General features: G+C 35.8%; 1 protein-coding gene, 1 long non-coding RNA gene and 1 other non-coding gene across 6 annotated transcripts; all 3 read left to right on the top strand.

Moving 5' to 3' along the window:
* Positions 1 to 53,525: 53,525 nt before the first annotated feature.
* On the top strand, positions 53,526 to 53,665 carry LOC113600703 (U4 spliceosomal RNA). Its single transcript, XR_003421822.1, has one exon. It is a non-coding gene; the product is annotated as a U4 spliceosomal RNA (small nuclear RNA).
* A 25,856-nt stretch (positions 53,666 to 79,521) lies between these two features.
* On the top strand, positions 79,522 to 206,613 carry HNF4G (hepatocyte nuclear factor 4 gamma). 4 transcript variants are annotated; one of them, XM_053208008.1, is made up of 13 exons: positions 79,522 to 79,812; positions 127,993 to 128,035; positions 128,644 to 128,863; positions 178,183 to 178,367; positions 181,266 to 181,437; positions 187,141 to 187,235; positions 190,063 to 190,169; positions 191,724 to 191,879; positions 194,877 to 194,964; positions 199,330 to 199,482; positions 199,611 to 199,847; positions 200,900 to 201,022; positions 205,154 to 206,613. In XM_053208008.1, the coding sequence occupies exons 4-13, from the start codon at positions 178,232 to 178,234 to the stop codon at positions 205,273 to 205,275; spliced, it is 1,389 nt and encodes a 462-aa protein (XP_053063983.1). In that variant the 5' UTR covers positions 79,522 to 79,812; positions 127,993 to 128,035; positions 128,644 to 128,863; positions 178,183 to 178,231; the 3' UTR covers positions 205,276 to 206,613. The 4 variants fall into 4 exon arrangements, with proteins under 4 accessions (XP_053063983.1, XP_053063982.1, XP_026920153.1 ...); XM_053208007.1 differs by lacking the exon at positions 127,993 to 128,035; XM_053208009.1 differs by lacking the exons at positions 79,522 to 79,812; positions 127,993 to 128,035 and adding an exon at positions 113,310 to 113,325.
* Positions 206,614 to 236,165: 29,552 nt separating this feature from the next.
* Positions 236,166 to 260,086, top strand: LOC128312851 (uncharacterized). The gene is made up of 3 exons (XR_008292683.1): positions 236,166 to 237,091; positions 256,075 to 256,143; positions 257,435 to 260,086. It is a non-coding gene; the product is annotated as an uncharacterized LOC128312851 (long non-coding RNA).
* Positions 260,087 to 288,358: the final 28,272 nt, after the last annotated feature.

The raw sequence follows: 288,358 nt of genomic DNA, 5'->3' as shown, positions 1-288,358 counted from the left end.
AAACTCATAGTAATGAAGATTGGCTTATAAGGAAATGCTCATACTTTCTTACTGAAACTTCAATCCAGACAATAATTTCATAAAACATAGTCTAACAGTGAACAGATGTAACATCCTCACCTCGCAAAATAGGGAAAGGGAGTAATTACTTACCACACATTGTATTAGTCAAACAACACCCTACATTCTTTATTTCTATACATCATGCTGTATAATTCTTCATGCTTTTTAAAATATTTTACAAATACATTGCCTACATTAGCTTATACTATGCTCTTACCAGAAGTGCTTTACTTGCTTCAAGAGCATCCAATACTGGCCACTTACAAATGCATGTATATTATAAACAAGTGCCAAATGCCAATGATTTATTCTCTGCTTTGAATATAAATAATAAGTAGGCATGCAAATTATGAATATATCATATTATTCAAGTATTTTTTACTATCAAAACATAGCACCATCATGCTTGATTTTAATCATTGATAATTTTTCCTTCAAAGACATGTTGTTTGGAAGGCCAGAGGAATTAGGTGATGCTCCAGAAACATTCAGAGAACAACATTGCCCCACATGATACACAGAAGTGTCATAAATTAAATGTACCATCTTCTGCTGTTTAAATGAACTAGCAATTTAAAGGCCCTACGAAACATACACAAAGTTCAGGAAACATTATATGTTTTTTCTACAAAGGTAAGAACTGTAAAATTTGATTCCAGAGGTGGGGGGGGGGAGGAGGAAACCACAAAATCCTTGAATTCCCTCTGAGATTAAGTTAGAATCCAGATCTTCCTGAATTCAATTCCTTTTAACATTTTGCATCAGATCTTTAGTTGATCTGGTTTCCCAAAAGATATAAGTTTCACTTTCATAATTCATTCCCAGCTTGGCCTGGAATAAGATAGCTTACCTCCACATTCTTGGCAAGCGACATTTCTTTGCTGGAAGAAAAGTTCACCTCTTAACTGAATGTTTGGCTAGAGATCAGGAAAAAAGTAAGATCCGATTTCTTTTACACTTGACTTCCTTTTTCATGTGACCCTTGCGCAGAATTGTCTTTATTCTTTGCTCTGTCAGCTGAAATATAATAAATTATGCCAGTTCCTGTTGATCTAGCACTCTTAGGAATTCTTAAATATATTCCACAAATAATGTATCTTTCAGTTCATTGAAATTTAGCAGCTTGAGATTTCATTCATCTCAAACAAAGGATATGAAATGTGTCTTCTCTACTTCTTAAGAGGCCCAATGTACCAACTGCCTTTAAACTACTATTTGATTTTCCAGGCTTCTAACTAGAGCCAATGTTCCTTTACAATGTTGCTGACTCCTCCATTTGAACCTTCTCTCTTTTCACCTTCTGGGCCGGCATATTTTTCTCATCCAATTTTTAAACTGCTGCTACTTTCTATACACAAATTAACAATCCCCTACCAACTCTCCTTCTCTTACCTCCTCCCCCTGCCCCCTGCACAGCCTAGTCAAGAAGTGAAGGCATTCAGGGAAGAGGTAGAGAGAACTGTGCATTCTAAAACCACATTTGCATGAGTAGAGTGGTTATAATTGAACCATTTTAATATTAAATTCTTGCTATTCCAGTGTATATGTGAGGGAACCTAACTATCCATGTAAAATAAGTAAAAAATTAGATTATTTCAGTCTCAAATTAAAATAAAACAAACATGCCAAGAATAATGACATTCATTAAAATTTACCAAGTATTGAGACAATATAAGTGTGTTGTTGTTGTTGTTGTTGTTGTTATTTGGTTGATAAAGTATAATACAATATTGGAGGTCTTCTGTTATTGTTTATCTAGATATCTATCTATGTACACATTGTTATACATCTATGTATATATTGTTGTATATATTGTTATCTATGTATATATTGTTGTATCTTTCAGTCATTCTCTCTGTCTCTCTGTCATCTATCAAGAGAACACCACTGCTCCACCATTGGTATTATGCACCCCTAATGGTGTCTTGTATAAGGTCTTGAACATTGGAGGCTCTCAGATTCTTGTTTAGTCATTTTGAAGTGAGTTTTTTTTTAATGTTTATTTATTTTTGAGAAAGAGAGAGAGACAGAGCATGAGCAGGAGAGGAACAGAAAGAGAGAGACACAGAATCAGAAGCAGGCTCCCGGCTCTGAGATGTTAGCACAGAGCCCGATGCGGGGCTCTAACTCACAAGCTATGAGATCATGATCTGAACTGAAGTTGGACGCTTAACCGACTGAGCCACCTAGGCACCCCTGAAGTGAGTTTTTAAGTAAAATAAATAAATAAATAAATAAATAAATAAATAAATAAATAATAAAAAAATAAAAAAATAAATACACACACACACACACACACACACACACACACACACACATAAAACAGAAGAATCTCTTGAAGTTTCAATAGGAACAAAGGCCCCTAAAGTGTTTTCAGCTGAATGTTTGAAGTAAGAAGGAAAATAAAGAAACCTATCAGAATCTAATCAAGAAAACAGCTTTTTGTGCCACCTATTTTAATGGAGAAAATTTAATAGAGGAGAATTACAAAGGCAACAAATGAACAAACAAAACTGAGTTAGCAGATAGTAACTTCAAGGGGCAGCCTTCGGCTGTAGGGCTAATGGAACAAAAAGGAACAACTGGTCTTAGACTCTAGAAGCTCGGAGTGGGCTCCGGAAGGGGTGGAGACCCACAGCTTCTAAAGAGAAGTGCTGTCCTGTTGATGCTGGCACCTCAGATATTCTGAAAAGGAACCCCAAGGAGCTGAATTCACACCTTTGAGAAGCCCAGCACCAGGAGGGTGCTAGTACCTCCTATATGGCTATTTAGGTTACAAAATAATTATATAAACAATGACTGAACCAACTGCTGCTGCCAGAGGGGGGAGGAAGAGCCATTCCTCAGGTGACACAAATGGGAATAGCAAACAAAACGGAGGGAGTATTTCCCTTCTTCCTCTAGCCTTCCAAACTCCCTTCATTTGCAGAACCTAATAGGAAACAGCTGGTGAAGCAAAACTGTGGTTTGCTGAGTCCCAACCCCAGAATCACAAAACTGAACATGGAAGACTATGAGAGATGATAGCTTCATAACCAATGCAAAAAAGTTAGAGGGAACCCACTGAACAAGAAAGATATGCAACATGACTGGAGCAAATTGTCTGAGTGTGTGTGATGATTGGAGGATATGGTAAGAAGCCTGGAGAAGGGTGCTAAGGTAATCTAAGCGGTCAGGAAATTTTTTGCCCATAGTAGAGCCTTGGCATCTGGTTCACATTTCTTTCTCCATGTCATGGATACTACTCTCCTTACCTCAGGCCTTTGATGACTCCTTGTTGGCTGTAGACTGAAATTCAACTGTCTTACCCTGTGCTCATATCCCTTTATGGTCTGGCTCCTTCCTTCCTTTCCCATCTCATCTTCTCATCCTCACAAGGGCCCCTGCTCCAGTTACCTAAAATTATTTGCAATCTCCCAAATAGGACATGTTGACACATTGCACATGCTCTTCTCTCTTTCCAGTATGCTCTGTTTATCATTCAGAACAAAACTGAATTGTCTCCTCACACAGGCGAGCCCTGTCTGTGTAGCCAGGACCTCTAATAATTTATCTGTATCACTCTTTTTATTTTTCTGACCTCATGTCATGCTTCCCTCTCCCCAGCTCACTCTGTATCAGCCACACTTGCCTTTATGTTCTCAGGATTTTACACTAGCTTGTGCCCTCCTTGGAGGGCCCTTTCCCCACATTTCCATATGGTTCACCCCCTCACTTCTTTTAAATATTTGCTTAAATAGCTCCTTCTTGATGTTTACTTAACCTTAAGAAAATTGTGACTGCAAACCTATTTGCCCCACACTCTCTATTCCTTTCCTTGCTTTACTTTTCTACATAGTCTTTATCACTTTCCAATATACTATATAACTTATGTCATGACATCTCCTCAGTAAAGACAAAATTTGGTCTGTTTTGTTTACTGTTTGTCCACAGCACCTGGACAGGGTCAGCCACATGCTAGGTCTCAGAAAACATTATCAAGTTAATGAGTTGGGACTGAATAAGACATTACAGAGCACTAGGATGCTGGAAAATTTTAGCTGCTGTAGAAAGGTAATGAAACATGGGAGCAAAAGAGAGGTAGTGGATTTGGTGACTGTAGAAAAAGGAGAGTTGCAGAAAGCCTCTGAATGAACTAGAAAGTTATACCATCTGCCCACAATGAGAAGGGACACGTGCTCTGCAGCACCAGCAGAAAGAGGACTTCCAAAGAGAGAGACAGAGAGAATGACAAGTGCCCAGAATACCTGTCTAGCTCTGTGAGGCCGTACTGGAGTACATTCACATGGTTCCTCCACTAGCTGTAGCTGCATTTCACAGAGCAAGCACACGATTAGTGGAAGGAGATTGGCATTTGTAAGCATTGTTTCTTAACTGAAGAAATGGCAGTGGTCTGAGAATAACTGATAGAAGAAGGCCGGTGTTGATTTGACCTTTTCTCTAGGACTTGGCAAGCAAGAAGTAGAAAAAAAAAAGAATAAGTGCCACTTGGTTAGATTTTCAAGGAACGTAGGATGTGTGGGTGAGAAAGGTCCACCTTTCATTTAACATAATGAGTCGAAAGAACGTTTGCAGCAACATTAATAAGAGATTGCCCTCCAGCTTGAGCCAACTCATACCACCCAAGCACACAGTGGAAAAAGATAGATAGCTGGCCTGCAAGGGGTGTTGGAAACAGGACTGGCCAAAGAGAATGAAAAGTGGACAGAGTAGAGTTGAAGTCAGTCATCTGGGGTGGTGATCGAGGTCATGATAATGAAGAAAAAAGTCTGTTGTGAGTAGTTTTGAGGGAATTTAGGAAAAAGATGATCTCAGAGTAATGCATTCAGATGATGTACTTGTGCAGTGTGGTGTTTCTTAGGTTTATTCATATTTATTCTGAATGTCTTATTATTCCCCACACTCACTGCTCAATTTACCTTGCAAGGCAGATTACTGATTCCGTAAAACTCAAGGGACAATGCCAAGACACCAGCCTGTTAAAATTTCTTGTTTTTGAGAGTAAGAGTTCCATTATTTAAAGTACATGATTTCTGTGATCATATGCTGATTGGTTGTTTTCAAACTAAGGTTTTAAATTATTTATGGGGGCACCTGGGTGGCTAAGTTGGTTGAGCATCCAACTTCAGCTCAGGTCATGATCTCAAGGTTCATGACTTCAAGCCCCGCATTGGGCTCTGTGCTGACAGCTCAGAGCCTAAAGCTTGCTTCAGATTCTGTATCTCTCTCTCTCTGGCCCTCCACTGTTCACACTCTGTTTCTCTCTCTCAAAAATAAATAAGCACTTAAAAAAATAAAATAAATTATTTACAAACAGTATTAAAGTGCTTAAACTCCTGAGGTCTGGGATATATACTTAATATGCAAGTAGCTTAATGTAATGTTGGGTATGGCAAGAAATAAGTAGAACTTTAGTTTGCATCTGTATTAACCCTTGAGTTATTTATCAGGCTTTTTATTTTTCTTTTAATATTAAATTCTGAGTATTTGAGACCACGAAATTCTGAGATTTGGTATTTTAAATGTGCTACTAATATATCTAATTTTCTCATTTATATCATTTCAACTTATTCAAAATGAAGTTTATCAAAAAAAATGGAATTTGTCCTTTTACAGATTGAGAGTATACAATTTTTTAAGAGGGATACAATTAAGAACTGTTGATAGGAAGCAGTATTAAATACACCTACAGATTTTTAAAAATATTATAAAACCTCTAAATTTTTGAAATCACTGTATTCTCACATATTAGGTTATTATGGGCTCAACTATTTCCAAAATTATACATTTGACCTGTTAATCCATTGGCCACATTTTTCCATGAACAGAATTTTATACAGTGAAAAAAAAACCATGCTATTCAAAAATGTACTCAACTTTAATCCAGCCTTACAGTGCTTTTAAAAGTACTTTCTTTGACAATGGAAGAATCTACATAGCATGCCAAAGTACACATAGCCAGCACAGATATGCAAGATTTCGCTTGTTTGGTTATAATTTTTAAACTAGTCTAATTATCTACTTATCTGGTGTATGACCTGTATTGTCACCTAATATTTTCTCACCATATTCTGAATTGTAGAAAAACATTCTACCAGGATATAATATCGTCTATGGGGTAAACAATGACGTGCTCATTAAACTCCCCTACAGTACAACTACAAAGCATTCTTTGAAATCTTAGTACTTAATGTAATTAGATTATAAAGAAGCTCAATGTCACAAGGAAAGTTTTTGTAAATGTTGAAAGTACATATGGCTACAAAAAGAATGAAATGTATATAAAAGTATTGAATTCATAATGCATTTTTAGGTAAAACCTATCATATACTGGGAATGACCATAATTACTTGGATTTAAATCAAGAAGGACACCAATCCCTTCCGAAAATTTGATTCTCTCCTTAGGCATATAAATGTTATATCCATCTGTATATTTAACCAAAGACTCTCCCTCCCCAGAGAACATGCTCTGTAAGGGTAGATACTGTCTTTTTTTTTCTTTTGTGGCAATCTCATCCATTGTATCCCCAAGACTTAGTACAGTGGTTGGCCCATACTAGGGGCTCAATATGTATTTGAGTGAATTAATAGAATAAATCTTATGAATCACCAAACATTTTAATGCCCACATGGCAAAGTTTATTATATTCTAGAATACATGGTTAGAATCAAAATTAGTTAAATATCTGAAGCCCGTTGAAAGAAAAATCTGGGGAAATTTATTTTATTGTTATCATTTTTTCAGTTTTTAAATCTTCTATTAACCCTAAATATCCATCCTCAGGGAAATGTTTTCCTAGGCTCTGGGTACATGACCACAGATGTATTGGATCAGTGTTGAAAAAGTAATTGAACAACTCAGCAAATCTGTTTTGCTAACGGCTGTTTAACATATCATGAGTTTCAGGGCCGGTACTTCTAGTTTCCTACTGATGAATGCAGGTTTATAGATGAGTCGTGATTCACTGTGCCAAGACAGTTTTCAGATTTTTCTGATTGTTAGTTTTAGCACTCAAACCATGATACATGATATTCATGATCATCTCACATTATTCACCAAAAATCTGAAAGTAACAGAAGTTACACTTAGACCTTTGAACAATTACAGGACGAAAGAAAGTAGAAGAGCATTAGAGGCCAACAGAAGTGGCTTTCCTGGTATATTTTCTGACTTCAGACTTAGTTGCTCATGTTCAGTAGCTTTATGTATGTCCTAACACCTTTAAACAAATTTGTTGTTTTCTAGGGAAATTATTTATATCTAAATTTATTGGATACTTAGCCTGACCATAAAGCAAAAGAATCATAAAGAGGATTTGATTGTCATGTCCTAGTATGATCTACATAAAGCCAAACTGGTTTGTTTATGCCTAGAAGTCAGCCTGAAGACAGAGTGTTATTAAAATAACCAAGAGTCTGGCAATAGTAACAGATTAATGTAAAATAAACTATCTAATTGTCTTAGGTAGGATTCTGGAATAGAAAAAGCACATTGAGAAGAAACTAATGAATTTTGAATTAATTCTGTAGTTTAGTTAATAATAATGTATCAATATTGATTAATTAGGTGTAACAAATGTACTATAGTAATATAAGATGTCAATAAGAGAGGCAACTGGGTATGGGCCATTTAGCATCTCTCTGGACTATTATTATAAGTATTTTGTAAATCTAAACTTGGATTAAAGATTTTAATGTAAGACCTGAAACCATAAATCTTCTAGAAGGAAACCTAGGCAGTAAGTTCCTTGACATAGATGTTACCAATGATTTTTTAAATCTGACACCAAAAGTTAAGAGTAATAAAGCAAAAATAAACAAGTGAGACAACATCAAACTAAGAGCATCTTCACGGCAAAGGAAACCATCTGCAAAATAAAAAGGCAACTTACTGAATGGGAGAAAATATTTGGGCTTCATATACCTGATGAAGAGTTAATAATATCCAAAATATATAGAGAACTCACACAACTCAGTAGCCAGACATACAAAAAAACACAAAAAAAACAAAAAACAACAAAAAACAATCCTATTAAAAATGGGCAGTATATCTGAATAACATTTTTTCAAAGAAGACATGCAAATAGCTAACAGACACATGAAAAGATGCTCAACATTATTAATCATCAGAGAAATCCAAATCAAAACCACAATGAGATACAACTTTCTACCTTTAGAATGGCTACTATCAAAAAGACAAGAAATAGCAAATGTTAGCAAGGATGTGGAGAAGGGAATTCTTGCATACTGTTGGTGGGAATGTAAATTGATAGTCACTCTGAAAAACAGTATGGAGGTTCCTCAAAACACTAACAATAGAAGTACCATAGAGGTGCCTGGGTGGCTCAGTCACTTAAGCATTTGGCTCTTGATTTTAGCTCAGGTCATAGTCATGGGGATCTAGCCCTGTGTCAGGCTTTGTGCTGACAGTGCAGAACCTGTTTGGGATTCTCTCTCTTCCTCTCTCTCTTCCCCTTCTCCCCTCTCTCTCTCTCTCAAAATAAATAAACATTAAAAAAAATAGAAGTACCATACAATCCAATAATTCCTCTCTGTATATTTACCTGAAGAAAACAGAAACACTGATTTAAAAAGATTTATGTACTTCTGTGCTTGTTGTATTTACAACAAATAGCTATTTACAATAGCCAAGATAGGGGAATAACCTGAGTGTCCACTGATGAATAAATGGTAAATAAATTGTGTGTGTGTGTGTGTGTGTGTGTATGCATGTATGTATATATGTGTGAGAGTGTGTGTGTGTGTGTGTGTGTGTGTGTATACTCACACACACACTCTCACACATATATATATGCAGCTTTAGAATTTAAACTTTTTTTTAATGTTTATTTTTGAGAGAAAGACCATGAGCAGGGGAGGGACAGAGAGAGAGGGAGACAGAGGATCTTAAGCGGGCTCTGTGCTGACAGCAGTGAGCCCAATGTGGGGCTCAAACCCACGAATCACAAGATCATGACCTGAGTGGAAGTCAGACGCTCAACTAACTGAGCCAGCCAGGCATCCCTAGAAAAATTTAATGGAAAGAGGTACAATTTGAGATTGAGATTAGGCAAAACTGCAGTAAATACATACCATAACAACTGTAATTTAGTCCAAAAAGAGCGTGTCATCAAGTTTAATAGTAAGTGGGGGTGGAATGGGAAAGCTGGTAATCTGTGTTTTATCTTGTTTTTAATATAGGATGGATAATACATTCTTCAGGTTATACATATTTTTTAATTAAAACATTTTTTTAATGTTTATTTATTTTTGGAGGGAAAGAGAGTGAGAGCGGGGGAGGAGCAGAGAGAGAGGGAGACACTGAATCTGAAGCAGGCTCCAGGCTCTGAGCTGTCAGCACAGAGCCCAACTCGGGGCTGGAACCCACAGAACAGTGAGATCATGACCTGAGCCAAAGTTGGACGCCCAACCACCTGAGCCACCCAGGCGCCCCTAGGTTATCCATATTAATTAAATATGCTTTGGAAACAAAATTCCACTTCATATTTTGGCAAACCCACCCTACATTCCTTAGGTTAATATTTTTACACTATTAATCGTACTGCTATAGCTAAATCAACTAAATACCAGTTTATGTAGTGTTGCTCGAAAGACCTACAGACAGCAAGGTCTATACTTACCTCAAAGGGAACTTTTTAAAATAAAGGAGGAAGCAGTAATGTTCCATATGAGTGGTACTGGGCAAAATACATAATGAAATATTACTCGGCCATAAGAAAGAATGACATTTTGCCATTTGCAACAACGTGAATGGGCCTCAAGGGCATTATGCTAAGTGATATAAGTCAGACAAAGAAAGGCAAATACCATATGATTTCTCCTATATGTGGAATCTAAAACAAAACAAAACAAAACAAAACCAAGCTCATAGATACAGAGAAAAGATTGGTGGTTGTCAGGGGCAGGGAGTGGGAAGATGGGGAAGAAATGGGTGAAGGAAATCAGAAGATTAAAAAAAAAAAGAAATTCAATCTTAAAAACCAACTTGAAACCACAGTTCTGTGATCCATCTTGACTGTTATTTTATAACATTAAAGTGGAAAAATGGAACGTAATATGATATTTTTAAAACCAAGTAATAAATTGGTTAATTATAATTATACAGAATGCTTAAATGTACCTTAGTAAAGATAGATTATTTTGAATTATAAAAATGGTTTAATATTTATTATTTTTGGTCAATTTGTTTAAGTTTGGTAGGAAATTAAAATGGAAGAAAGAGATGTACAGAAAGATGATTCAATGCAATTTAAGTAGAATCAGTTCTAAACAAGTAACTCTGTGATACTTTAAAATAAAATTTTATTTTATTTTTTTAACGTTTATTTATTTTTGAGACAGAGAGAGACAGAGCATGAATGGGGGGAGGGTCAGAGAGAAAGGGAGACACAGAATCAGAAGCAGGCTCCAGGCTCTGAGCTGTCAGCACAGAGCCCGACGCGGGGCTCGAACTCACGGACCACGAGATCACGACCTGAGCCGAAGTTGGACGCTTAACCGACTGAGCCACCCAGGCGCCCCTAAAATTTTATTTTTTAAAGCAAATTGCATTGAAATCACTCTAAAAAAACCACTAAAGATTCCATTAAACACACCAAAATGATTGAAATGCAGCATTTTTTATTCTTCTTTTCCTTAGTATCTTATGCATCATACCTGCCTCAAAAACTCTTTACACTGCCACATGAAGATTCCTAAATTCTTATCCCACAACAGACTGCTAGAGCTATTTAATTCATCCTCCTGTTTCTCATTTCTTCCCATCTATACCACAGTTTCTCTGTTATCTGCTTCATTTTTTTTCTTTTCTTTTTTCTCTTTTCTCTTTCTTTCTTTCTTTCTTTCTTTCTTTCTTTCTTTCTTTCTTTCTTTCTTTCTTTCTTTTTCTTTCTTTCTTTCTTTTTCTTTTTTCTTTCCTTCTATTAAAGTTTTGCCTCCCTCTCTGTTTTTATCTTTTTTTTTGCTTCCCTTCCCCTACGTCTATTTGTTTTGTTTCTTAAATTCCACATATGAGTGAAATCATGATATTTGTCTTTCTCTGACCAACTTCTTTCACTTAGCATAATACACTTTAGTTCCATCCACATTGTTGCAAATGACAAGATTTCATTCTTTTTGATCACTGACTAGTATTCCATTGCATATATACCACACCTTCTTTATCCATTCATCAGTCAATGGACATCTGATAGTGCTTCCATAAATATTGGGGTGTACATGCCCCTTTGAATCAGCATTTTTGTATCCTTTGGATAAATACCTAGTCGTGAAATTGCTGGGTTATAGGCTGTTCTATTTTGAATTTTTTGAGGGATTTCCGTACTGTTTTCCAGAGTAACTGAACCAGTTTGCATTCCCACCAACAGTGCAAAAGGGGGAAACCTGTTTCATTATTTCACCATATGCTCAGTCATACTTTTCTGCAATCATTGTGCAAGGCAAATTTTTGTATGTGTGTGAGAAAATGACTGTACATGTATTCATATTTTAGAAAGCTATAGATTATAGCACAAGAGGCTTTCAACAAAACAATATTTTATAAAATAGTTCAAATGAGGTTTGAAAAAATGTTTCTTTTATTATTTTTTTAATGTTTGTTTATTGATTTTGAGAGAGAGAAAGAGAGAGGCACAGAGAGAATCCCACACAGGCTCCACGCTGTCAGTACAGAGCCAAATATAGTGTTTGATCTCATGAATCGTGAGATTATGACCTGAGCTGAAATCAAGAGTCAGACGCCCAATCAACTGAGCCACCCAGGCACCCCAACAATGCTTCCTTTACATAATCTAGCTGTCTTCCTTGACATGGAAATGAAAGCTTGATAGCATCATATTGCCAGTTCTCTACAAATTAATGTGTGTAGTCATAGAAACTCTATAAAGATATTCCTTCAAAATATTATGGAGCTTAAAAACTAATTCTAAAATCTGTATAGAATGGGATGGGTTCAGAAGTAGCCTAGGTAGTTCAGGAATGAGAATAAGGATAAAGAGCTGTCGTTGTAAGGTAAAGTTATCACCATCTGCTATACCTATATTTTATGGTTTTTTTCCTCTTTTTTCTACAAATAAAATATGTTTCTTGATGGAATATTGTCTCTCCATCCCATTGTTGTATCCCTTGTTTCTTCAGCAATGCCTAGCACATGATAGCACTTTATTAATATTTATGGAAAAAACTAATTATACACATATTATCTTTAGGTCAGTGTAGTGATTGTGGAAAGTAGCCAAATAGCAAAAGACCAAGAAACAAACACAAATATACTTGGGATCTTAGTATAAATCAAAGAAAGCATTAAAAGTCAATTAGACTCAAAGGAATCAGGACTTTTTGGTCAATTTCATAACTGGGACAAGAAAAGAAAAAAAATGACATGAGCCTGAAACATCTTTTCTGCAAAAATAAGAGTAAGTAAAGATGTTAGGTAACTACATTAAAGACGGAACCAAAGAATGATGGGGACACCTGTAAAAGTCATAGAAGTCATCTTGAAGGGGCTGCCACTGGCCAAATTTGGGATAATTTACACATCAAAATAAATATGATATTAGGAGATAATATATTGAAGAAATTAAGAATCCATGAGTCAACATTGATATAAATGAATGAATGATGCTGAATGAATAAAGGAATGAATGAATAGTGAATGTTCTTTGTTGCAGGAGAATGCCATCTCATAAATGTAGAAGGAATGATAGAAATATAAAATTACCATTTGCCAACCATCATAAGGAATTAGATGCAAGAAGGGGTTGATGTAAATATGTGTGTGAATCTAAATAAACATTGGCTATATAAAATAATATAAATAAAATAATATAATCTAAAATAATAATATTATAGTCTAAATTGTTGGATTAAAATTTAATAAGACAGAACTAAAATGCTGGACAAGACCATAATATAACTTTGGACAGGTTGATTAGAGTTAAAGCATACTACACTCTTTGTATTAATCAGAAGGAGTAAGAATAAGGATTGGTTTTAGACCTTTAAAGTTAAATATGTTTTGTTGCAAAAATCTGCAAGAAATTTCGTTTGTCACTAACAGTTATAAACAAAATGTTGGTTGGGGTTATGGTAATCCAGACTAGGAAAGCTGAAGAACTACTTGCAAAGCTCACTCATATGCCTGGCAAGTTAATGCTGACCATTGACAGGAGACCTCACTGCCTTGCCTCATGAACCTCTCTATAGGACTCCTTGGGTGTCCTTTCAAAGCAGCAGCTGGCTTCCTCCAGAACAAATTATCTAACAGAGAGAGAGATTGAGAGAGAGAGAGAAAGAGAGAGAAGCCCCAATGTTATTATGACCTAGCCTTGAAAATCATACTCTGTTTTTTTCCATAATATTTTATTGGTTACATATGATAGCTTTATTACATATGGAAGGAACTGCACAAGGGCAGTGAATATCAAAAGGTAAGGATAATTGGGGGACATTTTCTAAGTTGACTTTTAAAAAATGTGTATTCTACAGTTGCTGGATATGATATTATAAATACACATTAGCCCAAGATTTTTATCTATATTAATTAAATCTTCTATATTCTTATTTTTTAATTAAAATAATGTATAGTATACTAATAATAAAGCATACAAATCTTGAAATTTGACAGATGTGTACATCTGTGTAACTAACATACATATCAAGAAGTAGGACATTACTGGGGCACCTGGGTGGCTCAGTCGGTTGAGCGACTGACTTCGGCTCAGGTCATGATTTCACAGTTTGTGAGTTCGAGCCCCATGTCGGCTCTGTGCTGACAGCTCAGAGCCTGGAGCCTGCTTCTGATTCTGTGTCTTCCTCTCTCTCTGCCCCTCCCCCACTCATGCTCTGTTTCTCTCTGTCTCAGAAATAAACATTAAAAAAAATTTAAAAAAAAAAGGTAGGACATTACTAACACCCAGAAATCCCCTCCAGCCCTCCTCTGAGTAACTACTTCTCCAAAGGAGACTGGCTTTTGACACTGTAGTTTAGTTTTTCATGCCTTTTTTAAAAAGGTACATAAATATAATCATACAGTATACACTCTTTTGTGTCTACCTTCTCTTGCTCAGTTTTATGAATTTCAACCATGTAGTTTCATATAGCAATGGTTCATTCACCTTCAGTGCTATGTGGAATTAGACTATTTGATTACATGAAAACATTTCTATTGTAGCTATTAATGTTCATATAGGTTATTTCCAGTTTTCAGCTATTACAAAGAATGAACCTCTAAAAAGTTGTGTACTTGCATTTGGTGTACAGATGCTTATAGTTCTATAAATGTATATAACTACAGTGAAACTGTGGAGTCAGAGTCCCAAGTGGTTTACCGAGTTATATTCCTTCCATAGGCATATGAAAGTTCAGTTGCTTCACATTCTCACCAATCCTTAATGTAAACTTTTTATATTTTAAAATTTTAGCCCTTCTAATGTATGCATAGTATAACTTGTTATAATTTTAATTTACATCTCCCTCCCTGACAAAAAAATGTTTGTGTATAATAAATATACATATCTATTAAATATAAACTTTTTTAATATAGAAGATATGTTCTGCACAATTTAAAAATAAAAATTAAATATTTATTGTAAATTCTATATAAGCATTTGATTTTTATATGATGTTTTGGTGATTTGTATGGAACTCTTGTTTCTGTAGCTAATCTTTGGTTGTATTTCTTTCTTTTTTTAAGTTTACTAATTTATTTTTGAGAGAGACAGAGAGAGAGAGAGAGAGAGAGGGGAGGGACAAAGAGAGGAAGAGAATCCCAAGCAGGCTCTGAGTTGTCAGCACAGAACCCATTGTGGGGCTTGATCTCATGAACTGTGAGATCATGACCCGAACCAAAATCAAGAATCAGGCCTGGGGTGCCTGGGTAGCTCAGTTGGTTAAGCATCTGACTTTGATTCATGATCAAAGGTCATGATCTTATGGTTTGTGAGTTCAAGCCCTACATTGGGCTCTGTGCTGACAGCTCACAGCCCAGAGCCTGCTTCAGACTCTGTGCCTCCCTCTTTCTCTGCCCCTCCCCTACTTGTGCTCTGTCTCCCAAAAATAAATAAATGTTAAAAAGTTTTTTAAAAAAAGATAGGACACATGATATTTTTGTTTATTATAACATTATAAATGAATTGAAACTAATTGGAGATTAATCCTCCCCTCTTCATTTTTCTTTGTTTTTAAATGGTTAAGTTCATGGGGTGCCTGGGTGGCCCAGTTGAGGCATCCCTTTAGCTCAGGTCATTATCTCACAGTCTGTAAGGTCAAGCCCCATGTCAGGCTCTGCGCTGACAGCTCAGAGCCTGGAGCCTACTTCAGATTCTGTCTCCCTCTCTCTCGACCCCTCCCCCACTCACACGCTGTCTCTCTCTCAAAAATAAAATAAAAACATAAAAAAAACTTTTAAAAAAGGTTAAATTCATCTTGTTATCAAGTTAAAAGAATTTAAAAGTATATACAATAAAATATGAAAGATTCTTTTTATTTCACTTTCCTCACAACTGAACTCTAATTTAAGACAAAAGTAGTGAATTGTTTGGTTTGCATTATTCCAGAATGTTTTCCTGTAAATCCATTTCTAATTTATTTGGTGTATACATGGAATTATACACAGTACTCCACAACTATATATATTTTTTAATTGAAATAGTTTCATCAACATATATTCACGTCTGTACATTTGGGTCTCCTATATGCTTTTTATTTTTTTTTAAGTTTATTTATTTATTTATTATCCGACTGAGCCACCCAGGCACCCTCATGTGTTCTATCTTACTCTTTAAATTTCAACCATATCTCCCACAAATTAGATATTTTATTTTACCTATTTATCTTTGTAAATAATTTTTTTACTTGTCCCAAAATAATCTTCTCTAATTCTCTTTTGTATTATATTTTTATTTTTTTTTTAGTTTTTATTTAAATTCCAGTTAGTTAACATACAGTGTAATATTCATTTCAGGCGTACTATATAATGATTCAGCACTTCCATACAACACCTGGTGCTCATCACAAGTGCATTTCTTAATCTCTATCACCTATTTCACCCATCTCCCCAAAGTAAAAATTCTGCACAGTGAAGGAAACAATCAGCACAACTAAAAGGCAACCTGTAGAATGGGAGAAGATATTTGCAAATGCCATATCTTATAAAGGATGAGTATCCAAAATATATAAAGAACTTATAAAACTCAATACCCAAAAAATGAATAATCCAATTAAAAATGGGCAGAAATGAATAGACATTTCTCCAAAGAAGACATCCAGATGGCCAACAGACACATGAAAAGATGCTCAACATCACTTATCATCAGGAAAATACAAATCAGAACTACAATGAACTATCACCTCACACCTGTCAGAATGGCTGAAATCAACAACACAAGAAACAAGTGTTGGGGAGGATGTGGAGAAAGTGAAACCCTCTTTCTTGTACTGTGGTGAGAATACAAACTGGAGCAGCCACTGTGGAAAACAGTATGGAGGTTCCTCAAAAAGTTAAAAATAGAACTGCCCTAGGTTCCAGTAGTTGCACTACTAAATATTTACCCAAAGAATACAAAAATACTAATTCAAAGGGATACAAGCATCTTGATATTTATGGCAGCATTATCAACAATAGCCAAATTATGAAAATAGCCCAAATGTCCATCAGTTGATGGATGTATACATATATATACATACACACACCACATATTCTTTATCCTTTATATACATATATATACATATACATATATATACACACACACACACACCACATCTTCTTTATACACATACACACACACACACACACACACACACACACACTAGAATTTTTACTCAGCCATGAAAAGGAATGAAATCTTGCCGTTTGCAATGATGTGGATGGAGCTAGAGAGTATTATGCTAAGCAAGATAAATCAGTAAGGGAAAGACAAATACCATTATGACTTCACTCACATGTGGAATTTAAGAAACAATATAAACATGCATAGGGAAAAAGAGAGATGCAAACCAAGAAGCAGACTGTTAACTATAGAGTATATTATATTTTTAAATTAAAAATAGAAAGACTTCACCACAAGGAAGATGCTAGGAAGACTAGGTATTCTGAATCATTGGAGGCTGTGATAATTTTTTTCAGTTATTTCTCTAAAGCCTTTTAATATGTCTAATTTCTTTATTACTGAATGGCAGCTAATGAGGAAGCCATTCTTTTTAATTGCATTCATTCTTACAGTCTGTTGTTCTCAACCCAATAATTGTTCTTCCAGATAATTCAACACAGACATATGTCAAATTTCTATTCTGGAAGAGCAAGGAAGGTATTTTTGAATATAGTACAGGAAAACTCCAGATGCATACTTATTTCTTGTGTATAGAAGAATTTATGTTAATTTATTAGGGTGGGAGAATTAGGGAGATTTTGTTAAAGGGTACACATTTGTGACTAATAGATAAATTAGTTCTGACAGTCTAATCACAGCATAGTGATTATAGTCAACAATATATATTATAAACTTCAGAGTTGCTAAGAGACTAGATCTGAATTGTTTTCACTGCAAAAAAAAAAAAAAGATAATAATGTGACAAGATAGAAGCGGCAGCTAATGGTATGGTGGTAACCATATTGCAATATATACATATATCAAATCAACAAGTTGTAAAATTCAATCTTACCCAATGTTATGTCAATTATGTCCCAATAAAAATAAACTTTTAAAAATTTAAATAAACTGTTAGCTGTTAGATCAATTAAGAATAAGAAAAACAAAAATCTTTATTTTACCTTCACTTACTCCTTCCTTTTCTAATTCTCTTCCTTTTTTTTTTTTACATACATCTGAGTTTCTGACCTATATTATTCTCTCTCTTTCTGATGAATGTCTTTTAATATGTCTTGCAAGGTAGGTAGGTCTACTGGTAACAAATTCCTTTCATTTTGTTTGCCTGAGAAAGTCTTTATTTCTCTGCTTTTGAAGGATAATTTTATAAGGTACAGATTCTAGGTCTTTTTTTCCTTCTCTCAGCACTTTAAATATTTCACTCCACTATCTTCTTTCTTGCATGGTTTCTGAGAAGCTGGATATAATTCTTATCCTTGTTCCTCAATGGGTAAGGTGTTTTTTTTCCCTCTGGCTTCTTTCAGGATATTTTCCTTATTTTGCATTTACTGTAGTTTGAAAATAATATGCCTGGGTATAATTTTCTTGGCATTTATTCTGTTTGGTATTCTCTAAGATTCCTGGATCTGCGGTTTGATGTCTGACATTAATTTGGGGGCGTTCTGTCTTTATTGCTTCAAATATTTTGTTTTTCATTTCTGTCTTCTCTTTCTGCTATTTCATTTTTCATATATTACACCTTTTATAGTTGTCCAGCAGTTCTTGTGTATTTTCTTCTTGTTTTTCAATCTTTGTTCTCTTTGCTTTTCAGTTTTGAGGTTTCTATTGAGACACCCTCATACTCAGAAATTCTTTCTTTAGCTGTGTCCAGCTTTGATGAGCCTATCAAAGGATCTTCATTTTGTTACAGTGACAATGTTTTTGATCTCTAGTATTTGGTTTTTTTATTTGTTCTTAGAATTTCCATCTCTCTAGTTACATTGCCCATCTATTCTTACATGCTATCTACTTTATCCATTAGAGTTCTTATCATATTAAACATTGTTGGTTTATATTTCTGGTCTCATAATTCCAGATCCTTGCCATATGTAAATCTGATTCTGGTGCTTGTTTTGTTTCTTCACACTGTATTTTTTGCCTTTTAATATGCTTTGGAATTTTTTCTTGATAACCATACATAATTTTTAGAGTAAAAGGAACTGTGATAAATAGGCCTTTAGTAAGGTGATGGTATGGTATGGTGGTGTGGGGAAGCATTTTACAGCCCTATAATTAGATCTCAGTCTTTTTATTTATTTAATTATTTTGAGAGAGAGAGAGAGAGAGAGAGTGGGGAAGGAGCAGAGAGAGAGGGAGAGAAAGAGAATCCCAAGAAGGCTCTGCACTCTCAGTGTGGAGCCCAACATGGAACTCAAATTCATGAACCATGAGATCATGACCTGAGCCAAAATCAAGAGTCAGATGCTTATCTGACTGAACCACCCAGGCACGCACCCCACATCTCAGTCTTTTAATGAACTTGTGCCCCTTGACTGTGAACTTTCTTCCTCATCCTACCCCATTATATATGGGACATAATAGCTATGATGTGCTAGAGTTGTGTATTTCATTTCCCAGAATAGATTAGGCTGTGATGAAATCCCAGTAGTTTAGACCATGATGAAATAATTTCTCCTGAGTATAAGCCTTGTTAAGAACCTGGAAGATATGCCAAGTGAATAAGCCAGACACAGAAAGGCAAATTTCACGATCTCACTTATATATGGAAACTTAGAAAGTTGAACTCAGCTATAGAATGGTGATTACTAAGGGTTGAAGATAAAGGAAATAGGGATATATTTGTCAAAGGGTACAAACTTTCGGTTTTAAGATGAATAAGTTCTGGAAACCTATGTACAGCATCATGATTATATACAATATACAATATATTCTATGTTATACTACATACAGTGTACTATATTAAATAATAATAATGTGCATTTGAAATTTGCTAAATGTCAAGTGTTCTCAGCACATACAAAAAATACAATATATTATATACTATATTATAAACAGCATACTTTAAACAACAGTAATAATAATATATTGTACACTTGAAAATTGCTAAGAGAGTAGATCTCAGTTTTTCTCACCCCAAAACAAAATGTGACTATATGAGGTGATGGATATGTTAATTAACTCGTTGTAGTAATCATTTCACAAAGTATACATATATCAAAATATCATGTTGTCTACCTTAAATATATACAATTTTATTTGTCTGTTATACCTCGATAAATCAGTGGAAAAAACAGAATGAACATGCATGGTCCTTACTCAGTTAGATGCAGATGTGATGGTGGGAGCTGAACTAGCCACTTTGGTAGTAGACACAGAAGCCAAGGGTGATAGTGACAGAGCTGCTCTGTCAGCCCTGGTCCACTGACATCTGGGCTCTTGTAAGTAAGAAATAAACTTCTATCTTATTTTTTTTTTTAAAGAACAAAATGCTACAGCATACATCCAAATGGTTCCTTTTCCTCTCCTTCTGCTAGAAGCAGGCGGAGGTTCTTCTCTGATACTCACTGTGAGAATCTGGTTAAATTCTTGAAGGTCAAACCCACATAAGTATGGGAGCACCTTATGACTGCTCACCACTTGAGTTTTTAACTCTCAAACTAGTCCACTCTGAGCCTCCAGCAATTTGTAAAATTACAATGCACAGTTTCCTACCCCAGCATTGGTTCTTGTGGAGGTTCTTGCCCAGAAAGTTTCTGTTCTGGTAAGTTGCGCTTCTCTGTATTAACTAGTCTCTCTAATTATGAGGGCAGCAGTTTGTCCTGTGACCTCACTTCTCTGACAGACCTAAGAAGAGTTGTTCGTTTTTCAGTTTTTTCAGTTTTTACTTGGTGTTACAACGTAGTGATGACTTTTAAGCCACTTCCATGCTCTACCAGAATCTGGAAATCCCTCTGATTATGCTTTTCACTTCACTTTATCGGTCTGTGCTTCTACTCCAGACACACTAACCAAGATTTAGTTCTACTAATGTTCTTTGCTCTCGAATATGATTACATCAAAAGTGAGAAAACTCTTTCAAGAAAATTAGGTTTCCGTGGAAAAGAGAGTTATGATTAGTGGAGCGTTGATGGCGAGACTAGGGTCATGGTTCGATGAATTGGTTAAAGGGGATAAGGCAAATAGCAATTTTGAAGTCATTAGGCAAAGAGAACGTAAGTGATGGAGCAGGGCCCAGAAATGAAAATGAATTTGACACAACTTTCTTCCAAGGATGGCAGAAATTTAAATATCTCACTCTTGGGCAGCAATTACTGATTATGATTAGTGAGAAAGGAACTATAGTCTTAGAAAGTTTAAGTGACTCACTCAAAGTTACAGTGGCCAATTAGTGTAAGAAGATCCTGACATCCCAAACACACCAATGACTATCATAATTTGATTTTAAATACTTTACCACCTCACAGAAATACGAAGCCAAAAATTTTATCTACCATGAGTTTTGTACCTTCGGACCATTGCTCTTTTTTTTTTTTTTTTTTTCAAAAGTGAAGTTAATTTTGCAGGGTTGTTTTTAACAAAATTGACTCTGTCAGAAATATTTTTAAGAAAGCCATTAAGCCATCACATGTGTAGTACTATGGTTTCAGCTTGGGCCTTCATTCTACAAAACCATTTCTTCTGATTGTGAAAGGACTTCTATACTAAGCGCCATTTCATCTTGATTACTTTGGACATGATATAAACACACATTTATATGCAGGAAAATAAGAGATGGCATTTTATTTCAAAATTATCATGATATAAAATGAAGTAGATACGAATAATGAGAAAACTGCATTTTAATACTAAAGGAGTAGCTGAAACCATAGCACTTATTCAGTAGATTGTCTTTTTCAGTATAATGATGAAATTGTGCAGGCACACAATGCAATACATTAAATAATATATCAACTAACTACTGTTAAATCACAATTTAAGTAGACTATCCTTGATTGCTGAAGTTCAGAGTATACACTAGGGAAATCAAGTTGTTTTGAACTAGTTATATGGTCCTTAAATAAGTTATGCTTTGCTAATGCATTTGCTTTTGTACAGAATTTTGTTCTAGACAAAAGAAGATTCTTATATAAATACCTAATATAAAATAAGATTACCAAAATATGCTCTTATCACAATGAGAAATGCAATCCTTCTCCAAGTCAGAAATTTGATCTTGGTAGTAGTCATAATGAAAGTGGCATTGTTTTAGAATCAAAAGGACATTAGATTTTGTTAAGAGAAGTGCATTATACAACAGTCTTTGTCATTAAGTAATCATACAGTTTGGGGATGGTCATCTAGCTTTGCCAGATTTCAGTTTCCTAACTGGAAAATGAGAGTTACATAAAATAACTCAAAGATTTCTGGTCCTAATATTAAGTATCATTTGGAAAGAGCTTACCATGTGCTAAACAATTTATAAACCTTTTAATTTTGTGCATAACAATCTGTAAGGGAGATATTACTCTCATTTACAGATGAAAAGCCAGAAGTTCAGAAAGATTAAGTGTATTCACAATTAAATAGTTAATTAGTTGTAGAACCAGATTTTGAATCTCTCTTTCAGTCCCCAAAACCCACCTTATTCCCTTTCTGTCACGATAACTATTATTTTTGACTAATAATACTATTTGCTACCCATTTTTGAAATGACATTCTTTAAGGTTTGTAAAAAATAAAAGAAGCAAACACATTAATTCCTCTTGTCTTTTCTGAAGAAAAACAAACAAACAAAAAATTCTACAACACACAGTAGGAGGAAATCATCACTGAAGGGCTTGCAGTTGACAGACAAAGGCATGTCTCCCTCAGTCTCAGGAAGTATGTAACAATGTCGCTGTGAATATGCAAAACCTACAAACCAGTAAGTGACGACCTGTGCTGTTGGCACACTCAGCCAAGTCTACTCACAGTCGGACCTGCCCACAGTTATTTTCACATGCTAAAGTACGTCTGCAGGTGATTGATTTCTCCTTTTAATAATGGAGGAAAAGGAAAATTGACTTTGCAGTAACTGAGCACTCTATGTAGGGATTGTGGAGGTGATGTGGAACTATCCCATGAAGAAGGCAATAGTGAAAGGGAATGAAGGTATATACCTTCCTTGCCCTTCAGGTGGAAGCTGTTATGACAAGTTAAACAGATGACCTTGAATCTCTCTTGAGTTTTGCATCCAGTTTAAAATCAGAGAAAATGGGGCCCCAGGTTGGCTCAGTCGGTTAAGTGTCCAACTCTTGATTTCGGCTCAGGTCATGATCTCACAGTTTATGAGTTCGAGCCTCACATCGGGCTCTGTGCTGACAGTGTGGAGGGATTCTCTCCCTCCCCACACCCCCTCACTCTGCCCCTACCCCACTCACACACACATTCTCTCTCTCTCTCTCTCAAAACAAACTTAAAAAATTTTTTTAAAAATTAAAATTTTATGAATAGAATACTCACAGGGTAAATTTTAATTGAGTGATTCTTATGATTCATATGAATATTTTTAAGAGATAGTCTTGGGCCTACCTGGCATGAATACATTTTTGCTACTGGGGGGCTGGACCCTCTGCTCTTCAGAGTCACCTGTTACCCAGTCAACCAGCCTCTGTTAACACTTCTGAACTAGAAGGAGACATTACACTACAGGTCATTTGATCTGGATTTCATGAAGCCTCCAAATGGCTCATCCCAGAGTGAGGTAAGAGCATGAACTACTCATAAGTTGAACTTTGACCAGTGGGAAAGCAAGAGTTAATGGAGCCATGCAGATAAAGTCCCCCCTTTAACCCACCTACCATGAATTACTCTGAGAGAGTATTGTCTGTATAGCCCATCCAGGAAAGTCCTGCATGCTGAGTGACATTGTGACTCTTCCCAGCCCATCATGAGATAGTAGTGAGCACAGTAATGTGCTTCACATGGCTTCACATCTTTCCTTGCCTCACTCCCCTTGTACTCACTCTTGCTTTTCTGGTTTTGTACTCTCCTCCAATAAAGCATCACCACTGGCATCCTTGCCTCTGATTCTGTTCACTGGGAAATGGTCTGTGACAATGGATCTGCTGAACTATAGAGATGATAGAATAATTTGTGAGAACCACAAAGAGTAACCTGGGTTTTGTCAGTTAGAAGGAGAAGTCAAAGTAAAACTAGTCTTTATAGATATTCAAGGTATGCTGGGCACAATGCCTCATTTTATCATATAATTCTCATTATAAAGATAAGGAAACAAAAACTTGGAGAGATCTGTTAACTTGCCCAAGCCACAGCTTTTATTGAAAAGTGCCAGGATTCAGAATTAGGGTTTTTTTAATCCCTAAACTGTAAACTGTCTATAACTAATAAATGGAGGAGGTGAAAAAAGACACATTTTTGTATGCAGACATCCTAATTAAAATTTCAGTATGATAATTCACACATAAACAACTAAATTAGGAGTTCTTCCTTAGAAACAACAGGAGCTAAAGTAAAAATATTATAACCATCCTGCCATTGTGTTCCTTCTTCCAAGTTGTGTCAAATAAAGTAATTTCATTTAGGAAACATTTTGAAAAGAGTGCAAACTCTTAAAATATAACTAGTGTATAAAAAAATAACTCCAATAAAAAAGAATGAAAAATCCAAAGATTCATTGTACTGCCGGCATATTGTTGGCAGGTATTTTAAAATCCAAACTCCAGAACTGAATGTTCAAGCTACGTAAGGGAAATGCCCAGGGGCAGTTGGTCTGGGCCTGGACCACCACTCAGACCCGTACACTGGCAGCAGGTAGTCAGTGGTGAACTTTTCAGCACAGTTGAAGGCATTTACAGGAAAGCCAAGATTGAAGGTGAAAGGAAATGAAATGGAGGAAATGAAACAGCTGTATTATTCAAATATGCTGCAGACAAATCCTCAGCTCTGGAAAAATGCATTCTGTATTCCAGGTAAATGTATTAGGTTAACTGGTTCCAGGTGTTTTAAAGGATAATTGATTCATTCAAAAAACATTTTTTAAGTACCTACTGTGTGAAAAGCAGTGCCATTAAAAAGAATGTGTGAACAGCCTTCAGTCATTTCTGGAATTCTTCCCAAATCCAAATCATCAGTCTTTATTTTATTTTCATACACTCACAAAATCGGAATTTTCTCCAGTATAATTATTGCTTAAGGATCTGGGAGGTTAATATGCAGTCATTCTATTTACAATCTATACTTTACCTCAAAGGTTTTCTCTCCCTCTCCCCCAATAACCTGAACGACATTTACTCTGGTATTTTTTGTGAAAAATTCCATATGTTTAAAATGCTTTGACTTTATTGTTTTCTACAGAGAATTTTCCAGATTTTACCTAGAGAATTCTAAGGTAAAGCACATTATGAATACTAAGAGAAAATTTCATTGTTTCCTGAAGTAGAAGATCTGGATAAAATAAAACCACAGAACATAGTATTATTCTTTGTCCTAGGTTTGTGGTGACTACAGGAAAATAATTAATACAACTGAAATAGAGTTGAAATTAAAACAACTGAGGATATTTATTATTATTACTTGCTTGTTACTTAAGCATATTTTACTATGAGAAAATTCTTTTGACAGAGGTATTGATCCTTTAGAACTTCAGTTTCATTTCAATGTGCTGGAAGTGGAACATAATGTAGTGAGTTCATAATTGTAATATATATGAATATAGATGTCAGCCAAGATTCTTTGACCAAATTTTAGTCAGGCTTGTGAACCCTCTCCTAGGCTCCTCTGTGCATTTTCTTGTAAAATCCAGTTTTAGTAAGAATTCTACTAACTTAAGTTAGCAGGAATCCCCCCACCATCAATATCTGATTGGGTTCCTCATCTTTCATGATCCCCAAGTGATGTCTGATTATACTGGTCTGTCTTCTGGGTAAGCCAGAATTCCTCTTAACACTGATGTTTTCTCTTAGTTCTTTTCCTTTTTTAAAGTGTTTGTTAATTTTTGCAAGAGAGAAAGAGAGAGAGAGAGAGAGAGAAGGGGAGGGGCAGAGAGAGAGGGAGACAGACGATATGAAATGGGCTTTGCACTGACAGCAGTGAGCCTAATGCGGGGCTCCAACTCAATAACTGTAAGATTGTGACCTGGGCGGAAGTCAGACACTCAACTGACTGAGCCACCCAGGCACCCCTCTCTTAGCAATTTTCTGCCCACTGAATACCACCCTGCTTCTTGGCTATAAGTTCCAATTTGCCTATGCAGTATTTAGAGTTGAACCCAGACTGTCTCCTCCATTGCAAAATTGCATTGTAGTAGTCCCTATACCTATCACAGTGGTACCCCATCCCTTTAAATAAAGCCTTCGTTAATGTACTTAAGATGTATCATTAAACATTTATTCTTTGACATTCCTTAATTAATATTTAAAAAAATAATAATACTGTGATAAATATCCTGGAGGGCAAAACCTTAGGCACATCATTTATTCTTTTTATTCTTTTTTGCTACTCTGACAGGTTGAATTCCATTGTTCTGTCTTCGAGCTGACTGATTCTTTCTTTTGTTTCATCTAGTCTTACGTTGGACCCCTCTAGTGTTCAACTTTCATTTCCAGTTCAATTATCATTTTCTTCAGCTCTGTGACCTCTATTTGGTACTGTCTTATATTAAGAAGTTCTCACCGTGTTCATCCATTCTTCTCTCCAGTTCTTTATGACCATGACTTTGAACTCTTTATTAGGTACATTACTTATCTTCATTTTATTAAAGTTTTTTTTTCTGAGGTTTTATCTTGTTCTTTCATTTAGAATGTATTCCTCTGTTTCTTCATTTTGCTTGACTCTCTATGTTGGCTCCTTTACAGTAGATGAAATAACCAATCTGTCTCTTACTATTGAAGGAGTGGCCTCATGTAGGAGATGAAACTTGTCTTTCAACCCTGCCTCAGTTCCTGGTTGTCTCACAAACTTCTGTGCTTATGCAAGCAACATATTACATTTTTAATAACTCCTAGTAGTTGAGGATGTGCCAAGACTGATCAGTGTCCCACAGGGGAGGATGTAGCACCTAAATTCTGGCTGACTGGAAGCAGCATCAGCGTTTAAAAGTGTACACATACATACAGTCCTATGGGACTATAAGCATAAGCCCTACTGACCCCCAGAGCCTGGTGGTCTAGAGGCATCCCCTGAGCAGCAGTTACAGAAATTGTGGCTCCAAACTAGCGTATAGACTTTTTTTTAGTGATACTGGTGAACTGGAACAAGGCAGAGGGAGAGCACCAAGATGGCATCCATAGTCTATATTCCTTGAGAGCAGCTCCGTAGGCCACTAAATGTGTGCCAAACCTAAGGCCCGCCTGTCAGGCCAAAGTTCCAGGACAAAGTGGCTTCCTTCACAGAAAGACTGGGGAGGGTGCCTCAGCCCACTGTCTGTGCAGTGCCTGGGGGTGGTAACATGCCAAAAACTCTCTCTCCAATTTCCATAGTCCCATGGGACCCAAGAATGCAAGCCCCCATGAGCAGGCAATCAAGGGGTGTCCCCTCGGCAACAGCTGTGAAAACCACAGGAGCCAGACACAAACACCAGGGCACCAGACGTGTAAAAACCCCCTTCTAGAGACACTGGAGCACTGGAGCACAGCAGAGGGTGAATGCTAAGATTAAGCATATAAATATATTGAGCAAAAGGTTTAACTCACATAAATATTCAAATATGTAGGAAATTAATGTAATAGCTTCTATTTAGTCTTTAAGTAATTGGCCTTTTTTTTCCTATGATTCTACTCACTTGCTAGCAGGAAGAAAATAAAAGGCCAATCTAAGTCATACGCTGTTCTGATCATTAAAATAATCCTAGGAAGAGTTCACTCTCCCCCAAGAAATAAACACATGTGGGGCAACTCTTAGGAGCTGCTTCCTTCTGTCTTCCCTAAATAATGCTATGTGGGGGTGGAACATTACAGGAACTATGAGAAATTATCTTTCTAGGATGTAGTCTAGCTAGAAAATTCTATTTTGCATATCAAAAAATGAACATAACTTCATGCCTTCTGTAGCGAAGTATAACTCTCTTCCATTTCCTCCTACCTCCACCAGATAGATGGACAAAAACACCTCTTGTTTACCAAGATGAAAGTCACCTCGAAGGAAAAAGAGAACTAGACTGAATGATTTTCATAATGTTCCCACATGACAATGAAATTCCTAGGAATGCAATGCATTCCCTTAGCATGTGAGAGTGCCTTCATACTACTTTACTCTTTACATATTTCCACCTTTAAGACCAAATCATTTTTCTATTTTTTAAATTAATTAATTAATTGTATTTATTTATCTTGAGAGAGTGAGCAAAGGAAGGGAGAGAGAAAGGGAGAAAGAGAATCCCAAGCAGGCTCTGCGCTGTCAGTGTAGAACCCAATGTAAGGCTCGATCTACTGGACCTTGACATAGTGTCCTGAGCGAAGATCAAGAGTCAGATGCTTAACTGACTGAGCCACTCAGGGGCCCCATTTTTCTATTTTTGATATTTTATTTATTATTTTTCTTTCTTTAACCCACCATTCCTTCTTCTGTGTAATGTCATAACATTTTTGCAAAATTTCCCACGAGATGCTGCTTTGGAAATATTAATTTTTCCTTGCCATTTAATTTTAACTATGTTTGTATGTAAGTACTGTTTCTCCTTGTTACCATTGTTTGACTTGTACAAGGTAAAAATAAAGGGGGTTGAAGATAGGAAGGTATGTGATAGAAACATAGATCCTCTTTGACTTATCCAATCAAACTTAACTTACCATGGTATCAAAAGATGAGGACCTCTCATATAATCTGCTGGCTGCCCCCTGGCTTCCATTAACAGAGTCTTCTGCTTTTTAATGTATTTAAGTGATTCATGCTACATAATTTTTCTACTTTTGAAAGTACATTCACAGTTTTTGAAAACACCAATCCAAAATTATCTCAAAACCTAGTCTAAATTTAATATACCCATAAAATCAGGTTTACAAAAATCGAGGCTTACCTTTCCTTCTGGTCTACCTAAAATATTTTACAATAACCACAACAAAAGGAAACATGAATACAGTACTTTTTTGAGCCAACTGTTAAACTTAATATATATTAATTTACTTAATCCTTAAAACAATCCCAAAAGATAAGTACTAACTTTTCCAGAACATACAGATGAAGAAACTGAGGCATGGTGAGTTTAGTTAACTTATCCATAGTTTTACAGTTAGTGCAACATCATTTTTTGTAGGATTTTGTAACCAGGATATATCTTAAATTTTGAAAGATCTCTGAATCCCATGAAATTCTATGAAAAATTTGGTTAGGTATTCAAATGTGGATTTTTCTAGGTAGAACATCTCTATCTTTGCAGTAGATTTTGAAAGTAGTCTGGGTTTCAAAAAATGGTTACAAACTAGCTAAAGAATTTCAAGTGTTATTCTCTAAGTTATCTAAAAGTATACTTTTTTGTAATTCTTCTCAATCTACATTGGAATCCAATAAATATTTTTTTTATTTGACAGAGCATCTGTCTTAACTTAGAAGTATTTAAATTGATAATAAGAGAACAAGTAAATTAACTGAGCAGAAATAAATGAAATCACAGTTCATTCATTAATCATCCTTACTAAATTATAATAATAAATGTAATCTAGAAATGGGTAGGCATATAGCAGTATTTATCTCAATATATGATTAAAATTATATTTCTCAAAGAACATAGCACAACAAAAATATATGTTATTAGATCAAGGTCAATATGTTTAGACAGTATATCATAAAAGTAGGTTTACTGAAATCCAAGATGATACTCTACCTTAAAATTGAAGATTTTTCTATAATTCTTGTAGAATACAGGTGATAATGAATATGTATTTGTTTTTGTTTTGAATTACAAAATTTTTTGAGTCTGTGATGTGGGGTTATTTGATATCCTTTTCTTAATACTTATTTGACCTTATATTTGCTTGTCAACAAATATAATTTCGGCACTTGAGGTCATACGAGCTGTAATTATGACACAGGCACACACACACACACACACACACACACACACACACACACGAACATCTCTAATGTGTAATTGGTTTTTTAAGAAGCATATTTAGTAACATCTTCTCTAGAATTTACTTATTTATATTCACATCAAAATGTGAACTCAAAAAGTATACTTTTAACAAAATCACTTTAATTCTTATCCAGTTGCTTTGATGGTTCATTCATAAATATCCAAACCTAGCATTCTGTGTTAGCATAATTTTATTCAATAGAGTAGATAAGAATAATATACATTTATTTTAGAAATGGCAGGATCTGATAACTAGACTGGTCAAGAATATCTAGAAATATGAAATGAGTCATTTAAAACAACTGAGGCTCAGGTGTGACATCTTTGGAGGACAAGATTACAGTCTTGAAATGGCAATGAGAATGGTTTATGTTTACAATTCTTCATGATTGCAGGCTTGTCATGAAAATAAATTGCCTGTAGTTCCTGCCATTTTCTATTCTTGTCTCATCATGATAATAAGGAATCAAGTTTTTTTTTATATTCAATATATTCTGAAATGCAATTTCATATAAAGGTGTGTAGGGTACTAAAACGCTTGCTACCTATGTTTACTTGTAGATTTCACTTACATTCATATTTCTGAAGGTGTTTCTGCTTTGCCTACTAATACATAAAAATTAAACCAAGATTCTGAAATATGGATGCAAATGATAGTATCCCCCAATCTCACATTAATTTCTTAGACGTGAATTTTTTTTTCTAAATTCAAAAATGCCCAAAATTTTATCCTGTAACCACTGGTAATTCATGAAGTAGAATGGGAAAAGGCAATATTATTGTCGTACTGTTTTTTGTTTGTTTTTTTTTTCAAAGAAACATGAATGTTTTGTGTGGTTAGGTCACTTGCTATCTTATTATTGTTTCCTAAACTACTCCCATACATCAGTCTATGGTTGCAAGGTTCTGATTTTGATATGTAAGATAATTTTCCAGTCAATCTGAGCAAGACTGTAGTGCATAAATGCTGGAATTATCACCCTATTAAGAGAATACAATTGGAATAGAGCATGCTAGTATTTTTTAAACAAGAACGGGAAGCTGTTAGGTTCAAAATCTTAAGAACTATCATAAAGATCAATACTATGTGTTTACTCTCAACATGATCATGTGATTATATATTTGGGGACTAGAAGAATGTCAAAAAATGAGTAAAAAAAACAGGAAAATTGTGGAGATTTAAAAAAACTCTTCGGAATCATAAATAAACAAAGGAATAAATAAATGTCAGGATAAAACTATCTTACAAAGTTTGAGTAAGAGCAAAATACCTGGTACTTTCTCTGTTATAAACCTTCTCGGAATTTAATCATTTAGTTAATTCTGTTGTATGTTACATCATTAGCTTCATGAGCACAGATATAGCATGGCTATATGTCTAGTCTCTGGGCACCTGTGTTCAACACATGGTGGACACTCAATAAATGTTCGCTAAACTTGTGAGTATTTATCTTGAATATCCAATAAAAAAAACTGAGTGGAGGCTATAGAAATATTAATAGGTTTTAAAAGTAATAAGAATGCCAGCAATATTGTATCAAATATTGAGGTAATTAGAGAAAAAATAAGAATGTATTGACAATACAAAAATATAAATACACGTATAGCTTATAGAATTGTGCCTCACTTTATTGTGCTTCAACAGGTAATTACATAATTGACAAAATTGAAGGTTTGTGGAAACTTCACATAGAATAGGTCTATCAGTGCCATTTCTCCAACAGCATTTGCTCACATTTTGGTAATTCACACAATATTTCAAACTTTTGCATTATTATTATATTTGGTACAGTGATCTGTGATCAGTGATTATGACTTATGGAAGCTTAGATCATGGTTAGCATATTTTAGCAATAAAGTATTTTTAATTAAGGCATGTACATTCTTTTTGTTACACATACTGCTATTGCACACCTTAGTATAATGTATACATAATTTTTAGTGTAAACATAACTTTTATATATGCATGGAGAAACCAAAAAATTCATTTGACTTGCTTTGGGATATTCACTTTATTGTGGTGGTCTACGATGGAAGCCATAATCTCTCTGAGGTATGCCTGTATAATATAAAAAATGGAAAATCTTATTGCCATTTGGGACGCCTATGTATCCTCCCACCCCTTAATATTATTATAAAAACTTTGTTTTAACTAAGCTGCTCTATTTTTGTTACCAATTTCCCTTATTACAAATTATATTTCCTTATTTAACTTTTGCACATATTTTCCTATCAGTGAAAATTGGCTTCACCCCTTATACCAATCATGATTGATTCGTATTGGCTATGTTGAGGATTGCAGAGACTACTCTGTGTTTAGAGAGGAAGAATGCTTGACCCTATTAGCAATGTCTGCAGAGAGTAAAGGTATTAGTTGAGGCAGCCTGAACTCATATGTTTGCTGATGTTTAAAATCTTTGTGTACAATTGTTTCTCCCCTTCTTTATACTTACCCAAATGCCACCAAATCTTCAACGCCTAGAATACATGCTATCTCTTCTATAATAGCTTTCATAAGCATTAATGCTAAATGATCTCATCTTTATAGGTATAAATATTTGCCTAATTTTATTGTTGATGTTGTTAATTATGTACCCTAATGATCTTTTGAACTATGAGATTGTAATCTCTTAAGACCAAAGGCTATATTCCATGTAAAATCTCACTGTATCCCAATTGAAAGATAGTTTTATATGTAAAATTAATCAAGGCTGGTTTCTATATCGGTATACTGGTGTGTTCCCTTTTAAGGTTAATTATCAGCAATATATGCTTAAAATTAGTATGTAAGTTCCTACAGTTTTACATATTACTATAGTATTCTACTGTAAATGTGTTTTATTTTGTAAAACTGGTTTCAAGTTAAAACTTTTCCAATTAAACTTTGTCATAAAGTCTCATCTGCATCTTAATTCTTTTATTATTTTTATTGGCATCATGCTTGAGAATTTTCCCCAATCCCTATTTTTTAAAATATAACATATTTAAATATATTATAAAACAAAATTTCATTATTTTGAAACTCTGATATGTTTAGAATAATCCTTTGCATTGTGAAAAGTTTTCTCTATTCCAAAATTTGCTGTTGGTAGAACCAGTCTCTTTTAATAAACACAAAATTGTTCTTAGAGGAATGTTAGCATTAATATACTAAATGCAAAATGATCTTTCAAGTTCAGAGAGAGAGGGAGACACAAAATCTGAAGCAGGCTCCTGACTCCAAGCTGTTAGCACAGAGCCCAGCGTGGGGCTCAAACTCACAAACCATGAGATCATGACCTGAGCCAAAGTTGAACGGTTAACCAACTGAACCTCCCAGGTGCCCCCAAATTAATCCCAATTTCTAAGTTTGAGGTTGAAATGTCCTTCTGTGTATGCATCATCTTTGACAACAGGCATCACCTGACAATCTCATCCTCAACCTTAAGCTTAGCTGAAGCTTCAACTTCTTCTGGAATGTTTGATATAATCACCTAGATCCTCGTCCTGAGAAAAAGGTTCAAGCCTTTCCTCTCCATATTCCCACAGCATATTCTAAGATCCTCCAGTTACTTCCGTTAGTCTTTATCACCTACATTAAATTTGTTTGTTTACATGTATATCTACATCACAACTTGTATCTTTTTTGGAAAGCTATGCTTTTTGGCTTTTTTTTTTTTTTTGCATTTTATATCCTCAGGGCTTGCTACTGATTAAATAATGAATAGAATAAATAAATACACAGAAAATTGATTCACTTGGTGCTAGTAGAACTTTCAATGCATCCTACAGTTAATGAATCCAGATCCAAAGCTGTCACTGACACTTGAGAGCTTGGGAAAATTACTTAAGTTTTCTATACCTCAGACACTTCTTTGGGGAATGGAGATATATGAGATATATGGTTGTGAAGGTGAAATTGGGAAATGCACAAAACTTAATTGTAAGCACACAGTGTGTCAAACAAATAGTATGCTGTAAATAGGTAATTTGGGTTATTTTTCTTTGTTTTGATTTTGCTGTTATTGCTATTTAAATATAATAATTATACCACTAAGTGACTACTATAAACTAAGTATTATAAAGTATGTTTAAGGGGTATCCTGGTTAACACCCAAACTCTACATTCCCTAATCTCTCTTCTTGATCATGTATGAGGCAGAGAGATGAGGAAGCTCGTGGTGGGTTCCATGAGGTTTCGGAGTTAACTGCTTCTTATCCAGTATAGGGGAGAAAGGCCCTGTATGGAAATGAGGCAGAAAGTCAGTCTAAAACAAGTTGGAAATCAAAGCAGATAAATCACAGAAGCAAAATATGATCTGACAAATGTGGCCAACTGGAAAGAAGACTAAAGCACACAAATGAGAATTGACCCTACAGTAATACCAAGGATACATGGGTGTGCTATGGGTGGTGATTGTTTGCTTCTTTACTGGTATATTTTTAAATGTAGATTTTGGTTCAAATCATTTGGGGCATGACTACACGTTACACATGCATTTAAAAAGGTTGAAGCAGAATAGTATATTTGGGTTATTCTCTTGATCCAGCTAACATTTTAAAAATATTTTCAACCTACCTTTGAATGCTCAGGGCCCCTAATCAATCGAGCAATCAATAAAAAGTATATATTGATTACAAATATGTCCAGCCCGTGCTGGTCTTTTAGAAGTCTAACAGACACCATCAGGGACTATTTAGGTGATTGAGTGGGTAAGACCCTTACACACATAAAACAGATCTGAAAAATCTGACAGTAGAATTTCAGCATTTATTATTAATTAAACAACATTAATTGTATATCTTTCTTAAATGTATTGAACAATTTCCTAATTTCATAAAAAGAAGAAATTTAATATAAGTAAATGGCTCTTAATAATTAGCATCCCCAGTATAAACATTATTGACTATTCTCTAAGTATAGTACTCAGCAATTTTTTTTATATCAGAAGCAAAGCACTTATTTCTAAAGCACTCATTTGTAAAGCAAAGCACTCAATTCAGAATTGTTGAATTAAAGAATAAAGAATAAGGGCACCTGGGTGGCTCAGTCGGTTAAGCGTCTGACTTCAGCTCAGGTCATGATCTCACAGCTTGTGAGTTCGAGCCCTGCTTTGGACTCTGTGCTGACAGCTCAGAGCCTGGAGCCTGTTTTGGATTCTGTGTCCCCCTCTCTCTCTGCTCCTCCCCTGCTCATGCTCTGGCTGTCTCTCTCAAAAATAAATAAACATTAGCAAAAAAATTTTTAAAAGAATAAAGACTAAATTCTCAGGGTGCCTGGGTAGCTTAGTCGGTTGAGCATAGACTCTTGATTTTTGACTCAGGTCATGATCTCAAGGGTTTGTGGATTCAAGCCTTGCGTCTGACTCTGTGTAGACAGTCAGTGCAGAGCCTGCTTAGGATTCTTTCTCTCTCTTTGTTTCTCTCTCCTTTTCTCTCTGCCCCACCCTCACTCATGCATGCACGTACTCTTAAAACTAAACTTTATTTAAAAAAAGAATAAATTACCTTATATTAAATATTCCTTATATAAAATATTTCATGTCTGAAGTGACATGTATACATTAAAGTGTATAATTAAACGCAACACTGTTGGATACAAGTTCCACAACTCAATCTCAAAAATAAAAATATCTATGAAGTCTGCATAGTGAGGAAAACAATTAACATTCAGTAGTTATGTTTCTGTTGTGTCTCCTTTGGCATGTGCTGCGTACTAAGGAAAGCCTGAAATACATACTTAACTGAAAGAAATCTGTGCAGCACTAAAGGCATTTCAGGCAGACTGAACTGTATGTACAAAGAAACAGATTCAAGGGGGAGAGAAAACTTGGTGAACTCAAGAGATGGCAAGGAATTTTGGGTTGACTTACATGAAGGGAAATAGAGGATAGGGCAGAGAAGAGAAGATGGATGGATCCAAATGGCCAAGAACATGGAATATTCTGCTTGGATTATGAATATGGTTCTTAAATATCAGTGTGTTTCATGACAGAAAGAGAAATTAAGGAATTGATCCCATTTATAGTTGCACAAAAAACCATAAAATACCTAGGGATAAATCTAACCAAGGAGATTAAAAATCTATGCACTGAAAACTATAGAAAGCTTATGAAAGAAATTAAAGAAGACACAAAGAAATGGAAAAAGATTCCATGCTGGAATCTTCCTGGATGGGAAGAACAAATATTGTTAAAATGTCGATATTAACCAAAGCAATCTACATATTCAATGCAATCCCTATCAAAGTAACACCAGCATTCTTCACAGAACTAGAACGAATAATCCTAAAATTTGTATGGAAGCATAAGAGACCCCGAATAGCCAAAGCAGTCTTAAAAAGAAAAGCAAAGCAGGAGACATCATAATCCCAGACTTCAAGCTATACTACAAAGCTGTAATCATCAAGACAGTATGGTACTGGCACAAAAACAGACACTCAGATCAATGGAACAGAATAGAGAACCCAGAAATGGACCCACAGATGTATGGCCAATTAATCTTTGACAAAGCAGGAAAGTATATCCAATGGAATAAAGACAGTCTCTTCAGCAAGTGGTGCTGGGAAAACTGGACAGCAACATGCAGAAGAATGAACCTGGACCACTTTCTTACACCATACACAAAAATAAACTCAAAATAGATGAAAGACCTCAATGTAAGACAGGAAGCCATCAAAATCCTCGAGGAGAAAGCAGGCAAAAACCTCTTTGGTCTTGGCCGCAACAACTTCTTACTCAGCATGTCTCCTGAGGCAAGGGAAACAAAAGCAAAAATGAACTCCTGGGACCTCATCAAAATAGAAAGCTTCTGCACAGAGAAGGAAACAATCAGCAAAACCAAAAGGCAACCGACAGAATGGGAGAAGATATTTGCAAATGACATATCAGATAAAGAGTTAGTATCCAAAATCTACAAAGAACTTATCAAACTCAACACCCAAAAAACAAATAATCCAGTGAAGAAATGGGTAGAAGACATGAATAGACACTTCTCCAAAGAAGACATCCAGATGGCCAACCGACACATGAAAAAATGCTCAACATCACTCATCATCAGGGAAATACAAATCAAAACCACAATGAGATACCACCTTACACCTGTCAGAATGGCTAACATGAACAACTCAAGCAACCACAGATATTGGCGAGGATGTGGAGAAAGAGGATCTCTTTTGCATTGTTGGTGGGAAAGCAAGCTGGTGCAGCCACTCTGGAAAACAGTATGGAGGTTTCTGAAAAACTAAAAATAGAACTACCCTACGACCCAGCAATTGCACTACTAGGCATTTATCCACAGGATACAGGTGTGCTGGTTTGAAGGGACACATGCACCCCCATGTTTATAGCAGCACTATTAACAATAGCCAAAGTATGGAAAGAGTCCAAATGTCCATTGATGGATGAATGGATAAATAAAATGAGGTACACATATACAATGGAGTATTACTCGGCAATCAAAAAGAATGAAATCTTGCCATTTGCAACTACGTGGATGGAACTGAAGGGTATTATGCTAAGTAAAATTAGTGGGTCAGAGAAAGACAAAAATCATATGACTTCACTCGAATGAGGACTTCAAGAGACAAAACAGATAAACATAAGGGAAGGGAAACAAAAATAATATAAAAACAGGGAGGGTGACAAAACAGAAGAGACTCATAAATATGGAGAACAAACTGAGGGTTGCTGGAGGGGTTGTGGGAGGGGGGATGGGCTAAATGGGTAAGGGGCACTAAGGAATCTACTCCTGAAATCATTGCTTCAAAATATACTAATTTGGATGTAAATGTTAAAAAATAAAAAATGAAGTTTAATTACAAAGTTAAAAAAAAATATCAGTGTGTTTCAAAATCACCTGGTGACATTGTTTAAAAATGCAACTGTAACCAAGGAGGTGAAAGACCTGTACTTTGAAAACTACAAAACACTGATGAAAGAAACTGAAGATGACACAAAAAGAAAATATCCCATGCTCGTGGATTGGAAAAATTAACATTGTTAAAGTGTCCATAGGGGCGCCTGGGTGGCGCAGTCGGTTAAGCGTCCGACTTCAGCCAGGTCACGATCTCGCGCTCCGTGAGTTCGAGCCCCGCGTCAGGCTCTGGGCTGATGGCTCGGAGCCTGGAGCCTGTTTCCGATTCTGTGTCTCCCTCTCTCTCTGCCCCTCCCCCGTTCATGCTCTGTCTCTCTCTGTCCCAAAAATAAATAAAAAAACGTTGAAAAAAAAAAGTGTCCATACTACCCAAAACAATTTATAGATTCAGTGCAATCCCTATAAAAATACCAAAAGCATTTGTCACATAACTAGAACAAATACTAGTGAAATTTGTATAGAACCACAAAGACCCCAAAGAGCCAAAGCACCTCTCTCCTCCCACTTCTTTCTCTTTCTTTCCTTCTCTTTCTTCTTTTCTTTCTTTTCTCTTTTTCCCTTTCTTTCTTTCTTTCTTTCTTTCTTTCTTTCTTTCTTTCTCTTTCTTTCCTTTTTTTCTTTCTTTTTCTTCAGCTGCAATTTATTGAGGAGCTACTACCTACCAGTCATTTCATTAGTGAAAAGATTCAATGTGAGCAAAACTGGGTACATTTCCTTGGAATGTCTTTGGTTTTGGCATTAGCACAATGCTGGATGGCCTCATAGAATAAGTAAGCAAGTATTCCTTCTGCTATCTTCTGAAGGAGATTGTAGATAATTGGTATGATTTCTTCCTTAAATGTTTGATAGATTTCACCAGTGAGTATATTTGGGCTTTGTACTCTCTGTTTTGGAAGGTTATTAATTACTGATTCAATTTCTTTAATGGGTATAGGCATTTTCGGATTATCTGTGTCTTATATAAGTTTTGGCAAATTGTCTTCCAAAAACTTAGCTCTTTTTATCTATAGGTTATCACATTTGTGGGCATAGAGTTATTCACAATATTCCTTTATTATCCTTTTAATGTCTATGTGATCTGTTGTGATGTTACCTCTGTAATTTTTTCTTTTTTTTAAATGTTTATATATTTTTGATAGAGAGAGAGTGAGCGGGAGAGGGGCAGAGAGAGAGGGAGATAAAGGATCTGAACCAGGCTCTGTGCTGACAGCAGCAAGCCCAATGCAGGGCTCAACCTCAGGAACCACAAGATCATGACCTGAGCCAAAGCCAAACACTCAACGGACACTCGGCTGATTGAGCCACCCAGGAGCCCATACCTCTTTAATTTCTGATATTAGTAATTGATGTTTTCTCTCTCTTTTAGCTATCAAAAAGCCTTTTCAAGGCTTCTCAATTTTATTATTTTCAAAGAACCAGCTTTTGTTTTCTTTGATTTTCTCTTTTATGTCTTCAATTTCGTTGATTTATGCTCTAATTTTTATTCTTTCTTTTCTTCTGCTTACTTTAGATTTAATTTGTTCTTCTTTTCCTAGTTTGCAAATTGGAGAGTTAGATTATTGATTTTAGATTTTCAAAAATTTTCTAATGTATATGTCTTTTTATACTACAAAATTCCCTCTAAGTACCATTTACACTACAACTCACAAATTTTGGTAAGTTGTATTTTCATTTTCATACAGTTCAAGTTTTTAAAGAATTCCTCTCGAGATTTGTTCTCTGACACATGTGTTATTTAAGAGTGAACTGATTCAACTCCATCTGTTTGGGGATTTTCCAGTTATCTTTCTGTTATTAGTTTCTAGTTTAATTCCATTATGGTCTGACAACAGACATGGTATGATTTCTGTTCTTTCAAATTTGGTAAAATGTGTTTTATGACCCAGAATCTGTTGTAAGTAAGTAGTCCTTGTGAGCTTGAGAACAATTCGTATTGTCCTGCTGTTGATTCAAGTAATCTGCTGATGTCAGTTATACCCACCTCACTGATGGTAGGTTATTGAGTTCAACTATGTCCTTACTGATTTTCTGCCTGCCAGCTCTATCCATTTTTTTTAACTTAAAAAAAATGTTTATTCTTTTTTTGGGGGGGGGGGCGCCTGAGTGGAGGAGGGGCAGAGAGAGGGAGACCCAGAATCCAAAGCAGGCTCCTGGCTCTGAGCTGTCAGCACAGAGCCCGATGTGGGGCTCAAACTCACAAACCATGAGATCAGACCTGAGCCGAAGTCGGACGTCCAACCGACTGAGCCACCCAGGCACCCCTCTCTGTTTTTGATAGAGGAGTGTTGAAGTCTCCAGCTGTGATAGTGGATTCAAGTATTTCTTTCTGCTGTTTTATCAGTTTTTCCCGCGCATATTCTGATGTTCTGTTGCTTTGAGCATTTAAATTAAGGATTGTTTTGTCTTCTTGGAATATTGACCTTTTTATCATTATTTAATGCCCTTCTTGATCCCTGGTAACTTACCTTGCTTTGAAGCTTGCTCTGTCTAAAATTAATATACCTACTGTTGCTTTCTTTTGATTAGTGTTAGCATGGTATATTTTTCTCCATCCATTTACTTTTATTCTGTAGGTATCTTTATATTTAAAGAGGGTTTCTTATAAGAAAAATGTAATTGAGTTTTGTTTTTTTTATCCATTCTGACCATTTCTGTCTTTTAACTGGTCCATTTAGTATATTAACATTCAAACTATTAATATAGTTGGATTAATATCTATCATATTTGTTACTGTTTTTATTTGTTGTCTGTTCCTTATTCCTATTTTTGACTTCCACTCTTTTTTACCTTTTGTGGTTTTAATGGAGCATTTTATGATTCCATTTTTTCTCTTAACATATGTTATGCTATTTTTAACGCTTTTTATTGAATTCCTTTGACTTTGAAATATATATTTACAACTAATCCAAGCTCACTTTCGATTTTTTTAGTGTTTGTTTTTTTTTTAATGTTTTTAATGTTTATTTATTTTGAGAGACAGATACAGAGTGTGAGTGGGGGAGGGACAGAGAGAGAGGGAGACACAGAATCTGAAGCAGGCTCCAGGCTCTGAGCTGTGAGCACAGAGCCTGATATGGGGCTTGAACCCACAAACCATGAGATCATGACCTGAGCCAAAATCAGACACTTAACTGACTGAGCTACCCAGGCACCCCAAGTCTACTTCCAAATAATATAATGTCACTTCACTGGAAGTGTGAATACCTTATAATGATAAAATAATTCCAATTCCCTGTACCTCTCTTTTGCTATCATTGCTGTCATTCATTTCACTTATATATAAGCTAAACATAAATATATATTTATACATAAGATATGCACATAAGCATATGTAATCTGTTAGATCAATTAGGAATAAGAAAAATAAAAGTTTTTATTTTATCTTCACTATTCTTTCTCTGATGCTCTTCCTTTATTTAGATCTGAGTTTATGACCTCTTCTTTTCGTGTCTGAAGACTTTTTTTTTTTTTTTTTTTTTTTTTTTTACTATTTCTTGCAAAATAGGTCTATCTGGAACAAATTCAAATTTTGCTCTGAGAAAATCTTTAATTTCCTTTATCTTTTAAGGGTACTTTTACAGGGTACACATTCTAGGTTGGTAGTGTTTTGTTTTGTTTTTTGTTTTCTCTTAATGCTTTAAATACTACACTCTGCTCTTTTTGCCTGCATGGTTTCTGAGGAGAAGTTGGGTATAATTCTTACCTTTGTTCCTTCACAGGTAAGAAGATTTCTTCTTCTGGCTTCTTTCAGGAGTTTCCCTTATCTTTGATTTTCTATAATTTGAAATTTATATGCCTATATGTATTTTTCTTGGCATTTATTCTGCTTGATTTTTTTTGAGCTTTCTGAATCTGTAGTTGGGTGTCTGACATTGATTTGGGGACGTTCTCAGCCATTTTTGTTTCAAATATGTCTTCTGTTCCTTTCTTTCTTCTTCTGGTATCCCATTATGCATATGTCACACCTTTTGTGGTTGTCCCACATTTCTTGGATATTCTGTTCTGTTTTTTGTTTTTATTTGTTTTATTTTTATTTTTTTTTTCAGTATTCTCTTCTCTTTGCTTTTCAGTTTTGGAGGTGTCTATCAAGATACCTCAAGCTCAGAATTCTGTCCTTAGCCATGTTCAGTCTATTAATGAGCTCATCAAAGGCATCCTTTATTTTTGCTACAATGTTTTTGATCTCTAATATTTCTTTTTGGTACTTAGGATTTCCATCTCTCTGCTTATTTTGCTCATCTGTTTTTGCATGCTGACTACTTTATCCATTCAAGCACTTAGGATATATACCACAATTATCTTATATTCCTGGTCTGATAATTCCAGCATCCCTGTCATGTCTGGCTCTGATGCTTGCTCTGTTTCTTCAAATTGTGGTTTTTGCCTTTTAGTCGGACTTTTAACTTTTTCTTGGTAGAGACACATGGTATACTGGGTAAAAGGAAGTGCTGCAAATAGGCCTTTAGTACTGTGGTGGTGATATGTGGGGGGGAAGAGTTCTATAGTCCTATAATTAAGTCCCAGTCTTTTAGAGTCTGTGCCTCTGGGCTGTGAATTTCACAAGAGTTTCTCAGGCTTTCTCTCCTTCCCTTATGTAGAATAGAATGGCTAGAATAGGCTGGAATTGGACATTTTCCTTCCCTTGGGTCAGTTAGACTGATAATATCTCACAGGTTAGACTCTGGCTAACTAGTTTCCCCTGAGGGCAGGCTCTGATAAAAACAAAGAACTGTGGCATATATCAAAATGATTCTTTTTCTTCTCTTCTTGCCGGAAGCATGAGATGATTTTTCTCAGATTACTGTGATAGCCTGGTCAGGCTCCTGAAGTAAAAACTGACAAAAGTATGGGAGCCCTTTATAACTGCATCCCTCTAGACTTTTTTTTTAACTATGAGGGCTGTCCACATTGAGCCTCCAAAAACTTTTAGTGGCAGTTTGGGGTTTTTTTGTTTGTTTGTTTTACTCTGGTATTGGTCCAAAAAGCAGTTTCTGCTCATGAGTCTTTACTCTGGTTAAGTTTTTACTCCCTGTGTTTACATGTCTGCCTCCCCAATATTGGAAGCAGTGGTTTGCCCTGTGTCCTCCACTCTATCATGGATCAAGAAGAGTTGTTGATTTTTCATTTTGTTCATCTTTTTACTTATTGTTAGGGTGGAGTGGTGTCTTCTGGCTCTTTACATGTGGAACAGAAACTGGAAGTCTTCTAGATAGATGTCCTATCTTGTAGTTTGCTCTTCCTACCTAGATGTCTTACAGGGGAGAAAACTAATGGGAAATTAATGGAAGTGGTTAAGGGCTAGGAAGAGGTGCATTAGAAACTAACCTCATCAAACCAATGTGATGTCTTGGTGGTATAAATGTTGAGTGGGAAGATAGATAGATAGATAAGAATGATATGTTTCTGCCAATGCAAAGAATTTTGAATCAGAAATCTTACATTTGAGTATAACCCCGTTCTTCCACCATTAACTTACATAAACTTTTTTAAGGTACTCAGTGCTCAAGACTTACTTATCTGTAAAGTGACAGCGTAAAAATGTTAAAAGGCCAGCCAGCCCACAGCATTAAAAGACCAAATAAGATGAAAGTGTTTTATAAATTATAACAGGCATGTTGATATTATGTGACACTATTAAACAAAGTACCATATGAAGAAATGCTTATGCTCTCTTGAGCTTAATCTATAAATACTCATTGGCGTTGATTTGTTTGCAAGTGTTTATTGTGACAAGAAGTGTAACTATAAATTGCCCATCTCTTTGGCATTTAATTATCACAATAAAATGAACAATGGTCGTAGAGTCTGCACCTTTAGAACTGATTTTTTTGGTGATTGTTGAAATTCCTTCTTTTAGCTTCTCACTGGAGGATTTTGAAGAACCAGCCAGTCTGAAATTCCTATACAAACAAATCTACCTTTAATGTAGTCACAGTTCCATATGTTAAGTTATGGAGTTAAACTCAGGTTTCCAAAAAAAAAAATCTTCCTTAACAAAAAACATAAATACTCTGGCTTTCCAACTTTTATAAACTGGGTCAAAATTAAATTTCAAGAGTGAGATGTTTCCTTAATGTTTCCTTAAATGAACTGTTGACAACTCTTTGGACCATTTCAGTATTAAATTTGGCTTCCCTCACAATAAGGCTTCTTCTGTACAGATTGTTGAAATCTAGTCACCACACAACCGTAGATCCAGAATTCTCATTTTTGCTCCAAAATGTCACTGGAAGGGATTTTGTCCTTACAAACTGCATAAAATTTACAGTAGTATGTTTGTAAAAGCAGAATGCTGAAATAGATCTGCTTTGATTCCTTGGTAAAGAGAAAAGGGCAAGAAGCTTCGGCTTCTATTTACCCTGGCATTAGCTCAAGATAAGCCTTAAAATTGCTTTTTGGTGTACAAACAGTGTGGTTTCTCCATCAAAAGGTTATTTGTTATAAAAGGGCTTTATTCTGTAAGACATTGGGTACATTCACTTCTTAATTAGAGCTGCCAAACTCTAGGCCAGGGTGAGGTCAAAATCATCTTTTTATGACGCTCTTTTTCCTGATTATAAAAGTAATAAGTGCAACAGAGCCAATTTCTTTCCCAGAGGATTCTCTCAAGTTAACTGCACCATGAAAAAAAAATTGACCACAAACTGATGCCCCGGTGTTGCCCTTTCATGTCTTGAAGACTTTTTTAAAGGCTGCATTGTGGTACAGAGAAACTATGTTTGGGCTAAAAGTGGGGTTGTGTTGTTATTGTTATTTTTTCTGTACCTCTTTCTCGTAGTCCTCTGGCACTCAATGAATGAATAAATGAATATATGAATGAATAAGTGAATGAGCTTTTACATGAGACATTCTTTGTTTTCTCATGGCCTGCCAGATGGGCAAGCCACAAAATACAGTGGCAAATACAAATTTTATGCCACTTCAGTGTTTATTGCTGAGAATTATGGCGCAATATCAGGAACACAGTGACTAAACATGAGAATTTTTATCACTTAAGTCAGTAATGAAACAGTGACAGTATATTTGAGACATTAATTGGATTATTTGTGGAGTTTTGTTTTGTTTTGTTTTTTTTGTGATGAGTTTTTTTTAGTTCTTTTTATATAGTTTTTTACATTAACCCCTTATTGGATATATTGTTTGCAAATATCTTCTCCAGTTCAGTAAGTTGCCTCTTAGTTTTGTTGATGGTTTCTTATGCTATGCAAAATCTTTTTTATTTTGGTGTAGTCCCAATATCTTATTTTTGCTTTTGTTTCTCTTGCCTGAGGAGACATATCTAGAAGAATGTCGCTAAGGCCAATGTCTAAGAGATTACTGCCTATGTTTTCTTTAAGGAGATTTATAGCTTTAGCCCTTGCATTTAGCTCTTTCTTTAGTTCATTTTGAGTTTATTTTTATGTATGGAGTAAGAAAGTGGTCCAGTTTCATTCTTTTGCACGTAGCTGTTCAGTTTCTCAACACCATTTGTTGAAGAGACTGTCTTTCCCCCATTGTATATTCATCCTCCTCTGTTGGAGATTAATTGACCATATAGCATGGGCTTGTTTCTGGGGTCTCTTTCCTGTTTTAGTGATCTTTGTGTCTCTTTCTGTGCCGGTACCACACTAGTTTAATTGCTATAGCTTTGTAGTATATTTTGAAATCTCTGATTGTAATCCCTCTGCTTTGTTCTTCTTTCTCAAGATTGTTCTTGCTGTTTGGATTTTTTTTTGTACAAATTTAGAATTATTTGTTATTATATATTTGAGATATGAAATCAATGTGGTTTTTTTTCACTACAGATTCCTGTTTTTCACGTCCCCTTATCAATTTAATTCTTTAATTTCTCATTTTACAGAAGTAAGGTGAACAGAGCTTAAAACAAAGACCATTCTTCAACTTTGAGTATCAAGCTTTTTAAGTATGCTTTCACAGATAAATGAAACTTTTGAAAAATAAAATCTTGTTTCAAAAATAAAAAAGAAAGAATATATTATATTTCCAGTTCACAAAACACCCCTTTGCAAAGCCAGAGCAAAGCTTGAAAGTTTGAGCTTAGGGGTTTTCTATGAAAGACACAGAAGAGAGGCTGGAGCCATGTAAAAAATAAGTCCCTGCTATTCAAAGGGAAAGGACAGTCCTTTGGTGTTGGGATGGGATTGGAAAGATTTGGAAGAGAAGACATCATGTGCAGAATCAACTTTCCCTTCACTCAACCACTCAGCTAAACCCTGAAAGACAAGGTAGGATGTTCTGATAAATAATAAAGCCCAAAGAAGGTGATGGGGATTGAAAGTAAAGGCCCTTTTTGTGCCTGGCTTCCTATTTAAAAAGCTGAGTGGAAACAATGTTATAGGGCATATCATAGCATCATGGTTCTTCCAAAGCAGGATGAAAGTAGAAATTTCAAGCTTGGGCCAGTTCCCCATAGTCTGTGTGGCACACATATTGGTTCTTAAGGGATTAGAGAGGAAATATGGACATGATGAGAATCCTGGTGGACCATGACTTCCAGAGTGGCCCTATTGCAGGATACCAGTGATATGAAGTCACCAGGACATCAGCATGAGACAGCATGGACTGAACTAGAAGACTTTTCTTTCCCAACTCACAGGACAGGTACTGTTTGCCCTCCACTGTATCCTACAATATTCGTACGGAAAAGAGGAAGAAAAGACCCTTCCAGATCGGAAGAAATTTGAAATGTCCATCCAAAAGACACTGACAACAGGAATAAATATTGGCATACTCAGACTAAGGTTTGATTTTGCTTTTCTCTGTTTTTCTCTCCTTAATCAGTGAGAAAGAGTACTTCAGAGCAAGGTGAAATCAGATACAGAAAATAAATCATACCACATTTTAACATGTCTGAGTTGTATATAAATTCTGACCCCACTAAAATGGCATTACCCAGACTTTCCTAGGAACTCCTTAATCTCTGCTTCCATTTTTGGCTATGGGACTGTAGCAAGGTAATATTAACATTCCCAGGTTAATAGTTGCATATTTGGAGGAATAGGGCAACTTGTTCATTCTGAGGAAAATCCCATAATTGTGAATATGCACAGCTATGCTGTCCCACACAAAATGATAGTAAAGGCTGATTATGCTAAATCATTTCAGTATTATTGGTTACAATTTTAAATATAAAAATGTAAGTTATACTTAAAACCATAACCAAAACAAACTAACATAAATGACTTGGAAATATTTCAGAAAAAAATATATCGAAATGAATGTTATTTTTGGAAAATAAAGGTGTGCTAAATTAATGTACCTTACACAAAGTTTTCTAAGAATCGATTATGTTAAAAACTAGTACTTGACACAGTTGTGGTACTCTTGGTTTAGTTATTTTCATTTAAAAAAATTTTTAATGCTCATTTATTTTTGACAGGGAGACAGAGTGAGAGTGAGGAAGGGACAGAAAGAGAGAGAGACACAGAATCCGAAGCAGGCACCAGGCTCTGAGCTGTCAGCACAGAGCCTGATGTGGGGCTCGAACTCACAAACCATGAGATTATGACCTGATCCGAAGTCTGTTTTGCCTAATTTTCCTTATGAATGCATTGACACAATGAAAGCAAAGTGAAATTTGATCGTTTGGATAAATATAATTTCTTTTTTTTTTTTTATTTTTTTTTCAACATTTATTTATTTTTGGGACAGAGAGAGACAGAGCATGAACGGGGGAGGGGCAGAGAGAGAGGGAGACACAGAATCGGAAACAGGCTCCAGGCTCTGAGCCATCAGCCCAGAGCCTGACGCGGGGCTCGAACTCACGGAGCGCGAGATCGTGACCTGGCTGAAGTCGGACGCTTAACCGACTGCGCCACCCAGGCGCCCCTGGATAAATATAATTTCTTGAGTAACTTAAAGAAATAAGCCTCTTATTTTTTATTTTTAGAGTAGTGTTAGGGGTAGTCCTGATAACCTTTCCCCAATCCTGCATTTTAATTATCTGAATATTGTTCTTAGATTTTGCCAGTGAAAAGAAAGCCCAAAGATGGAGAAATGTATATCACTTAGATCTCAAGTTCTTAACCTATAAAATCAAAAGTTTGGACCAGAAGAGAGTTAATATTTAAATGTTCAAAGTTTTGTGATTTGGACATTCTTTAAAATTCATCACATTAGTCTGATACTTATAATAAAATCAGAAGAAACAAACACACACATATAATTGCATTCATATCCATTATAACATCACACTTAAGTTATTTCAAAACTCCATAAAAACTATGTAAGGAATTGCTTAAATCTTTGGTTTTGTAGAAGGAAAAAAAAAACCAAAACACTGAACTTTAAAATCAAGAAAGGCCCCACATAGCCATCTGGTGGCTTCTTAGGGAAATACATCTGAATCTTCCCATCAATATTTGAAAATTGTTATATTAAAGATAATAAATTATTCTAAGTATTTGTATGATTCTAATATAATCTAAAACATTTTAATTACTTCTAAATTTATATTTGCTTTTATATTTTTCTTCAAAGCGTGAAGATTTTCCCATCCTAATATCATTGTTCTTTGCTATTTATTCTAAATTAGTTCATTGTTACATTGTTAAGATACAGCTTCTCTAAAACATCATCCCCACATAGACTAAGCACTTAAAGTTAGATAACTTTCTTCATTGTCTTTTTATAAATACCTATATGTATTACTTATATATATAGGATCTTTCAATCAATACAATATACTATTTTATATATATATATATATACACACACACACACACACACACACACAAACTATACTTTTATTATTACTTATATTGCTTATACTTATACTTTACATATATATATATATATATATATATATATATATATATATATATATGTACTATTAAGTATCAGGCCTCATAATCATATGGAAGGCATAGCCCAAGTTTTATAAATAACACAAGAAAGTATCTGTGTAGTAATAGATAAACCTATGCTAACATTGTTAAGCTTCATGGAAGTATAAAAAAATCAGAGAAAGACCTCATGTAGCTCTAAATAAAGGTAATTACAGAAAAAAAAAGCCTATCTGTGTATTGCTTTCATATACTATATATCATTTACATAATTTTCAAAGATTCTGAATATGTGTTTTAAAAAAAAGGCTTTGTTTTTAAGATAGTTGTTTCTAAGCAGTGACATAAAAACAAGTTTATAATATAATATGAACATGATTAAATGAAGAAAAATTATAAATATTCTAACTGAGGTTTTGTAGGCAGAGACAAAAATATGTAAATTTATTAAAAGAATGTTTTGCTATATGCCTGTATAAAAAAGGAAAGAAAGAAAAATAAATTTAAAATTATGAAAAATAATCCATGTAGTGTATTTTCCCAAAAGGCAACAATATTCTCAATATATTAAAATATAAGGACTGTTCAATAAAGCAAGTAGATGAGTTATCAGCTCATTTGCATAACACAATAATTCTATTGGTAACAGTGTTTTGCTAGGCTTTTATGGCATCATTCCTTATGAAGGTTAGTGTAATGTTCACTTAAATATGGAGGCTCATCTACACATATAACTGAGGTGAAAACTGCTTAGAATTGATTTTCAAATGTGTAATATCTTTATCCTGTATGATTTTATTGCCAATTTTATGAATAGTGAGTTTTTCAGTCAATAAAGCTTATAGAAGCAATATAGTGAGGTGAGGATACCAATTTAGAATACAATCACTCTGATAACTAAGGAAAACATTAAAACAGTCATCAGCACTTATTTTTCAATTCTAACATTTCAATCCAGAAATGTTAGTGTGAACAAGTTCTCATTAAAATTTGAGACTTTTAGGGTGCATCTGGGTGGCTCCATTGGTTAACTGTCTGACGCTTGGTTTCAGCTCAGGTCATGAGCTCAGGGTTTCATGAGTTTAAGCCCCACATGGGGCTCTATGCTGACAGTGTGGAGCCCGCTTGGGATTCTCTGTCTCCCTGCCTCTCTGCCCCTCCCCCATTCATGCTGTCTCTGTCTCTCTCAAAACAAATACAAGAAAAAAAAGCTTCCAAGGGTGAGTTAAAAAAAAAAACAAACACAAAACTAAAAAACTGTGACTTTTAAAATCATTGTAGTAGAAGTAGAACTTAGCTAAGATGATCAAGACTAGTTTCCTCAACGTCTGACTTCTCAGTGTAATTTGTCCTCCTCTCATCCTCAAGCCAAGAAAAATATGGAAACATTAATTTGTTTAGATTTTATTTTTTAGAGGTGTGTTAGGTCACAGAAAAGTTAAGAGGAAGGTACAGAGATTTCCCATATACCCTCTGCCTTCCCCCATTGTCAACATCCTCCACCAGAGTGGTACATTCATTAGGACTGAGGAACTTATATTGACACACACACCAAATCATTCAGTCTATAGTTTACCTAAGGGTTCACTTTCGGTATTGTACATTTAATGGTACATTTTATGGTTCTTACAAAGGTATAATGACATGTATCCATCATTATAATATCATACCAAATATTTTCCTTGCCATAAAGTCCTCTGTGCTCCACCTCTTTATCCTCCCAACCCCCACCCTCAACCACTGGCAATTGCTGATCTTTTTACCATCTCCACAAGGCTTGACTTTTCCAGAATGCCATATAGCTTGCGGCCTTTTCAGATTAGCTTCTTCCACTTAGTATTAAGTATTTAAACTTCCTCCATGTCTTTCATGGCTTGATAGTTCATTGCTTTTTACGGCTGAAATATATCCCATTGTCTGGATATACCACAATTTAATCCATTCACTGTTTTTGATTTTGACCATTCGAATAGGTGTGCAGCGGTATCTTGTTTTAATTTGCATTTCCCCAATGACATATGACATGAAGCATCTTTCTTCTTGATGCATCTGTGCATCTTCCTTGGTGATGTGTCTTCGGCTCATTTTTTAACTAGGTTGTTTGTTTCTTATTGTTGAGTTTTAAAAATTCATTGTATATTTTGGATAATAGTCTTATATCAAATATGTCTTTTGTGTATATTTTCTCCTATTTGTGGCTTATCTTCTCATTCTCTTGACAATATCTTTCCCACAGAGCAAACATTTTTAATTTCAGTGAAGTCCAACTTATCAATTCTTTCTTTCATGAATTGTGCCTTTGTTATTGTATCTAAAGTCATTGTCATACCCAAAGGCAGCCCTATAGATTTTCTCTTATGTTCTCTTCTAGGAGTTTTATAGTTTTGCATTTTATATTTAGGTCTATGATCCACTTTGCATTAACTTTTGTGATGGATGTAAGGTCTGTGTCTAGATTTTTGGTTTTTTTGCATTATGTTCATTTTGCATATGAGTCTCTGGTTATCCAGCGCTGTTGAAAAGACTATCACTGCTTCTTTGTGTCTTTGTCAAAGAACAGTTGACTATATATGTGTGTACCTATTTCTAAGTGCTCTATTGTGTTTCACTGATCTGTTTGTCTATTTTGCCAATACCACAGTGTCTTGATTCTTTAGTTTTAAAGTCTTGAAGTTGCTACCGTGTGTCCTCCAAATTTGGTCTTGTCTTTCAGTATTGTTGGCTATTCTGGGTCTGTTTCCTCTCCATCTACACTTTAGAATAAGTTTGCTGATATCTACAAAATAACACTCTAAGATTCTAATTGGGATTGCATTGAATCTATAGTTCAAGTTAGGAAAAACCAACATATTGTAATATTGAATCTTCCTATCCATGAATGTGGAATGTGTATCCATTTATTCAGTTTTTTGTAGTCTCTTTATCAGAATTTTGTAGTTTTCCTCATATTGATCTTGTCCATGTTCTGTTAGCTTAATACCTAAGCATTTCTTTTTCTTTTCTTTTTTTTTTTTAGGCTCTAATGTGAATAGCACCATATGTTGATTTAAAATTAAAAAATTTTTTTTAATGTTTTACTTATTTTTGAGAGAGAGACAGAAATAGAGACAGAGACAGAGACAGAGAATGGGAGGAACAGAGAGAGAGAGGGAGACACAGAATCCAAAGACAGGGTCCAGGCTCTGAGCTAGCTGTCAGCACAGAGCCTGACACAGGGCTCGAACCCACAAACCGCAAGATCATGACTTGAGCCAAAGTTGGATGCTTAACTGACTGAGCCACCCAGGCGCCACAACCATATTTTGATTTTAAATCTCACTTCTTTATTGCTGGAATATATGAAAATGATTGACTTTTGTATATTAACCTTGTTACCTGTAACTTTGCTATACTTATTAGTTCTTGGAGTTTGTTATTATTGTTGTTATTGTTAATTCCTTAGGATTTTCTACATAAATGATGATGTTACCTGTAAACAAAAATAGATTTATGTCTTTCTTCCCAATATACATACCTTTTATTTCCCTTTTTGTCTTATTGCATTATCTAACACTTACATTGCAGTGTTAGAAAGGAGTGGTATAAAGGGACTTCCTTGTCTTGTTCTTGATCATACCAGGAAACTTTTATTTTCTTAACATTAAGTATGATGTTAGCTGTAGGGTTTTTGTATATATTCTTTATTAAGTTGAGGAAGCCTCCTGCTATTCTACTTTGCTGACAGTATTTAATATGAATGGCTATTGGATTTTGTCAGATGCATTTTCTGCCTCTGTTGATATGATCATGGGATTTATTTATTTTTATCCTGTTGATGTGATGGATTACATTTACTGATCTTTTTAAAAATTTTTTTTTCAATGTTTATTTATTTTTGAGAGACAAAGAGAGACAGAGCATTAACAGGGGAGAGGGGAGAGAGAGGAAGACACAGAATCCAAAGCAGGCTGCAGGCTCTGAACTGTCAGCACATGTCCCAACACAGGGCTCAAACCCATGAACCATGAGATCATGACCTGAGCCAAAGTCAGATGCTTAACCTACTGAGCCACCCAGGTGCCCCCACATTTATTGATTTTTTCATGTTGAAAACCAATCTTGCATACCTTGGATAAATCCTACTTGGTCATGGTGTATAATTATTTTTTGCATTAATGCGTTGAATTTACTAATATTTTGTTGAGGATTTTGCATCTATGTTCATGAGAGACATTGGGTCTGTAGTTTTCTCTTCTTGTAATGTCTTTGTCCAGTTTTGGTTTTAGGGTAATACTTGCCTCAGAGAATGAGTTAGGACGTATTTCTTCTGCTTCTATCTTATGAAATAGAATATAGAAAAATTGTATAATTTCTTCCTTAAATATGTGGTAGAATTCACCAGTGAACACATCTGGACCTGATGCTTTCTGTTTTAATTATTGATTCAATTCCTTTAATAGGTATAGACCTATTCAAATTGTCTATTTCCTTTGTCAGTTTTGGCAGATTGTGTTTTTCGAGGAAATGTTCCATTCATCTAGGTTAACAAATTTGTGGGCATAGAGTTATTCATAATACTCCTTTATTATTTTTTTCATATCCATAGGATCTATGGTGATGTCTTCTGTTTAATTAATATTGATATCGATATCTATGTGCTCTTTCTTCTTAATCTGGTTAGGGGGTTATCAATTTAATTGATCTTTTCAATGAATAAGCTTTTGTTTTTACTCATTTTCTCTATTGATTTCCTGTTTTTAATTTCATTGATTTCTACTCTAATTCTTATAAATTATTTTCTTCTACTTACTGTGAATTTAACATTCCCCTCTTATTCTAGCTTCAAAGATGGAGAGTTAGATTATGACTTTAAATCTATTTTTCTAACATATTCATTAAATGCTATAAAGTTCTCTCTAAGCACTGCTTTTACTGCGTCCCACAAATGTTGGTAATCTGTGTTTTCACTTTTAAATAGTTCAAAATATTTTTAATTTCTCTTGAGATTTCTTCCTTAGAAGTATCAAATTCTGAAGATACAAAAAAAAATAAGCAAATACGTGTGGGAAGAACTGAAATCATATATATGATTCATATATATGAATCATATTGTTTTGTATTTGGGGGTTTTTCAGATTTGTTTCCTACACCTACCTAAGATTTTTGTCCAAGCTTTGCGGAGTGGCAGTATCGTAGCCAATGAGGTTTACTGAGGCGTGATTATTGCTAATTGAAAGCTTTTCCCAATACCCCACCATGATGACTTGAAATATAGTACACACTGGCAATTTTTGATAGTCTCTAGGGAGACTGGGAAAAAAGAAAGATTTTTGTCCAAAATGTTGATATAAATGATCTATATCAAAAGGTTTATGCCTTTATTACTATCCTGAGAAACACGGGTTGCATTTGTTTTTGTGTGTGGTGTGTACTTTAAAAAAAAAAAAATGGGTGAGAGTGAATATTCTGGAGTAGATATTCCTAATCTAAATGCCCATTCTACTGCTTAGTAAATATCTCTTATTGAAAAAGGTCTAGGGGCGCCTGGGTGGCGCAGTCGGTTAAGCGTCCGACTTCAGCCAGGTCATGATCTCGCGCTCCGTGAGTTCGAGCCCCGCGTCAGGCTCTGGGCTGATGGCTCGGATCCTGGAGCCTGTTTCCGATTCTGTGTCTCCCTTTCTCTCTGCCCCTCCCCCGTTCATGCTCTGTCTCTCTCTGTCCCAAAAATAAATAAACGTTGAAAAAAAAAATGTCTAAGTAGGGTAATATTGGTAATATTTTTTTCATTGTGAAATAGGGATTGTTTTCATGTTTATAAGTCACATTTTTGTGCTTCTTTACTCTTTTGTTACTTTTGTTACTAGGCATTGTGTATAGAACAGTGGAGATTAAGATACAATTTTCTTTTATTTAGTTTTATGTATTTCTCAGAAAATTCAAGCATTTTTCTCTGCCTGACATTTAGGGTGAAGGGCTAATTATTTAGATACGTCCTAAAATTAAGTTGAATGGGGGTTGGGTTATACCTTTAAATTCAATTGACTTTGCCCATGATAAGAGTAATATCCAACCTTTCATGTTGCTACCATTTTGATCATATTATTATTATTATTATTATCATTATTTTAAAGCTTATTTATTTTGAGAGAGCGAGACAGAGAGAGAGAGAGAGAGAGAGAGAAAGCAAGTGGGGGAGGAGCAGAGAGAGAGGGAGGGAGGAAATCCCAAGCAGGCTCCACACTCAGGAGGGGCCCTATGTGGGGCTCTATCTCAATGCCAAGATCATAGCCTGAGCCAAAATCAAGTCGGTCACTTAACCAAGTAAGCCACCCAGGGACCCCAATCATATTATTATTTGAGGCTGGATTGCAGTTTCAGATATTTTTGAACCAAGTGGCTTTGGAAAAAAGCAGAATAAAATAAGCCTTGGCTTGGGTACACATGTAACAACCCATGACTGAATGTGGTTCTGTTATTTCATTCTGGTTTTTTCCAAAGCCACTTTTTTTCTTTTTATTCTTTTTCCTTCCTTCCTTCCTTCCTTCCTTCCTTCCTTCCTTCCTTCCTTCCTTCCTTCCTTCCTTTCTCTTTTCTGTTTGTTTTTTGTGAGGGGTGAAATTTACATTTACATTGGAGGAGGCAGGGGACAATTGTTAGTGCTATTTGTTTTGTATTTGGGGGTTTTTCAGATTCTGTTTTGTTTTTCCAGCCCATCCTTTTTTCTAAGACCTAGATGATTCCTTCTCATCCTGCTCTCTTTTAATGACAGGGCCTTCCTCTGTCCATTCCTATCTAGACTAGATGCCCACTTCCAGTAATGGAAGCTGACACCATGGCTCTCTGCTTTCATATGGAGAGCTTATTTTGTCTGGAATTCAATTCATTGAATTCACTTTCCTTATATTCAATGTTCTTTACTAGTTGCATGGGACGCTGTTGTTGTTGTTGTTGTCGTTGTCGTTGTTGTTAATTTTGTCTGTGTTTTATTGTTCTTGCTATAGAAGCAAGGGTTTCTCACAGCTCTACATGCTAAGAGGAATGCCATTTATCTGCATTCCATATTAGACACAACATCATGTAGATCCAAGTTTAAATGAGGTAAAATAAAAATTTAGAGAATTCTATTTATTAAAAATTTAAAAAGAATACATATGCTTAAATCAATGCATTATTCCAAGTTGTCTGCTTATCTTTCTATGGCTGCACAAATATTTTCAGTGTCTCAATGTCTCAGTGTAGCTTTAGGATAAGTATTGATAATTATTAGGGCAAGTTCTCCTTCCTTTTTCTTCCTCAAGACTGTCACGGTTTCTCTTGGCTTCTTGACACTTCATCAAAACACCCATTCCTTCAATTGTATTTTAAGAGGAATTGAAATAACCACATTAATATATGCCATAGTACAGTGACCAATAACCTTCTAAAAGCCTTAATGTCCTTTCAAAGACTTATTATCCCACATTAGACTCATATTAATGAATTTTCAGGTAATTTGATAAAATGAACTAACTTCTCAGCCAAAGGTTATGTATATAGTTGAAATGTGTATGTGTATTTTAAATAGTCTTTCTACCTCCATTTCTTTGCTTGTGTACTTACATAAGTACAGAATTCTCTTTCATTAAAAAGAGTTCTGTTTCATTTTACCATTAAAATCTTCTATTCAAAATTCTTAACAGGATTTAGTACTGCATGATTCCTTCTTTTATGGTTCTGTCCCACACATATCCCTTATTCATATGAACTTTTATTGAATTTTAATTGTAGAATTTTGTTGTGTATTATTCTCATATTCTATAATCCTTTCACACATCTTGAATTCGGTATTATGAAACTTCTGGTTGCAAGTGACAGAAACCCAACTCAAAAAGCTTAAATATAGAAGTAAATGTATTGGCTCTACATAACTAAACCATAGAAAGACAGAGATAGAGCGTATTTCAGTAACACAGGCTGGAGCTTGGAATTCAAATAGCATTAGCACTCTCTCTTATTTTTCCTCCAGCTTTCTCCACCTGCAACCACCATCACTGGTCTAGACTCTATATATTTTTGACTCAGGTATTTCAGAGTAGTAGGTAACTTGTCTGGGTTTATATCTTAACCAGTTTATGATTCTAAAGGAAAGAGCTATTTTCCATCTACTGTAGAAATTTAAGGAAAGACTCGGATTGTCCCAGTTTGGATCACTTCCCCATCTCTTGCACACTATGACCAAGCGGATACAAAACTCTCATTAGCCCCAGCCTGAGTTATGTTCCTCTCTTCGAGTGGAGAATGGGATAGGCTAGGGTAGAGTACTCTGACTGGCAACCCATCGTCACCTATCAGAACACGTAGGGTTCTGTGAAGTAGGCCCCAATGTCTGTATGTGTGTGTGGGAGTTAGGTGTGGGGATGTTCTGATATTACCCAGAAAAGAGGAGGATTTCTTGGCAGATGGAAATAACAACAAACTCTTGGAAAGCAGGAACTATAGCTTATCCTTTAGTGGCTTATTTTTCCTATTTCTCTTCTGAACAGAGAGATCATAGGAAATATGTATGGCCTAAGTTTATTGATTAATGCTATAGTTTTAAAAGATACTTATAAGAAATTTTGTTTTGTTTTGCAATTGTATTTGGACTGAATTGAAATGATCTTGTTTTTTATACCGTTTTTTTTTTACCATTGGTGAGGTATAATATTTATTTTTGAGAGAGAAACAAAGCATGAGTGGGGGAGGGGCAGAGACACAGACAGAGACAGAGACAGAGACAGAATCTGAAGCAGGCTCCAGGCGCCAAGCTGTCAGCACAGAGCCCAATGCGGGGTTTGAACCACGAACCACAAGATCATGACCTGAGCCAAAAACAGACACTTTGCTGACTGAACCACCCAGGTGCCCCAAGAAAGAAAACCATAGAATGATAGAATGTTTACAGGATGATGTAAAAATGTTGAATTCAAACAGTTTAAGATTCATATCAATCAGTGGTAGAGCATAGGAAAATATATTTATGTTAGTTGTAGAGCTGGAATAATTTTCGCTTTCTCCCCAAGTCTTATGCGTAATTCTAGGCATAACTTATAACCCTTCCTTCATAATCTTAGTGATCTGTGGAATACTAGCCTTTACTAGCCTCTCCTTTGACTGATCCTACTCTGCTTATTTGTTTTTGTACTGCTCCAAAGTAGAAATTTGATTAATTTGAAATCACAGAATAATGGGATGTTTATCTCCCTTAGTCACTTCTCACAAATATGTCTTAGCTGTTGGGGTGGCTCAGTCAGTTGAACGACTGACTTCGGCTCAGGTCATGATCTCAAGGTTTGTGAGTTCGAGCCCCGTGTTGGGCTGTATGCTGACAGCTCTGAGCCTGGAGCCTGCTTCAGATTCTGTGTCTCCCTCTCTCTCTGCCCCTCCTCCACTCATGCTCTGTCTCTCTCTGTCTCAGAAATAAATAAACATTTAAAAAAATTTTTACAAATATGTCTTAGCTGTCTCAATTAGGTTCTATATTTTTCTAAGAAAAGAGCATGCCTTCTGCTTCTCTTTAAGTCTGTATAGTACTGATCATAGTTCTGAACATACAGTCTTTCAGCTAATATTTGTGAACAGTAAGGAGTCAGAATAAATGTCAAGAACTTTCAATAGGATGTGTCTTGTTACTACTTTGAAAGTAGTTTGGGAAAAAAGCATAATGCCTGCAAAACATGCATTCTTATATTTACTGTTACAGATGCCAGATCTTTACCATCCTCCTAGAGATCTGGAAAAGAAGAGGATTAATGTCATAACCCTGGCTCCTTAATAGACAGGTGAATTTATGCCACTAGAAGTGTATAATCAGGAGAGGAAAGGATGGGAAACTCTGCTGGCTTCTGTAAATATATCTTCAATATAGGGGGACCAGATATTTCTCTTCTTATACCATTCAGGCTGGAACAACAATTTAGATCCTTCTGGAGTTCATCTTCAATTCTTTGGAGAAAATGACAGCGTATAAATAATTGAAAATAAAAGAATTCTTTCAAAAAATGACCAAAGTCTACCTTGCCTGTATTACCTGAAATAGAACAAAGAATATATCTATTTCCCTGAGAAAGCATCTGTGTTAGGGTCCTTTTCTCAATTAAACTTATTACCAGAGCCCATGAAAGTTATAAGGCAGGAGAGCCATTATTAGAGAGCCAATATTAGAGCAGCAGTACATAGCGGAGACTAGAACCCAGGTACTAGCCCTATGTAATGTGGTTTTAACTGGTCTGCCCTTACTAAGAGGAAGATGGAGACATAGGTTTTCTGTATTCATGAGAGCTATACCCTACGTCTGTGGCCTTGCTAATACACTGGATACACTTCCAACATGGCATAACTAAATCAAGCAAATCCATTTCTCACTAACTACCATGCATCGCTCTCTTCTACACCTCATGATTTCAAATTTGGGTCACATGGGGCACCTGGCTGGCTCGGTTGGAAGAACATGCAACTCTTGATTTTAGGATCATAAGTTTGAGCCCCATGTTGAGTGTAGAAATTATCAAAAACAAAGAAACCTTAAAAACAAACAGGGGCTCCTGGGTAGCTCAGTTGGTTAAGCACCCGACTTCGGCTCAGGTCATGATCTCATGGTTCCCGAGGTCGAACCCCATGTCAGCCTCTGTGTTAACAGCTCAGAGCCCAGAGCCTGATTCAGATTCTGTCTCTCTCTTTCTCCCCTTCCCCTGCTTATATTCTCTCTCTCTCTCTCTCTTTTATCTCTCTCTGTCTCTCTCTCTCAGAAATAAGTAAACATTTACAAATTAAAAAATTGAGGCACCTGGGTGGCTCAGTCAGTTGAGCTTCCGACTTCAGCTCAGGTCATGATCTCACAGTTCATGGGTTTAAGCCCTGCGTCGGGCTCTGTGCTGACAGCTCAGAGCCTGGACCTGCTTCAGATTCTCTGTCTCCCTCTCTCTCTGCCCTTCCCCTGCTCGTGCTTTGTCTGTCTGTCTCTCTCTCAAAATAAATAAACATTTAAAAAATTATTTAATTAAAAAATAAAAACAAATTCAGGTCACATAATTCTTCAGTCTGTAAATCACTTCTGTAAAAACTCAAATCAGTTAAGAAAAAGATAACATTTTTGTTTCCAAATATAGAGGAACAAGATCACAAAACAATATGACAGTGATAAAAGAACACAGTTGGCCTTATTCTTGAATTCCAGCACAGAAAACATTTAATTTCCTAAAACATAAAGACACACAGATAGTTAGCAGCTGTTTTTATTGTAATGCAGACTAGTAAAGTTTAGCCCGATTTCTAACTTAGAAGTATGGTTCTTCTTGAGGCCCAAGCATGGCCCCTGGTAGTGGCTTATTTCTCTTTGCACCATTTAGACCACAAGTTTTTTGGGTGGGGTGTATTGACTGGCCATATCTGATTCCCTTCAGGAAGATTTGAAACCCAGAATTTCCCTTGGTCAGTAGGGAGTAGAGGCAGAAGAAAAGGTCGTGTATCTATGCATATATGAGTCTGAGGCAGCCTTAGAGTGGCATGGCCCAGAGTGAGATCCAAATGGACCTTGTGCCCCTGAGAGAAGTGTGGAAGTAGCCAAGAGAAGTGATTCTAGAGAAAGCCTGCAGTCAGGACCCAGGAACAGTGACACAACAGCTGGTAGGTCAAGGACCAAGAATTTTCGGGGACCACAGGCAGCTTAGGAGAAGCCAGCAGGGACAGATGGATACTAGGTACTCTTTACTGTTCAGCGTTTGGTGTTAAGAAAGCTACTGAGAATTTTGATGAGGTGAAGGTGAAGGATTGAGGAAGGATCCTGAATTAACTAAGATCACCTGGAGTTGACTAAGGCTAATTTTCTCTCACAGAGACTGGAAACTTAAAAACACATTGTTTGCTGTCAAAATATAAATTTCCATTTCCAGTACAACTGGTTTTGTGGACTGAGAGTCACATCTAATACATTTGCAAAGCAAATTTGTTCCAAGAAAACAGATAATCAGTGGCAGTTACTTTAGGTTTTAAACTTTGTCTTTTGTGAGTTTCCATTATTGTGGGAAATGATTTAGGAACACAGCTGAAGAAAAGCAGACAGCAGCAGTTCCAGAGCAAGGCCCTAAGCTCTTCAAATGTGAAAGCAGACATGCCCAGGCCCATAAGGACTGTAGGCAAGAGGAGCGTTGAGAGGCCTGTCTGCGTCGGGGGTGGAAACGCTTTGTGGGAGGAAATGGATATTAATGAAGTGGCGTTTTGTGACAAAATTTCTCAGTTTTGAAGAAGACAAAGGACAAAGTCTCCTCAGACATTCAACCTAAATAGAGTCACAGGAATCTGGTTAAAGGATAGTTGAGGGACAGAGGCCCAGGGAGATTTGAGTATAACTTCTGCATGACACACAGATGGACACAAGTGGCTAAGAACGATTAATTCTTTTGGTCTTAGTGATGGTGGATCCATCAGTTCACTTTTTCGTCCCCTCCTCTCCCTGGTGCCACTTGATGTTCCAGCCAGTTGTTCCATAGGACACGAATCACTGTGGCCAGTGTGAAACAAGGGGGCTTATAGGTTAGGCCTACATGAAATGTGAAATAGAAGGTGAACAATAATGTTATAAAATATGTCATAAAATAAACTGTTTCCTTTTACAATAAACCCTTTTGGCAACAAGAAAGCAAAAAAATCATAATCGTCAAAAAATTTAGTACTGAAATTTGTTTCTCAGGACAATTGATGATAAATATATAACTGGTCTAAAATATTTGCTGACCCTATCATCTACGGTGGGAGTATAATGATATTACTAACCACATAAAAAACAGAAGAAACAAACCTGATCAAAAAGCATTAACAACTATTTCAAAAAGCAGCAGTTAAGTTAAAAAGATTATGCTTGAAGACAAAGACTGAATGAGTGTGGCTGCAGAAGGTACATTTACCTGTCACACTGTGATACATGACTTTTCTTATGGATCAAAAATCTGGGAGCGCCTGGGTGGCTCAGTCCCTGGGTGCCTCAGTCGGTTAAGCATCTGACTTCAGCTCAGCTCATGATCTCATGGTGAGTGAGTTCAAGCCCCAGGTCTGGCTCTGTGCTAATGGCTCAGAGCCTGGAGCCTGCTTCAGATTCTGTGTCTCCCTCTCTTTGTCCCTCCCCAGCTTGCACTCTGTGTGTGTCTCTCTCTCTCAAAAAATAAACATTTAAAAAAAAATGTTATTCTGAATCAATTTCAACTCTTTTATATTGGAACTATGGGTAATCATTGTATAAGCCAATTTTAATAATAACCATAATTCCTTCATACAATTTATAGAATCGGAGAGCTTTGAAAGTTTATTTTTTCTGAAGTGAAATATTTGATGTTGTTATGAATGCCACTGTGAATTCAACTAAGAAGATAAGGTTAAAGATAATTTTTTTGTATTGATAATGTAAACTAATATGTTTTCATGATATTTGGAGTCATGATCAAACAATGTAATTTTTCAGTTAGAAAAATACCAGAACTATACTTGGAATTAGTTGTACTGCAAATGTAATTCACAATTGCATCTGTATTAGTTTTCTATTCCTACCGTAACAAATTACCACAAACTTCCTGGCTTAAGCAACACACATTTACCCTCTTATACTTCAGTAGATTACAAGTCCAACACAGGTCTCACTGGGTCCAAATTGAGGTGCACCAGGGCTACATTCTTCTAAGGAAGCTCCAGAGGGGAATCTATTTTGTTGTCTTTTCCAGACTCTAGAGGCTGCCTACATTCCTGGTTTGTGTCCCTTTTTCTCCATCAGCAAAGTAGCATCCTTTGGACCTGCTTCTGTCACCACACCTCTTTCTCTGAGCAGAAAAGGTAATCCATTTTTAGGACTCATGGGATTAGATAGGGTCCATTCAATCCAAGATAATCTCCCCATCTCAAGGCCCTTAACTGACTTAATTTACACAGTCCATTTTGCTATATAAAATAACATGTTCGCAGCTTCCAGGTTAGGGCATAGAAGTCTTTGGGGGACCAATATTTTGCCTACTACAGCATCCAAATAAACTGTGATATCCTACCAACCCAAATATAAGCTTCTGTAAAGACTCTGAAGTTTAACAGTCTCACGGTTACAAATCTACAAACAATAATAAGCACTATAAAACAAAATCAGAAGGGCCAGGAGAACATAGAGCAGAAAATATTTCCTTGAAGAAGTTTGAGCTGATACCTGAAGGATGGGTAGAAGATAAATAAGCCAAGATTGTTCAGCCATGTCGGCTATAGATCACAATGCTTCCAAGAAACTAAAAGAAACCCAATATAAAGGATGTCTAATGAGTAAGGGGAAGAGTGCCATAATTTAATACCCACACAAGAAGCAGAGAACAGATCAGACAGGCTTTTTAGGTTGTTAACTTTTTTTTTTTTAAATCTTAAGTGCAGTGAGAAGTAATTTAAGAGTTTTAAGCAGGAGGAAAAGTGTGGTAATCAAATTTGGGATTTTATAAGATGGTTCTGGCTTCACTGTGGAAAATATGGGAAGACACAAAAGTAGATGCAAGTTACTCAGAGGGTAGACACAGGTGCTATGGACTCATAATCTACTCTTAGACATCTGAAGGTCACCTTGATCAATCTCAGGTCTTCTCACACAAACCTGGTTTTCTTTGGCATCCTCCATGTGAATAAAAAACTATCTAGTCCTGCAAGCCAAAACCTTGGAGACCTCTATGCTATTCCCTCTCCCCACTTCCCAATATCCAAGTCCCATTAGCTTTGTCTCCTAAATAGGTCTTGAATCTGTATCCATCTTTCTATCCCCACTGCCAGACCCTAGTAAAAACTGCTTTCATTTCTTGCCTGAAATCTTGCAATAGCCTTTTAACTGATATCCACATAGATTCTCGCCCTATCTGGTATTTGTACTGCAATTGGTGTGATTTTTCAAAAGCGCATATTTTATTAAAATCCTTCAATTATACTTTGCATTCCTCACTTCCCCCTCTTCACATTCACACAACACACACACACACACACACACACACACACACACACACACACACCATACACACATTTAGAACTCATAGGTACACTAGGCTCTCTCTGTCTCATGATAGGGCCTTTTCATGTGCAAGTTTCTCAGTCTTTCTTTCTAGAATGTTTTTCCCTATGCCTAGATCACTCTAATCTCTTTCATATCCAAATAACTCAGGGAAGCATTTCCTAATATTTTGTTGTTTTTTTTTTTTTATGCTCTCATTAAACAGTAATGTGGACATCTGGACCCAAATCCAGCTGAATTTGATTCCTAAGCCCTTGTTTTTAATCGCTAAGATATACAACCCCCCTCTAGTATAAGTTCCCTTCTCCATTGTCCCATAGTTCAAGAAAGGCTACACTATTGAATATGTAATCGGTTTTCAATTTGATTTTCAATAAGGACATGAACCTAAAAAGCAAAAACCCGACCAACGTTGAATGAACTTTTTGTAAAAGTAATTTTTTAACTAATCTTTGTGCCCAACATGGGGCTCAAGTTCACAACCCTAAGATTAACAGTCACACGCTCTACCTACTGAGCCAGCCAGACACCCCTTTTTTTCTTTTTCTTTTTTAATGTAAAGGTAATTTAATGTTTAGTAGTTTTTGTTAACACCTCAAGTAGACACTTAATAAATGAGAATTAATGATAAGGATTTCCAAAGTCATGCTTTAAGAACAGACATAGCAAGCATATTCGTTAGTGCTTCCGTCTGGAAGCAGGACAAATGAACCAGTGCCACTGGGAGGGCTCTCACAGCCATTAACCTTCATGAAAAAAAAATTGTGAACTCAATAGGTAACTCTGCAAGTCGTCTTAGCAGGTAAAAGAATAAGTAAGAAATCCTCTGTTCTTAGAGAAAAGAGGTGAGATGTACTAATGAGGCTGCTTAGAGAGGTTTGCATTTTCACTATTTGTGCTGAGATAGATAAAAAGGGCTCCAGTCTCCAAGGCTGTCACTCCATCACCCTTCACAACACTAAATTCTCTTAATTCTCTTTTTTTACTTTAACAGCTAAGGATGTTATCACTTACTCTGAGGTCACTGAGAGGGTAATACCACTCTTGGTGACGCTAATGAAAAGGTACAGTGGTGTCATGAGTTAATTGCATAGTTACCACACAATTACCAATTTATGCTCTACGGATGTTAACAGAGAATGGAAGGAGCTAACATTATGTGTACTGAATACTGCCTTATATATAAGAACAGTGCTTGGTAGCATGTGACATTTGCATGAACAGGTTTAACTCACATAAATAGAGAGGATTGAGAAAATGTATGCTTTCCCATATTATTGTTCTAAAGCCACTTAAAAAAAGACCTTATAACAATGATCTTTCTTTTAACTATCTCCTTCCAAATCATTCAGAATTCAACTACCTGGTTGCTACATTTAAAAAAATTAATATTCAGCGACAAAAGTAGTTGTTTCACTCCTGAATATAAGCTTCAATTCAACTTTGCTTTTCTGTAAGAAAAACATATAAGTCATATGATGAGTAAGATGTACAGAAGGTAGAAATAGATTAGGCTACACGGACTCAGTTTCCACAACAGAAAACAATTCATTAAAATACCATTTTTGTTAGATGTAAGTAAATCTCTTTTTCCGGTATTTGGTTCGTTCTTTACTTCCACCTAATTTTAAGGATGTTGGTATGTGTTTTCCCTTTTGAATCAAGTTTATTGAGGTATAATAGGCATATGGTGGAATTAATTTATTTGAAACATACAATTCAGCAAAACCCACCAAATTTAAAACAAGGCTTGTTTGGTGACCCTCTGAAAGGTGGCTTCACTAAAAGCTAGGAATTGATTGCTTCTATAAAATGATCCATGGCATCTCTAGAGTGACCTCTTCAGAAATTTTACCTGAACACTAAGCAGAGTCCATATCTTACCTATAACCATACAGATGAAGAGTAGATATATGTAAAATTTCTATCAAAGAATGTCATGTTAAACAGTTTTCAGTTATACCCAACTTTAATCTACACGTTTGCTAATAATAAGGCACAATGAGCAGGGTGATAAGAGGCTGTGATAAAAGTTATGAATTCCTGACATTATTCAATCAAATATATGCATTAAGTATGAGGCACTTGTAGGAAGTAGAGATACAGTAGTGAACAGGACAGAAACAGTGCCTGTAATTTGTTTCTTCATCCTTCTTAACATTTTCATAAGCTATTCAGTACTGTGTACTAAATCAGTTCCCACTTAAACTGACTAGAGTAGATTCTGTTCTCTGAATGCTGACCAATACAACTACTAATGCTTTCTTTTATATTTGCATGGTCCCAAAGTCTTCTGTCTTTCACTGAATATGCCTTGACTGCTGACTCAGTATACTGCCCACACTGTAGAGTACATATGGGATTACCTCCCATTTCCATCGATGGGGAAAGCAATTTTCCAATTGTTTAGAGGTTGAATAGAATCTCCATTGTGCAGAAAAGTGACCCCCATTATGCTCGTCCTTAAACAGCTTCATGCTCATGGTTACATAGGCTGAAAAATAACGTTAAGGTTAATACTTGTACACATCAGGATCAGGATTGATTAGAACAGGTTCTCAAGTGTGGTCATTGGAGCAGCAGCAGCAACATCACCTGGGAATCTCTTAGAAATGCAGATTCTTGGTACAACCCCAGATCTAAGTCAGAAACTCAAAAGGTGAGGTCCCAAAATCTGTGCTTTAACAAATCTTCCAGGTAATTCTGGCACACACTTAGTTGGAGAAACTCTAGACTGAATTATGTTCAAATAATAAACTTGTAATAACTTAAAACACCAAAGGTTTATATCTTGCCCATGCAGGATACTGTGGGGTGTGTGTGTGTGTGTGTGTGTGTGTGTGTGTGTGTATCACCTGGGTGCTGTCTTCTATGATGTCCTTGCTTCAGAACCCAGGCTGAAGGGATGCTGCCGCCACCATTTTAGAGGGAAAAATATATCTGGCGATTAAATGTCCTGTCCTAAATTTATGCAAGTTGCTATCACTTACTTAGAACTCACTAGCTAGATGTGGTTACTTGGTCCCACACAATTATAAAAGCCTCAGGAATGCTATCTAACATATCCCTGGAAGCTTGGATTCAGAAATAGTTAGTGAAAAGCTTTTATGATGACCACAACCCATAATCTGAGAATCAAATATTTGACTCATTCTCATTTATGTAGTCAAAACATACTCACCCTCTAACCAAGGGAAATAAAACAAAATTCCCATCCAACAGAGCATCAGGCTCAAAGTCTATATTCTTTGGGTGATGCCTCAGTTTTTAAAGTTGGGGGTGATGTGTGATAGTCTTTATAGCAGACCTGGATGTAGTTCTTCCTGATCTAGACACCTGTGCATAAAAGACAGAGTAACCTCACCTCAGTACCAATAGTGGGACCCTACACCCTATGAATAGTGTGTTCCTTCAGGCTCTCCAAGAAACAGATGCCAAGTTGCAAATAAACACATAATTCTTTTGTAAGGGGTAACGCCTATGAAAGAGAATGGGGATAGATCCAGAGAAGGGGAGGAGAGATATCAGAATGAAATGTAAATCTGACCCTGAATGAAGGAGAAAGGAAAGAAGTGTTGGGTATAAGCATCCTAGATGGCTATGCTGTCAAAAAAAAAAAAAAAAATGCTCAACCTAGGCTTTTAGGAGTTTCTATAGCCAAAGTCAGCTGTCAGAGTAATTCTTTATCTCCTAGAAATGGGCTACCTTAGTATCCCTGGTAACTCAGTCACCAACTGTGAGAACACATGGGAAGAGTGATACAAAGGTAAACATGGAAACAGATATCAAAGTGGAGCGTGTGTTCAATCAAGATCCATGTAGTCAGAGGTCTGTAAGGCATAATCTCATGGACACCACAATCTTCAACCTGTGTCATACAGATACACTTCTCACACAGGTTCTAGGTACAGCTCCTCATGGTTCCTAGGGACCCCTTTTCCTGAATGGAACTTCAGGAGAGGGAGTTTAGTGAGATGAACTACACTCCTATTGTTGCATTTGATCCTGGGGACAGAACTGGTAAGCTACCTCTCCCTCCTCCACCCTCCATTCTAATAACCCTCACCTTTAGCTACCACTTTGGTATTTACAGGTGGAAAAGCAGGCTTACCTTCTCCTGATAATCTGGATTTGTCCAGCAGGATGATTCCTTTTATCTGCTGGCCCCTGGAAACAAGGAATCCCAGCTGCTCTGATAGCAGCCATGACTTGTAGTTCGAGAGGAACCTTGCTATGTCCTCTTCAAGAGTATACCTCTTTAGGTACTAGAACTTCCAAACCTACAGATACCAGAGTTGTGGGGATAGGAAACACTGTATTTCTTAGTGGGTCATTGGAATGATATAGAAGCCACTTTTGCTCTCATTTCCTGATTCCTGGACACAGGCATCTTTCCACGTGTAGACATAAGACCATGTAGAGTTCTCTGGTTTGATAAATACTCCTTTCTTGAAGGATGGCACTCCAAGCTTGCAGCTGTTTCTTCTAACATGGTGCTTCAGTTGTGCCTTTGGAAGGCTGATACACCGTTCTATGAAGCTGGCTGCCTCCGAGTCATGCGGCATGTGACATGACCCATATATCTTCTGGTAATGGGTCTGCTCTCACACCTCTGGTTAGATAAGCTGGTGTGTGGGTTTTACTGGAATTTAATTCTAGTTACCAACCTGGCATACAGAAAGGAAATGTGGGAAGCTTCTAAACTAGAAGGAAAACATTTTTTCTCTTGATTGGGAAAGTTTTCTCCATCATCTTCTAGCTCTTGCTAGAGAAGCCTGGGCCACTTCTGTAACCCCAAAGGGTCCAGGGGGTTTACAGAGACACCATCCTTAAGGCCATCCAGCTAGTTGTGCTGTGTGTTTCAAGTATCATGTGTATCATGATTCAAGATTCAAGGTTTTTTTCCCTATAGTGTCCTGACCTTTATGTAACAGACTCGCCATGGCTGTGCATTCAAATGTGTTTGATGTCCTATAATTCTACCAGTTAAGTCTTCAGCCTTCCCTCAATTGTAACTGTATTTCTACTACAGGTAATAAGGGTCTTTTTGTAAGCTCTTTGACTTTCATACTCAATTTCTAACTGCTGGTTAAAAGCCCTCACTCCCTCATCATTCTTCTGCATGATGTGACTACAACTGAACAGAAATAAGTGACCTCGGCTGTCCTTTTAGGCATTGTTCCCTTCATATTTTTATGGATACCTGAATCATGATCATCTGTTCCATAACATTCCCCTACACTGGAAACTTTTTCCAGGTCACCTCTTGTGAAGTCTTGAGCAGTTGTTCAGCCATTTTGTGCCAGTGATTATCTCTATTCCAACCACCAACCAATGTGGTGTCCTCCTCACCTGCCTGGTGATAGGTATACTAGTTTATCTTTTACTCTATGGAGTTAAGAAATATTTGAATCTTCCAAATTTACATGTCCCGAGGCATTTTTATTCTCTTTCAGTTCTTCTTATAAATCAGAAAAATCACCTTTTAGTCATCTTTTTTCTTGTGATAGTCAAACATATTCAACAGCAACAGGCATTGTACCTAACTACTACTTTCTGATCGTGTTTCCTAGCACTCAAGTTAACTAGGCATATAATCTGACTTCCAAGTTAATACAATCTAATTTACAAAATGCTTCACGGACACACTTCATGGATCCCAGTTTCTGAAACCAGTTTGCTTACCATAAATGTATGCCCAGCCCTTCAACTACTGCCACATACTTTACAGTCTTAGTTTCTCTGTAACGCAGCATCCTACCACTGGTACCACCTTGTTTCAGTTAAAATTGGCAGATTATACTGCATTAACAAACAAACCTACAGATCTCAGCTTAAAAACAAGGATTTTTCTCTCACTTATACAAATATCCCCAGTGGAGCAGCTGCAGATTGTATTCTGCACTGTACTCCCTTTTGCAACCCAGGCTGATGGAAGATCCACTATCTCGATCATGAGTGAGAAAGAAAGCTCTTAAGGATGTCCTAGCACCAATTAAATGCATCAGCCCACAAGTGGCACTGCTTCTGCTCACGACTAGTTACATGGTCCCACCTACCTATGGACATACAGGAAGTGCAGAAAACAGAATAAGAAATATTCAGAAGGTATCATCAATAGCTATCATAGCACCAAAAGAATGACAGAGGAAAAAAAAATGTTTCTATAAGAATTCGAGAAAAATAGAAAACTCTTTGAATTATGGTGATTGGAACATTTTCTTCCCCCCGAATGTACAGAGCTTTTATTGTTATGCCTTAAAAGAGAATTGGAATAAATATTCCAGGAGAGTGAGACAACCAATACAAAGGGATGGATGGTTCCAAGCTTTATTTTTAAGAAGTGGCAAATACCATGAGTTTACTAAGTTCCATTTCATCTTTTTCTTTTCATCCCACACAACAATTACAATTCCTTGTTATTCACTGTTAGGTGGGGCCATGTAGCTATTTCTGGACAAAGGGATGTGTATCTGTCTGAGGCTGAGGCAGTGAAAAGCTCCTTAGTGATTCTCCAGTCTCTCCTAGTTCATGCTGTAGTGAATATGGAGGTATCTTGCTGAAATGGAGAGCCACAAGTTCTGAGTAGCACTGATAATTGTTATTTTTTTAGAACACACCTTCGCTGAAGCAGCCTTTACATGGAAAGTATACTACTTTTTTTTTTTTTTTTTGTAATTATGCCACTGAGATTTTGGCCATTTGTGTTGCTGCCACCCAGCCTACCCTAATATAATTAATATAGGGGGAAAAGCTGTAGAAAAAGTTGGGGCCAGATGTGAACATCCATGTGTGCTTCCGTTAGAAGTTTTAATAGTTCTTTTCAGTTATTCAGATATCATTTAAAATATTGGACACACAAAGCTTAATAAACAAAGTAAATTTTGTTGTAGGGAAAAAAATACATTTACAGCATGTTGGTTGGCTTGGGAAAGGCAGAAACTAAAGGCAAAGAAACCGGTTAATGTATGACTCCATTGATTTAATGGAAGGGGAAAAAGAGACACAAAAGCTTTTGTAAAGAAAAACACCAGAAGTTTGTGAGCAAATGGCCATGAAGAACAAGGATTAGGGAGATTACTCTGAGGTGTCATGCAAACATGCTAAGGAAAAGGGTGGCAACTTTCTCAGAAATAGGAATTTTGTGGGGAGAGGATATTTCAGTGAGTTTATTTGAGGTGATGGTAAGGGTGCAGTCGGATGAAGATTCCAAGCAGATAGAAATACAGAGTTGGAATTCAAGAAACATAGGCCAATGAGATTTGGGGTATGGTTAAAGGTGAGTGAAGGCACAAATAATAAATAAATAAATAAATAAATAAATAAATAAATAAATATTTATATACACATATACATATATACACACATATATGTATGTACATATATATGTACATATATACACACACATACACACATATATATGTGTGTGTGTATATACATACACATATATGTATATGTGTATATATATACATATATATATGTATATATATATATATATATATATATATATATATATATAAAACGGGGGTGCCTGGGTGGCTCAGTTGGTTAAGTGTCCCACTCTTGATTTTGGCTCAAGTCATGATCTTAGGGTTCGTGGGTTTGAGCTCCTTGTCAGGCTCCACGCTGGCAGCATAGAACCTGCTTGGGATTCTCTCTCCCTCTCTTTCTGCCCAATTTTTAATTAATGGTTATTGCCATTATTAGTAATTGTGGAGACATAGTAATAGTAGGGGTAGTATTTTTAGAGAATCACAAATGCATCTGCAAAACTTGACAAGCAGCCCCACAAAAATTCACTGGTTCCTTTTTTTTTTTTTTAATTTACCATGTCTGCAATGTGTAAATTGGAACATTGATAACCTTATGCATACGAGAAAGAGATAGACAGAAATATGGTTAAATTTAAGGGAAATCCCACTGCCCTGACTCTTGATGATGCCTGAAATTCCACCATTCAAGGTTTAGTTCCTCGATTTAAAATCTTTGCCTGGTGGGGTGCCTGGGTGGCTCAGTCGGTTAAGTGTCCAACTTCAGCTCAGGTCATGATCTTGTGGTTTGTGAGTTTCAGCCCCGCATCTGGCTCCACGCTGACAGCTCAGAGCCCTGAGCCTGCTTCAGATTCTGTGTCTCCCTCTGTCTCTGCCCCTCCCCTGCTCATGCTCTGACTCTCTTTGTCTTTCAATAATAAATAAACGTTAACAAAAAATTAAAATCTTTGTCTGGTACTATTAAAATGCAGATGGTCTTGGAAGAAATAAATCATTAAACTATCAGTAATTATGAATTTGTTTCTCATAGTCCACCAATGGCTTATCTATATGGACTAAGATGAAGAAATTTAGAGCATGAAGTGCTTTCTGAGGTAAGGCTTTGGCAGCCAAAGGGCAAGCAACTACTACTACCTCCAAATTTTATTGAAAGGAAATGTAAAAGGAACCTCAAATACATATTACATAATAATAGAAGAATAAAACGTTCTAATAGGGAAAGCCAAATTTATTTGCTAATAGTCACAAAACCTGTTTTCAAGATTAAAGACATGTAAAAATTAACTTCAAGGGATGAAGAAATAAGATGAGCATGGTATATATATAAGGAAACTGAGGTAGTGCAGACAGGAAAACTGATAGACTGTTGGAGGGAGCTTGACAGGGGGCTACAGGAAAAGATTCATTTACAGAAAAAGCAATGTGCATAACAATGAGTGAATGCTCATCAGAAAGCAAATTCTGTTTTTCTTTCTCTTTCTTTCTTTCTCTCCTTTTTTCTTTCTTTCTCTCTCTTCCTTCCTTCCTTTCTTCTTTCTTTTTCTTTCTTTCTTTCTTTCTTTCTTTCTTTCTTTCTTTCTTTCTTTCTTTCTTTCTTTTTCTTTCCTTCCCTTCCTTCCTTCCCCTCCCTCTCTCTCCTTCCTTCCTTCCTTCCTTCCTTTTTTCCTTCCTTCCTTCCTTTTCTTTTTGTCATACTTTTTAGTTTGTTGGTAAGACAAACATATTTATAGCCCTCAGGGAAGAAGCCACTGGAGAGACAGAGTTTGAAGATACAAGAAAAAGAAGTAATTGATAGAACAGGCCAGGCATAGACAGGAAGGGGTGGGATCAAGAACACACGTGATGGGATTAACCTTAAAGGAGAGCTGAATCTCTTCTTCCTGTGACAATATCAGTATTTATTCCTGGGAAGGGGAAGGTGCACTTAGATCTACATGGATACACAGGAGAAATACAAAGGGCCTGACTGCTGTAGTCTCCAGCTTTTATTTGTTGTCTGATCTTGATTGGAGGTATGCAAGAGATCAGGAAGGCAGAACTGGTGACTTCATTTGTGAGTTATTAAACCATGGCAGGAATCCCAAGCCAGCTGCTATCAGCTTTTGAAAACATTCACTACTTTTAATTCATACCTAGGTAATACAGTGCTACTTAATGATTAATATTTCAAATCTTAGGGATTAAAACAAACAAACCAAAGCAGGACACACCTTGGATCAAAGACTAATCATTCATCTACAGTTTCTAAAATGACCAATATACCAACCTCGTTCTCATGTCACAGCCATATGCAGAGAATTTGAATACATTGTGATGATTTAAGATTCTTGACTCCTGAACTAAGTCATACTTATAAAGTAGCTGCCCTGAAAAGAGGAGAATATTTTGCGTAATTAGAAAAAAGATAAAGTATGTTTGGAATGTATATACGTTTTGTTTAGGAAATGAAATTTGAAATTAGCATGAGGTAAGGAAGGAAGATAGTTGAGCTGACAACGCCAGTTAAATTCAGGGATAAATCTTTGGCAGTATGTTGGAGGGCTTTTCATGCAGTTTTGCTTAGCATTGGTAACTTCATTACTTGAAATTAAGGAACCTGTGGACATAAACTATAGGACAAATCTACAGAAAAGGTTTGCATATCTGTCAAAAATTATACTCAACAAATGAGGTGAATGAATATGTTATTTACTCACAACAATACGTTTTTTTAGTACTTGATGTTTGTGAGTGCTAATTTTTTTTTTCTTTTCATTTGGATGTCCAATATTCTGCAGACCAAATTTTAGCATTCAAACAAATGTTTCTTTTGGATGTATTTCATATCCACTCCATCCCATAACATGAACTTCGATGGTCTCTTCTTGCCACTTTTCTCTATGGGAAGCAGTATGACCTGAAAGATGCCAGCCTTGACTCTGGAACCAGATCAGCTCTGCACTTACCAGCTTTATAATTCTGATCCTCAGCTTTCTCACCTATAAAATTGTGTTAATAATACAAATCTTCTAAGGTTGTTGTAAGCACTCAAGTGTTAACTGACTGAAAGCCCATAAAACTGTGCCTGGCACAATGTAAGCACACACACACACAAGTCAGCTATCATTAAAATATGATGATGACCTTTTAATGACTATTCTGTTCAGCAAACTTTCTTTTTTTTTTTCAATAAACTTACTTGTCAAAAACTTTCAATGTAAAAATTTTTTTTCAATATTTTATAGTGCGAACCTCAAGAAAATATAAGTTGCCATAACCAAATAGATTTTAACCTGTCCTGTTTTTGATACTTTGTGAAATCAGTTTTTAGAGAAGTATAATACTTGTAACAAGGCATCAAAAGCAAGTGTATAAATATAATTAACTCTATCTTCTCTATTTTTTTTCTTTCCTTCCTTTCTTTTCTCTTATTGTCTTGCAAAATGGAAGATGTTAATTTAAGAATCCAAATAGGAAAGATATTAGCTTCCTTTTCAATTTTTTTAAAAATTTAAATATCAACTGAAACCAAAACTGATAGTGAGATTAATCCAAAAGAAAACAACATAAAATCTATGTGAAGAGGATATACAGAAGAAAAACGAGTATAATAATAAAATGATTATCTTAGCAAAGCTCAGTAACCTTAATGATTACTAAAAACAAAAGGAAATGGAGTTCAATTGAATGATTATGTTACAGACTCCCCAATATAATACAATTATTTATTTCCTTTCCTTCAGCTTTAAATTTTCTTGTTCATTTCTTAGACTTGTTTTGTTTACAAATAAGAAAACAGCTAGAGGAGACTTTAAAGGATGTCTTCAATCAGCATTTTCTTTTATGCCCACTAGATGGCAGGTATAGGATTCTGAATACCTTTCAGAAGCTATGTGTCTGCTATTCTTATTTGCAGCACTAGATGAGAAAACCGATTTGGTTCAAAGTATGAAATTTTAGAAATTAGACTCTTTCTTACTTTTCCCACTCATCTCCTACACATAGTCTTAAAAAAAAAAAAAAAGAACTGGTAAAACCTGTAAAGGGGTATAAAGCTTCTATCTACAGTTAGAGTAAAACAGCCCTCTTGCATGTTTGTTTTCTTTATTGAAAAACTATAAAACTAAAATATAACAACAAATCTATACGTAACTAGACATGTATTCTCATGTAAAATGTTTGAGATTTTTTTCCCCTCCTTTGGGCACATACAACCTAAAAGAGTGTGTTGTCTCTCTATGATCTCAATCCTTTTTTCTCTCAGTGGAAGGATCCGTGGATCCCTGTTTTGCAAGGGGCAGTTAGAGATTATGTTATAACTTGGTAATTGATTTTTTTTTCTTTATGATAGGAGATAGTAGGGATGTAGGGAACGTTAAAAAAATTATTTTTCTTTTTGCCCCACTGTTTTGATTAGAATTTTTTTCCCCTGGTTTAAAACGAAGTTGAAATAATCAAATTTTCTGGTTTGAACACGTGTGACTTTCCACTGAGGGGTCAAGGCCTTGGAAATGTAAAGGGCCAATCTTTGTTACAGAGGGGTTCATTGCAGAGAAGGGCGTGTTCTGCAAAGACAAACAAGTCCCACAGATAGTTGCCAAGGGCACCAAATACATCTTTGCATTACACCTTGAACTAGCATGCTCATATCACTTCTGTTTTATTGCACGCACCATAAATGACTGTAAAAGTTTGCAAATCTTGCAGAGACCTTGGCAATCAATACTTCAGTAGGAAATCTACAAAGAGAGGGGGTGGGGAAAAGAGATCCAGCCTAGCAGTTTGCTTTTTATTTTGGCAGGGGAAAAACGTTTGGAAGGTTGATGCTGAGAATCATTTAAGGTTGGATTTTCATAGTGTCTCAGCCAAATTAGTAACACAAGCAGTGCAGTTTCAATTTAGACATTATATCTGAAATGTTGGCTTTATTTATGTTCACAGGTGAGGTAGTCTGGAGACACTCCTGTGGCCTTACTTACAAGGGCTTACTCCGGGTGCTCCTGGTCTGTGACTTGAGCATAAAATAAAGACTAATTTTTATCTGGATCAGTGTGTGACCAAGCAGGGTGCCTAGCCCTGGAGGCCATGCCTTTTCCCAACTGTTTTTAAGCACCTGACTCCCCCAAAAGGGCCAGGCAAGGTTCTGGAAGTTGCTTTTTAGGATCTATCTGCACGGTGTTGGTGTTGGTGCTGCTGGACAGATGCTCATGAATCCCTCCTCCGTATTCAGTCTGCCTGTTCTACTGGTTTTGTTTTACCACGTTAAATTCAAGGCATTAAAGGTGGGTGTTCCATGAAAAGTCTGGCAAATCAGATAGCTGACGAGGGTACCAAAGCCCGGAATCCAAGTCACAATCCCCTACGGCTCTAGGCCCAAGGCGCAGACCTAGCTGGAGGCTAACTGTGCAGGGTCGGAGGAGATGAAATGGCTCAACATTCCCCTTCCTGGGGGCGGGAGCCTGCAGCTCTACAGCTCCGGCGATCTGTGCCCTCGCTTTGGGCTGCTCTAGGGAGCAAAAAGGCTGTTCTTTCCCTAAAAAGGACGGGGGCAGCGAGCGGCCCTGCACCCGAGGCCTCGCTGGCTTCAGGGCTGTTCCCGCCTCCACCCCCACCCCCGACCTTGCTGACAGAGCCCTTCCCCCGCTCCCAGTCCCAGTGACCGGAATCCCGGCCTTCTCTTCTGATGCATAAAACATTCAGTGGCCTCCAGGGAGTTTTTGAAATTCTGGCGTAGGCTGCTTTACCGGTGCTTTCGCCCCCAGGGTCAAACACAACTCCAACGGTTTTGTTGGGGACGCGTTTAGCGCCGCTCCAGAGTCTTTAATTTCACCTGAGTCCCCGTGGCCACATCCCGCCCGCGGTCCTTTACATTACGAGGACCTTGGAAGGGGTCACTGGGCTTTGCCCAAATCCAGAAAGGACCAGCAGGTGGAGAATTGTATGAGTTTTTGATTTCTCCTTTTCTTTCTTTTTCCTTTTTCTTTTTCTTTTTCTTTTTTTTAATATCCTGGGTGCAAACGCGCGTGAGGGTGGTTGGTAATCCCCACTGACTGCGCCCGTGCGTGCGATGGCCGGCTGCAGTGTGGGTGTGACTGCGATCGTGGAGGGGCTGGTGCTTAACCAGGTCAGCAGAGGTGGAGAGGAAGAGGGCAGTTCCCCTTTGGGGCCTGTGATGGGGTTATGTGCAGGGCGAGGGGAGTGAAGCTGCCCTCCGAAATGGGGTCTCTGAGTGCTGAAATCTGGAGCACTTTTCCGCTCGAGGTTCCCCGCGCCTGCCGGCACTCTCCCCACCTCCTGAGAGCTCTGCCCGTGGCTTCTGCTTTAATTAATAGTATCAGAACCGCTCGTGGGAAAAAACCGGAGCTCTTATCAAGATGATCAGGTGCCGCTGGGAAAAAGAAACAAAACAAAACAAGACAACGGTCTAAAAAAGATGTTCCAAGCGGAAAAAGAACAGGCTAAATGAGACATTTAACAGGAAAGTGAAGTAAAGGGGTGTTGACTCTACATTTTCTGCTTAGTTTTAGGTTGAAAGAGTAGATGTGACAAATACACATGTGTATAGTCTCCTTCTAAACGCTAAATATTGAAACAGAACTTTGTCTTCTGAGAACCCTTCCCTTAACATTTATCCTTATCTCTTCTCTATCATTGTGTTCCTCCCACACCCTCCTCAATGCATCAGGGACAACTCTCTGTAGAACACATTTTTCATTTTCAGCATCATAAACCCATGCCATGAAAACTTGTAGTAAATTAGTTTCAGGGACAATATAAGTGATGCTCTAAAGTTTTGTCAGTTGGCATTGGCTGTTCTAGAAAAGACTGCTGAGCCAACTTCTCCTACCTTCCTTTAGCTCTTAAGGTCCTTTTTTGTTTGTTTGTTTGTTTGTTTAGTCATCTGAAGCCACCCCCTTCTTGCAGTGGGCGAGGGAGGTTTGGCCGTGCTACAGAAACTCTTGGAGATTTTTCTAAATTAAACAAATGCAGTGCTTCCTTTAAATAATAACTAAGTCTTAACAGAGTTTATACTTCTTTAATTGCACTGTCATTTCTCTCACCGCTAGTCAAAATCCTTGTGACAAAATTCTCTGGCAAAGGTTCTACATGTTGTGTCAAAATAACTGTGAACACAGAACATGGTGATGATCATTTCCTGGTAGATCAGTGAATCTACTACACATCGATGATGAATCGATCACCCCAAACCGAACCCATTCACATCACAGATTGTTAGTAGTGAAGTAAACGGAGACTCTTGAACTAAAATATGGCTTCTCTGCTGGGAATAACGGATGGGATGTCAGGTAAACATTAAAGCTTCCGTGAATGGGGACGGAGAATTTGTCTTCAGACTGTTAGCGTTTTGTGGGAACTATATTTATATTTTCACATATGATATGACAATATTCACTAAGGATGTGGGAATACTTTTAAGGAGAATGTCCACAGGTGATCTTTAAACAGCACACCTATGAAAGACTTGTGTAACAAGCATAAGCCGTTCATTGTTACCCTTCTGCCTCAACTGTCTCTGGACGGTTTCCTGGAGCCCACGTGGACAGAGGCCGCTTTGGTGACTCGGTTTGCACACGGCGTGGGCAACAAGGACCCAAAGAATGTGTTTTGCTCAAGAGGGTCGATTTAAAGAAAATAGTATATGATTTCTCTCCTTTGTTCTGATTTCTAAAACAACCAACTACTTGTTTTTAAAAGAGCCTTTGAGCAAGAGATTCAGAAGGAGGAAACTGAGAAAGTTTTGTAAGCCCGATCTAAAAAGAAAAAGAAAAAAATACCTAGCTCTTTGATCTCCTTGGCATTGTTATTACAGTCTTAAAATAACCGCCACCCCCCTGGTCGGAAAAGAAAAACCTTAGGGATTAAGTAACTATTTATCTCATGAGGATAATTACTTGTTTGACCTGAAGTCATTCATTCCCGAAACCACCAAGTTAAATTGTTGAGATGTTTTTTAAAGCCGCAGCTTTTGGGCTATATTGCCTAGTGAACAAAAGCCTGACCCAGATGACCAGCAAGTGCCGAAAGGGTCTGAGCATCATTTCGTGAAGTCTAAAGCTTGAGAAGGCGCCTAGGGTTTGAGAGGGAGAAAGAAAGCTTTCCATCAGATACATATGTAAAGAGGTACTTAATGACTGAATCCACAGGTGGCTGGGTAGGCAGGGGAAGGGGAAACTAGTCTCCCACCTCTTCCCAGAACTCTTGCTGAGCAAGGTGGCCACAACCATCCGGGCAGAAGTTAACCCCAGCGGCCAAGGTGCAGATTAATGAAATGGTTGCGGCTTCCCCTAGTGGTGTGGCCGCAGTGCTGTCCCTAGGAACCTATTCAGTTCCCTTCAATAATACTTCCGGCCCTTTTCTGGACCTCATTGGCTCAGAATTATATCTGCATTCTGGGGTCAGCAGGCTTTCTCCACCAACGTCGGTCCAAACGCACTGCCTCAAGGTTGACACCGCCCTAGACTAGGCGTGACCGGGAGAGGACGGTGCCCGCGGTGCGGGCCGGGCGCGGAAGCTGGTGGGGCTCCCCCAGTGCGGGAGGCTGGCGAGGACTCCAAACGGTCAAGCGTTGGAGGGCCTCACCGTGATGGTGGGAATTTAGGCACGTGGCGTGTGGCAGTTACCTCCGGGCGGCCTCGGGGAGGCCCCGGTGAGCCACTACGGTCAACGGGAGGCCGGGGTTCGGGGCTTGCTGGCCCGCCCGCCGGTCACCCAGGGGCCTTGGGAACAGGGAAATGCGCGCGCCGAGGCGGTGGCTGCCTCGCCGCTTTCAGTTTTCATTGAGGCTGCTGGTTACTGTTTAACATCCCCACCCACGTTTCAGTTTGTTTAGTAAATCGATCGTTCGGTGAGAGTCAGGCCGCTGCCTTGTCGCCATTGAGCAAAACTAATATCCTTCAGCATACGGTCAAAAGTCTTTGCTAGAGATCAAGACAAACAAACAAACAAACCACAAAACCCTTAAGCCTCCTCTCCCAGCTCCCCCCAGCCCCACCCCCACCTCCCACCTCCGCGCTTTCAGCCAACTTCCCAGGCTCGGAAAAGTGCGGCACGGGACGCCGCTGCTGGGGTGGGTGGGGGGAACGTGCCGCCGGGAGATGCGGCGGCTGCGGCGCAGCTGACTGCGACGCGGGAGCTCCGGGAGCGCCTCCGCGCAGGTAAGTTTCTCTGCCCGCGCCGCGCGCGCCGGGGGCCGAGCCCGAGTCCACCGCCCCCAGCCGGTGTCGGGCGGGAGGAGTCTCGGGGCCCCTCGGGCTGCTGAAGGAGGGGCGCCCGCCCGCGAGCGGCTGAGCCTTGGGCTTCCTACGCCAGGCAGGGATGAAAGGAGATACCTCGAGGCCTCCCCCAGCCTGCGGTGGAGGGAAGAAGAAAGGGTTGCAGGAGGGGCGGTGGGGGGCACGCGCAAGCCGCTCACCCAGAAAAAGTAAAAGAAAAGTTGGATTTGTTTGGGAGACAAAGCTTTGGTGTCGTCGGCGGGTCACATGGTTGCCAGGTCTCCGGGGGCTTCGGTGGAGTTTTGTTTTTGTTCCCCCCCCCCCCCCCACCTTGGCCTGGGGCAAGGCCAGGGCAAATGGATATCTACGGGCCCCAGAGGTTTGTGGGGAGGTGCTTGGTCCTGGAGCATCATCCCAACGCCTTGCTCCAGTCTCACTCAGTTCTCCCATAGAGACGTTTTGGGAGTGGGCATCTTCCGGTGAGGCTGCTGGGAGATTATATGGGAAACATACATATATAGTTGTATCTATAACTATAGATACAACTATAGATAATCTATAGATCTATAGATACAACTATAGATAATCTATAGATCTGTAGTTATAGTTATCTGTAATATATATCAATAGTTGTAGTTAATATCTATCTATAACTATAGATAGGTATAACTATATATGTACATGAATATATAAAATTCTATCTAAACCAATTTTGCTTCCTTTGGGCAGAGAGCCCTTGCAAGCTTGTTTGAACACTGCGCCATTTGAGTGTTTCCGTGTCTAAGGAGAATAAGCCAGCACGTGATGTGATCTTTGAATTGAATATAGTATGTGCTTCATACCTGACGAGCCTGTTACTAAGGCTTGCTCAAAAAGTCCAAGGACCCGTCTCCAACCTGCAGTCTTCAGTAAACTTTCATTTGACAACAAGGGCTGGAGAGCACAGAATACAGAAGCTCTAAACCTAAAGGGTTGTCCTGAAAGCTTACCACCTCATAGATAGCAACATTTCCTGGTTTTGTTCTGTTCCTTTTCCCACTTTTCCATCCGTTTTATCTGTATCTTCTCCCTCTTCACAAACATTTACTCCTCATTAAAATACTCTTCCTCTCCTGCTATCCCTACTTTTACATAATAATCCCGCAGTTCCCACCCTCTCACCACACCTTTCTCTGTTTTTCCTCTTTTGTGGACACATCATCAAGCCACCTGATATATTATTGTGTGTTGAAGTCAGTGGCCCAGTAGGGTTGGCTCCTCCCTGGGGGAAGAGGAGACAGAGGTGTGAGTGTTGCTAAACTACTCAGTTTTCTCTTTTCAAAGTGGAGAAGAGGGGTTCTTGGCTGGCTCTGTTGGTGGAGCATGTGACTCTTGGTCTTGAGGGTCCTGAGTTCCATCCCCTCATGGGGTGTAAAGATTACTTTAAAAAAAAAAAAAAAACTGGAATGGAAATTGAGAGCCATTGTTCTCTTTCCATTTCTCCTAAGCTCCATTTATGGGCCTGCAAATATGTAATTTTTCTCAACATGCTTTAGGAAGGTAGTACAATGCTTAAAGTACTATATGGGTCTATTAAGATCTTTTAAGCCTTTTACTCTGTAGTTGTTATCTAAGCATATGGGACAGTGCAAATTTTGGGGGGATTGCTAAGCTTTTTTTTTTTAATACCGTCATGCAAATAATTTTGGTTTTGAGTGCCCCATTTCTTTGAAATTTTTTGTTATTTCTGTGAATTCTGAAAATAGTACTTGCTTATAAAGCAACATGAATATTATAGTAAAATATAAAGTGAACCCTCTTCCCTATTCCACTTCATATGTGTAACTGCCATTGATAGTTGGGTTTGTGTCCCTTCATGTGTGTGACCACAGGAATTTTTCTTTCATTATTGCAAAAGATTGGCTAATGGCTCATATCAATATCATACTAGTGTTTTGAAGTTTATTTTTCAGTTAATATTTATCAAATATTTCTCTGTCAATATATGAAGATTCTTCTTTTCTTAATGTATCTACCCAGTGTAGCCAGCCACCATATCACAGAATATTCACTTGGTCGTAGGGTTGTTCACTGCGCAGAGGTGACCAGCTAAGCGGGAAGTGAGGACTGAAACCTTGATCTTACAAATAGTGATGCAGTGAATGTCTGTGTACATTATCTTTGGAAGGGTACTGCCAAAGATTTATTCTGAGAAGAGAATTGCTGGCTCTAGGGGGATGTTCACTTCAAATTCAATAGATATTGCAAGGAAACTTCTTAAGTACCCACAGCGTATTTGCTATGCTCTTGCCAACACTGGATAATATTGGTGTGTTTACAATGTTGCCAATCTGATAGAAAAATTGATTTCTCCTTGTTGGAGTTTTATAATTTGGAAATTATATAAACCAGTCTTGGAACATCTGACTTGGAGAGCTTGAGAATTTTGTTTTAAAAATATAAGAAAGTAGGAAAGGACTTGACTGCATTTCAAAATACCATCTCATTTTGAGCTTGTAAATGATACCACTGCATTTGCTACTATCTTTCCATTTACTAAATGGCTAGAGATGCTGATACATGGTAAGTAAGAATTCCTGGGTCACAAACATGTGGCTCTGGTGTGCCTTGTAGCTGCTGTTGGGATTTTTGGCTCTTGACTTACATGTTTGCCACCTTCGTTAAAGAGGTTTCACACTCCTGGAAATGAAAGCTCAATTTTAGACGAGATATCATAGCTTTAGATCCTTAAGCTATAGATGCAAACAAAATAACCAGATGTGCAATGATACCTTCAGGTAGAATCTGTTCTGTTCGCTCTCCACATAGGAACTGTCACCTGCTAATATTGATCAGCTCATACACAGACACAAGGAGTGTTTCAAAAATGGCTTACTCTTACAGCTGGACAACTTGTTTAGGAATATCAAGAATATATATAATATATACTTATATGTATGTGTAATATACATATTTAGCTAATACTGAATTCTTAGTATGTGCTATAAACTGTTATAAGTTATTTATATGCGTTTTTTTTCTTTCTCGTATATTCTTTAAACAAATTTCTGTAGTTCATACTAATATTGTCCCCATTTTCAAATGGGAAAAATGAAGCACAGAGACATTTAAAAACTCCACTAAAGTTACACATGTCCAGGTGATAAAACTGGGGATTCAAATCCAGTCTCCATGGCTCTAGGCCATGAGAGTAACAGTGGCTGCTCTACGGGGTCATCGGGTGGCTCACTGCACAGGGATAACCAACTGAAGGGGACGTGAGCACTGAAACCTTGATCCCACCCTGCAGGCCAACCTATGTTCCTTTGCTTTCATCTGAGTGTTACCTAGGGAAGGTACTTTTCTGAGTCACAAGTCTGTAAGGGCTCATAGAAACCCTGCTCCTGATGTATTGGGAGCTGTATGTATACAGATGTGCTCATGAAACTAAGTGCCTTTGTAACTCAATACTATTGTGCCCATTCATTATGGATACACCTTCAAGAACAGATCTGCCCTATTGCCTATACTTCTTAACTTATATTTAATACATAATGGTACAGTATGATCTCTGCATGGGAGAATTAGCTCATAGCCTCTGATGTTGTGTTGCCATGAAAACCATTGGTTTTATCAAGATGGTTTTCTGGAAAATGCATAAGGACTTCATTGTCTTTTTCTTTTTTTGTGATTTTTCTTAACATTTTGATGGACATGAAGGTCTTTGAGGATGACCAACTCACGACATATAAGCCAAGAAAGAAGGCTTTGTTTCATGTAGAGAGGTGTTTATCCTGCCCTACCATTTACTAATAGGGGAGTAGGGAGGAGGGGACGTGGGCAAGTCCATCTTTTTTCATTTTTGAAGTGTATGGGATTATAATACCTATCTTATAGAATTGGTATACTGATTATATATGTTAATACATGAAAACATTTAGAACAATGATTTGGCATACATTAAGTACCCACTATGTATTCTGTGTTGCTGCTGTTGTTTTCATAGAATGAGGTAATGCATCTAAAACACTACTTGATTTACAGTAAGTTGTTAATAAGTGTCACCTGTTTTTATTGACCTTCTCCCTAGAGAAATTCTATTTGCATACACAAACAAATTACGTATGTCTTCAAGAGTTTATAGAGCCCTAGAGACCTGGGTAAGTCCTCTAATAGGCCTCAGAGATACAATGATGAATAAGATAGACATAGTTCCTGACTTCATGGTGCTTTTAGCTAAGCAGGGTACAGGGATTGCCCTGAGTATGTTCAGTGATTAGAGCATGGAGTTTGGATCATTAAGATCTGTGTGCAAATCTGTTTTGCTCTCTGCCAGCTTTGTATCCCTGAGTAAGTTACTTAATGTTTCTGTGCCTGAGTTTAAAAAGTTGTAACATGAGAATAGTCGTTACTCTCAAAGTATATGGGTATTAATGCTTGTATTATTTATACCAAGCATTTCATTTTTTGAAAGTTTGATACTTTCTCTATACTCTATTTCAGTATAGCAGAATCACAGTTATATATGATAGCAAAAAGTCAACATAAGCATCTAGGCATTGTGTCCTCATCTCATTTTTTTTTAAGATTTTTTTTTTAAATTTTTTTACATTGATTTATTTTTGAGAAACAGAGTGAGATAAAGCGTGAGCAGGGGAGGGGCAGAGAGAGAAGGAGACACAGAATCTGAAGCAGGCTCCAGGCTCAGAGCAAGCGGTTAGCACAGAGCCTGATGCGGGGCTCAAGCTCACAAACTGTGAGGTCATGACCTGAGCCGAAGTCGGACGCTCAACCGACTGAGCCACCCAGGCGCCCCATGTCCTCATCTCATTTAAAAGTATTAGCTAATCACATCATCTGGGCCCAGTAACTTAGTAATTTTTAATATTTTGAATCTTTGAGTATTGTTCCTCTAGGCTCACATACTGTGTTGTGTTTTTCTCATGCTCTTAGCATACTTAAGATTATGACATCTGTCCCACTATTTGTTTGTTTGTTTTGCATTTTCTTGCTCAGACATTGTGGCTATAGGTTGCACATGAAGTTGATATATGTTAATTTAGCAGGCATTAAGTTATACACACCATACTAGGTGCCTGGAATACAAATATAAATAAAGTAGTGTCCCTGCCCTCAAACACAAATAATCTGCTTGGAAGACAAATACATAGAATCATCAATAATGTAAGGTGACAACTATTCCATTAGTATAATGGGTAGAAGTACCATGGAAAATGGAAACACAAAGGATACAGTTAGCCTGACTAACCTGGAGAGGAGTTAATGATTCTCTGGTTAGAAGTTGTTGAGTAGGGAAGAATCAGAAAGGTGTTTGGGACAGAGGAGATTACAGTTGGAGCAGGTGGTATGGCAGGGATGACGTGAAGAAGGCACACAGGCCAGATTGTGACTGGGTGCCAAAGAGTTGGGCTCTGTCTTCTAGGCATTGAAGGGCCATCAAAAGTATGTAAGTATGTTGGGTTATTAAAGTTCACCCTCTTTTTTTTTTTTTTTTTCCCTTAAGATTGACTGGAAGCATTTGAGTCAGATTGTTAGGTACTTACAGAGAGGACTGTCTCCCTACGTTAGGCTAATTTTCAGCAAAATAATGATTATTTCTAACCTGAATTTTTGCAGCAACCATTTTCCCTTCCTAGTCTTACCAGCCTCCAGTCAGTTTCCCAAGTGGCAGTTAGACAGATGTAGAGAATACCGATTGGATCATTGTTTTATTTTGTTTTGTGTTTTCCTTTCATTTAATATTCTTTTAACATTCATTCATTTTTAAGAGAGAGAGAGAGAGAGAGAGAGAGAGAGAAACGAGGAGAGGAGAGGCAGAGAGAGAGGGAGACACAGAATCCAAAGCAGGCTCCAGGCTCTGAGCTGTCAGCACAGAGCGTGATGCGGGGCTCAGTCACTAACTGTGAGATCGTGACCCGAGCCGAAGTTGAAGTCGGAAGCTCAAGTGACTGAGCCACTCCGACACCCCATGTTTCCCTTCATTTAAAACAATCTGTTAACTTCTTAATGCCCTTAGCATGAAGTGCTATGTGACTTGGTCCATGATTTGCAGTTAAAACTTCACTTCTCTTTTCTTGAGATCCCTTACTTTCCTTCAGCTGGAATAGATGTCTTAGATGTCTTAGTTCCTCAAATGTACCATACTCTGTGCCTTCAGGGTGCTGCTTCTATTCTTTGGCACTCTTAGCCACCATCACCATCATTTTTCCCTCAGCATTTTAGCCAACTTCCACTTATCTTGTAGGTCGGTGCTTAAAAAAACACCTTCAAAATCTTTCCTGACTCCTGATCCAATACATCAACTTCCTTGGATCTTGCTCCCTCCCTGACGTGATGCTTACCAACTTTATCACACATCGTGTTTGGATATTTGATGATCATTCTTCCAGACCAATTGTTGGGCCTCTGAGGGCAGGAACCGTATTGCTCTTGCCCACTTCTTTAGTTGGGCATTTAGCTAAAGCTTAATGAGTATGTGCTCACTGAATGAAATAACTGTAAGGGAGGAGGAAGTTGAAATACCAAGAATAGAATTAAACTTTTTGTTAGAAACCTGATTTTCCAGCACTATATTCTCTATTGGGGATTAAGCAATGACTGGAAATGATTCTCTCCTAAGTTTTTCATGTCTGGTTGGGGATACGAATAAAAACACTATTCCTGTGATAAGTGCAAATATAGAGTACCGGAGAAGGGTTACAGAAACCTACCAGAAAGCCCACTAACTTTTCCTGGAGTAGGTTGCACAAGAGATGACATAGTAATCCTTTATCTTTAAGTTAAGAGGGATATAATCTATTGATATTGAGATATAATTACATTGAGATAATTGTATTGAGATAGAACTTCCATTGAGTAAAATCCATCCTTTTCAGTGAGTTTTGACCGATGTATGCAATCGTGCAATCACTACCACAATGCAGATATAGAACATTTCTGTAACCACTTTACCCCAAATTCCTTCATGCCGTTTAGCAGACAGCCCCTTCCATCTCTCCACAGCAACCAATGATGTAATTTCTATCTCCAGTGTTGCCTTTTCCAGAATAATATATAAATAGAATAGTGTAGGGGCACCTGGGTGGCCCAGTCAGTGAGTGTCCAACTCTTGATTTCTACTCAGGTCATGATCCCAGGGTCATGGTATTGAGCCCTGGGTTGGGCTTTACACTGAGTATGGAGTGTGCTTAAGATTCTCTCTCTCTCTCCCTCTGCCGCTCTCGCCCCCCCACCTCAAATAAAAAAAATTAAAAATAATAAAAAAGTAAAATAGTGTAGTAGTGTATAGCCTTTTGTGTCCTGCTTTTTTTCATTTAGCATAATAATTTTGAGATTCTGTCATGTTGTATGTATCAGCTTATTTATTCCTTTAAAAAAACCAGATATATGAGGTACAATTGACATATAATAAGCTGCATATATTTAAAGTGAACAATTTAAAAAGCTTAGACATATGTATATGCCAGTGAAGCAATCACAATAAAGGTAGTGAATGTAGCCAACACCTGAAAGGTTTTTTCAGGGTCCTTTATAAACCCTACCTCCCGCTCCTACCTCAGATAACTACTGATCTACTTTCTGCCCTTGCAAATTAGTTTGCATTTTCTAGAATTTTATATCCATGGGATCACACAGTATTCTTTTGTGTCTGACTTCTTTAACTCAGCATAATTCTTTTAAGATTCATTCATTCTGTTGCATCTCTCAATTCTTGTTTATTTGTTTGCTAAATAGCATTGTTTATATTGACCTGTTGATGACCATTTGAATTGTTTCATTTCTGTTTCAGTTTTGGCTTTTGCAAGTAAAGCTGTTATGAACATTCCTGAACAAAGTTGTTGTGTGAACATATCCTTCCCTTTATTTTGTATACAGTTGACCCTTGAAAACATGGGTTTGAACTGCACAGACCCACTTATACGTGGTACTTTGAATATATTTTCTCTTCCTTATGATTTTCTCAATAACATTTTCTTTTTTCTAGCTTACTGTATTGTAAGAATACAGTATATAATACATATAACATACAAACTGTGTGTTAATCGACTGTTTATGCTATTTGTAAGGCTTCCAGTTAACAGTAGGCTGTTAGTAGTTAAGGTTTGGGGAAGTAAAAAGTCATATGTGGAGTTTCAACTGCATTTGTGTGTGTGTGTGGCGGGGGGGAGGGGGGTCAGTGTCCCTAACCTCTGTTGTTTAAAGGTCAACTGTAATTACTTAGAAGTATAATGGCTAGGGGCGCCTGGGTGGCTCAGTCGGTTAAGCATCCGACTTCTGCTCAGGTCCTGCTCTAACAGTACGTGAGTTCCAGCCCCGCATTGGGCTCTGTGCTGACAGCTCAGATTCTGTGTCTCTCTCTCACTCTGCCCCTCCCCCACTCGTGCTCTGTCTCTGTCTCTCTCTCTCAAGAATAAATAACATTAAAATAAATGAATGAATGAATGAATGAAGTATAATGGATGGATCATATAGAAGAGACTGTCAAACTGGTTTCCTGAGTAATTGTACCAATTGATGTTCCCACCACTAGTTCTAGTTTCTTTGCATTCTTGCCAACACTTGGTATGCCCAGTCTTTTAATGTTAGACATTCTAAAAGATATGCAATGAGATCTCATTGTGGTTTCAATTTGCATTTTCCTAATGATGAATGTATCTGAGCATCTTTTCATGAGCTTATGTATGTGCATGTACTTTGATGAAGTTTTGTTCAATACCTATGCATCTCCCTACACGTTTTAAAATTTGAGTTGTCTTCTTATTATCAAGTTATAAGAGTTCTATATATTTTATAGCTACAAGTCCTTTATCAGATATGTTTAAAGTATTCTTCCCCGTATGAATTTATGTTTTGTGCAAGGGGTACAATTTGACCAAGAGATGAAGAAAATAAATGATAATTCAATTATAAAAAGAATAATGTGCAAGTGAAAAAAATAAAGCTAGTTTTATGGTTTTATGAGGCTCCAATGTATAGTAAAGCAGGAGAAGGTGGTAGAAAGTGATTTTACAAAAATAGGAAGAGGCTTGAAAATAGGTACTTTTTAATGTCATGTATGGAACTTAGACTGTCTTGTTTTTTGTGTGAGCACCAATATTAATAAATACCAGTATAATAACAATAATTATACTAATATGTGACCTTTGCAGTTTATGGAATTCTTTTATATGCACAGTTTATACTGTTTTCCCCTACATTATTTTATTTAACTCCTCTGACAGCCATGGGAAGACAAAGACTTGGAGGTGTGTGTAGTCAATGTCAAATATAAATTTTTGGATTTTGAGCCAATTCTTTTTAGCTAATGTGTGTGTGTGTGTGTGTGTGTGTGTGTGTGTGTGAGTTTAATGTGTGAGGCAAGAATGACGCTTGGGTTGGTCACAAGGGCTCAAGAGTACACTTTCCCAGTGGAGCAGAGGGCAGTGTCCTACTGAGCTCTGGGAGAGGGTATAGTAGACCCTGGTAAAGGTTGGGGAGTATAGTGATACTTTGAAAATGACAATTCACAGTTAATGTAGAAATGTTTTACAAAAATTCCAGAATCTCAGAGGATTTTCTAGACTCTGTGATTTTTCTTTTAATTTTCCTTTATTTGTAAACTGATTCTAGGTGAATAAAGTAAAACTGTATGTATTTGTTAGTTAATTTGCTAAGAAAACATATAGTGTGACCTAGTTTTTTATTTTTTTAATTTTATTATTTTTTTAGTTTGGGGAAGTTCAAAGATAATGGGAAGTTTTTAAATATCACCTGTATATTTTGGTTGAGTATATTCTGTCTCCATTGTCCTGTCCAGGGCCCTGACTTCTTTTCCCATACCAATCACATGTACCACTTGTCAGCTTCAGAAACAGGAAAAAAATTACATGCTGAACAATCTCACAATTTAGGATTTCTCTCTCTTTCTTTCTCCCTAACTTCCTTCCTTCCTTCCTTCCTTCCTTCCTTTTTCTTTCTTTTCTCTCTTGGAAGTTTTGGCATTTCCCCATTTGCTCCATTTTTTGCAAGTTTCATCCATTTCTAACTCCTGTGGGTTCTTTTCATGGTAAAGAAATAACAGGATGGTAAGCCAGAGTAACTGAAATACTCATATTCTCAAGTGAGGGATTTATTCATATTCAAAATACTCTCTTACCAAGAATGTAAAAGTGAATTAAAATTGATTATGTTTAATGTGTCCATACATATTGTTGTATATTACCTGTATATCTTTTGTGTAATCATTCCAAATTCACTTTAAGAAATGCTCTAGTGCTGTGTAGTATGTCTATGCAGATTTAGCATGGGACTGCAGTTTTCTCACAGATTAACCTGGAATGCCAGAGTGTCTTTTAAAGCATATTTGCAAAATCCTTCTCATCAAGTGTATACTACTTAGATAGTTTGGGGCATTGGAAAGACTATGCAGGCTTTGGAGTCAGTTAGACTTAATTCAGAGCTGTAGGGCTTTGGGCATGTTAGCCAACTGACCAGAGCCCCACCTTCCTCATGGGCACAGTGTGTTGTTAGAGTTAAATGAGGAACTCCTGACTGGCTCAATAGGTAGAACATGGGATTCTTGATCTCGGGATCATGAGTTCAAGCCCCACTTTCGGTGTAGAGCCTACTAAAAAAAGAAAAAAAAAAGTTAAATGAGATAGCATTTAAAGAGTTCAGTATAGAGTCAGACACAAGGCATATAATGAGATTGCTTCATAGTTTGCATCCTCTTTCTATCAAATTAATATTTCTATATATTTATCCCTATTTCTGTAGGTTTTATATACATACATATAAATATAAACACGTATACACATACTTATTACCATCATTAATCACTAGGACTAGTTAACATTTATTAAACACTTTCTGTGTGCTGGGCACTAAGTGCCTCACATAAATCATTTAAGCTTTACACTAACACCATAAGATATAAACTATTATCATCTCCATTGTGCAGAAGAGGAAACTGAGGCAAAGAGGTAAATACCTGGTTGAGACTGCACAGCCAGGGGTGTTAGGGGTGAACCAAGGCCATTCAACACCAGAGCTCAATTTCTTTTTCTAATAGAGTTGTTATTCAATTAATCTCATCTCAATTTTCACAGTATCTTTTAAGTCTAAATGAAAGAAGTTAATTTTATTTTCCTTATGTTTTGGAAATAATTATCATTATTTATATGATGCATGTAAATGATTTCAATGGACTCATTTGATCATCTATCAAGTTAAAGTAACTTATCTGATACTTCATATATAAACAAATAGCATGGTGGATTGACGTCTGAGACAGAATAGATTGTAAAACACTGAATTTAATAAATTAATTTCAATTAAAATTAGCTTTTAATTGAAACTAATTTATTTAAAAATTTTTTTAATGTTTATTTATTTTTGAGAGAGATAGAGACTGAATGTGAGTGGGTTAGGGGCAGAGAGAGAGGGAGACACAGAATCCAAAGCAGGCTCCGGGGTCTGAGCCATCATCACAGAGCCCGATGCGGACCTCGAACTCACGAGCTGTGAGATCATGACCTGAGCCCAAGTCGGACGCTCAACCGACTGAGGCACCCAGGTGCCCTGAAACTAATTTATTAAATCAAGAATAACAATTATAATAGCACATATTTGATGAAATAAAACGTGATGCTTATGGTATTGACTAAGAATTTTAACTAGTTTTTGAGAGGGTGCAGTCGGGGGTGGGGTGGGGAGGAGCAGAGAGATGGGGACAGAGGATCTGAAGTGGGCTTTGTGCTGACAGCAGCAAGCCTGATGTGGGGCTTAAACTCATGAACCGCAAGATCATGACCTGAACTGAAGTCGGATGCTCAACTGACTAAGCCACCCAAGGGTCCCTGTTGAAAAGTTTCTTAGGTCTTGATTATTTGTTAAAGAAACTTCTTAGGAAGCAAGACTTACAATTTAGAAGACCTAGAGTGTTTTAAAAGATGATTTTCCTTTCTTAGTTTAGTTGATAAACTTCTTTCTGGACAAAGAATTCTGCCAGCTGAAATTATCTTCGTTATAGATATGTCAAATAGGAAATATAAAGATATTTATACCTAGCATATGTAGTATATATTGAAGTACTTTCTGTTACCACGTGACTTATGAATTTCAATGGTCATATTTTTCTTCTGTTTATGCACTGATTCCCAGAAAGTTGAATCTTACTACAACTTGCAAAGTAGTTGTTATCTAAGTAGAGAGTATTTTTGATATATGTCCTCAAACTGCATGAAACACTTAAATTATAATGGAGAACAAACAATATGCATGAGTAACATACTTCTCTTATTTAAGCCTAGAACAATTTTAATGACACTGCTATTTTCTACCTATAGAACACACGTATTTTTTCTTATGAGTCTGAAACATGACATTTCATTTTGTGAAACTGAATTGATAACTTGTATATTTGAAACCAGTAGCTATGAAAAAATGTATCCTTCATTAATAAGTGTTATAATTTGGGGCACCTGAGTGGCTCAATCCATTAAGCAGCCGACTTCGGCTCAGGTCATGATCTCACAGCTCCTGAGTTCGAGCCCCACGTCAGGCTGTGTGCTGACAGCTCAGAACCTGGACCCTGCTTCAGATTCTGTGTCTCCCTCTCTCTCTCTCTCAGCCCCACCCCCACTCATACTTTGTTTCTCTCTCTCTCTCTGTCAAAAATAAATAAAACATTAGAAAAAAATTTTTAAAAGCGTTGTAATTCAATTAAGCAAGAGTTTTTGAGTGAGTATTATGTGCAAAACATATAGTGGCTTAAGTGATATAAGGAATAAATAGAATTTCTACAGTTTAAGAATTAGCAAAATAGTTGGGAGAAATAAATACAAAAATAATTCTCATTCAAGTTGGCTTGTGGTAATATGTGTATATATATATATATGTGTATATACTATATGATATATATATGTGTATATATATATATATGTGTATATATATGTGTATATATATATATATGTAATAAATGAATTATATGAATCCATTTTTATACAAATATATACACCAAAGAGACTGCATAGTTCTTCTTGTTGATATAGTGTATGCCAGATATAAGGAAAGTATCCAGAGCTTATCTCAAAAATGTTTTTTTGTCTAGTTGAAGAAAACTAATGAATAAAATCTTTTTTTAACGTAAGTGTTTTAGTATGCTGGGGCTGCCATAACAAAATGCCACAGGCTGGGTGTTTTGAAAACAGAAATTTATTTTCTTGCAGCTTTGGGGCCTAGATGTCCAGGATCAAGGTGTTGGCAGATCTGGTTTCTTCTGAGTCCTCTCCCCTTGGCTTATAGATGGCCATCTTCTTGTGTCTTGGTGTTACTTTTGTGAGTGTCTGTATCCTAGTCTTCTCTTATAACTACACCAGTTTTATGTTTTGGCTCATCCATATGATCTCCTTTTACCTTGATTGCTCTTCAAAGACCCTATCTCTAACTATAGTTGTATTTTGAGGTACTGAGGGTTAGGTTTGGGGGTTGGGGGGAGCACAATTCATCACATAACATCAGGGTAACCATAAGGTCAGTTAGCTTTATCACAGTCTTATACATTCAAATCTTCCTTATGGAAATGCATACATTTGTTTTAGACTATAAATTAAATCAGCTCAGTCCAAAACCAAAACCATTTGTGTTGACATCTAGAAGGCCTTCTTCTCTCTTAACACTCACCTCCTATCCATACCTCTGTCATTATTGCCTTCATGCATCTTCCCTTTTGACCAGTCTGTCCGTTTGGGACAAATGGTAAACGTTGATGTGGCTTGTGGATACCATCTAGAATCACTGAATAATACATAGAAGGATGAATCTTTTATGAATAATCTGGACTATAAATAATAAGTCTGTTTTTTTTTAAATACTTCTATATGCTCTGTATGTACATATTTCTATTTCCCATGTTGGCCTTTGAGTAAATGAGGTAATGTTTTGATTAGCAGTGGAGGGAAATTCTGTAGGTATGTATATTTGCATCCCTTAGACTACGAGAAGTTAAAGAGCTATGCCCAATTAAGCCGAACTGCAAAATAGGGCAGGTACTGTGTTTGCATTTTGGGAAAAACATTTTAAATATGTCTTTCTTTCAGATTTCACTCTCTACTGTGTCCAAGGCCTCATGTATGTAAGACATGCATACCTCATCTTAATTTGGAAGTGCTGAGTTTAAGTGAGAAGTGTTGGATGTACAAAGGAATATATGAAATAATTCAAGGGTTGCTAAACTGTGTAATTCATGAATTAATGGGAAAGAGACATACAGCAGAGCACCACTGATGCTGATGGCAAAAGCGCGAAAATGCCAGAGCAGTTCTGAGGGACACTGTGCATGGCTGCGTCCTCTCTTCCCTAGTTGAGAGAGAGAAACAATTCACAAGGCCTCTAAGGTACAAAGGGCAGTGTCTGTATTTGAAGTTATGCATTAAACAGATTGTTTCAGAGTTTCTCAGGTAGAATCCTAACAACTCAGCTCACAGTAAAAGCTCCAGGATTCATTCTCACAAACACTTTCGTTTTACTAACAATATAATTGCAAATTACGGGCGTTTGGAGCAGTGTGCTCACTCCAATGGGTCTGTTCTCAAATCTTAGAAGATTGGTCGCATTATGTCTTTAGCCATCTTGCAATAAATATCTTAGGAACAGTAGTTCACTGATTTAAAGAAAATGATCAGTCTTGGTATGGGGTGGTATGTGTAAAGCATTTAAGACAGAGGGAATTAGACAGTAGACTAAGCTACTGAGTGACCCTTGACAAGTTATTTAACTTGTTTGTGCTTTAGTTTGCCTGTCTCTAATCTAAAGGATTACTACCTACTTTCAGAGGGCTCCTGAAAAACTTAAATTGGACAACATATATAAGACACCACCCAGCACCATTTTCTAGTACTTGGCAGTTTCTTAATAAATGGAAATATCCTTTCTTTTCATCTTCATGATTCCTCTCCATCCTTCCTGTTATGGTGCCGGAAGTAGATATTTTTAAAAAGAACCCTCTAAATTTTTCCCTTAAACCATAAGCCAGGAGTTATCCTGAATTTCTGTTTTTTCCTTATACACCTGGTCTAATTTGTTAGCAAGTCAGAGACCTGCCAGTATTACCTCCAAACGAGCCTCGCAATTTCCACTTACTCTCCCCTCTCTGCTGCTGTGTCATCCAAGCCACAGTAATTGCATAGCTGGGCAACTCCAGCTGTCTTGTTAACCGCTCTCTCAGTTTCCATGTTGTTCCCTGCAAGGGTGATCTTAAAACATAAATAAGAACCTATCCTCCCCTTGCCAAAACCAATCCAATTGGTTGTCCATTGTGCCAGGAATAAAGGCCAGACAATGTCGTGGCCTCTGAGGCATTTGACATTCTGCCTTCCTGTGGCCACTCTCTTACCTCTGCCCATATCCAGCTTTAATCAGTTCTCAAAAAGTCTAACTTTGCCCTTTTCATGCAAAACACCCTCTGAACTCACCCCCACCTCTCACACATAAACATGACCTGAATATCTTCATCCTTCCCGTCTCATTTAGATATCACCTCCATAGAGAGGGTGCCAAGAGTTTCCTCTGATTTGTGCCTTCTTCCATACTTATGGTTTGCAGATAATCACCTCGGCCCAGCTGGCTGGGAGGTCTCAGCAGCAGAAGCTTGAGTGGACATTGTAAAAAGGGATAAAACAAAAGGCCAGGAGGAAAAGAGAAGAAAGGAAATACTAAATATTTAATAAAGTAAAAAAAAAAAAAAAAGACATTCTTTAATCTACTTGAAAACTTTAATAACTTGAAAACTTGTTTCATGACATACATTTTTGTTTGGGTTAAGATACAATTATTGCTAACTGCTGGTTTAGGACACTACAGCAGCACTCTGCAATAGAAATGCCATGCAACCCCATGTGTACTTGTTTATATTTTTAACATAGCCGCATGGCAGGAAGGTTGAAACAAGGGACAGTAATTTTCATATTCCGTTTACTTAACCCAGTATATCCAATATATCATTTCTGTGTTAATCAATATAAACATAAAAATTATTAATTATATAGTTTACATTGTTTTTCATAGTAAACTTCCAACATCTAAGACATTTTTATGCTTGCAGCACATGTCTGTTCCCGCTAGGCACAGTTCAGGTACTCAGCAGCCACATGTGGCTAGTGGCCGTGGTTTTGGTGAGTGTGGATCCAGTGGTGACTCCAGTAAGATCCAATCTATATACCACTCTTTCATCATCTCGGATGAGTTTTTACTTAATTTTGTGACAATCTAACTTTGAATTGGTTTTTTAGATTAGATATGTCAAAGACTTTTTTAAAAAATGTTTATTGATTTATTTTTGAGAGAGAGAGAGAGAGAGACTGCGCTTTTGTGTGTGCGTGAAGAGCCCAGTGCAGGGCTCAAACATGCGTATTGTGAGATCATGACCTGAGCTGAAATCAAGAGTCAGAAACTCAAGCACCTAAGCCACCCAGGTGCCCGTGTCATAGACTTTTTAATCAATTTATGGGACAATATTTTCTCACACTTATGAAAGTGAAAAGCTTATCATTTTTCTCTCAATTATATTTAAGATAAAATAAAGTTAAAAAGGGTTAGTTTGCACCAGAGAGTTGATGGTTCTTCTAGACTTTCTGGTACTTGTAAGATTTAGTTGTGAGGCAGTTTACACAGAATGGCACTTACAAGTGATTCTCAAAGTTGAGTGGACATTGGAATCACCTGAGACCTCGTGACCATGCAGATTATTGGGCCCACCAGCAGAATTTTGATGTATGGATGGAGCTGAGACTCTGCATTTCTGGTATGCTTCCGGGTGCCACTGCTGTAGCTGATGAGGGCTGTCCCTCGTCTGCCCTCGGGCACAGTGCCTGTCAGGACAGTTCTGAGCTGCACCTTTCACTTCTTTGTGGTTGGTGATGGAGACCTTGGAAACCACTACTTTGATTGTCTGTGTGTTTTGTGTGTTGGGGAGTGGCGGTGATAGATGGAGGACATTACCTATCCATTCATTATAGTGCTGTATTTCATTTGTAGAGTAGAGGTGCAAAAGAACCTTAAAGGTAGTGGAAAGAGAACCAAATAACAAATTTCAGAACAGACCACTAAGATCGGTGGGGGGGGGGGGGGGGGGGGGTGACAATACAAGCTCCTTGGTGACTACTTTTTTGTTTTTTCTAAATATTTATTTTATTTTTGAGAGGTGGGGAGGGACAGAGAGAGAGGGGAACAGAGGATCTGAAGCAGACTCTACTCTGACAGCAGAGAGCAGGATGCGGAGCTCGAACTCACAAACCATAAGGTCAGATCATGACCTGAGCCGAAATCACACGCTTAACTGAGCCACCTGGTGACTATTTCTTATGTTTTACCACTTCTGCTTAGAAGGGTAAGGAACAGTGTCTATATTCTAGGTCCAGATGATAGACTTTTACTGAAGCAATAGTAGCTCTGTTGAATCCTTAACCAAAAGTTTAATGTGTCCCCTCTGTAGCTTATCTATTTTTCTAGACATTGAATACCCACTAAGTTCCAATTCTTAAAATTAGCTTTGAAGCTCACGTGGAAACAAGTACCATTGTTTATATGAAAAGAGTAATGCTCATATAGCTACTGTATCATGTTGAAGTTCTACAAAGCTGAAATTTGTGTGAATCATGCCTCTGAATACTAGATAAAATTAATATTAAATTTCTGAGTAATGGGAAAAGTCATTATCCAACTAAATATAACTTTGATAATGCTGTGTGTTTGAAAAATCTCTAAATGCTAAACTTAGAAAAAATCAGATAAAATTAATCTTTATTTCTTCTGTAAGCTTGAATTTTCCTATTGCATTATCTAATATTTATTGAGCACTTATTATTGGCAGGCGTTGTTCTAAATGCCTTACCTGCTTTAACTTGTTTAGTCCTCAGAACAGCCCAGTGATTCCATTCTTATTTTATAGCTGGACATTATTCAACTAGTTAGTAGCAGAGGTAATATTCTTTTCTTTTTTTAAAAAAAAGTGTTTATTTATTTTTTAAGAGAGACAGGGAGAGAGGGAGGGCCAGAGAGTGAAGGAGACAGAATCCCAGGCAAGCTCTGCGATGTCAGCGCAGAGTCTGATGCAAGGCTTAAACTCACTAACTCTGAGGTCATGACCTGAGCTGAAACCAAGAATCAGCCGCTTAACCAACTGAGCCACTACAGGTGCCCCCAGAGATAGTATTCTGAAACACTTAACTGCTATATTGTATTCTCTTATCTGCTATTCAGCTGCCTTAATTTGTTCTTTTTTTATTTAAAACAATTTTTTTAATGTTAGTTTTTGAGAGAGAGAGGCAGAGTGTGAGTGGTGGAGGGGCAGAGAGAGAAGGAAACACAGAATCCCAAGCAGGATCCAGGCTCTGAGCTGTCAGCACAGAGCCTGACACAGGCCTAGAACTCACAAACCTTGAGATCATGACCTGAGTTGAAGTCAGACACTTAACTGACTGAGCCACCCAGGCACCCCATTAATTTGTTCTTTTGAGGCAGGAATTCTCTCTTCCTTGGTCTCCTTCTGTTCTACAGATTTACACCCAACTACACATCCATTTCAATTTTTTTGCCCAGAATTTTCCCCCTTTTGGATAATTTAGTACTTTTGCTTTCCTCTGTATCTTCTCTATGCCACTGACCTTATCTGAAGTAAAATCCCTTTTCATTTTGCTTAGATCTGCCCCTTAGTAACATTTTACATTAATTAGTTCTTGAGTTTTTGAATATATTTATACCTGTTCTTAGTTTTATCAGAACAGAATTATAACAACTTCAAGGAATTTTTTTAAATGAAAATTGAATTGCCTACTATTCAGCACACACACATTTCCTTTTTGTACATTGCTACCTAGTCTTTAATACATGTGTGTTTATGGGCATGCATATGTTTAATATTTATTCACTATGAGCAATTTGTGTTAGGATGTTTTCACTGACTATTTAATTAAAAATTTTTTTTTACTAGAGAAATTTTTAGAATTATTTTTATAATGTCACATAAAATCCCATTAAATTGAAAAAATACAATCTACCTAACATTTTCCTATTGTTGTACAGGATGATTTTAATTTTTTCCTATTCATGTGCAATGAATGTTTGTATATGAAAACAGTATTTAAAACATTGATTTATTTCCCTAGTGTTAATTTCCAGAAGTTAATTTAGTAAGTCAACAAATCAGCCTTTTTTAGCTTTTGACACATATTGTTGTATTGTTTTTGCTTTTAACTAAAGTTTTTTTTATTGAGTTTTAACTAATCTTAAGCATCCATTCAAATTTTTAGATATATAAAATGTAACCATTGACACCTAAAGTATTTCCAGTTAAAAAAATACCATTGTGCTCCTACTCACACGTAGGTTAAATTTACCTATTAGCTATGTTATTGTATATATTAGTAGCTTATTCTTTTTCATTGTTCTGCAATATGCCGTTGAATGAATAAACAGCAATCAATTAAGTCTACTGTAAGTGGACATTTGGGTTGTTTCCAGTTTGGGACTATTACAAATAAAGTTACCTTGAATGTATTTTACATGTCTTTTGTTGGACCTGAGCCCTCATTTCTGATGAGTGTATTCCCAAGGACAGAATTACTGGATCATAGAAGATGTATATTTTAGCTAACATTGATTTTTTTTATCATTTAAAATCAATTTAAAATACTAGCACAAATAATTCAATGTTGTAAATTGATAAGAATATTACACTCATCATACAAAAGGGGAGAGAATAAGTAATTTAGGAAAACAGTAACCAAGTTGAATCTAGAAATTCTGTCTTTCGTTCATGGCAAAACTTAACAAGTTACATCTACCTGGGATGATTCCCTTTCTTTCTGAATGAATTTATCATAAATGTAACTGTATAATTATTAGTCCACATACATATATTCCTAAACTGTTATGGTTTTCTTAGAATAATAAAAATAGTGATAGCTATTTTTTTAATTGAGATGTGATTGGCATACAACTATTATTACTACTTTGGCTATATAAACATCTTTTACTTCTTCTCTTCATGGAGTTTGCTCATGTGTGTCACCTCACATTTAGTTAGAACTGAATACGCACTACCAACTGACAGGTAGGTATTTGTTTATGTTAATGAACCTCAGGAAACTATCCCCTTGCACTGTGTTTAAGATACGGTGCATATAATTAGTTTAGGTAAGCGTAGTACACACAAACACTACACACACAAATCCTGAGCTTTATTGTGTGTTAGTGACTACGATTTTGTAAACATGCTTTGTATTGAAGTAAGGTTATGAGAACAAGAGTTTTAAAGAACTTGAGCTATTCTTATAAATTTTATCTTCTGCTTATATTATGGCAAAAAATTGCTCTAAATCAGATGATTCTTTTATATCCTCTCTTACACCTCTGAACTAGGAAGTGAGCACAAAAAACTCCTTTAACACTGGCTTTCATGCATAGTCATTAAGCAGCTTTTATTTGTTAGGGTGTGTTGGCAATAAATATCTTCTCTCTGGGACACCCAAATTATAGCCCGGTGTGAAGCTTAATTATATCATTGAACTGCAGACCAGACAATGTTTCCATTATTGCAATTCTTATTTATTGGAAGATTAAAGCGTGTAAAGTGAAAAGAGTAGTTGGGAAGTGATAATGATTGGCTAAGTACTATGGAACTCGCTGCCACTGATCCAACTATGTTAATGTTTATTTTAGGACTCAAGAGTATTATAGTCACCTGTTAAAACTTCATCATGTAAAGCCATTTCTAGACCTGGGGGTTATGATGAAGTAGGAGAGAAATGGAATGATTTATTTTAAAAGCAAGACAGAAATCAGATTTAAGCATTTTTTTTTTAATTTTTTTTTCAACGTTTTTATTTATTTTTTTGGGACAGAGAGAGAGCATGAACGGGGGAGGGGCAGAGAGAGAGGGAGACACAGAATCGGAAACAGGCTCCAGGCTCTGAGCCATCAGCCCAGAGCCCGACGCGGGGCTCGAACCCACGGACCGCGAGATCGTGACCTGGCTGAAGTCGGACGCTTAACCGACTGCGCCATCCAGGCGCCCCCAGATTTAAACATTTTAAATCTGTGTGTTCTTTCCCATGTTGTTATATAGGTAACTTTACTTTTGGGGAAACAAAACAAAACACAGTGTTGGGGGCAATGTTCAAAGATACTGCTATTACATTGGAAGTGAAGCAATAATAGGTAATTTTTTAAGGACAGTTTTAGCAACAAATTACAACATACCACATATTGGCTCTTTGTAGGTACTTTTTTACTCATGCTCTCAACTCTGGTTCTTAACATCAGAATGAACCCCACCTTCTGAAGACCTGTGGGTGGGCTGTGGTGTTGAGCTTCTAACAAGTATCCAGATTCTGTCTGTTGGAATAATTATAACAAAAATAAGAATATTGTGGCATCTGGTATAGTACCTAACAGTTGGTGAGTGTCTTTAATATTTGTTGAATAAATGAATATATTAATGGAGGAGGTAAACAAATTTTAAAAAGTGTGTGCTTTGATTTAGATAACAGCAGATATATTGAGAAAAATATAGAAAATAAAATTTACATAATACTTCAATAAATGCATATGTATAGCAAAAAATAGAATTTATAATTTGTTAATTTAAATGGCCTCTGAAGGTTTGCGTAGCACTTTAAGCCAGCAGCTCTCTTCTCAGCTGTGTACCCTAGCCAAGCACTTGCACACATGCACGAGGAGCCATGTACAGCACGACCTAAAGTTTGTTTACTTATTTTGAGAGGGAGGGAGAGACTGTGTGTGGGGAGGAACAGAGAGAGAGGGAGGAAGAGAGAATCCCAAGCAGGCTCTGCACCGTCATCACAGAGCCCGACGCAGGGCTTGAACCCATGAACCATGAGATCATGACCTGAGCTGAAGTCGGATGCTTAGCCAACTGAGCCACCCAGGAGCCCCAGAGAATGATATATTGGGTATGATTTCCTTTATATAATTTCAAAATCTAGAAAATCTAAACACTTTTCACATAATACCTAAATATGAATGTAATTAATTCTATTCTGTTAAGGGAAGAGTGGGAAAAATGATCAAAATCTCATGTTAATGCTTATTTTGGCATATACCTGGCAGGTGGATATATGATTGTAGAGAGGCACAAATGAGGCTTCCACAGGCTGTCAGTGTGCTCTTTCTCTATTTGGGTAATGCTATTCAGTGTTTCATTTACTATTAACATTTAACCTGTGCAAGTGCATTATATACATGGTTCCTTTTCTGATATATTTTACAATTAAAAATGAAATGAACTGCCCCTTCAAGGCAGTAGTATGTTAGATAATATCCTTGTATTCTTGGAGTTTTCAGCTAGAGTAAAGGTAGACATTAATTCAATTACTGCAATTACTCTAGGCTTACTGAGTGCAAAGTATGTGGTGCTATAAGGCTAGGCAATAGGTGATATGATCTAATCAAGAAGTGCAGAAAGAGTTTCACTGAGAAAGTGGGAACTGAGCTAATATCTAAATAATGAGTGGAAACTAACTTGGAAAAGAAAAAACAAAGGTAAGAGTATTTCTTATAGACAAACTCATTCATACAAAGGCTTTGTGGTGCAGGAAGGAGCACTATGGATATGAAGAAAAGAAAGAAGGATAATGTAGTTGGTGCAAAGAGAGAAATGAGTATTGGGAAGAATATTATTAGCCGAGATCAAAACATCGATCTTATAGATAATATTAAGGCTTTTGTCTTTTCCCAGAGTGATGAGAAGCTATAAAGATGTTTTAAGTAGGGAACAGATTTACATTTTGAATATATCACTCTGGCTGCAGTTGGGTAGGAGCCAAGGTAGATATGGGTAGACCGGCGGAGAGATTATTGTAGTAGTCCAGGTAACACATTATGAGAGCCGGGATGAAGGTACTGGTAGAGGGGATGAGAAGACATAGATTAATTTCAGAAAAATTTTGAGGGCAAAATATAGGGGATTTGGTAATGAAGTGGATTTGGGAAGTGAGTGAGAAATACCTCAAGAATGATTCTTAAGTTTCTAGCTTGGCTAAATGAATGGCTGGTGGTACTCTTAACTGAGAGGGAATAGAGGAAGAACACCATTGGTTATAGGGACTCTGTACCTGTCTATTCATGTTTGTACATATTAAATATGTGCATGTTAGACCTCGGAGAGCAGATACTGATCTAATTTAGACAACCTTTCAAAAGTGTGTTTCTCTGCTGTGTATATTATGTCTTGCTCTGAATATTCAATATAAGACCAGTTTTTTCTCCTTCCTTTTTCAGACAACAGACAGACATATGAATATAAAGGAAGTCTTTTTTGTCCCTTCCTCTCTTCCATTTCAATTTCCAACCATCACCCTTTCCTTCTAGCATAGGAATCTCTTACTCTAGATTTAACATAGTGGAGGATTATTGGTTTTTTGCTGCTCTCCATGGTTAAAATAATACCTTCTCTCAGTAATGAAGCAAGTAATGCCCAATGTTAGGCCTGTTCCAGTATTAGTGAAGATCTTGACATTTCATAAAGGTGTAATGATTTAAAGAGTAGTTCTGTGCTGTCACCTTTGAAGAGGAAAGGCTAATAAGGGCCTTCTTGAGTCTGAATTTAAGATAGTAGGCTAGAATCATAATATGTCATTGATCTCTTCCAACCAGAAATCCCATGTTCATTTTTCCCTTTAATTTCTGGCAATATGGTAGATGTGTGTCTATAGAAATCTTCCCACTAGTGAAAACTAAAAAAATACCAACAGAGTATAGTTTTCGAAAAATCTATTTTTTAAAAAGATTATTTAATTGTATAGCTGAGTTTGCGGGAAAGCAAAGGGAATTTTAAGAGTCCATGAACACCATGAAGTCACAATTCAAGAGAAGTTAACAAGCACTGAAGCAGACATTCTTCCTGGGATATTTGGCAGTTCCTCATGGCATCCAGTTTAGGATTTGAGAACATTTTTGATTAACAAAAAATACCATTGACTGGCAAAAATTGGTTAGATTGTACTGGAAAACGCTTTGCATAAATAGGATCTCTGGAAGAAAACCCTTCTTGTGACTTCAATTGAACAAATAAAACAGATATGAAAGAGTGAATGAGAGAGAGAGAGAGAGGGAGAGAGAGAGAATATGCTCTTGAAAGAGAGAGTCTTAATAATTACTTTTCTTGGCCTCGCTTCTGGGTGCAGTGTAAGCAAAGGAAAGTTTTACCTGAAAAAAATTCCTAACTTCACCTTCATGTAATTCAAATTCACATCTGAAAATAAATTTCAGTTTTAAGGTTGATAATTTCCCCAAGTACTTTGCAGAAGCAAGCAAATTCCCGCAAAAAGAAAAGCACTTTAAGTCAAAGCCTTAAATAATTCTTACAGATAAAATTTCAAAGGGCATTAGATCATATCAAAAAATCAGCATTAAATAAGGCAGAACAAAAGGTAAAGTTATTTGGAAAAACAAACACCAGAAACAGATACAAAAGATTGTAGCTACTAGAACTTTCATTTATAAAATACAAATTAGTTATATTTAATATGCTTAAAAATAATATAGATTATCTAAAATATAGTAAAAACAAAAGACTGAAAACAAGTATAAATTTGAAAAAGAACCAAGCAGTAGTTTGAGATATAAAAAAAATGAACAAACAGTACTTGAAATTCACTTTATGGGTTATACAGCAGATGAGACACAGCTGTAATGGGAATTTTCTGAAATAAAAGATAGATCTGAAGAAATTACACAGAATATAGAACAGAGAGACAGCTAGAAAATATGAAAGAGACTTAAAGAGCAATGGAGGATAAAAAAAATTGTCACATATACCTAATTGAAGAACCAGAGAGAGGGAAGAGAGAAAATAAGGGTGAGACAATATTCAAAGTAATGATGGCTGAAATAGATTTTGAATTGATGAAAGACACTGATCTTCATATTCACAAAGCAAAACAAATCTCAAGCCAATAATAGTGTGTAGTATAATCAACAGAACACTTTAATATATTATAGCAAAATCACCGAACATTGGTCAAGATGAAGACCAAAAAAAAAGTTAACTGAAAGCAGAAGGGTAGTAGTAGATGGTAGAAACAAATCTAAACATAGCAGCAGTCATTATAAACATGAATGAATCACAATTTCCAGTTAAAAGACGTTATTAGGCAGAAGACAAAACAAAAGACATCCAGGTTCTATTATTAATAGGAAAACTGTTAAACTGAAGAATACATAAAATGTGAAAAATAAAAATTGGGAAAGATATACAAAAGAATTGGTAAGCAACAATAACAAAAAAGTTTACTTTTTAAATAACAGATAAAGGAAATTCTAAAAAATATTGTTCCATGTAGTAGCCAGCCTCTGAGCTGACCCCCAGTGATCCTTGCTTTCTGATATTCATGGCTTTGTATAGTTTCTTATCCTAATGGATAGGCATGACCTATATAACCAATAAGATATTCCAGAAATGATAATGTGAGGTGGGGAACACGGAGGGAAGAAAGGAAAGAAAGTTATTAAGCTTTGAGAGGAAAGAAACGAATTATGATTTGTTATGTAGGTGACATGATTTCCCATTTAGGGAAAAAAAATCTACAAATTATTAGTCATTTTTAACTATAAAATCAAAATAACAAAATTCAAGTACAATTCCATATATTAATACTTAGTTAATATTTTAATTTGGGAAGATGTTCTATTTTAATAACAACATAAATTATAAGGTATCTTAAGAATAATGAAAATAGTGCAATTTTTTTTCATGGGAAATTATAAAATTGTGTTCAAAAACATTGAAATACATCCAAGTAAAGAGAGAATCACACTATAGATAAGAAGATACTATTTTTAAAATGATACTTTTCCTCAAATTATTGTATGATTTAATGCAATTCCTATCAAGTCTCAACAAGACTTTTCATGAAGACTGACTAGCTCATTTTTACATTCACATGGTAGATCAAAGGGACAAGAATTACTAATTCACCTCTGAAAAAGTAGTACGGGGGAGCACCTCTTGTCCTATCAGATATCAAGATATGTTTTAAACCTATTGTAATTATTACAGTGTGTTAGTTCAGGAATAGATTGCCAGAACAGAGTGCTTAGCTCGTAAACAACCCACATGTATATGGAAACTTGTTCTGGCCAGCATTGCAGATCCCTGGAGGATGCTTGCTCCTCTGGCAAAAGGTGTTGGGAAAATTAGTAATTAGTATGGAAAAGATAAAACTGGACCCTACCTCACTCCTACTTAACAAAAATCAAGTCCAATTGGATTAATAAATTAAATTTGAAAGGGGACATTATAGAATATCTTTCTGATCTCTTTCTATGAAAGGATTACTTTTAAAAAGATGCACAAGATTCTGGACAGTTTGATAAATTTCACTTCCTTCAGATTAAGGGCTTCCTCTATTGAAAGGCACTGTGGCAGTTGTGAAATGACAGTTCCCAAAGCTGGAATAAAATATTTGTGTTGCCCATGACCAACAGAATTTATAATCTAGAATATATAAAAAGTTGGTATTATTAACGAAAAAGACAAACAACCAGTAGAAAAGTAGGGATAAGGCATAGATAGTCATTTCATAGAAAAGAAATCAAAACAGCCAGGAAGTATTTGTAAACAAACATGCCGATACTAATCTGTAACAAGGGAAAGGCAAATTTAAACTACAATGAATGTTATATCTCACCTTATTTCCAGGAATAAATGACAATGTCAGTATTACTGGACAACCAGAACTGGCACACGCTGTAGATGACAGTGTATCATTGCACAATACTGTAGACAACTATTTGGAATTGATGGTAAAAATCAGGATTAATGGTGAACAGCAGTGTACCCCAGAGTAGTACCCCAGAGTAGAGCTTCTTGAACTATCCAGGACAAAGAAATCCTAGTTCTGAAATTTTCCTCCTTCCCTCCCTTTCTTTATTCCCTTTTCTCCTTTCTCTCCTCCATTCCTTTCTTTCTCCTCCTGTAGGGTTATGATATTCATTTGAAATACAATTTAACTACATTTGTTTCACCTTGATTTCAGGTTTCTGCACCCCCCCTGCTTCTTGCTCTTAATTAATTTTATTTTTCCAGTACGTATGTTATGCTTTCAAAAATAAAAACTATATATAAAAAGGGATTCCTTTCAGAAGCCACACTCTCTCCTGTTTCCCTTCTACCCTGTATCCTTCCCATGTAACCAACTGTATTGGGATTTTTTTTTTTTTTGCCATGATTAGAAGATATATGTGTACTAATGTATTTTTCTTTCTTTCACAAATGGGGCTATTATGCATTTTGCATTTTGATTTTCTTTCACTTCATTCTTTTTTTACATAGTACTCCATTGTGTCTATACATCACAGTATATTCAACTAACATCTTTTGAAATCACTTCTTTTGTCTTTATTTTGTTTATTGGTACTACTACATACTTGAAAGGTACGTTTTGTCTTAACAACAGCAAAAAATCAATTGGGGGCTCCTGGGTGGCTCAGGAGGTTAAGCTTCCGACTTCAGCTCAGGTCATGATCTCCTGAGTCATGGTTCAAGCCGCGCATCAGGCTCCCTGCTGACAGTTCAGAGCCTGGAGCCTGCTTCAGATTCTGTGTCTCCTTCTCTCTCTGCCCCTCCCCCACCCAAGCGCGCGTGCCCTCTCTCTCAAAAAATGAATAAACATTAAAAAAAATTAGAACAAAAACAAAAAATGAATTGAAGCTTATATTGCTGTCAATAAATAAGGCACAAAAATAAATGACACAAATTTTACTTCTCTAATTTAGTTATAAGGTTAAATGATATATTTTTAAAACAGGATTATTACAAATGAAAAGAATGTGCAGACATTTATAAAATATATATGTACTTATATCTTAGCCAAATCTATTCATTTTTGGATTACAGTTGCCAATGTAATCTTAAAAATATAACATGATCAGGGGCACCTGGGTGGCTCCACCCGACTTCAGCTCAGGTCATGATCTCACAGTCCATGAGCTCGAGCCCCACATCAGGCTCTGTACTGACAGCTCAGAGCCTGGAGCCTGCTTTGGGTCTGTGTCTCCCTCTCTCTCTGCCCCTCCCCTGCTCATGCTCTGTCTCTCTCTGTCTCAAAAATAAATAAAACATTAAAAAAAATTTTTTTTAAATATCATATGATCATAATTGCACTTGACTCGCATGTGGTTTTTGTCATAGTGTGACTCACCACAAGAGCTCAACACCATCAAACTGGTAAAGCCCCATTAAATGAGATGAATTCACTGATCATCTTGGGTGCTATAGCAAAATCCAATTACCATTAAAGCTTCTAACTGCTTACCCTCCATTTCTGTACTTTTCCCATCATGCACTTATAACAAAAAATTCATGAACTGGCTTGTGTCTACAAACCACGTGTTTATATGTGTGCCTGGAAACATTTACCAGAATATTTATAGCAGCACTATTTGTAAAAGCAAATATTGGAAACACCCCAAATGTATATCAATAGTAGAATGCATAAATGCATTGTGGCATGTTCACATGGTGATTTATCATAAAACAGAAAATAAATCACTCCTCTATCCATCAACATAAATAAATCTCATAAACACCAAGTCCAGTTAAAAAAATCAAAGAAGAATACATTATAGTAATATTTTCATTTATGTAAAGACCCAAACAGAAACAATAGTACATTGTTATTAATTTATAGATATGTGGTAAACTCAAAGTAATGTAAGGAATTATTAACTCTAGGAGTGGGGTTCAATCAAGGAATGGTATCCAGGGGCCTTCAAAGTCATGGTTTATGTTCTACTTCATAAACTCAGTACTGGGCATGTGGATATTTGTTTTATTATTATTACTAAACTGAACAGAGTCAAGTGCAGTTACGATCATGTGATATTTCTAAGATTACATTGGCAACTGTAATCCAAAAATGTATAGAAGTTGGATAAGATATAAGTACGTATATATTTTATAAAGGTCCGGTCATGGTCTCACAGTACCTGAGTTCAAGCCCTGGACTGGGCTTTCTGCTGTCAGCATGGAGCCCACTTCGGATCCTCTGACCCCGCCTCTCTCTGCCCCTTCCCCGCTTGCATGTGTGCTCAATCTCTCTCTTTCTCAAAAATAAACATTAAAAAAAAAAAAAAGATATGAATAAATAGGAAGACATTCCTGCATGGAAAGACTCAGAATTATAATGATTCTAGTTTACATGAATACTACACATTTGATCCAATTCCATTCAGAAAAGGAAACAAAATAAAATTCAAAAATTCATATCTATAAATATCTTAGTATCTGGGAAGGGTAGGAGGTCATTATTGCATACTGAGTTTCAATATAAGTATTTGAAAATGACAACATAAAAATTCGGTTGTTAGGGTGTTTTGGGATAAAATATATAACAAAATGCCTACATTCAGTGAGTTGGCCAGACCCAGTTTAGAATTAATACTCAGACCTCTGTAACTGAAAATCGTGACAGAGAGCAGGGGTGCTGAATCTCAGGCTGTACTATTTACTGACCTCATGTTTTTAATTAGCACACTTAACTGCATTATCCAATTTGCTAGTATCTAAAGTGAAAATAATAATATTTGTCTATTACTATTACTTGTCTTGGCCTCACTGTAATGGAGAACTCTATGACATTAGATTATTTGCAGGTTTACTTTTGAAAATGAGAACATATGACATGTAATGTTGTAGTGTGATTTTTTCATCCATAGTGTGAACATCCATGTTGATCTTTTTCTGTAGTTGTGATAAATAAATTAAATAAATTATAGTTTATTTTATATTTATACCTTGACAAAATAGAACTTTTAAAAAGCACCCCATTCCCCCAAAAGTTAAAGACTAAATATGAATGAATAAGAATGACTTGACATACTAGATATTAATTGAATTCTAAAACTATAATTAAAGCTTTATGATACTACTTTGAGAAAAGAAGAATAGAAAAACGGAATAACATAAAACTCTGAAATCCTAAGGTTTATAAATTTATATGATTATATAATATACATCTGAATAAATGTTATAAGATATAAATAATTATAACACATCTATGGGGGAACTATTCAATAGTACTGCTAGGTGCCATTTGGAATGAAAAACATAAGTGAAATATAAAGATTATAAAAAAACACACCAAAAAAGGGCAAATATCTACATATGCTTGGAAAAAGGAAAACTATAACTATAGAACAACATGAGAAACCCTAAGAGGAAGTAATGTTAAGTTTGATGGAAGAAATATTTTAAAAATTATATGGAAATATCATTAACCTGAAAGTCAAACAATATATGGATATTATTTTCCATAAATATTTTGACATAGGTTTAAATCTCTAACATACCAAAACGTCATAAATTAAGAAGAAAAATTCTCAAATTTCAATAAAAATGACACACATAGCATAACTTCATAAAAACTCAGCTTTCCTGGTGTATTAGTCAGGATGAAAATTATGCTGCTAGAAGTAAATGGCCCAAAAGGGTTGCTTAGATAAAAGAGAAGTTTATTTCCCTCCCACTTAACAATCCCTAAGTCTCTGGTCTAAGTTGAATGATTACTTATGTTTCATATGGTCATCTGGGGACTCAGATTGTTTCTCTCTTTTTGCTTTGTTGTCTCCTATGACAGCAGTTGACCGTTTTTGTTTTGTTCTTTTCTGTAAAGGGCCAGATAGCAAATATTGTATGATTTGGGGGCCATATGGTATCTGTTGCAATTACTCAACTCTGCATTTGTAGGGTAAAAGTGGCCACAGACAATGCATAAACAAATGGGCCTGGCTGTGCTCCAAAAACACTCTTGTTTACAAAACAGTCAGCTCTGTAGTTTTAGGACCCTTGCCCCAGGGCATTGTCCTACTCTGCCTGGTAGAAGGTAAATCACAGACACATCTGTATTTCAGCTTCAGGAAGGCGGGAGCATGGAGATCCCATGCACAGTATCTTAAAGCCTAGCCCTGTAAGTAGCAGGCATCACTTACGATCACATTGCATCCTTGGAAACTTAGCTATACCCAGCTGCCAGGGTGGCCGAGAAATGTGACCTCCAATTCCAAAGTGCCCATTACTTATCTCTTGCTGTGAAAGGAGGAACATATCTAAGGGAACTGCTAGTTGCCTCTGCCAGACTGTAATCAAATACGTTCAAAATTACTTTAAATTTTTTACTAAATGCTATAAGTAATTATTATCAAAGAACAAAAAAGATAATATCCAGTGTTGGCACTGTACCATTACTAGTGGGTGCAGTAATAATCTATGCAGTTTTAATATGTGTCCAGCATCCTTTGGTCCTAACATAACCTCAAAGCATTTATTGTCACCACTTTGCAAATGAGTATCTGAGTGTTAAAGAGTTTAAAGACTAAAGTATGTGATTAGTGAGTGGTTGAGCCATGATTCCACTGTGGGCACCTCTGTTCCAAAGCCTATGCGCTTCACTAATGGATGATGAAACAAGACCACTTTTGTGAAGAGTACATTGACACTATAGGTCATCATCTATAAAATAATTCATACCATCTGACAATTATTCCACTTCTAGGATTTTTTTCCCTTTTAAAATAAGTAGTGACATAGTCAAAGTCAATACAGTTTATTTACTATCCAGCCATTAAAATAATGTTTTCAAATAATAACGATAATAGGACAATGCTCAGGGTGTAATACTGTGTAAAAACAAAAGGTTGAAAAAACTCCAAATAGAGAATAATCTAGATAGAGGGAATAATGTATATTGTACATTTGCTATATGTGGAAGCATATGCATGTATCTGTATAACATGTATATGTATGTGTGTGCGTATAATGTACATGCACTTACAAACATTTGTAAATATCTAATGTAAGACTATATTAAAAGTGGTACTTCAGATGGTAAAATTATAGGTTTTTTAATAGTTCTGTATATTTTACAAAATTTTCAATGACAGGTATATATTTTGTTTATAATCAAATATCAAATTTAATAATTAAAAACTAGACTTTCTAACTATTAAACCTCTGATTTTCTAGTTTCTTTTTTTTTTTTAAGGTTTATTTATTTGAGAGAGATGTTGTGAGCAGGGGAGGGGCAGAGACAGAAAGAGAGGGAGAATCCCAAGCAGGCTCTACACTGTCAGCACGGAGCCGGATGAGGTGCTCCAATTCATGAACCGTGAAATCATGACTTAAGCTGAAACCAAAAGTCATACACTTAACCAACTGAGCCACCCAGGTGCCCCAAATTTTCTAGCATTAATGATAATGCCTAATATAATTACTCAAACAATAATTAACATTTTAAAAAAAACTGATTAAATCAAGTAAATTAAATTTAGACTTTATTCTGTGTGTACATGTGTCACTTATATTATGAGTGCATTTTCCTAACATATGTATGTCTTTATTTTTATTAGTTTTTAGTCCTATATATGTACCATTGGTAAACCACTTTATATTCTTCTTGGTTTTAATTTCTGCCAGGAATGACATATTTCCAAAGTCCTTTCTGTTTTAGTGAATAGAATAATACCAGTAGGATTTCAGCTTATTTAATTGAGCATTCAGTTTTAGTTGACAAGAGAGTGGATCAGTGGCACAAAAAGCATTTGAAATGGCTCATTAAATGATATTTCAAAAGAAGTAAATCTTAATTTTTTTCTTTTCTCTCTCTGATATTAAATTTAATTATTATTTATCACACTGTTTTTTATTTTAATGTAAGCACTATGCTCTATGTGGGCTTGAATTCACAACCCTGAGATCAAGAGTCAAGATCAGAGTCTCATGCTCTGCAGTCTGAGCCAGCCAGGTGCTCCATGACACTATTTTAAGGCTTGAGAAAAGTGACAGTATTCCCAACCATAACTTATCTTCCAAATCAGGAAACTTTTGAGAGTAGCAAGGGAAGCTATTATTAAGCATGCTTGGGCAACACTCTTGTATCACTCTTCTGTGCAAATTTGGGCTACTGGTCACCGTAAAAAGGGTTAACTATGACCGAATTAAATTTTAATGTTTGAATGGAAGATTTCTTAGTCAGAAATTGCAAAGTAATCATAAGCCCCTTTTATTTATTTATTTTTTATTATTTTTTTTAACGTTTATTTATTTTTGAGACGGAGAGAGACAGAGCATGAATGGGGGAGGGGCAGAGAGAGAGGGAGACACAGAATCGGAAGCAGGCTCCAGGCTCTGAGCCGTCAGCGCAGAGCCCGACGCGGGGCTCGAACTCACAGACCGCGAGATCGTGACCTGAGCTGAAGTCGGACGCCCAGCCGACTGAGCCACCCAGGCGCCCCCATAAGCCCCTTTTAACATGGCATTTCTGTTAAAACATATTTGATTCTACTGATGCCCTCTTTTAGAATGGTAACAACATTGTTTCCATCTTTATGATATATTATTTCATTTCCAGGAAGGTGGAGACTATAGGAACTGACTTTTCTTTGTTTCCATTGGGAACATTGGTAAGTTTGTGTATGTCATAGATCCAACCTAAAATTCAACATTTTACTTTTGAATTTATCAAAAATTTTAATTTTCTGGCTCAGAATTATTAATTTCTTAGAATTCTGCATGTTTTCTCTGTTTTACCAGCACTGTGGTAGAGAAATAGGATTTTAATTCCTCAAGAGGGATGGCATCTACTTTATACAGAAAGCTGCTTCAAGATGGAGGTACTGAGTTCAGCTTAATTTGCCCTCCAGTTCATTGACCTGCTCTTACATTTAGTCCCTTATCTATAGTTTCGTTATGTAGGCCTCAGTATATAATTTATCATTGGGCAGGCTCCTTTCTTATTCTTGGGCTTATTCAAACCCTCAGTAGCTAAATTTGCAGATGTAAATTATCCAGACTAGTTGTTACTGAAGATACATGTCACTGGTTATGTAAGTTTGAGTCTTTCAAGCTTAATGCCTCTAAAATTATACTGTAAAAAACCTGATTTAATTAAAAAAATTTTTTTTAATGTTTATTTTTGAGACAGAGACAGAGCATAAGCAGGGGAGAGGCATAGAGAGAGGGAGACACAGAATCTGAAGCAGGCTCCAGGCTCTGAGCTGTCAGCACACAACCTGACGCGGGGCTCAAACTTGTCAACTGAGAGATCATGACCTGAGCTGAAGTCAGACGCTCAACCGACTGAGCCACCCAGGCACCCCCTGATTTAATTTTTTAATGTTAAAGGAAAGTAGAACATGCATAGTTTCCCTATGCACGTTTCATTGTTGAAATACTTATATACTTAGGTTAAATTATTTCCATCCACTGTTGTTGTTATCAATGAAGAAATTCATGACTTGTGAAGATTTCTGAGTATATGACTTATTATTAGAGAAATATTTTAGAATTACAGGGATTATTACAGGAAGGAGAGAGAGGGGAACCCAGTATAGCCTCATGTCTGCCAAAAAAATTTTAGGTTTTATGATGGGAATTTATGCAGTATTGTTTCCTCACAAGATGCACAGACTATTACTCAATGACTGACAGAATAAAACATTAGAGGTGAGGAGGTCCTAATGTGATCATGTATCTTCATTCTCCAATTTTCCTGGCTTTGTATTTTTATAACACATTTTCTACTTATTTATTGGACTTACATTGTCTTGAATGATATGTCCATAGGTGTGCTTTCCACTTGAATGGGGGAATCTGTGAACATGAATATTGAATATGAGTAACATTCAGTTATTATTCATTATAATTCTTGATCACGTTGCCTACTCCATATTGGGCCTTTAATAAATATGTTTAGAGTCAATTAATGAAGAAATGGATGATTATATAGGGAGTTTATGTTCACATGGAACATTTAGAGATTAAATGATTGCTCAAAACCATCCAGTAGGGTAGCAATGATGTCAGGCCTCCAGAATTTAAGCTTTCTATTCTCTACACCAGCAGGCTGTTCTAGTATCTGCAGCCAGATTCCTTGTTCCAGGACTGTAGGCTGTGTCTGTGTTGTTCCTCCCGGAATTAAGTGATTGATCTGCCTCAGTCATGGGCTAGTTATTCCATATTTCTGATCTTAATGTTTTATGTTTTGTTTTGTAAAATGAGGCAAATGATGTATATCACATGTGATGGTACTGAACATCAAGTAAGATAAATCTTTAGTATGTTTGCTAGTACATCCTAACTTACCCTCCTGTTCTCCAGTTGCACTGGCCTACCTGACGTTTGCAGAATGTACAGGGATTGTTGGTGCTTGGGTGTTGCTGCTGCTGTGCTCTCCCCAGAAGCTCTTTTCTCCCTGATTATTTGCTAGGTCTTTTCCTAAATGCCCAATTCTTAGAGACTCTTATCAAATCAGCCTATCAAAAGTAGCCCCCCTCATGCTATCCTCTCATCTTGTTTTATCTCTCTTCCTTGTACTTAGCAGTCCCTGACATTTTGATGTATCGATTTTATAGCGCCCCTCTTGTTCACAAGAATGAGATCCACGAAGGCAGGGACTTTGTGTTCTTTATTCACTGCTCTCTAACCCCAGTGCTTAGTAGAGAACTTGGTCTGTGACATCATGAGATATCTATTTTTTCACTGAATGAAAGGAATGGTATAAGAAAATGCTGCTATTAAGAATCAAAACTACTTAGAAATGCTTGCATATGTGCATATCACTATAAACGTTAGCATTTTGTAGGGAATAACAAAATTGTCAATCATACATGAAAAATGATATGTAGGTCTTCAGTCCTTCCCTGTTGCTCCCACACCCATACCTTTTGTGCAAATAATGTAGTCCCATAAATGCATTTTTCTGTCTCATCAAAACCCAAACAAGAAAATTCATCTTCAAATTACATATATCAACCCTCAACAGAATAAAACACTAACTATACATTTTTGGGAAATTAACTTCCTAAAAAATGAATGTCAGATTACTATATGCTATTTGAGGACACAGAATGTGGTTTTTAAAAACATAAAAATTTATGAACTTTTTAAAACCTAAGTGATATATTTCATATAGCTCCCCCAACTGTCTCTATTTAGAGATATTTTATTTATTTTGTTGTATAACATTGCTTCTGGATGATTAATAATTAAAAATTACATTTCACAGCACATTGGTATCTTTAGTTACACACATTTCCAACAATGACAGTCAGTGTGGGAAGTAATGTTCAAGTAGTTTATACTCTAGAGAACAATTAAATCATCTGCTACAACCTGGTGTTTTCTGTTTGCATGAACATGGAGGACTATAATTTTCTGGATAGTTGTTCTTAAAGTATAGCAAAATGAAATGTGCAAGTCACTAAAGAAAATGTTTTACTAACATTTATCTCGATAAATTATTTCAGTTCTACATTTGATTTTGCAGACACATCCACAATGTCATTTAATTAGTGAAATAACTGGAAAGCTCATGAAAGTGGTAATTACATTTATAGTTTTGGGGAGGATATTAAAAAGATTTTTAGAGATAACCATGATGCTCTCTTAATACACTTTCTTCTATAAGTTACTTTTGCTGCTTTTAAAATACTAGTAGTTGCAATGTTTGCATATTTTCTGTATGCAAACTTATTTAATCTCATCTTCAAAAAACTATAGCTCTATGGAATTAGGTATTCTAAATCAGAGCTAGTTATAATGAGTTGTATGGACTTTTCCATCTAGTGAACATTATTCACTAAGTGGTTATGGGAACCATAAAATGCACTCCTTATCTGGGACTTCTTTGTCCAGAAGTACACAAAATTTTACAAATCTGTCCAGAGCCACATGTATCTAACAGGTGCATTTTCTACACTTTGGAGATCTCAATTTTTTGTGTGAGATCTTAGTTGAATCATTCAAAATTCAACATAAACATTATGAGGAAATAGAAATGTGGAGTTAATATTGAATGCATTGAGTATCTACTAAGAATGAAATTACAAATGTTTGAGAGTGGTATGATACATAACACAATTCAAGACTGGATTTCTGGAGATATTATAAGAATTTGTTGATTTGTATACATGAGATGTTTTAAAAAAATCTTTTTTTCTATTTCCTCGAAAGCACAGTCCTGTGAAAAATGTAATTCTTTCTGTGTTTTATTGGATAACTTAGTTTTCATTTCAAGTTTTGTATTTGCTATTCTATCTTATTTGGGCCTTTTTAGGCCTAATTCCTTTAAAAAATGATGCATAAAGAATTGACTTCAATATTTCCTTAGAAAGTATAAAAAATACAGTTTTTACCAGGGTGGTAACTGAAAACCTCTTCTTGGTATTGTGAAGGTAAAATTAACACTCTATGTCAAAGCCGCATAGAATAAATAATCTGTTTTAGTTAATTTTTAAAAAATATTTATGAAGCAGTTGTCTGATATATCCAGAACAGATCTATTGATTAATTAATTTAGTCATTTACCAAGTATCCGAAGTATTCAGAGCAGATTCCAAGGCTCCATATTAATAGCAATGGACTATTCTGCAGACTAGTTGTAAAAGAATACATGTGCATCAGTTTTCACAATGAAGATCCGTATCTCTTACGTGTCTGTTTATCTAAAAGAAAGTGAGAAGATGAGGATGTGCATGAACTCCCGCCTCTCTGCTCCTTTTTTGGCATAATAAGGTAGCCTTGATTAATCAGGTAGCTTTATATGACCCGCTGTGTTGGCCTGAAGATAGAAGGGAAGTTGGTGTCCACCATGGACCATATATTTTATGCCTGCCCCTCACCATACCCTGGGTAAATCTTTCTTTAGATGAAGAAACTGAAGTTGTCCACAATGAGGTAAGTAGTAGACCCAGGATTAAAACCTGGGTCTATGTGACTCAAGCCATTCCCTTAGATTTTACTATGAATTATTTGAGGAGGCAGGTAATATCTTAGGCTGAAACGTTCACGGAGCATCACATATAACATTGAATATGCTAGGTGGATCTTCTGCTGTGTGCTCTAGAGAACATGTCTGAGAAGGTATGTGGAACATCTGGGGTGAAGGAGTGGTGGAGGTAGGGTAGGTTGGTGGCTGCTCAGGTCTTGTTCAGCAAAAAGATATTTACTCATGGGAGCATTACTGTAGGGTAGAGTAGGCTCCTTTCTAGAGATGAAGAGGCAGGATCTAGATCTTAAATCTAATGGAGTCAGAGCCTGAGCGGAGCATCTGTAGGTGAGCTCATGGGCCCTAAGCAGCTTCAAGGGGAGCCTGGTATCAGCATGAAGCTGGATTCAAGATGAAATGGTTAATTAAGTGAGAAGAGTGACCATAGTAAGGAAGCATTCATCATTAGTTAAAATTTTTGAGAAAATAAAAACTTGCTGTCACTGCTGCAGAAATGAGCTTTTTCTTCCTAAGGAATTATCAAAATGAGTTTGTGACAGGTGCAGTATATAGAATGAAAGACCTGCAATACCTTTTAAAAAAATACAAATCTATATATATATATATACTTACAATTTTGTGTGTGCGTGTGTGTGTGTGTGTGTGTGTGTGTGTGTGTGTGTGTAGATATATATATTGCCAAGAGTGAGGTGATACACATTTTCAGTAGAGGACAAATTGGAGAATGATGCTAATTGTAAGGAAAACATAATGAGCTGCTATGTTTTAAGACTGTTATGTTTTGAGACTAACACTGGAACGTGGTTAGGATTAGAAATATAAATTTGGGAGGTAATAATAATACTAGGAGGTCCTGTTTTTCATAAGGTGCATGAATTAATGTGTATTTAGGTAAACAAGATAAAATTAAAGACCAAGTCTTGCATTAAGGATGGGAGGAAAATGTATAACCCAACAGAAGAAATAAGCAAGGAAGAAAATAAGAGAAAGAAGACCAGTATTTGTTTGTATTTAAAGGGCTAGACCTTATTTACTTATCACAGAGGAATAGTTGTCAAAATGAGAGAAACCCTGAGAACAAAGAGATACTCTGACTCATTTTTAAAGGCTTCATTTTCCCAAAGAGAACAGGAATCAAATTTAAATTCATAATTTCCACTGGAGACCAAAAAACAAACGAACAAAACAAAACAAAGCAAAAAAACAAAAACAAAGAAAGAAAGAAATAAAAAAAAAAACCCAAAACAAAAAACTTGTTCTGACTTTGACAATTAAATACACATGTATTATGTAAATGTCTCCACTATCCTGTAAGCTCCTTGAAGGCAGAGGAATTGTGTCTTCTTTCTTCGTTTCCTAAATGCCTGGTACATGTGGTACATTTGTTTAATTGAATTTACACCCTCATAGGAAAAGCAATAACCTCCACTTACAGGTTGGCATTCGGGGGCAGAGTTCATGTTGCTTCAGCATTGCAACTGGGTCAAAGTTAAGAACGGTTTTAATCTCACGTATGCTTTTTAAATCAAAAGTGAAAGCTAAAGAGAATAATGCTAATCACTCTTGCTCAATTTTATTTTTCTAATGGCTTTCTGACTTTTTAACTATTTAATGGATATGATATTAATGGAAAAGAAGTTGATTATCTTAAAATACATATTTTTAAGGGACAGTAATGGTTTCTGTCTCAGGCAGGCAAGATTATGAAATAAACTATTATAATTATATTCAAAATACAGCAATATAAAATATTAGGCATTTTTAGTTTTCTCATTTATTTTTTATTCACTAATAATGACTACATTTGTTTGACGTTCACTGAACAAATGTCTATTATCTATCTATCTATCTGTCTATTTATCTTTCTCACTCTTCTAGGCAGGGTGGGATTATATAAAGAGACATAATTCCTATTCTTTAATAGGACGGAGCTTCGTTGTAGCTGGGCAAATAACATATAAAATTGAACAGAATGCAGGCTAAATAATAATGCCAAGTGTGTCTTATAACAGTATATGGTCGTGTCCCTAGTCATTAGGATATTCATAAAGTGTCATGAGTTCTTAGGAAAGAGAGATCACTATAGCCTGTCAAGATTATGAAACCTATTATACGTGCAGAATTTTAAACTTGTGCCTGAATTGTTCTCATTATGTGGAAAAAAATAGTCTGATTTTTCTGTGCTAAACTATTTAAAATATGATCAGGAAACTAATAGGAACATGAAAAATATAGTTGTTTTGTTGGGTGATAGGATTCTGAATAATTAAATAATTTATTCTAGTCTTCACTTCAAAATGTTGCTTGTGTAGTGGTGTTTATAAATGAACTGTGTACTTTGGCTTCATGTAGGCAAAGAGAAGTAAACTCTGCTCTGTCCTTTTGTAAAATCAAGTAACTAATTCATACATTATGTTCGTTCAGGAAATGTTTGCTCATTTATGCATTGAATCATATGCGTGTTTATTCATACCCCCTGTCTTAGTCAGTTTAGGCTGCTCTAACAAATTACTGGGTGGCTTCAACAACAAACACTTATTTCTTACTGTTCCGGAGGATCATGGTCCAGTTCCAGGATCATGGTGCCAGCATGCTCGGGTTCCGGTGAAAGCCCTCTTCCGGGTTGTAGACAGCCCACTTCTTGCTGTATCCTCACAAGGCTGAAAAAGAGCTAGCTCGCCCTCTGGCCTTTTCCTATGAAGACACTAATCCCATTCATAAGAACCCCTGCACATAAGACCTAGTTACCTCCTGAAGGCTTCACCTCACCTTTAATGTTTCCTTAAAGAGTGGATTTTCAGATAACATAGGTCATATCTCAAAGGGATGCCCATACCAGTGAAGAACCATACACGATGGAATAGGGGGAATGATGTCGTAAATTATTTTTTCTTAGTCACGCTTTATACTTTTTTGAGTGATTATGGTTTTCAGTGAGAATTCGCCTATTTGTGAGGCCCCCTGGGTAGTAATTAACTGGTGCAATGTTACAATACGTACACAGAAGGCTTAAGATGTTGCATCTGAGGAGAAAAATATCCTTAAATACAGTGTGAACACAAAGAATTCCTGCCAAATGGCTGGTGTCTAAGTGGTTTGAAAGAGTTAATATAGTTCCCTACAGGCCTAGTTAATGAAGGAGTATCTATCCCTATATTGACAAGATGGACATGGTTTTCAAATATAGTCAATTTATGTGGGGAGACTGTGGTGACAGAAAATACCTATTTCCTTTAATTCAGTTTACCGTTTAATCTATAAATGCAAACTATGTTAAAGGATACTTGAAAAAAATAAGCTTGAAAGTCAACCTTAACCTCCCAAGGACCAGCTGAAGGTGCTCAAAAGACAATAAAAGTAAAATTTCATTATACAGACTTCAAGTGGGTTTTTTAAAAAACACATAGCCTTTCCAACTAAAATGATGAATGCTGTCCTGATTCTAATTGACAAGTATCATATAAAAAAGAGTTCTTGCCTTCGTTCTTATCAAAACTGTGGGGATTTCCAATGATAGGACAATATTATGTGGGTGGAAACTTCTCAGAAGAATAGAGAACTTATCAGTATTTACTTAAGTTCTATTACATTCAGAGCCATAAAAGCAACTACACTCATAAATTTATAGCCAGTCAAGGATATTGCCTCTTCCCCAAAGAGGCTAGATATTAAAGGAGTACAGTGAATAAGCTCAAATCATGAAGTGGTTTCAATATTGGAAGAGTTTTCCTCCTTCATATTTCAACTTGTAGCCAATATGTTATGAAGAATCACTGGCTAGCTAACTTCGGGAGTTTGGAAGCAAAAAACAATCTTAACCATTTTTTTTTCTTACAAATTTTGATTTTCTTCTGTTGTTAGTACTTAATAATAGCATTTACCCATTAATGAGCTCTAACCACAGATGAATGATCACCACACTTGCTATTTATAATTTCAAAATGCAGATAAAGAAACAGAAATTCATAGAGGTTAAGAATCTTGCCCCACATCACGGCAGAGACAAGACTTAAGCCCAGATCTTTCTGATTCTGAAACTATTTCTGAATTAGCTTCATATGTGTGTTGTAACAAATTACCACAAACTGAGTGGCTTGAGATAACATTTATTATTATATGTGTTATTATTTTACCGCACAAGAAGTTCCAAGGGGTCTCTTTGGGCTGAATTTAAGATGTCAGGAGGGCTGCATTCCTCTGGAGACTCTGGTGGAGAATCCATTTCCTTGCTTTTCCAGCTTCTTGAGTCTTCCTCCATTCCTTGGCTCGTGGCCCCGTCTTCCATCTGCCACCTTCAAAGCTAACAATCCCATTCTAACGTCTGTTTCTGTCACCACAACTCCTTTTCTGATTCTTCTGACTCCTCGTTCCATCTTTTTTACATGCTCTTGTGATTCCATTGGGCCCACCTGGCTTAGTCAGGATTCTCACCCTGTTTTAAGAGCCTCATCTTCATCACATCTTCAAAGTCACTTGCCATGTAAAGTAACATATTTAGAGCTTCCGAGGACATTTTTGGAAGGCCATTACTCTGCTTACCACAGAAACTAAGGAAGATCTAGGTAAACATAATACAATTGTGTGTGTATTTTAAGATTAGTATTTTGATATTATAATTTAGTAGACTAAAATGATCATCGGTAGGATTAATGATCACTAAAATGATTATAGTAGTCTAATATAATAGAAGTAGTTTTGGATCCAGAACACTCCTTACTCCATCATTTACTAACCTCAGATAAATCTCTTAGTGCTATTGCTTTAGAGTTGATATGGTGGTAAAATTATACCAAATTTCAGTCCTGAGAACAGAGACATATTTAAACACTTCACTGGTAGGTGTTTAATAAATGCTTATTTCTTCTCCCCTATTTTTAGAAAATAAAAAAGAGAATACAGGTAAAATGGTACATGCTACGTGTAAATATCATAAGTACTGAATGATAATAAATATGCAAAAACTGTTTATTTTCTAAATATGTTTAACATTCTGCATTAAATATATTAAATTTGGGCACTTGAGTTAATTCATTAGCCTGGTGATGGCTTTTTCTCATTCCATTTTAGGTTCTTAATTTTTAAGGTGAAGGTTTATTATTATTTGTTGCTATTATAAGTGTGCAGCTAGTAGTATTATGGGACGTGAATTCTGAGTCATTCTTTTAAAACTCTTTTTTTTTTTAATTAATCACAATCCCATGTTACAGGATGGTTATAATAAACAGTACTCTCTCTACCTTGTCATTCCTTCACTCTCATCAAATTCTCAGGGCAACTCATAACTGTTGTTTTTTAATTCCTTCCTGTTGCAATGCTACTGTATAAATGGTGATCACACGCTTGTCAACTTTAAAGCAGAATCATCGACTCCTGCTCTGATAGTTGAGGATCTGTCCCCCTTAACTTACCCATCTTTCCTTGCCCTTCCTTTCAATATTGAACATTTTTATTTTTCATTTTGTTCTTTTACTGATTACTTTTATCACTTGAAATAATGTTGTTAAGAATTCTCTTTTTTTTTTTTAACAAGTCTATACTTTTAATTTTTTAAGACAAGTTGTTATTACTTCTGCTAATTTCCTCAACTTTTCCTTTCTCCTGTGGCTTACTTTTGGTCAGCTAAACTTTTATGTTGTCAAGCTTACTTATATTTATATTTTTTCTATAACCATCACCAAGTCTTCCTTTTTTTTAATCTATTGCCTCTAAAAGTTGGAAACGGGTAAACAATATGGACAGTCCAGAAGCATGTCTAATGTGCAGTGTGCTCTTCTACGGGGATATAGGTTCACCCCTAGAAACCTAGGAAATGCTTGGGAAAAATTGTTATGTGTTCAAATGGAGTCTCGTTCTTTCTGTTTAATATTTAACTCAATTGCTTGAAATTATTCCAAATTTACATCTGCTTTATGTCTGGGCTTTGATTTTTTTCAGACAAGTTTGTTTTTAACTTTGAAATTTCAAATTCGGTTTCTTTCTGTTTTCTCCTCTAAATTTGCTGTTACTTTATCCTCATTTTTTTTAATGCTCAAAGTCTTAGGTTGTCTCAGATTTTCTCCCCCATTCCAAAACTTCCCTTGTGGGGCTCTGCATGTTTTTAAAAATCTTAGGATGCACTGTGTTACAAAATTTCAAAAGTGTGGGCCTTTTTTCATTCTTTGTCTTGACGTCCCCATGGTCCTGTTCAATTTTGAAATCTTATATTTTGCTTTAGTTTGGGGACATTTTCTAGTGTTGGTTTGTTTTTTTAAATGATTTTTTTCTTTCCTATTTCTTTGTTTTCATTTTCTTATTTTTGTTTCATTTTCTTATTTTGTTGGACCTCCCAGATTAGTTTTGTCTCCTGACTTTTATTTCATATTTTCATTCTCTTTTTGCGTTTATTTTTTATGTAAGAAGTATTTTTATTGTTTACTTTTTAGGCTTCTGATGCATTTTGCATTTTGGTTATTATATGTTTAATCTCTAAGATCTCTTTTTAGTTCTATAATTATTTCCATTATTTATTTTAATATTTTTAAATATACATGCATAAAAGCAAATAAAATAGTGTCTTCAAGATTGTCTTGGATATTCTTATTCTTTTGTTTAGAATGAGCTTATTAATATTCACTACAAATCATGCATGAATTTCCATTGATATACTGTAACTTTACTGATAAATTTGCAGAGTTGAAAACCTTGATTTATAGAGTCATCTATCGATACCATCTTCAACTTTGAGGTCTTCTGCACCAAAGCATTATATATACATTTTGCAAATATATTATGCCTTGGGGCACCTGGGTGGCTCAGTCGGTTAGGCCTCTGACTTTCGCTCAGGTCATGATCTTGCGGTTCGTGGGTTGGAGTCCCACGTCGGGCTCCGTGCTGACAGCTCGGAGCCTGGAACCTGCTTTGGATTCTGTGTCTCCTGTCTTTGCCCCTCCCTTGTTCGTGCTGTCTCTCCCTATCAAAAAAATAAATAAATAAGCATTAAAAAATTAAAAAAAAACCCACCAAGTACATTATGCTTGTATAGCAAACCATAGTCTTAAGGGAAAAAACACACACCTCTGTTTCCTTTACTCTGAGGTAAGGGAAAACCTGTTGTAGTCAGCTGTTGCTACAGTAATGCTGCATAACAACAACAACAACAAGCCATAAAATGCTTAGTGTCTTACTGTTATTTTATTTATTTTCATACTCTCAAGGGTGTAATAGGGCTGATCTAAGCGAGGCTCCTTAGGATTAGGCTATACTGCAGGCTTCTGACTACATTTCAGGTATGAGGTGCAGTTGAAGGAGCAGTAGATAGAGTGGCATATTCTTTTTGTGACAGATCACAGGTACACAAGAGAGCAAGCCAAGCCATGCAAACAATTAAAGCTTCTGTTGCATCATGTCCACTGACATTCTATTAGTCAAAGCAATTTCGTGGCCAAGCTCAACATTACTGTGATAGGGAAGTATATTCTACCCACAGTGCAGGCACTGTAAAATTACTTAGCACAGGATGTGGATGTCTAAACCTAGTGAGAGAAACTGAATGATGGGGACAATAACCCAGTTTATATCAGAAGGAAAGTATATGAATATGAGTATTCTTGATGTGTATGATTTTTTGTTTGGCCATTATTAGAAACTTCAAACTTTTTAAAAACATTTTTATTTAAGAAAATTGTTTCTTTAATTTTTTTTAATGCTTACTCATTTTTGAGAGACAGAGAGAGACAGAGCACGAGCAGGGGAGGGGCAAAGAGAGGGGGAGACACGGAATCCAAAGTAGACTACTGAACTGTCAGCACAGAGCCTGAAAGTGGGGCTCGAACCCAGGAACCATGAGATCATGACCTGAGCCGAAGTCCGACCCTTAATCAACTGAGCCATCCAGGCACCCAAGCTTTTTTGTTTTTGTTTTGTTTTGTTTTTAAAGAATTTCACTTATAAGGTTAAAAACATGGGGTGCTGGGGTGGCTCAGTTGGTGAAGCATTCGACTCTTGATTTCAGCTCAGGTCATGATCTCTTGGTCCATGAGTTCCAGGCCCACATCAGGCTCCATGTTGACAGTGTGGGCCTGTTTGGGATCCTCTCTCTCCCTCTCTGCCTCTCCCTGCTCCCTCTCTCTCTCTCACTCGCTCTGTCTCTTTCTTTCATAAATAAATACATAAATAAACATTAAAAAAAGATTAAAAGCATTACTTACTTGCTAGTGATATATAATTAGTTACTTTACTGTAACGGTGATGAAAATTAGAGGAGAAAGGACCTCAGTCTTTCTCTTGGATAGAAAACCTGTGTTCAAACTGTCCATTGAATAATCCTCAGTATGCACCAGTGATTTCATTAACTCTTCATTTGCCCTAATCCTGCTCTCTCTGAGTTATCCGTTGGTTTTTCTTTCTTCTCACCCCTCTCTGCACTTGGTGGACAGGTCCTGTCAGTTCCAACTCAATGGACCTTTCAAACCTACTGACTCAATTTTTATTCCATTAGGAGTTTTCATCCTCAACCAAGAGTTTTACCTCACAGACTTTTGAGTCAGAAACATCTTAGAAAAGAGAAATCTGAGAGTGTCCTAGGTTTAGAGGCCCCAACTGCTAGAGCCCTGGCTTCCCATTGACTACAGGATAAAATCCAGACGTCGTTAGGTTGGCATCTAAAGCCCTTGACAGCTTGGTCTCCTTATTTTTCTCTCCTGAGGAGCATTCAGTTTCCCACACTTCTCCCTCATCCATCACTCGAACTGTATGGAAAGCTGACTTTAAAACTTTTTCTTCTTCTAGATGATTCTCTCAGTACTACAGCTATCATCCACTGTCTTCTACACTGTCATTGACTATCCAGAGACAGTTCAGAAGTCACTTTTGCTCCCAGGGTTTGTCTTACTCTCAGTCAGTAGTGATCTTCTTCTGGGATTTTTACAGCATTCTCCCCAGACATGCGTTAAAGAATTTCTCTCTTGAACCCTTTACTTTTGATTATAAGTGTACAAAAAAAATTGTTCCAAAAACCAGAAAGCAGAAAATAAAGTCTAATAATCACTGTTCTCCTCTGCTTAAGAGAATGCAGTTAATGTTTTGGTACTGTTTGGTTTTAGAGGTCAGTTTACTTCACTTAACAACATGGCAGAGGCATTTTTTCAGTGGCATCCCATTGTAAAAATTAACTTAGCTGTTTCTTTCTCACGCTAGATTGCTCATTCCTCCAAGGAGCATCTATTCTCAGTTTATGCCTTTTTTTCCAGTGAACAATGCAACGTCTGGCAGATAGGAAGCATTTAATAATAGTTTTGTGAATGTTAAATGAAATGGGAATATGTTTCTAAGCCCAAATACCTCAGTGAATCTAAAGAAGTTTAACTATAGTCAATGACAGATTCCAAAAGTTGTAGTGTTTACTAATGTCAGGATATATTGTTACGTTAAATATCATTTTTTTGGAACGCTGGCACTGTGGCAAGGCAATGATTATGTTGTAATTGTTCGTTAATCCAGTTTCTCGGTTTTGACCTTTGGAAGTGATTTGCCATAAGGAATTCAGTCACATAAGGCTTTAATATTGATCAAATAATGCTGCAGCTTTAATGCTGGTAAAAGATACAAAGGGTTAAATCATTCTGGTCTTTTTAAAAGACATGTAACTCTTTTGTCTGATCTCCTTATGGTCCTTGTCACAACTGTATGGCTTTTAATCACTCATACATTCAGTGAGTTACTGCTCTGCTGGAGCCTTAATAATGTTCTAGTTTGTTTGGATGATCTTCCTGATAAGGTCCTGACAATCTCTCAGTATAATGGGAAGACAATCAAAATAAAAAATGTTGTAAGAGTTCAGGTAGTAGAGCATGCTATTATTTTTCACATGGTACAAGGATATTAAAATACTGACTTCCATGCTTTTGATTGAGTTTGTGATGAAATTCAAGAAAAATTGAAAATTTGAATTATTCTGCTGCTGGTGGGGATTGTATATCATGAACAGAAAGCAGGCATATATAACCAACTGTTGTATCATAATCTCAAGAGTGTCAGATCGTCCTTGTTTTATAGGAGTTTCTGTAGTATATCTAAGCAATTAATTCATTATATAGCTCTTTTATATTTGCAATTACCACATGGAATTTTACAAAAACACAAAATGTCAATGTCAGTGCACACTGTTTGAATAATTAATAATAATGGCTGATATTGATTATTTCAGATTTTTTAAGGTGCTTTCCATGATCTCATTTTCATTATCTCATTTAACTCACTAGCCCTCTTAAGTAAGCAGTGGAATTGTTATAATTCTCCACTTGTGCCATCCATTCTGCCTCCTTCCCTCTTCCTGTTTCCTTATTTTTCTTTCTTTCTTTTAAAGGAGAAAATTTGGTGTATGGAAAGAGCACAGAATATGAATTCAGGTATTGTGCTCCATGCTTGCTCCCATTGAATTATTTTACCATTGGGCAGATCACTTTCATTTCTTAGAACCTTGGTTTCCTAACTGGCAAAATAAGAATAATGCAGAACTATATTCCTCAAAGTTGTGAGGATTAAGGTGAAATATAGGAAAAGCAAAAAAAACAAAAAAATAAAAATAAAAATAAAGGGCGTATGTAATGTCCTTGTTAGGTTCTTTTAAGGGTAGCTTGGGATAATGGAAAGAGAATATTTTGGCCTCACTGCTTCTTAATTATAGTACCTGATCAAGTATCCAACCTTCCTGAGCTTCATTTTTCTCATGTGTAAAATGAGCCTAATAATTCCTATCTTGTGAAGTTTTTAATAGAAAAAATAAAGTAACATATATACTGTTCCTAGCAATTTTTGAAACCCAGTAGTGTATAAACTCTATTAGAAGTATTTTGTCTTCTTTCCTGCCTCTTTCCTACCTCATTTCCTCCTACCTTATTCTTCTTCCCCCACCTCAACTTGTATGGCAGAGAAGGTAGAGCACACGATTGCAAACTCTGGAGATTTAATAATTAAAACTTTTTTTAACACTGAGACCTGTCTTTTTTCCAAACAGAATTGTAAGCTGCAATTGAGGAAAGAGAAGGGGATCCAAGCCCTGATGTCCCTTTTTTGAGTGAAGACCCTTCTTCTCATGCTTTGGAACCTGCACTGAATCCTGAAAACTTTTTGCAGTAGCATTTGAAAACCACTGACCTAGCCCAACCCCCTCATTTTACAGATGAAGAAACTGAACTTGAGAGAAGTTGAGTGACTGGCCCACCATTGCAAAGCTGGTAAGTGGTGCACTAAGGCTAGAACTCATTGTGTTCTTACTTTACCCCATTGTTCCCCCTACTAAATGAAGGTACAGAGTGCAAATATGTGTAATTAAGATTCCTTTCTTAAGTGGCCTGGGTGGCTCAGTCAGTTAAGCATCTGACTCTTATTCTTGGCTTAGGTTCTGATCACGGGGTTATGAGTTAGAACCCCATATTGGGCTCCACACTGGGCCTGAAGCCTACTTTAAAAAAAAGGGGGGGGGAAGGGATTCCTCTCTTGAAGGAAATTATAGTTTATTTGTGCAGATAGGATTTAGATTAAAAAGATGAAGAAATGTAAAGTAGCATGATATAGCTATGAAATGGATAAATTAGGTAAATATTTTAAGAAGAGAGGAGCATGGATGATCATTGTCTTTTGGGATGGACTCTACAAACTCCATAAGGGTAGGGATTTGTTTGCTTATATTTTATTCCCAGTGCTGACAGAAATGCATGACTTCCAATAGGGCATTATTACTTATTCTTTTAAATTTTGTTTTTAACATTTATTTTTGAAGGAGAGAGAGACAGAGCGTGAGTTGGGGTGGGGGGGAGCAGGCAGAGAGAGAGGGAGGCACAGAATCCGAGCAGGCTGCAGGCTCTGAGCCAACAGCACAGAGCCCGATGCGGGACTTGAACCCACGAACCGTGAGATCATGATCTAGGCCGAAGTCAGACGCTTAACCAACTGAGCCACCCAGACACCCCTATTACTTGTTCTTTTGAATGAAATGAATGATGGCATAATGAAGTACATAATTGAATCAAATTTAGAAAAAGGTTAGGGATGTAGATAATCTACATCAGGGTGTTCAAACTGTGGGTTGCTCTTTATTACTGGGTAAAGAAGTAAGTTCAGTGGATCGTGATTTACATGTAAAAAGTTACAGAGTGTCATTATGTCAAGAAATTTTTTGGATTTATATGTGATACTGACATACATATGTTTAATTGTGTGTATACTTGGTCACAATTTTATGTCTCACTTTAGGTCATGGTTAAAAATGTTTGAAAAATGCTGTTTTAGACAAAGGGAATACTAAAATTTGAGGCAGGCATGTAAATGTTTTGTGGAAGAATAGTGACTTTTACAGTTTTGTTAAATCAGAGGTGAAAAGAATAGTGAAATGAAATAAAATTTATCCAGAGGAAGAGGAATCAGTTTGGTTCTGTAGCTGCTGAAGAACCATTGGGAATCCTTTTTGCCTTCCACTATCACCACACTTCGCTCTAAAAGGATTTAACCAAACTACGCTTTAGAAAGATTAATTCATCAGGAAGAGCGAATGTGATTGGAATTGGCGAGACCAGAGAGAAAACTATGTAAAAGAGGTATCACAGGATAAGGATTTGTGGCCTCGACTGGTGACAGCTAGTAGAGAAAAAGTTTCTTAGCATGACTGTGGCAGAGTGAGGTTAAAAAAAGTGAGTGGGTGATGTTGACATGGAGCCCAAATAGCAAACAATTTCTTAGAACTGAGGGGGTAAGATTAAAGAAAAACAGTAGGACAGTGGAGTCAAGACAAGAATTTTGTTAAGATGGGAAGAAGGTGAGAATCTCTGTGGTCAAGTAGGGAGACTCAATAGAGAATGCTCCTAGACATGACTAAAAATGTATCTAAAGAAGACATCAAGATTCTAGCTAAAGAGAATATATTGAAAGGAGGAGAAGTCCCTTGTTCTAAAATACCAGAGAGGGGTGCCTGGGTGGCTCAGTCTGTTGAGCCTCCGCTTTTTTATTTCTGCTCTGTTCATGATCTCAAGGTTCATGAGTTCGAGCCCCACATGGGGCTCTGCATTGACCATATGGAACCTGCTTGGGATTTTTTCTCTCTGCCCCTCCTTGCTCCTGCTCTCTCTCTCTTTCTCTCTCTCTCTGAAAATAAATAAATAAACTTAAAAAAATAAAAATAAATAAACATTGCTTTCTGTAAATTGAAGGTTGACCAGGGACAACTATTTTAATCAAGGATATGGCATTGCTTTACTAATTTTTTTTGTTACTAATAAGAGATATTTTTTAAGTGTGTGAAAACATTTTATTTGTCATGTAAGAAACATATGCTTTATTCACCCTAAATTTGTCTAAGACACTACTGTCACTTGAGAGATTACATAGTTTTGAGCATTCTCCATATTATGGGTAAGTTAGGAAGTTAGAAAGAAGGTGAGTACTGTATGAAAATTTTGGATTCCCTGTCCTTAAAAACTACTTAAAATGAATTTGATAATGATAAAACAAGTTCAGAAACCTAGAAATGTAATTACAGAGGGTTATAACATATTCATATTAGTTGAACCTTTCTTTCTGGCTTGGGTTTATCTGCCATTCATAGAAAATTTAGAGGCTTCAAATTATAACTAATTATAATTTAAAGAGAAAGCCATTGCTTGGCTGATTTATTCAGTAAAGGAAACTAAATAATACCGCTTTGTTGTTTACTAAAGGAAAGATATGATGGCATTATAGATGTCCCATAAATGTGTGTCTGTGAGTTTACATAATTAGAGAGAGAGAGAGAGAGAGAGAGAGAGTGTGTGTGTAATGAAACTGTCTCTAGGCATGGTCAGGTACAAAGGTCCATCACTTAAGTCTCAGAACTAAATAAACATGTGAGGTTATGATTATTTTATTGAGCTTTCTTATTTTATGAGCCACTAATGGCCCTTGGATCAGTTATTTTCATGAGCACTGGCAACCTACAGCTTCAGTGAGGCTTTATTTATTTATTGTTTTTATTTTAAAGTGCCAAGAAGAAAATGCCCAGTTCCCCGTCTTATTTTTCATTTACGATAAACCATAGAAATAAAATTTTTTTATTACAGAGAAAGAACTAAAATATATGTTAAGTGTTTATAACTGGCAATTTGCTTACGACTTTCTAATTTACTTTCAACTTCCAATGCAATTAGTTGAACTTCTGAGTTTGAGTATATGTACTGTTATCAACTTTAACATCAGGCTCACTTATGTTGCTTTTTACACTTGTTAGGCTGAACATGCTGGCGAAATTAACAGGGTTATGTGGTTGAGCATTTGTGAGGAAATGCTGTGTAATGAAACACAATATTTTAAAATTTGTTTTTATTTTGTTCTTGCATCTACTGTAGTGTATTCATGTAATTTATATGGATTCATGTAATTTATTCATGTCATTTTTTCGAGAATTCCTTTCTGTGTAACCTTCTGTGGGAACTTGTAGGCAGAAACAGGGTCTAGAGAGAGCTCTGCATCCCACTTAGTCTTTCCAAATTTGCCAACCAGGTAAGTCCCTCACCATTCTAGTGGTGGGTAAATAAATCAATTTTACTGATTGCACCTCTCCTAGACTTGGTCGGGTAAAATAGAGGCATTTGCCAGTTTAGCTTCAAGTATCTTAACTATTTTGTGTTTTTAGATTATCCTAAAACGAAAAAGGAAACTCTTTGACTTGATATGTGCATGTGTTCCCTGTGGCCAAAGCCTACCGTTAAATTTTGAAAGGATTCTTAGGTTAATTTTTTAAATCATGGACTTTTAGCATTAAAATATTTATTAAAATCACACTATGGAGAATGAGAAGTATTGTCAGCTGAATCCGGTATATTTAGAATTAAATCCTTCAAGTTTCTTTATATGTATAGAAGTTGAAGAACAGTTGGTTTCTGGTGACCAAATTTGGAGTGTAAGGGCAAAGGGTATCTAATCAGAAGAGAAATACCTATTTTTGTAAGTATATAAATATTCTAAATAGGATTTATGTCCAAGTCAAATAAAACCAAAATCTAGGGTTTGTTATTCTGCTAACCCTTAAATTTCTTTGTATTTCTTGTTATTCTACTAACCCAAAGAATTTCTTTGTATTACTATTTGCACCATTATAAAAATTACTAAAACAAATTCTCATGATTCATGACCTTACATAAATTCAAATGATCTTGAAATTCAAATGATTCTGGGGATAGAGGATAAAGACCTTATAAGGGAATTCCTGGATATGAGAGCTCTAGTAATATTTCCACAGGAATTTCTAAGGTTCTAAAACTTGTTTAGATTCCAAAATCCAAGTCTTGTAGAGTGGATTTTATAACAAGTATTTTTCTTTCCGTAAAGATGGTAAAATTTATAGTAAGGTAAGAGCTACATGTTGAGTGTGGGAACAGAGTAGCTAATGAGCCCACTCTAAAAACTAAATAAAGTGGCTTGTTCAGACTCTGGAGTCCCCAGATGAGACGGTGACCCCTGAAAATGCATTTGGTATCAGGTACATTTAGGTTAGAATCTTGTCCTTGTCAGTGGTGCGTGTCCCTGCTCAAGTTCCTGAACCGTTTTGAGTGTCAGTTTTCTCATTTATAAAACCGGGACAGTAACACATCTCAGTGTAAAATCTGGTTAGGATTAAATGAGAAAAGGGCCTCCTAAAAATGCCTGGCTCAGAATTGACCCCTCCTATCTGTTAAGCACAGTACCCGCCTTTCAAATGCAACTCTCTGAATTGCCCTGCCCAAGCTCCAACCCTTTTTAAGATAGATTGGCTTCTTAGATTATTCTCCTCGTTTTGCTCATGAATGAAGGCAAATGATTGTTTTACTTAAAGAAATAGAAATGATTGCCTTTAACAGCTGCTGACATATACACTAAAAAAGCTGGGGGTGGGGGTGGGTGGTGGCACTGTATTTCCTGCAAGTTAAACTTTTTATTTCTTGCATATCTTAAGAATTTTAAAATCTACATGTTTTTTTGTTTAGTTTTATAATCCATATAGACTATCTGGATTTTCTTCTACCTTTGAAAAAAGAAATTTGTGAATCTTTCATTTGTTTATCGTTTAGGACTAATAATAACACACTGAGTATTTTACAAATGTCAGTTACAATACTAAGCGATTCACTGTATTAACATACTTTTTCCTCAGTTACATATGAGATATTATTTCATTTTTACACATAAGGAAATTGAGGCAAAAGGAATTTAGGTACATTTCCCTGAGGTCACATAATTAATAAAGGGTAGAGCTGGGATTTGAACTTTCAGAGACTGTCTTTAGAGCCATATGCTTATCATGTCACAGTAAATAATAAGACATAAAGTCAGTCTGGAAAATAATACCAGGCTATGTCATTAATGAGGTTCTGTCACTTGTTTTTAATGTTTTTTGGGGTGTGTGTGTGTGTGTGTGTGTGTATTGTGTAAAGAAATTGTTATGCTGTGTATAAGTATTATTTACTGAATGAATGTTTTGTTTATTAGAAACTGGATAACAAGAAGGAATATAATAAATGTAATGGATGTGGACGTGAAGGAGCATTTTACCATAAGCTGAAAGAATTTGAAACATGTATTTTTTGAATCCCTGATGTTTAAATATTTTTTGGTGTTTGGGTAAGAATTTTCTTATTGAAAACAAATTCTGTGCAATTTGAGAACAATGTAATTTTTATTGAATGCATGCTTACTTGCCTTATAGCTCATATTTGACTTATTTATGTTATATATAAGGGACTCATTTTATTCATCAAAATAATTTTATTTTTTATTATTTTTCTAATTTTTAAAAATATTTTATTTATTTTTGAGACAGAGAGAGACAGAGCATGAACAGGGGAGGGGCAGAGAGAGAGGGAGACAGAATCCGAAGCAGGCTCCAGGCTCTGAGCTGTCAGCACAGAGCCCAGTGCAAGGTTTGAACCTACGAACCGTGGGATCATGACCTGAGCTGAGTTGGACGCTTAACCAATTGAGCCACCCAGGCACCCCAATCAAAATATTTTAGAAGCTTATCAACAATTAATAACACAAAGCCTTAATAGGTAAACTAGAAAGTATCTAATGTGCAGTGAATTAAATCTGAACTTGGGCAAAATAACCTTCATTTTTTTGAGCAGGACACAAATTGATCGCCCATGTTGGAAGTGTCCAAGAGAGCAAAGCTGGAAGCTCTGGCAGAATCCTACAATATGACTGCGCTTTCATGTCCAGCTACAGGTCTTCTAGGGGATTTTCAGTTTTACATTAAAAAAAAAATTTGTTCATCAGGGAAATTAAGAATGAACAATAAAGATCACATTTAAAATAAAACAAAATTCAGCTGGAGGTTAAGAAACGGTTCACCACTGTTATTTTTCTTCATATCGAAGTATGGTATCTGAGTAATATTTTACCTTATTTCTCGAACCTTGCCTGAAAATTGCTTAGCTAATCCGTAGTGCTATACATGGATAGCAGAGTAAGGAGAGTAAGTAAAGGATTCTTGGTCTCCAATTCTAATAATGACCTTGAGTGAGTAACATCATTTCTCTGGGTCTCATTTTCTCCTCAGAGGATAGAATTAGGTTGTTAGTTTTCAAACAGTGCTCTGCCAAGTCTAACAGATCTGAAGTGCTTTAGTTTCCCACACAAGTCTGTCTTTGATATTTCACCTATTGGTTGCACGCTTGATATTTGTTTAGAAGATACTTCCATAAGTAAAGATTTGAAAAGCTCCTGGACTAGATTACATCTGGAATTCCTTCCACCTTTGACGTTTTATTATCCATTTCTCCATTTCTGCCTTTCTAATCCCTGTGCTAGAATCAGACACACAAATTACCACTGCTTTATACTCCAGCCTTTTCATGAAATGCCCATTTACCCCATTTTTACCAGTTCTACTTCTTTTTTCAAGGTCCAACTCTATGGCCGTCTCTAATGAATAGCCTTAACAAGCCAAGGAAAAACTCTCATTCTTTGGAATTTTAGTGAAGTATTTTAGTATCATTTTTTATGAGGCACTCACCTGGTCTTCATTCTATCATGGTTATTATGTATTTGAAAAGTCGCTGTCTCTAATTCCTGTAGGGGCTAGCAAGAGTATCAGGATGAATAAAAGATAATGATGGGATGATAGGGCACTCCCTGGAGAGCACGTGTGTCACCAGGAGAGGTCAGAACCTTAATGGGCTTCCTGGAGAGTGTCCACAGGGAAATTTAAGATCAATATTACCAAATTGTGTTTCAATAAAAAATAAAAAAAAATAAAGAAGTACACTCGAATGTCTTATGAAAGTTTTAACTTTTTGAAATTTACACAAAAAATAAATAAATGAAAACCAAATAATGCCAGAACAACAAAAAAGTATGTGATGACCGCTTATGTATACCTCTGGACTGAGCATGCATGTGTGTCTTCCTTCCCTAACATGAATGCAATCCATTTACCTGTATCTTTGTTCACCAAAATTTAGTGAATCCTATTGGAAATGGCCAGATAGCCTTTCTATATAGGCTGGAATAAAATCATCATAGTGTAAGCTTGACTGTCAAGAGCAATATGACAATGTCCTCAAAATGATAAAATTGGATGTAGGTCATCTTCAAAGGTAAAATCTTTTGCTCTTAACTCCAGTGTCCCCTACCTGATGCTTTGCAGTATAATGTAAATACCTTCCAGAACCAGAAGGACATTAAAGAACATTTCACAGTTTTACTGCAGTTAAGCAGAGGCAGATGGATTGGCCAGTTGCCTAGAAGAAAAAAATCTCATCTGAAAATTTAGGTGGGTTTTAATGCAACCTCCTTCGGTTCATCTAAAGGAGATAATTTCTAATTAGAGCTTGTTTTTCTTTTTGTTGCTTTTCTTCAGCACCTTTGGTACTCACTAAATACCCCAGAATGCCAGAATGCTGACGAGTTTGTATTCTTTTAAACGTTGATCTGCTGGTGATCACATTTACTTATTCTCATCAAAAACAGTTTTAATTTTAGACTATCCAAACAAAATTTTAAGCACTCATATTTTCATTCTCTATATAATAGTGACAGTGTTTATATCAGATTCACACTATTGTTTCCTATTTGAAGTAATCCCCAATTAAGTTTCCATATTCTAGTTAAAGTTTTAATCTAATCCTTTATTCTGTTTATGACTAAATAACAGAGTATTCAGTAGTGACTGGGGGATCTGAACTCAATGACCTATGAACTTAACACACACACACACAAAATAAAGTTTGAAATGCTGTGTTTATGATAAGATGATAGTGTTTCAATTATGAGGAAATCCCTATTGTTTATCATCTTACATTTTACTAAACTTAAGTATAAAATTGATTATATTTCGAAAAAAGTATTGATTTATTAAAATATTCATTCATCTGTTTCAAATAGTTTGAATAAAATTTTTCCTAATTTTATTTTAATAAATCAGCCAAGTGCAGTTCACATTTTCTTTCCAGCACAAATGAAATTCTTTAAGTGGTTTTCATGGTTTAGAGCTCCCTGCACCACTCAGTACCTTTTCTTTTTAACAGTCCCATTAACAAAGTAGGCAGAGATGCTCTCTCATTAATAAAGAAGAATAATCCACCTATTCTGCCCAGGGAAATTCCCACTGGAGCAGGGCCCCTCCCTGCACAGGACTGCTACAGTCCTGACTCCTTTCCTCAGCCTTTGTTACACTGCCCCCTGCATCTCACCAAGTGGCCTCACAGTGTATATTGTTCAGGTTGCTCATCTGTTTTTTTCTCCCTAAAAATGTGTACAGTCTGTGCAGCTTTTCATTGAAGTTCAGTATCATTGATCGAAAGTTGGGTTTATTCAGTGATAAGTCTACTCTCTTTAAATCTAAGGAAAAAGATAATATATAAACAAAGTAGATAATATTTTTAAACTCAATTTGCAATAGCTCAATATTTGCAAATGAATCACCGTGATTCATCACTGTAAGAGAAAGAATAAGAACCACATAATCATCTCAATAGAACCAAAAAAAAAGCATTTGAAAAAGTTTGACAAATATTATCTACCTTGCTTAAATATTATCTTTTCCCTTGAAAATTTATCACAATAACGTCCATTACAGGATTAAACAGGCTAAGATCTTATTGCATATTATTAGTTATAGTTGCTTAGAACTATTATCCCTATGTCACTACGCTTGGTCAATAGTAACTAACTGCATTGATAAAAGAATAACCAATGTAACACAACTTTCTATACAGATGACCCTTTCATATGAAATACCTCATTGGATTATATCTACCCTAGTATTCGTAGTTGTAGTAGTAGTAATAGCAGCAGTAGTAGTATTATTATATATATTATTAAAGATTCAAAAATAAAGTTGGGGCACCTGGGTGGCTTAGTTGGTTAAGCATCTGACTCTTATTTCAGTCAGGTCATGATCTCCTCGTGAGTTCGAGCCCTGCACTGGGCTCTGCGCTGACAGCACAGAGCCTGCTTGGGATTCTTTCTCTCCCTCTCTGTCTGTTCCGCTTGTGCATGCGTATATGCTCCCTCTCTCAAAGCCTGTAAACCTACTTTGTTGAGGGTTTTTCTCACGAATGGATGTTGAACTTTGTCAAATGCTTTTTTTTTTGCTTCTATGGAGATGATCATATGGTTCTTATTCTTTCTCTTACAGTGATGAATCATGGTGATTTGCGAATATTGAGCCACCCTAGCAAGCCAGGAATAAATCCCACTTGATCGTGGTGAATGATTCTTTTAATGTGTGGAGTCTGTTTGCTAGTATTTTGTTGAAATTTTTGCACCTGTGCTCATCAAGGATATTGGCCTATAGTTCTCTTTTTTTAGTGGTGTGTTCATCTCATCTTGGTATCAGGGTAATGCTGGCCTTACTGAATAAATTTGGAAGTTTCCCTTCCTTTCTATTTTTTTGGAATAGTTTGAGAAGAATAGGTGTTAACTCTTCTTTGAATGTTTGGTATGATTTGCCTGTGAAGCCGTCTGGTCCTGAACTTTTGTTTGTTAGGAGTTTTCTGATTACTGATTGAATTTCTTCACTGGTTATTGGCCTGTTAAAATTTTCAGTTTCTTCCTGTTATGATCTTGGTTATTTATATGTTTCTAGGAATGTATCCATTTCTTCCAGGTTGTCCAATTTGTTGGCATATAGTTTTTCATAGTATTTTCTTATAATTCTTTGTAATCTGTGGTATTGGTTGTTATTTCTCCTCCCTCATTTGTGATTTTATTTGAGTCCTTTCTCTTTTTTTTCTTGGTAAGTCTTGCTAGAAGTTTATCAATTTTATTGATTTTTTTCAAAGAGCCAGCTCCTGGTTTCATTGATCTGTTTTATTGTGTGTATTTTTTTTTTTTTTTAATTTCTACATCATTTATTTCTGTTCTAAACTTTATCATTTCTTTCCTTCTGCTAGTTTTAGGTTTTGGTTGTTGTTCTTTTTGTGGCTCCTTTAGGTGTAAGGTTAGGTTGTTTATTTAAGATTTTTCTTGCTTCTTGAGATAGACCTGTATGGCTATAAACTTCCCTCTTGCAAATGCTTTTGCTGCGTCGCAAAAGTTTTGGACCGTTGTATTTTCATTTTCATTTGTTTACATGTACTTTTTTATTGCTTCTTTGATTTCCTGGCTGACCCATTCATTGTTTAGTAGCATGTTATTTAACCTCCATGTATGTGTGGTCTTTCCAGATTTTTTCTTGTTGTTGACTTCTAGTTTCATAGCACTGCGGTCAGAAACGATGCATGGTATGACTTCAGTTTTTTTAAATTTTTTGAGGCTCCTTTTGTGGGCTAATATGTGATGAGTTCTGGAGAATGTTCCGTGTGCACTTGAAAAGAATGTGTATTCTACTGTTTTAGGATGAAATGTTCCAAATATATCCTTCTGTTTCAGTTCATCATTCAAAGCCACTGTTTCCTTGTTGATTTTGTTTAGATGATCTGTCCTTTTTGTAAGTGGGATGTTAAAATCTCCTCCTATTGGGGTGCCTGGGTGGCTCAGTCGGTTAAGCATCCGACTTAGTCTCAGGTCATGATCTCAGGTAGGGTTCATGAGTTCGAGCTCCACATAGGGCTCTGTGCTGACAGCTCAGAGCCTGGAACCTGCTTTAGGTTCTGTGTCTCCCTCTCTCTCTGCCCCTCCCTCGCTCGTGCTCTGTCTCCCTCTCTCTCAAAAATAAACAAACATTAAAAAATTTTTTTAAATAAAGTCTATTGTATTATTATTGTATTATTATTGATTAGTTCCTTTTTTGTTTATTATTAATTGTTTTATGTATTTGGGTGCTGCTGTGTTGGGTGCACAAGTATTTACAATTGTTATATCAGAAAATGCTCTCAGGTAATGATAAGTGAAAAGAGCAGGATATACAAATATATAATGCATATTATCACAATTATGGAAACATACCTCTGAGTCCTGAGCCTGAAATGCTCCAGTACGCAAAGCATCCACTCATCTCAGGGCTTTTTCTGGAATTCTCTTGGTCCACTTCTTTGCTCGGCTGCTCCTCCTTCAGGTTCCAGATTAAATGTTACTTTCTCAGGAAAGCATTTGCTGGTCCTCAGGGTCACTTCAGACTGGGTATGCTCCCTCTCCAGTTACATATTTTCATAACACTTAAATTTTCCTTCATCACACTTATGATTACAGTTAATCACCTTGTACTATCTTTTGAATATCTGTCTTCCTCAATAGACTGTAAGTTTCATTTGAGTAATAACTATGTCAGCCTTATTTGCTCAAAAGCCTGGCATAGAATATGGGACATAGAATGAATTCAGTAAACACTTGTTGAAGAAATGAATGAATGAATGAATGAATGAGTGAATGCAAGGCACTGTGCTAAGAACTTTTCACGTAATCTTTTTGAGACCCCACAAAAAACTTAACGGAGTAGGGAACATCTTTATCACATTTTATGGATATTGTATAACTAAATCTAAGAGAAAATTGTCCAGTTATATAGCAAGTAAGTGGACAGCCTAAATTTAAACGCTGATATTTTGGAATGTAGTGCCCAAGCTCTTAGATACTGATTGTGTAAAAGTGGTTGCACTGAAATTTTTAAAATTTCCATTTGAAATTCTATGTAAAATCTAAGACTGCAGAACAAGAAGCCACATTACGTCTTTGTCATAGAAAGTCTTAATTAAGGTTTTGAGCTGGTATTTTATATATATATATATATACATATATATATATAAAAAATAAATATATATATATAAAATAAATATATATATAATAAATATATATATATATAATATATATAGATACCTTTTACTTTTCCCAATATTTTCTCTCCCAGACACTGTTAGCAATCAAATTTGTAGCATCCAGTTTTAGAGATACATGTTTTATTTATTACAAGCATTAGTATTTAAGATAAACCTGGTTTTCAAAAGTTAGTTTTGATTCTGAAACCTATCAAGGCAACATAATTTAAACTTTATTTCTATAGTTTCCCCATATTTTTTCTTTTGACTTCCCTTCCTATGATTGTATCTTGATTGTCCCTGATCTTTAAGTAGGTACAAATGAGCAAGGATTCTGAATAACAGCAAGTTCAGGCCACCCCAGTTTGTTAAATACTTTTAACAGGAAATGGTCAATTATTTTGGGATATGGCATTTGATGGGCATGGAGTTAGGTCATGCTACCTACACACAGAACCTGAAGATGGTCACAGCTGTTGGCTCCATGTAAGTTGGCTCCAGCAGCCTATTATTCATTAGGTCCAAAAAACCAGATATGAATCCTAAGTGATTATACAGGGCCTTGTTTTACATATGTCTCACCAGTCTTGAGTGAATGGATGAATGAATGAACAGCCCCCACCTTAACTGGATTCTGAATTTCCAACTATTGTTTCTTGACAATCACATTGGACTTCTTGGCCCTGCATTTATAAATGAACCCGATTGTTCTTCCTGTGTGCATTTTTCTGAAAGACCAGCCTTTGCCAAAATATTTCCCCTTAAGCTCTCCACATGTCTTAAAGTATAACTTTCATTGTCTCTCTTGAAGGGACCCCAGCATAACTTCTTTTTGAACATTGACAGTAATTTTGATATATTTTAATAACTGGATTTAATTAACCGGATTTGGCTTTCCTTTTTTCCTTCATTGATCATATGCATGTTGAATGTGTATTATCTGCAAAGAAGTGAGCTAAGTCTTGAGAGAGAAGACAAAATACGCTTAAACAATTTGCTAATGTTTCATTTGCAAAATCAGTCTGTATCTTTATAGATGGAACCTGGCCAACTTCAAGCAAATAACAAACAAAATTTTAAAACCGTTTCTAGGCTTAAAATTTCAATGTTGATTTTGAAGATTCACTCTACAAAAGTCAATTCAAAAACTGAGTAATTTAAAAATCTCACTTAACATCTCAACAATTTAAAGTATGATAAAACTAGTAACCCATTTGTTTGTTTACTCACTCTTTTTTGAATGATGTCAATGGTTTAAAACTTATTTTCAAAATCTTTAATTTCCTTCATGTTTATCTTGGGGCAGACTCCATTTGCCAACTCACAGACAGGCTGTTCTTTCACATGTAATTGTATGTATGGATCAGCCATTCTTTTTATATATTATAATATATATAATATACAATATATAAAAATATATAATAGTATAATATAAGATAATGTACTCAATAATAAAATGTATATTATAATATATTATAATATTTTATACATATATATCCTGTTCTTGGCTCCAGGACTTGCCACATTGAAGACTTCCATGATAGATGTATATTTGGTCATTATTTTATCTTTTGATTTATATACATATTTGCTCAAAAAACCTTTAATGCCTTCTGAGCATTCGTGGAAACAAGTCTGAAAATTTCTGCCTAGTTCTCTCTAAACCTCCATAATATGGTCCTACTCTAAAAGTCCAATGACATTTCTCACACACTCTTTAAAATATCCATCACTTGCTTTGCTTTTACCACAAGTCTCTTTTTTTCACCAAGCAAAATTTGCTCATTTTGTAAAGCCTCACTTAGACCTGATATCATTGATCCTTGTCATCTTCAATTATGAATCATCCTCTGAATGTCAGAAGCAACTAGAGTTAGAATAATGTGATTGCCCAGTTATTCATGCTAATTATTCTTAACAGTTCTCTCTACAAATAGGTTAAGACTCGTTGAGAGCAGAAACTGTGTTTTCTATCTTTATGTCCTCAGACCCTAGCACAATGGTATTCTTTACCATTAAGGGCCCCTTCATAGGGAGTTTAGAAATTGCTTCTGTTATATATAATTTGACCAAAGTGAACATCTGGACATTCTAAACCACAAGCTTAGAATCATGCAATCTCAGAACTTTTAAGCAGTACGGATCTTAAAGATTAATATACCAAATTCTTCATTTTACAGATAAAACTGAGATTTAAATGGGGACAGCATGGATCAGCCATTCCTGGTAGATTTTATCTCAGTGTCTTTGATATCCTTTCTCACTCTGTATCATCAAACTTTAAGTGGAAAACATGTGTTGTGATGTTTTTGGTCTATTAAAAATATTAAAAGACAGTGTCTCATGCATGATTTGGTCAGAAAAGCAGAAATCACTTTAGGAATTTGAAGCAGGAAGGGATTAAATTGAAAAAACAAAGTGCTCACAACACAATTGGGAAGCCTAGAGAAACAAAATTCAGGAAGGAAAGCTATTAGCTTTCAGGTTCACAGCTAACTTTGGAGTCAGGGAGCTGCCATCATGGATCAAACTATCTCCAACATCAAAGGTGGCTGAGTTCCAGGAAAACAACACAGGCCATTAGAGAAACTTCTATACGGTGAAGCCCAAGCATTTACTTACCTCCTACTGCTGCATGAGCAACAGCTTCTACATTTCTTCCACCTTCTAAATGGCAGAAAAAAGAAATGTATTCTTATGTTTGCATCTTAATTTTCTATTTGGCACCTTTCCACGCACTTCAGTAGCTTACAAATGATGAACCTGAACAATAATTGATGTTTATAATAATAGAACTGTTAGTGCCAAAAGGAACTAGAAGTGCATTGAACTCATCTTCTCATTTAAAAGGTCAAAGTCACATATCATTGGGGTTAGAGAGTCAACTTTTTAAAACCTACCTCCTTGGCTAGACATGGAGGGTTTTCCACCTCACGTCGCTCTGAACCTCCCCCTTGCTCTATGCTTATGGTCCATTTAATTTTATGACCTTCTGATTTAATGAGATAAGTACTTCTTATGCCTAATTATTTACTGCTAAGATCATGTTTTAGTTTTATAAGACACACTTCAAAAATTGTTACTTGATCTTTGTCACGTAAATACATACTAAAAAGGAGTTAAGACTGCTCATTGCTGTTCCAAGATGAAATCACCGTTCTACCTGATGACTTACAAACGGGAAAGTTGACCAATAAATCTAGTTAATCAGATCTCTCAATATTGTGAATGATCCTCCTGGTAGCCAGACATTATAAGTCTATTGTGGCCACTTCTCATTTTTACTTGTTGTTCTGGATGGAACTTGCTGTGGCACTAGGGCTTTCTTAAGAATAAACCATTCCAAAATCACACTGTTATTATATGTTGCTTTGTCCTCAGGCTTTCTAGTATTCCTTTTGGGCTATTGGTCTTTCAACATGCAGTTAGGGGATTAAAGTAAATCATTTAATCCATGCAGCATGTCACTCAATAGTATACTTTTGGAAATTGTTTCCACAGGAGCACCAGTGAAAGCAGCCAGTCTGAGATATTGACACTATAGAAAAACTGACAGCTTACTCCTTGTATTGATTCTGCTCTTCCCTACAAATATAGACTCCGTTCCCTACCACAGCCTTGTAAGTGGTGACTGCTGAGGTTTCTAAATTGCTTTGTAAATTATTTATTATTTGACACCTTGTAAAGACCTCTTTTCTTCTTGTCTGACTTGCTTGTGATTTCTAAGGTCTCATATATATTGAAAGGTCTCAGTGTATACTGACCATACCTTCTTATAGAATGATTTTTCTTATTATCTTATATTGGAAATGTGACTTTTTCTACCATATTATGATCATACCTTTTGTCATTCTTATTTCTGATGCATTGTCTACACACTGTCATAAATGCTTATATACATATGTTCCCACCTGAGCACTAGACAGGCTGGCCAATTTGAAGCCTGGAATTGGGCCATTAACTAACGCATTTTCAAATTTAAAAAGTTTTAAGTATTTGAAGACTGTTTATTTAATAATGGAGGAAACAGCTTTCATTAATAAAAATTATTTACCAGATCAGATACATATATTTAATTCACTTGCACTGATGTAGTAGAGTCAGTGTTGTGAAAAAATTTGCAAATGCTTTTTCAACAATTATTCTCTTCTTAGATTTTCTTTTGTGATTTTGTGAACCATAAAATTTTTAATGTTCGTAACTTAGATCATAAAAAACAGAGATTTGTGTCGAGTAATTGGAGCAATTTGAAGATTGACTGCCTACCTACAGCTTCCTGAAACCACCTGTATACATATAAATATACTCAACAGAAAAAGGTCTGTGCTTAATAACATGAGTTTGTCCCTCCCTTTCCCCCTGGCTTTCTACATTGGTCCACTCAGGACCACTATACACTTTGTGAATTAGGGCTGGAGTTCTTGCAGCATCCCTTATCGTTTGGAAATTCAAGAAACTTTTTGTGCCATCCATTCCTCAAAATTCATATGATTATATCTGAAGAGTATGGACTTTTCAATGTCATCTCCACCATTTATGAGCTTCTGTGACTTGAGGAAAGTAATTTAGTCTTCATAAAAATAGCTTCTTCTATAAAATGAAATGACAATAATAATATTAATAGTAACTACCCAAAGGGCTGTTGGAAGAATAAATGTGATGATGTAGAGTTTTAGCACAAGCACATATTAGTTATCTGTAATGGTTATGACATAAAACTGGAATATAATTTTTGCTAAAGAATTTAATTTTATGACTGTTTTAAATATAATACCAATAGATCTTGGTGAAAATCAAGAAAACATGCAGTGAATAATGGTACGTGAAAACCATAGCCTCTTTTAGGAAATTTTTTCTAATTATAGAAATTTAAGGAACGTGGAAACATACTTCTAAGATCACTGTAATTCTTAATGAGATTGGGAATATAAATCTGTTAGAAGACAAAGGTTTATATTCATTATGAAGATTTAAAAGCAGAGGAAGCCAGCTACTTCCACACAGACTACTGTGGGCAAGAGAAAGCACAGGAAGAGCAAAGCTGAAAACCAGCAAGCACCTTTGGAAAATGAGGCCATTGTAGCCATACGCGTCACTCCCGTTTCAGTGATTTCCTTTCCAGGCAGTGTGCTGATTTTCTTGTCCACTGCTTTGTGCCAACATATATTGTTATGACCTTGTTTCGTTCTTTCCCTGCATACTGAATGCAAATGCTTTTAAAAGGAGTTGTCTATACCTATTTTCATTCTCCATTTCTGGCTTGGAATACTGTTCGTAAAATTATTTCAATGTTTCAAGGTCTAGCTAAAGTGCCACCTTCCCTATAATCTGTCCCTATGGTTTCCACCCACTTGTTTCTTTTCTTTCTAAAGTCTTTCAGCCTTGATAGTATGAACCACCCTAACTATTATCTGAGATTAGATACCATTCTATTTGGTTAAATATTTATTTCTTGTGAAACTGTTCTTCCAGCTAGAAACATGTAAGGCAAAGAAGATTCTTTTATAGTCCCTGCAGTAGATACATAATGAAAGATTAAAAGGAGAACAGAAAAGCTGTTTAGAGCAGAGAGTATTTTCAGATAAAATGCACATTCTATCACTAAATTGGAGCTTTCTAGTAATCCTGTATATTGTGCAACATTTTACATATATATCTTCCTGTCACCTAATGATAACTGACTTTACCAGACTACTTCTTAGATGACATGAAGCTTTCACATAATTTATTTCATTTATTTTTCAAAACAATTTTCTGAGATGAGCCTCATCCTCATTTCATAGAGAAGAACCAAAGACCATAAGAGGTTATGTGATTTGTTCTGAGTTGCACTGAAGTTCACTGCTTTTCTGTCCATCCCAGCTGATCTCACAGAGTGGCTCCTTCATCCCCACGGTAACCAAATGAGGAAGGCCAGAAAGACATTGTATGGCTTTGATTGGTAAGCAATGAGGCTGATTTCTCTTGAGAAAACGTGAGAAGATGAATACCCATTTTGAGCAGTCTCTGCCTGTTCTTTTTTGGATATAGCAGAGGAAGGACAGGCAATTCTCTGAACAGGATTGGTTTGACACAAAAAACAGGTGGCAGTCTGCAGACTTACTGTCTGCAAGAGATGTGTGATGGAAGAGAGTTAGGAGACGATTAAATATATATACATATATATACACATCCACATATGTGCATAATATATATGTATGAACAATAAAATATTAAAATATATGTTAAAACATGTATATCTGTCTATATTTCTATTGTTAAAAATAAACTGAAACATATAAAAATTTTAAGAGTTTATTTGAGCAAAAATCAACTCTTTGCTACTAATTTCTTTAAGCCTGATTATGTTTTTATTATGATTCATTTCCAAAAGAAATTTAAACATTTGTCCCAAGTTACTAGGAGGATGTATTCTCTTATTTCCTCTGTTGCTACATTTCCTACTTCAAGCAAGCTTGCAGACATAGACATCAATGCCAAATAATAGAATGACCACCCTCACTATATTAATATTTTTTCAAGGTGAGTCTTCTGAGCAGCATCCCATTGATAATTAAGTTATAATGTTTAGTAGGGTTACTAACCAAATGATTATAAGCTTTGAGTTCATTCATGAAAATTCATTGAGTCCATACTTTATTGAAAAAAAATGTGGGCAAGTCTGAGTTGTATCAAACATTGAACCTTTCTGCAAAAACCAGAGTACAATGAGGCTGTGAACATGTATTTAGTAAGTTAACAGCATGAAATAAATGATATAATAAAGTCAGACAGTGTTTTTGCAGGGAGTGAGGAAAAAGCATTCCCTGTCCTTCTAGCACACATGTGCGCGCGCGCGCACACACACACACACACACACACACACACACACACTCACACACACGGCTGACAGTGTAGGAGACTAAGGAAAAATCATGTGGTGATAAGTGAAAATTTAAGTCATTTTTATTGTATAAAATAATGAGGCAAACACTAATAGGGTTTTTATTATAGTTGCATAAATTGGGCTTTAAATTTGTGACCATTGAGAATACTGCTACTGACTGGAGATTGAATTTGTTTTTATTGAATGTAATAAATAAAGACTGTACATTCAAATATCATGAATCATGTGTATTTAGAAATGGTTTTATCAAGTTCAGGTACTATAACTTATTAATCCTTGAAATGATTGCCTAGATTAGTGCCTAGCACATAAAAAGTGGTCTTTAACTTTTTTTTTTTTTTTTGAGTAAACAAATGATGGTAAAATGTAGTCATTGAAAAGGCCAAATTTGAGATAATGTCATTAACTTAGCATATGTAGAAATAAGCATGCACACAAACGCAAAATCATAGAAAGATATTTTAGTTTAACAATAAACATCTACCTTAAGGTGACAATAGCCATTTCTATTTAAACTGATTGTAAATTATGCCCCGCCAGGTGTGCACAAGGTAATTGTTTTGGTGGTGTGGAAACTACATATTTTCATGAAGTTGGGTCTCCGTCAGTGAATAATTGTGATCCAATAGTAAGCTAGTATATGTCATCAAATAACAAAAATTGAAGACAGACTGAGTTGAGTATCATAGAAGAGGGAGAAAAGGCAGTGATTTGGGGGCAAAATGGATTTGTGCTCATTTTACTCATGCTTGTGCAACTCACAGAGATTATATTTTTAAGATTTAAAGATTAAACCATGTCCTCCTACCCCTCTCATCTTCTTCTTCTTTGAAATCAACAATAGTATTTCATATCACACAAAGTCATATGGAAAACTCTAATATAATTGTCATGTCTCTGATCTCCATTTGTAATATCCCCATGTTGTGGCATTCACTATTACCACTTTTATTACAGTTGTTAAGAATAGGAAGTTATTGTTAAAGAGGACTTTGTGGTACTAACCATTAATATTAGTGTAGACCTCAGAATTCACCATGCTCAGAAGCTGGCAGGTCCCTGAGCATGCTGTCACTTTGGAATTCGTATAAAGCAAGTATAACTTACATAAAGACAGAGCACTTCACATTTTTCATAATAAAATAATTAATATATACAAATGTATTGCATATATAGTATAAAGAATAATACTAAAATAAGCTTGGGATAACAACTTCCCTACTTAAGAAATAGAACATTATCGGGTCGCCTGGGTGGCTTAGTCAGTTAAGCATCTGACTCTTGGATTTGGCTCAGGTCATGATCTCCTGGTTCATGAGTTCTAGCCCCTGTCATGCTCTGCGCTGACAGCCTGGAGCCTACTTGGGATTCTGTCTCTCTCTCCATCCCTCCCTCTCTCCCTCTCTCTCTCTCTCTCAAAATAAATAAGTAAAACTTAAAAAAAATATATCTTTAAAAAAAGAAATAGAACATTTTCAATATTTTTATATTTCCCTCTTTGCCCTTTTTATTTATCAATTGCATACCCCATACCTCCTCAACAAAACATTTGAATTTTGTGAACTCTTGTATTTATACTTATAAATATGTACTTATTAATAATTTATAATTTACAAACATACAAAATACCCATGGGAAAACGAACATAATATCAAAACTAACATGTAAAATCTGTTACTTCTTCAAAAATAATTTTATATTTATATCCAATATTAATATCATTAGTGACAATGCAGAAAATGTGGAAGGTATGGAAAATCATTCACAAGATAAAACTAAATTTACAATAAAATGTACTTCTTAAAGGTAGTTATTTTTAAAAATATTATTCTAATAACTATTAGCCTTTATTCTTTTGCTTTGTGTCATGAACTCTACTTGACACTGGCAGGGTTCTAGAAGCTTCCTGAATGTATCTTAAAATCCTAATTTATTTTCAACTTTGTGGATGTTACTTTACCTTCACGACACTTGAGATGTTTTTATTTATGCTCCCTGCAGCCTTCAACTATTAGCCAGTCACAAAAAAAGTTCACTTTTACTATAGATTCTCTTAGCTTCCTAATTATTTTGGGCAGCCTGCACCAGAATTCTCCATCGCTTAATGTTAGGAGGAAATTTATTCTCAAAGAATCCTGCTATTACCATTTACTTTATAAAGAGGGGGAACTTCCCCTGCAAGTTTCAAAAACATTTAACTGGTTGTCATGAAAGAGTTCCTATAACATTTGGCTTTTGTTTCACAAAAATCAACAGGACTTGATGTTACTGCAATCAGAGAAGTGGAGAAAAGAAACAGGAAACATAGGAACAGTGTCATGTGGAAATTATACTACAATGGAGCAACATCAAATATATCATTGCTGCAGGTGTAAATGACCTGAAAATAAGTATAGAAAAAGTTTGCTTGTCTCAGATAATCAGCATAATATTTTGTGACTATGAGAATTGCAGAGAAAATAACAAGCAGTGTCTACCAGATTTTGACATGTTATATCAATCAAGTACAAATTTTGTTGTAGAAAGTACATGTCCATTGGGGCGCCTGAGTGGCTTGGTCGGTTAAGCGTCCAACTTCGGCTCAGGTCATGATCTCACAGTTCGTGAGTTAGGACCCCACATCGGACTTTGTGCTCTGACAGCTCAGAGGCTGGAGCCTGCTTTGGATTCTGTGACTCCCTCTCTCTCTCTGCCCCTCCCCTGCTTATGCTCTGTCTCTCAATAAATAAATAAATGTTAAAAAACATTTTTAAAAAAGTACATGTCCTCAGTTCCAATAACCTCTCATTAAAATAGCCTTGTTAAATTGAGTCCACAGCCCTTTGCTTGCTCATCACTAGATTTGACTGGGTTTGATTGGGTATATAAATGCTGTGTAGATGAGAAGGTTTAATGACTGAGAATCAGAGCTGTGTATTTGTATTTAAATATACATTAAAGCTATCCAAAGTTCCTGAGGTACATACAAGAGCTGTTTTAAAACAAAATCTGTTCTCTCTATTGGCAGAAAGAAATGCTTTGTGTGTTTGTGTGTCACTAAAACATATTTAACTAAAAAAGTTAATAAAGGCAGAGGACATCACATCTGATTCGTTATAGAAGGAAGTCCTAACTGCTGGACATAATAGAAAAATTAAAAGCGGTGTAAATCTCAGTAAATAATATAACTAATACATATCACTGAGGCAAAGATAGCATTGTTACCTATAGCTATTAAAGAGGAACACATCATTATAAAATCAGGGCAGAAAATCTTTATTTCATCTTAATTCCTATTATCACATATATTTTCCTTCTGGTTGCTCACTGATCTTTCCTAGATATTTTTGTTTTCATTACAGAACTGAAAGGCTCTCTCCAAATACTTCCATGTTTTTACCTTTTGTTCCTCTGTTTGAATTTATTCATAGGATTCTTTAGAAATTATTCTTTTATTCTTTTTAAATGTTAGTTTATTTATTTTGAGAAAGAGTAAGCACAAGTGGAGGAGGGAGGGATGGATGGAGAGAGAGAGAGGGAGAGGAGAGAAAGAGAGAGAGAGAGAGAGAGAGAGAGAGAATTTTAAGCTATCAGTGCAGAGCCTGACGCAGGGCTGGATTACACAAAACATGAATCCTGACCTGAGCTGAAATCAAGAAGTCAGACGCTTAACTGACTGAACCCCACAAGTGCTCCAGAAATTATTTTTTTAAAGAAGATTATGCTCTGACATGCCAAATCAATTTAGAAACTAAACTTAATTGCATTTAATATTGGCTTGCTGTCTTTGTTTTCAGTCAAAAATTTTCAAAAAAAGTACAGATACTCTAAAATGTATATTATAATATTATAAGTATACATGTTAATAAAGACCTCACTGAATTTTTTAAATGAAATGTAAAGTATTTATACTGGAAGCAAACATGAAGTCATTTGGGAACCACATAAGTTCCTTAAATTCATTACATAATTACTTAAATCAGAGTATCAATACATAACTCTTAGAAAAACCATGCTTAATGCAAAGGATGCATGTATACTCTTATTCAAACAACATTGTATATAAATCAAATTTCTCTGAGAGAATTATATTTTACCAATTATGATTATTTATTTTAGAGTATGCTATTCAAAAGCCATATTCATCTTTTGGATCTTCTGTGTCAAGTTAACAAATAAGAGAGAAAAAACAAGGAAACTACATTATAAGCAATTGTATGCCAACAAATTTAATAATCTAGATGAAATGTATAAATCCCTAGAAAGGTACAAAGTATAGAAACTGAGTCAAGAAGAAATAGCAGATCTGAATAGACTTACATTAAGTAAAAAAAAAAAAAAAATCAGTACTCAAAAACTTTTTACAAAGAAAAGCCCATAACCAGATGGCTTTAATGATGAATTCTGACAAGCGACCTAAAGAATTAACTCAAATCCTTTGAAAACACTTCCAAAAGCTGAAGAGGAGCAAACACTTCTAAATATATTCTGAGTTCAGTATATTACCCTTGTACCAAAGCTAAACAAAGACATCACAAGAAAATTACAGACCAATAATTCTACGAATGGATACAAAAATCTTCAACAAAATACTAGCAAACCAAATAGAGCAAAATAAAAAAGGATTATAAATCATAATCAAGTCTGATTTATCTCAGAAATGCAATGGTAATTCAGCATACAAAAATCAACACACATACAATCAATGCATATGAAATGGTAAAGGACAAAAACACATAATCATCTCAGTAGACATAGAAAAAGCATTTGACAAAATCCAACATCCTTTCTTGATAGGGGCACTTAATTTTCTAGAAATACAAGTGAAGTTCGTCAACCTGATAAAATGCATTTATGAAAAGACCACATCTATCATCATATTTAATGCTTAAGGACTGAAAGATTTTCTCTAAATATCAGGAAGACAAGGATGTATGTTTCCAAAACTTCTACATAACATTTTATTAGAGGTTCTAGTCAGGGCAACTAGGCAAGAAAAGTATTGAAATGCATCCAGACTGAAAAGGAAGAAGTAAAACTATCTGAATTTGCAAAGCATGATGTTGTGTATAGACAATCCCAAGGAATCCCCAAAAAGTTTTTAGGCAAATGTAAGTTAAATAGTGTTACAGGACACAAGATCAATATAGAAAAAAAAAATAAGTTATGTTTTTATATACCAGCACTGAACAAACCAAAAACGAAATCATAAAACTGTTCTATTAACTTAGGATTAAAAAGAATAAAATATAAAGAATAAATTTAACAAAGGAATGTAAGATTTGTGCATTAAAAACTCTAAAACATTATTACAAGAACTGAAGGCCTAAATAAGTGGAAATATATACCATGTTCATGGATTAGAAGACTTAATATTGTTAAGATGGATCAAATTGATCTACTGATTCAATGCAATTGTAACACAGACATTCCACGTTTTCTGTTTGGTTGTTTTGGCAGAACAAAACAAAACTAAAGTTCATGTGGAAATGCAAGGGACCTAGAATAGACCAAACGATCTTGAAAAAAGGGACATAGGAGGACCCACACTTTCTGACTTCAAAACTTACTACAAATCTACAGTAATGGATAGAGAAGACGTGGTACATATATACAATAGAATATTACTCAGCCATATAAAAGAATGCAACCTTGCAGGTGGACTTAGAGGGTATAATGCTAAGTGAAATAAGTCCGTCAAAGAAAGGCAAATACCATGCAATTTCACTCCTGTCTGGAATTTACAGTACAAAACAAATGAACAAACAAAAAAGAGACAAAAAAAAAAGAAAGAAAGAAAAAAGAAAACTGACTCTTAAATACAGAGAAAATTAGTGGTTGCCAGAGAAGAGGTAGGTAGGTGAAATAGATAAAGGGAATTAAGGGTATTATCTTGATGAGCATTGAGAATTGTATAGAGTGTTGAATCATTATGTTGTACACCTGAAATTAATATAGCACTATGTTAATTATACTTGAGTTAAAAAATGTTAAAAGAAGAAAAAAACAAGACTGTTGATATTGGCATAAAAATAGATATGTGGATCAGTGAAAATTTGAGAGTCCAGATAAAAACCTATAAAATTACAGTCAATTGATTTTGACAAGGACACCAAGACCATTTAGTTTGAAAAGAATTGTCTCTTTAACAAATAGTGTTGCGACATTTGGAAATTTATATGCAGAAGAATGAAGTTGAAACCCTGCTTACACTATATTTAAAAATTAACTTAAAATGATCAATGGCCTAAATATAAGAGCCAAAACTATAAAAACTTCAGAGGAGAACAGCTTTACATCATCATGATCTTGGATTAGGCAGTGAATTCTTAGATATGATACTAAAAGCATCAACAAAAGAAAAGAAAAATAAAACAACCACCCCCAACAAAAAATAAATTGGACTTCACCAAAATTAAAATCCTTTGTGCTTCAAAGGCCACTATTAAGAAAGTGAAAAGGTAACCCACAGAGTGGGAGATAGTATTTGCAAATCATATATGTGATAACGGTTTTAGTATTCAGAATATAAGAACTCTTATGTTGCAATATATCATAAAAAGCCAATTACAGATGGGCAAAGGATTTGAATAAGTGTTTTTGCAAAGACCATCGTATATATAAATAGCCAATAAGAATATGAAAAGATACTCATCATCATTAGTCATTAGGGAAATGCAATTTAGAACAATAGTGAGAGAGATTTCATGCCTACTATGATGGCTATCATGAAAAAGACAGACAATAACAAATGGTGGCAAGAATGTGGAAGAATTGAAACCTCATACATGTTACTGGATGAATGTAAAAACTTGCAGCTGCTCTGGGATAACGTTTGGCAGTTCTCAAAGTTAAACATGTAGTTACCATATGACACAGCAACTCCATTCCCAAGTAATGTACCCAAGAGAATTTAAAATATATATTCATATACAAAACTTGTATGTCAATGTTCATAGCAACATTATTCTTAGTAGACAAAGTGGAAACGATTCAAATTTTTATCAACAAATGGATGAGTAAACAAAAATAAGGAATATCCATTAGAGTATTATTTTTTCATTTCATCATTTCATTTCATCTCATTTATTTTATTTTTGAAAGAGAGCACATACAAGGGAGGGACAGAGGGAGAGAGAGGAACAGAATCCCAGGCAGGCTGTACTCTTAGCGCAGAGCCTGATGCAGGGGCTCGATCTCATGACCTTGAGATCATGAACTGAGCTGAAATCAAGTGCCAGACACTCAACTGAGACATCCAGGTGCCCCTAAATAAAGTATTGTTAAACCATAAAAGGAATGAAGTACTGATATATACTACAACATAGATGTACTGTGAAAACGTGCTAAGTGAAAGCAGGAAGACACACACACACACACACACACACACACACACACACAGGTACAAATATTGCACAATTCCATTCATGTGAAGTGTCCAGAATGGGGAAATAAAAAAGAGGAAAAAAAGCATAATTAGTTGTTCCCAGGGGCTGATGAGTATGAGTTTTTTGGGGTGTGATATGTTCTGGAATTAGTGATGATAATACCACATTTTGAATGTTACCAAACATTGAATTATAAATAAACATACATGTATAAAGTATATATTTACTACATATGTATACACATATTTATAAAATTTATGTATACATGTGTATGTATGTATGTAAAATGTCTGGTCTATACAAATAATTAAAGAAATACAAGTCTAAACAACACCATAATATTTCTCCTATTCAGTTTAGTAAAACTAAGAATGTCTGCTCGTATTAGTATTGATGAGGTTGTGAGAAAACAGGTATTCCATTACCGTATAGTGTTGGTGTATGTGTAAATTATTACAATCACTTTGAAGTAATTTGATCTTATCTCTTTAAAAAAAAAGGCTATACCTGTCTCTACAAAAACACATGTTAGGAAAGTTGTTTGTAGTTGTTCATGATAACATTATCTATATTAGGAAACCCCTGGGGACAACCTAATTGTGCACTGGACAAGTGTTTGCACTATAGATGATGATACAAAAGCATTTCCTGAATATATTCTCAAGCAAAAAAGACATTTGCAGAACATAATGTATATTATTACTGATTTGCATTTTAAAAGTGCATAAACATACACAGTTTTTATATGCATAGACTTTCTCCAGACAGACACACAATAACTCAGAAATAGTGGTGGAGCCACTAGGAGGAGCACTTTGGGGTCTGGAGGGAGAGGGAGATTATTTTCCATAAAGAAAACTTCATAGGTAAATCATTATCAAATACTTGAAGAATTTTCATATGGTAAATGAAAGCATTGGTTAAGAGAACAGATTAAGAGAACAGACTTTGACATTAGATTGCCCTATATTTGTGTCTAGTTTTGTCACTGATTTCATTTGGGGAAATTGTTTAAACTCTGTTTCAATTTTCTCATAAAATAAAGACAGAAATGATGGTCATGTACAGAGGTAATGTAAATATTAAATAAGATATAGCATGTAAAGTAACACAAGGCCTGGCAAAAAGTAATCATCTAATATATACTGTATAATATTTTTATTAGCCGTAGCTAATCAAATCTGAATGTACAAAGGCTTTCACTCCTAGTGAGAAATGTTGTCAAGATATTCTTGCAGTGGCAGTTGATCTAGATCCGAGTTTTCAATTCATGGTGCCATAACAAACTGATATATTGTAATTATTGTGTTTTATAAGTAATTTGTTTCTTTTTAAAAAATTAATTTAATTTATTTATTTAAATTGAACTTAATTAACATGCAGTGTAGTATTGGTTTCAGAAGTAGAGCCCATTCATCACTTACATACAACACCCAGTGCTCATCCCAACAAGTGCCCTTCTTAATGCCCATCACCCATTTAGCTCATCCCCCCCACCAACCTCCCTTCCAGCAACCCTCAGTTTCTTCTCTGTATTTAAAAGTCTCTTATGGTTTGCCCCTGTCTCTGTTTTTATCTTATTTTTCCTTCCCTTCCCCTATGTTCATCTGTTTTGTTTCTTAAATTCCACATGTGAATGAAATCGTATGTTTGTCTTCTCTGACTTATTTCGCCTAGCATAATATACTCTAGTTCCATCCATGTTGTTGCAAATGGCAAGATTTCATTCCTTTTGATTGCTGAGTAATATTCCATTATACCTGTATGTGTGTATACACACACACACACACACACACACTCATACACACATATACCATGTCTTCTTTATCCATTCACCAGTCGATGGACATTTGGGCTCTCTCCATAACTTGGCTATTGTTGATAGCACCGCTATAAACATTGGGTGCATGTGCCCGTTTGAATCAGCATTTTTGTATCCTTTGGATAAATGCCTAGTAGTACAATTGCTGGGTCATAGGGAGTTCTATTTTTAATTTTTTAAGAACACTGCGTAGTGTTTTCCAGCATAGCTGCACCAGTTTGCATTCCGACTAGTAGTGCAAAAGTGTTCCCCTTTTTTTGCATCCTCACCAATACCTGTTATTTCATGAGTTGTTAATTTCAGCCATTCTGACTGGTGTGAGGTGGTATCTCATTGTGGTTTTGATTTGTATTACCCTGATGATCAGTGATGTTGAGCATCTTTTCATAGGTCTGTTAGCCATCTGGATGTCTTCTTTGGGAAAGTGTCTATGCATGTCTTCTGCCCATTTCTTCACTGGATTGTTTGTTTTTTGGGTGTTGAGTTTAATAAGCTCTTTATAGATTTTGGATACTAACTCTACCCGATATGTCATTTGCAAATGTCTTCTCTCATTCCATCAGTTGCCTTTTAGTTTTGTTGATTGTTTCCTTCTTGCAGAAGCTTTTTATCTTGATGAGGTCTTAATAGTTCATTTTTGCTTTTATTTTGTCTCCAGAGACATATCTCATAAGAAGTTGCTGTGGCTGCGATCAGAGAGGTTGCTGTCTGTTTTCTCCTCTAGTGTTTGGTCATTTCCTATCTCACATTTAGGTATTTCATCCATTTTTAATTTTTTTGCATGTATGGTGTAAGAAAGTGGTCTTGTTTCATTCTTTTTCATGTCTCTTTCCCGTTCTCCCAGCACCATTTGTTGAAGAGACTTTTTCCTTGGATACTCATTCCTGCTTTTTTGAAAATGAAAACAGGACAACCCAAACTCTTTGGAATGAAGCAAAAGCAGTCCTAAGAGGAAAGTACATTGCAATTCAGGCCTATTGCAAGAAGCATGAAAGGTCCCAAATACACAACCTAACTTCACAGGTAAAGGAGCTAGAAAAGGAGTAGCAAATAAAGCCTAATGCCAGCCAAAGAAAGAAAATAATGATTAGAGCAGAAGAAAACAATGTACAAAGAAAGAAAGAAAGAAACAGTAGGATAGATCAATAAAACTAAATGCTGGTTCTTTAAAAGAGTAAACAAAATTGATAAACCCCTAGCCAGACTTATCAAAAAGAAGAGAGAGGACCCAAATCGATAAACTCATGAATGAAAGAGGAGAGGTCACAACCAACACCACAGAAATACGAACAGTGGTTAACAGAATACTGTGAAAAATTATATGCCAACAAACTGGGCAATCTGGAAGAAATGGACCAATTCCTAGAAACACACTACCAAAACTGAAACAGGAAAAAAAAAAATAGAAAATTTGAGTAGGGCCATAGGCAGCAAAGAAATTAAATCAGTTATCAAAAATCTCCCAACAAACAAGAGCCCTGAGCCAGATGGCTTCCCAGGGGAATTCTACCTGATATTTAAGAGTTAATACCTATTCTCAAGCTCTTCCAAAAAATAGAAATGAGAGGAAAGCTTCCAGGCTGGCTTCTATGAAGCCAGCATTCCCTTGATTCCCAAGCCACACAAATATCCCACTAAAAAGAATTACAGGCCAATAGCCCTGATGAACCTGGATGCAAAAATTCTCAACAAGATACTAGCAAATCGAATTCAACACTATATTAAAAGAATTATTCACCATGATCAAGTGAGATTTATTCCTGGGCTGCAGGGCTGGTTCAGCATATGTATATCAATCAACTTGATACACCACATTAATGTAAAAGAAAGGATAAGAACCAGATGATCCTCATCCTTTCTTGATAAAAGCCCTCAAGAAAGTAGAGGTATGAGGAACATACCTCGACAACATAAAGCCCATAATGCAAAAGACTCACAGCTAATATCATACTCAATGGAGAAAAACTGAAAGCTTTCCCCCCAAAGTCAGGAACATGACGGGGATGTCCACTCTCACCACTGTTGTTCAACATAGGACTGGAAGTCCTAGCCTCAGCAATCAGACAGCTAAACAGATTAAAAGGCATACTGATTGGCAAAGAAGAAGTGATACTTTCACTCTTCTCAGATGACATGATACTCTATAGGGAAAACCCAAAAGACTCCACCAAAAAACTGTTAGAACTGATCCATGAATTCAGCAAAGTTGCAGTTGATACAAAATCAGTGTACAGAAATTGGTTGTATTTCTATACACCAATAATGAAGCTGCAGAAAGAGAAATCAAGGAATCAATCCCACTTACAATTGCACCAAACACCATAAGATACATAGGCATAAACCTAACTAAAGAGGTAAAAGATCTGAAACTATAACTATAGAAAGCTTATGAAAGAAATTGAAAGAAAGACACAAGAAATGGAAAACCATTACGTGCTCATGGATTAGAAGAACAAATATTGTTAAAATGTCAATACTACCCAAAGCAAACTACATATTCAGTGCAGTCCCTAGCAAAATAACACCAGCATCTTCACAGAGCTAGAACAAACAATCCTAAAAGTTGTATTAAACCAGAAAAGACCCTGACTAGACAAAGTAATGTTGAAAAAGAAAACCAAAGCTGGGGGGATCACAATTCCGGACTTCAAGCTATATTACAAAGCTGTAACCGTCAAGACAGCATGGTACTGACACAAAAACAGACACATAAATCAATGGAACAGAATGGAGAACTCAGAAATGGACCCACAAATGTATGGTCAACTAATCTTCCACAAAGTAATTTGTTTCTTACAATACTTTATCAAAGTTTGAGGATTGTTCCTGTTAGAACTGAATTATTACTGTGCCTGTAAAAACTGTCTTACTCTCCTGAGTTTTGAAGTGAATTTTCGAGTGGGATAGAAAAGGAGTTAATTACAGCATAGTGCTGACAATTCTGGGTGTGCCAGTGGGAGTGTATGAGGACCTATGAGAAAATCATGTCATCACAAACTATAATCCTTTGCTATGGATAGGAACTAGTTTAAAATCAGTAAACACAAAGTTGCAGGTGATCTAAAGACCTAGGAATCGTTGTAGACTATTTTCAGAATACATGAGCCTAAGTTGCCTCCAAATTCTGAAGTCTAATAAAATTCCGGACATGATCAGGAAAGAAAACATAACTTTACTGTTTATATTAAACAACAGTGTTTCTGCTTTTAAAATACCAGTGTGGTTCTGGTTATCAAATCTCAAGAAAGAGATTCTTAGAACTGGCATTATTAGGTCAAAGTTTATAAGCATTTTAATAGTTTTTGATATATACATGTTCAGCAGAAGGTGGCTTGCATTGTTATCAGCATTGTAAGAGTCATACTGGTTATCTGTAGCATATAATGTAATTTACCAAATACACTATTTACTAGGTATAAAATTATGTTTTAAGGTGAATGTCCTTTGATTATTACCAAATTTGGACATTTCCCCATATATTAGTTTTCTATTTACATTTCCTTTTGTCTAAATAATATATTTATGTTCTCCTGATGACTAATTAGGTTATTGATATTTTTATAACAAATTTAAATGATCTCTTATTACTTACATATAAGTAACCCTGAGATATAGTGAATTATGGATTGTGCAAACTAGTTTGAGTCTTATCTATCTGACTCTATAATGTTGTGACTTTGAATTATACCTATTATATTTGGTGGTCCATGAGTGCAAAGGAGGGTAGATATTTTTAGTTCCATTTACTCATGAAGGTGATTATAGAAATTTAATCAGAATCTGTAATATACTCAATTCCTAACATTATGATTATCATGGAGAAATTACTTTTCAGAGGATTTTATTAGTAGTTTATTAGGGTTTAGAAAGGAGGTCTCTGTTTTTGTAGGGTGACATTTTCTGAAAGTATGTTAGTTTTGGGGTGTACTGATTTTATGGCTAAATATTTGATGTAGTTACCGATTTCTAATCCCGATTCTTCCACTAACTTATTAGTGAACCTATGACAAGTCACTTAACCTTTTTGTTTCCCTCAACTGCAAATGAAGCATTGGTCTTAGCTGACTCCATGCTTGCTGACTCTTTCTGATTCATTTATACTATGCATTTCTTGCTCCCAAATGCACCTTTGGAATTTCCAAATGAATTTGGGACTGTCCGTGATCTACCATGAGCTGGCTTCTCTCTTTATGTAATCCAGCACAAGATAAGTAGTGCAAAGGTTTCAGAAATTTGGAACTCAAAAACCACAATGTATTGAAATTATATTCATTCAGTAAAATAAGGACAAAGTTAAGGCAAAATATATAAGAACATTGTTTTATCTTGCAGTCTTTTTTTATAATGTTTATTTATTTTTGAGAGAGAGAGAGAACACATACGTGCACACTCACAAGTGGGGTAGAGGCAGAGAGAGTGGGGACTGAGGACACAGGCTCTGTGTGGGCAGCAGAGAGCCCTATGCGGGGCTCGAACCCACAAATCATGAGCTCATGACCTGAGCCGAAGTTGGAGGCTTAACTGACTGAGTCACCCAGTCATCCCTGTCTTGCAGTCTTATTGAGCCAATTTCACTGTCCAGTTACTCATAAACAAATATAAATGTGCCTTATGCTGGAGAGAGTTATACTCTAATCTCCATAATACAAAAGTTGGGAAAAATACATGATACAAGAGTTGCAAATAAATATATTTGGGGTTTCTTGCACTTGTTCAGCTAGTTTAAAAATCATCTGAAGAAGAATGTGATGAATTCATTAAACTCTGTTACATTTTAAATATTTTGTAGATACACAGACTCTGAATAATTAACTCTGCTTGCTACTCAATGATTTAAGTGGAATGACCCTTGACAGCCTGTTTGTAATAACTAACACGATGCATTTTAATTATTTATTTTTAATTGGGAAAAGATATCCCCAGAGTCTGAGATTCTCGGAGGTAAAATTGTACTTTTAAAATTAGTAATGATATTTCTCTTTTAATGAAAAGGGAAGTGCCTGCGTTCTAAAAATGTGAGCATGCTTTTAAAAATGATTATGTAAGTAATTCAAGATCAGGTGTATATTATAGACTGTTGTACCCTTTCTTGCTACCACAGCATACACATCTAGTGTATCACAAACTGTAGAGTCTAAAAGCTAAATAGGTCTGAAAGCAGATTTAGTGATTTTTGTATAAGAATCTGAGTTTGAAAGTTCAAACAAATACTAATTTCGCAAACATAAAAGTTATAGATAGCAAAAATAAAATCTATCATAAAATTTACAAGCAGCTTTAGTAGTTATTAAATAATAGGTTTAGTAAGCAGGGAACTCTTATCTTCCATTTTAAGTGCCTGTTTATCATGTACTTGAACTCTTCCCTCATTTTATCCTTTTGAATAACACTGTGCTAAAGTGGATCTCTGATTAATATTTAAATGTACATGGGGATAAATAGGTAACCTAATCAGAGAAAATAATTAACAAGCCACCTCATTCTCATGTCCCTTAATTCCTACAAGGTAGCATATATCCTGATTACTAGAATATCATTTCCTTTGACCTCCTTTTTAATTCAAAGTTTAGTAGATTTCGTGATTGAACTGGCTCACTAACACTTAAGTATAGTTCCTAAATATTTTCTGAATATGCTTCTTATTACACACTGGCTTTTCCCAAATTCTACTTTTCTCCTCCTTTAAAATATCAAGAGGTAATCTTGTGAGGATTATTTTCCCCTTCCAATTCTGCCATTTTTTTTTTTTGATGGGTACAAATCCACACAAAAGTTTAGGTGGGAACCACTGAAATATCCTTTTGGCAAAAGTAATTTTATTCAGTGATTAAAAATGACATAGATCTCTATGTATCAATGTGGATATTCATGTCTCAATAGTTGAACATTGCAGTTCTATTGGGCTGAAAATTTCTATACGCATATGAAAAACTTATATGTGTAAAAAATTCTACATGTGTGTGTGCATGTTGTGTATGTCAGTGAGTGTTCATGTCACATGTTATTTATTTATATAAAGCTTATCTATGGAAATAATTATATTTTTTTATTTATAGCCCATCTACTTGCCTTTCTACCCATTTTATTAAAATCTTTCTCTAATACTTCTGTAACTGGGGAGTGAAATTGGGAAGGGGAAGGATCAAGTTTTAAATTTTAATTTACATACATTGTAAAATTTGCTTTTTTTTTTTTACAAGTCAGTCTTCTAAGTTTCATAATTAAAGATACAAGGAAAATAAACATTTTTTTACAAATCTATTTTATAAAACTATTATTTATAATAAAGTTTCAAAACCGGTTCAAAAAGTGTTAACTAATTCCATTAAAATTTAGTAATATGTTTTCAAAATACATAGTGTTTGGAAATAATGGTGAAAAGAGATGTCAAGTTTAAGATGATTTGATACTTATGTGCTTTAAAAGAAAACATAAAAAGTAGTAAATGGAATTACCAGGTATTGGGGTAGGAAATCTAAAATGTGTAAAGAATTGAAAAGCTTTTGAATTTATTTACAGGTTTGGGTAAAACTTGTCCCAAGGATTCTAAAGTTAACATTATAACATTATAAACAGAATGAAGTAGTAAAGGACAAAAATGAATGGAGACTAACCAGATTGATATTAAACAATGTTATTATAAGGCTACAATGATGATGCTAGTGGTAGGAATACACAGAATATTTTAACAAATAGACCAGATGGAGACTCTCTTCTAGAGATGAGAAAATGCATTCTCCTGGGGCACCTGGGTGGCTCAGTTGCTTAAGCATCTGACATCGGTTCGGGTCATGATCTCACAGTTGTTGGGTTCGAGCCCCGTGTCAGGCTCTGTGCTGACAGCTCAGAGCCTAGAGCCAGAGCCTGGTTCAGATTCTGTGTCTCCCTCCCTCTCTCTGCCCCTCCCCTGACTGTGCTCTGTCTGTCTCTGCCTCTCAAAAATAAACAGTAACAAAAATTTTTTAAAAATAAATAAAATGCCTGTCGGACAGCTATTATTAAGTCTCCTAGCTCCCTGTCTCCTAGCTGTTGTATGTCTCCCTTCCCAGTACTTCTTTATTATAATTGACTTTGAGGGTGTCTGGATGGCTCAGTTGGTTGAGCATCCAACTTCACCTTAGGTCATGATCTCACAGTTTGTGAGTTAGAGCCCCACATCAGGCTTTGCACTGATAGCACAGAGTCTGCTTTGGATTCTGTCTCCCTCTCTCTCTTTCCCTCCCCTGCTAGTGTGTGCTTTCTCTCTCTCAAAAATAAATAAACACTAAAAAAATAAAATTAAATTAACTTTGGAGACAACAAAGTCCTTTTTCAGTGAAAACCAAGAAAGCTGTGTTTTTTTAGATTTCTATGTAAAAGATTCTGCCCAGGAATTACAATTGTTATGCTAATACAGTAATTCATTTATTAAACAAACTTTTTAATGTACTGCCTGACTATGGAGATACTGGGATTATGATAATGTATAAGAGGCTGTGACTATATAGCTTAGAGTATACCACAATATATTCATATAAACTTTTATTTCATAATAATAAATTTAAATAAATGATTAAACAGTCCTTTATAATTTCCAAAAGGCTCAAGTATATGATCACAGCTGATTCTTGTAATTTTCAGAATGCTTAAATACATTATTCTTATTGATTCTCATTTAAAATATTTTGAATTTGGGAGTGTCTGGGTCACTCAGTCAGTTAAGCATCCAACTCTTGATTTGGGGGAACCTGGTTAAGATTCTCTCCCTGTCTCCCTCTGCCCCTCCCCTGTGCTCTGTGGCTTTCTCGAAAATAATAAAGTAAATAAAATAAAATAAAACAATAAAATAAAATAAAATAAAATAAAATTTTTGAATTTTAAGTGAGGACACATAACTCAGGTGTAGGTCAAAGTTTCCTAACATCAACATTATTGACATTTGGCCTGGTAATTCTTTGCTCTGAGCCATCGCTCTGTCACTGTAAGATGTTTGCAGCATCTCTGACCTATACCAACTAGGTATCAGTATCACTATTCCCCTCAGTTGTCATAACCAAAAAATGTCCCCAGACATCTTCACATTTTCCCTGGGCAGGGAAAATCACCACTCATGGGAATCCCTGCTATATATATCCCAATATACCACCTAAGCTTTAGTAAAGTGCTATTTCAGGAGTAATATTTCATGTAAGTTAATATAGATGTGTAATTACGCCATGCCTATATAATGGAAATACTTTCAAGGAGTTTGGTTATTTACCTTTAAATAGGTAGACAGGTGAATTGAAGCATACCATGAAACAGAGGGCATAAAAAAGGAAAGCCTTTGGAACTGTAAAGACTTGTTTTGAATTCCAGCTTTCTGTCAAAGATGCAAAGGAATGGTAACCTCCTTGAATCCAGGATGATGAATTTCTTCTCCCTCCTGCTTTTCCTAGATGCTAATTCAGCCTTCTAGAATCAAGGATTTGAACATTATACCTCCATCATTCTCTGATAGGCTCTCTAAGTAACCCCTAAGTCCCATTGCTGCAATCACTTCTTCCCATCGAAAAAAAAAATTCATTTTCTTCTTCCCTCAATTATATAAGCAAAACACATTGATCCCACTACTAGATATATAATAAATTAATTATCCTAATATTTTGGACCCCAGTGATGAGCAATAAATGAAGAAGTGGAAAATTATCTGTGTGAATCTTCTTTGAGTACATTAATGGGGAAGCTGGTATATACAATAGCAGTATATAAGAAACTAGTAGTATATGAGGAATTAACGAATTATTGATGTTTTTGTAAAAGGTTTATTTTTGAGAGAGAGAGTGAGAGCGCTCACGCAGGCATGAGTGGCGTAGGGGCGGGGGCAGGGTAGAGAATCCGAAGCAGTCTCTGTGCTGATAGCAGAGACCCCGATGTGGGGCTCAAGCCCACAAACTGTAGATCATGACCTGACCCAAAGTCAGAGGCTTAACCAACTGAGCCACCCAGGTACCCCTGAAGATTTTTTTACGGGAAAGAGATCCAATGGATTTTTAAAAACTTCTCTAAAATCCGTAATACTGATTAGACTATTGAGCTTAGTAAAAAGGTTACATTTCATTAACAAAATTAATTGATTATAACTGACCAGAAAAAATAACTATGTATTTGCTTGTCTGTAATTTTCATGAGACTGTCAATAACTGTTACTTTTCTAAGAATATTCCTAATGGGCTGCTGTGTGCTGTGTAATGAAAACATTTAATAGAAGATACTTTATATGGGCTACCTTAAACTGCTAGAAATAGTAACACTTCCTTAAGATACAATCTTACAGCAGATTAATTTTTATACTCTTTATTGAAGTATAATACAGATACATAAGTGTACAGCTTGATAACATTTTGCAACTATACACTCCCATGAATCCACAGATTAGAATTTGAACATAGAGATATGAGCACCTTTTAGAGACCTATAGCATACACACATTTCACGTGGGTTGACTTCCTATTAATATATTTACTAAATAAAAATTTATGCTACACATATGCATAGTATTGTGCTAGGCACAATAAGGAATATGAATAGGTAAGATTATAACTCTGGAAAGAATTGCTGTAAATTTGGAGACAAGTAAAAGGAAACTTCAGTCACCATTTCAAAACATTCTGTAATTACATATTCAACCTCATCTTCCTCAGTAAGGAGCAATGACTCAAGAAATTACAAGATCAGTCTGTCTGATTAAAATGATTGTCTTGAGAAATATTTCATCATTTAGGGTTGTATCATAAGTACTCTTGAAAACATACTTTATGTATTTATGTCCATATCATATGCTTTTTAAGTTGTTGGAGTCATTACATTTTTTTATCAGAACAATAACATAAAATATGTATCTTAGGAATAGTAGCCTGTATACAGAATAGAATACACATAATGAAATGGACGAGGGAGAGGAAGGAGCAAGTGAAAAGATTGGGAGGCTGTTGCAATAGTTCACACAGGAAGTGATTCCATCTTGAATTAGGAAGACTATGGGGATGAATAGGTACAGATAAATGAAAAATGTGTTATTTAGGATAAATCTGACTTGGTCATTGAATCAGTAAGATTAAAGTGGGCTGAATTTGCTGTCATTGTTAAATGTGTGTGTGTGTGTGTGTGTGTGTGTGTGTGTGTGTGTGTGTTTATTACTAGAAGAGCAATTTCACCAAGATAAAGTTAGGAAAATCAGAAAAGAAAGCTTTTTGTTTTCTGTGGGTAAATGAGTTCCATTTTATATATAAAAGTCTTTGTATATATTTATATATATGTATATAATATGCAATGATATATTTATATATATGTATATAATATGCAGTGACCTATTTCATAATATTGAGAGTTTGGAGATAATGTTTTTGACCATTCTAGTATTCTTGGTGTCATTCTAACCAATGACAATATCCAGAATCTTCTCCATTAATATTTCAGCCTTGATGGTCAGATGTTATCATGTCCAAACCACCTCTGAAACCTGAAAAGACTTGGATTAAGGCACCTGACATTTCACCTCTAAGCCAACGAGGCTCACCTGGGTAATTTTATTGACCTCATAGTACCAGATTGAAGTTTTTGGTCCCCACTTATAATACTATGGAAAAGTTTTACTCTATGTGACAGAAAAACATTCTAGGGTGAAAAGGATTAATTAAAAAGTTAAAGATGCAGGGACACCTGTCTGGCTCAGTCGGTAAAGCATGTGACTCTTGGTCTGAGGGTCATGAGTTCAAGCCCCACATTGGGTGTAGCTCTTACTTAAAAAAAATTGAGGATCTAAAATCATATTTTAAAATGGAGGAATCATTGCAATAAAAATTTAGAATCATATTTCTAAATAGTGATGGTAATTTTAAATGCATGAGACTCCAAAATAAAATAGCAGCAAACTGAAAAAAAAAATGAGTATTATGAGGAAGAGAAAAAGGAGTTGCCTCTTTTTCAGTTGTATTTAGTAAGTCAGGGTTAGATTTCAAGGGAAGCTAATGAAACTTCAATTTCAAGGCACATCTGTTGTATGAGCCCCTTTTGGACCCTGTCAGGGCCTTGGCAGTGTGTTTCTAGAAATTTAATTTCTCTTCAAGAGTCCCCTCAAAACTGCTTAAGCTTCAGCTCTGTAAAAAATATATCAGATACTGTATAGTTTTACTATATAGTTTTTTAGTATATAGTTTACTAAATAGTTTTTTCTACTTGAAAGAGACTATACTAGTGAAATTATTCTATTAATTTTTAATCACTTTAAAATATAGTAGTAATACCATAAAAATTATTATGATGTGCTCTTAACACTTAAGCAAAACAATTTTGCTTCTAGTAGTCTGATACAAATATGTATTTAAATAGTACATATTCATGGCTTAAACTTTTCCAGAGGTCCATATTTCTAACCTAAGTTGTTCTTTTCATTTTCTTTTCTTTTCTTTTTTAACCACAGCTAAAGGGAGAACAGTAGGAAGAACATTATTTCTGCTATCATGCTGAATATTTATCACTGAAATATTAAGTTACCCTAATTAATGCGACTGTAACAGTGTTTGCCTGAACAAACGTTCCATTTACTATCATAACCTAACATCACAGTGAAATTACTGGCTGATTTTTTTTTTTTATTATAAATTTAGAAATACAGTTTTTAATTTTAGGGGCTTCGAATTGAAAACTTACTGTTTGGTTTCTTATATCGAATAAAATGACTTATAGGGGGTCTGGATATCTGTCAGTTAAGCATCTGACTCTTGATTTTGGCCCAGATCCTGATCTCGTGATCATGAGATCAAGCTTCAAGATGGGCTCCACGCTGGGTGTGGACCTCCTTAAGATTCTCTCTCTCTCCCTAAGCCCCTCCTCAGCATCTACATGTGCACGATCTCACTCTCTCTCTGAAAATTAAATAAATAAATAATAAATGAATAAATAATAAATAAACAAGGTAAATAAGAAATAAACATTAGGAGGTTGGATCAACAAAAATGGACAAACCTCAAAGGGAAAAAATTTATATATATATATATATATATATATATATATATATATATATGTAAAATTTTTCTTTACATTTGAAACCCAAATACTAGTAACAGAAACATAACTTTTTAAATATTTAATTTAAAGACTACAAAGGACTTTGCAAATCTCAGGAAGTTTTATTTCAATATATAATTAATATGTTACACAACCAATGAATAGTTTTCTTTTTGCTGCATATTAAAAACCTCAGTAATAATTGCATATCTGTATATATAGCGGATCTTCATCATTTGTGGGTTCCATGCTTGCAGATAAGCCTACTTGCTAAAATTTATTTCTGACCTCAAAATCAATACTCAAGGTACATTCGCAGTCATTTGTGGGTCTGCTGACTGGTGAAAAGTTTGAATTGCTCCAGAAGCGTGTTCTCAGTTGAGATCATACAAGACAATGCTCTGCCTTCTTGTTTCCGCTCTTGTACCAAAAAGTATCCTTTTCACATCTTTCATGCCACGCTTTCCTCATGTTTGTGCTTTTTGTTGGTGGTTTGGCTATTTAAAATGATCCCCAAATGTACTGCTGAAGTACTGTCTAGTATTACAAATTGCAAGAAGGCTGTGATGTGCCTTGCAGTGAAAGTACATTTTAGATGAGCTTTGTTCAAGCATGAGTTACAATGCTTTTGGCTGTGAGTTCAGTGTTACTGGATCAACAATATATACATATATATATATATATTACATAAGGGATATATATATGTATACACACACACACATATATATATGTGTATATATATATATATATGTATATATATATGTGTATATATATACATATATATATATATATTACATAAGTGATCTTTGGACAGAAACTCACATAAAGCGAGGTTGCAAATTGATTGGTTGATAAAATTGTGACCAGAAGCTCACAGGAATTTAACCCCATTTCCCCTAGGAGCAAAGAAAGGTTCTATTTGCCAATTCAGTTTTTGCAGCATTGTCCCTCTGAAATACCTAAGGATAAACAACAATGTAAATTAAGACAGTCAGTGGGGAGTCACTGAATAAGAGGGTTTACTTATATCTATTTGTATTTACCTGCAAACCAGTAAGTTAGCCATTTCAAGGTCTAAATGTATACAATACTAATTATATTTTTCATTCCAGTTTTGTGGATCCACTGGAAAGACAATGGTTTAATTATCTCTTTATGAAAAAATATGTAATTATTATTTATTATAATAATAATTAGTATTATTACTTGATTATAAGTTTCATGAGAGTAGGGACTTTCTCTATTGGTTCATATAAAATTACTCAGTGATTACAAAAGTGCTTGACCTACAAAATGTACTTATATGCTCAATATGAATGCTGTCCTGTGTCAAAGTTAATTATTTGCATCTTTATTTTATTCATATATTCAGTAAGTATTTGGAGAGTGTTCGCCATGTGGCAGACAATATTCTAGGCCCTCGAGATACAGTAATGAATAAAGAATATAAGGTCTATGCCTTCAGGAACTTTTAGACTTTGTGGCACATGGGAATCACCTACAAATTGCTTAAAAGACTGACACCTGATTCCACTCCCAGACATTCTAATTAAATTAGAATATGATGCAACTCGGGCCTTGAGGTCTTTAAAAGTTTTCCAGATGATTCTAATTTTCAGCAGATTTTGTGAATCACTAGCCTAAAGTATAGGTTAAATATTAAACAATTACAAATTACTTACTTGAGAGTGATAGTAACTTGTGTTAACTTTGAAACTTAACACATTGCCAAAAGCCACGACCTTACCTACGATGTGTAGTTCAAGTTAAGTTAATATTTGTTTGCTATTAATATCACTTTAATTTTGTTCTGTATTTTTATTCTAAAAGAAACACTTCATTATGGTATTTTCAAAAAAACAATTGCTTTTTCAAAAAGAAATCTATATAAAAGGAAGTGAAATATTTAACATTTCAAATGAGTCAATCATATACCTACCTTTACTAAATGGAGATGCAAATGTTGTTTAGTTTTATCTACATAAAATATCACATTGATATGTTGTTTTTCCATGTAGATAAAAAAAAGCTTTAAGGAGGAAGGTTGAGTTCTTGACTCTATGACTGTGGGGATAGTCTGTTACTACATCTTTTACATGAAGAAACAGTAACTCTTATGTGTGTATGTGTGTATGGGTGGGTGGATGGATAGATTTGGCTCCCAGATGCTAAAGTTTATGATCACAATACATTTGTTCAAAATGTTCAAGTCTAACTGTGCAGTCAGCATACTAAAACTGCTGCTATTTTTATTTAACATTATACCTCTTCAGAACATATTTGAAATAGGTACTGGCCCAAACTGACAACTTCCTTCCCTTCATTTTGCATAATGCAGCAACTTTGGTATCAGAATGCCTCCACAATCTTAAATATTCTGACCAACTTTGCTGAGTTTGCAGTGGCAACAATGATAATACCCATTGTAAAAAGGAAATGCAGAAGTAGTGACTATCGAATACTAACGTTCCTTATACCCTGGCTTTTTTTATTTTCCTTGCCAGTATAATCTATATTCCAGTTAATAATTTAGTACTAATCAGCTCCTTATCTTTTGAAAAGGAGAGTCTGTTTTGAATCACAAGGCAACTGACCTTGAGGCTAGGTTTAATATATGCAGATTTCTCCTATCATCTCTACGCTGTTACTCAGAGTGTTTTCTTGGTTACATTTAGGTCTCGGATGTGCAGTGCTCCTTTGTCTATCCTAACAGTAACTGATTTCATTCTAATACAGCTTCCACTCTTCTTTAGTTGGGGTTTTACATTTATTTGTGTAACTATTAAATCATAAGCTGATGTTTTAGTGAGAAAATATGAACAGTTGAGAGAATAGAGGAAAAAATATGAATAGTTGAGGTAATTGCTAATATTATAAAGAGTAGCAACATATTTTTAACCTAAGTCAGCTATTTCATAAGGTGTTGTGTATCTTTGTGCAATGTATTTAGATTTTACTATCAAATGGCATCTTTTAGTAGTGATGTGAGCTATTTTCATTGATCAGATACAAGGTGGATCTAAAATAAGGATTTACAATTGTTTCCTTGGGCTACAGTCATGAATTAGAAAGCAGCAGAAATTTGGGGCGCCTGGGTGGCTCAGTTGGTTAAGTGTCCGACTTCAGCTCAGGTCATGATCTTCCGGGTTCAGGTCATGATCACATGGTTATGAGTTCAAGCCCTGCATTGGGTTCTGTGCTGACAGCTCAGAGCCTGGAGCCTGCTTTGGATTCTGTCTCCCTCTCTCTCTCTCTCTGCCCTTCCCCTGCTCATGTTCTGTCTCTCTCTCACTCTCAAAGATAAATAAAACATTTTTTAAAAAGCAACAGAAATTGAGCCATGGATACTTAAAGAGAGATTTATAAAAATATGTAAACAAAATCTATAGAAGTTCAGTTTAAATTTTAAAATTTTTTGGCAATTTTAAGATAGAAGTGTGCTTCAAAAATAATAATAATAGGCATTTTTTAATGTTGGGAGTGGCTTTGATTAAATGAGTTATTTGGCTCTGCCGCTCATTGCATGGTCGTCAGCTAGATCTAAGAAGAAAGAAAAAAAACAAGGCCAAAAAAGACAAAAAGCTTTTGTTTATATAAAAATGGTATATAATCTGGACTTTAAGAGAGGATTTATGAAGCTCTTTGAAAACAGAATCCCATCATTACAGTCAATTCCAAACTTCTTTCTTTGCATGTCGGTGATAACAGCTTGCTTTGAAGATTCAAATGTCTATTTTGTTTTAATTTTTTAACGCTTGTTTTTTGTCACTAAAGTAGAGAGAAGACACAAAATTTCTATTTCAAAAGAGCAATCACAGGTCAAGACAGTGGCAGCAAGGAAAATAATGATTTTTTTTAATGAAGTGATTTTTGAGATGTGAAAAGTAGCTTAATAAGTCATTTTCCTGGGCAGATCCTCCATTTAATAATGGTGTCCTTCCATTGAAAACCACACTGAGCTGATGTGGATGGTTATTCACATTTGTGATCGCATTTGTGTAATCTTCCTACTTGAAAAGGTGGAATATGGAAACAAGAGGGACTACTAATGTGCTTTGGGGATTAATATAGTATTTTTGGTAATGAAAAGTAACCTCAAAGAAATATGATCACAGAACAAATTTTATTAACTCTGACTTTAAAATAAACTGTTTTAATATTGATATTAACATCCCAAATTATTCTCATGAAGATTGTTTTATGGAATGTAAACTAGAATAGAGGCGAATAAAAATCAAAATCATTTTCATGAAAATTCTTTTATGAAAATAACCTTGATTTTTATTAACTGTGTTCTAGTTTAAATCATGCTATGAAGGATGATTAAATCAAATATGAAGTATAGAACAATTTAACAGGCTTAATAGTCTTCCAGATAAGATAGAAATGTTTCTACTAGTATCTTGAGTCAATAGTGAATTGAGTTGATGTCTTCTTCTTTTTTTTTTTTAATATGAAATTTATTGTCAAACTGGTTTCCATATAAGACCCAGTGCTCATCCCAACAGGTGCCCTCCTCAATGCCTATCACCCATCCACCTCTCCCTCCCACCCCCCATCAACCCTCAGTTTATTCTCAGTTTTTAAGAGTCTTTTATGGTTTGGCTCCCTCCTTCTCTCTTTTTTTTTTCCTTCCCCTGCCCCATGGTCTTCTGTTAAGTTTCTCAGGATCCACATAAGAGTGAAAACATATGGTATCTGTCTTTCTCTGTGTGACTTATTTCACTTAGCATAACACTCCTTTAAACACCCTGTAGTTTTCATCTCGTTATGTTGCTCTAAAGAAATTTAAATACCATATTTCATATGTCAGTTTAGAAAACCATTGCTAAGAGAGAAACCTTTCTCAAGAACATTAGTTGTGCTTTTTAAAATCGACCTTTTAGCTACACGTAATATTCTCTTTCCGTCTGGGGTATTTGCCTTGACTAGGACTAAGGTCCATCTTTGCCTACAAACCATGATATCGCACTAAAGAACAGTAACATTTTGCTCAGCTTATAGAACGTTACTACAAAGTGACCTCTGTTAAGAGAGATTTTCAGTAGGTCATAGTTTGCCATATATATTTATATTTTTAGGTCTAGATTAAGTTAATATATTTCTACTTTAGAAAATGTATGCTACTTACTCTAAATTACTGCCTTAGGAATTAGCATGAATATTTGATGTTTTCCCCAATTAAACCTTTAAAAGTAAGCTTGAAAGTACTCATAAATTTATGCTGAATATAGGGTTACTAAACCCATTTATGTAGGATAATTGTTTCTATGTCACCTAGACATAAAATTAATATAGTTTTTTAATAACGATTTAAGCTTTTAATCTAATGTAGCCTTAATGAATGTTACCCATAAGAAGGGCTTGGGGAAACAAGAATGAAAGACTCCCTGTGTGATGTCCATTTGTCTTTTTCCTGAAAATAAATGAATTTTAACGTGAAAATATACAAATACCATACTGTTTTATGTATCTAAAGTTTATACAATTAAATTATGTTTTATTTTGTTCAATTATGCCATGGATGTGTTTCCAGAAATCACATTTACTGAATTATGAAAATTCCACAATCACTACTGAGTGGAAAACACAGAAAATACTAAAGAATGTGATACTTGCTTAGATTGTGATGCATAATTAAAAGTCTAAAAGTAACCATGACTAAATGTTTCTCTGTGACACTTTCTTCTTTTTCTTTTTTTTTCTTTTCTTTCTCATCCATCTGATTGTCCTTCCCTATTCTTCTTAAGCAAATAAAAATATTCTGAATTTTTAGCCTAATTAATTTTAGAAGTAGAGAAAAGGGATTGGTCATAAGGAGGAATAGAAATTACTTAACAAGTTATCTCATGTTAAAATCAATACGACAAAAACTTTAATCTCCATTTAGCCAACTCCCTGAGTTAACTCAGGTTTTCAACTTCCTTTGTGGAACACACTAATTAGTTTCTAGGATGGGCTAACTTCCTTAAGTAGTAGACACTTTTTTTGTTTGTTTTAATAGCATTGTTTTATCTTACATTTTTCTAATTGCTAATAAGGTTGATCTTTTCCCCATGATGTAGTTTAGATTTTTTTCATAGATCTGTTTTATTTTATTTTACTAAGAACACTTAACATGAGATCTACTCTTTTAACAAATTGTTAAGTGTACAATGTTATTGACAGTCGCAATGTTGTACAGCAGATTATCTATAGTTTATTCATCTTGCTTAGCTGGAATTTTATACTCTTTTATTATCAACTCCCCATTTCTCCCTTCCCTGGTCCCTGGCAACCACCATTCATTTTTTTGAATCTATGAGTTTGACTCTAGATTTCTTATATTAGTGTAATCATGTAGTCCCTGCCTTTCTGTGACTGGTTTATTTCACCTAGCATAATGTTCTTAAGGTGTATTCTTGGTGTAGTATGCATCAATACTTTTTTATTCCTTTTTGAGGCTGAATGGTATTTTATTGTATAGCATACTTTCTTTATCCATCCATCCAGTAATGGACATTTCTATTGTCTCCACCTTGGCTGTTGTGAAGAGTGTTGCAATGTTCCCTGACCATCTCACCAACTATATATAGTTATCAAAGGTCAACTGTATTTGTTACATAGCATGGTTATATCATTTATGCTTATTATTTCATCATGCTTTAGTTAAACATTGCATAATCTGATGAAACGTGAGTATTAAAAAGAGATTTTTTTCCCCAATAAAAACCTAGGGAAATACTTTGGAAGTGGATAAAAGCAAGTTGATTAAAACAGATAAAATATTTTGAAAAAGTATAAAATTCTAAAAGGCTTCTGCACGGAGTGTTTACATGTAGCTTTGACTTTTTTCCTCCATTAAGACAAAAACTAGACATCAAAGACAGTGTATGAGATTTATACAAACAAAAAATTAATAAAGAATCACAAGCAGTGGGTTCTTATTCAGACAAAAACTCTTGGTTTTCCAACAAAACACTAGCAATTTAGGGGAGCTTGGGTGGCTCAGTCAGTTAAGTGTACAAGTCTTGATTTTGGCTCAGGTCATGATCTTATGACCTCACATTATCTCCACTGACAGCTCACAGCCTGCTTAGGATTCTTTCTCTCTGCCCCTCCCCTGTTCGCATGCTCTTTCTCTCTCTCTGAAAATAAATAAACATTTTAAAAATGTAAAAATGTGTTGAAAAGAGCAATTTACATATTCAAGTCAAATATGCTATTAAGTATGGATACCCATTTTCACAATTCTGTTTTAATTATTTTATTTGCCATCCAGTTACCAATCCTCGCATTGAAGAAAAGAAGACTTCTGTACTTTGTGATTTCTTTGAGAATAACAAAACAAAAAAAGCAAACAAACAAAAAAAAAACCTAAAGAGAGTCTGTCCTTTACTAGACTGAGGCTGACTGGACTCTGTGGGTGTTTCCACATCTGAATATCATTAGGAAGACAAACTGCCCATTTGAGGAGATATGCTTGCTATTTGAATCTGCTATATTTTCTGGAAATTCTCAAGTTTTTACTCTATAAAATGAAGAAAATGATTTACAATAACATGGATGAGAAACAGGTTTCATCTTGAAAGCTAGCTCTGATTAATTGCTAGTGACTACTTGAGGATCTGTGCTGAGATGAATGTGTAGCTCCTTTCCCCTTTGAGGAAATAGCATTGATCCAATAGCGACGGCACCCCTAGGCACAAGATGGAGTAGAACAATAAATTATGATAGTATTGTTTTCCTGAGCTGTAGTCACATTTCTTTTAGTGATTTGAATCCTATATATGAATAACTCTCTACCTTTTTCTTTTCTTCTTTTCCTTCTGTCGGTACATTTTCACGGGTGACATTCCTCATCGTTGTTTAGTTACTACATAGATGGGAAAGATGGTGGGCTGTGCACAGTTCACTGCTTTGGTTGACACAGGAAACATGTCTGTGTTACTTCACCACAAGTGGGAACTGCCTCATGAGAATGAAAACCACGGGATTCGCTTGCTGTCCACTTCTCCAAAAACTGAATAACTACCAATAGCTCTTACTAAAGAGACTCAGTCACTTAAATGTATCCCTCAGATATCATCCTCACAATTAAGAGTGCTACAGAATATGAAGGCAAGTAGACAATTCCAGTGATTGCTGTTTGATTTAATGAATTTGGTTGCTAACGTGACTCTGTTGTTTTCATCAACAAATGCTTCACATAGTTTCGAGTTTAAGAGGCCAGCCTTCCCAGAGGAAAAGATAATAATTTTTAAGATGCAATATTCACAAGGTTTATTGTATTAAGAAATTGAATAAGAAATACTACTTTGCAGGAATCTTTAACAAATGTAGGAAATGAGATTCTGTGTTTATAATGTAAATGTGGCTGGAATTCTTTCTTGGAAGATAAAATCAATAGACGTATTCTCAGAAGTAAAATATAATCATTGGCTAGGATCTTCTAAATGTTCCCTGAATTCTAAATGCTCCTTGTCACATGTGCTTGCAAAAGTTATAGTGTGCCATGTGGATGCTAGATATTAGAAGGTGGATGATGGGAATGTGTAGACGCACACGTTAAGGATAGGTTTATTTCCGTGTAAGGCTTAGAATGTAATAGCTGTCAGAAGTCAGAAGAAATGATACCTTAATCATGTAGCTCTTAGTCACAGAATGCCCACAATATACTAGCAACTTTACTAGTTCTGTCCTTGGGCAGTTTACAAACATTCAAAGGACACAGATTCATAAGTAGATAGTTAAGGAGGATAGGTTAAACCATATTAGGGTAATGCCCAGGCTGCTACTGAGCATATCATAAATCCCTGTCACTTCAAATTACAACATAAACACAGTTAGCTCTATTGTACAGTAAAAAAAATTGAAATTAAGAGCTTATGTTAAGTGTTAACTTATAGTCTTGACACAGTAAAGTCCCATCTTTTAGAATCCGTGTATGTGATTTCAGCCCCTTACCTGGGATAAATCCTGTTATAAATTGTTGAAGACTGAGAGATTCTCTTTTCTATTTTTAACTACTTAATGACATCATTTATTGTCTACTGGGAATCAATTTAGGAAATCATGTTAGTCCACTAAGCACTTCAGATAAGGTGATTCCACGAAGCATTCCAAGATTATCATAAGGAATTGCTTTCGTGTGCCATAAAAGAGAAAGAAATGAGCAGAATATGGCCTGCTGAGGAGTTTACAGTTTTACAGCTCCTCCCACGGCAGCGCATAAGTCACTCAGTTACAGTTAACTTTGGATTATCACTCACAGATTGAAAGCCCAACAGCCATCACACACGCTGGCCTGTGGCGCCACTTGTATGTGTGTTCCTAAGTCAATGATGAGGGTATCGGAACCAATACTGGACATGGATATGGCGAATTACAGTGAAGTTTTGGACCCAACGTATACAACCTTGGAGTTTGAAACTATGCAGATTCTATATAATTCAAACGGTGAGTTCTCATCTGCTTGTAGATATAGAGAAAAGTAGGTATAACGGGAGGGTTAAAAGTGAGCTACCGCTCAGGAGGTAGCTCTGAGTTTTATTGCTGAAGAATTCGGAGCTTGTTTTTTAAGACCACAGATCTGAGCTTTTGCATTTCATCACAAAATTTAAATTAAGAATGCTATGGCTATTTTATGTGGAGGCTTTTAAAGAGTCAAGCTATGTGTAATAAAGTGACCTCAGAATTCTGTCATGGGCCTGTCAGAGTAAAAAGAACAGTTTCAGCATTACTTTATTTACTGTAAATCACAGCAGTAGGTAATATTGGCAGATTGGCTATGAAGTACATTTTCTATGCAGTATTTAAAATGACATACGGAAGGCGGGAGGCTTTACTGGCTGCCTCCCCCTGTCATTTCAGTTCTCAGTGACTACTGATGAGAAACTACATTTAAAATGACTATCAAGTTTTAACACCGAACACAATATGAAAGGAAATAAAGGCTTATATTATAACCTTACTACTTGACAGGCTAATGTTTAGCCTCACAGAGCCCTTGGTATTTATCTACTGTAACATTTTAACTTTAAAGAAGGCATGAATTGTCTAGAGTTCGCGGATTTGAATAATAAATACAACAATTTACTGTTGACTTTGTATTTAGACTTTAACTCAAGTAAAAATCTTGTCCAAGATTAGCTGTAATTGTTAGAACTAAAATCCGGTGATTATGTATACTTTGAAAGGGGTGTGTGTGTGTGTGTCTGTGTGTGTGTGTGTACTTCAGGATTGAGAATGTATCTTGTACTCAGGATATGGTAATGTTCTGCTATGCTCCTCAAGTTTACAACTGCTATTCTTGCTATATTTAAATAAACAATAGTTTATTAGTGGGAAATTTTTTTTTAAACCACCAGAAAAGGAATTCTGAAATTTTAGCACAAAGAGAATTAAAAAGAACATGTAATCTTAGGTTCAAATCTTAGGAAGTCACTATTTTTCTTCCTTATGTTTAAATTTGATTAGAGACATTTAATAATGGGTTTGTCAGATTAATCATGATTTTTTTTAAAAGACTGTAGATTACTAAATAGTAAGGGCAGGTTTACCCTAAATATTTAACACTACTGACTTTTCCAAGTGTTGTCTATGTTGTTTGTTTTAGAATAATGTTGTTAACAATATATTAAGTATAGCATTAAACTGGAAACAAGAGTTGAATTTTTTCCTACTTCCAAAAGCTTCCTAGAATGTAATCAATCCTGATACTTCTAGCTGCCATATTCCTAATGTCTCTTTTATTTATGTTACCAAAAGAAAAGTTCCTAGATTTAAACTCTGTAATGTCACATGATTAACCCTTAAACCTATTCCCATTGAGGTTTTTCTTAACTTGGTGAAATTATATATGGTAATGTCTTTCTACTCAAAAGTATCAGTAAGTAGAATATATGTATTTTCACAGAATAAAATCGGATGTCACAACCTTTAATTTTACCTTTTGTTATATTCAAAATATAATGAGCTGTTACTATGTTGATATTTTCATACAATTTTATGTTGGTTTATTTAAGAAATACTTAAATGAAAACACTTATGTGGAGGTTTTTAAGTCTTTTCCTTCAAAACTATGCATTAAATATTCACTTTACACCAGGCACAGTTCTGAGAGCTGGAAGACGGGGGTGTGTGCCTACAACAGATCTGCATTCTCTAACATCATGAAGTTTATATTCTGTAGTTAAAGAGGGGCGATAAATGAACAGACCCATACGTAATATAGTTTTAAAAAATGAAGCAGCTATTTAAAAAAATAAGCATGGTTCTAGATTCTACTTGAAGGGCAGATTAGAGCTAACTGTTTTAGATGGGTGTTCAGAGACTATTTCACAGAAAAGTGTGAGATTGGAGCAGCTCACAGACATCCTTGGGGAAGAACGTTTCTTGGCGGCAGAAGGAACAGCAAATGTAAAGACTGAAATGGGAACAGACTTCAAGGGAGTAAAAAAGGCAACATTGTTGGAGAACAGCGAACAGGATGAAAAGTAGTACCAAGTAATGGGATCAGAGAGGTAGGAGGGGGCTTTACCATGCAGGGCTTTACATGATGTATAAACTTTATTCTGTTTCTGAGGGTTGGGTGCAGAAGGCTAATAGGAGGCAAATTTCTCATTCCAAGAGCACTTTCGGGTAATAAACAGTAGAGGAGGGAGCAAGGGTGGAAATAGAAAAATAAGATAAGAGGCTATTATTGCAGTAATCCAAGTGAAGGATGATAGTCGATCGCTTACGACTTGCCTTGGTGAAAGGACGAAAAGTCGTGGATTTGATATGTGTTCCAAACACGGACTTAACTATTAGATTGGATACGAACAATGAAGGAGAGAATCCAAAGAAGACTACCATGTCATTGATCCCAAGTACTGGGTACCATTAACTGACATAAGGAAGACTGAAAAAGAACAAGTTCAGGGGAAAAATAAAGAGTTCTCTTTTTGATACATTAATTTGCAATTCCTATTAAACTTCAAAGTGAAGTTGTTAAATAGGCATTTGGGCATTTCAGACTGATACTCACAGAAGGCATCAAGGCTAGAGATAAAATCTGGGGATTTTTCATCATACACATATTTGACATCATGTGACTGGATGAGCTTTCCTTGGGAAAGAGTATATTTGGGGGGACTGAGACCTCTGGTATCCCAAAGCTTAATGTTCAGAAATATGAGAAGGGAAACTGGAATGGAGACTGGCAGAAGTGGTCAGCAGTTAAAAGGACACCCCTGGTGCACTCCAAGAAGCCAAGGAATGGACTATTTTGAGCCTGTGAATCATTAGTAGGGTAATTTAAACAAAGAAATACTTAGTATTAACTTGAAGGCTACTCTGCTTTTTCTTCAACAGAGAGCTCTGCTCCAGAGACAACAAGTATGAATACCACAGACAATGGTGTCAACTGTCTATGTGCTATATGTGGGGACAGAGCGACAGGAAAGCATTATGGAGCATCAAGCTGTGATGGGTGCAAGGGCTTCTTCAGACGCAGCATACGCAAGAGTCACGTTTATTCCTGCAGGTACTTGAGATGCTCCCTTTAAGAAAGTTATCTTTAGAGGCGTTTCAAAATGGTGTGCAAGAAGTAAGGGAAGCAGATGAGTCCTTTCATATTTCTGTAACTCTACAAACAAAATCTGTAAGCTACATTAAGAGTAATATGTGGGGGCACCTGAGTGGCTCAGTTGTGAAGCTTCTGACTCTTGATTTCACCATCATGATCTCATGGTTCATGAATTCCAGCCCTGCATTGGGATCTCTGCTGTCAGCACAGAGCCAGCCTCAGATCCTCTGTCTCCCTCTCTCTGCCCCTCCCCCATTCATGCACGTGCATGCTCCCATGCTCTCTCTCTCCCACAAAAATAAATGAACATTAAAAAAAAAAGAATTCTTGGGGCGCCTGGGTGACTCAGTTGGTTAAGCGTACGACTTCGGCTCAGGTCATGATCTCGTGGTCCGTGAGTTCGAGCTCCGTGTCAGGCTCTGTGCTGACAGCTCAGAACCTGGAGCCTGCTTCGGATTCTGCGTCTCCCTCTCTCTCTGCCCCTCCCCTGCTCCTACTCTGTCTCTCTCTCTTTCTGTCTCAAAAATAAACAAAACATTAAAAAAAATTTTTTTTAAGAATTCATTAAGAGGATATGTGGGTGCCTATGCAGGATGCGTTCCTACAGCGTGGATCTTTTTTATGAAACATTTTAGACACAAATGTATTAAAAAAACCCACATACTTACCACCCAACCTAGATCAATATAGTTGAAGCATCTAGTGAACCCACCTCCCCTATCACTTTCTCTTTCCTCTCTCCCAGAGGTGACTACTGTCTGAAATTTGGTGTTTGGCTTTTCTTTGTGTTTCTTTATTGTTTTACCACATGTTCACGTACCAATAGACATATTTAAATCTATATTTAAATGGATTCCCAATCTGTGTATTTTTCTGTGTAATAATTTTATTTTCAACATCTCACAGCCTGAGTCTTTTAAAACAAAATTACAAAAGCGCAGATAATTTTGGTAGTTTGTTGATGTCAGTGAATGAAATTAAATTTTCAGTCCCAAAATTTTAAATATATTTGTCATGCCACAATTTTGCCATTGAATTTAATGTTTTGTCTAAAACATATTTAACTGTACTGTGTATGTCACATATTTCTAGTAGGCCTTTAAAAAAATAATATCTAGCTAACATCATTGTACAAGTTAGGGTTAGATGTTCCACCTTGAGTGTTCAGAATGACAGTTCTTTTTTTTTTTAATGTTTATTATTTATTCTTGAGAGAGAAAGAGGGAGCACAAACTGGGGAGAGAGAAAGGGAGACACAGACTCTGAAGCAAGCTCCAGGCTCTGAGCTGTCAGCACAGAGCCTAATGTGGGGCTCAAACTCACAAACTGTGAGGTCATGACCTGGGCTGACGTCGGCCGTGGTTAACCCACTAAGCCACGCATGCACCCCAAGAATGACAGTTCTTGAGTGCAAATTAGGTCTCTTAAATGTGAACTATTAAAGAATGGCTGATGGTAAGAGAAAAATATCAATGCTTGCTCTGTTGATGAAAAGCTTGTATAGAAAAGCTATGTTACTTTAGGAAAAATTAGACCTTTAGGAAAAAATTAACTCTCTCACAATATGGTGCAACCTGATTTCTAGGGATCTGGAAAAAGTTAATAACTCTCTGAATAGCCAACTAGTATCCTCCCGTAATTTTTCCAGGAGGGCTTAAAGTTGGTTTAAAAAATGTGAATACCCTACTTTAAAATCTTCTTGATAAACAAAAATGTATACATAGTTAGATGACTCTTGCTTTTATATATTTCAAAACTCTAGAGGTAAAAAGTAGACCAAGTAAATTTCCTTCGTTAAAATGTTTTTCTCTGATTACATTAAATATTGAGTGCTTTTACAAAATTAACAGCTAAAATAAATACAAAATTACACGTATTGTAATCAAAATTACAATATATTTTGAGTCATGTGTTCTGTTAAAGGTGTAATACATACATATGAAAAATGGTGTGATCCAACAGACTTGTAGGAATCAAAGAACATCAGCACCACGGGCTTCCAAGATTCCCTCCCTTATTGGACGGGAAAAGTGAGAAAGGAGTGTTCCCGTAGCAACTTTTGGAATTTAAAAAAATATTCCCACCACATATAGAGTTTAACTCCTCACACCTTCCCAACATGAGTATTGCTGCCAACTTAGCCTTCTTTACATATTTTGGCATTAAGCAAACACTATGATTTTCCATTTGGAAAATAGTTATTATTATAATGAAGAAAGTGTAGGACCATGAAGGTTTCTTAAGCTCAGATTTTGCTGGTCTCAAATTTATCCATTTCCTCATATGTGAAAATTTCATTTCCACTCTTAACTCTTCCTTACATTAAAGTTGGGCTTTCCCTCCCAAAGCACTTTGTTTTTGTTTTGTTTTGTATATATATATGGGTGTGTGTGTGTGTGTGTGTGTATAAATGTTTATTTACTTTGAGAGAGAGAGAGTGTGTGAACGAGGGAGGGGCAGAGACAGAAAAACAGAATCTGAAGCAGGATCCAGGCTCTGAACTGTCAGCACAGAGCCCAATGCGGGGCTCATGCTTACAAACTGCAAGATCATGACCTGAGCCGAAGTCAGAGGCTTAACTGACTGAGCCACCCAGGCACCCCTATTTTGTTTTGTTTTTTAATTAGACTCCATGTCCAGCATGGAGCCCAATATGGGCTTGAACTCACAACCCTGAGGTCAAGACTTGAGGTAGATCAAGAATCAGATGCTTAACCGACTGAACCATTCAGGCACTCCCCTCCCAAAGCACTTTAAATTACTGTTTCAATACTTCTCACATTATGGTTGTTTTGGGTTTTTTTGTTTTGTTTTGTTTTGTTTTATTATGGCTGTTTGCAAATTTGTATGTATACTCTGTTAGATTCTAGTTTCCCTGAATAGAGGAGACAGGTAATATTCCTTTTTTTAAACTCTCTACACCAGAATCTTGTACAGGTGTTTAATAAAAATGTTTATTCAATTTTTTCACTAATGTTAATTGGGTGTGTTTTCCTCTTATATTTATTGCTAATCCAGTTCCCTCTCCTGAAGCCTCCTCAGCCATGCATTCCCAAGTGAACAATTCTTTTCTTCTCACACTGAAAATATCTCTCTTCTGACTCAATTCATTTATAGTAGGCTTTATATTCATTCGGTTTAAAGTAGCTACCCATCATTTTCAGAAGCAATATCTTTTATTGATCACAAAATAGTTCTTTTATTCCCATCATTAATAATCAGCCACAAATAATCAGTAATATACCAATACATGTGGGCAATTTTATGATAGAATTTTGTTATTATTAGAAAACGTTATTATTTTACTATATGATTGATATTTGCCCCAAAGCCTTAAAAATACCTTCTCACAACAACTTTTTACTGCAGCTCCTTCCTATTGGACAACTGTAAATTAATTTGGGAATGTTAAATAATATCCCCAAGTCCTACCAAGAGCGAATGGTGGGTGCACATGGGTGGTTCAGTCGGTTGAGCGTCCGACTCTTGGTTCAGCTCAGGTCATGATCTCACTGTTTGTGAGTTCAAGCCCTGGGTCGGTCTCTATGCTGACAGCACAGAGCCTGCTTGGGATTCTCTCTCCCTCTTTCTCTGTTCCTCTTCCACTCACTATCTCTGTCTCTCTCTCAAAATAAATAAATAAACTTAAAGAAAAAAAAAGAGAGTGAAGGATGGACCTGAGAATCAAGCTCACATCTAATTCCAGAGACTGTATTTTTCTCTTTTTTCAAGTGTACAACACAGTTTTGAGTATGTTCCCAGAGTTGTGTAACCGTCACTTCAACCAACTTAGAACACTTTTTGTCACCATGCAAAGAGACAATATACCCTTCAGCAGTCACCCCCCCCCCCCATTTCCCTAACTCCCTCCTCTCCAATGATAGGCAACTACTAATCCACTTTCTGTTTGTATAGATTTGCCTTTTCTGGACATTTGATATAAATTAAATTACAGACACACCTCACTGTATTGTGCTACACAGATATTGTGTTTTTTACAAATCGAAGGTTTGTGGCAACCCTGTGTTGAGTAAGTCTGTTGGCACCATTTTCCCAACTTTGTGTCTGTGTGTCGCATTTGGGTAATTCTTCACAATATTTCAAACTTTTTCATGATTATTACATTTGTTATGGTGATCAGTGATTACAACTCATTGAAAGTTCAGATAATGCTTAGCAGTGTTTATCAATAAAGTATTTTTTTTTAGGTTTATTTATTTGAGAGGAAGAGAGAGTGCGAGTGGGAGAAGGGCAGAGAGAGAGGGAAAGAGAGAGTCCCAAGCAGGCTCCACACTGTCAGTGCAGAGCCTGATGTGGGGCTCAATCTCACGGATCATGAGATCACAACCTTGGCTGAAATCAAGAGTCAGTCGCCTGACCGACTGAGCCACCAAGGCGCCTCAGCAATAAAGTATTGTTAATTAAGGTACTACATCGCTATTTTAGACAAGGCTGTGGCACACTTTACAGACTACAGTATAGTGTAAACATAACTCTTATATGCACTGGGAAAGCAAGAAATTTCATTTGACTCACTTTATTATGATACTTGCTTTATTGTGGTGGTATGAAACAGCAGTCTGTCTCAGGTATGCCTGGGTATAATACGTAGCCTTTGTGTCTGACTTCTTTCTCTTAGCATAGTGTTTTCAAAGTTCATCTGTGTTGTAACATACATCAGTCTTCCATTCCTGTTTATTGGCAAACAATAATAGGTATTGTGTCTGTGTACCACATTTTATTGATCTGTTCATCGGCTGATGGGCATTTGGTCTGTCCCTGCACTTTGGCTATTATGAATAATGGTGGTGTGAACATTTATGTACAAGTTTTTGTGTGAACATATGCTTTCATTCTTTTGTGTATATACCCAGGAGTGTAATTGCTGGGTCATAGAGTAACTCTAATGTTTAACTTTTCTCAAAAAACTACCCAACTTTCTTCCCAAGCAGCTCCATCATTTTATATTACAAAAAGCAATGTATTAAAAAAAAAAAAAAAGCAAAGTATGAGGGCTCCAGTTTTCCCCACATCTTCATCAACACTTGTTATTGTCTGTTTTTTCGTTTTTTTCCCCCTGATTATAGCCATTTTAGTGAGTGTGAGGTAGTACCCAATTATACAGAGACTACGCTCAATGCTGTGCCTCTGGTTATGTAACTGAGCAGTTAGAGCAATTTCAATTGCATGTGAGGCACATTTAAAATTAATAGGAAAATATTTAAAGAGAGCAAAGCATGAAAGGAGCAGAGGAATGAAGTCCTGATATATTCTCCATTACACTGAAACCATTTAGTAATAAGCAATTAGAATTCACATGTCAAAGATTTTTAAACCAGATTTGGCTTTCATGACTCATGATTGAAGTGGTAATGTATACCGGGGAGAAGTGAGATATCATTCGGTTTTATTTTACTGTAAAGACTGCATGAGAGGTGAGGCCTTTATTTCCACATTTTATTGATCTGTTCATCAGCTGATGGGCATTTCCATGCACATGCTGATCACTGACTGGAAATGTCGCAGGTAATTGTTCTTATACATTCTTCCTTTTGGGCCACACTTGACCATACTTATTCAAGTTTTATTTATCTGTTTATTTATGTGTTTTTTGAATAAATAAATACTTGCAAGCTAATCTTTCTTTGTTTGATGTTATAGGTTCAGTCGGCAATGTGTTGTTGACAAGGACAAAAGGAATCAATGTAGATATTGTCGATTAAGAAAGTGTTTTAGAGCAGGAATGAAAAAAGAAGGTAATAATATATAGTATAATAATGACAATTATTTAAGCAAAAGTGTTAAAAAATATACATCTTCATTTAATCACAATAACCTTTTCACCTGTGTTCTGAATTGCCTAAATGAAGAATCTATAATTCCTTGAGTGTAAGAATTTACCCAAGAACACTGACACCTAGTCTCTGATGACTGTCTGATTCTAGAAACTATTATCTCTATTACTGTCTTATCCCTGGAAACAAAATTATCATCTAAATAATATTCCAATACCACGTTCCAAAGATAAATGTCAAAATTGATTAATAGGTTGAAGTTACAAATGTATTTTTAAACACATATTTATTGTCAATAGCAACTGAATATATTCATTTCATCAACATTGACTAAACATGAGCTTTTTGCTCATTCATTTGTTTATTTAAGAAATATTTATTGAGCACTTCTTTCTAAAAATTGTTCATGGCATTAAGGCTGCAGCGGTGAACATAACAGAAAAAAAGAGTCCTTCCTCTCAGGGAGCTTACATTCAATGAGGAACAGAGACAATAGAGTAGATACTCTATTTTAGTGTGCATTAATTGCATTTCAAACATAGTAAATAATCTGATTATACTATCCTACATTCTAAATATGGTTATTTATTTTTTATGTTTATTTATTTATTTCGAGAAGAGAGAGACAGCGAGAGCAAGCACAAATGGGGGAGTGGCAGAGGGAGAGGGAAAGAAAGAGAATCCCCAAGCAGCCTCCCTTAGCACAGAGCCCGACATGGGTCTTGAACTCACCAACTGTGAGATAGACTTGAGCGGAGATCAAGAGTCCAGTGCTTCACCGACTGAGCCACCCAGGCACGCCCCCTAAATATGGTTAATTCAGAAACAAATCTGGGGGATTTGTTGGGATGAGCCTCTGCAAGATTCTATGCTTATTCAGTTTTGTCACAGGCTTATGCCTATCATAGGCAAAGAAATATTTTTCAGAACTATTTTACAAACCATAAAAATTAAATCAGGTTACTACACTACAGAAGTATACCTATCTTGAACATAACTCATTTTTTCTTTGTCACAATATTTTAAAGAGACAAAAAATTCCATTAGTTTCATTCAGACTGCTAATCTCAAAAAAAAAGGCAAAATAAAGTGTACAGAACTAAGGGAGAAGCACTTTGTCATTACAAAATGACTTATTTCTAATGGCATATTCAGTAGTTTATGGGATTAATTATATACTCTGTCAGTCAACTTCACCTATTTCTACATGAACCCCAGCATTACTCCTACAAAAGTATAAGCAAGTCTCCATCCTGTATTTCCTTTAAGAGTGTACAGGTTTTGAAATAAAATTACTTCCAAAAATAGTTAAATCATGTCTTCTATTGCTCACAGAATAATGCCTTGTTGTTTTTTTTTTCCTAAATAGACTAGGAAGTAGCTTTTGGGTTTCAAAGTAGATATATTTCTCTTATTTACAGTAATAGCATAATATCAAAGTTAGTTAGATGGAGACATATATAAACATGGTTTTATGTCAAAAATGATAGCAGTAAGAAGATTACAAATGTTCAGAATTTCTTTTGGCATGTTTCCAAGGGTTGATCATGTAAATGAAATTCATAAAATCATAGCTTACATTTTAATTTTTTATCTCCACATATGCATTTCCACATGAGTCAGTCTGGGCTACAAATCAATGACAATTTCTGTGGGAGAAAAAAAGGAGTAAGCTACCAGTAAATATGATTTTAAAATAAAATATTAATGATTCACTCCAACTTAAACACTACTCACTCTTAAAGGCAAAAGTCCAGTATATTCTCTTCCACATTAATGAGTTGGTGGTTAATAGTACGTTTGGGTAGATGGTAGATTTTGGCATAGGAACTGATGAATCTCTTTAGTATTAAGGAGAATAATTGCATAAAAAATTCTAATAGTTTAATGTCTTAGCTCTCCAGCAATACAGAGTAGCATATTGATCTAAAAAGATTTAAGGACTATAGGCCTTGTTTTTGTTCTTTTTGGTTAACAGAAGATAAATTTATCTCCTAAGTTTTAACACTAACTTTGATATTTGACTTGTATTTTTCTTTGTATGACACGTATACAAGGTAATACTCCCTTGTTCACTCTTCCTTATGTTTAAAATGTAGTTTTCAATAAGGAATTTGGCTCTCTCTTAGAAGCTTTTTGTATAATACTTAAGAAGTCTTCATCTTTCCAAAATGCTGATGTTCAAAACCTCATTCTTCTCGGGAGAGACCCCTTGCTGCAACTTTTGCTTTATTAATGTTAGTAAACTGTCCCAAGGACATGGTTTCACAAGAGATTATAAGACTGCAAGCTTAAATTCACCTTCACTAAATAAATTTAATTTCCATTTTGGCTAGTGTTTAAGGAAAAAAAAACGAATATGAAGTTTCAAAATCTATGACTCATATCTTCTAACAGTGGATACACTCTCTGACTTGGTCAATCTTATGGAGATACTCTTCATCTACTTATCTTATGGTTTTATTAACTTTGAGAGAATGGAAAGTCATCCTGTTATACAGCGTGGCTGAACTGGCTGACCCAACACTTTGTGACACGCATGCAACCATGAAGTTTCAAAAGGCAGTATTTTATGAGCTCTATTGACAGGCCTGGCTTTCTACTTTTTTAAAAGCAGTACAGAATGAAACATATTTTCAGTCATACTTCCCCCTCTGTCTTAACCCCTTCCCCGGTCTTTAAGAAATATCCATTTTTACTTTTTATTACTATTTTTTAATCTTTAAACTTATGTCCTGACGCGGACTGAAGAGAACTGACCAGTGAATACTGTGATTTTCTTCCCTAGCTGTGCAAAATGAACGTGATCGAATAAGCACCAGAAGGAGCACATTTGATGGCAGCAACATCCCCTCCATTAACACACTGGCACAGGCAGAAATTCGGTCTCGCCAGGTATGCAATGCACACCGGTACTCAATCCTGTTTAAAAGAATCAAATGTCTGTTTAGGCATAATTCTAAAATAATCTACGTTCCTTTACATGTGCTCACTACTTAAATCAGTTGCAGTTTTACTTTGAAAGTATTAGGTGGACTGTTGACTTAATTTTGACTTTCCCTGGACAACTTCCTGTTTTTAAACAGAAAAAAAACAAAAACCGAAATGCATTTCAGTGCACTATTGTTCAATAAAAGTTAGCTTATGAGGTTGATTTAAAATTCTGAATGAGGAGCACAGTGTTCTGGGGGCACTGTCTTGTTTCACTGATTAAATCTGTAAAATTGGTTGCTATGGCTTTTTGGGAGTTTGGTTGAGACCTATCATCAGAGCTTGCTTCCTTGAAAATGGTTTCTGGACTCAAGAACTCATCTTGGCATCAGCTTTGGAAACAAGTATTTAAGAGAAGAGCCAGAATTCAGAAGCCAATGGAGAAAGAGTTTATTATTTTAAACTTCTAGAATGAGAATATCAGTTCCAAAGTTTAAAAAATGTCTGTCATTAGTTATATACATAAAAATAAATCGTTTAAAATTAAGATGAAGAAACCTTTTGAAGACAGTTTATTTTGGCATTGCTGCATTAGAAAAGTTAATGGTATTTTTCTATTGTAAAGCAAATTATGAAATAGCTAACTATTAATCAGGTCCTATAACGAGTCAGTGCAACTACTTTCATTTTTAATAGCATGAGAGTAGTATGATGAGGCTAACATCACCATTATCATCAGTATTTGAAGATTACTTGATAGTCGTATAGAGCATTTATGAAATAGCTTAAAGGGAAGCTGTGAGGAAATAAACATACACATAGAAAGACATGTATACCACAGAGACACATATTCAAAAATTAAGTTTATAAGGACTTTTAGAAAGAGATTTTCTTTAGTAGAAAAGCATTTTGAAGCCACTTATATTTTATATAGTTCAAAATTATATATAGTTTGAAAACTTTTTCATTCCATGTTAAGCTTTTCAATGTTGCTGAGTCAAAAGTTGGTTTCTTAATTTTATGTTGATGGGCTTTTATTTACTGCAGTTCTGGCTTCTCGTCTAAATCTTTTCTCCTCAGTTTGGTAAACTGTATCCACTGGAAACGTTTTTTTCGGATATTTTTAAAAGTTAAAGGTGGGCTTTCTTAGTGGAAATATCATTTTTTAATTAAAAATAAAATTGCAGAGTGTATTTCAGGTGAATACTGCATATCTTCCTGTATAGTCATTTTGAATTAGGAAACTCCCTGAAAGTTGAGTAACTTATTTTATGGGTTTGCCAGTAAAAGAAGGTACTGCTCCCAGAGCCATGGTACTGTGCAGTGAATGTTTTCAATTTAACTTGTACTGGTTGGTATTTTTTTTCTCAATTTTAAAATGTTTCATATATTTCAAAATACTGTGGCAATGATAGTGTCCACTTCAAAGGTGTTTACTTATTGGAATCATAGAAAAAAGAGAAATGGTACTCAGGTGTTATTTGAAATGATAAATTAATGTAATCTTCTTAATGCCAGATCTCAATCTCAAGCCCTGGAGCAAGCACTGACATAAATGTTAAGAAAATTGCAAGTATCAGTGATGTCTGCGAATCTATGAAGCAGCAGCTCTTAGTCTTGGTGGAATGGGCTAAATATATACCCGCCTTCTGTGAGTTACCGCTGGATGACCAGGTATAAGTTAAAGATTTTACGAATGCTTTCAGAAATGATTTTTGAACTTTGCCCAGTTTATGTGTTTTTTAAATTATATTTAAAATAGGTTTACCATAGTTGACAAGTTAAATTATCTTGTGAGGGAAAGATTGGCTTTCTTGTCCAGTCACCTTGTTCTATTAAGAGGCACAACTGTTTAACTTCTGTGTTAGGGGTCTTGCAAATTTATTAATTGGGTGAAGTTGAGGAAGACACTGATCTTCCCTCTTGGAGTTGAAAAAGCTTAAGTGAAGAAGAAAAACAGGATAGCAAGTAACTGCCATTGTGAGACAAATGTCTGGGAGGGAAAAGGTATACTCTCGTGTCTTGGTGTATCTTGGAAGGCGCCATATAAAATTCCATGGAAATACCAGGCCACTCCTAGACAGAAACCTCACAGGTTGTGTTGGTGTCTTGGTAGGAACTCTATGCAATTAACATAAAATTTTGCCTTTCATGTTGTCAATTCTATCCTAGCATTTACTGTATAAAAATATGGGTTCGGCAAAAACATCTCTAGAATCATGCTCTGAAGTCTACAGATTTCAATAGTATTTCAGACACAACAAACTTTTCCTAATACATATATTTTGGTATTTGGTCATATATACATTAAGACATTTTAATGAATAGTTAAGAATTTTAATTTCCTAGTCTGTGAAAATTAGATTATTAGCTTCAGATTCATTTTTAATGCCTCCATTTAAATAGTTTATAATATTTTGTAGATGCATATAATTTGAAAATTTTTAATTCCCCACACTGAGTAAACCATGATATGTATTATGCCCAGTGTATAGTTTTACACCCTCTGGCCATGTTCTTTATCACTGATATACAAAAACAAACAATTAAAGGGAAAGGTGCATATTGATTGTTTAAAAATCAGAGAAGGGCAAAATATTTATACAACCAGAACAAAAAGTGATCATAGGAAGTCAGAAGTTATATTTCTAGGACAGGTGAAATCCTGGTGACCAAAAGATAAAAAAATAAAAAAGTACTATGAATTCTGAAATCATTCTTAAAATGTTCTGTAACTGCCTTCCTGGTATGAGTCATGGTTATTGACATGTCATAAAGATAGCTAAGCTCAGAAGGTTATTTCAGAGTGAATAATGCTAAATTGCTAAAACATACGTGTCTCACCCCAAGCCATATAAGTAGGTTACGTTATTTATCAGTTTTATATTTTTATTATCACTCCTCTTTAAAAGTTGCTGACTTGTGTGTGAAGGCAATGATTTAAAATTGGAAAATTAAAATCTAGTAACCTGTCAAAAATGGTTTTTATTTGCTAAATGACGCTTGAATACTAACAATATAACATTACTAGCCTTGGATGGGCAAATGTCCAGTGTGGTTAAGGCATTAGAGAAGTAGCTTTCAGTTGCATTAAATATTACATTATTTTATTGAATCCCCTCAGGACCTCTGACATAAATGTTATTATCTCCACTTAACAATTTTTAAAACTGATCCTAGATCAGTTAAATTCACTCAGAAAATTCATCAAACGAATATTTATTGGGACTACAGTTCCATTTTAGGTTCTGTGACGATCTGGCAGTAAAAATACAGACTCATCATGATTCTCATAAAGTCTGCACTCTATTTGGGAGAGACAGACAATAAAAAAGATACAGATTATGAGTAAGTTAATTCTAGGTGGGGATAAGTTCTATAAAATGGAATGGGGTGAGTTGTAGAATGACTGTGTTGGAATGGCAAGACATACTTTAAATTGGGGATCAGTGACTTTTCCTGAGACCTGAATGACAAGGGACCAAACATACCAACATCTGAGGACAAGACATTCCAGGGATAGGAAGAGCATGTTCAAAGGCTCTGAGGCAAGTTGAAATAATGAGTGCAGAGAAAAGAGAACAAGAGAACAAGGGATATCATAAGCTGAGATCAGAGAAGGGGGGGGGAAGGAGCGGGGGAGGACAAACCGTTGTGCTGTTACCTGGGAGGCCATTGTTAACGACTTTGGGTTTTATTGTAAAGGCAATTAGAAACCAGTGAGGAGTTTTCAGGAGAGGGATGATAGTAAGTGACTATTGTTTCACAAAAGTTATCTGGGAAGCTCTGTCAAGAAGGATTTAGGATGGAGGAACCAGAAGGGAAGCAAGAATCAACTTATTAGCTCTGTGGAGTGCATTGTGGCAGACAAGGTGAAGAATGGCAAAGGCTCGGGCTGGGGTGGTAGCTATGGAGAAGCAGTACCCGGATTTGCTGTACAACTAGAAAGGAATCAAAATGGGCTTTGGATTCTGACGTGAACAAGCATTTTGGATGAGCAGACCAGTTAGTAAGATGATGAAGATATTGGAGAAACATTACTTTGATGTTTTATATTTGGAATGCTTCTTAGTCTTCCTAGAGGTGATGGCAAGTAGTTGAGCATATGCATAAAGTTCAGTTGAAAGCTTAGTGCAATTAGCTTCAGTCTACAAAGTGTCAGCAATGAGGTTATCCATCCTCTTCTTAGTTTGCCACAAGTCCTTGCTTTGCTTTTGTTTATTCAGCCTATTATGTGTAATAACAGAGTGTTTTTTACATATGTTTTCTTATTTGGTCCTCATGACTACCTTTGAGATTTTTATCACTACCTCCATTTGACAGATGAAAACAATTGAGTCCCAAACATACTGGTTAACTTATCTAAGATTCAACAGGTATGACCAGGCAGCATTTGAACTCTGTTTGATTCTATTTCACTCCAGATCTATTTTGTTTGTTTGTATTAACTTCTAAGCTTTAGAAATTATAAAAAGTAAAACTCTTTTGACATGCTGAAATAGAAAAATAGAAGGCTTAATGATGGCAAGCATCTATGAATATTATAGTTATTAAAACCAAAAAAAAAAGGTCCCAGGCTTAAAGAGCACTGAATTAATCAGATACATATTATACCATCTTTTAATCATTATTTTTTATAATTAATTGTTAAACTTGAAATTTTTCATTAAGGTGGCACTGTTGAGAGCTCACGCAGGGGAACATTTACTGCTTGGAGCGACAAAGAGATCCATGGTGTATAAAGATATTTTGCTTTTGGGTAAGTTTTTTTTTTTAATTTAAGAAGAAATTATGCATGCTTCATCTTTACACAGGATCTATTCTGTATGTAGCAAGCATTCAAGACACTGTAAAATGGTACTCTCATTTCCCAAATTGGATTTAATTAATTGTATCCTCATTCAAGACCCTGTGTTTCCTTGACTTCATTGCAGCGAAGTTCAGAGGGCATTGAGATGTTTTTTAGGTGCATTAACATTTAAAAATAAGAGTTGGAGAGGGGCACCTGGTTGGGTCATTTGGTAAGCATCTGACTTTGGCTCAGGTCATGATCATGTGATCTGAGAGTTCAAGCCCCACATCGGGCTCTGTGCTGACAGCTCAGAGCCTGGAGCCGGCTTCAGATTTTGTGTCTCCCTCTCTCTCTTCCCCTTCCTCTCTCACACTTTGACTCTCTCTCTCATAAATAAACATGAAAAATTTTTAAAAATATAAGTTGGAGATGGTGGTCAAAAGGTACAAACTTCCTTGGGGTGCCTGGGTGGCTCAGTCAGTTAAGCGTCCGACTTCAGCTCAGGTCATGATCTCGCGGTCCATGAGTTCGAGCCCCGCGTTGGGCTCTGGGCTGATGGCTCAGAGCTTGGAGCCTGCAGCCTGCTTCCGATTCTGTGTCTTCCTCTCTCTCTGCCCCTCCCCCGTTCATGCTCTGTCTCTCTCTGTCTCAAAAATAAATAAAACGTTAAAAAAAATTAAAAAAATAAAAGGTACAAACTTCCAGTTACAAGTCAAATAAATACTATGGATATGATGTACAACATGATGACTAGAGCTAACACTTGCAGTATAACATGTGTGGACATTGTTAAGAGTGTAAATTCTAAGCATTTTCATTACAAGGGGATTTTTTTCCTTCTGTTTTCGTTGTATCCATGAGAAGATGGACATTAATTGAACCTACCATGGTAATCATCTCACAATATATGTAAATCAAACCGTCATGCTGTCCTTCTTAAACTTATACAGTGATGTATGTCAATTATTTCTCAATAAAACTGGAGGGAAAAGATTTAAAAATAAAAGAGAAATGTTGCTCAATAAACATAATAATGAAGTATCTTTAAATCCTATCAGGACAAATAACTGATGATTTATGTGACCACTTTATTGGAGTCTCAGTGTTGTTTCCAACTCCTTCAGTGGCTGCTTAATACTTGTAACTTGTTTTATACACTTCCAAGGAACATGTCTATTTCCTATGATCTCATTGCCTATGATATGATGCAAAATCCCAAGTTAAAAAAATTATTTGGTGACTATGTCTGAAAATCCTGATAGTTAAGTAGTAGTGCTGGAAGAGACAAAGTAGGATGGCAGGTTGAATGGGGGAAGAAGACACAAGGGAAAGCTTTTGTCTTCCTTAAGCAATTGCTTCCATCCACCCACCTTACTTACCTTTTAAAATTAGTTTTCCTTTTGAGAGAGTTGAGATGGCTGTAATGATTATTATCTCCACTTCTCTCTGGCTGTGTGAAATGATGACTAGATTGCTCAATATGTCTTTGTGTTAGATATTTTAACCCAAAATAGGAATAAATAAAATATGATATATTTTTCACATATAATATGATATAGCTAATATAATAGATACAGCTAATATCTTACTTACATCTTGCATAGGACTTACTATGCAAGATGCATTCTCTAAGTGCTTTACATATAAATACATGCTATCTCATTTAATCCTCATTATAACCCTAAGGGATAGGTACGTACTTTTATTCTGCAGGTGAAGAAATGCAGGCAGAGAAAGTTAATTTAAGGTCACAAAGCTAGTAAGGGATAGAGCCAGGATTCTAAACCACATAATGTGACTGCAGAGACCATGCTCTTAGATTCTATTAAACACTCTCCTGCATTTATAAGACTGCTATAATACTGCTCTCATTATAGATTGAATACAGTATACTTAAAAACTCAAATGTATTTGCTACCTATTTCTAAATTGTTTTATCCTGAATAATTAGGTAAACTAACTTTCATAACAGCAAGTCTATATTTTTTTAGATCTTTTTACATGTTGTTACACTGAAGATGGTCTTTGCCTGCAATGAAAGAATTCAGAATATTGACTTCTTATAAAATCAGAAAATAACAATTTAGCTGTTATCTTAGGAGCTCTAATAACTTCTAGTTTCTAATATTTTCGAAGCTATACTATTTGTCACATACAGCCAGAGACATTCTAAATTGGAGCATCCTTAGGGATTAAGGAGTCTAGTCTCTGTTCAATTTCTGAACTTTCTTGAATTCATCTACTTAGGCCTGTTAAAGTTGTGTTTCAAAAGTTGTTACACCTACATATACCTAGACCACTAAAGGAGTCCTCTTTTTATCCACTGTAAGCAAGAAAGTTTCTTTAGGTTTTGTGTTACACTCATTAATGATTAAGACACTAATAGATAACTGACATAGTGGAAGGGTAATCATTATATTTTGTTTCTCTCCTGTCAATTATTAGCTTGTTATTAGTCTGCACTTTCGTGTTATCACTAGTGACTGAGTCTGTTAAAATGCATGTGATCATATTATCAATGTCATTTATCCTTGACGTGTTCTTAAGTTTTTCTTTCTTTTTTTTTTTTTTAATGTGAAATTTATTGTCGAACTGGTTTCCATACAACACCCAGTGCTCATCCCAACAGGTGCCCTCCTCAATACCCATCCCCCACCCTCCCCTCCCTCCCACCCCCCATCAACCCTCAGATTGTTCTCAGTTTTTAAGAGTCTCTTATGTTTTGGCTCCCTCCCTCTCTAACCTTTTTTTTTTTTTTCCTTCCCCTCCCCCATGGGTTTCTGTTAAGTTTCTCAGGATCCATATAAGAGTGAAAACATATGGTGTCTGTGTTTCTCTGTATGGCTTATTTCACTCAGCATAACACTCTCCAGTTCCATCCATGTTGCTACAAAAGGCCATATTTCATTCTTTCTCATTGCGACGTAGTATTCCATTGTGTATATAAACCACAATTTCTTTACCCATTCATCAGTTGATGGATATTTAGGCTCTTTCCATAATTTGGCTATTGTTGAAAGTGCTGTTATAAACATTGGGGTACAAGTGCCCCTATGCATCAGCACTCCTGTATCCCCTGGGTAAATTCCTAGCAGTGCTATTGCTGGGTCATAGGGTAGATCTATTTTTAATTTTTTGAGGAACCTCCACACTGTTTTCCAGAGCGGCTGCACCAGTTTGCATTCCCACCAACAGTGCAAGAGGGTTCCCGTTTCTTCACATCCTCTCCAGTATCTATAAGTCTCCTGATTTGTTCATTTTAGCCACTCTGACTGGCGTGAGGTGGTATCTGAGTATGGTTTTGATTTGTATTTCCCTGATGACGAGTGATGTTGAGCATCTTGTTATGTGCCTGTTGGCCATCTGGATGTCTTCTTTAGAGAAGTGTCTATTCATGTCTTCTGCCCTTTTCTTCACTGGATTATTTGTTTTTTGGGTGTGGAGTTTTGTGGGTTCTTTATAGATTTTGGATACTGGCCCTTTGCCTGGTATGTCATTTGCAAATATCTTTCCCCATTCCGTCGGTTGCCTTTTAGTTTTCTTCATTGTTTCCTTGGCAGTGCAGAAGCTTTTCATCTTGATGAGGTCCCCATAGTTCATTTTTGCTTTTAATTCCCTTGCCTTGGGGATGTGTCAAGTAAGAAACTGCTGTGGCTGAGGTCAGAGAGGTTTTCTCCTGCTTTCCTCTCTAGGGTTTTGATGATTTCCTGTCTCACATTCAGGTCCTTTATCCATTTTGAGTTTATTTTTGTGAATGGTGTAAGAAAGTGGTCTAGTTTCATCCTTCTGCATGTTGCTGTCCAGTTCTCCCAGCACCATTTGTTAAAGAGACTGTCTTTTTTTCCATTGGATATTCCTTCCTGCTTTGTCAAAGATTAGTTGGCCATACTTTTGTGGGTCTAATTCTGGGGTTTCTATTCTATTCCATTGGTCTATGTGTCTGTTTTTGTGCCAATACCATGCTGTCTTGATGATTACAGCTTTGTAGTAGAGGCTAAAGTCTGGGATTGTGATGCCTCCAGCTTTGGTCTTCTTCTTCAAAATTACTTTGGCTATTCGGGGCCTTTTGTGGTTCCATACAAATTTTAGGATTGCCTTTTCTAGCTTCGAGAAGAATGCTGGTGCAGTTTGATTGGGATTGCATTGAATGTGTAGAGAGCTTTGCAGTATTGACATTTTAACAATATTTATTCTTCCAATCCACTACTGAAAGAAAGTACTATTCCTATTCCTTCAAGGGAAGAACCGTTTAAAATATTTATTTGTGAAAACTTAAATCATATCCGACTATCTTTTGTTGGGTGTGCTGATCTTTTTTTTTTTTCCTCCTAGGAAACAACTACGTAATTCACCGCAACAGCAGTGAAATTGAGATCAGCCGCGTGGCCAACCGGGTTCTAGACGAGTTGGTACGACCATTTCAAGAAATTCAGATTGATGACAATGAATATGCTTGTTTGAAGGCAATTGTATTTTTTGATCCAGGTTTGTTTTCAGATTTCCATTAAACAACAATTAAAATGAAAATTAACCATTATTTAGTATTGGAATATTTTCTCTCACACTCTAGCAAGATGCGATCTCTTAGATTGCCCCTTTTCTTCCTTTCTTAGATGCAAAAGGGCTAAGCGACCCGGTAAAGATTAAGAACATGCGGTTCCAAGTGCAGCTCAGTTTGGAGGACTACATCAATGACAGGCAATATGACTCCCGGGGGAGGTTTGGAGAGCTGCTCTTGCTCCTGCCCACGCTGCAGAGCATCACCTGGCAAATGATTGAGCAAATACAATTCGTTAAACTTTTTGGGATGGTTAAAATTGACAACTTACTTCAGGAAATGTTACTAGGTGGTGAGTACATTTAAGAATTTATTATTTATTAGCATTGTAGTCTGTAATAGGTTGACCTGTTTGTTTGTTTGTTTGTTTATCTTCTTCCAAGTTTTTCTATTTTATTTTATTTATTTGAATTCAAGTTAGTTAGCACACATAGGTAGTATTGGTTTCTGGAGCAGAATCTATTTATATTTTGTCTGTGACATAGTGGATTCATTTTTTTTTTTAACATTTAGAAAGTCTGCAAAACCCATTTGATGGAGACAAAAATACTTGAACACATTGAAATCCTCATTCTTACTAGTCTCTGCCATCTTTGTCCCCCGCAGTTCTTCTTGCCTCAGTTTCTATCCTTTCAAATATAGTGAATAGAAATGGATTTTCTATTTTTAGGACTCCTAGGGGTGTATTCTATTTTTCTATGCCATGACTCCTTTAAAAGCTCAAGGATACCAGCATTGCAACAGAACCTAAAAATATTTCTAGTAAATACCTTAAAACTAAACACTTTGCTCCTGAAATAATTAATTGACATAACACAATGAGAAGGGAAAAATGAGATTTCATTGCTGCAATAAATGTCAGGAATAAGTTAAGAAATCATTTATTTTGTGTTCTGATCTAAATTAAATTTCCTTGTAAAATCACTTTATTTTATTTTATTTCAGTTTTAGTTTTCTGGTGCTTAATGTGTTTCTAATGACATCTTTCTGAAATAAAAGTTGTTTATGCTATTAGTGTGATCCCAAATACTATAAACTTGAGGTAAGTGATTCTTGGAATTGCCTTAACAACAGGCAGCAAACCTAATGATTCCAGGAAACAGCACACAAGGTCCATTATTAATATACAACATAACATGATACAACATTAATCTAGCCAATGCACAGTGAAAGCTGACATTGTCCTTAATATGGCAGCAGTTCTATTAATTTATTTTTGAAATCCCAAAAAGCACTTTGCAAAAATAGCAATATTCAAGCTGTCAATCAAAGCATGTGTTGCAAGGTAAACTTGCTGTCGCTGATTAAATGTCACTAACGCAAGCATCTTTTTATCTTCTGTAGGTGCTTCCAGTGACGCCAGCCATCTCCATCATCCGGTGCACCCACATTTGTCTCAAGATCCATTAACCGGACAAACTATACTTTTAGGTCCCATGTCAACACTGGTTCATACAGACCAGATCTGTAAGTATTTTGCCAACCATAATATTTTTTGAACTTAATTAAGAAAAAGTGGAATTTGGGGAAAGAATCTATCAGTACTCAGCAATAGCAAAATTTAGGCACAGTTTCCTCTGTAGGACTCCACTGTGGGAGATTGTGATATTCAGCAAGTCCTTGTTCTCCTAAGGATCATGAGTTTGCTCCCTAAAATTGGATGTGAGTGCATAAAACAGAATGTACAGGCAGTCCTGGTTTGGCCTGGTAGTGCAGGGCTGTGAAAAGGACTGTGCAAGCTGGAAGCGTGCAAGGAAAACTTAATAATCAATAGGAAAATTATAGTTGATTGTGACCTTTAAAAATGTTTGCCGGGGTGGCTGGGTGGCTCAGTTGGTTAAGCATCAGACTCTTGGTTTCAGCTCAGGTCACGATCTCATGGTTTGTGAGATCAAGCCCCATGTTGGACTCTGCACTGACAGCACGGAGCCTGATTGCGATCCTCTCTCTCCCTCTCTCTCTCTGTCCCTACCCTGTTCTCACGCGTCTGTGTGTGTGTGTGTGTGTGAATGCTCATGCTTTCTCTCTTTCTCTCTCTATCTTAAAATAAACATTTAAAAATGAATAAATAAAAGTGTTTGCTGAAACATTAAGAACTCTCCTAACTACAGGTTGTAACTCTATAGTGAAGCTGAATAATAATAATCCTAATATCTATTTAAGACACTGTAATGTAAGCATTAGAGAATTCACATGTTTTTGTTTGTTTGTTTGTTTGTTAAAAAATTATCAAGAAGGAGTGCCTGGATGGCTCAGTTGGTTAAGCGTCTGACTCTTGAGCCCCACGTCAGGCTCTGTGCTGACAGCGTGAAGCCTGCTTGGGAGTCTCCCTCTCCCTCTCTCTCTGCCCCTCCCCTTTTGTGTCCCCTCTTTCTCTCTCAGAATAAATAAAAAAACATTTTTTAAAAATCTGTAAAAAAATTATGAAGTATAGTTTCAACAGTGCGTCCTGCTTTCCTCTGTTCTAAATTGCAAGTGGAAGTGAGCATCTTTTCTATGCCTTGATGAATTTTACTCTTTTGGGAAGTTTGGATCAGCTTCCAAGATTTTACCCTTCGCAATTTCCATGTCTGAAATATCTCTGAGAAATTATTTAATTTGAAGTTTTTTCACTAATGTCCATCACTTTACCTTCACTAAGACCCAGAATGCAGATTTATTTTTATTGTTTTAATTTAAATTTCAGTGAACATACAGTGCAGTATTGGTTTCAGGAGTAGAATTCAGTAATTCCTCACTTACACACAAAACCCAGTGCTCATCACAAGTGCCCTTTTTAGTACCCATCACCCTTCTAGCCATGTCCCCACCCCCCATCAACCCTCAGTTTGTTCTCTATCATTAAGAGTCTCCTGTGATTTGTTTCCCTCTCTTCTCTTCCCCCCACTTTCCCATGTTATATGTTCATCTGTTTTGTTTCGTAAACTCCACATATGAATGAAATCATATGGTATTTGTCTTTCTCTGATTGGCTTATTTCACTTAGCATAACACACTCTAGCTCCATCCACGTTATTGCAAACAGCAAGATTTCACAGAATGCAGATTTAGAGACTCAAAGAGCAGCAGTGTCTGCATTCCCAGGGGAACTATTTCTTCTGCAGCTCCATCCATGTTCCATTCACTTCCTGCATTGTCACTTTTTGCTTCTTTTCTTTTATTTATTTTTTGCCAATTCTGTTTTAATTGTCCATTTTTTTGCAAAATGTCATGAGAATTTATCACTAGGAGATGAGGAGGCAACACAACTACACACTTAGTTGTCAGTACATGAACTGAATAAAATATGTTCAGTGACATCCCAGACAGACTTAAAGATGTGATGTGATTGGTTACTGATCACAATACACATCTGTTACTGAGGTGATTCATGTAGACCAAAGAGTTAGCAGTGAAGTTTGTATTTATGCAGTTACTCACAGTTAATTGTGAGTTACCATGCTAAATGAAATTTGAGCCATGTTTTTGCCAGACTGGTGCTATTTATCCAAGCTGTAATGACTGAAATCCATGCATGTCAGATTTGTGCAAAGTGAGGGCCACTGGGAAAACACTTTGGAACTAAAATGATTACATAAATAGTAGGGGTTACTAGCAAAGTTAATATGATAATGTTGCAGATTTAACAAAAATTCTATTTTTCATAAGCTACTCCAGAGATAAAAATCTGTATTTGACAAAATACCTAGGATTGTTTCTGAGTTTATACTTAGTATTCACACATTTACCTTTGATCTATCTCCTCTTAACACTAAACCAGCTAACTCACTGAGATTCCTTGAGTTATTGTGATATAATTATTATGTGTGTCTGTATTACCTACTGAATTTACAGTAGCCCTCAGTAACTAATTACAGTGTGGTTTCATGGAAATGTTCAAACAAATGTGACAATTTAGTGAGTACCACCTGACTGCTACCTAGTGGTGTAGGGAAAGTGGAGGCCACAGAAATGGGTATTATCCCTGTTGCCTTTTAGATACAGCCCCTGGTAAACCTATGTGTAAATAGTGTCCGAAACACAAAGTTCTTTGATTACATGATAAAGGCAGAAATAAAATTGTTAAAACATAACTCATATTATGGAAACAGAACTTGAAATGTGTTTGAAAGACATCAATTTGGGACCATCCTTGGAAAGCAAATGTTACCATGTTCCTTTCATAGTCAAGAGCAGACAGGGCAAGTCCAACGTCATCTCTCTTAGGGATTAGTTATTCATAAACCCAGAAAACAAAACACTTTAACAACATATTAAACATTATAGGCATTGGCTGGCAAGAACGTTTAACAATTCTGCTGGTGGTTGAATCTTGTACTTTTTAAATGTTAGTTTTCTAGTACTTTTAAAAGCATATTTGCTGACCCTAGTCTATTTAAAATCACATCACATTTCTCATTTTTATTTTACCTCTTTCAACATAATATTTATGAGAATCCATTTGTAAAGGAAAAATTTCCTCTGTTAGCACCTATTTGGAAGAGTTTATATTTTATGCAAAACAAAACATTACACATACACACAAAATAAATTTAAGTTCATGTGTATTTTCCTGGCCTTTTAGAGCAAGTCCTGGCAGTCTTAGATTCATCCCAAATATCCAGAAAAAAAAATTTTAAAGCAAATATGGTTATTTTTTTGTTAATTAAACTGTATGTAAATATGTTGTTTCCAACCATATTTAATAATATAAAGTCAATATGTGAAAGATCAGGCAAAAAGGAAGTGTTCTTATTTTTGTATCAATTTTTAAAAGCTATTTTGAAAAAAAAGTCTATACAGTTTGCAGTGCCTCAGACTGATTATCAAACATTTTCTATTCGTTCTGTTAAATATGGAATTAAAATCAATGTGAATATTAAAATATTTCAAGTTTTAAAAAATTAAAAATCTAAGATAGCTCCCAGATTATTTTATAATATAGTAAAAGTTTGCAATAGGAGGAAATACTATTCTAGACAATGAAGTATTCACACTGTAACTTCTTTTTTCAATTACTTGGGCTTGCTCTTTGATGAGGAAGGGATGGGTGAGCTCAACTGTAATAGAATAATTTTGAAGCAAAATGCCAGTATTTTTCAGATGTTTTTAATTCCGATATAGGTTTCAAAGCACTTGCAAAATGTCTTAACTTTTTATGTCGTCTATTATGTTTGAGTCAGTGGAATCCAAACCAAATATATTTTATGTGCATTTTTCATTGTAAAAATTGTACAGTTGTTTTCAAAGATTTGAAAAAAAAAACAACCTGGCATTCTGTTCATACTCTTCATTAACTTTTTTTCTGCTGGGTTTGTGAGAGAATCAAATGCTCATAAATGCTATTAAGAAAGACAGTACGTGACTGTTGAGTGACTATGAAGACGTTTAAGCATCTCTATTCCGTTTGGATGCTATCTGGGAGGGAAGAGGGCAGTGCAACTCCAATAGCACCTCAGTGAGCTCATAACGGATTAGATAATCATACTTTATATATGATCTTCATATATATGATAATATCTCCAAAGTGGAATAATGCATATGGGTGTCATGCAGGGCTTACTAGGCCGGGCCAGGGTGACTGTCACCATCACATACAATTCTCTGATTCTTTTTCAGCAACTCCTGAGACCCCACTCCCTTCCCCACCACAAGGCTCTGGACAAGAACAGTACAAAATAGCCGCAAACCAAGCTTCAGTGATTTCACACCAGCCTCTCTCCAAACAAAAGCAATTGTGAGAATATGTTTACTCCTGAATGGCACTGCGTAAATGTGAAAACTTGTTGGTCTTAAAATAACTCAGGATAGTACTTTTGGCAAACTCTTAGCCAAGGCTTCTTCATGGTGCTGTTGTAAGATGGTATCCTCTTTTCTTGTTTATATGCTCATTTTGTTTGTTATTGCTATTGTTTAAAACTTTCAGATGCAAATAATGCATATCTGAGTTTCAATATGTTTGTATAGTATATTTTTCCAACTTCCCTTGCACTGCTCTGGAACCAGTTGAATCTTATGTACTACTTTCATTTGTTGTCTCGATATTAATTTAAATCTGTAAATAATTGCTTCATTGTGATGTGATGCAGAACTGAGTGTTCTTTTGTGACTAAGAATGGTAGGTAGATCAGCAATTCCAGATCAGTGTAAAATGAACCATTTTTTTTTTTTATCAATTTCAAACTTGCAAGTTAGAAAAATAAAGCAGTTGCTATAAAATAGGAAATATTTATTTGAAGAATCACTTGTGGATATCCAGTGGCTAAGAAGCATCTTTTTGGCCCACAGTTAAATACACCTCTATCTTAAGCTTAGAAAATTATAGTCATGCCAAGGCTGACTGGCTATTCCTTGTAATCCTGCCTATATTTGAAGATGTATTTTAACATAAAACATGTTTGTTTTACCAATCAAGATACAGGATAAATGGTAAAAAAGGAAACCCTTAACACAGTGGCTCGACCAAGAGAAACCCTGCCTTCTCTCTCCTAAAACAATCTGGTAGTCATCCATTGACTTGAATTTTAGCATATGCCTGCCTCTAGTTCCCAGGGACCCTGCAAGAGCAGTCTTTAGGTGATAAGCCTTGTGCCAACTAAAACGGCACCACTCTGGGAGGCTGATATTGGGAGACAAAATGGCCATTGTCACACACACAGTGTCTCAATCCTCACGGCAACCCCGTAAGAGAGGTATTATTGTCTTTCACTTATAAATGAAGAAACCTATTGCTTGGAGGGTTGAAGTACATAACTGAAGTTTGTAAACCTGAAGAGCAGGACAGCCACCTTGACGCCCAGATCTGCTTGATTCTAAGGAGAATAAATCTGGTGTGGAATGAAAAATGTGAGCTTCTTACTATGGTTTTTAAATATATGCAGTTGATGTGATGACTGAATCCAGCCCATCTTGTTACCTGTAACACATATTTACATGTAATCAATGAGTGTAAATTTGTTGCAGCATGAATAAGAAACCACTGTTGTCGCTTTAATGTCTTCCCCCCAAAACAAAAAACAAAAAAACAAGACAAAAACACAAAACAAAACCTTAAAACAAATTAAAGGAAATAAAAGACATACCAGATAGGTTATGATGAAAACACAAATGCAAATCACTGGTTCAGTGGATTTTCAAAAATCCAGTGGACTGAGGAGTACAGTTCATTGGAGCCCTATTTGATATCATCTAAAGCTGAAGTGTATTTGAAAACAATGCATGATGGGCCACCTCAAGAAATAGTGATCTCTCTCACTCTCTTTCTCTATCACACACACACACACACACACGCACACAGAAGCAAGGAAATATTACTGAGTAATTATGAGTGATACAAAAAATAGTGTCCCAACTTGTAAGAGACTAAATTAACTGATTTTTACAGAATCTCTCAAAATTTCTAAGATTTCATAACCCCCCATTTACCCTACGAATAAAAAAGGTTCTGTTAATATTAACTAACTTATTAAGTCAGTGTAGAAAAATGGTTAATTGGAAGCTATAATGGATTTAATAAAATCAAAATTCCTTTAGTAGCTGGTACCTGAAAACTGTAAAATATATCTTTGAGAGTGAGTGAGGGAAGAGGAAAGTTTACTTCACTCTTATTTTTTTGGAAATTTACTCTAGCGTCTCAATTTCATGTATAAGAATGCTTTTGATCTTTATAAATAACATACTTTTGTAGGTTTCTGTTTTACTTGTTGTGCTGTTCTTTTAGTAGATATTAAAAAAATTCATTTTTAGTGAACCCTTTAACTTATCTGCATATATTTACTAAACAGCTTTGTTTTAGAAATTATTGCTAACGATTTTGTTTTAATAACTATGGTCAGGGAATTTTTAATATAATATTTTTGTATACTTAACTGCCAAAAATGCTGGACAAAGAGGAACTGAAGTTTTCAGCGTATTTTCAAAATATTGATAATGAAACTTATTGCTTTTATATAGCACAAAACTTTTTCAGGTGGTAAATATGAATAATTTATTGTGAAATAATGATTCATTTTATAAATGTAAAATTATTTTTATAAATTTTATTGTTGAAAATCAAAACTTACTAAATTTTTAAGTGTAAATTATAGTGAGATTAAGATATTTCTAAACTGTGATATGTTGTTTCACTGAACTTTCTAAATAAAAATTGAGGAAAAAAAACTGAAGTAGGGTGCTTCATTATTGTTTAAAATGATTTTGTACTTTTAGAGATATGGATAATATATTTTATATGGACATTTAATTAAATTCATATATAGTTCACTAATACTGGTCTTTAGAGGCCAGAGCAAAATTAATTAGCACATCTCCAAATAATCATAGAATTGGCTACTGATAGAAGGGAGAATCCTCACATTTGAGCTTTATGATGTAGTTATTCTTTAAAGTTTTGCGATAGTGATTAAAATAAATGAGCTAGCTTGGCTTAAACATTGTATCCATATGCTCTGGCAATACATTTTTAACCTAGATGTTTTAACTGCCCTTGTCCTGTGTTCATATTTAATTGCCTACCATGTTTTAAAATATGAAAGCATGTAATTTTTATATCTTTGTGGAGAATACAAGAAATATACTCTAATTTAATAGAGAAAGAAGAATTCTTGCTCTAGGCCACAGGAAGATTGCAACCTAGAATAAAGATAAAACATTGCATGTATTAGTAATAAGGTTTATTTTACTCTAGAGTCAAGTGCAATTTGACATCTATTTCAACCTGGGCATTTGAGCTGATCTTTTTATGTCACTTCCTTCCCTGCAAGATTTCACTAACTGCCCAGAGAAAGACTTTTTAAAAAATAAGAACCATCTATACATTTCCTGAAATTAAATTTTAAATTTTAAACTAAATTAAAAATTTTTTTTCTGCAAAATATAAGGCAGATGACATCAGAGTAAAAGAAATGCAGACTTGTCCATGATTAACCATGAGTATAATCGTGCTGCTGTGAAAGTGATATGAAATTCCACAAATAGAGCCCTCTAAATCTTCAGGGCCACCAGAGTGGCTCAGTTGGTTGAGTATGCGACTCTTGATTTCAGCTCAGGTCATGATCCCAGGGTCTTGGGAGCAAGTCCTCCATTGGGCTCCGTGCAGAGCATGGAGCCTGCTTAGGATTCTCTCTCTCTCTCTCTCTCTCTCTCTCTCTCCTTCTTCCCTGCTTCCTCGGACCCTCCCCAGCTTGTGCGTGCACTCAACCTCTCTTTCTCTTTTTAAAAACAAATATCAAAGTTGTAACACAAGAGGCTAAGACCAAGATAAGAGCATGTGATAGTCAATGAATGTCAAATCAAAGGACGTAAGGAGCTACATCAGTGACCCACTGTGGAAGACTCACTATGTGATTCACCTGATTTCCCTTGAGGCGGATGGCTTGATCAGTGAAGGAGGGTCGGGGCCACAACAATTTCCAAATTAGGAGAGTCGGATTCAGTTACAGAAGAGATAGATCCTGATTTCAGAGTACTCTATTAATCTCGTGAAAGAAGGTACTCAATTCAGTAGTGAACTTCCTCCCTACCATGTTTCCCCCCACCTGTCAACCCCCTGAGAGTCTCCTTATAGACACAGATAACTGAGGTTTTGATATACATAGACTTATCTAAGTAGAGGTAATGCCTTGGGTGGATAGGATGCAATTGGATAGGATGAAGGACAAAGACAATTCTATCTACCTACTCAGACACGGAAACTCTGAAAATTAGCAGTTACTGAAGAAATCTGTAACCTTTCCTGCTGTGACCATCTTTCAAAAGTAGCCAGTGCTCTATCTTGTATCCAGTTTGATCCCTTATCTGGAAAAATAATCATTGAGAAAATGCAAAGTTTGCCCTATAAGACAAAAAGTAAGTGCTTTGAAGAGGGTCCAGAGACAGGTGAGAGGGAAGAAGAAACTATACCAGGACTCTAATTTTACATAGGTTGCAAATAACAAGGTACAATTATATGTGTGTGTGTGTGTGTATTTCCTCTTGATATTTCATAAAATAAATGCAATTAAAAATGAATTTATAGATAACCATTAATAGAACAAAAATAAGATTCATAAAATACACTATTTAAAAAAAAGAATAAGGAAAATTGACCAGTCTGGTGAACAAGTAGTTTTTTTAAAAAAGAAATTATCGGGGTACCTGGGTGGTTCAGTTGGTTAAGCATCTGACTTCAGCTCAGGTCATGATCTCGCGGTTCCTGAACTCAAGCCCTGCATCGGGCTCTATGCTGACAGCTCAGAGCCTGGAGCCTGCTTCGGATTCTGTATCTCCCTCTTTCTCTCTATGCTCCTCTCCCACTCATGCTCTGTCTCTCTCTCTCTCTCAAAAAAAATTAATAAAAAGAAAAATTATCAAGGAAACATAACTAAAAAAATTTTGAGAGATATATGACAAAACTCAGATATCTCATCAACTTTTATGAGTTAAAAACATCACCTAGTACCATATAATTACTTTTAGATTAGATTAGAATACAAATTCATCTGTTTTTATTACATAATTCATTACATAATTCTTTAGTACATAAATCTTTACAAAGCAATCCAGTAAGTGACATTTATGCATTATCCAATATGTATATATTAAACCTCTACACTTTGGGAAAAATTTATAGACATTGGAGCTCTCAAGTTTCTAATGGAATTTTGAGGCAGAAAAACATTAAGCCATAATCATACAAATAATTAAAGATAACCAATGATTACTTTCTAGTCCAGGAACTAGATGTTCCGAGAGTTTCCTAGATGAATTTACTTCTAGATCAGGAAAGAGCTCTCAGAAAAAAACTGAAAGAAGACTGTAAGTAAAGCTCAGTGAACAAAACAGTTAGGGCCAAAACCTGAGGGTATGAAGGTGACAGGAGGCAGATGACAGGGGCCATGGTATTTTAGGTTTTAGTTTAACTATATCCATGTGATTCACCAAATGGTTTTAAGGAGAGTGGAACATGATCCAATTTGATTTTTTGGAACAGATCCCTCTGCTAAATGGAAATGAGTCAAGTTGGAGCAGAAACATCATCCTTAAAAGGAAGTAAGAAGAGATGTCTGTATTTTGGATTAGGATGAGAGTACAAAGTTTGGTACCAAATATATGCTACCAAATATATACTAATATATATGACTATCATTTGGAAACAGACACAATAGAACTTCCGAACCTGATATTTGGTATGTCCGATGGTGTAGTTGCTTTGAAAAGAATGTTCATGTTCTTACGGGGGTTAAACACACAATTACCAGTAGGAGCCAAAAGAAATTAAAATTTGTGTCAAGGGGCACCAGGGTGGCACAGTCAGTTAAGCATCAGACTCCTATTTTCAGCTCAACTCATGATCCCAGGGGATCCCAGAGGTGTGGGATCAAACCCTGTATCAGGCTCCCCACTGAGCATGGAGCCTGCTTGGGTTTCTCTCTCTCCTTCTCTCTCTCTGCCTCTCACCCACCACTAAAAATAAATAAATAAACATAAAAAAGGAAAGAAAATATGTGTCAAATAAGGACCTGTGAAGTTTTTTGACACAAAAGTATATACTGTCAATTAAAAAAAAAAAAATGGAAACTAGTCTATCGTGAGAGACTGCAAATCAATTATTGCCAAGGCTTGAATCTGATTTCAAAGAGCCAGGAGGGAATTTGTGGGTGGGAGGTGGGGAATGATACCTTTGCATATCTATTTTGGTGATGGTCATATTTGTATGCTTAACATTTAAATGTGTGTATTTTACTGTATATAAAGTATATCTCAATAAGGTTTACAAAAACAAAATATACTAACTGTATTATTTAAAAACTACAGGGGCTCTGGGTATCTCAGTCAATTAAGCATCCCAATCCCACTCTTAATTTCGATCCAGGTCATGATTTCAAAGTTCATGAGATTGAGCTCCATGCCTGGCTCTGTGCTGTCAGTGTGGAGCCTGCTTCGGATTCTCTCTTTCCCTCTCTCTCTCTGTCCCTCCCCCACTTGTGCATTGCTCTCTCTCTCTCTCTCCTTCAAAATAAATAAACTTAAAAACATTTTTTTAATTACAAAAACAGCAAGAAATAAACATAATGCTGTAGAAAATAATATATAAATAAGAAAGTAAAAACATATAACTTAAGAAATAGAAAAAATATATAATTTGTAATAAATCCAGCTACTAGTGCTCTGAAGTGATAAATAAATTAGATGAAATTTTGATTAAAGAAAATGGAGCAAGTACAAAGAAATGTACAAGCCAACAACTTTTTAAAAATATTATTTTTAATGTTTATTTATTTTTGAGAGAGAGAGAGAGAGACAGAGCACAAGCGGGAGGAGGGACAGAGAGAGAAGGAGACATAGAATCCGAAGCAGGCTCCAGGCTCTGAGCTGTCAGCACAGAGCCCGACGTGGGGCTCAAACTCACAAGATGTGAGATCATGACCTGAGCAAAAGTTGGAGGCTTCACCAACTGAGCCACCCAGGTGCCCCACCAGCCAATAATTTTTATGAATATAATTGCAAAATGTCTAGACAAAATACTGGAAAATTAAATTTAGTGCTATAATGAAAGGATAACATAACATACTCAAGTGGGCTTTTTGTTCCAAAAATGAATTACTGGCTTAAAATTTGAACATCAAGCCTTAATGGCAGAACTATCTCCACCGAATGTGCATCATAGTTTAACTTCTGCCAAAGTTGGCTTCCATCTTCCCTCTTGGATATGCACCCTTAAAGTCTTCCCTGCTGAGTATGCTACATGCTAACTTCAGAGTCTGATTCCTAGGTAACCCACCTAAAACAACCTATAGAATTCATTTATACTTCTATGCTAATGTAGGTAACTGTAAAATGAAATTAATCAACCATATGGCTTACCATATCATCAAAAAAATTGGTGAAAATCAGATTTATGAAGCATCGATTACACTATCATCAGAAGTCAAATTTACAAAAAATAACCTAATGAAAAGGGTTACACTGAAATGCTGAAAACTCTGAGGCATTTCTGAAAGTTTAATTTATCTTCAGATAAATTAAGGCACCGATTAAGGCAAGGATGTTGATGAAGTAGAGTTACAGATGTATGGAAATAGACATGAAAATGAAACGGCTGGCCAGACCAGAGATTCCATTAGAAAAAGTTATTATACTTATAGATTTTGTAAAAGAGGAGTCCCAGATGACAAACTTCCAGCTTTGCCTTTTTCACAGGCTATTTATTTTTCTGCTGGGGTCTTCTTCTTCTTCTTCTTCTTCTTCTTCTTCTTCTTCTTCTTCTTCTTCTTCTTCTTCTTCTTTTCCTTCTCCTTCTCCTTCTTCTTCTTTTCCTTCTCCTTCTCCTTCTTCTTCTTTTCTTCTTCTTTTTCCTCTCTTGGTATGTTCCCATGTGTCTTGTAAAATGTCATTAATATATCACCTTCACCCTTCTGTGAGCATGTTTAAAACTTTCTCAGGTAAAATTAAGGACTTCCTTACATGTTTTATTATTTGTTGTTTATACTGCTATTTTAACATTTATTTCAATGCTTTAATTATTGCTTATTGTCAGTTAGAATGAACCCCAGAAGAGCTGTTACCAGTTGGGTACATTTTGAATTACAAAGATTCAACAGAATTCCCAGCAATTAATAGGTGATCAATAGTGATTTCTAAATTAGACAAGAGAATAGTCACAACTATGAATTCTTGCTCGTAAAGCTGAAGAAGGAAATGAACTGAAGATAAAAATAGCATATTTACCTCTTATTCAATGGATTATTTTTAGATAATGGTAACTATTTCTACAAGACAGTTTATCATATTAATTTGTAAAAGTAAAAATAGTAAAAAAACCATCAAATTATTTTTATCAGTGAAACATTATCACTTAATCCTTGTCTGTAGTATTTTGTGATCTTTTCTCAGATATGTTTTTTTAATATTTTAAAATTTACATCCAAATTAGTTAGCATATAGTGCAAAAATGATTTCAGGAGTAGATTCCTTAGTGCCCCTTACCCATTTAGCCCATCCCCCCTCCCACAACCCCTCCAGTAACTCTCAGTTTGTTCTCTCTATTTATGAGTCTCTTCTGTTTTGTCCCCTTCCCTGTTTTTATATTATTTTTGTTTCCCTTTCCTTATGTTCATCTGTTTTGTCCTTTAAAATACTCATATGAGTGAAGTCATATGATTTTTGTCTTTCTCTGACTGACTAAAGTCACTTAGCATAATATCCTCCATTCCACCCACGTAGTTGCAAATGGCAAGATTTCATTCTTTTTGATTGCTGAGTAATACTCCATTATATATATATATATATATATATATATATATATATATATATATATATATATCACATCTTCTTTATCCATTCATCCATCGAGGGACACTTGGGCTCTTTCCATGCTTTGGCTATTGTTGATAGTGCTGCTATAAACATGGGGGTGCATGTGTCCCCTTGAAACAGTACACCTGTATACCTTGGATAAATGCCTAGTAGTGCAATTACTGGGTCATAGGGTAGTTCTATTTTTAGTTTTTTGAGGAACCTCCATACTGTTTTCCAGAGTGGCTGCACCAGCTTGCATTCCCACCAACAATGCAAAAAAGATCCTCTTTCTCCGCATCCTCGCCAACATCTGTGGTTGCCTGAGTTGTTCATGTTAGCCATTCTGACAGGTGTAAGGTGGTATCTCATGGTGGTTTTGATTTGTATCTCCCTGATGATGAGTGATGTTGAGCATTTTTTCATGTGTCGGTTGGCCATCTGGATGTCTTCTTTGGAGAAGTGTCTATTCATGTCTTTTGCCCATTGCTTCACTGGATTATTTGTTTTTTGGGTGTTGAGTTTGATAAGTTCTTTATTGATTTTGGATACTAACCCTTTATATGATGTGTCATTTGCAGATATCTTCTCCCATTCTGTCAGTTACCTTTTAGTTTTGCTGATGGTTTCCTTCACTGTGCAGAAGCTTTTTATTTTGATGAGGTCCCAGGAGTTCATTTTTGCTTTTGTTTCCCTTGCCTCCAGAGACGTGTTAAGTAAGAAATTGCTGTGGCCAAGATCAAAGAAGTTTTTGCCTGCTTTCTCCTCAAGGATTTTGATGGCTTCCTGTCTTACATTGAGGTCTTTCATCCATTTTGAGTTTATTTTTGTGTATGGTGTAAGAAAGTGATCCAGGTTCATTCTTCTGCATGTCGCTGCCCAATTTTCCCAGCACCACTTGCTGAAGAGACTGTCTTTATTCCATTGGATATACTTTCCTGCTTTGTCAAAGATTAGTTGGCCATACGTTTGTGGGTCCATTTCTGGGTTCTCTATTCTGTTCCATTGGTCTGAGTGTCTGTTCTTGTGCCCGTACCATTACTGTCATGATGATTACAGCTTTGTAGTATAGCTTGAAGTCTGGGATTGTGGTGCCTCCTGCTTTGGTTTTCTTTTTCAAGAATGCTTTGGCTATTCAGGGTCTCTTATGTTTCCATACAAATTTTAGGATTATTTGTTCTAGTTATGTGAAGAATGCTGGTGTTACTTTGATAAGGATTGCATTGAATATGTAGATTGCTTTGGGTAGTATCAACATTTTAACAATATTTGTTCTTCCTATCCAGGAGCATGGAATCTTTTTCCATTTTTTTGTGTGTTCTTCAATTTCTTTCATAAGCTTTCTATAGTTTTCAGTGTATAGATTTTTCACCTCTTTGGCTAGATTTATTCCTAGGTATTTTATGGTTTTTGGTGCAACTGTCAACGGGATCAATTCCTTCATTTCTCTTTCTGTTGTTCATTGTTGGTGTATAGGAATGCAACTGATTTCTGTGCATTGATATTATATCCTGCAAATTTGCTGAATTCATGAATCAATTTTAGCCATTTTTTGGTGGAATCTTTTGGGTTTTCCATATAGAGTATCATGTCATCTGCGCAAAGTGAAAGTTTGACCTCCTCCTGGCTGATTTGGATGCCTTTTATTTCTTTGTGTTGTCTGATTGCTGAGGCTAAGACTTCCAATACTATGTTGAATAACAGTGGCGAGAGTGGACATCTCTGTCTTGCTCCTGACCTTGGGGGGAAAGCTGTTAGTTTTTCCCCATTGAGGATGATATTAACATTGGGTCTTTCGTATATGGCTCTTATGATCTTGAGGTATGATCCTTCTATCCCTACTTCTTGAGGGTTTTTATCAAGAAATGACGCTGTATTTTGTCACATGCTTTCTCTACATCTATTGAGAGGATCATGTGGTTCTTGTCCTGTCTTTTATTGATGTGATGAATCACATTGATTGCTTTGTGGATACTGAACCAGCCCTGCATTGCAGGTATAAATCCCACTTGGTCATGGTGAATGATTTTTTTAATGTATTGTTGGATCCGGTTGGATAATATCTTGTTGAGGATTTTTGCATCCATGTTCATCAGGGAAATTCATCTATAGGTCTCCTTTTTAGTGGGGTCTCTGGTTTTGGAAGCAAGATAATGCTGGCTTCACAGAAAGAGTTTGGAAGTTTTCCTTCCATTTCTATTTTTTGGAACAGCCTCAAGAGAATAGGTGTTAACTCTTCCTTAAATGCTTGGTAGAATTCCCCTGGAAAGCCATCTGGCCCTGGACTCTTGTTTCTTGGCAGATTTTTGATTACTAATTCTATTTCCTTACTGGTTATGGGTCTAATCAAATTTTATATTTCCTCCTGTTTCAGTTTTGGTGGTGTATATGTTTCTAGGAATTTGTCCATTTCTTCCAGATTGCCCATTTTATTGGCATATAATTGCTCATGATATTCTCTTACTATTGGTTTTATTTCTGTTGTGTTGATTGTGATCTCTCCTCTTTCATTCTTGGCTTTATTTATTTGGGTCCTTTCCTTTTTCTTTTTGATCAAACTGGCTAGTGCTTTATCAATTTTGTTAACTCTTTCAAAGAACCAGCTTCTGGTTTCATTGATCTGTTCTACTGGTTTTTTGGTTTTGATAACATTAATTTCTGCTCTAGTCTTTATTATTTCCTGTCTTCTGCCGGTTTTGCATTTTATTTGCTGCTCTTTTCCAGCTCCTTAAGGCATAACATTAGGTTGTGTATCTGAGATCTTTCTTTCTTCTTTAGGAAGGTCTGGATTGCTATATACTTTCCTCTTATGACTGCCTTTGCTGCATCCCAGAGGTTTTGGATTGTGGTGCTATCATTTTCATTGACTTCCATATACTTTTTAATTTCCTCTTTAACTGCTTGGTTAGCCCATTCATTCTTTAGTAGGATGTTCTTCAGTCTCCAAGTATTTGTTTTCTTTCCAAATTTTTTCTTGTGGTTGATTTCGAGTTTCACAGCATTATGGTCTGAAAATATTCACGGTATGATCTGGATCTTTTTGTACTTACTTAGGGCTGATTTGTGTCCCAGCATATGGTCTATTCTGGAGAATGTTCCATGTGCACTGGAGAAGAATGTATTCTGCTGCTTTAGGATGAAATGTTCTGAATATATCTGTTAAGTCCATCTGGTCCAGTGTGTCATTGAAAGCCATTGTTTCCTTGTTGATTTTTTGGTTAGATGATCCGTCCACTGCTGTGGGTGGGGTGTTGAAGTCTCCTACTATTATGGTATTACTATCGATGAGTTTCTTTATGTTGGTGATTCATTGATTTATATATATTTTTGTGCTCTACATTTGGCACATAAATGTTTACAATTGTTAGGTCTTCTTGGTGGATAGACCCCTTGATTATGGTATAATGCCCTTCTGCATCTCTTGATACAGTCTTTATTTTAAAGTCTAAGTTGTCTGATATATGTATAGCTACTCTGGCTTTCTTTTGTTGACCATTAGCATGATAGATGGTTCTCCATCCCCTTATTTTCAGTCTGAAGGTATCTTTTGGTCTAAAGTGGGTCTCTTGTAAACAGCATATAGATGGATCTTGTTTTCTTATCCATTCTGTTACCCTATGTCTTTTGATTAGAGCATTGAGTCCATTGATGTTTAGAGTGAGTACTGAAAGATATGAATTTATTGCCATTATGATGCTTGTAGAGTTGGAGTTTCTGGTGGTGGTCTCTGGTCCTTTCTAATCTTTGTTGCTTTGGGTATTTATATATATGTATGTATATATATATATATATTTATCTTTTCTCCCCTCAGAGAGGGGAGGGCTGGTTTAGTGGTCACAAACTCCTTTAATTTTAGTTTGGGCAACTTTTTATCTCTCCTTGTATTTTGAGTGACAGCCTTTCTGGATGAAGAATTCTTGGCTGCATATTTTTCTCATTTGGCACATTGACTATATCCCACCACTCCTTCCTGGCCTGCCAAGTGTCTGTGGATCGGTCTGCTGCAAACCTGATCTGTCTTCCCTTGTTTGTTAGGGACTTTTTTTCCCTTGCTGCTTTCATGATTCTCTCCTTGCCTGAGTGTTTTGTGAATTTGACTATGATATGCTTGTTGATGGTCGGTTTTTGCTGAATCTGATGGGGGTCCTCTGTGCTTCCTGGATTTTGATGTCTGTGTCTTTCCCCAGGTTAGGAAAGTTTTCCGCTATAATTTGTTCACATAACCCTTCTAGCCCTATTTCTCTCTTCCACTTCTGGGACCCCTATGATTCTGATGTTGTTCCTTTTTAATGAGTCACTGATTTCTCTAATTCTTAAATTGTGCTCTTTTGCCTTAATCTCCCTGTTTTTTTCTTCTTCATTATTCTCTATAAGTTTGTACTCTATATTGCTGATTTCCTGTTCTGCCTCATCCAACCTTGCTGCCGCTGCATCCATCGTGATTCCAGCTCAGTTATAGCATTTTTAATTTCATTTGGGCATTTCTTCTTTTATCTCTGCAGAAAGGAATTCTAATCTACTTTTGGCTCCAGCTAGTATTCTTATTATCGTAATTCTAAATTCTGGTTCAGACATCTTGCTTTTATCTGTGTTGGTTAAATCCCTGGCTGTTGTTTCTTCATGCTCTTTCTTTTGGGGTTAATTCCTTCATTGTGTCATTTTGAAGGGAGAAAAGTAATTAATGAGGTAGAAAAATTGAAATTAAAAAATATTAAAATTAAAAATTATTAAAATTAAAAATTAAAACACACACACACACAGAAATCAAATAGATGATGCTAGATTCTAGGTGTGTTTTGGTCTGGGTGTTGAAAGTGGTTTGACAGATTAGAGAAGAAAAAGAGTGGGGGGAGAAAAAAAAAGGAAATCGTTTGAGAATTTGATAAAATTAATACACGGAAGTAGACGAAAATGAGATGATGGGGGTAAATATATAATTTGAAAAAATATACACAAAAGTAAAGAATATAGTAGAAAAAAATTAAAGTAAAATATTTTTAATAAAAATTAAAAATAAATATGAATTTTTTCTTTTTCTGCATTCAAGAAAAAAGAAAAGAATTAAAAAAGAAAAAAGATTAAAAAAGGAAAGAATAAAAGGAAATCGCTTGAAAATTTGAAAAAGGGAATACACTGTAGTATAATAAAATAAAATGATGCAAGTAAAATAGAATTTGAAAAAATTTACATAAAACAAAAATATAGTAAAAAATTAAATAAAAATATTTTTAAGAAATTGAAAGTAAAAATGAATTTTTTCTCTTTCTGCATTCAAGAAAAAGAAAAGAAACGAAAAAGAGAATAAAAGAAAAAGAAAGAAAAAATAAGAAAGAAATGGTTTGAAATTTTGAAAAGGTGAATACACTGAAGTAGACTAGAATAAAATGATGGAAGTAAAATAGAATTTGAAAAAATTTACACAAAAGTAAAAAGATAGTAGTAAGAATTAAAGAAAAATATTTTTAACAAAAATTGAAAATAAAAATGAATTTTTTCTCTTTCTTTATTCAAGAAAAAGAAAAGAAGCCCAAAAGAGAAAACAAAAAAAGAAAGAAAGAAAGAAAGGAAGAAAGAAAGAAAGTTGAATAGATGAACCTACTAACAGATTGACATAGGACTGAAATTACTCTGGTTTCCCCTAGAAGTCAGTCTATGTAGCTCTTTATAGTCCATAAATTAAGCGGGCAGTGAGACTTGTGTTCTGGAAGAGGGAAGTTGGCCCAGTTGGGCGGAGCTCAGTGTAATAACTCCGCTATCCACTAGATGGCGTTGCTAGCCTCCTGGGGTGGATTGTTGCGGGGCTCGCAGGTGCGTTTGTGCATGCGCGGGATTGTTGAAAATGGCGCCAGCCAGCTTCCCAATCTGTTCTTCCGGATCAGAATCGTGCACCCATCCTCTGTCTTCAGCTCTCCTCCACTCCCCGCTTTTTCACTCTCCGTGACCAGGCCGCTGGCAGTATCTCTCTCCCAAGTTTTGTCTCCGATGCGGCTGTTTTCCCTGGCTCCTTACTTCCGAAGGACTGCGACTTTGACCCATTCCGCCCCTATGTGAGAGGGTCTCACTGAGCAATGGCTGAATGTCAGCTGCACCCAGGAACACTTGCTGGAGCCTGCTGCTGCCAGTGCCCTGAGACTGCGGCCAGGTGCCAGCCGCCCCAGAAAAAGTTTGCGATACAGTGTAGCAGCAGCATTTCAGGGATTATGGAAAATCACAACACACATCTGGCACCAGGCTTCACCCTTAACGACCTCGCCCCAGCATCAGCGAATGTGGCTGCCTTTTGGGCTGGGACCTGGTGGCTTCAACAGTCTCTACCAAATGTCCTTCCAGCAGTGGAACCGCTTTTCCCCGTGTGGCCCGAGAACCTCCCGGACCCCACTCTGCTCCTGAGGATTCGCCCTTCCCACCAGAACACCAGAGCCAGGTATTGAGCTGCGGAGTTGCAGCCTTTGCGCTCCCCTTGTTTACAGTCTTAACGGAATTTAAACTCTCTCCTTTCTCCTTTCTCCCTTTTTAGTTTAGTCCCTGCGGCTGTTCCCAATTTTCCACTTTCTCTCCAGCCGCTTTTGGGGAGGGGTGCTTTTCCCATATTCTCCCCCCCTCCCCCCCCACCCCCCCACCCCCCCCCACCCCCCCGTCTCTGTCCTCTCTCCACCCTCAAAAGCGGTTCTCTACCTTTCACGGCTTCTTGCTCCCCAAGTTCAGTTCTCTGCGCCGCATACATGCTGAATTCTGTGGTTCAGGTTGTGCAGATTGTTGTGTTAATCCTCCAGTCAGTTTTCTAGGTGTGTAGGATGGTTTAGTGTTGGTCTGGCTGTATTTCATGCACACGAGACACACAAAAAGCTTCCATGCTGTTCTGCCATCTTGGCTCCTCCCCTAATATTCACCCAGATATGTTTTTAGCACAGACTTCAACAACTTATTTTTCATATTTTATAACAAAAACTTTGTTAAAAAGAACTTTTGCCTCACAAAACTTATAGGACAAAAAACAGCATCAAGACACAAAAGTTTTTTTTTTTTTAACGTTTATTATTGAGAGGCAGATCATGAGCCTGGGAGGGGCAGACACAGAATCTGAAGCAGGCCCCAGGCTCCAAGCTATCTGCAAAGAGCTCAGTGTGGGGCTTGAACTCACAAACCGTGAGATCATGATCCGAGCTGAAGTCAGACACTTAACTGAGTCACCCAGGTGCCCCAAAACACAAAAGGTTTTTTTAAATAATACATTGGGAGTTTGTGCTCTTTCAGTCTAAATTTTAATTTACACAAGCCATTTACCTGCTTATACTAGACATTAGTGGTACAGGAAGGTTAGTAGATAGTTACAATATTGACTGTTTATTTTTTTTTTAAAGCTACAGAATGATGTGGAGTTAACACACTGATAACTTAGGAAAAACATGTAAAGCCCATTCACTGTAAGATAATGACAGTAAAGGAGAGAAATGAAATTAGGTTATATTATTGATTATTTTATTTATAAGTCATTGGTGCCCTTGCACTGTATAATAATTCAATTTAAATATTAATGTAAGGATCTAATGAGCAGTTATCTGGCAGATAAATAAGATCAGAAACACAAATCAAAACATGTAGTGGTGTGTGTTTAGAAAAACACTGATCTTAATCTAGAGTTGGATTGCTTGGTCTAAAAAAGGAAAATCTGAAATGACCTCTAACAGCATCACAAGACACCCAACATGACAGTATTTCTGCAGCATAATTAAAGTGTTTATGCTATGGAATTGCAATAGATCTTTATCAATGTACAGGAAATACTTTTACAATAAAACATATCATGATAATTCTTGAATTAAAATAAGATTAAAGGGAATTTTCATATAAGCATTTTAATATCTCACAAATATTTATTTTGGACATACCAGGTTCAGGAAATGAATTAATTTACTAAGCTGAATTTGGTCAGAATAACAAAAATGAAGGAAATACATTTCTGTTCTCAAGGGGTTTGAAATTTAGTGAGGAAGATTGACAAGTTATTAATACTTATAGCAGAGAAAGCAGTAAGTGTTAGGATGCAGTCTACCATAGAGATGAAGGAGAATTTAGGCTTAGTTTAGATTCTAGTGTGTAATATCTGTAAAATTATTTGCAAGTTCTTTCTATCAATTTACTCGTCTTTAAACAAAATAAAACAAGACAAATACCAACAAAAGAGTAATTATACTATTAACATCAGGTAGGCTATGATCAGGATGAATTGAGAAAGTTTATGAAATGTGCTTATCATGGGATCTGAGGCTTAGTAAACAGTAAAAAATAATACTAGCAAGTATTATTAAGGTATACACAAGGTCTGAGAGCACAATTTAAAAAAATCAATGATTTCTGATTATGAATATTGTAATGATTAGTTCAAAATCATGATCCAATGCAAGTATTAAATATTTTCTTAAGTATATTTTAGCATCTACATATTCCTTCCCATAGTTTCTTAGAACATATTTTGGAGAAATTTCACTTTAAAATATCATCTTAGAAAATAATGAAGTTATTTTTCATACTATTTATGATAAATCATCTTAATAATGCTGTAATGTGAATTTCAAGAGCTTAACTGAATAAATCCTTTTTTAAAAAATACTAATTTATTTATTTATTTATTTATTTATTTAGAGAAAGAGAGTGTGTGCGAGAGTTGGGGAGGGGCAGAGAGAGAGGAAGAGAGAGAGGGAGAGAGAGAAAGTCTCAAGCAAGCTCCACTCCATCAGCACATGAACCATGAGATCATGACCTGAACCAAAATCATGAGAAGGACACTTACCTAGCTGAGCCACTCAGGAGCTCCAATAAATCCATTTTTTTAACCAGTTAAATAAATTCTCAGGTTAAAAGTGATCCACATAATCTAGTATTTATCATAGCTTGAATATATACAAGGAGTTCTTAAACATATTGCATATTCCTTTTTTTATATGGTACTCTAATATGACAATGCTATTTTCATATTGTGGTAAAGCGTTGCAATAAGGAATTACATAAACTAGCCAAGAACTTACTGACCAACATTTTATAAACACGAGTTGGAACATAATTATTGAACAATTGCTTGTATATTGTATAACAAAATGCTTTTTGACTTTATAAACAATAATTTAAAAGGGATACATAATATCTACTTTAATACATATTTCTATTATATAAGAATCTCCTGGCTGAAAAGGAAATGATAGACATGCAAGGAAGTGGTTAATTCTCATCCAGGAATTAATGGTGCACCTGAACCAGGTAGCCAGAATGACCCCAAGTACACACCCCAAGGTTCAAATTTTATGTGGCAATCTTTAATATCCAGACAGTCTGAGTGACATAGTCTGTGCTCTTGGTGCCCTACGTGCCATAAATAATTACACAGGTGCAATTGCAAGAGAGCTATAAATGAGAATCACTCTAAGTTAATTCCTATAGGCTGAGAATTTTCCATAATTACAGAAAGCTCAGAGTGGATTTTGAGATCTGGCCAAGTACTCACAGCAATTTACTCTGGGGCCAAGACAGTCTGTCTCCTGACTCCCAGATAAGGTCAGATACAAAGAACAGCCTCCCCTAGGAAACCACCTGAAAAATTGCAAAATTATTTCTTCAACTTGTGCATTTGAGCAGCTAAAAAGTCATGAAATTTCAGTAGCAATAAGTATTAAAAGGAAGACAATTAGTTACAGTTATATTTTTTACAGTTACATTTTAATAAATGTAATTGTAATTCATGCAAGTGAAGATATTTTGGTTTGTTTAAAATAGCTTTAGAAAGAGTCGTTTTTGGCACAGAAAAACACCTCAACAAATTATAAACTTGGACACTTGATTAGTGATATTTAGGGCTTTGGACCATGCTGTTTTCTTTATTCAGAATACTCTTCACATGGTTAACATATTATTAATAGTTCCTGTGTCAGCTCTGAGTCACCTCTTCAATTTTTTAAAATATTTGTTTATTCATTTTGAGAGAGAGCAAGTGGGGGAGGAGCAGAGAGAGAGGGAGAGAGAGAATTCCAAGCAGGCTCCACACTGTCAGCACAGAGCCCTACACAGGACTCCATCTCACAAACTGATCATGACCTGAGTCAAAATCAATAGTCAGATACTCAACCACCTCAGCCACCCAGGTGCCCCTATGTCACCTCTTCAGAGAGATTCTCCTTGACTCTGTCCTCTGAGTTATCTTCCCTATCATCAGAATAATGAGTGCTTCCAAAAATGTATCTCCATGAACAATTATTTTATTATTTGTTCATTTGTCTTCCCTGCTTTCCCCCCTCTCCCATTTATTTATTTATTTATTTATTTATTTTTTTCAACGTTTATTTATTTTTGGGACAGAGAGAGACAGAGCATGAACGGGGGAGGGGCAGAGAGAGGGAGACACAGAATCGGAAACAGGCTCCAGGCTCTGAGCCATCAGCCCAGAGCCCGACGTGGGGCTTGAACTCACGGACCGCGAGATCGTGACCTGGCTGAAGTCAGACGCTTAACCGACTGCGCCACCCAGGCGCCCCCCCTCCCATTTAGAATGTAAGCTATATGAGGCAACAAACCATGTCTAATTTATTCATCATTGTTCTAGTAGAGTTACAGAGAAGGTAGCTTACATGGACAAATATTTGTTGCATTAACTAACTGAAAGACAGGCATTCAGCTTCAGAGGAATTGTACACAGCCAGTACTTTTTATCCCTAGAGCAACCAAAAGAAAGTGCTACAAAGAGCTGTAAGTAAAATGATAGAGATGAAAATTGAATCCTTAAAAATGCTAAATTGACTTATAGTAAAGCAGAAATGAGAAAAAGAGGGGAAAAGAACATAGGGATAAGTAAAGAAACAAATACAAGACAGTAAACTTAAACACAAACCCATCAATAATAGCCTTAAATATAAATTAACTAAACATTTAAAGTCAGAGATACTCAGACTGGATATAGAGCAAGATTCAGCTAAATGTTGTTTATATTTTAAATATAAAGCCACAGATGTACTAAAAATAAAGGGCAGAAATATTCTTTCTTAAAAAATGTGTGTTTATTTTGAGAGAGAGAGCAGGGGACGGGCAAAGAGGGAGACAGAGACAGAGAGAGAAAGGGAAAGAATCTTAAGCAGATTCCACGCTGTCAGTGCTGAGCTGGATGTGGGGCTCAATCTCACAAACTGTGAGATCATGATCTGAGCTAAAATCAAGAATGGGGTACTCAAACAACTGAGTCACCCAGGGGCCCCAAAGATGGAAATATTCTTAATTCAATAACAAAATTATTGACTATGTTAATATAAGGGACATTTTGTAATATTAACAGACTCAATTCATTAAGAATGTAATGATCATAACTCTGCATTATGTAATAATAGAGCTAAAAACTAGAAATAAGTTGATAACCAAAGAGTGAAATGGACAAATTCACAGCCAAAGTTAGAGAAGTTTTAGACTCATCTTTTAGTAATTTATAGAGACAAAATGAGAAATAGACAAAAATGAGTGAGGATATAGAAGATATAAACAAAATTATGATCCAATTTTATTTAATTGAGATGTATTACACCTAATAACCAGATTAGGCACTCTTCCAAACCAGATGGACCATTCACAAAGATAAAAAATATGTGGTACCATAAATATGTCTTGATAATTTTCAAATTTCTGAAATCATATAGAATATGATTTCTGACTCCAACAAAATTAAATTAGAAACCAATAAAATTAGCATATCTAGGAAGTCACAAATATTTAAAGTTAAGCAGCATGCTTCTGTAACCTTTGGGTCAAAGAAGAAATCACAAGGAAAATTAGAAAACATTTCTGCTGAAATTTGATAAAGCTTAACATGTCCAAACTTGTGGAATGTAGCTAAAACAGTGCTTAGAAGAAAATGTATAGTTTTCATACTTGTTTTATAAAACAAATGTTGAGAAACATCAAAGATGTACACTTGCTCATTAAGAAGCTAGAAACATAAGATAAATTAAACCCAAAATTATTAGAAAAAATAACAAATATTGGAAGAAGAAAAATAAATGAAATAAGAGGAGACAAATATTCAAGAAAAATAATATATGTAAAAAGTTATTCTTGAAAAAATTTATGAAATTGATAAACCCCTAGAGAATAATCAACAAAAAAAAAAAAGAGAGAAAACACCAATTACCAACATACGGCAAGAACAAATAGTTATCAATATAAGTTCTTCATACATTAAAATATGCAAAAAGCATTAACATTTTATGGCAACATAAACAATTTATAAGAAATGAATGTTTCTTTTAAAAATATATGTAATAGTCATAAGAACTATAAGATTCAAGTAACCATACATTTATCAAAAAGGTTAAATTCTTAACGATTGAATTCTTAATTTGAAGACTTCTCCCAGGCCCAGGTGGCTTCAGTGGCAAATTCTGTTAAGCATTTAAAGTAGAAATATGACTGACTTTGCGCAAAACTTTAAGAAAATGAATAATAACAAAATGCTTCCCAGCTTCCTTATGAAGGCAGAATAATCCTGAGACCTAATTTTGAAAAGGACCGTTTAAGTAAAAAAAAAAAAAAAAAAAAAAAAAAAGAAAAAGGAAAAAAAAAAAGCTGACAGACATATAGTTTTCATGAACACAGATGCAAAAATCCTTGACAAAATTATATCATATAAACTCCCGCAATATATCAAAAGGTAATATATCATGATGAAGAGCAGTTTATTCCAGGAAGGAATGGTTGTTTTACCATTTAATAAATGTAATTCAGCACATTAACAGAATAAAGGAGGAAACTCATCTGATAATCTCAAGAGATACAGAGAAAAACTGGTAAAATTAATTTCAAAACTCTCAGAAAAATAGAGTGGAACTTCTTCAAATCTGAAAACTATAATAGAATACCCATTGTTTTCCTCTTGAGGATCTAGTCAAAAATATCCACTCTTGCCACTTATATTCAAAATTGTACTGGAAGTTAAATCCAATGCATTAAAGTAAGAAAGAGAAAAAAATGACATAAAGACTACAAAGAAAGAAGACAGTCATTATCTACAGATGTCTTGATTGCATACATAGAAATTGCTGAAATTACTAGAACTAAAAATAAATGTCATCAGATATCAGTATAAAAATAAACAAAAAAATTCCTGTATAATATCAAGTAACAGTTGGCAAATAAAACAAACATTCCATTTACAAGACTACCAAAGTTTAATTAAGAAAAAAAAATATGCAAGGCCTATATAATCAGTACTAAACATATTTGTGAGAAAAAGTAGAAAAGAAAGAGACACCAGCGTGAAGATTGGAAGACACAAAAGTGTTAAGACTTCAATTATTCCCATACTACTATATATCAATGCAGTATCACTCAAAAGAGAAGTAAGAGCAGAAGGAAAAGAATGAAAAAGAGGAGAGAGACCATTATTTTTCAGTATATACTTCTGTTAAATGAACAAATGCCTTATGTCCCAACAATTTAATTTCTAGGTAGATACCTAACAGGGTATGTGCATATGTTCTTAAAACAAGCTCTTCAAGGATGGTAATAGCACCACCAGTAATAGCTTCGAACTAGAGATTGCCAATTGTGGTATGTATATGGAACAGACTACAATACTCTGCAACAATAAGATAAGTGAACCACATGCAACAACACAGTTAATCACAAAAACATAATGTCGAGTAAATGTTATTAGAAGTCAGAAGAGTGGTTATAGTGGTTGAAAAGGGACATGTAGAAGGCTTTGGGCTATTGGTGATGTTTTATTTTTAATCTGAGTGTTATATATATATGGATGTTTCTTTTATTGAAATTAGTCTATGTGTTTACGATTTGTGCACTTTTTTTTTATATGTGGGCTACTCAGCAGTTGAAGAGTTTATAATTCAAAAATGGATGTAGGGATTTCTGTTCCATGTCCTGAGGAAGTCATTGAGAATGGATTTGTTCTCCTAACTGTAAAAAAATAAAAAATAAATAAATAAAATAAAAAGACAATGGACAAAGTAAATGCAACTGCTGTTTTTAGACATTGAAGAGCTGAAAGTGCTGGCTTGTGATGCCTTAGAAAGAAAAAAAAGTCATGTAATTCCTACAATTACCTCGGCTCTTTGCGTGGAGAAATCAGCCAACCCCTGTAGACCATGATGAAGGGAGAGAACTCCGAAGCAGACGAAAGTGGTCTCACTGAGTTGAGGAGGCCAGAAGGCAGGTATCAGAATTCAGGGCAGCTCAGATGGCTGAAATTTGCTAGTCTTATCTTTTTCCCCATACATCTGAGAAAAAAACCCTTGATTTGGGTTTTAGATGACCTCATGCACGGTACATGTTCAATGCTGAGCACTCAAATTATTCTAGCTAATCCAATATATATAAAGTATATTTAATAATCATCAATAATTTTGGCAAGTCATAAAATAATACAAAAACCCAGAATCGAGCTTGGACTGGAAAAGGAATGTGCTTTTAAGGTATCTGAAACTGGCATTGAATTTATTAAGGCTTTTTCTCTTTAGGTCCAGAAAGCACATAAACCAGACAAACAATCTCCGCCTGCCCCCTGCCATTACTATACCCCCCACATACAATGGACTTTGGAAAGCAGTGGCTTTTCTCTTAGTCTGAGGGGATCATTGTCACCTGTAACATATGAGTTAGTTGAGCCTCTGAGAGGCCCCATATTGACCTCAGTCATTTTGTTCAGCAATTCTTCAAAAGCAGGCCAGGGGCTCACCGGTGAACATGCTTGCAATACTGATGTTTGTGCTGTGGAAAATTTTAGGAAGGGAATTCTATTTCCCTGAGCAAGTTCCCAAGCACCAAACTCTCTTTCAAATAATAAAAGAGGTTAGAGACTAACTTAAGGAACAGATTCAATTTTTCAATGTGGCGTTAATAGGGGCAAAGCAAAGAGCCGATTGCATTGACAAGGAAACAAAAATGGATAATGGATTTAATGGTTTGAGTTCCAATGGAAGAAATAACATCGTCCATGAGATTGTCATATATTTTTAAAATGTGGCAACCATTAATAGCTCATGCATGGACCCCCAAAATGAACGTTTATGGTAGTATATAAATCATTAAAAAGTTCTCAGCAAAATTAAGTAAATATTTCTGTTTCCTTTTATTTATTTTCTTCATTATCCATATCCTCAGTAATTTCTTAAGAACTCACTATCATTGATAGCAATATTTGCTGCATACTAACCTGTGGTTTTCCACTTTTTAAAGGGAAAACATCAATAGGAGGAAACAGAGCCAATGTGTATGTTAGAAAAATAATTTGTGGGGTTTTTTTTTGGGTAAGTGTGTATGATGAAAATTACTAGATTCAGTATGTGATCATATGGCTAATCAAAGGCCATTTCAGTTTATAATTTTGTTAATTGTCCCTGCCTGTTATATAAGATATTGATAAAAGGTCAACCAACTAAAAACTTTTAAAGCCCCATGAAAGTGATAGGCCCATACTATGTGACCACAACCCCAAATTTTGTACATAATTTAGGTGATGAAAGGAAATTTAGAAATATCAGATAAAAATCTTTGATTTAAACTGTAGAGTAACAATTAAGTAGAGCGAACAACTCTACTTAACCCATAACAATGGGTTAACGGTAGACTTAAAATTTTATTTCCAACAATATGCAGAGAAAATACCTTAAGTATGACAATTGATCCTACCAGAAAAAAAAAAGGCGTAAGGACTCAGATGGATACAATATAATAACAGGTAGATATTTAAGTGAATTCGGTTCTGTCAATGTATAAATGGTAATTGTGATTATTTTATGAGAGACAGACAGAGAGAGACAGACAGAGAAGACCTGGGCACAGAAAAGGGAACCACGAAATTAATGTTAAAATGCCCAATAAGAAAAGACAGTGGAAAACTACAAATGAGAAAATTATTTTCAATTCTACTTCATACATTATTTGTTCAGGTACTTGAGGAGATATGCATTCACAGTATGGAATGGTCTATCAGCTGGGTTCAATGACTTTGCCCCAGTGTTATTTTTCCTTCAAAACAGTTAGATAAATTAGTGACTACATCAATGAAAACAACTAAGAGTGGCAACAATTCAAACCTAAGAAACAGAGAAAAACATCTCAGTTGTTAGCGCAAGTCTTTTTTTTTTAATTTTTAAAAAATGTTTATTCATTTTTGAGAGACAAAGAGAGACAGAGCATGAGTGGGAAAGGGGCAGAGAGAGGGAGATGCAGAATCTGAAACAGGCTCTAGGCTCCAGGCTCTGAGCTGTCAGCACGGAGCCTGACGCGGGTCTCAAACTCACAAACTGCGACATCCTGACCTGAGCCAAAGCCAGATGCTCAACGGACTGAGCCATCCAGGCACCCCTATGTTAGCTCACGTCTTAAGGCATGAGTGTTACTCTGTTTAATTTGAATTTTCCATTGTAAGGATTTCTTTCAGTTTATGATCATTAAGACTTTAATTGGACATCCCTTGAAGAACTACCATGGGAAGCACTAACCAAAGAAATGTTATATAAATAGTTAGGACTTTAAAATATTCTTTGGGAAGCAAGTAAAGAGAATTTTAAATTAGTCATAGAAGCAACTCTTCCATCCTAATATACCACGTTCTTCAGAGTTAGATATATTTTTAATGGAACTTGGAGTTAGCTTCGATGTATTAGCTTACCACCTAATGACTAGTGACTAGTGACTGAATCTAGTAACTGAATCCCTATATATATCTCATAGATGTTTCCAAACTACCAAAAACAAAAATAAAGCAAACAAAAATTTTTCTTTTAGTGGCTGCATTTCTATAGAGGAGTAAATGTACTAAGATTATTAACTTATTGAGAACTTAACTAAAACTTGTGGATGGAAGCAGAAAACCAAAAAGAAGAAATGGTAAACTAACTTGGAAGTTAGAACAATTTTTTGTTGTTGTTGTTAATTTTGTTGGCAGGGTGTATATGGTGAAAATTTTTAGATTCGGTGTGTCTTCAATTGGCTAACCAAGATATATTTCAGTAGATAATAATTTTAATTGACTCTTTCTGTTATGTAAGATATTCCAAAGATATCAACTAGCTAAAAAGCTTTTATTTGGTGACAAAATCTATCCCAATCTTTGCTATTCAAAAGTATCTATAAAGATCATTTTTCTTTTCCTCTGAAGCCCCATGGTCATTTATTGGTTTATGACTTTATAAAATCTCTGGTCTCCTGTGTTCTCTTGTTGCTTTGGATGGTAATGTTACTCAGATAGAGTTTTCTTTATTTTTCAGTTTTATTGAGCTATAATTGACAAATAAAATTTTATCTATTTAAAGTAAACAATGGGATGATTTGACTATAGATTAAATAACACATCCATCACATACTTAACTGTGTGCGTGTGTGTGTGTGTGTGTGTGTGTGTGTGTGTAATGAGATGGTTTAACGTCTACTCTCTCAGCAAATTCCAAGTATATCACACATTATCATTAACTATAGTCATGATGTTGTACGATAGAACTCCAGAGCTTATTCATTTTATAACTGAAGACTTGAACACTTTGACTAGCACCACCAGCCCCTGGTAACCACCATTCTATTCCATTCTATTCTCTGTTTTTATAAGTTCCTTTGTTTTTTTTTAGGTTCCACATACAAGTGAGATGATATACTATTTGTCTTTCTCTGTCTGGCTAATTTTACTTAGCATAATGTGATTCATCCATGACTCTAGATTCACCTATGTTGTTCCAAGGGCAGGACTTCCTTCTTTTTTGTGGCTGAATAATAGTCCATCATATATTTTATTGTGTATATATTTCATATCTTTTTGTCTACTCATCATCAATGGAAACTTAAGTTGTTTTAGTTTTATATATTTTGGTTATTGTGAATAATGCTACAATGAACATGGGGGTGGGGATATCTTTTCAAAGCACTGATTTCATTTCCTTGGGATATATATCTAGTATTTTAATTTTTAGAGAAATGTCAGTGCTATTTTCCATAGTGGCTTCACCATTCTACATTGCCACTATTTAAATATACGAGTTGCCTTTTCCCCACATTCTCACCAGCACTTGTTACCTGTTGTCTTTTTGATAAAAGCCATCCTAATGTTGTGAGATGGCATTTCATTGTAGTTTTGATGTGCATTTCCTAATTATTAGTGATAATTGAGAATCTGTTCATGTACCTATTGGTCATTTGCATATCTTTTTGGGGAAAAGGTCTACTCAGGTCCTTTGCCTATTTTTAAATCAAATTATTTGGTGTTTTGCTCTTGTGTTATATAAGTTCTTTATATGTTTTGGATATTAACCCCTTATCAGATATGTGGTTTGTGTTTTCTCCCATTCCATAAGTTGCCTTTTCATTTTGTTGATTGTTTCCTTTGCTATGTAAAAGCTTTCTAGTTTGATGTAATCCTACTTGTTCATTTTTTAATTTTGTTGCCTGTGTTTTGGTGTCATTTCTAAAAAATCATTGCCAAGACCAAAGTCCAGAAGTTTCTTTTCTTCCCTAGGTGAATGGTGTAAGATAGGGATCCAGTTTCCTTTTGCATGTGGGTATCCAGTTTTTCCAACACCACTTATTGAAGAGATTATCTTTTCCCTATTATGTTTTTAGCAACATTGTCAAAATTTTTGGACTGTAAATATCTGAACTCTGACTCTGTTATATTGGTCTATGTGTCTATTTTTATGCCAGTACCATTTTGCTTTGATTTTTATAGCTTTGTAATATTGTTTATGTCCTGCAAGTTTACTGAATTAATTTATTAGTCCCAACAGTTTTTTGGTGGAGTCTTTTCAGGTTAACTATATACAAGATAAGGTCATATGCAAACACAGACAATTTTACTTCTCACTTTCCAACTAGGATGCCTTTTCTTCCTTCTTCCCTTCCTCCCTCCCTCCCTCCCTTCCATTCTTCTTTCTTTCCTTCCTTCCTTTTTCCCTTCCTTCCTTCCTTCCTTCCTTCCTCCCTCCCTCCCTCCCTCCCTCTCTCCCTCCCTCTTCCTTTCTTCCCCTTCCTTCCTTCCTTGCTTCCTCCCTCCCTCCCTCCCTTCCTTCCCTCCTCCCTCTTCCTTTCTCCCCCTTCCTTCCTTCCTCCCTTCCTTCCTTCCTCCCTCCCTCCTTTCTTCCTTCCTTCTTTCCTCCCTCTTCCTTTCTTTCTTTCTTTCTTTCTTTCTTTCTTTCTTTCTTTCTTTCTTTCTTTCTTAGGAAGCCTAAATAGACTTTGAATACTATGTTGAACAGAAGTGACAAGAGTAAGCATCCTTGTCTTATTCCTAATCTTAGCATGGTGTGAGCTGTGGCTTGTTATATATGGTCTTTATTATATTGAGAATATATATTACTATAGTCCTTTTATACCTAATGCATTGAGAATTTTTAACATGAAAAAATGTTGAATATTGTCAAATGCATTTGCTGCATCTATTGATGTGATCATGTGATTTTTATCCTTCATCTTATTAATGTGTCTCCCATTCATTGATGTTTATATGTTGAACTGTTCTTGGATCGTAGGGATAAATCCTACTTGATAAGTCCCATTTGATCATGGTGCATGTTCATTTTACTATGCCATTGAATTCTGTTTGGTAGTATTTTGTTGAGGAGTTTTGTACCTGTATTCATTAGAGATATTTGCTTGTACTTTCTTGTGGTTCCTTGTCTGGCTTTTGTATAAGGGTAGTGCTGGCCTTATAAAATGAATTTTTCTGGTCTCTATTTTATTTATTTCTGCTCTGATCGTGGTTACTTCCGCTTGGGCTTAGTTTATTCTTTTCTTTTTAATATTATCATGTTCTAATATTAAAGTATTCTAAAATTATATATTACATCATGCTAAGATCTAGAACCAGACAAGGAAGGGCACTTGAGTGGTTCAGTGGGTTGAACATCTGACTCTTGATTCCAGCTCAGGTCATGATCCCAGGGTTGTGGAATTGAGCCCTGCATTGGGTTCTGCCCTGAGTGTGGAGCCTTCTTAAGATTCTCTCATTGGGAGCATCTGGGTGGTGCTGTCAGGTAAACATCCAACTCTTGATCTCGGCTCAGGTCATGATCTCACAGTTCGTGAGTTCAGTCCCCACATTGGGTTCTGCCCTAATGGTGCGAAGCTTTCTTGGGATTCTGTCTCTCCTTCTCTCTGCCCCTCCCTTGCTTGTGTGTGCATGCTCTCTCTCTCTCCCTCTCTCTCTCTCAAAATAGGTAAACTTGAGAAAAATGAAAAACAAATTTTAAAAAACAATTCTTTCACTCTCCCTCTGCCCCTCTCCCCCACTCACTCTGTCTCTCTCTAAAACTTAATAAAATAAAATAAAATAATAAAATAAAATAAAACAAATTAAAAGAACAAGACAAGGATGAACACACAAGGATTGAGGCTAAATTATTAAATGACTTTGGGACTTAAAAATGTGAAAAGCTTTTGTTCCTACTCAATATATGGCAAACCATCCCAGCTAGCTGTTACACCCTCAGCTACCCTTATCCAATCCACATAGAAGAAATTCTATTAATAATGCCACAAAATCCCATGACAAATACAGCTTTGCATGAACTCTTTTACCCTGACAACTTTTTATTTGTTACTGCACATGTTCAGAATCCTGCCTGGTAGCCATCTTGCTTTTTCTAGTCTCCTGCTCTTGCCTTGCTTGTCAATCATCCCCTCAAGCACAGTTCCTGTGTTTTGGGAATTCACTGTTAAGTGTCTTGTAGCCCTGGCTACTGCCTGAACATAACATCTGTCAATGCAAAAGAATCCAGCTATATCCCAGCTATTTTCCTCTAAGGATACAAAACTTGCCTGCACCATATTGGAGACTCTCTCAGACTCATGCCTACCTTATATCATCACGTGACTCTGTAGAGATCCTCCCAATTTTGCCTTTGCTTTTCATTTTTCAAACCAGATAGATAAGCTTCTGCTTGTGTTGGCTTAATATTTTGCACAGCGTCAAAATGTATTTTGTCTTTTCAAGTGAAATAAATAGGAACTGCTGTGGTCACCCGTGCAAATGAGCACATTTCAGGCTCTGCCATAACCTATTCAGGAAAGCAGGGCAAAGCAATACCCTGCTAAAATTAATAATAAAAGAATAATAGAGAGAATTATGTAATTCTTCACATAGTCATTTGCAAAAGTGAAGTTTCTCTCCAAAGAATAGGAGTTTAAATAATTAAAAGTTACAGACTCTGCCAAGTTATGATGAAAAGTAAAGTTTACTCTGTAAAACAGTACATATGCTGCTGATCTAAAGAGAGAGAGGGAGGGGCGCCTGGGTGCCTCAGTCGGTTAAGCATCCGACTTTGGCTCAGGTCATGATCTCACAGTTCCTAAGTTTGAGCCCCGTGTCGGGCTCTGTGCTGACAGCTGGGAACCTGGAGCCTGCTTCAGATTCTGTGTCTTCTTTTCTCTCTGCTCCTCCCCTGCTCGTGCTGGTCTGTCTCTCTCAAAAATAAATAAACATTAAAATTTAAAAATACATAAATAAAAAGAGAGCGGGAGACAGAGAAAGTGAGACAGACAGCTACTATAAAGGAGAAAGCATATCTTACAGTGCATATTATCAGTTTGAGTTACTAGGTATTTTGAATATTTACTTTATGTAGCAAACAAATTATTTAATAGTGTCATGACATCCTTCAATAATCTGATGGCAAGATAATGCCAAATGAGGGGAAACTGATAAAAACTGATTTTCTTATAGGTTTAAACCATGCAGAACACCATGATACTGCTGTATTTTATTGCTATCTTTTAAGAAAGACAAACTAAAAACAATTAGTTTTACTTCCCAATTTCTGGAATTAGGATATATGCATTATAGTTCATATTCCTATATGCATCTAGCAGATGGGAAGTGTTGAACTATAGGCTCTGCAAATTGCAAATTAGCTTGCTGGCTGGCCACAGAATGAAATATCAAACAAATACTCTTCCCCTGCTCTGTCTTGTGCCTTCCGTCCCTTTCCTGACAGAATGGCCAAAACTAGTCAAAGAGGTTCTGGAGAATTCCATAAAGGGTTACTGCTGTGACGATTCATGCCAAATCATCGCAATAGAGCAAAAGCTTTTTTTTTAATTCAAATAATAAAATACACGTTAGAAATGGTATAAAAGAAAATCATCTCATTCAATTTGCTTTTAAAATTGCTATATGTTCCATAATGTTTATTTGGACAGACACGTTTTAATTAGAGTAGTCATATTATCACTGAATATCAAGCAAGCTGCATGGTATATCATTCATGCACCTGAATAAAAATGATGGGAAATATTAATATGATATCCACCCAGCACTTCACACAATTGTTTTTTTCTATTACTGCATTTTACTCTTAGGGAACATAGTTTGAAGTTGTGGGTTTTTGGACATACATCTAAATACTTGAGAAGAGCCTATTATGGGTATTAAACTCATGATCTTTAAAAAAAAACAAACCCAACTTTGAAGTTAAGAATTAACAACACCAACACAAATGCTATGAGAAATGAATTACATATAGAACAAAGATGAAACTCACTATGATTAATTTTATTGTCCTCTTTATTTTCTCTGCATATTTTTATAGACATGCTTTTGTAGACATATGCAAATATATGAAAATAGTAATGCTGTGAAGCTGCTCTTTGAGGTAAAGATGAAGAATTTATGTCCACCAAAATCCAACTTCCTGTTCTTAAAGTACAAAATATTTGTGTTTTCAGTTTTATCTTTCCCACCTCAATTATCACCAAATTTAATTAAAAGAAAAAAATATACTGGAGCATTAATCTGTTTCAATGTAAACTTTCCATCTCAGAGAGAACCAAGTTTCAGATTGTAGACCTGTCTTAAATTGCCTTATTATTTGTTTAATGTATTTATTTATTTTGAGAGAGAGAGAGAGAGTAAGCAAGCAGGGGTGACAGAAAGAGGGGGAGAGAGAGAGAATCCCAAGCAGATTCTGGACACTGTCCACACAGAGCCCAGTGCAGAGCTTGATCCACAAACCATGAGGTCATGACCTGAGCTGAAATCAAGAGTCTGACACCTAACTGACTGAGCCACTCAGCACCCTCCCTTAAACTGCCTTTCTATCTGTTGCAAGAAGTTTCACAATGAAAGGAAAGTCTTGGAAAAGTCGTGATGGGTGAATGGTTATCAGAACTTGTTTCAGTTATTCTCATTGTCGTATACATTGGTGCAGGTGAACCAAGTTGGAATGAAAAAATGACTATATGCTGGTAGCATGAGTTCATTCAGAACTGGGGATCTGAGCAGCTTCCACTGTGATGCTACAGATATGACTATGAGTAAGTTCTTTACCTTCTTTGGTGCAATTTTCTCAAATCTATAAAATGAGAAGATTATGTTATGTATTTTGCAAAATGAAAATCTAAAAATCTACCTGATTACTTGTTTCCTTAAAAAAAAAAAACCTGACTCATTTTTAAGCAAATGTTTAGCCACATACATGGAATCTTGGCTTTCTTGCTTTCTTTGTATCTAGATTATTCATAATCTGTAAATTACTTGAATATTTAGGGCCATTAGTAGTTGGTATTTCCATAATGTTTCCATTTTGGAAGGCATATAAGAAAAGTATAAATAATGCCATGAAAACGAAATACGTCAGGAATGTGTAAAGCAAAATTGCTACTGTCATTTATTTATTTAAAAATTTTTTGAATGTTTATTTTTTAGAAAGAGAGAGAGACAGAGTGTGAGCAAGGGAGGGGCAGAGAGAGATAGACACACACAGAATAAGAAGCAGGCTCCAGGTTGTCAGTACAGAGCCCGAAGTCGGACGCCTGAGCTGACGTCAGACTCCTAACCGACTGAGCCACCCAGGCGCCCCACTCATTTATTTTTTGAGGGGGAAAAATGTATTTCAAAAGGTTCCTCTGTTTAGAAAGGGCTACATTCTATTCATATACTGTGTAAACCTATTTTGTAATATACATACTAATTTGAAACAAAATATGTAAATTTGGCATAAAATTAAACCCCAGCCCTCTTTTATCTGTCTTCATTGTACCAAGAACTGTCTAGAAATTGATCACTCTGAGCCAAGTGACAATCATGTTCAAATATGACATATAGTTCCTACGAGAGTTAAAAATTAGTGAATTGACATAATTCTAGTTCAGCCGTGTTTATACTGCCATTCTACAAATGAGCTTTTCTTTCTAATAGAACAGCTTGACAATTCTCAGAAACCCAGACTACTTGAGTGAAAATTCAATAAGTAAGTTAGGAATACCAAATGGTAACCAGGCCTTGGGGAAGCTATAGAATTGAAACACAACTTTTTTTTTGACAGTTTGTAGTGTAGCTCTGGTGCTCTGTTTCAAAATCTGTCAAAAAGATGATAACTGGACTTAGGAGTTTAGTTTGATTTTTAAACCAAATAATCGGACAGCCTGTCTGGCATTACTGCCTTTGGCCATTTAGGAAAAAAAAAATCTGAGTTCTGAAAGAGCAAGAACATTAAAATCATCAAATTGTTGCCGTGTACTGGCAGAAACATTTTCTAAGTTTCACTGCATGAACATCCAGTCAGGGCAACCGGATAATGAAGGCATCCTCACTGATGTCAATAGGACTCGACAGCAAACACATCCCCAAAGAAATAATCTTTAACAATGATGTCATCTAAAGTGATGGGGGAATCATCAGCCTCCATTTGTTTCAATGGTGATTTTAGTTTCACTTTCTCAACATCAATAAACAGGTACACCCACATTTATTTTATTGGATACTCAAGGAAAACTAAGGAAATTGACACTAGAATCTCATTGCTTTTGAGTTTCATCAGGTTGCTGTTAGACATCTACAAAGAAAAAAAGGATAACTAAGAAAATACATTAGTAATATTATATTTAGGGTTGTATTTGACTGGACACTTATTCAAAAAAGTAATTCATAGTTGTATGAATCATAGAATCATTATTCCCTAGGGACTGATAATATTTTAAAGATTATGTCATTTTAAATTCTGCTATTTCTGCATTCTGTAACATTTGAATACAGAATATATTAAATTAAGTCATTAAAACAACAAGATCCTGATTATTTTCATGATGACTTGAGACAAGTAACAATCGTAGAGAATATTTATTACAAGTCTTTTATTTCTCAGTGCTATACTTAATACTTTATGTACCTTTTTTTTTGTTTTTAATTTTTCTCTCAAACCCTTCTGTGATATCCCTTCTGAGGATATTGAGCTTCGAGAGGCTTTCTGACCTCCCCGGAGCACAAAGTCTGTAAATGGTATTCATAAGTGACTCTTAATCATAGTCTACCCAGCTTTATACAGAGATGTTTGACAGGTGTTTGATCTCAGTTCCTAGATAAATAATAACCTGAAGAAGTATTTGTAAATATTCAACCTGATGTACTTAAGGGATTTGAAATGGTCTACCCATTAGGAAAAAAACAAACAAACAAACAAACAAACAAACAAAAAACAGCTCATTGTGGACCTGGTCAAAAATTTATATCAATTAATTCAATAATACAAACAAATTATTAAGGAACTTACCTGCATCCCATTATGTCATAATTCATCAGATCCATAACTATTATTCCGGAGGCAGGTGGCACCAAAAGGTAAGTTTCAAGAGAGTAGGTAAGACAGGGACAAATCTTACTAAAAGGATTAATGTGTGACATGAGACTAGGGAAAGAAGTTCCGACATGGGGCTTTGTGTAAGGAAAAAAAAAAGAGAATTGCTGAAAGAAAAATGAGATAAAGAGAGAGAGAGAGAGAGAGAGAGTAGAAGAGACAGAGAGAGAAAGGGAGAAGGAGACAGAGAAGAGAGGGAGAGAGAAGGAGACAGAACTCTTTGGTGAATATAAGCTCAACTCTTTGGCATAGGATTGGCACTATTCATATGTCTCTAATGTTTTTTAATGCCCATTTGTATATTGAGTAAGGAAAGAAAATTTTTAAAAAGTCATTATATCTATAATGCTTATAAGATGTAGAACTAATATCTGTCAAAGAACTTAGACAACTAGGATTGATGCTGAAATTACAAGAACTGGTTTAAGGGTCAGGACAGTATGGAAATTGCTCAATGTTCTCTAGCCATGCAAACTCCCCCAGAAACATAAGAGGATGAAGAAAATTGTACTTCCTTGAACTCTCTTCATGGGAAGTTATGTACATAGTGGAAGCTGGAATACTTAGGGTGAGCTTTGGCTCTCCGTCCCCAGCTGTCAAACTAGATTCTTCTCTCAGGAATTTCCAGTCTTCTGTCAAGTGAAAAATGCAAATTTGGAGCTTGGAGTTTGGAGATGAATTCTTCAAGGCATTATGGTATTGCCACAAGCAGTTCTTTTTCCATTCTCCTTCCTATAGATCCCAGCATCTTCCTTATTTAAAAAAATGTTAAACAGCCATCTGACAATATTTATCTGAAGGAGTATCAGGTTATGAGCCTTCTTAGGATGCCCATATGTCTTTGACTAGCCCTGATCACTGCAGAATCAGGAGAAGCAATGAAAGAATATCCCACTGTTTTAAGTAATCACCGACATTATAATAAAACTAAGCAGGGACGCCTACGTAGCTCAGTTGGTTGAACATAGAACTTCGCTCAGGTCATGATCTCCTGGCTCATGAGTTTCCAGCCCCGCGTTGGGCTCTGTGCTGACAGCTTGGAGCCTGGAATGTGCTTCGGATTCTGTGTCTCCGTCTCTCTCTGCCTCTCCCCTGCTTGTGCTCTCTGTCTCTCTTTCTCAAAAATAAATAAACATTAAAAATTAAAAAAAATAATAAAACCAAGCAAATATTGAAACTCAAACCAACAAAAAGAAATCAGAAAGAAAAGTTCATACATATTTTTCTTTCACTCTGTATATCTTTTTATCACTTCTGTCCTTTAATACTGGATAAGTATCCTCTAAATAAGCAATAACTTTTCCTCTGCAGGCTAAATCAATAAAAAAGTTTGTCATCTTTTCATAGTGAACTAAATATCTGCAAAGGAGACTAAGTGCTCAGTTCATATGCAACTGCCTCTCGTTCTTTCTGGATAGTTGTGGGGGAGAAAACTGTACTTATACTTGTGCTATGCACTGTAAAGAAGATGAGTTGAATTTTCATATTCACTGGGATAAATACCGACAAAACAACACCCTAAGTAATATTTGGACTGTTTTATAGAATCATAGCCATAAGGTGGAATGTTGGAGATGCTAGGCAAAATATAACTACGGAATTTCCACATTTGGAAAAAAGGTTTTTACAAACAGCACCAGTAATAGAAGCTGTTTCCAAACTACCAAGTGGCATGGAGGACGAGGGAATTCTGTCACCACATCAGCACCGAGAGGAAGGCTGGTCACCTGCCATGTGCACGCTGGTCATGTGGCACATCTGAGACACCTACAGTAGGAAGTAGAAACAGAGAGGGCCAGACCTTGGGAAATCCTGTTTATAACAAATGTTTTACTTATCGAAATCACTCTTGAACATTTATAAACTTTGAAAAGAATCCTTTGCAAATTTATCTTACTGCTATGGCTACAGAGGAGACAGACAGAAATCAGTTAGTTAGGTGACTGAAAGCCAGAATAACAGAATTTGAGGATCTAGAATGAATCAGAACAGAGACATTCTCCAGGGCCATAACCGACTGATGGTTTTATCAATTTTTGTGGGAAAGACTTAGCAGATAACACCAGAATACCAGATCAATTCCACAATTCATATATATCTGTATGTGTGTTGTGTGTATCAAAATTGCTTTCTATATTTATGCTCAAATTGACTTATATTTTGAGAGCATTTTGTGTTTCGATGAACTTTTCATTAAGGACATGAATTGAAAAAAAAAAAAAAAAAGGAAAAATACCTTCCAAAGATGGTAATGGGATATTTATATATTTGAAGCAATTATTTAAAACAAGTATAGAAACATAGTTAAATGTTTTCAATATAATATAAAATGAAAAATAATTGGGCAGCAAATTATATGTGATAAGGTAGAAACTGTTAAATGTTCTAAAATATGAGAAGGTATTGTAGTACTGCTCATTCTGAAATAATGGTTTTTTTTCTTAAATAAAAAAAACCCTTTATTTATTTTTGAAAGAGAGACAGAGAAAGCAAGTGGGGGAGAGGCAGAAAGAGAGGTAGAGAGAGAATCCTAAGCAGGTTCTGCACTGCCAATGCAGGGCCCTACGTGGGGCTTGAACTCACGAACCGTGAGATCATAACCTGAGCTGAAACCAAGAATCAGTCGCTTAACTGACTGAGCCACCCAGGTGCTCCTTGAAATGATGTTTTAACTAATTTCTTTCAATATGTTTTTCAGTTTTTAGATGACTATGCATTATTAAAATTTTTTTTAAAAAGTTTCTGTTTCTATGAGGAACCAGTTTAGATATTAAGACTGAATAGATCAAATGACTGTCTCCATTCCAGTGACTGGTGCCACCTGGGAAGCCAGGTAAACAGCACCCTCTGCAGAATGGTGACAAATGGGATCTTTTTGATTTTGGATGAACTAGTCCTTGACTTAAAACCAAATAAGAGCTGTTAACAGGTTGTGTTATGCTTAAATATAATGATGTACTTTTGTTCTTCTTGTTACAGAAAAAAAAAAAATGGTGCTGATAGTGATTGCTTGCTAAATTAGAACATTCTTTTTATTCTTTCCTTCTACGTTCTGCTCCATGCACACCTGCTTTCAAGTCTCAATGGCATGTAAATTTGGACCTGCCAAATTATACTTGTAAATTTGTACTTGCTGAACGCAGAGACAAAGTTTATTTAAGTCAGATATTGTGTTTATAAAAAACAATGAGGTATTGTTATGTTAGTTATGATGTTAGTCCAGGGCACTGTCACAAATAAAAAGCATTGACTTTAAATAACTAGGTGGGTATAATTGGCTGATTGTTGAAAATAAAATCTTAAAATTGAAGTACTTTTAAGACTATTTGCACTCATATACCAACATTACACCATTGTCAGTAATCTTTGGGAAAATACCTTGTTCTTTTCTATTCAACTCCAACCAGATTTCATTAAATTAAACAAAGCAAGTTTTAGAAAAAAAGTATACTTCCTACACTAACTTTCCAGCCTTTATATTTCTTTTTTATTTTTTATAAATTTTTTTATTAGTTTTCTTTATTTTTGAGAGGCAGAGAGAGACAGAGTGCATGTGGGGGAGGGGCAGAGAGAGAGGGAGACAGAGAAGCGGAAGCAGGCCCCAGGCTCTGATATGTTAGCACAGAGCCCAACGCAGGGCCCGAACTCAGGAACCGTGAGATCATGACCTGAGCCGAAGTTGGACGCCCAACCATCTGAGCCACCCAGGTGCCCCGCCTTTATATTTCTTAACCTCACTTTTTCTCACTATCCACACTTGCACATGCATGCACATGCACACTTACGCCCGCAAGCATGTACATGTACACAGTCACGTGCACGTTCACCTACAGTGAAATTCCTTTCATCCATTTATCCACATTTATACCCCATTGGGGAACTGACTTATTAATTTAAAAATCTATTCCCTACTTCTCTTAATTCTATTCAGCTCAGTCTTATCCTTTGCAAAGTCAACCTTTAACCAATTGCTCACGACCATTCTCCCTTCTACCCTATGGATTCTTTAACATACTGCTGCCAATTCTTCTGACTCCTCTGAAATTACATAATTGTTTCTGGCATCTTTTTATCTCTTCTTGTGAATTGTAGTTCTCTACCACTTCCCTTCGATACTGTAGCCTTTGTTTCTTCAGTACCCTCTTGAAGTGGGAGCACCCTTTACTTCACACTCTCATTTTTGGAACTTTGGCTGCACCACATCTCAGCAACTCAACTTTGTTAACATTTTTGCCCTCTGTTTAACACATTCCCTCAGAACCACATACTCTTAATCCCTGGGACACTCTCCCAATTTACCACTTTATTATGAGCTTTTTGAAAAACAGACCAGCTACTTACTTTTGCTTTATTGAACACAGTGACTGTTACCAAGTAGGAGCTCAATAAATATTATTTAAATGAGTTTATTCTGAAATTATAGAACAAGACTTGTTTTATTTCCTCCACTCAAAGCCCTCTCAATAACCTCTGTGATTTTAATATCTATGTTAATGCCTCTGTTATTAATGCTTTTCCCCATATTCCAGAATCCTTATATTCTCTCAACTACTTCAATCATCCATCGGGACACCTATAACGGAGACCTCACTGTCATTCAGAATGGGTCATCCCCAACATCTTTTGTTAAGTACCTTTCCCATACCTTCATTTCCATATAAACCAATATAAAATAAAATCTTTTGATCATTGGTTTCTTCGTCCCAATAAAAAAAGTTTATAAACTTATAAGTAAATTCTCACATTTCCTCTTAAATTGATAATTCTTGCAATTTCTTTCAAAGTCATATACGTTGGCAGAGTGAAATTTACTCACTTGGTCTACATTGTCTTATGCCTTTCAACATTCATTTCTACAAGTTTCACTTCTCTTGCACATCCCCATATATTCTTCAGGTTGGATACCTTCCATCAATTTGTTGCAAAGTTACTATTTGCTCTGTCATCCCTATTCTGCTATTATGCCCGTGCAGTGAATTGTAAAATTATGTATATGTAAAATTATATATATATATATATATTATATAACATATATATTATATATATAATATATATATATGACAGTTTTAAAATTTCCATTTGATGATTGTTTCTGTTTCCTCAGGCAGCTGCACATCAATTACCACACTGGGTGATTTCAAACAATAGAAGTTTACTCTCTCCCAGCTCTGAAGTCTGAAGTCAAGATGTTAGCAGGTCCACGTTCCGTCAGTGATTGCTGGCAGTTCTTAGTGTTCCTTTCCTTGTGGTAGCCTCACTTGAATCTCTGTGTGCATCTTCCTGTGGCATTCTCCCCTCAGTCTCTTCTGCGTTTGAGTCTTTTCTTATTAAGACGCTACTGATTGGATTTAGAGCCCACATCAGTCCCTTATGACTGCATCTTAACTGATTACATCTTCAAAAGCCCTATTTCCAAATGAGGTCACATTCACAGGTACCAGTGGTTAGGACTCCGACATGCTTTTGGCAGGGGTGGGGGAGGGGGCATAGTTCAATCTACATTTCTTGTTTTTACTCCCTATTTGTGGCTGAAAGTTTACTATCTTGTCTTCAATGACAAAAATATTTGCCTTCATCTCATTGAGCAGAGTTATATTAGCTGCTTTAAAACCCTTATCTCATACCAGCATCTCTACCGTCTCACAGTCGCTGCTGTTGATGATCTTCTGTCTTTGGAATAAACCATAGTTTCTTTGTGTACTGAGCAATTTGCAATGGTATTATATGCATTTTGAATATTAGGTTGTGGAGTCTTTGGATTTTTTAGCTTCCTCCAAAAAATATGACTCTTTTGTTCTGTCATCTAATGTGGTTCGACTCCAGCAAATTCTGTTCCAACTGCTGTGGGCAGCTCAGTTTGAGAGTCTTCATTAGCTGAGAGGTTTATAGACTTCTTACAGGCTGGGTCCACTGTTCTGAACTGGCATCGATTTTATTGATGGAACTGGGTTTCCTTTTTCTGGATCTCTTTTGTGCAAATTCTTCCTTTGCCTTCTGGCTTCTCTGGTTGTCCTGTCTTCCTTTTCCAGAGGCCGGAAAGATGGCAGATTTTCTCTAGGAGCTGTGCCATGCTGCAATCTCATCCTGCCGTCAGGCCGAAGCCACAAGGACAGGAACCATCCCTTGAGAGATTCTATTTCCAATCCTCTGGTCTCATGCAAGACAGGCTTGCTTCTGTTCACTCTTTAAACCCAGAAGGTAGTTGTTTTATGGTATTCTGCCCAGAATTTATAACAATAAATAGGTGTTGGAAGGTGGGTTCACTGAAAACTTACTCCACCATATCAAAAGTTAAACTTACAACATCTGTTAGATATTTCTAGTATCTTTACATTCTGGCCTTGATATTTCAAAGTCGTGTTCATATTTTTTGTTTTCATCTCTCTGTAGTGCATTCGGGGTAGATTTATTGAATCTATCTTCTCATTTATGAATTAGCTATTCAGTTTGCAAGGAATCTCTTTCCCCCCTCCCCACTTTCCATTTATGTTAACTAGTAGAGCTTAAGTAAGAAATTGATGAAAAATAATAACTAAGGAAATTAATAAAGACGGTTATAATCCCTTTGAGGAGAATAATAATGGATTCACCTACATTTTGTTTTATTTTGTTTATCATTTCCCCTTTGGGGAATATTCCTTTTTTTTTTTTCTTGTGAAGATTTCCTTTTGCTTTTTTTTTTGTACTCTATTCTTGATTTCCTATATCCATATCCCAAACAGTACAAGATAGCATAATTTATCTTTGTAAATTGCTTTCAAAAATCATTATCATCTTACTAATTATATTGTCTGAAAAATTTGCATTGACTCTAGTCACATTTACCACAGATAAAACTCCATTTCCTGGATGCCTGACCAAATACCAGTTTCAGCCAACATTGTCTGCATCTGCCCATATAAATCATTTCATAAATTAGAGTCTGCATTCCTCACAGAAAATGGATTCATTTTTGAATCCACACAAAATAAATCATAAAGGAGAGTCATGAAGTTAGGATTGCAGCCTCATTTTCATTAAGGTCCTTCATTAACATAGTTTAAAGCTTCAATTCATAATCAAAATATTGTAAAATTATGCCCATCTTCATTGTTATTTTTTCTTCTTCTCATTTCATCCAAATATACTAGTCACTTAGAAGGTTTTCCTGCTTTTGTTTTCAGGGTCTTCGGGCATTCATCATCAGCTGCTTAATATCATTTATGACTTTCAGGTTCCTTTATAGGATCCTGCAGAAAGTTAACAAGTTTTTTTGATATTTTAATGTGAAAGGGGATGGAGTTTGGATTCGGTTACAATATCAACATTTCAACTATCACAGTCCTTATTCATTCTTTTAATATTAATTAGTTTGTTAATTCATTTAACGTTCATTGAGTGCTTACCATGAGTGAAGTATTTGATGGTGATAAATGTTATGTTTTCTGTTCTTAGTCTCACAGTCAAGTGATAGAGACAAATACTGATACATTCGAGATATGTGCTGTAAACGAAACATGTGCATAGGAAAAACATCTTCACTGGCCGTTGCCAGTTAAATGTCTGATGCAAACCTAAATCAGTTGGAAGGCTGTCAGGAACCATTGCTCATATCACTGACGTTATCACTTCCATAGCTGCTCAGTCTTTGTTTCTTTATTGGCTAGGAATTATGTAAATTGTTTACTCTATATGCTTAGAAGGGAAGGATGAATGTTTCTTATAAAATTTTTTTAAACTTGTCCAAGCATTTTAAACAGTGTAAAGGGTGAGAAGTAGGAATGTCACATGTCACAGTGTATCAGACTAATGAGATGTCTAAAAAAGACTCAAAAACATACAGCCTGAAAAACTCTTCTTCACATTCATGTTCTTGATAATTTTTTGTTTATACTATTGCATAAGCAAAGAAAGCTATTTCTTTCAGTAGAATCATGGGTCATCTCAAGGTAAGCCATTATTCTATAAAAACATTGTTCAGAAATAACCTAATTAGGTCTTATAACCACATTTCTAAGGGCTACTGTTCCGTTATTACGTGTAAAATATAGGAACACTTCCCAATAAAGTGAAAATGAGGAAAACTGATAACGATATCTACAGGAGTAAGCTAACAATTTCCCAGACAACAGAGTTATATATTTTGCATTATTGTACTGAAGACCTATAGGCTTTGATTACTTGGAACTGCCTTTTTTTTTTTTCCCCTGCCCTTCCTAGCAGAGCTGCAGATTTAATTTTTATCGGTATGAGAAATATGAAGCTAGGGAATTTAATAATTGTTTCACTAGGTAAGGGATGAAGTAAATTCCATTGCCTTTTGTTTGATTACAATCTTCCCTGCTGGTTTAATTAAAAATATCCATGTGAGGAAGAAGAAACATGGTAGAGGATCTAATTGTTTTATTGTATTGGATGTAGAGTAGGAATAATGAAATTGAAAGTTTATAGTTGTAAAACCTAAATGTTTCATGTAAATCTAAAATGCAGACACAGGTCAGCTATAGACAAATGTCAGTAGAGTAGATTCAAAATGCACTGCAGGCAGAAAAGATGACATTTATCAGTCATCCATACATCAGTAACTAAAACAATTTTAGGGTTGTCTAGACAGGCATTTATTATTTCTTAAATTTAAATCTTTAGCAGAAGGACAACAGCAGGCATAGTATCTATATTTAGTTTCACAAGAAATGAGAAGGCCTAGGAAACATTTCAAAAACATTTGCAGGGATATATAGAAAAAAGTTTCATTGCTCTTACTACATATTGGAAGCAACTATGTGACTCGATTTGTTTTCTCTCCTACCATGACATAGGCCTGAAAAATTATACAAAAGACATACACATAATTCAGTTTTCTGATCTTTGGATAATTTGCCAATTACAACGTTTTAATTTAAAACAGGAACTTTCAGTAACATTTTCAAGCTTTAAAAAAATTTGTCATTAAATTAGAAAATTGTTTTTAATACCAATTTTGAAAATAGTAAAATTAAGTAGCAGGAAATGAAATGTGCTAACATTATGAAAACATCACCCAAAACTTTTTCCAAATACAAAGCCAGGAAAGGATTGTGAGAAATAAAAAACAAACAAACAAACAAAAAAACAAAAAAAAACAGGATGGTGTGTTGTAGGGCTATAAATTAGCTTTCAATCAAAGGGAAAACAAAATTGGACAGGAAATTTTATTTAAATTATATTTGAAACTATCAATTGGAAGTGTAGTTTAGACAACCTGATCTGTAAAATAACAGCTAATTTGTCACAAAATTTCTAAATGGAAAGAATGGAATAAATCATATATAAGAGGTTTGGGAAGTTAAAAACAAAACCAAGGAGAAACACAAAAAAATAAACAAAGCACAAACAAGATAAATCTCAACCTATCAGTTGATGGAATATTCTGGAATTTTATTTATTTTTCTGCTGCTATTTTATTTTACTTTTCACTTGTAATAACAGCTTTTAATGGTATAATTTATTATTATTGAATAAATTTGCTAGTATTAATATACCTTTCTACATGTGTAGATATCTAGTCTATCAATTATTAGTCTTCATCCTTATCTACCATCAAGAATCTATAGGTTCCAATATTTTTCACTGTTCAATGCTAAAGAATTCCTTCTTTTCTTTTTTCTTTCTTCATATTTTTCAAACAAAATTTTTGATTTTTTAAGACTTCCTTAGTTTGGGTCCAACAATTTTTAAAAAACTACCAATGAACTTGATTTTCTAGCAGTGATTTATTTTAGGTATGCATTTTTTGTGTTTGGAAATCATGGTATTTTAATGCTATCTATTCTTTGGCTTTCCAGGAAGTGCATTTTACCCTCTCCCCCCAACACATATCCCAGATATCTGTCTTTGTGATGAACATTATTGTGCTAAATGTATTACATGGTGCAGATTACCTCAGTCCAGTACTTCTAGATCTTATAGTCGTAAATCACAGCTTTTAAATATTTATAACATTCCCTTGAACACTTAAAGGAGAAAGCCAAAATAAAATTTTTCATTTGCTCTTAGAGTAAAAATTCTTTTGTTGGTTAAAAAATACTAGTTTTTCCCTCCTCCTCCTCTTCCTCCTCTTTCTCCTCCTCCTCCTCCTCCTCCTCCTCCTCCTCCTCCTCCTCCACCTCCCCCTCCTTCTTTTTTTTAAGAAATTAAGTTACATCAAATAACCCCACTTAAATCTTTGGTACTAAATAAGTATGCCTGAGTGTTCAGTTTTGCCTTTATTAGCATCAAAATAATGGCAAATAGGAAGATCCTTAATATGATCTAAGGTTCTCTTTTTATCTTTTATTTTTTATTTCACCTGGAATTACCTTCAGCTTTCAATGTTATCATCAACTTCCCTGTTTTCTTTAGGCAAAAAATTTGAGGCAATACCCACTCAAATATCCACCAAATCAAACAAAACAATCCCAATTCCATTTAGAGTTCATGTTTTCCTATATAAGACCAGCTACAATACACACTTCAAATGTACAAACATAAAGTTGGTTTCATGTTCAGCGAAGACACCTTGCCCATAAGCAGGGACCATTTTCTAACATCTAGAGAGAAAATAATATAAAAAAAATTAAAAAAAAATAAAACACACTAATATCCTAGCATTCCTTAGAATTTCTCAGGACATCATAAACCAATTTGGAGTTCATGTCCAAGATTTTTATGGCAAACCTGCTTTGCTATTATACGGTGGGAATTTCTTAGCCTTTACTTGTTATACCTGCTTTACCATCAGTATCCACTAGGTGGAGATAAAATTATATATTTTTTTAGGCTTAGGACAACTTGAGCATTTATGATGCTCTATGAAAAAATGTTCATCTTCCCAATTGAACATGCACCCCTTAATTGGTTGCTGTTTCATAATACTCTAATGTCAGTCTGTATTTTTCCTGAATATTATTTTTATTATCAATCCACATTTCTTTCTTTCTTCCTTCCTTTCTTTCTTTTTTTTTTTTTGGTTTTTGTGTTTTATTATAGATTCTAAAATATAGACAACTGATTGAATTGACTTAATTTTTGTAATTTCCTTTATCTATGAGAAAATACAATTGGATGAATATTCTCAATTCCAGAGTAGAGTTAAATGTAATCTCTAGCATTACTACAGATGCTGTGAGACTAAGCACAGGTTGTTGGTAGGGATTTAATTGGAGGGGTTAGACAAGAGGTAGGAGATTTTCCTTTTTTCTGAATCAGGTAAGAATGCTCCACTTAGCTCTATGACTACTAGGAAGCAAAGGATATCAAAGCAAATTAAGTGGTTACCAGATCCTGCAAGATCCCTAAGTCATAAAGATCTGTCTATTTTCTCTACTTTTTTTCTTCTCTCTGCTTTCTTCTTTCTTCTCTTTTCTCTCTCTCTCTTTCTTTATCTCTACATCTACCATTTGGATACCCATATCCATCTAGCTGGATATAAATAGTTATATGTATACAGACATATACACATACCTAAATTTATATTAGAATTTTATACAATGCGATTTATGTCATATATGCATACCCAATAAACATACATAGTTAAGAATTTTATTTTAAAAAGGAAGAAATAAAAGAAGTATCCACTTTTAAGAGGACTCCTTTTGTTGCTCTCTTTCATGTGGATGCTTGTTTGACTATTTGCTAATTGCCTATTAGATCTCTAAGCATTTTATTTCCTCCTTCTTTCTTATTTGCTAGAGAACAGAATGTTTCCTGTGAATCGTGTTCAAGTGCTTTCCGGGAAACTGGGACTTTAAACTCTTCAGGCAGAAGGCAGAAGGGTGCTCTTCCTTACTTAAGAACAAGCTAGATTTAAAACAAAGGACTTATAACTGCCTTAAATCTAGGGATGGCAAGATTTCCAGAGCTAGTTTAATGTGAAGCTCTGAGTTACCAAGCACAGTAACTAACCCTTGGAAGACAGGATCTCTTACTCTCTTCCTAGGAAACAAAATCCTAAAGTTCAAGGATCTCTCTGACAATAGCACTTCTTATCTTTTATGACATACTCACACAAAGGTTCATTTGTGAATGACAGCACCTCTACCAAAGTCTTGTAAGAGCAAACACACAAGAGCAAAGGAAACATGATTACTTTGCTTTTGGTAAATTGTTTAAGCTCATTTAGTACATTTGATCATATGTAAATGAACTCAGTGTCTTTGAGGTTTGAAGAAATAGTTTTCTCTCATTCTCTGTGGTTATCTGTGTGGATGGTCCTTTAATTCTAGGTTACCATGCTCACAGTAACTTTAGCCATCCATATGTCAAGCAGCCTGTCATTTTTAAAAATAAAATAGAATTTTGTGATATGGAAAGTAAATAAATCATGCTCAGTGAAACACAACCTTTACCAATTTGAGTCTTTGACCAATCCATGTTGTTAAAATCAATGATATAATTGCCGTTAGATCCTAAAAGCTTTTTAAGCCTAAAGCATTTAAGGCAAGTTAGTTTCTCAAAATTTCAAATTGCTTCCAGTTGGTAGCATTAGGGCAATAATAATGTTTGATGGGTTTAGGCTTTTCATTTAATTCTTAATTGGAATAGAGACAAATGTTACTGATTGTGAAAATGTTACATCATATAACCAAATAAAATAAATCATCAAAAAGACAAATGGTGTCAATCTTCACACTTGTGTAAAGAAATAAAAAGTAATAAGTAATAACATACTATTACTGTTTGAGAGTAGGCACATGGGCTTAATACTGAGCATTTCTTCACCATTCCCACCCCCCACCCCATATTTATTGGCAGTCTTTTTAAGACATGCAAATAACCAAAGAAAAAAACAAAGAAAATAACTGGATAATGCATACTATTTATATTTTTGATGCTTAGAAATATCTTTTATGCACTAATGTTATGTACTAATACTGTTTTGATACAGAAACCACCATTGTTATTGACAATGGCCCCAAACTGCAATTAATATCAGTATTCATCTTCCTCAGAAATGATAAATTCAAAAGAATAGTGTTTTAATATATCTTAAAGGGACAAAAATCATCATGACGTTCAAGTCATTTTTCCCAATGTTTTTTCTGCTCCATGCTGACCTCCCATCACACACACACACACACACACACACACACACACACACACAATACACACATGCAAATGCACACACACACACTCTCTCTCTCTCTCTCTCTCTTTATTCTTTCATGTAATATTTGAAAACATAGGAGTAACAAGAAAGTTTCAATACTGAATTTCTGTTCTTACTATTGAGTTATGGTTTTGTTATTCAGAGAATCAAGAGCTAGTTTACATTCATTATCTCAGATTATGAACTGGACTATGTGAACTGAAATGAAAACATTACTAAATAACATTACTAATCTGACAACATTACTAACATGACAACAACATTACTACTAATGTGACTTTGACCAAATAAACTACTCCTCATAATTTCACCTGTAAAATTAAAATGATACATACCTGATTTTAATATTAAAATATTAACTCAATTTAATATTGAATTAATGCATGCAAAATTCTTAGAAAAGGGTCTGGAACTCAAATGTAAAATGTTACTGATGATGATGACAATGGTGATGATGATGGTGATGATGATGGCAGCGACTATGGAATCTGGAAATGTTTTAGCATTTCTTGGCATTAATTGACTTATTTTCAAATTTTCTTGCATGGCATTTGGCACTTTTATATTATCATTTATTCCTTTCTCTGGTTTTTTTTTTTGTTGTTGTTGTTGTTTGTTTCCCGGAAGTATTGAAAGCTTGTAGATAAAAGACAATGTGACTTTTCCAAAGTTTTAAGCCTTATACATGAAATAGAGCTGAGGGTATGGAAAACAATCATCATTGAAAAGACCCATCATGCTTATTCACCACACATGCTACCTAAAAAACAACAGTGCGCTAACAATGAGAATGGTCTCTATTCAAAATTAAGAAAAAAATAACAGAGGCCCTCAGTGGCTCAGTCGGTTAAGCACCTGACTCTTGATTTGGGCTCAGGTCATGATTTCACAGTTTGTGAGACTGAGCCCCACGTCAGGCTCTGTGCTGACAGCACGGGGCCTGCTTGGGATTCTCTCTCTCTCTTTCTCTGCCCCTCCCCCACTTGCATACATTCTCTCAAAATAAATAAATAAACAAACACTTAAAAACAAAAAAAGAGAAAGCAATAAGAATACTTCTATAATAGCTACAATTTGAATAGGTAGATTTAAAACTATTTTTCATTTTGTTTTATTTGAACCCAAAATAACTGTGTAAAGTAGGCATCATTAGCTCCAAATAAAAAAAAAAATAAGGCAACAGAAGCTCACAGACTTAAATAACTTGCCAAGACTCACTTAACACGAAATAGTGGAACTGTGTCTGGGAGGCAGGTTTTCTATCTGTGGAGCTCCCACTCCTAAATAGATCATTAGGACTTAAATGGACCTTCACATTTTCTAGTCTAAATCATTATTTATTCATTGAGAAGATGGAGGACAGAGAGGAGAAGGACCTGGACAACGTGAGAGAGAAGTAGAATCAGGACAAGTCTCCTTCGTTGTAACTTATAATTCATTGGCCTTTTTTCTATACTACAATATCCTATAAACTGCATTTTAAATAGTTTTTTTCCTACAAAATTTGAGAATGTCTAAAGCTTTTTTGAAACCCTCCTAATACTTATAATATTGCACAATTGACCTGATCCTTTGGGTTGGAAACAAGAAAATGGCTTCCATGCGCTGCCTGTGAGGAAGCACAGAGCTTTATCTCTTAAGATCCCACATTCTGTTATTTGTACAGTGGGGATAGCAAATGAGGTTAGCAGTGCCTTATAATCACGGTTTTCTCAATTGTATGATTCTCACAGACCTAATCAGAAGCCCTGTAGTTTGCTTTACATGGAGGCCCAGGTTTTTTTCCCCAAATCCCAGTAGAGGGGATGCAAAGAAGGTAAAACTTCCTCAAGCAGTGATGAACCAAAGAGACATTTCTTCAGGAACAATGCATTTGTTTACAAATACTACCTAGGAATTTATATCTAGAGTCCCTGCAGATGACCATAGTAGAATAACATTTTCCTAATGACAACTTTATTTACATGTCAAATGTAGATGGATAATACTACCTTGAAGAAATCAAAATTTATGTCTCAGGTATTGGTACGTGGAGTACCCTAAGACTTCATTCATTTAACAGAGGCTTTGAAGATAAACATTATCAAGTAAATACAAACTGAAAAGTCTAGAAGGATGCACTTAGCCTTCTCAGACTGAATTAAATGTGATTCTCTGCAAAACTTAGATTTCTTTCATTTACTCATTCATTCATTTTCATTCATGTATTTAGTAATATGGATATTCATTCTACAAACATTTATTGAGTCTACCAAATATACAGGTCTGTGCTAAGTGCAGCTAAGGAACAAACAAACAAACAACCAAAAAAAAAATATATGGGCTTCTCTCTAAGAAAGCAGGCGGGAACTGTAATATTAATACAAATAACTATTTTATAAAATTGAGACCAGTAAGTGTCATAAGAGCTCATTTTAAGCAAGAGTTTTGGAGGTTTTAAGAAACAAGGGTGTGTTCTCAAGGAACAAAGAATTGGCGAATGGTTCACGAAGGAGGAGAGTTCTGGTTAACTAAAAAGAAGATAACCTGAGTTTGTGCAAATAGAGGTCAGGGCAATTAAAGAAAAGGGCACAAAATGAATGTCAGTAGAAACTCAGGCAAACCAGAGGGTAGTGAAGATTAGTGAGTTGTTTATTTTGACTAAAGCAGAGAATAATTCGATAATACATTGTGAGAGGGGCACCTGGGTGGCTCAGTCAGTTATGCATCTGACTCTTAACTTTGGCTCAGGTCATGATCTCATGGTTCGTGGGTTCAAGTCGCACATTGGGTTCTGTGCTGACAATGTGGAGCCTGCTTGAGATTCTCACTCCCTTGCTCTCTGTCCCTCCCTCACACTGTCTCTCTCTCAAAATAAATAAATAAACTTAAAAAAATTAAAAAAAACAATACATTTGAAGAAAAGATTAAAAAGAGGTTGTTTTGTTTTTAAATAAGCAATTTTATGCCTCGAAATTTATCCTGCATATATACTTGCTCCCTTGAGCAATGACATCTATAGACTATAGCCTTTGCAGTATTAATGAAAATTTTAAGACACCTAAGCACTCATCAACAGGTAAATAAATTATAGTACTCCTATGCAATGACTGAGCAGTTATTAAAGCAAATAAACAAACAGATAAAAGAAACATCAAAAACAAGTCTAGATCTTTTCATATGTATGGATAATGCTGCAGCCTTCAAGAAAATTAGTGTCAGGTGAAAAAAAAAAACAACTCATGGAATGATGCTCATTGTATGTAATTGATTGTATAAAAAAATCAGGATATAAACATCTATGGTTAAATACATTTAGACTACCTCTGGAAGTGTACTCTGATAAAAGTGATTGCCTCTGGGAAAGGGGGCTGGGCAGTTGTTGGGAGAAAGAAGTATTTTCCACTGAGTGCTATTTAATGTACTTCAAATATTATATATATTCAGGTATTTATAATATGTATCATTTAAGGTTTATCTGGAGACAGTTGGTGGAAAGTTAAGTTTTTGAAAACACAATTGGAGAAAAAAAAATACATACGAATTGGAAGCACCAGTGTTGAATTTTTTTTCTTTAATAGTAAATGTCCTGGGTGCGCTCGAAGGCAGAAGTGAGGAGATGGATGGATGGAGAGGAAATGAAATAGAAGGTAAGTGAAAATTATAGGATTTAGGGCAGAAGTAGAATGGCTGGTATCTTACAAGACAAATGTTCTTTCTGTGTCGTGTCTAAACAGAGCCACTGAATCACATGTTTTGGACAAAAGCTGATGGGTTGTTCTCTGGTTTGTTTTTCTATCAACAGCAGTGATTGGGGAGATGTGTGACTGAGTGTTTTACCTGGTGCAAAGGTGAAAGCACAGTTGCTTTAAGAAAATGGTTGAGTGGTTGAGGTCTACAGTTGAATGACTGCTTCCCTAGCTGCTACTTCCTCATAGAACATTTTGTTCATAGCCAACCAGGTGATGGGGGACTTAAATGGGAAGGACTGGGATGGAAACTTAAATAAACTTGTTTGCTATTCTTAAGGGCAAGTGCTTTTCTCATCTATTACTTAATTGATAAATCTGGGGCAGTTCCCTAACCTACCCACTTGTTGTGAGGATAAAATTAAGTCAATATACTGACACTACTTTGGAAGAAAGTATAACATCTTATTCAAAGACAGGTAGAAGACAAAATATAGATGGAGAAGATTTTGCCTAATTATTTTAGTCTCCAAAATAAGTTGCACTGATGGCAAAGTCTGAAATTAGGCTGTGGATTATTTGGTTCACATCAGATAAACATTTTAACGTTTAATATAAATGTGGGTACTTTACTGCATTCACTCTGAAGATGGGCAAGTAAAAAATAAAATTTGTTTTTGTTTTAAAACAAAATCCATTTGGTTTTCATTTATGTGGATCTTAGCATAATGTTGCATGATTATTTGGTGGGTGAATGGTATTGTTGAGAGGCATTCTGGAGGTTGCTGTGACCTCCACCCTCTCCTGTTCCAAATTTTTGAACCAATCTAAACATAACTGAATAAATATCCAAAAAGTGTTAAATAATGAAAGATTAGTAGAGCAACAAGAAGGTCATTTTTAGTCATGGTTTCTGATATTTGGGGACTAGGGAATAAGAATCTTGGGGCGCCTGGGTGGCTCAGTCAGTTAAGAGTCCGACTTCAGCTCAGGTCATGATCTCAGAGTTCGTGAGTTTGATCCCCGCGTCGAGCTCTGTGCTGACAGCTCAGAGCCTGGAGCCTGCTTTACATTCTGTGTCTCCCTCTCTCTCTGCCCCTTCCCTGCTCATGCTCTGTCTCTCTCTGTCTCAAAAATAAATAAACATTAAAAAAAATTAAAAAAAGAATCTTGATTAAAGAACTATGGAATAAATAAAAAGAAAACATTTTTTGGGTCATACTTAGCCTGGCATTTATTCTCTTTATTTCAGATCCACAGTAGACTACAGAAGCTGACTCTAGAAAAGGGTAGAAGATGACATTTTGAAGGTAGAAAATGCATTAAAAGAATGGAAAGTATCTCTTTCTCTATCTTCCCTGCCCTACATCTCTCTAGCTATCCATCTATCATCTTGTATCTGTGTATCTATGCATGGGTGTGTATGACATATTAAGTAAGAAAAATAACTAAGGCAACGTAACTTTCCCTAATAGGGTATTAAACTTTGAAGAGTTGGTTTAAGTGCAGAGTCGTAACTAATTGAAATTAGTATATCAGCTCTGGTAAAACAAATTTGACAGGAAAATTGGGACTAGCAAATATTTCTTTTAATATATAAAACTTCAAAATAAATAAATTAGAACCCGAATTATGATGAACATTGCCCCAGCCATTGCTTGTTAAATATATCACCATTACCTCAGGGAAATATTTCAAAAATTTCATTCATTCAGTCAAACGCTACCTTTGTAATTCTTGTTATGTAAGTTTGCCATGTCACAAGTATTACTGACTTCTTTATAATATTTTTAGATCAATTTTAATTTGAATTAGAATTTTTAAAAGTAGTTTCTTCCTACACAAGGATTTATTTGAAACTTTAAGTTTGATATTTTAGTTATGTTGCTTCTAATACAGATACAGTGAATGTATAACTAATAAATAATATTTACCTGTTTATCTTCTAAAGTTGTGTTGAACACTGTAATGCAGCCATAGTTATTAACTTTGGCATAGTGAGAAGAGATAATTACAAAAACCCATTATTTGGCTGTTGCTAATCTATTTAGTAAATATAAACTTTATATATGTAAAGTAAACAATATAGATGTAAAGAAGTAGCACCAGAATTCTTAGAGAGGAAAGTATCTTGTAGTGACTTTAGGGAAGGTAGTGAAACTCTGAAGGTCTAGGCAACAAATAATTTGGTTCTCAAAGAGGGGATATAAAGAAAGGAGAAAGGAAGAGAGATTGGGGCATGAGAGACAGTATGCTTCAGGGATGGCTTTAGCTAAAGCCAGGGTATAATCTGTTACAGTGTAAAAAATATTTTACTCCCCACCTCTCTCTCCCTCTGTCTCTCTGTCTCTCACTCATTGTGCCCTCTCTGTCTCTCAAAAAATTTTTTTTATAGCACAGAGAATAGAGTCACCAGGTAATGTATTGACAATGGGTTGTGCAGTGCTCTATGGGAGAGAAATGGCTCTCTTTCATGTTACAGTATAGACTATTTCTCCCTTCCCACCTCTCCCAGTAAAGTCTCAGTGAAGTCACCACACTGAGTGCTAATTTGTGTGAATAAGAATTAAAGAGGCTGGCATAGAAGTATGGTCCCGGAGACACAGGTGATTATGGAAAGTTACATTTTTTCCCTAGGAATTTCAGGAAATACATGAAGGACTTTGGACTCTCCCAGTGTGGAATTCAGGGGTATGAGATGATTTCAGACTCCTCAGGGTCAATTACATTACACTTAGTGCTTCTATTGCATATAGAGTACATTCAGTTCTCAGCTAGTTCATTTTTGATGTTGGTAGTTTTCATATTGGTCCCAGAAGATAAGTGTTCGAACTTATAGGAAAAGACAATGAAGTCAACTGGAACTCATAACAATTGCAGTCACAAGCCCAGACTTCAGAGTAGGTTGATCAAAACATTAGCATCCCTGAGGAAGCTGTTTATGTGTGGGTACATCACAACTAACAGAGCTTCCTCCTACTCACTCTACAGAGGTGCAGTGGTTTTCGGCGGGGTATTACTGGAAGCAGACTTTGAGACAAAGCTGCAAGCGCAAATAGCTCATTTGGAGTGTGAAGTAAACACTAGAAGGAAAATAAAGAAGCAAGTTTATTCTCCCAAGGAAACTCAGAAATGCACTTACCTCAAAATTATCCCACCCAATGGCAAGCGAGCTGGGGGATTTATACCCACCTCTTAAGAGTCATTACTTAAAGAATAACAGGGGGTGTTAAATATTGATTTCACCAGTATGTCCAGCCTGTTTCGTGTGGGCCACTCGGGCATATTTAGCCCACAGACAGCAGGCTAACAAGCAGGAGTCGGCGGGAGTATCCTGACAGAGTAAAGTCTGCAGGATGTGAGCGTCCTTCACAGTAACTAAATAGGCAAGGTTACCTCCCTCCAAATGCCAGAAGGCTAGGAAGAAAAGGGATCAGAAAACCAGCAGACTTTCCTAAGGCTACTATATATCACAGTACCACAAAGTTGCTGGGGTATTAACACAGCACACACATGCATACTAGTAACAGTTGAGTTGGTTGGTCTGATATTTAGATTTTATGTAAATGTCCTGTCACACACTAATCGTCTCCTGACTACAGAAGCAGTTCTAAATTTGTATACAAGGTGACTTGCATAATCTTCACATCACTTTAGCACTGCAGAATTACCGTACTCAATTTTAGGTGAGAAGGCTAAGGTTGAGTATGGAAATGGTTCCATGATCCATAGCAGCAAAACCTGCATATGAAGACAAAGGTCAAGACCATTGTCCTTTGCACTTTTAAAAGTCTCTATCTTGGGTCACCTGGGTGGCTCAGTTGGTTGAGCATCCGACTTCAGCTTGGGTCATGATCTCATAGTTTGTGGGTTCGAGCCCCGCATCAGGCTCTGTGCTGACAGCTAGCTCAGAGCCTGCAGCCTGCTTCAGATTCTGTGTCTCCTTCTCTCTCTCTGCCCCTCCGCTGCTCATGCTCTGTCTCTCAAAAATAAATAAATATTAAAAAAAAAATTAAAAGTCCCTACCTTATAAAAGATTGAGATGTATGTTGCTGTGTAGGTTAAGGAGAGAAGAAACTTTGGTGGTCCAAGGATATGATATGGGTAAAACAGGATATAAAATCAGAAATCATAAAGCAATTGTCTTTGTCTGTTTTGGATGTTATGACAACATGCCATAGTCTGGGTGGCCTAAACGAGAGACGTTTATTTCCTCATGGTCCTGGAGCCTGGAGATTCAAGATCAGGCTACCAGCAGAACGGGGTAGCAGTGAGAGACTTCTTCCTGGCTTGCAGATGGCCACCTTCCTGCTGTGCCCTCACCTGGTCTTTCCTGGGTCCATGTGCAAGGAGAGAGGGAGGTCTGGTGTCTCTTTCTCTTCTCATAAAGGCACTAATTCCATCATGAGGGGCTCCATTCTCAAGATCTCGTTTAAAACCCAATTAGTCTCTAAAGGTCTCACCTCCAAATACCATCACACTGACGGTTGTGAATTAAACATCTGGATTTTGGAGAATTTCAACAATATAAGGAGTTATTTACAAAAATATATTTTTGCAGAATGTTCATAGGTATTTTATAGAACAGGATGGAGAACGGAAGTCAAATAAATTAGGGAAATGTTAAGTTTAAGCAATGTGACTTTGGTTAATATATATTTAAAAAAAATTATTTGTTTTCCTGCAAGACATTTCAGATTTTTTAACATGTTAAATTATATTGTGGCTAGCCAAGAAGAAGATAGAGTATGTCTCTCTCCCAAGATTATTTGATTATAATCCCAAGATTATTCCCCTACTTTTCATGGAATATATTCTGAGTAGAGATCCTGAGCTCTTTTATACTAGATATCTTCCCCCACACATAAATACTGTTCAAGTTAATTTGTTAATAAATTTTCCATTCTAAATTTCCTAAATTAAGTACTTCTAGATTAAGCATTAGAAGAATTTATGCTTCCTTTTCAAAAAATTGTGTCAGGTGAACACATTGCCAAAAGATAATTATAAATGTCAGAGATGGGTTCATGCGTGGATCTATTTAGTGATTAAGGCCACAAACTGCCCACTATCATTTTCACACTTGCAATTATTCATAATTTCAGACTTGTCTCAGGCAGATCAACTAAATTTCCCTTGAAAAATGGAGAAGGAAGCCAGTCCCATTCAGTCACAGTCCAGAAGGAATTCCCTGATTTCAAGGACTCACATGACACGATTTCTTTTTAGTTCCATACCTTGTGTATCTTTTGGTAAATCACCTTCTATATTCCTTTATTTTTTAATTCAAATTAATGAAGTCCAACAGGGAATTCATTTTCAGTTTCTTCAAAATTCTCTTCAGTGGTACAGAAGTCTTCCAAATCACAATAAAACCTTTTTTAAGGTCTTTATTCTCTCTCCTAGACTGAAGTGACACTCCGAAGTTTCATATAATTTCTAGTCTGCATCTCATAAAATACTGGCAAAATTTATCAATTCAAATTAAATAGATGTAGCACAGCGTAATCTTTCTCTATTAAATATGTCACTTTTTGCAATTGTTTCTTAATATCCCTCACAGCTTCCATCTAAGATTAGCACTTTCTTTGCTGCCAGAGTTTCACTAACCTACTGAATTATTCACTGAAGCATAACCTTCAGATATCAGGTTAGAAAGACCTTGATTATGGCAGGAAGTGAACTGTATAAACCATTTTTCTTTAAAAGAAAATTTCTCAGTATAGTAAAGTCTGAAATGAGATAAGTATTAAATGTGTGTAAAAATTAAGTTCCTAATTGATAGGAATTTAGCCAACTGTGACATTCCTGTATTTTGTTTATTATAATGTATAATACCATCTTAAGTACCGCAAAGCAGCATAAAAACATGCGCATTGTTAGAGTGGTTTATGTGCATTGCCATAGTGGTTATTTAACCTGAGAGGACACCAGGTGTAATGAACAAAATTGTTGTGTGTTAGATCACATAATGTTTTACACACTCTCTGAATATTCAGCATAATCTTTAAAAATTGTATGTCCTCTTTATGTTCTATTCACTTTTTTTTTCCTTCACTAGAGCTTTGGTTTAGTGTCCTGTACCACTAGAGTTCATGGTGAAGTCAGCAATTCACCACGGGCCTCCCTGCAGCAAATTCTATTAGTAGTGTCCATTGCTTTATCTCAATTCAGTGCTGAAAGGTTATTAGAATACCGACTGAGGAGACAACACTCTTGGAACACCTTTGCTAGTGTTGAAATCAGAAAACTCACCACTCACAAATCAGCCGCTTCATGACCAATCCACTGGGTACCCAATAGCTAAAGTGCAACACAGCAGTGTGTTCCTACTAGATGAGAAGAAAATGCATAGAGACAAACACTAGTCTACATTTATCTACATTTATTCCATCAGCCATTGGGAGAGATTTTTTTCCTGACAATATATTTGACCTAAGACAGCATTCAAATGACTTTCCAAATACTCAGGTGGAGCACATATATTTTAAATATCAGTCTACTTATTAATGTTAGGCTTCTCCTACCATTACCAGTGTTGTAAAAGTCAACACAACTTAAGAATGTCAATAGCGAGACATGATGCATTATTAAAGAGTGTGCTTTGATCAGATTTTCTACGTAGACTTGCTGTTCAGAGACATTTTTCACCATGAATCAATGTAAATGGTATAGACAACATTAACAATTTTCTTTTAATGTTGCCCACCCTATCCCCACCAAAACTACTGATTGCATTCTCTTCTAAAATTTTAATCTGGTTGAATGATTATTTGAAAGGCTTTTTATAAGCACTTAGGGAAGTGCCAAATAAGCATGCGAAATGACAAGTTGCTCAGAACAAACAGTGCACTGGGGGAGAAAGACCCAAGAAATGTGCTGGTAAAAAAACTGTGAAAACGCTTTTTCCTTAAGAAACAAAGAAAATCTTATTAGAACCAACATCTCAGTAATTTGTGATTTTGTGCAGGTTAAAAATTCAATTATTATACATTCATACCAACAAAATGTTTTTAATGGAGAGAAAACTATCAGAACTTGGAGGTTTTATAAGAGGTTGCACATGGTTTATTAGAGTACAAATGCATAATTTTTCTTTTTTCTCTCTGAATTTTTTTTATCCCATAAGTACTTGAATTATTGGATAAATACAGTAAAAAAAAAGTAGAAGAAAAGATTTCCCCTTTTATTGCATCTATGTCATACCTTGCCAAATTGATACAGCTTCCTTTTTCTGCATTTGGCACTTGCATCTTTTCTGGGTGGACTATGAATTTAGAAAATCAGAGCATCAACATATGAATGTGGGAGACATCATATGAATTAGAAAGATGCAGTTCCATCACCTGGTAATGAGGTATGGAGCCATAGGTCATATTCCAGGAAAATTCCCAACAAACCTTCTTCCATTAAACAAAAAAATGTGGGATAGAATTAAATTACAAAGAATTTTCCTAGTGATAATTCTCAGTGGTGGGAGGCTATCTAGAATTGCCCTCTCATTTACAATGATTAAACCCCTAAATAAGTGCAAAAATGAGTAGGACCCTGTCTAGCCCTCAAGAAATTCTTTTATGGAGGTGTTCTCAGTCTAGTCCAAAAGGATGTGCTCCATCTAGCACAGGGCTGGCAAATAGAGTTATTCTTCTTATGTTCACATCACTCATACTTTTATTGGTCCTTTTTCTTCTGGTCTCAAATGTGACTCAAGAATCTTTCTTGACAAAGTGTGGATTAGCCTTTGACTTGAGATTGCATTGCTGTCTCTGATTTAATGGGCAGTCTGTATTCTATGATATTTCTACTGTGTCTGGCATTATGTATTCAGGATTTACATGCATGGGAAACAAAGTACAAGTGTTAGTTATGTCAGGAGAATGCCTCAGTAGATTGCTTTGAGGACAAAGAATTTAATTGTTCTAATTTATTTGAGAGTCAGGAATTTATGCCAGTGTGAATCAGAATTCAAGAGAGGGTCTGGGATTCGTTTTCCTACCTGTCTTTTGCAGGTTAAAACAGGACATGATTTGTTTGATGCTCTTGATGGTAGTTACAATGAGCTCCAGAATCATTGCGTACATAACAGTCATCAAATTTCATTGAAATTTTTTATATAATGCCTGCTTCCATGCAAGACCACATCTTGTCTGCAGGCATAGAACACGTCTATCTTGTTCACTGCTTTATATCCAACATATCATAAGGGGATCTCTGGGATAGCCTGAGTGCTCAATAAATTTTTAATAAATTAATAAATTAATTGGATGATTCTCTGAGGGTGCTTGATATTTGAAAGTTCAGGCAAAATTAAACAAAATTCTAGGGGTTCCTGGCTGGCTCAGTTGGTAGAGCATGTGACTCTTGATCTCAGGGTTGTGAATTCAAGCCCCACGTTGGGCCTAGAGCTCACTTAAAAAAATATGTGAATATAAATGCAAGACCAGATGACTGGATATACCATATTCATCAGGCTAAAACCAGGCATTCTCTTGGCTTCTCAGAAGTTCCATTGGCAATGGATATAAACTTTGGTACACTCAAAGTCACCCAGTTCTTAACTGGCTTAATTCATGCTGGAAATGCAAAAGTCATTGGAGACCCCCAGGGAAGGGTAGATCCCATGGAAAGTTAATTAAGTAAATTAGGCATGTGTTGGGATGGGAGAAGCTTCAGAGATGGGACAGTGAGTAGCAGGGTCCAAAGTTTCATATGAATCTGGGGACTGCTGGATACCTGGAGCCAAGGTTTCCTCCAAGGTGAGGATTCATTTCTCCCTTTATATTTTTTCTTTAAAAAAAATTTTTTTTAAATGTTTATTTATTTTTTAGAAAGGGTCAGAGTGTGAGTGAGCAAGGGGCAGGGAGAGAGGGAGACACAGAATCCGAAGCAGGCTTCAGGTTCTGAGCCGTCAGCACAGAGCCTGACACTGGGCTCGAACCCATGAACCGCAAGACCATGACCCGAGCCAAAGTCAGACGCCTAACTGACTGAGCCACCCAGGCACCCCTTATATTTTTTTACTTTCCCTATTTTCCCTTTGTTTTTATTCCTTCTCAAATTGATAACAGCAACTACATATTGTACAGCAATCCAGTGTAAACGACACTTAATCTGTGGCATTAAGATCACTCATGACGAATTAAACCAATCCATACCCATTCTGTTGGTCTACTTTTGCTAAGTATATTTATAAGAAATGGAATAGTTATATGCAAGAAATTACCAAAATAAACTGAGCAAGCAATTTTTTTCCTTCCCAAACAATTCTTTCTTATTAAGATCCTTCATGAGATTGCTAATGAAGACTGTGATACAAGCATTTTATTTAACACCTTTCTCTAGTTTGTCAGGATACAGTGTTTACAGTGCTATAGAAAGACCTATTGCTAGCATTCTGGAATTCACCAGTGGTTTTTCAAGAGCTGAACACCATTATTTCATTGAGACATCTTTTGCCTCTGTCCCTGATGTCTCCTTTGTTACCAATAAAAACTATACCTGAGCTACCTGGTAAGCAATGGTTGTGGTTTGCCTCGGAAAATAGGCCACAAAGATGGCAAATGGAACTTCTGCTGGTGGTCATTTCAAAGCACTTGCTTCAAAACAAATTTGAGTGATGTCTCCAAGCCATATAACAAACTAAGTTAGATCATTCTTGGAACAATTACTCATTTCTGTGGCCCCCTTATCACTTCCTTGACTAGCCAAGTGAATATTTCACTAGTGGGCTATTCATGGAAACCCAATCAAGATTTGTGGCAGGGTGATAATTTATTTCAAGTTTATGATTGTATTCCCAATGTGTATGAAAGGAAGTAGTTTGCCCTTACTTTCCCTATGTAGAGCCATACGATGAGGATTTTCTGAGTTAGGTGACTATTTCATAACTAAGTCTGGGCTGCAGACAGAGTAAGCTACCACCTAAACAGCATGATTTATAGATTTTTCAAGAGTGCTCTCCTACTGATTTTATTTCTCCCAATAGCTTACTACCATACCTGAAATTTTCACTAAAATCGCACCTTTGGATCCCCTCAAGGCAAAGCTTTTAGCAACTTTGAGGAGTCTGCTTTGTGGGGGAGTAAGCGATTGAGGAATTAAGACTCTGAATTACCAAATACTAGAATATTCCAGGATTCTATACTCAGGTGACTTTTCTTCTCTATTGAAGATTTCTCCCTAAGTGATCTTAACCAAATCCAGTTAAGTGAACTTTGCAAAGAATATTTCCAAATTTTATCTTACTCTAACTTTTCCATCATGCTCTGTATTTTACATCTGATTTCCTATTAAACAACTCCACTTGGATGTGTAATTGGCATCATAAATCCCATCTGGAAGCAAGTACTTCTCCCAGCTTCCTTCATCTTAGCAAATAGCATCGCCATGGATCTGGAGCTATTATTGATTTCTTTATTTCTTCACCTTGCACATCTAATTTATTAGTGAGTCTGATCAGTTCTGTCTTAAAAATATGTCCATTTTCTGCACCATGCCCAGAATCAACTTATAGAAATGTGAACACGATTAGTATATTTTCCTACTTAAATTTCTCCAGTACTTTCCCACAGAATTTAACAAATAATTGCAAGGACTCTTGCCTTAGGTAGTACTACTCTCTTCATGTTCACTGTGTTTTAATACTGTAATCACCTTGGATTTCTTTCTTTTCCTTAATGTGTTAAGATCATTTATACCCAAGGTCCTCAATCTGAAATGTTTGGGCTAACTCCTTTATTTCTAAAAAAAAGAGGCCTTCCATAACTATTCAATTGAATAGTCTCCTAGCCAGCTTTCTCACATTATATTAATGTTGCCTTTAACAACACTTGTTCATTTTTGAATTACTTAGCTAATTTATCTTATTTTTATCTTACCCCTTTTTCTGAGAACAGGGATTTGTCTTATTTACTATTCCCAGGGCATATCTGAAACAATGATTAAAATACTGTAGAAACTCTATACATATTGTCTGAAGGAATACAGAATGGACAGAAGTAAAATCCTAGTGTCTTAAAATATGGCTTGTGTATTTTCTCTAATTCGCGTGCTGAAAATGGATACCAATGTACACATTAGTTTAAAATGTAGCTTAATGTTGTGTGTCAACTAAACCCAAATAAAAAATTAAAATAAATAAATATTAAGAAAAAATTAAGAAATATCTCTGTGGTCATCTTTGGAAACATACAGTCTGCCGTATTGTACTGCATTGCATTTTAGCTCCACTAGAGTGATAGCTCTGTGACAGCTGTGATTTCTTACTCATCCCTGTATGTGTTTGTTGAGTAAATAAATAACAGTATCCACCCACACAAATAAAATAAATAAAATAAAATAAAATATAGCTTAATGTATAAACTAGATTATGCTGCAGAAACAAATTGTCCTCAGAATCTCGATAGTTTAACATACAACTAACTTTTAATAATTTTTCATGGGAGGTCTGATGCCAGTCAGTGGAGGTGCTGCTTCATCAGGTGACCCAGGGTTCCCTGCATGTTACCCTCTCCCCCAGAACATGGAGCACTAGCTCTTAACTGCTTGGCCTACAAGTGAAACAGGCCACTTCTGATAAGTTAGTATTGGCTGGAACTAGTTTCATGGCCCAATGTAATTGCAAAGGGAGTATGTAATGTATAATTTGGGAGAGTGTATGATATGCATGGTAAGCAGTGCTGCCTCTAACACATCAGCGGCAAATTAGGCAAGTTATAGGAGAAAGATGCAGAAGGGATGTAGGAAAAAAGGTCAAGTGCTTGAAATTTTAAGAAGGAAAGAGAGAGGGAAAGAGGGAAAAACAACGTAACTGAAATACGCCCACATTGCTCTCAGGGCTCTATGAACAGTTTATGCAAGGCCAGCATCTCTACACTGGTGGATGCATTTTCCCATTTGGTTTGCAGCTGTAGCTAACATTATTTCCTGTGCCTACTATTATTTGAAAGTTTGCTTCTTAAACTCATGTCCTTCTTGATCCTTTGGCTCTAAAGTATCTTCCCACCCTCAGATGGCTCCACCCCAGGCTCGCTTTTGTGTTCCACTTCACAGCTAATCATCTTAGATTAATACCAGGGGCACTTTTTCCTAATGGAGTTTCAGCCAGAAAGAGAGAGAGAGAAAATCCAGGGAGAAAGCTCCTGCTAAGTGAATATGTCTACTCATTTTCTTCTGTGTTTTACATGCTCTCTAGTATAAAAGAAATCACAGAAGTCAATGGATTAAATATAAATGTGAAGTAAGGAAATATGCGATAAAAGAGAGGCGGATAAAAACGTACTTGAGCCCAATGGGCGGACCATGTGGTGAGCTGATATATACTTTAATTCTGGCATCCCCGTGGCTAGCCAGGTTGACAACATTTCAAAGATGACAATTATTTGGAATAAATCCAAGATTATACTTTAAATAAAAATGTTCATAAATCATAGCTCTTCCACTATGAATAGGACAAGCACATAAGCAATTACTTACAGGAGCAGTATTATCTTGCAATTCAAGCTGTTTCTTAAGTTGATTTGACTAAAAGCTTATTTTTTTCCCCAAAGTGAAAAATGAACACATTCAACTTGTCTTGCTTTGTCCTGTATATGAAGTTCAATTAGATGAATCACTTATTCTCTCAAAAAGTTACATGAATGAAAAATGGGAATTCAGGGAAAAGGAAAGAGAGAGAGATTGAACCTGGGCCAGGTGCTGCAAAAGGAAAGCTGGATGGCTGGGAGAGAATTGGGACCCAGTCCCCCCAGTGAAAACATAAGGTGCCTCAGGGGACTCTGGATTTGGGAAGAAGAATCTCTCTGTCTATTGGCATCCAAAACAATGGAACCCATAAAACAGCTCCTTTTTTTTTTTTTTCCTGCCCTTTTGGTAGTGTGTGAGTGAGCAACTCTGACTTCTGGTCTTGGATGTACCAAATTTCAGCTTTGTGTACTTGGGTAAGTTTATAAACTCCTAAGTGTCAGCTGCAGCATTTGTACAATGGAAGTTTAAACCTCACAGGCAGAGTTTAAATAAGGTGATGCATGTCGACTTCTTAGCACATCTCAGGCACATATTACATGCTGCTATGAAGCTTTGGTGCTGGTAAGGATACTATAAAGAATTTCATATATAGCTATATCTATCTGTTTCTGACATTGAGACAATTCATGAATGCTCAATTAGTGTATAAAAAATAATAATCTCATCACGGTTTTCCTATCACAGCTTATAATACCACCAGGTGATATAAACTTTACTCCTTCAATTTCTTAGTGGAGACAAATGTTTCATTGCTACATGTACTCTCAGTGATATGTCAATTGCTTCTTAGATTCTAGGATAAAAATGATACAGGGTATGCTACCCATTCATTTGGTGTGGAGAATGGCTCTTACCTACATACCAACGGAAGAGGTTTTCTTGATACAAAGGGAAGTTGTAAATTCATTGAATAAATGTTACATTGCCCAGTAGCGAATCAAATTCAGGGAGATGCAGAGAAGAAATTACAGAAGACAAATCCATGTTGGTTCCAGATTAGAACATGTTTCTTTTTTTTTTTTTTTTAATTTTTTTTTCAACGTTTTTTATTTATTTTTGGGACAGAGAGAGGCAGAGCATGAACGGGGGAGGAGCAGAGAGAGAGGGAGACACAGAATCGGAAACAGACTCCAGGCTCCGAGCCATCAGCCCAGAGCCTGATGCGGGGCTCGAACTCACAGACCGCGAGATCGTGACCTGGCTGAAGTCGGATGTTTAACCGACTGCGCCACCCAGGCGCCCCAGAACATGTTTCTTTAACATGTTGAGAAATGTTAAAATGTAATGGGAATGGATATAACCTGCAGACTACATTTGACAAAATTGCCTTTTAAAATGGGAAGAAAGATGGTGATCCTTAATATAATGCCAGTATATATCCACGTGGACAAATTTTGGTAGGGGGCATTGAAAATTGAAAAAAAGGGATGCCTGGGTAGCTCAATCAGTTAAGCATCTGACTTCAGCTCAAGTCATGATCTCATCATTTGTGAGTTAGAGCCCCGCATTGGGGTCCGTGCTGACACCTCAGAGCCTGGAGCCTGCTTCAGATTCTGTGTCTGCCTCTCTCTCTCTGCCCCTTCCCCACTCATGCTCTATCTCTCTCTCTTCCTCTCTCTCTCAAAAATGAATAAACATTAAAAAAAACATAAAAAAATAAAATAGACTGTTTTATAAAATATTCAATTGAATTATTAAAAATAAAAGCTATAAAGGAATATTTATATTATCATGTACTCACATGTATAAGAAAGTATAGGCATAGGAGTGAAATAATATAAAGTCCTGAGTTATACCTGTGTTTATAAGAACAATTTCACATAAAATAAAGATACGGTTCCAATCAGGGATAAGATCATATGTTATACACAAAAAATTATTAGTGTAAGTGTTAGTCATTTGGATAAATGATGTTTAGATTCTCTATTTCACAAATTATGCCTAAATAATTTGCAAATGCATTAAAAGATAGGTATAGAGAACAACAACATAGAGAACAACATAGGTATAGAGAACAATAATGATGTGACATGCTTGTCACATCAAGTGCCCTCCTTAATCTCCAGCACCTGTTTTACCCATCCCCACACCCACCTCCTGTATCAGTTTGTTCCCTATAGATAAGAGTCTGTTTCTTGGTGGAATAAAGCTGCTTTATGCAATTTGGGGGCTGTAGAGGCCTTTCTAAGCATGACAATAGTCAGAAATCATTTTTAAAAAGTTATAGAATCAATTACCTATAATGCAGAATTGAAACCCAAATGACAACCTGAGAATAATTTGAAACATATATAACATCCAAACTATCTCTAATATATATATCCCTTTCTTAATGTTTAAAATAAATGCCACCAGGGGCGCCTGGGTGGCGCAGTCAGTTAAGCGTCCGACTTCAGCCAGGTCACGATCTCACGGTCCGTGAGTTCGAGCCCCGCGTCGGGCTCTGGGCTGATGGCTCAGAGCCTGGAGCCTGTTTCCGATTCTGTGTCTCCCTCTCTCTCTGCCCCTCCCCCGTTCATGCTCTGTTTCTCTCTGTCCCAAAAATAAATAAACGTTGAAAAATAAAATAAAATAAAATAAATGCCACAAAATAAAAATGTGTAAAAAGTATAAATAATTCATAAATAATAAACCTAAATCATCTATAAGAAAAGAAAAAAATATTCAAGCTGGTTATTAGAGAAATTCAGGTTAAAATAATAAGTAACTTTTGTGCTTATCAAATTGGCAAAGATGTACTTTTAGAGTTAGAATGCCTACTGACATTTATTGACTGCTTTCTATATGACAGGCACTGTTTTAATCATTCAACGTCTTGTTTACTCTTTCTAGCAAACCTCTAAGAAGATAACTACCATCTCTATTTATAGAACAATGAGGCTGAGACTGGTTAAGTAACTTGCCTCATACAGCTAATAAGTGGTGGAGTCAGGTTTTGATGCCAGGAAATCTTACATTAGAGCCCACATGTTTAATGAGGAGTGTGAAAAAAAAATATTGTTAGAGGAAGTGCAAGATGGCACTATATTTCTAGACAGCAATTTCACAAAATACCTCCCAAATGCTAAAAATGTGTATACTGTTTGGAATATCAATTGCATTTCTACAAATTTACCCAAATACAGATACAAGCTTATGCAAACAATCACATCAATTTCCGTAAAAACTTTTTTATAATAGCAGAAAGTTAACAGAAGAAGAGATTAAATATTTACTAGTTGAGTACATTATTTGTGGCATATGCATGTAACAGAATATCTTTCATCAATTGAAATACTGCCTTTGTTGAATAGTTATTGACAAAGAGAGAAAGTATAAAAAAACAGATTATGAAACAATATGCATAACATGAATCAGGAGGAGGGAAGAGAGTGATCAGAGTAATAATCTTGGCATCCTCCCTGTAAGTTTTTCTTGAACTGGCTGAGTCCAATGCCCATGGTCATGTTTGCTAACAAGATAACTTGACTCTACATAATTGTCTATCCTTCTAAGTTCTAGAGACAATACTCTCATTCCCATTCATTTGTATATAAGGTTTTGGTAACAGCTCACCTGTGACAAGCTCTGGGTTATTGTCCTAATCTTTGTGATTTCTCTATATTCCAAACATTTGTAATTTACCGACTTTTAAAATAAACCTCCTCAAATATCGATTAGAGTTCATTGTGTATCCAATCTGAAGAAGATATACATAGAAGAGATTAAGCGCCCTATAGGACTCACTTTGAATTCAGAATATAAGTATAAACTCTTAAAGTATTTTAAAATATTTATTTATTAGTTCTGTTCACTGAAAAGGCTGATAGACAATGACTGGCCCAGTAGTAATGAGCATCATCAGGATATAGATTGTGCTGTTGGAATAATGGATGATACCGCACTGGGACAGAGGGGAAGGGTAGAAGACAACTCTAGAGTTTCTTGATATACCAGAAAGCATGACAGTTATCAAAGATTACTGGGACAAATGGGAGAATTTGAACTTGTAGAAGGGAGACCACTGACACCCTGGATGATTGAATCAGGAGCTCTAGGGACGTATCTAAGCTGCAGGTGCTGCAGAGCTCTGAGGGTGGTTCTGAGAGCGGGGGGCCCTGCACTGATGATGTGTCCCTCACTTCCTGGCCTCAGTACCATCCCCAAACCCACCCTAGCTAGCCTTGGTGACACTCTTGCTCTCCAGATGTAAGGCCATGCTTTCAGGATGACAGGCTGTATTGGGAAGCATAGGACAGTGAAGGCGGCAGCCATTTCAATTGTATCCACGACCAGAACCAGAAGAACTTGGGAGGAATGCAAAGCATGATGTGTTGAGATAAACTCATGACTGCACTTGGAGAGACTGAAGCATCTTACCTCCATTTGCCATCATAATTTCATTACAGTCCATGAGAAGTGTCTTGGCATCACAGGGATTTGTGTTTGTAAAGTGTAGCTCTGAATAGATGTTTCCAGTGTCCATGTGAATAGTTGAAAATAACTGAAATCGGTATTCAAAATTTACTGTTGACTGCATTCTCAATAAAATGAAGGTAGTTAAAAGCTCAGGAAAAATATAAATAAAAAAATAAAAGGGTAAACATTGAAATTGATCTAAGTTTGTTAAATATGTTTAAACAAACAAGTTTAAAAAATATACCAAAAAACTTAATTGGAGGGTGCTTGGGTGGCTCAGTCTGTTAAGTGTTGGACTCTTGATCTCAGCTCAGGTCTTGATCTCAAGGTGATGAGTTTAAGCCTGGGGTTGAACTCTGAGCTGTGTGTGAAGTTTACTTCAAAACAAAACAAAACAAAACAAAACAAAACAAAACTTAATTGCTTACCTGCGAAGATAATAGGGAACCAATTCATTACTTTGAAAACTTGTTAAATCAGAGGAAAGAAATCAACATTATCCTACCTTTCCATATGAATTAAAACCATTGGACAAAAAGTTAGTGGGTGAGGGGAGTTGTCTTTGAAAATATTTCTTAGCTTTGGATATTGAAAAGAGTCATAAGACTGAGCAGAATGTTCTCATTTAAGGATATTATCTAAAGTCAAAGAGGGTGATACATCAGAAGAAAGAGAATGTAGGTAGGCATTGGAGATCCAAGAGACATTCAGGTGCAAGCTCTCCATGGTTCTTATTCATAGACAGATACATTTCATGTTTTGATTTAACCACCAAGATCTGAGCAATGAATTTTGGCCTCAAAAGAGCTCAAGGCAGAAGCTTCCAAGAGGTCTTTCATATGCCTCTGGTTACATAACCACTCAGGTTATCTAACAAGTTATGCCAGTAGAAAACTCTCAGTAAATAAACTGGCCTTAGGGTTGGGGAGGGGTCACCAGAGGAGTTTGGGGTTTTAAACAAAACATCATAAATTCCAATGCAGTTATTTTGGTCAAGAGTCAAAGCCAGACATCTAGGCATGCCTGGAAATAAAAAGACAGCTTTCCAAGGCCAGGTGTAGATTAATTCTGTCTTGTAGAGCCTCCTTTTGAAATTATTCCACCTAATTAGTGAATACAAAATAATAAATTAGAATATCACTGGTTTGCAATCCTTAATGAATTAATGGATCTAAGTATTTTGTATTTCAGCTGCAAACATCACAAAAAGGAAAGACATTTTGTGTCTCTTGATGAAAGAGCACAGCATCAAAAGAATCAGTCCTGAGACCAACAGAGTCTCTGCACACAGTGGCCAGTTTTCAGGAAATCTGAAGGACAGAAGAAAATGTGACATTGCACCATGAGAACTCAATCAGCACATCTAGACTCAAAAACTCAGGTCACGTGTTTGTAGGTTCTTTAAGATATTAACAGTCATGAGGACACCTGGGTGGCTCAGTTGGTTAAGCCTCCAACTCTTTTTTTTTTTTTAATGTTTATTTATTTTTGAGAGAGAGAGACACACAGAGCATGAGCATGGGAGGGGCAGAGAGAGGGAGACACAGAATCCGAAGCAGGCTCCAGGCTTTGAGCTGTCAGCACAGAGCGCGAGGCGGGGTTCCAACTCATGAGCCGCGAGATCACAACCTGAGCCAAAGTTGGATGCTTAACTGACTGAGCACCGAGGCGCCCCACAAGACACCTTTTTGTATCTCATTTGAGGATTTTTGCCTATGGTCATTGTTAAGGCCACTGATTTGTAATTTTCAATATTCACCTTTTGTCCATCTTTGGAAGTCAAAGCTATCTCCAGCCTCCTTTTTTTAAATTTTTTTTTTTATTTTTTAAAATTTACATCCAAATTAGTTAGCATTTAGTGAAACAATGATTTCAGGGGTAGATTCCTTAATGCCCTTACCCATTTACCCATCCCCCCTCCCAGAACCCCTCCAGTAACCCTCAGTTTGTTCTCCATATTTATGAGTCTCTTCTGTTTTGTCCCCCTCCCTGTTTTTATATTATTTTTGTTTCCTGAAGCCTCCAACTCGTAATTTCAACTCAGGTCATGATCTCACTGTTGTGGGTTTGAGCCCCACCATCGGGCTCCACGCTGACAGTGCAGAGCCTGCAATGGATTCTCTCTCTCTCTGCCTCTCCTTTGCTTGCATTCTCTCTCACTCTCTCTCAAAATAAATTAATAAACTTTAAAAATATATATGTTTTAAGAAAAGATACCATTGGTCACATGCTCTCCACTTGAAAAATTGTATAGAAAAGAAGGGTAGAGTAGGGGAATGTAAAGATTCGTTTTTAAACTTGAGAGATATCAAGTTAAAATTTTGGCAAGACTATATTATAGTGACTAGGGCTGCACACACACTTAGGTGATGAAACCCTAAACAAATGTAAAGAGAGTGGGCTCCCATTGGGCTGAAGCATGTAGAGGTGTTTCTGGGGTGGCAGAGAATGTTCTATTTTGATCTGAGTGGGATCACAAGAGTGTTTGCCTTATAATATTTCACCAAGCAATACTATTTTTGCATGTGTGGTTTTCCAGATCTGGGTTTTATTTTACAATAAAAAATTTTTTAAATTGTAGAAAGAGAGGTTGGGGCCTTGAGTGCAAGGATAAGGAATCTGAATTTAACTTGATAATGTACAACTATTTATCGATGATCTTTAATATAATAAGCAGATTTTGGAGAAATATAGTCTTGAGCCTGAATCCCAAAGAGTAATTTGAGAATAGCTGAGTAATTAGAAAGGCCACATTTGGAGCCATCTGGCATTAATACTTGGCTAGTCTGGAGAATTCTAGACCAGATATGAATAAGAAAACTGTGTCTTCATATATCACAGACATTTTGGTGTAATAACCACAATGTATCTGTGACAGCTTCATAAAAAGAGCAAGCTGGCTCCGGAGTAAGGGAGAGATCTATACATGCCAGGCATGCTGTGGTTTAATGACAGTGTACCTTTTGTCTTTTTGAGCTTGTCTATTGCAACAATAGATGGCAGAGAATGTGATCTTTGCCCAAATAATATATTTAATTTTTAAACAATTTGCTGATGTTCTTTCTTCCTGTTTATTACTACTTCAATACAATAGATGATGACCTGATTTTCAAATGGGAGCTCTGCTGTCCTTACAACGATTGGATTAATAGGCAATGAATTTGTTGAGAAAGAAAGTAATTGAGACCAGAAAACCAAAGTGTAAAAGATTTTATTAATAGTTAACATTGGACTTCCCTGTGATTTTAAATGGAAAGAGTAAGATGGGGGTTAGGACCAATGGTGGAAGGAAGTAGTCATATGAATAGATTTTCTTCAAACACTGGGTGAGGGTGGATATTCAAGATAATATCATGATATATAAGTGCCTTTAATTTGTTTGTTTGTTTGTTTGTTGGTTGGTTCTTGGCTAGGATAACAAGAAAGATGTGGTCTGGTGGTAACATGTATGCATTCACATGCACTGTGGCAATGTATAAAGGGAAGAAAGGACAAAAAAAAGTAGATTTTATATAAAGAACAGAAAGCAGCACTAACTATCCAATTCTGAGCTTTAGATGATGGCAAACCCTTCTATTTAAAATGACCTGTTAGATAATCTAACCATTGGTGTTCTTAAAAGGAGAAGTGCTTTTGGGGTGCCTAAGTGACTCAGTCAGTTAAGCATCCGACTTCAGCTCAGGTCATGAACTCCCTACTGATGGGTTTGAGCTCCGTGTCGGGCTCTGTGCAGACAGCTCAGAGACTGCAGTCTGCTTTGGATTCTGTGTCTCCCTCTCTGTTCCTCTCCTGCGCGTGTTCTCTCTCTCTCTCTCTCTCTCTCTCTCTCTCTCTCAAGAATAAATAGAGATTAAAAAAAATTATTTTTAGACGTGCTTTGTACTTTTAATAACTATCATTCTGTTTTTTTGATATATAAAAAACTCCCACATTGTTTTTTTCTTGAAATGATGACCAATTTCTAAGGTAGTAAGAGAAGCAAATGAAGTGTAAATTGAGAAGGTTTATATATTTCCATAAAGTAGCCGGGGAAACCCTCCCCCATACACAGGCACGTGAACACACACACACACACACACACACACACACACACACACACACAGTTCCATGGGAATGGTAAAATGAGAGTTATTTGAATTATTACATTTGGTAACATCACAGGCTGAAGTAATACCTGGTCAGACCCAGAACACATGAAAATGGGGGGAAAAAGCTAAATACCAGCCTAGATAGGCTTGTGATATGGTAAAAATGAATTTCAAGTACTAAAAGCACTGCATAAGAGGAAACTATCAAAAAACTGCCAAGTTTGAGATTTAGAAATGTCATTCACTGATGCTGTTTCCAAACAAAAAGCTTTTATTCTTATGGCAGGTTTTCACAGCTTAACAGATAAGCTTGTGTTAGGTGTTTGCATGTTGCCTTTTACAGAGGTATTTTCTAAAACAAGGAAGTCAGTGTGCATAAGGAAAGAAGAAGTTAATGGGTTAAAAACTGTGTAAATGTTACTCCAGTAAAATTACAGCTTGTTGTTCAGATGAATACTCTCCACTTCTCGTATAGCTTTAAATTATGGACAAATGCTTGCAATTGTGAACTCCCTACATTGTGGCTGCCTGTTCCCAGGCTTCATCAACCAGGGCTGTCCAATGGGATTACTGTAAGCCTTCACGGCAGTCTGCCAGCCACTGATGAGAAACTCATACCCCTGGATGTTAGATTGCTCTCTTTATTCCATCCTTGTGATGGCTGTGATTGCTGTCATGGTGTTAGGCTAGAAATTAGCATTTTGTGCCCCCAAATTTTGCCATCCAGAACGCACTAAAAAAAAAAAAATCAGAGAATAGTAATTTCTTCTGTCAAAAAAGGAACACACGGCTACCATGATACAGATGTCTACAAAACTTAGGGCAGGAAATGTTGTTGTGTGGTCCCGGTTGGCAAAGCTAATGAAGGGGGTGTTTTACTGTTGTCACAGGCCTCTGCTTAGAAAACAGTGGTTTTCATTTTGCAAAACTAAGACTGATTGAGGAAAATGTGGATGAGCTCTTAAAAATGTAAAAATTAAACAATAACCTTGATTTTTAGCATTAAATTAAAAAATAATCTGAATCTTGAGGCCCCCCCCAAACTAATTTTTAGCATCATTTCAGTTCTTACATCTAGAAGCAATGACAATATATGTGCTCTCTTGTAACAGCTTCTTTCTGACACGTGTTTGAGTAAACTATGAAAAGATGAAAGATAAAGGAGTTATGAAAAATAAAGTGGTAATTATCACCAATTTTATTTGTGGTTACTCCTTAAATCATTATGACAAAATGACTAAAGTAGTGCTTTTATAGCAATCTGGGTTTTATGTCACTAATGATTCTCTAAATATCCTTGCATTAATATTTCCTGTCTATCTGGTATTTTTAATACTGTTTACTTACTAAATAATTATTAAAACTACTGACTGTAGTTTTTTTTAGTTTTATATGAACCTGCATTGTGCTTAGGACGTATATGTAATTTAATTCTACTCTTTATGCTGGGGCTTAATTACAGGAAAAAAAAAGGGAAGAAAGTGATTTAAATTTTACTAAGAAAAGACGATACAGTTTCCTTATCTCTGGTTCTTCTTAGGCTATCCACAGACATGCTAATTTTTCCTGTCATTAACAGTGAGGAAGCTAGAAGGATTCTGACATGTGAGGTGCACAGATTCTGTTAGGAGCCTTGATATTTATCCACCCAAGCTTATCCATCATCTTTAATCATGCAAAAGGCAGAATTACTTAATCATTTCATTTTATTGAAAAGAAAAAGAAAGATTTACATTAAAATGATGACATGCAAGAAAAAAATAAATTGAAAATGATTACGAGGAGAGGGGAATGCGGAGACTACAGCTCCATCGGTTTTGTGATGCTCATTTAAAGCAATGATCTAGTCAAGCTGAGGCATAAAAGCAATGATGATGTTCGCTGTCGGGGTATAGCCATCTTATCTTCACATTCCTCGTTTGCATTCTTAGAAAATTATGTGGGGAAGCTAAGGCAAGTAATTAAACATTAGACCTAATTACCTACCCCTCCTCATTCTTATTCCAGATTGAATTATACTTTAATGATACTTTTATATAAAGAAACATGACCCCCAGATTTAAATTCAACACCTTGAAGATCTTTATACAAAATACTTGTTTTAATTCCAACAGCACAAAATAGGCCAAACCATTTAGACTCCAAGAATTATCACGTTCTGTCTATATACATTGATGTGTATTTATTTTTCTCAAGCAAGCATGTTCTTTTTGGTTTTGATGTATATTATCAGTGTTCTTTACTTTTATGGACATAATAGATGTTTTCTATAAGCAGTGTCTCGTGCTCTGCTTTATACAGAGACGGTTAGGATATTTCAAAATAATTGGTTGGTATATTTCCACTGTTTCCCTCATCTAACTTTTCTATTATATGTGGTCTTTATTTTTCCAGTTGAAATATAATAAGTAATTATTTCAAAGATAAAGAATTTTAAAAGATTTGTGAAGACATTAATGAACAATTTTTAAAAATTTTTTTATATTGTATAAAAGATATTTGAAAAAATAGATCTCTCCCACAGTTTTTTTTGACCTCAAAATATATGTTGTCTTGTAAGGTTAACATATTTCTGAAAACAATCTATACTTGAAAGGAACTGTGTTTAAAATAATTAATTACATCAAATAAGAAGAGCAATTATACACAGAGGAGATGAAATTGAGGAAAAAAAATGCTTTTGATCCTTCCAAGGCCATACAGTAATTGTACTCATTCTTTTAACCTTGGATAGATAGGTGTTTAACACCTACTGTGTACCAAGAACTATGCTAGCTTTTGTGAACAAAATTCCTGGTCTATAAGACGCTTTATTACATTTTGAGACACAGCACAAATATTTAGAATCTAGAAAAAAAGATATTTCCTACTCTCCTAAATATGTAACTGGCCATATTTTCTCGAAACTTGAATGTCTTCTAAACATATACACAGCTATACAAACAGTCAGTGATACTAAACTAATTCAATATTTCATCAGACTCAGACTGTCCATGGCATTCATAAAGTTTATTTTGAATTTAAATGGCACAATTTGAGATGATCCAAGAATATTACCATTTGTCATATAAACATATACAATGAACAAAACAGTTCAATGTAATTCAATATAAAAATTAAAAGATATAATTGAAAGATTGGAATAATTTTTACATCTAAGTTACAAAGATTATATACAAACTACAGTAATTGTAATTTTGAAAACCATATAATCTATATAATTAGGTTTTAGAAATACATGATTTATGATATCTTCCCTAAGGACCAAGAAGCATGTCTTAAAAATCATCTGTTCTTTTGCTCATCTAAAGTATCTTTAAATTCCAGACTCTATAAATACCACTTTAGACCACAATCCATTTGGGGAGATAAAGAGAAAATTCTGCTTTCTAAAAAATTTAACTTCATTGATGACTTTCCTGCTGGAAAATTCAAGAACTTCCTTTTACATTCTTGGACAGTCTTAAAATTTATGCAGCCCTATGCAGTTGCTTTTAACATACAATAATGAAGAAACAGAAAGCATCACAATATAGCTAAATGAACTAGCAAATAAACATTTTATTATTAAACATATTAAAAATTTAGTTACATTAAAAAGATATTCATATGCATGTTTTTGAAAATAGGCAACTGATATTAATTGTATGAATGTGTATGTGTAGTAAATTTTGAATTCTTATTACAAAATAGAAACAATGAAATAAAATGTGCCAACGATTACAATTTACATATTTTTGCATAAATCCAAATTAGTGCTATGAACAATTTTTTGAAAAGAATTTCACAATTTTTATCACAACAAAAGAAATTGTATTTTCTTTTTCCAGTGATCTATTTTAAATATATTTTAGTATATTTTGTCACAGATGAAATCAAAGACCTAATATTTATGCTTGATACTGATATAAAATAATTAAACATACAAATTTCTGCCATACATTTTTTGGATGCTGGTTTTCAAAGATAGAAAAAAAAATCAAGCCTAAATTATTTTATTTTTATATTGATTATTGACCCGTGGTCTATTTAAACCTTCAAGTAAACCTCTCTTTTTAAAATGTACTTTTCCTGAAAGCATTAATATATTTGAATTACTTGATATCATCCATTACTTTAAAATGAAAATGAAAACTTACGATAACAGACAAGCAGAAAAAATAAGGATTGTAGCATCAAATACTAAGGGCATGAAAACAAATAGGGTTACTTTAACTTTATAGCAATAGGTGGCACTGTTACCTAAATACTCTTTGATTTGAGTTGAAGAACAGTGGAAATGGGTTGTCTCTGTATATAATTTCATATATGTAAACAAATGAGAACACAGATGTAAACTTTAAAAATTCTGGGAATTATTTTGTTACCGTTATTCCTTAATTATTATTTTTATTTTTACACCCAGCAGTAATTCAAACAGAAAAGCAGATTCATGAAAATGTTGACATTTTAATACAAATAAAAAGAAACCCCTTAATATTTTTCCCACAAAATTGTACTTTATGAATTCCTACTCCTGTGGGAATTAGTACCGGACATTTTCAGGTGTTCTCATTACCAAACAGTAATTCAGAATGCTTAAGTTGATTAATAAAATTAATTTTCTATTGCCACGTTTCTTCTAGCCTTGTTTTGTGAAGTGGTGTAAATAAGATAGGTGTCATGTGATGTATATGCATGTTAAATAGTGATTTTTTTCTAAAAATTTTTTATTAATTTTTTTTAATGTTTATTTATCTTTGACAGAGAGAGAGCGTGCACGTGGGGGAGGGCTGAGAGAGAGGGAGACAGAATCTGAATCAGGCTCCAGGTTCTGAGCTGTCAGCACAGAGCCCGACCCAGGGCTGGAACCCACGAACCGCGAGATCATGAACTGAGGCCAAAGTGGGACACTTCATCAACTGAGCCACCCAGGTGCCCCTTAAATAGTGATTCTTGACAATGCAACCCATTAGGCTGATAGTGCAGAAGTGTAATTCTTTCACCACTGCCAACATAGTCACTGTTGACATCTGAAAGGGAAAAGAAAAGGAATAAGACTATATATGTGTTCACAGTGTTTATTTTAATTTTTAAAAATGTTTTAATTTATTTTTTGACAGAGAGAGAGAAAGAGAGCAAGCACGAGTGGGGGAGGGGCAAAGAGAGAGGGAAACACAGAATTCAAAGCAGGCTTCAGGCTCCCAGCTGTCAGCACAGAGCCTGATATGGGGCTCGAACTCACAGACTGCGAGATCATGACCTGAACCAAAGTCAGACGCTCAACCGACTGAGCCACACAGGCACCCCCACCGTGTTTTTATGCAAGTGAGAATAGCAATAAAGACTGAGCCCTAACTACAACACACAGCACTTCTGTGAAAGCTGGATATGTTGACCCTATGGCACACAGATTGCCAAAAGACCATTCCTTCCTCTGGGCAGACAGTCTGTCACAAGTCTTGCTAAGTTGGACAAAGGCTGGATTTAACCCCCGTGCTCCCCGCACCTTGGCGATGCAGCCCAGTGCAAGCCACAGTCCGCACCAAGCCTTGCAAATTGATTGTTACGCCAACTGACGGTTGATAGTCCTTTTCCCAGAATTCTCAGATACGATGGCCAAATGGTTTGATGGTCTTCGTGACTATGCTGTCTTGGGCTTAGACAATTCTACTGTTGTAAGAGAGAACCAGAGCACTGTGACAAACACTGACGCATGATGCAAACCCCCTCCAGAAAGGAAGGACTTACTTCCTGCTCTGCTGCAAATGCTGGGGGAGACAGGCTTCAGCTGCCTGCCCCAAGCAGATTCCTTGTGCTGAACAGGAGCTTGAGGCCCAAGGTCACATTCCTTTTCTCCTGCCTAATGAAAACCAAGGAGGGGGGGGATACTCTTAGTATCAGTTTGGGGCAACTATTAACATTCAACCCAACTCCAGAACTTTCCACAGAACTGGGTGAGACCTCTGCGGAGAGTGTCTCACAGGTCAGGCCTTTGCCCAGTGCTGCTTGATCACCTCCCCTTGCACAGAGGCTGATCCCGTTGGCATTCAGGGATAACCCTCGTGCACAGGAACCTCTATCTCCAAGCCTACTTCCTGAGGAATTCAAGCTGTGCCCTGCACGGATAATAGGATGCCAGTCTAACTGGAGTCCAGGAGGCCAGAAACTATAGATCATAACCATGGCAAGAAATTTCATAAACAAGTTTTTGATAATAAAGAAGACCTTAAGGAATGAATAACTGATTGAAGAAAACAAACTTTAAAAAATGTTATTTTAAGAGACAGAGACAGCACAAATGGGGGAGGGCAGAGAGAGAGAGACAGAGAGAGAGAGAATCCCAAGCAAGCTCCGCACTGTCAGTGGAGAGTCCAATGCAGGGCTCAAACTCACCAACTGCAAGATCATGACCTGGAAGAAGAAGAAGAGAAAAAACAACAAACAAAACAAAACAAAAAAACAACAAACCTCTTATAGGAACACCTAACACTGCTTGATACTAGAATAAGTGAATACTCAATAAATGTTTGAACTGAATTCTATACTGATTGGATACAGTTGAACAGTATGATTTTGTCCATATTTACTGTACATCATTTATGCGTCTGTCCCTAGGGAGGAACACAAAGTTAAGTAACTCAAGAAGCTACTGGACCAGCAGCATTTATAGTCTGTCCAAAATCCACATTAATTTATGCTCTGCTATTTAGGATGAATCAGATGCCAATTGTGTGGAGCAAACAATTTTCCAAGCATAAAACATTTTTCATGTGATATAAAACAAGTCTATTGGATAATTTGGATTTTTGTGTAAAAAGAAAGATTTCTGTTTACACACAGAATTGTACTAATTTCTCCATCAGGTCAAATACATTCCAGTTGAATGCCATAGTTAAAATTTATTTTCAAAAACAGGTGGCCCAGAAAGTATTATTACAAACAATTTTAATGTAACCATAAGGAATTCATGCATTTTTTTAGAGCTACAAAGGATCTTATTTATACAATTCTTCAGTAGTAAAAATAGGACATGTGGGCAACCACTACCTCATCCATGGCCTCCTTCTCTCTATGGCCAAATAGAAATAGAGTCTAAAAATGAGTCTTAGCACAGGACTCCAGAGTTATCATTAATTGGTTAAAATAGATGTTATACCCTATTTGCTATCCAAATCTAGTCAAATTATATCACTTTATAGTACAACGCACTAAACTGAGATTTAGGAAAATAAAAACATTGCCTAGATATCTTTATGTAGGGTTGTGGTGCTCTGATTTTCCAGTCTAGTTCCCTTTAAAATTAAAAAAAAATTTTTTTTAATGTTTATTCATTTTTGAGAGACAGAGAATGAGCAGGTAAGGGGCAGAGAGAGAGGGAGACGCAGAATCTGAAGCAGGCTCCAGGCTCTGAGCTGTCAGCACAGAGCCCGACGTGGGGCTCGAACTCATGAACTGTGAGATCATGACCTGAGCCGAAGTCGGGTGCTCAACTGACTGAGCCACTCAGGCGCCCCTAGTTCCCTTTTTATAACACTCTCTGGGCAAATATTCATGGTGCTGAGCTATTAAACCACTGTGTTACCAAAATTATTCTTCAATGAAAATGGAAAGCAGTTTATAGATTGATTTTTGTACTATGCTCCGAGATGTATAGTATTTAAGCCAAATTGTTTGGCTTCAGAATCGTCGTGCTCTGTATTGTGCTGATTAATCATGTGGAATCTCCAACCAGATTAAATGTAGCCTTTATCTAATTTCTTGTATTACTAAGCCAATTATCAAAAGCCAATAGCCAATTTCAAGCTTTCATCAAATGTTGGCATCAGGCATTATTAAAATTTCTGATGATTTGTTACATTCTAGAAGCAGATGAAAGAAAACTTGAGTGTCACAGTTTTACAACTGAGAGTGTTACCTTTTTTTATTATAAAACATACTTTTTTGGATAGGTGAAATAATCTATAATAGTACACATGCTTCTAATTCACCTTGCCACATTTTGTAGTTGAATAAGCCAATTACTGTCATGATTGTACTCAGTTCATGCAGTCCATTTCGTGGAGGGATGATACTTGGCAAAGCAGAGCAAATCAAGCAAACAAACCCACCCCATTTCTTCTCCACCACTACAAGTGGGAATTTTAATAACCTATTAATTAGAGGAAGGGTATGCAATAAAAGATGAAACAGGACAGTTCAGAAGATGGCCAAAGAAGGCACAGAGCAGCATTTATATCAATACCTTAAGAGATAGACTTTGAGAATACTAATAGCTCCCCGTGACTGATGTTTTCAAGTGTGAGGCCCGCTTTCGAGTGTTTTGTGGGTACTTTAACATGCTTAAGATGTTTTGTAATTGTTTTTATTCATGGTTGGAAGATAAGGTAACTGAAGCCCGGAAAAGTCAAATGACCTACCAATGAATCCAATACTGGGAGAGGTGAGATCTGTATACCCAGGCAGTCTGATGGCCAAATCGGGCTTCTGTGTTATTGTACTATAGTTGTCTTTTGGCAATTTGCAATAAATATTAATAATGCATACATAAAAATTATTTGCATGAGGCAATTTTACACTTTATTTTTTATTTATTTATTTTGAAAATTTTGTAATTTTTTTAATTAAAAAATTGTTTATTTTCGAGGGATAGAGGGAGAGTGCGTGACAGTGCATGAGCGGGGGAGGGACAGAGAGGGAGAGAGAGAGAACCATGTGCTGTCAGCACAGAGCCGGTTGCCAGGGTCCATCTCAGGAACCGGAAGATCATGACCTGAATTGAAGTCAGACGCTTAACCAACTGAGCCACCCTGGCATCCCATATGTTTTATTTTAAAGAGTAACAATGCCAACTAAGACATATCGACAAAGGTAACAAGGTTGCTAAGTCATAGGGTTGAAGGCAGAAACTGCAGTTTTCTGTAATTAGAGTCCAGGGGTGTATTGGTCCTGAAATGATGTGCCAAACACTGCATGTATGTGCAGACGGGCTTATTTGTGGGGAATGAATTCATAGAATTCATAACAATCTCAAAGAGATCAGACTGGTAACACAGGAACTTTTACTTAGTATACTATTTAACTTTACTCACAAGGTATACATATATATATATATATATATATATATATATATATATGCGCAAATATACGTACTTGCATATATATAAAAGCTAAGTGTGCATATAAAGGCAAAAAAATATTCGTGACTATACACACACACACACACACACAGAGATTCCTAGTAAATGTTATGTTGCACATTTGTAGCAGGAGAAAGCATTGCATTGTGTTTTGAGTAGCCCTTTACCTTTCTATTTATCCCAAATAACTTTTATCGCAGACTTATCTCAAAAGGTCATGTCAGTGCAAATAATTTCTCAAGAAATGTTTTCATTTAGTTTTCTTTAAAGACTTTGTTTTCAATGGAACTGAAAAATTGTGATCACCTGTTGACTTGTGCAGAACTATTGAAGCAAAGGCTAACAGGCGTTTGTTTTTATGGGTGGTGTGGTTTATACTTACTGTATACATACATAATAAGGACAATCTTTGAAAAATTTGGTTCTAAATGTCAAGAACCAAAAAGAACTCTATCATGTGTGTTATTAATATGTTTCACTATCTAAAAGAATATTCCATCATGTAGTAGGAATGTCACATTACCATAATTTTCTTATATCAAATGCATGCATTTAGCAAGTACATTATGATAACGTCTGCCCTGAAAGAAGAAAATCCAGTTTGTACTGAGATTCACAATGTGCTGATGCTGAACTGTCCAATCTACTTTAAAAATAGATCAATATTTTAGAAGTAATTTTTGTATCCTTTGTTTAGTAATTAAATATATTTACATAAACTCCTTTGTGTCCGTCTACAGAATACAAAATATAATAGAGTCTGGTAATTATCTTGTTAACAGGATCAGTGTGGACACAATATTAAGTGAACAAAGTTGTATCTCTTTATTTTTACTATGTGTTAAATTGTGTATTTCGTCTAAGTTTAAAATAATTATTAAATCTTCATTTTTTGATTCTATATCAGAATAGTCACGATTCTTTTCATATGCTTACAAATCAAATATAATTTATTTATGGGGATTTTTTTAGGTTTAAACACAGTTAAAAAAAGAATACTTGTACACCAAAGAAAGTAAAACTGGGAAATTTTTACTTGGCCTGTTATAATATTTTTAACTTAAAATTTAAAATTTAGAAATCCATTAAATATATGAATATAAATTATAGGCAAAAATACAAAATTGGCAATGTTTGACTAGTTGGGGTCTTCATATTTTCACATGGTTCAACTTAACATGTCAAGGGATAATAGTGCCATTGCTATCCATGATATATTTATAAAAATATAGCTTTGCTTTGGAAATAAATACATTTATTTCAATTGTATATTTAACAACTATGGTTATAATATTAGTTCATCTGCCTCACATGGGAAGCCTTGTATTGTTTGCTTAAATTTGGTAAATAATCATGTTTTCATTAGGAGCTCCAAATTCCATGGCTAGAATGCACATTATTCTAACTTTGCAAAATTATAGATGCTATAGTCATCATCTGTTATCTTCTCGGGTAGAGTTTGTGTTCTAATAGAGATCAGTAGAGATCTTATCAGACTTCTATCTAGTAAAGATCTAGTAGAGATCTTATCAGACTTCCATGATAAACTTTGTAGAAGTTTGTTTGGAGCATTGCTTTCTGATATTCATATAAGACATATTCAGGTTTGCTCTGCATTGACTGTAAACTACCTTATTCATCTCTATACTTCCTTGGTTCCCAACTTGTCAGCTTGTTTCAAATAGCATGTCTCTGGTGTCTGTCCACATCATTTACCTTTACACACTACTTCTTTCTTAAACTCTGAGCCTACATTTCTAAATTTCATGCACACCTATCTCTGAATACCAATCTTTATTTAAGACTGAATTTCTGTTTACTTCTAAAATGCCACTCCAAAGCTGGCATCTGAAGAGCACTATGATGATCTTTCCAACTCAAAAGCCTTAGAATCATCTTTAACTCCTTTTTCCTCTTCTTTCCTAGTGGGTGCATTAAATTAGTGTTTATTTCCTTTAAAATAGCTCAGGTTTCTCTTCCCACTGCTACTCTTGTTGATTCTGAACCAACTGCAGTGGTCTCTCAATTTGTCTCCCTGTTAGTTTT

Source organism: Acinonyx jubatus, chromosome F2 (genome assembly GCF_027475565.1).
Source record: "Acinonyx jubatus isolate Ajub_Pintada_27869175 chromosome F2, VMU_Ajub_asm_v1.0, whole genome shotgun sequence".
NCBI classification, from domain to species: domain Eukaryota; kingdom Metazoa; phylum Chordata; class Mammalia; order Carnivora; family Felidae; genus Acinonyx; species Acinonyx jubatus.
This window is presented reverse-complemented; position numbering and strand designations above follow the sequence as displayed.

Coding starts and splice junctions, on each gene's coding strand:
- HNF4G (XM_053208007.1), top strand. CDS start 178,232: ATGTGTGTTCCTAAGTCAATGATGAGGGTATCGGAACCAATACTGGAC. Junction 178,368..181,265: donor GATTCTATATAATTCAAACG/GTGAGTTCTCAT, acceptor TTTCTTCAACAG/AGAGCTCTGCTCCAGAGACA. Junction 194,965..199,329: donor TAAAGATATTTTGCTTTTGG/GTAAGTTTTTTT, acceptor TTTTCCTCCTAG/GAAACAACTACGTAATTCAC.